At 41.2% G+C, this 288,358-nt stretch overlaps 1 protein-coding gene and 1 long non-coding RNA gene across 6 annotated transcripts; one reads left to right on the top strand and one right to left on the bottom strand.

The window, feature by feature from the left end:
- Positions 1–80,607: 80,607 nt before the first annotated feature.
- Positions 80,608–117,359, bottom strand: LOC142072580 (uncharacterized). Of its 5 annotated transcripts, none has more exons than XR_012669072.1 (5): positions 116,887–117,359; positions 104,559–109,009; positions 91,253–91,325; positions 87,009–87,101; positions 80,608–81,940 (listed from the first exon to the last, which is right to left on the bottom strand). XR_012669072.1 is itself a non-coding variant. In XM_075129860.1 (4 exons), exons 1-4 carry the CDS (start codon positions 116,946–116,948, stop codon positions 81,899–81,901), a joined length of 270 nt encoding a protein of 89 aa, XP_074985961.1. In that variant the 5' UTR covers positions 116,949–117,318; the 3' UTR covers positions 80,608–81,898. The 5 variants fall into 5 exon arrangements, 2 of the variants coding, with proteins under 2 accessions (XP_074985961.1, XP_074985962.1); XR_012669070.1 differs by having other exon boundaries at positions 108,316–109,009; positions 116,887–117,352; XR_012669071.1 differs by lacking the exon at positions 87,009–87,101 and having other exon boundaries at positions 108,316–109,009; positions 116,887–117,352.
- A 10,957-nt stretch (positions 117,360–128,316) lies between these two features.
- LOC142072364 (uncharacterized) lies at positions 128,317–269,963 on the top strand. Its single transcript, XR_012668763.1, has 3 exons — positions 128,317–128,396; positions 267,842–267,994; positions 269,264–269,963. It is a non-coding gene; the product is annotated as an uncharacterized LOC142072364 (long non-coding RNA).
- Positions 269,964–288,358: the final 18,395 nt, after the last annotated feature.

The following is a 288,358-nucleotide window of genomic DNA, read 5'->3' as shown; positions in this document are numbered from 1 at the left end:
TGATATTACAAGTTACCTGAGCCAAATGATAATATGACTAGAACAGCAGGATGAATTAAAGAGAAACTGATTTTTCCACTACCATGATGCTGTTTTGACATAAAGTCAACCCCTATTCCCTTTTGCATTTCAAGAGCTGAGCTGCAGTGGACAACTTAATTTACCTTGATCCTTATTTATATTTGAGAAGTTAAATAATGAAATACATCAGTGAGGGTATTCCTCATCAGCTCATAGCTAGACTATGTTAGAACACTATAGTCCCAATATGTCATTTCTTTCTGAGCTTTCCTGTGCCAGTTAAAATAATAATGTATTTCAATTTCATATTCCTTTTCATCTGAGGACCACAAAATATATTACCGACAATTTATCAAGCCCCCAAACAGTCTTAAATTATGGGGAAATATTAGGGTGCCAATTTTACAGAGGGGTTAAGTGGTTTGCCCAGTGAGTGGCAGAGCTTGGAATAGAACTCAAGAATCCTGAGCTGTCTCTCACTCTGGGCTTTGTTTATGCTGCCCTCTGCACTTGGAATGTTTCACGTGGCTTAGCCACCAGATGTTCCTTCTCCCTTTTGCAACTCTTGCTATACAACATATTTCTTCCTTGAACCCATCCAATGACAGGTTTCAGAGTAGCAGCCGTGTCAGTCTGTATCCGCAAAAAGAAGAGGAGGACTTGTGGCACTTTAGAGACTAACAGATTTATTGGAGCATAAGCTTTCGTGGGCTACAGTCCACTTCATCAATGAAGTGGGCTGTAGCCCACGAAAGCTTATGCTCCAATAAATTTGTTAGTCTATAAGGTGCCACAAGTACTCCCTTTCTTCAGCAATGGTCTCCCTAAGCCTTGGCCTACCCTATCTGTGTTAAACTGCAAGCAGTAGGGCCAACATTAAGCATTCAACAATCATCAATCAGGCCCAAGCCAAATAATAATAATAATAATCATGAGATTTTTAAAGAGTAATAACTTTGAGGATCCTTTTATTTGCCCTATAGCTTTTGAACCTTTAGAGGGTCACATTTTCTCCACCACTGTGAAGGCTAGAGACTTGCTTTTTAAAACATGTGACAGGTGAGAGTCTCAAGTAATCATATGACTCCAGTAGCTTGGGTTTTAAGAAAAAACAAGAAATATTGCAAGATTCATAATAAAATCTCAATGTAGAACTGTGTGAGCTCTTCAGCTGAGGGATTGACACTTAAGGCTGATTTCTCTGCTGGTGAAACTCTGTTGAAGTCAATAGATTTACTCCTGCAGAGAATCCTGTCCTCCATCTGTTTTGTGAAGTACCGTACTCTCTACAGTTACAGCCCAATAAAGAAACTTTATATAATGATGACTCTCAATTCCCAGTACAATATATTACAGCTCTGTCTCTGAATAACTAGACTGACCATTTATTATACAGACTTCAATTTCTCAACTAAATACACGACTGATGTATGGGAGTCTGAGGTAACGTGGGCAAAAACAAAACGAATGAACAACATGCTAGGAAGCAACAACCCATGTAAATTGTATGCATGTCTATCTAAGATTTTAATGAAAGGTCTAGCATGGTGGCAAGGTTAAGGTTCACAAACAAAACAGTGATAAAGGACTATCAACTGTCACAGCTATACAAAAAAAAGTTTTTGTTAATTAAAAGGATTTTGCCTTAGAATCAAAGAGGCTGTGGATGAAGAAATCTGCAGAAATTATCTAAGGCCGCCTCAACCTTAGCATTTATTATTCAACACCTCACTCATTGCCCTGATTATAAATATTTAATCACTCCAACAACTGTAAGTGCTTGTGTCTTCCTGGAGGACCTGCAAGCATTAGGAAATAAAGGGATGGGAAAGGAGGAGGGGGCTGGAAAGGCAGAGAGCCTAAAAGATGTGTCGAGATTATACAGGGACTAGTGAAAAGGTGTGAAGGATGCCACTGAATTGGGCCTTCGTAATCAGGTTGCACGAACACCTGAACGCTAATTCATTTTCTTTCTATTCACTGGACTTCAAAGCCATATTTTTTTTTATTGCCTGGCAGTCTCTGACAGAGGGTGCCCTTGGAGAACAGGCAGCAAATGTTCTTAATGAAAGCAGAGCCCCGAGCAGTGAGAGGTGCCATCCGTGTACCCTCCTTTGTCTGTCACAAAAAAAAGCAGGCTAGCTTGGCAGGCTTTGGGGCCTATCAATAATGCATGAGAAGAATTACATCCACCCTGATGCCAGGAGAAGGGAATAGCAGAGAAGAGGTTTGTGTTACAGTACCCTGAACACAAATTCTCTGCCTATACCACATTGTGTATAATGTAGAAAACACACACCTTTCCATGAGTGACTCGGAATCTAGCCACCAATTGTATGGCGTACACACTGTCTGAGAGGCATCTGTTTGAAAAGTGGCCATTTTTACTTTTTGTACTTGTAAAAGTATTATGGTTTTCAGACCAGTGCTGTGAGGTAGGCTCAGTATTTATTGCTTCTGCTTGAAATTCCATGGGTTTTGTTCTACAAATTTATTCTATATTTTTTTTAAAAAAAATCCAATAAACTTTTAAAAAATAACAACAATAGGAAAAAGTAAACTTTGCTTCTTAACACATAATAGCTTGGAGTGTCCCCAGTTTTCCTTAACAGTGTGGATTCCAGTTTGGACTTGAATGTATTTCATGTTCTTTCTCTTTGTGTAGATCTGGAAAGACAAATAAATATCTAAAGAAAAATATGTTTTGAATATACTTTCTAATAAGAAAAAGTTCTAAAACCTCATCTTATTCAAAGGTATGGCACAAAATTAAGGGCATTTACTAAACCAACCATTCTTTTTTAGCTTCTCTCAAGTAAGAAGAGTTACATCCTTGAGGGTTTATTTTTTCCCCATTAATTGTACAATGTGCTACTCTGCTCTGGAATGCAGACAGTATTGTGCACTTTTCATAATTTCTTGTATAAACATGTCCTACATAAGGAGAGCCACTAGTGATTTCTACAGTATTTTCTTCTCATGGTTTTTAGGATACAAGATGGGTCTTCTACACAGTGAAGCCCTGTTAATCCTGGTGCAGATTTTTTAAGGGTTTTCCTTAAGCACAGCTGAGAGTTAACTGACTCATTTTACCTTTCTTTTTGTTCAATTCAGACAAAATACTATGTTCTCCTGAAGCCAGCAGCAGGTTTTGGCTCTTCAGTGCTCATAATTAGCTGAAATGGTAAATAATGCTGAGATTTGTTCTAGAGGACTGTCATAACCATAAGGGTAGCCTAAAATTCCTCCTTACCTGTAAGGGGTTAAGAAGCTCAAATAACCTGGTTGGCACCTGACCAAAGGAGACAAAAGATACTTTCAAATCCGGGGGAGGCCTTTTTTTGGGTTCTTTGTTTCTGTGTTCGTTCGCTCTTGGGACTAAGAGGGACCGGACATCAGTCCATGTCCTCCAAACCATTCTGAACCAGTCTCTCGTATTACAGAAATTGTAAGTACAGCCAGGCAAGGCGTATTAGTTTATCTTTGTTTTCTCAGCTTGTGAATTTTTCCTTTGCTGGAGGGAGGTTTATCTCTGTTTTGTTGTAACTTTGAAACTAAGGCTAGACGGGGTTCCTCTGTGTTTTGTGCATCTTTTGTTACCCTGTAAAGTTATCTTCCAACCAGATTTTACAGAGGGGATTTTTACCTTTTCTCTTTTTTTTAATAAAATTCTTCTTTTAAGAACTGATTGATTTTTTTTCAGTGTCCAAAGATCCAGGGATTTGGGTCTGTGTCCACTTTGTAACCAATAGGTTAGGATATTATTCTCAAGCCTCCCAAGAAAGGGAGTATAAGGGCTTGGGGGGATATTTTGGGGCAACAGGAACTCCAAGTGGTCCTTTCCCTGATTCTTTGTCTAAATCACTTGGTGGTGGCAGCATACTGTTCAAGGACAAGGTGGAATTTGTGCCTTGGGAAAGTTTTTAACCTAAGTTGGTAAAAATAAGCTTAGGGGGTCTTGCATGCGGGTCCCCACATCTGTACCCCAGAGTTCAGAGTGGGGAAGGGACCCTGACAAGGATCTAAAGAGGGTTGAGCATACAGCAAGTTTCAGTGCACCTTTCCCACCACAGTAAGAGGATGGTTCCCCTGAGAAAGTCAACCGACCAGGCTATTTGGGACCAATGGATGGATTTGGGAACATAGTTCTATACGGCTTCTCTGTGCAGTGAGGGAGAGAGCACAGAGTGTATCACTCACAGTGTCATTGGCTAACTTCCAGGCACTGCCATTCCTATTGTACCAGCATCATTGCACAACAGGAGGCAATTGTGGTTGTGTTGGAGGCTGTAACATTTGTCATAATGACACCTAGTGACCAGGTGAAAGCCTCAGGGAAAGAAAATGTGTGTGAGGTGTCCACATGCAAATGTCCCACAATCCTCAACCTTGTGCAGCTGGATGCTGGCCAGGATTTACAGAAGCTGAGTAGTCTTACAATCACTAACAATGTCCTCAGGAAAAGGGAGAAGATGTCAGGGCAGTAAAAAGCCCACTATCTATTCGGAGGAGAAGTACATGGTCTGCCTCATTATAACTTCCTCTATGGGACCATGGGGATTTGGAGGAGGAGTCATGAGCTGAGGTGTTAATGGATTAGGACAGTCTTCTTAAACATAGAAAAATATTTCTGTTAGGGAAGAAGATTCCAATAATAATGCTATAAGAGCACCCCACAATTATCCAGTAGCCAGCCACCCTCTAGCTCCGTCCTTTGCACTGAAAAGCCAGATCACCTTATAATACAGGAATCAAAACATGCCCCTGCATTCTCTGCCACTGCCTCTGTGATGCAGAGTTTAAGATGAGACAACCTGTCCACTGATAGAATGGAACCTCTTCCTGTTCCCAGTAAGCTCCCTCATTCCCTCAGGAGGGCTCTCTAAGCAGAACATAAGTACAGTAAAAAATAATACTAACACCTAGCTCTTAAATAGCACTTTTCATCCTTAGGTTGCCCAGCACCTTACAGAGGTCAGTATCATTATCCCCATTTTAAAGGGGGTAAACTGAGGCACAGAGAGATGAAATGACTTGCCCATGGTCACCCAGCAGGCCAGTTGTCAGAGCTGGAAATAGAACTCATGTCCCCTGAGTCCTAATCCACTAGGCCACACTGCTTCCCAGACCCAGGACAGATGTGAAATGTGTAATTGTTATAAAACTTACTCCGGACTTGGTTCTGCCTGTGTTTGGGGATCTTGATTATAATGCCTTTGACAATGCCACTCAACATCCTAGAGCAGGGGCAGACTGGCTGGAATCCCTCTAGCATCCCTGGATGGTTCTGTGACAAGTGCTTGTTGCCAAACTGCCAAGCAGTGGTGACTTAAATCACCCACACTATTATGTAGTTCTCTTGCATGGAACTCTCCGGTTCCTCTTGTAACTCCTCACAGATTCAGGATAATTTGTGTGCCTCTCTTCTGTCTTTGCAGGGAGTTGTTCTTATGGCATACTGAGAAAGCTAACCTGCAACTTGTAAATCCTGTTGCAATGATATGGCTCTGCACTGCCTGGGAAACTTCTCCTCCTCCCTTTCTCCTTTTCTGTATGCCTCAGGTTGGCCACAGTTTGAGAGACGAGCATGCTTCTACGGCGGTGCCAAGCAGCCACAAGCTGCTGCCAAGCGACTGCCTATTTGTCTCTGGCTGCTGTGTGTAAAATGGCAGATTTAATGAGACAATGCAGAGCAGCTGGTTTTGGCTGTTCCTCTGGCACAAGCAGTTATGGACACAATTTTGGGCGCAAACTGCTTGCACTTCAAAAACCATTTGCACCCAGTTGAACTTCTTTGAAAATTCCATCGCAGAAACCTTGGCCATGGCCCTACCCCGTCTCTTCTGCCAAACTCATCTTACACTTGCATTCCGCTTCCACCCTTTGCACTTTCCTTCGTAAATGCACCGTGGGAGCAAACACCACAGGCACCTGTTGCTAATGAGGGAGCTGCCTCTTTTAGCTGTCTGAAAAGGCATACAGATACTACAGTGGTGGGGGTCTAGCGAGAGAGAGACCTAGACAGAACACGTTTCTTAAATATCCAATCAGGACTCAACCCTCATTTGCAATTTGTGCATTCCACTCTTTAGTAATGTCTGCTGCCCACAGCAAGACATAAGTCTGGTCATAAACATTCTAGTGGCATATAGTTCTTATGGCTTCAAACGTGAGGACACAATTAACTTTAGCAGGTTATTCTCTCCTGGATGAGCGGTGCTAATGGGACTTACACACATGTGAAAGTGAAAGTGTATTTTGCTTGAAATTAATACACATTGACCATTTTGGAGACACGAATATCTTTTGGCTGCACAAAAGTGCCCTGAACTGAACCACAAAGGTGTTGTCATTGGTAGTACTGCTATTGCGGCTTATACCTGCCTTTTTTCTTCATTGTGAAATGACTCTGCCCATGCAGTTTTGATAAAGATTAAATAAAACCCAAAAAAAGCCATCTCCTTTTCTTCGTAAGATCAGTAGAGTGTGTGTCATCTTCCTCTCTCCTCCTTGGAGAGATAAAAAGTGACTCATTACCTTGCTTCACTTTAATATTTTAGATATATGAAGAGACAGAGACAGTAACATGAGAGTCAGTGAACAGGAATATGAATGCTGAGGGCTGGGAGGGAAGGTTTGGTATGATGCATAAAAAAGAGAAGCTGAGGAGAAATACTGTTCTGGAGGATAAGTATATTCTTTTTTGATGGGGGAAGTAGGGACAAGTGCACTTCTGTTTATTTAATTAGCATGTGGAATACTTCGGAATAAGTTACATGTATTTTGATCCTGTATGAGTTATTATAATAGCCTGCCAACATAAAAAACATTTGGAAATGCCAAACAGCATAGTGAATCTTTAAAAGAGCCTGTTTGCAATCAATGGTTGTTTTATGTTTCTATTAGAGAATGGAATGATATACAGTGTTGCTGTATGATATACAGTACTCCAGTTTACAGAATTTATCAGACAACCAAACAAGGCCATAATGACTCACAAGCACTTGGGGTAGCAGAGAACTATGTAGGCTTCCCAGAAGGCTGGCTAATCCTTCACAGAATAGTGTATGCTGAAACACACTATCATCTTTTGACTCCATAGTTCTAAGTCATTACATAAGGACCCTTTTAATGTACATTATTGAAAAATCTCTGTTACAGTCTATCATTTTAGTGCATTTAATTAAATCTCCATGATGGAAAATAAGATATTATAACACGTACACTTGTACTGCAAAGGTCCTGTTATAGCAGGAGCTTGGTTGCCTTATTATGTTCAAATGAACTGTCCAGAGAAAATAATTAATGAGAAATGAACTTAGAAGCACTAAGGGCATTTAGATCTGGACAAATTACTGAGCAAAATTGCTTTGCTATGAAATCTTAGACTCATTGTCAAAGATGTTTAGTCTACTCCGAATGTTTGATCTATAGGGCTCTATTCAGAGCAAATTTCATTTTCCATGGTTTTGGCCACAGAGACTCCAGGAGGCTTCTACAATTTGGCTGTCATGGATCCTAATCTTTATTTTGGTGCCAAAAGTTTCTGGGCACTCCTCCTGTGAGGAGCTTCGGCTGAAGTCTTTGGCAAAAGCCACGGACTGGAGCTGAGCAAAAGGTTGTAGCACCTACCTGCGTGTCCTTATATAGATGGAGGCATATATTGATAACATCAGATCGACTCATTTGATCATACCCAGAGAGAATTCTGGTCTCTAGAAATGCAAAGAGATCTCAGAGGCAGGCTGACAACACAACTAATGCTGACACAAATGACTTCCTTATGCTTGCCTGTGCTCTGTTAGAAACATTGGAGAGGATCTGGCACACATGAGTATCATAACTTGCTGTTGATCTACTTGTATCTACAAATTGACTGGCAAACTAACAGATGGACTCTCTTGTCTGCATTTATCTTGTTTAAATTCTGTAGTATCACTGATGCCGAATGGCTGCTGGCTTCCACCCCAGAGGTGGCACCCCATTTCAGTGGCAGATGAGTGCATAAAGCGCTCAAGGACGCTTCAGGATGAAAGGAGAACTCTATAAATGCAATGTATTATTTCTAGGAATTATACTGACAGTGTTCTATACAGTTAAGGATGCTTTTGAAACTAAAGGCCTGACTGTGTTCGACCCCTTTAGGTGGCATGAGGAGCCCACCCAACTTGATGAATTTCCAAAGGTCAGAAACAATATACAAGTCTATGCCCCCTTAGAAATCTCAACCCAACATCAGTGCCCAGTTCCCAAAGAGGAACTTTGCCCCAGGAACTGACTCCAATCAGTGTCCAAAGTATAACACAAACTCTCCTGCTGCTCACATGGATCTTTCTACCGCGGAGCAGAGCCTTGCATAACAAAACTAGCGACATACGGTATGTCCTCACAAGAGTGAACATTTGCTCACATGCTAAGAAAAAGAACATAGAAGAGCACGTGTGGTGGTACCGCTCCATAACACCTGCTATAACAATAATCTTTGTTACTGAAATTTATCACTACCGTTGGCAAGCAAGTGGGATTGTGCACTGCACCCATTCACTGTGTGTGTTACAGTGGCTATACTCCTCTGTTCCAGGAGCCACGGTGGCTATCGATGCACCAGGCCTTTTGGACCTCCTGCAGAAGCTCTGTGGCTAAATTAGCTCTATTTTGCTGGTTCTGGCTTCATACCACAATTCACTCTAAAACAAATACTGGAAAAGTCTTCTTATTCATTTAAAAGGCCATCACATACTTAAAAAAATAATTTCCTCAGCATTTTACTCCACTGAGAGGTTATCTATGTCTTAGGACAGCCCCTCCCCCCCGCCACACACAACACACACACACACACCCCTCTTGTTGTGTATCTCTCTCATGTTCCAATACTTTCAGTAATTCGTTGCTTGATATACCTGATCGCCATAGTAATACTAGACTTTACAGAGCACCTATGGATAACAATTTTTCTAACATATCTGTTGACAGTCCAGATGGTATGGACACTTCCTGGACACCCCTTGCAATGTAATATTACACCAGATTCATGAAAGCTGGTACAAGGAGATGTAAATGGTACCTCCACAAAGCCTGGGCCCTTCTGCGGCAATAAAATGCCCCTAGTGGATGGCCATGCTTTGCAGCCGCTTCTGCCCTATCTCAGGTTTATCCTGCTGATATACAAGTTTGTCCACTGTATAAAAGATAATATATTTGTTCATGCAGGTCTTCTGTCTCCACAGATCCTAAATTGTCATAGTACCACTGTAGACACTGGAGCTATGCCAGTTTACACCAGCTCAGGGTCTGAGCCCTAGTTTCGGTTGAGTCCAGATTTAAATGTCCCTATATAGAGAGCTTCTACTGCTTTTTAAAGACAACTATTCCACAGCATTCTATTCCTCAATGCAAGGAATATTTTCCTACATATTCACCCTAAACTTCTCCTTATTCAGTTCCTGCCTGTTGCTTTCAGTTATATCCCCCTTTTCCCACCATAAATATTTTCTTTCTCGATTTTGTTTTCAGCTTTAAAATATTTGTGCAGTTATCGCATCCCTCCCCTTAGTTCTTAATTATCCAAATTTGTACTTACTTTGCTCTTTATGTTTCCCAATAACTATATTTAGCATAATCTTGCTCTATAGCCCCAGACCTTTATTGTTTGTGTGTTGTTCCAAACTCTCTCCATTGTTTCTGGAAATCATGTATCCTAAACTGAATACAATGTTCCACTTTGGTCAAGATTGCAGAGACATGGCATGATGCCCCTTCATATTGGCTGCTACCACTATATTAGATATAAAGCTCATGTCTATTTGTAATTGTCCACTGTTGCTCCAAGGTCTTCCTCAGGATTACTGCTGGTCCCGGTTTTCCAGTCCTATAAAATATCTGTGTATTGTAAAAATGCAAGTTACTATGGTTGAGCACAAGGAATGTGAGTGGAAATTTATTTTGTTACTTTCTTCTCATGCTTTATAATCTACTCATTGGATTCCTCTGTCCTGTCATTTGCATTGTCTCCCAATTTGGAATCAACTACTAATTTGGTCAATATGTTGTTTACTCCTTGTTCCAGATCACTAATGAAAATGTTGAATAAGACCCAACATGATTGCTCTGGGCCCCAATAGGCACCACCCCCAAATCAGTACATTTTGTGGTTTATCATTGCCCTTTGCTTGCAGTCTTGTTTACCCATTTACCCATTAATGTTTGTTTTCTATCCACATAACACTGTTCCTATCCAGGCCAGTTTCAATTAAGTTTTCAAGTAAGATTGTGTCAGACTCAGTATCAAATGCTTTACTAAAATGCAAGTATATTACATCTGCCACTTTCCCTTCATCCAGTAATTTTGCTACTTTGTCCAAATAAGCAATCAAGCTTGTCTAATAGAATTAAGGGGGAGTTTTTTTTCAAAGGGACTCGTGCCCTGCTTGAATGTGCAATTTGCAAGTATAAAATCTGAATCAATATTTTTGCACCCACAAAATGAATTGCAAGGGAAAATCTAATAGTTGCCTCTCTAGCCACCTGATCTGAACTAGCTTCATGTAGTTAAAGAGCAAATGCCCAGATTACTATCTGCAAGTCAATTCCATGTGCAAAAAAATTGCAGGCACACAGCCATAATGTATTGTGGGTCAAAATGCGTGTACTTATATTAGAGATGTGCAAATAACAGATTTTTACCTAGCCAGCCATTCCAAAAAATTGGGGGGGGGGGGAGGAGTTGTCAAAATAATAAAAAAAATTAAAGACATTATTTTTTTCCATATTTTTGGTTATCTATTGACTGAAACAATTCAGCAAAATCAACACGTATTTGAAAAATGTTTCAGTATCACTGAATCTGCATTTTTCTCTGCAAAAAGTTTAGCGAGAAAAATTTCATCTAGCTCCAATTTATACCTATAACTACTTGGTTTGGATTGTCAGTGAGATAACTAAAGTTGTGACTACTTGGTTTTGTGCTTACAGTTGAGCTGCAATGTAAAAATGTTGACATAAATTGAGTTTACAAAAGGGAAGCCACTGAAATTGTACCCATTATTCTTAGTATACCTGTGCTGCTTTATAATCATGGCTTTGTTATTGGCTACATGGTTAGATTTTTATTTATTTTAGTGCTTATACCATTATTTCACTGGAGAAAGGGATTAGATTTTTGGAACAATAATTGCCAGTTTTTCTATTTTTGAAAATATAAGAGCATAAGAACATAAGTACGGCCATACTGGGTCAGACCAATGGTCCATCTAGCCCAGAATCCTGTCTTCCAACAGTGGTCAATGCCAAGAGCTTCAGAGGGAATGAGCAGAACAGGTAATCATCAAATGATTCATCCCGCCTAGTTATTACTTTTCTCCATTCAGCTGTGACTTCCTTAGTCCTTCATGGTGTTGGAAAAAACCCGGCAATAACACAGTATGTTTGTTAGCTAACATGACCCATCGTTTTGCATTGTTCAGGGACCTTGACATCATGGAGATGAGAGAAGGAGCATTTCTGAAGACGTGGGGTTTTTTCTGTTCCCCTGCCCCGCCCCCGGTTGGATTTTGCTTATAGAAGTGCAAACAAGTTGCTGAATGTCCTGGGCCAAATAAGGGTAGTGGCTTGATGAACCATATCTTGAGGCTGAAAATATCGTACTATGGATGTAGACTTCTTCCTCGTGCTTCCTTTAGCTCATTGAAGAAACTCTCAAAAAGTTGGTAGCTGGGTCAGCCCAAATTTAGGAATTTATTTTCCAGGGTCTGTTTTTTCTCCATCCATCCATGTATAACTCTAGTACTTCTATCCATCTGAGTTTCATGCTTTGCCTTTCTTGCACTGCACTTGATTAGGTCTGAGAAAAACATGTAAGGCTAATCTTTCTCAAATAAGATGTCCCTTGCCATTTTGTCCAGGTTGCTTATTGAAATGTTGAACCAAATTGGCTTTGCTGCCATTTGGTCCATTAGTTTTACATCCAAACCAAAGAGGAACTTAGGAAAAGTCACAACACCACCCTAGTCTATTATATGTTTAAGTAAATCTGGGAACTTGCATCAGGTGTAGGAAGATTCTCTCAACCAGGGAGACCCAGCCAGACCTTGCTCACTTATAATGGTTAGAGAATTAGCATCTTCAAGAGATCATAATGTGCACTGGTGAGATAGAAGACTAAGCGTCAGATTGCAGTGGGAGAGGCTTAAATTTTTTTGAATTTTTTTTTTAAAATGTAAAACAGTCAATATTTGTTTGTTTTTGTAAAAAAGTCCATCCCTTATTTGACCAGCTCCAATTTAGAGGCTAATTTGGCAAAATGATTCTGATTATGGTAGTAGTACAGTAATACTGTAATACCAAAAAGCCCTAGTCATGGACCAGGCCTCCATTGTACTGGGCACTGTACAAACACAGAACAAAAGGACAGCTCAGGGCTGATGGGCTACCAGTCTGTTTTTGAAGGATGAGTTCTGTAGCCACTCGAAATATTTGCAAATTTTAATTACCTTGTAAATTCTACATGCTGACAAAAGAACAAAGTCTATTTCCAGGAAGCATCTTTTATTGTGATCAATGAAAAACCCTGTGTGGTATTTTGAAAAAGTGAAGATAGGAAATGATCAGCAGCCGTCATCTTTGAAAGAGTACTGGATCCTGGAAATAAAGTGCTGCATTTTTGCTATGGCCTTGCCCCATGACCTAGTCCAGGTCAAATGGGTGCCGGGGGAGGGAAAAAATGTTGAGGGGAGGCCCTGTGGTGATGAGGGCCATATAAGCACCTGGATTGATGGTTGAATGGGTAGAAGCTTCAGATTTTCAATTCTCTTCTATTTTAAATCCCTTGCCCAGCTTTGAAAAACTCAAAGCTAAGTACAATATCAGAAACATATTTGCAAATGTTGGCCTAATATGATTAACAATAAATGTAAAATTAAAAAATAATTACAAGGGAACGCATTTAGGGAACACTTTAGTTTCATAAAGGAAGACTTCAGGATTTCGAACAAGTCTGCTTCCCATACATTTTCATCAAACTGATATTGACTGTGTAATACAGGAGGTCAGGATAGATGATCATAGTGGTCCTTTTTGGCCTTAGAATCTATTAAACTAAACCATGGGGAGATTCTCAGCCTCTTCTGTTATTTATTAAGGGCCAGATTCTGCCACCATTACTCATACTGGACAGTACTTTACTCCAGAAGTCTTCTGATTGACTCAATGTAAAAAATTGCCCCTAATTAAGGTATGTTTGGAGCCTGAGGTGTAATTAATGATTGCAAATTATATTGACATCCTTGGATAGAAAATGCTGCATAACTAAAAGGATTATTATTATTATTTTTGTTACCTGCCAACACACTACAGGCCAACACAGTAACCCAGCACAGTTCTGCTATGACAACTCTTGCTAACAGTAACTTCCTATCCAATTGTTGATAACATATGGTTCCCTTGTACCGTAGAGATAGGGATTCCCTCCCCCCCCCCCCAATATATTAAAGCCTATAGTTGCAACACCACTGGCAACAATTTTTAGCATAGCTGCAAACCAGTATGTCTGAGCAAGTGTACGCTCACAGCTTCAAATGTATTTTCAAGCCACAGACCGGACTGGGCTTCCAAGATCCAGACAAATCTGCATGAGATATAAATTGAGAGATAACACACACGAACAAGAGACAACATGCTTTCCTTCCTGAGAGGATGTAGTTTGTCTTATGTAGATCATACTATAGGTTGATTAATGACTTTGACTTTTTAATTCGCAGGATCTGTTTTTAGAACCAGTTTAGGCATTAGGTGATCATTGATTCTCCCCCAAGCTGACGGTGGTAATTATCAACATTAGTACACCTGCCAGTCTTTATTTAAACCCTCTCAAAAATGAAGAAGCATGGAAACTAAACAACTTTGACCTCTTCTTCTTGTTCCCATTAAGATACAGTCACATACAAGCTATAGGTAAACCAACACTGCATGCCCTAAAATGAGGAGATTCAAAACTCCATGCCAAGTCGCATTCCAGAGGAATAAAATAATTATGGGAGATAAAAAGGGTCATAAACAATTTCAAACACATAATGTGCCAAATTTTCAAGAAATGCAATGTATGCCAAAGTGCATCTATGTCTGCATACATTAGGGTGAAAGCCAACCTTGTGAAAATGGCTTAAATGGGACTTAAGTGGTGCATAGGATTTGTGCTATGCCTCTGTACAGGGATGAATTTCATCCACCAGACAGCAGTTGCGCATTCAGTGGGTAGGTAGCTGCCTTACTGTTGATTTTACACATTCCATTAGCTGCTTATGTGCACTCTGAAGACGCATGTTTGGGAGCACAGTTTTGTATCAATGCCTCCACTTTCCATTTTTGAAAATTTGATCATCTGTGAAAGGGGAGATTTTCAAAGACACAAATGGGACTTAAGTGCCCAACTTCTACAGCCCTTCAGTAGTAATTGGGTGCCTCATTCTTCTTTGTGCCTTTGAAAAGCCCCCCCAGAAACTCTAAAAGCCGTTTTATGTGCAATTTAGTGGCCACTTACGTAAATTCCTGCTGGCTCAAGTCTGTTTATGAACCAACTTTATCAAAACTACGTTTATTAAAACCTGGTGGATGCACTAAACATTGACAAAAATGCAGAAGAAGCCAGACTGAGAATAGTATGTTAGTGTAGATCTAAAGAGCTCCATTTCTTTATTTCATATTTGCTTTCTTTCATCGGGGGTTTGCATGTATGCACTTGACTGGGGATAAATAGGATTGTTCAAATGAGCCAGGATGGAGAAGTGGAGAGGAAAAAAGAAAAAGAAAAAACAGCCTGCAGACAAGTTAAAGATGTGAATTTTCTTGGCTCAAGCTTTGAAGATAAAGCAGTGCCCTGGGGACTGTGGTAAAAAATAATCTCTCGATTAGGCATCAGGCACAAACTGACCAGCATCCAATCAGATTTGTTCTACTCTGTTTCATCGGAATTGCAATGTGTTAATGTCTTTCTCTTTTTAAAGTCACACTGCCTTATTTTGATATTTCAGTTCTGGAGAGTGAATACATGTGATCAGCTATTGTAGCTCAAATAATCGTTATTTGACATCTGACATTTGTGATTTATTTAACTATATTTTTAAGTGTGTATCTATATTAATGGCCTTTATCTTCCTAAAAGCTTCCTGTCATAAACTCTCTTTGAATTTCTTATGAATCTGGAGTCATATATTTCATTAAAAATCTGAATGCTGTAGTAGCAGAAATGTACCTTCTACAGCATCACCTTTCTCTTGGGAAAAAATTAGGAGTACTTGTGGCACCTTAGAGACTAACAAATTTATTTGAGCATCAGCTTTCATGGGCTAAAACCCACTTCATCAGATGCATGCAGTAGGAAGATAGATATACACAGAGAACATGAAAAAATGGGTATTGCCATACCAACTGTAACCAGACCAATTAATTAAGGTGGGCTATTATCAGCAGAAGAAAAAAAAACCTTTTATAGTGATAATCAGGATGGCCCATTTCAAACAGTTGACAAGAAGGTGTGAGTAACAGTAGGAGGAAAAAAATTAGCATGGGGAAATAGTTTTTACTTTGCGTAATGACCCATCTACTCCCAGTCTTTAGTCAAGCCTAATTTAACGGTGTCCAGTTTGCAAATTAATTTAAATTCTGCAGTTTCTCGCGGAGTCTGTTTTTGAAGTTTTTTTGTTGGAGAATTGCAACTTTTAGGTCTGAAATTGAGTGACCAGGGAGGTTGAAGTGAATCTCGGAATTTGTTAGTCTCTAAGGTATCACAAGTACTCCTCGTTTTTTTTTGTTGCTGATACAGATTAACACGGCAACCACTCTGAAACCTTTCTCTCGTGAGTTTTCTGTATCATCTTTCACTCAACAATCTAAGTGCTGTTTACAGTAGAAGAGTTTTATGTTGGGTCAGTGATGCGTAGCCTGTACATTAAGAACCAGAGGCAACTGCACTGGTCCGATATGAAGCTTTGAGGAGTTCATGGGTATGATTCTAGCATACACATAAGGGAGCAGCAACCCAGTGGAAAGAGATACTGTGATCCCTCCCCATCCTTCCAAGTTTTGGGTAAGGAGGGGACATACAGACCTCCCTTTAAGCAGCCAGGCGGGAAAGGCAGCAATCTTATACAGCTCCTTTCCTTCTGAGCAGCCATGGAGGGGTGAGATGATAAACCTCGTCTACAGACAAAACTGTACTGGCTTAACTGATGGTGTGATTTTATACCAATTTAGTTAAACTGGAGCAACTTCGTGTGAAAACACTCTTATACCAGTTTAAACCTGGTATATATCAGTCCAACTAGTGTTGGTAAATTTATAGGTACAAGCTAAACCAATATAGACAGTTTTATATCTATGCATAGTTTCACACAAAAGTTGCATTGGTTTAACTTAACCGATTTAAGTTAAAATAGTGCCAACTTGTGCATAGACAAGCCCTGAAAATTGTAAACGAAGAGCAGGAAATAGCACTGCACCATGACAGATATTTGTTTCATTGTATGGTATAAATAACTGCAATTTCATTTCACTGTGTAAATAATATACCAAAGCTGCTTTAATTTGTATCAGAGGCTGAACTCTCTTCCAGCTGGCCCCAGGATCAGAAGGACATGATGGTGGTGTAAAACTAACTTTGCCACAATCTCTTGGGTCCTGCATTGATCAGAGCTTGGGCAGGCCCTAGGCCTGAGGTCTCAGCTGTCAGCACCAAATTTTCACCATTAATTAATATCGGCTTTGGCAGTGACATAGCTGGTACTGTGTGCTTCAGGTAATTCCTGATGGAGTCTATATGGCCACTGAAATAAGGCTTTTTAGTATAATAATTAGCAGTCATATAAAAAAGTCTATGGGAACTCTGACAGGCCTTATTTAAATATAACAATAATAAAAGATTAAAGCCCATTTGTTTGGGTTTTTCCATCAAACAAAACAATGTTTTAAGACAGAGAATATTAGCTTGCTTCTGCGTTTCACTTTCTCCCTGTGTGTTACAATGGGCTACCCTCAGTTTCAGGGTGATATTTGTTCAAAATTCTGTTACAATATTTTCGAAGGAAGGGGGGAAAGGAATCTTTTCAAACAGCCTTACCATGGGAATTCATCAGACTGAAGCATCAAGGCATAATTGTTTTCTGACATAAAAAAAAAAACCACAGGCAAACTGCACTTTAAAAATTGTAATTGTTTCACAAAAGTAAGAGAGATAATATTCAGGGGGGAAAAGGCTTTTAAGATACATGAAAAGGACTTTCTTTTCTGTAGCAAATAGCATATGTTCAACCAAATAAAGATAAATTCAAACACTTTTAAAATTGCCTGTTTAAAGTGGTGATGAAAGTTTTGATGGTTCTCTTCTTCTTTTTTTTTTTTTAAAGGTTTCAATCTTTTTTCCATTTAAGCTTGTTCCAATAGCGGCTGCTAACATGACATACTTGTTTATCCCTTCACGATCCTTTCAGTTGCAAGGCACTGCAGTGTCAGAGAGTCAAGGGAAACAAAGATCTCTTTCTGCAAAGTGAAATAGCAAAAGCACAAGCAAATAAAACGAGGTTGGGTCTGAATGAAGATACCCACGCAAACCTGATCCCTAAGGTTATGTTCAAGAAGTGCTGCTCCCTCCCTGGTGAAAATTCTTCCTCCCACCCCATCTTTCCCCTAACCGCCTTCTTCACCAACTTTAATTCATTCCCATTATTATTTATTCCAGTAGCATCTAGAGGCCTTATCTAACATCAGGATCAAAACACTTAGTAAGAGACAGTCCTTGCCCTGAAGAGCTTACAGACTGCATAGACAAGTCAGACAAAGGGTAAGAGAACGCAGTTGAACATACAAACAAACCCTGAGTATAAGATACAAAGAGATTCAGTGACTGGAGGCAAAGTTGGGAACTGAACACAAAGCCATGGGCTAAGCTGCAAGATCATATTTCCTCCCTGAAATATAGCCTATCTACAAAATGAATATAATGGATCTGATTCTCCTTTCACTTATGCTAGTTTAATACTGGTGTGACTCTATAGACTTCATCTGATTTGTTCCAGTGTAAATTAGAGAAAAATCAGGTCTTATAATGGGCAATCCATATTGGTTTGAATCAAGTCCTTCCCTTAGTAAAGATTTCACTCGCTACTCATCCCCTGTCACTAATCTCCCAAAATGTCATTATGGAGAAATTCCTCGCAACATTTTCTCTGGGAAGCATGTGTGATTATAATAAGAATACTTCACAGTTTTATAACACTGTACATTGTCAAAGCACTGTACAAAACAAAACAGAGATAACCAGCTTCCAGCTGTAAATAAAAAGGTCCCGTAAGAGTGTCAGTTCTTTTATTCCAGGCTAATATGTTAATCTGCATGTTGCATTTCTGATTTTACCTTCTCTTCTCGAACTCTGACTTTGCCCATTAAAAATCAGTGAATCACTTTCACATTTAGTTCAGCTCCACTGAACCACATTAATTTTTTGCTACAGTAGATCCTGAGTATTGTGCAAATCCACATTAGTTAAAGGGTTAAACAAACACTGAAATGTCTCTTTCAGCTTACATTGTTTCTGTGACCTTTCTTTAGATGCCTCCTTGGTATCATGCCACTAAGGCTGTTGAGACCCCCTAGGTAGCCCATTTTGAATGGCTTTGGTCCATATTTCAGTTTTAAACCAAAACAACCTACATGGCAAGAGTTGGCATGAGGGGAAAGGTTATCGGAAGTGCTCAGCTCTTATAAAAGGGGTCATATGTTTAGAAGAGCTCAGATCCCATTTACTCACAAAAATAAGTGGCCAGATGTTCAGACTTGCTTTGCATTTTGAGCATTGTGCTCTTTTAAAGAGCTGGCCGCTGCTTTGAGTGCTGAGCACTTAACATTCTGGCCCAGAACTCTTCTGAAAATCAGGCCCAAAATGGAGATTGCTGCCTGAAACTGAAGGGGTTGCAACCAGCACAGCAACCATATCTACCAAGATTGCAAACCATGAGTCTAATTCTGCAGCTCCTCAAATGGGAAATTCTATTTTAAAAAGTACGCAAAAGAGCTCAGAAAAACATACTGTACACAGAATGATGAAAGATAAGCATTCAAGGAAGTTGTAGCCAGTGCTCCCGACACAAAGGGGTGTTGGTTGTGTGACTCAGAGTAACGTAACCGAACCACAAGAATGGCAAATGATCCAGAGATAAGTCAGCAGAGAAAGTGTCTCTATAGAAGAAAGAGGGTGAATGTGCCTGTACCAAAAGAGTCACAATGGGTATTTTTTTCTATATAAAAGCAGAAGACATATGTATAAAAGTATAAACATCAATTACACATTCGTGTACATGCAATGACTTAAGTGTAAGTGCATGCATGCTTCAAAGGCACTACTTCATTCCTAGTACCCGGTTAAACTCCAACTTTTCTTTCCCTTCCCTTGCCCAGGTGTTTCTGGAAAGGGCTATAAGAGAGAATGCTAGTGACAAAGGAAAGAGGTGAGGGAGAAGATAGGTAGGTAGGTGGGTGGGCAGGCCGGCTGGCTTCACACCAACCTAGCTCTTTGGGATGAGCTGGTCCCCAGGCTAGGGGAGTCTTTGCATATGTCCCCTTGTTTTGATTTGCATTGCTAAAGTTTGTCTCCTGCTGAGCAGGTCTTAGGGCCTGTTGCTGTGTTTTCTTTCCCTTTAGCCTACACTGCATGCGAGGGACTCCTTTAAAATAAAAAGGTCCATAATGCCCACTGCAGAGAGATGTCAACATTTCCCGGGGAGATGACAAAGACAACAAAACGAGAGTGAATAGCAACAAGTAGCTAACAACTGAGACAGCACTAATTATTTAACCACAATGTCCACAGTATACAGCCAGCAACATTAATTTAACATAAATACCCAAAGTAAGTATAATTCAAAAAGACACAAATGCGAGGAATGAAATAACTGTGTCTTTGCCCTTACTTTTCACTGTCCAGTATCTGAATGCTTGCTCTTTAGATGACTGGCAGGCAGACTGCTAACATTCCTGATAACTATGGCCCTGATCCAGCAAAGCACTTAAGCACACACATACCTTTAAGCATTTGAGGAGACCTACTGACTTTAATGGGATACCTCACATGCTCAATGATAGACACAAGCTTAAGTACTTTGCTGGTTCTGGACTTTTAGGAGCAGCAGACTGTAGAAAAAACTAGTATGAATTGATCCCAACTTTCCCTTACTCTCTTTGGTTCCCTTTTTTTTTCTTTTTAACTATTTCAAAATCTCTCCCAATCTCACATCAAAATTAGCAAATAGAGAGAGGGAAGGGAGAATTGTCTGCCACTATGTCATGCCAATTAAAAAAACCCTCTGAAAAGAAGTCAGCCCACAGCAAGATCCTTTATCTATCTATCACAGGGAGTTATATGGCTTCCCTCACCATAGGATCTGAGCACCTCACCGTCTGTAATGTATTTTGTCCTCACCACACCCCTGGCACATATGGAAGTGCTGTTTATCACCATTTTACAGATGTGGATATGAGGCACAGAGACAGTGAATGCTTTGCCCAAGGTCACACAAGAAATCCATGGAGGAGCAGGGAATTGAGCCAAATCCCAGGTGAGCACTGAGCCATCCTGCCATTAACATAAGGAGTTAGTAATGGGAGCGAGGTGGTACATCAAAGCGATGACTGAGCCATGGGATGGCTGAAGTCAGTTGACTGTAGTGTATGCAGAAGTTAATTCCATAACTGCATAGTCCAGACCAGGAATTAGGGACACCCTATATGGTGACACTTGGGAGCATTGGCTCTTCTAATCAGCCTGACAGCTAGAGAACCAGGAAGAACTGAAGGGTCTGTTTCAGAGGAACAGCCGTGTTAGTCTGTATTCGCAAAAAGAAAAGGAGTTCTTGTGGCACCTTAGAGACTAACCAATTTATTTGAGCATGAGCTTTCGTGAGCTACAGCTCACTTCATCAGATGTCTGTGTGAGTCCAGCAGCCAAAATAAAGAATCCCCTTTCTATTCATTGCAGCATAGTCCTGTCTCTTTTCTACAGTAAGAGGCACTACAGTGACAGTGTCAAACAGCCATCATACGTTGTACAGGCCTAATAGGGTTAGTTATGCTTCATGTAGATTAGTTCCATGGACACAGAAAATGTACTTTTAAAGTGGAAATGAAAAACAAACAAAAATATTTTCGAATGACCACAATGGATTGTACTAAGACAGCCCCCAGCAAAAAGAATGTACACAAAAGGATTCTGCAAACACTAACTATTTTACATCTGAAATCCAGGGAATTTTTCAAAACACAAACTGAGCTGAGAGCTAGTATGTGCAGTGGATAAGGAAGTCTTATACTTTGTATCGTACTGTATACAACATGTAATGCCATGGCTCCCTTATTTATGCCTATTTTGAAGAAAGCAGAAACTGTTCTTGCCATGCGTTACCCCTATTATGTTTCTTCTTGGGAACCTAAGACCTTTTGAATCTCTCTTCTGATCCATTTTAATATGCAGCAGAACAAAAGGATCTCAATGTCACTGATGAACACATTGTAAAGCCAAAGCCATAATTACAAATAGCAAATGGAAAATATATGTATGTAGCTGGAGAGCGAGAAATGTACCATATGTAAGCACTAAAATAATATTTTTCACCATATTTGTATTACTTATCTCCATGCCCCCAACTTAAAAAATCCTTCTCTGATTGTTCTCCCCAGGCATTGAAAGCAACACCATAAAGAGGAGGGAGGAATCAGCTTTCATTGATGCAGTGACTAAGGCCCATGCTCCCTGACCAGGACCCTTGACCCTCGTGTCTGTAGCATTATACACATTGTCTGGCACCACCTTGTTATTTGTACTATGCAGATTTAATTTCAAAACACATTCCAATGGTGTGGGGGGGGGGACCCACCTTCTTGTAAGCGTATGATTCACCAGCTCTTTAGATTCAGTTGGCAGCAGATGGGCAAGTGTGAAAACTGCTATTTGTGATCTCACACTATATAATGAGCACAAGGCACCACTGGAATCACAATTTTTACATGGAGAGCTTGTTCATCTAGGCTGAGCAGTTGCTTTCCTTCAGAAATTTATTTTCTTAACTTAGGGCTCAATCATGACTTTGCCATAAGCCTGGAGGAAGGGACACCTCATTTTTGTGCAGCCCCAAGACCAATAGAATCATAGAATCATAGAATATCAGGGTTGGAAGGGACCCCAGAAGGTCATCTAGTCCAACCCCCTGCTCGAAGCAGGACCAATTCCCAGTTAAATCATCCCAGCCAGGGCTTTGTCAAGCCTGACCTTAAAAACCTCTAAGGAAGGAGATTCTACCACCTCCCTAGGTAACGCATTCCAGTGTTTCACTACCCTCTTAGTGAAAAAGTTTTTCCTAATATCCAATCTAAACCTCCCCCACTGCAACTTGAGACCATTACTCCTCGTTCTGTCATCTGCTACCATTGAGAACAGCCTAGAGCCATCCTCTTTGGAACCCCCTTTCAGGTAGTTGAAAGCAGCTATCAAATCCCCCCTCATTCTTCTCTTCTGCAGGATAAACAATCCCAGCTCCCTCAGCCTCTCCTCATAAGTCATGTGTTCCAGACCCCTAATCATTTTTGTTGCCCTTCGCTGGACTCTCTCCAATTTATCCACATCCTTCTTGTAGTGTGGGGCCCAAAACTGGACACAGTACTCCAGATGAGGCCTCACCAATGTCGAATAGAGGGGAACGATCACATCCCTCGATCTGCTCGCTATGCCCCTACTTATACATCCCAAAATGCCATTGGCCTTCTTGGCAAGAAGGGCACACTGCTGACTCATATCCAGCTTCTCGTCCACTGTCACACCTAGGTCCTTTTCCGCAGAACTGCTGCCTAGCCATTCGGTCCCTAGTCTGTAGCTGTGCATTGGGTTCTTCCGTCCTAAGTGCAGGACCCTGCACTTATCCTTATTGAACCTCATCAGATTTCTTTTGGCCCAATCCTCCAATTTGTCTAGGTCCCTCTGTATCCTATCCCTCCCCACCAGCGTATCTACCACTCCTCCCAGTTTAGTATCATCCGCAAATTTGCTGAGAGTGCAATCCACACCATCCTCCAGATCATTTATGAAGATATTGAACAAAACCGGCCCCAGGACCGACCCTTGGGGCACTCCACTTGATACCGGCTGCCAACTAGACATGGAGCCATTGATCACTACCCGTTGAGCCCGACAATCTAGCCAGCTTTCTACCCACCTTATAGTGCATTCATCCAGCCCATACTTCCTTAACTTGCTGACAAGAATACTGTGGGAGACCGTGTCAAAAGCTTTGCTAAAGTCAAGAAACAATACATCCACTGCTTTCCCTTCATCCACAGAACCAGTAATCACATCATAAAAGGCGATTAGATTAGTCAGGCATGACCTTCCCTTGGTGAATCCATGCTGGCTGTTCCTGATCACTTTCCTCTCATGCAAGTGCTTCAGGATTGATTCTTTGAGGACCTGCTCCATGATTTTTCCAGGGACTGAGGTGAGGCTGACTGGCCTGTGTTAGGGGGCTTATTCCTTCACCCACTTACTTCCCTGGTCCTTCTCGCATGAACAGAGAGCAACAATACCCGAAGTCCAAAGGTGCAAACAATTCGATGTTTATTGGGGTGAACTTCCAGCAAGCATGATTCCAGTTTCCTTCCTTAGTATACTCCTTCCCAGCTCTGACACCTCAGAGCCTTACACGTGTGTCCCTGTTCCCATTCCTACCCTTAGCCAATCATGATTCCAACTTCCTTACTCCCATTCCCTGTTCCCATCTCCCCCTTTAGCAAAACATGATTCCAATTTTCTTACCCCCATTCCCTGTTCCCATCTCACACACCCACATGCCCACCCCCACCCACACCCAGTCACTTCCTCATTGACTACAGATTATATAGTAAAACTTGAGTTCTGCTTAGCTATACCTTAACCAATCATTTTCCTGAAATTTAACTAACCAATCCTAACATATTGTAACATGATTATGTAACCAATTATATCCCACCACCTCAATTAGTTTACACCCAGCAAAATTAATTATACAGCAGACAGGAACAATCACAGAACCAGACAGAGATTATACAGACAAACAACAGCAAAGTGGGAACTATAATGACAAAACAATACAGAAGTGAGGATTTCACATCCCAGCTATTGATAAGTGAGTTCTTGCCAGACAGGATGCTATCAAACTAAGTTTCCTTTTACATTTTCTAGGCACTTCCCTTCCTCTGGAGGTGATAGGAATACAATCCTGTCCTGATAGTGCCTAACAGCCCAATAGCACCTTATTTCAATGTGACTAGTTTGGAATGTGAGGATGTGACCGTTCGCTTCCCAGCTTATGGCTGCCTCTGCTGCTTAGCCAAAGGCCTGAGCCTAAGCACAGGGCCACAAACTGTCACAGTAAGAGAAGGCCCTTACACTGGCAGACAGTGGTTTTGATTCTTTCTTTTATACCTCTATCACTAGCCAAGTGATAAGAATACACCTAAATTCTTAGAGTATAGGCCTTTATAGACAGGCCTGAATATCTATATCCTAACAGCCTGTAGTTCCCAGGATCCTCCTTCTTCCCTTTTTAAAGATTGGCACTACATTAGCCTTTTTCCAGTCATCCGGGACTTCCCCGGTTCGCCACGAGTTTTCAAAGATAATGGCCAATGGCTCTGCAATCACAGCCGCCAATTCCTTCAGCACTCTCGGATGCAACTCGTCCGGCCCCATGGACTTGTGCACGTCCAGCTTTTCTAAATAGTCCCTAACCACCTCTATCTCCACAGAGGGCTGGCCATCTCTTCCCCATTTTGTAATGCCCAGCGCAGCAGTCTGGGAGCTGACCTTGTTAGTGAAAACAGAGGCAAAAAAAGCATTGAGTACATTAGCTTTTTCCACATCCTCTGTCACTAGGTTGCCTCCCTCATTCAGTAAGGGGCCCACACTTTCCTTGGCTTTCTTCTTGTTGCCAACATACCTGAAGAAACCCTTCTTGTTACTCTTAACATCTCTGGCTAGCTGCAGCTCCAGGTGCGATTTGGCCCTCCTGATATCATTCCTACATGCCCGAGCAATATTTTTATACTCTTCCCTGGTCATATGTCCAACCTTCCACTTCTTGTAAGCTTCTTTTTTATGTTTAAGATCCGCTAGGATTTCACCATTAAGCCAAGCTGGTCGCCTGCCATATTTACTATTCTTTCGACTCATTGGGCTGGTTTGTCCCTGTAACCTCAACAGGGATTCCTTGAAATACAGCCAGCTCTCCTGGACTCCTTTCCCCTTCAAGTTAGTCCCCCAGGGGATCCTGGCCATCCGTTCCCTGAGGGAGTCAAAGTCTGCTTTCCTGAAGTCCAGGGTCCGTTTACTGCTGCTTACCTTTCTTCCCTGCGTCAGGATCCTGAACTCAACTAAATCATGGTCACTGCCTCCCAGATTCCCATCCACTTTTGCTTCCCCCACTAATTCTACCCGGTTTGTGAGCAGCAGGTCAAGAAAAGCGCCCCCCCTAGTTGGCTCCTCTAGCAATACAGGAAGCATACTCTGACTCTGTCAGTCACAAAACACCCCGAGGTTTCCTCCTGCTCTGTGGAAGAAGCACACTGCATGAGGCCTATGTCAATGTACTTTGTCCAGTGCTCCAGAGAAGCTACGCTTGGTGATGCCTTGGAGGGGATGGAACCAAGGTACAATCCCATCCACTTTTGTTTGGGAGGAGAGATATCTGTCCTCCCTGAACTGCTACCCACAGTACAGATCCAGTAGCCAGCAGAAGTGAGTAAGGGGCAACTTATGTCTCCTACTCTCTTGTACTTCTCTGCAAACTGTGCCACAATCTAACCATTGGTCTACATAATGGGGAGGATTTTTGTAATGAACTTTCACCGGATCCATGCCCATATCTAATATTTAAATGAATATATTTGCATTTAACTTCAGATATTCCATATACAATACTAGTATTCTGTATGCTGCTGGAGTCCCACTTCATGATGAAAAATCTTTGTTACTCAAAAAGGAGACAAGCTATGACCAAGTCTACCACCTCTGAACTCCTCCAAATTTTGGAGAAGTTTGGATAACGATCCAAACTTTTCAGCTTGCTTTTATATTTATAATAGACCAAACTAAAGCCCTGATCCTGATCATTTTAAATAAATGACACAGCTACCATTAACTCCAATGTAGAACGGTCAAGTCCAGGAAATCCAGATCTGAACATCCCAAATTGCATGGAAATTCAGCTATCAATCCAAACTGTCTGGGTGGGCTCCACCAAAAAAACCCCAATATGTTAACTTCCTTTTACAGTTTTCACATAAAAGAAATTCTTCTCCAGAAATAATGAGATTTCAAGGGAACTTATTTCAGATTTTATCTGGCGTGAAACTTGCACTTGGTCACATTTTAAAGATCACCGTTTATCAGCTGATGGAGATACTGCATGGTTCTTTGTCTTTACGCCTGAGGAATACAAACTTTCTTTCTTTTATAGTAGAGATGGATGAACACAAAATTTGGCCAAAAATGGAACTAAATGTTTTTGGAAAGTGTGAAAAAATGTAGAGGATGATGATTAGGAACAGTGGCTTTATGAACCCAGTAAAGAATCAGGGCTCCATTGAACAAGGCACTGAACAAACAAAAAATAAAGAAGACAGTGTCTGCCTTAGTGAGCTTACAGGACACAAGAGGTGAAAGAAACAGACAAATGGGGAGAATGGGATTGGGTAAATGAAGTAACAATACGATAAGCAGAGTTTAGTATTAAAGCAGAAGTCTCAGGCCTGGTCTACACTACAAAGTTAGGTTAATGTAAGCGGCTTTGCATCAACCTAGTTGTGCAAGTGTCTACACTTAAATTTGTCTCCCACTTATGTCAACTTTCCATTATGCTGACACAGTAACACTACCTCCCTGAGCGATACTGAGCCATGGTCGATGAATTCAGGTTGATGCAGCCCAAATGTAGACACTACATTGCCTGTGTTGACTGTAACAGTCCTATAGCTGCTGTCCCACAATGCCCAACACTGATTGCTCTGATCACAGTTATGAACTCCACTGCCCAGGGGTCACAGAGACTGGAAGCCCCTTTCCCTGCTTAAAGCCCCATACATTTTTGAAATGCTTTTTCCTGATTGTCCAGTTTGGCAAGCACACCACACTTAGCAGCTTTCCACTGCCCTCTTCAACTGCCCAGGAGACCACGTTGGCTACCTGCTCCAGACACACTCTTGGACAGGAGATATTGGATCTCCTGGGCTTGTGGGGTGAAGAAGTTGTGCACAGCTACCGACCAGCCATAGAAACATGCATATATATGAGTAGATTGTATGGGGATGCAGGAGAAGGGGTATGACAGAGATCTACAGTAATGTCACATGAAAGCAAAGGAACTGCGGCAGGCATATCAGAAGGACAGGGAGGCAGCAGTAGATCCAAGCCAAGCCATAGACCTGCTCCTTTTACACAGATCTGCATGCTATACGTTGTGGCAACACCATCCCCACCCCGCACACCACTGTGGATACTGCCAAGGCGCTGAGTCACAGGCCCTGGCATGAAGAGCAAGCAAAAGAAGGAGAAGGAGGGACATGTGATTGGGGCGATCCAGCTATGCTGTGAACCAGGACCAGTTTGAGACACAATCCAGTCAGTCCCAGCAGTCAAGCATGGGTGAGCCTGATGCAGGGGAAGGAACCTCGGTAAGTGTGTACATTTATTTCTCATTACTGTGATGATGCCCACAACTTAGCAGGACACAGCTTTTGAATTTTCATTAATTTACTCATAGAATCATAGAATATCAGGGTTGGAAGGGACCTCAGGAGGTCATCTAGGCCAATCCCCTGCTCAAAGCAGGACCAATCCCCGACTAAATCATTCCTTAAAAACTTCAAAGGAAGAAGATTCCACCACCTCCCTAGGTATCGCATTCCAGTGCTTCACCACCCTCCTAGTGAAAAAGTTTTTCCTAATATCCAACCTAAACCTCCCCCACTGCAACTTGAGACCATGACTCCTTGTTCTGTCATCTGCTAACACTGAGAACAGTCTAGATCCATCCTCTTTGGAACCCCTTTCAGGTAGTTGAAAACAGCTATCAAATCCCCCCTCATTCTTCTCTTTCACAGACTAAACAATCCAAGTTCCCTCAGCCTCTCCTCGTAAGTCATGTGCTCCAGCCCCCTAATCATTTTCCTTGCCCTCCGCCGGACTCTTTCCAATTTTTCCACATCCTTCTTGTAGTGTGGGGCCCAAAACTGGACACAGTACTCCAGGTGAGGCCTCACCAATGTCAAATAGAGGGGAATGATCACGTCCCTTGATCTGCTGCCAATGCCCCTACTTATACAGCCCAAAATGCCGTTAGCCTTCTTGGCAACAAGGGCACACTGTTGACTCATATCAAGCTTCTTGTCCACTGTAGTCTCTAGGCTTTTCTGCAGAACTGCTGCCAGGCCATTCGGTCCCTAGTCTGTAGTGGTGCATGGGATTCTTCCGTCCTAAGTGCAGGACTCTGCACTTGTCCTTGTTGAACCTCATCAGATTTCTTTTGCCCCAATCCTCTAATATGTCTAGGTCCCTCTGTATCCTATCCCTACCCTCCAGCATATCTACCACTCCTCCCAGTTTAGTGTCATCTGCGTACTTGTTGAGGGTGCAGTCCACGCCATCCTCCAGATCATTAATGAAGATATTGAACAAAACCAGCCCCAGGACCAACCTCTTTGGCACTCCGCTTGATACCAGCTGCCAACTAGAGATGGAGCCATTGATGACTACCCATTGAGCCCGACGATCTAACCACCTTTCTATCCACCTTATAGTCCATTCATCCAGTCCATACTTCTTTAACTTGCTGGCAAGAATACTGTGGGAGACTTTCCTTGACTTTCCTCTTGTTGCTAACATACATGAAGAAACCCTTATTTTACTCTTAACATCTCTTGCTAGCTGCAACTCCAACTGTGATTTGGCCTTCCTGATTTCACTCCTGCATGCCTGAGCAATATTTTTATACTTCTCCCTGGCCATTTGTCCAATCTTCCACTTCTTGTGAGCTTCCTTTTTGTGTTTAAGATCAGCAAGGGTTTCACTGTTAAATGAAGCTGGTCGCCTGCCATATTCACTATTCTCTCTACAGATCTGGATAGTTTGTTGCTGTAACATCAATAAGGATTCTTTAAAATACAGCCAGCTCTCCTGGACTCCTTTCCCCCTCATGTTATTCTCCCAGGGGATCCTGCCCATCAGTTCCCTGAGGGAGTCAAAGTCTGCTTTTCTGAAGTCCAGGGTCCGTATTCTGCTGCTCTCCTTCCTTCCTTGTGTCAGGATCCTGAACTCAACCATCTCATGGTCACTGCCTCCCAGGTTCCCATCCGCTTTTGCTTACCCTACTAATTTTTCCTGGTTTGTGAGCAGCAGGTCAAGAAGAGCTCTGCCCCTAGTTGGTTCCTCCAGCACTTGCACCAGGAAATTGTCCCCTACACTTTCCAAAAACTTCTTGGATTGTCTGTGCACTGCTGTACTGCTCTCCCAGAAGGTATCAGGGTGATTAAAGTCTCCCATGAGAACCAGGGCCTGTGATCTAATAACTTCTGTTAGTTGCTGGAAGAAAGCCTCATCCACCTCATCCCCCTGGTCTGGTGGTCTATAGCAGAGTCATACTAAAAGAGGTAGCGGTACAACAAAGAGAGGTGGAATTGTTCTCTGCTTTTCATTCCCATGTGGAGTCAGGCAAGGGGGCCCATGCAGAGCCATTTGTTTATGTACACAGGGATGTTCCTTGAGTTCTTCTGTGAGAGCTTGATGAAATGTTCATGGAGGTACCCTGCAATTCTCTCCTGAAGGTTTCTAGGGATGGCAGCCTTATTTCTTCCACTGTGGTAGGTCACTTTCACACAAGTCAACAATAACTTTGGCAGGTACCATTGTAGTAAACAGACTAGCAGCATATGGGCCTGGGTAGTTTTGGGACGCCAGCCGCATCTGCACTTTCTGTGCCTTTGTTAATTTCAGGAGTGAGATATCAGCTAAAATCACCACCACCTGTGGAAAATGGTGCCAGTATTCAGTGCCATTGCCTTCTGCTTATAGTTTCATGCAACCTTCCTTCCCCATTTCCTTCCTCATTTCCTTCACCCCGGCGGGCCATACTCACCATGGCTGATGCTGTGAGTGTCACAATGCAGAAGCAATCCCAAGTAGAAGTGTCAATAACCAGATCTTGTTTAGAACTTTAGGGAAGCAAGGGAAGGGAGTTCTGAATCTTGACAGTCACTTTCCATTGTGATTATACTGACAATGGTATCTCTGTGTGTTGTTTCTGTTGCCACGGTAGGGTCTCCCCCTCTATCCCCACGGAATGCCTGAGCCAGATAAAGAGGAGAAAGTAGACGACTCAGGATGACATGTTCTGTGAAATACTTCAAGGCTTTGCTGCATCAGACTATGAACAGAGGGCCTGGAGGATGAATACTGCTTATAATATGGAGAAGGAAAAAGCAGACAAGAGAGAGGCCCAGGAGTCGGAGATGGAGATGCATTAGGACAGGGGTTCTCAAACTGGGGGTCAGAACCCCTCAGGGGTCACGAGGTTATTACATGGGAGGTCATGAGCTATCAGCCTCCACCTAAATCCCACATTGCCTCCAGCATTTATAATGGTGTTAAATATATAAAAAGTGTTTTTAATTTATAAGGGGGGTCACACTCAGAGGCTTGCTATGTGAAAGGGGTCACCAGTACAAAAGTTTGAGAACCACTGCATTAGGACATAATAGGGCTTCTCTGCAAGCAAATAGAGATGTTGCAAACTCTTGTGGACCTACAGGTTCCACAGTCCCAGGCTCACCTCCCTTTGCCATTCTCCAGTATAGCAACTCCAGTATAGCAACTCCCTCCACACCCCTCCTCCCCAACATTGCATGTGGCATCAGGGACTGCATTCCTTCACCTATGTCTCCATACCAGGAGACATCAAGGACAACAACAGTTTCACATACACTGACCTGTGAGAGCCGTGGTTGATGTATGTGTAGCTAAAATAGACATGAATGTTCCTTCCCTTTCTTTCAGCTTTGTTCCATAAATTTGTTAAGGGTTAATGTGTTTGCTTTTAACTTGCATAGAATTTTTAAGTGTTTTTGTTACTCAGTAAAACTCTATTGTTTGGAAAATAATTTGTCTCTATTAATTCCCAGCATATCATGCAGTGTGCCTGGCAGTACTGAAATCACCCACTTACTTGTTACTGTACACTTTGACACAGCTCATATGACCATTGACAAACGTTGTAATAATCATAAATGTACAGCAAGTTCCAATGCTGCAAATCTATCCATCGTGTCCTGCACATTGCTGAGAGTCCCAGTTCCAGTAGCAGGAGGTGACTAATCGTCACTTGCATGACAATAGCCTCCACAGTGGATTTTCCAACTTCAAAATGGTTTCCCACTGGCTGGTAGCAATCCAGCATTGCAAGTTTCCACAGTGCAATTGCCATTTGCTTTTCCGCTGTCAGTGCAGCTCTCGTTCTGGTGTCCCTACGCTGGAGGGCTGGGGTGAGTTCAGCACGCAGATCCAGGGATGTGGCCTTGAGCATCTGAAAATTCTGCAGCCACTGTTCATCATCCCAAACCTGCACTACAATAGGATTCCATCAGTCAATGCTCATTGCTTGGGCCCGGAGAGGTGCTCCACCATTTACAGCTGTTCTGTGAATGCCACCAATCTTGAATTGGCTCTCTCTATGTCCCTCAGCAATCTGTCCTCCAGGAAATCAATAGGCTCTTCTTGCAGCTCTTCAAATACTGTGCTTGCAACTCTCATGACAATAGTGAAGAGCTGTGCAGGCTCCATGCTTCTGAGAGTGAAAACTCTTGTGCGGGTTTGTGGGATTTTTCAAAATAGGGGTGAAAAATATGGGATAAGGATGGCATTATAGGGTGGAGAAAATTGCATGCTGGGAACTTGACCCCTTGCTCCCATTCACCCCTGCGTGACTCATTTTTTCCCCACAATGCTTTACCAAAACATCCCAAAAGACAATGCACTGGGTAGTGGCGAGTTGCACAGTGGGATACCTTCCCCTGGTGCACCGCACGGTGCATCAACCCAAGCACTCCTGGTGAGTACATCCTGCGCTGACACAAGAGGCCAAGTATGCACACGCAAAGAGATATACTAACTGCAACGGCTTTACGCTGACGTAACTTGCATCGTCAGAAGTTTGTACTGTACACACGCCCGCAGCTGACTACATACCGGCCTAATTTCAGAAAAGGAATTGTTCTTTTCATTTTCCTTTTCTTACCTGTCTGCACTTTCTGATCTTTGGCCAGGACCAGAGGCCTAAACCTGTGAAATGCTGAGTGCTTTCTGTGAGATCATTCTCAGCTTAGGACTTCACAGACCAAGGCCTCAAAAGCAGAATTGCCAAAAATACTGTGAGAGAGGCTATTACTGAAAGCAAGAGGTGCCAGAAATTTCAAAAGAAAGCCTGTTCTTCAGAGATTTTCATCCCAGCTTTGCAGGCCAAAGAAGTTCAGGTACATTGCATATAGTTTTGGAATAAGAATAAGAATAAGGAAGGTAGAAGTTGATTAGGCACAAGTACATAAACATCCAAACCATTGGACACTTGTTCAGACTGAACTGAACCTCTCTAGGGGTTATTCTCTGGGGTGAATAAAGTCTCCACAATATGTCCCTTAAGTCACAATTAGCTACCTAGCAATCATAATGGGACAAAATCATCCCCTGATTAAACTGACCCTCGGGTCTGATTCATGGTTTCTGGCTCTGGCATCTGGCCGCTAACTCAGGTTCTGTCACTAGGCTCCTATTCCTGGCTACTGACTCCAGATCCAACCACGAGGCACAACTGCTCACATCCCATTCCTAACAATTATTATCCATCATGCTATGAGAAAGATGAAGAATTGGCATTTCCCCACAACATGATGGTAGCCCATTCAATAAATCTTCTTTTTAATTTATGCTCCATCTAATATTCAAAGGTATGGAATATGAATGCCACTTCAGTTAACGTTGTTATCATTTATGGTAGTGCCCACTATGGGCTTTCCAAAAAATCAAGAAAGATGCACCTTGCTGCAAAGATCTTACTCTAGAAAAAGACAGACAAATAGGAAGAGGTTAGGGGAAGTGAAACAAAAGTGGAGACTTATTATATGCCTATTATGTTTACTGGAATTTACTTCTCTTTCAACCTTTGACATGAAGAATCTAGTTTGGCTACATCCATAATAAAATTAGCAAGATGAACTATAACCAAGCTTCATATTAGTTGTTCCTGTTTTATAATATTCCAGTCCTCTAAAAGTTTAGAATATTGGGTCTACAGAACAGGTGGTGTATTTTTCTGTGCTAAACAATTTCAGTGGTATTAGGTCACAACTCTGTCTGAGTTTGAGAAATTCCACCTTTCAGCACAGCAGCAGGTTATGAGCCCAACACACACTGTTTTATTTTCATGCCATCCACCATCAAACTTTCTTTGTTCAGTTTTCAGTAGGGTTGGGTCCTAACCAAAAGTCTACATCTAAACACCTCCTAGGATTCAGGATGTTTGAAATCCAGTTTCTGAATCCACACGCTGCCATGTAGTCCCATCTCTAGTTTTCAGTAAAGAGGAAAGTTATAATAGTCACTTTTATGTAATTAGGCTCTATAGATTATGATTAATATCAAAATGATTAACAAATATTTTTGGAGAAAGAAAAAGCAACTCTCTCTCTTTCCCTCTCACCCCCATTTTAGAAAGCTTTGGCCCAAAGCCAGTTATTATTATAAGCTGGCTGCACTGGCACGAAGCCAAGAAACTGATAATTTATCATGATGCCAAAATGGATATTTTTTTCTCCATTTCACCCCTTTCAGTTATAGCTTGTGGGTGTGACAAACATTTATACCGGCCAAATTTTCAAAAATGCTCTCAGATCGTGTGTGTGTGTGTGTGTGTGTGCGCCCATGTGCTGGGGGGGTGGGAGAGGGAACTCTGCCGTGTATTTAGGAAAGGATATGGTGCCCTGTTTATAATCTGACAAGAGTTCATCTGCTGCCTTTTTTTATTTAGTGAGACAGATCACAAACTCAGAGGTCCACTGCGCCTCCTGTGTTGTTTTTCTTCTTCAGTGCCTAAATATACACAGGTGGAAGAGCACTTGTTTGGCTCTAGGGATGCACAGTATGTATGTCCTGTAGGCACACTGAAGTTAATGAGAATGCTTTTGTGAACTCCGGGTCTCGAGCATTCACAGGAAAATGGGACAGAGAGTTCCTCCTCAGCTCACTTTAACAGACTTTGATCTTTTGTTCTCTGATGCCAGTTGTCCCAGACAAATATTGATAAATACAAAATAGCATTGAGATTGTAAGCTTTTCGGAAGAGGGCTCTCTGTTATTAACATTATTGTTTAATAACATAAAGAGGGATTTAAAAATAATAAACAGTCATTCAGCCTGGTACTTTAAACTGGACATTATTTGCCTGGGGCTAGAGGGAGGCTGATGGAAAGATGGAATTCCCTGCCTCCCACCAATTTTGATGTGGGGAGCAAAATCTTCCCAAGGAAAGGGCAGGCTTATGGCTGCTGTCATGTGACTGGAGGACTGCCATGGTGATGAGTATCACCCCTGGTTGCCATGGTAGTCATAAAAGCATGCTTGGGGAAGAGGTCCTGCCTCTGTGAGGTGAACTTGATGGATTTTGCTGGGCCTTCTGTCCCTCCTGCAATGGATTTTGCTGCAATTGGATATGATGAGACCCGTAGGTGTTAAGTCAGAAAAAATAAATGAGTATTAAGAGAGGGAACAGATTTAGGGCCATATCGTACATGCAGAAGTGGTTTACCTGATGGAATTTCTGGTGTGGAATAGGCAGAGGGCCTAGGTTCCACACACTAGAGAACCATGGCATCTGTGATCAGCCTGAGAAGAGATTACATGCTCTTCTCAGGCTGATCACAGATGCCATGGTTCTCTAGTGTGTGGAACCTAGGCCCTCTGCCTATTCCACACCAGAAATTCCATCAGGTAAACCACTTCTGCATGTACGATATGGCCCTAAATCTGTTCCCTCTCTTAATACTCATTTATTTTTTCTGACTTAACACCTACGGGTCTCATCATATCCAATTGCAGCAAGATCTACCTACCTCTTGTCCCTGACGCACACCCTCCCCTCATTCCATATAGAATGGAGTTAACCCGGAAGGGGCTTCTCTAGGCTTGAAGGATACTGAGGAAACGTGCTCCATTTACTCCTTTCCCCATCTACTTCAGCTATATGTAGGGCTTTTCCATCCCTTTTCATTGGACCCTGCAGCAGAGAGGAGCATAGTCCTCTTAGCAAGCACTTGGAGGCATAAAGTTCCAGATGATCAGTGAACTGCAACGGAACACACAATTTCCAAATGCTTTCAAATCAAAATGGGTTAACAGAGATCAGGCTGAACAGGACCTCAGGGTGCAACTAGCAAGGTAATTAACTGGAAGATCTTTAATATAGACAGGTCTTATATGACGCATTGCCTTATAGGTCAACACTGCAATTTTATATGTGATGTGAGGTTTAATTGGCAACCACTGTAGGGCCCTGAGTGACAGAATAATATGCTAAACAAATTTAGTGCTAGTATGGCAAAGTCCCTGTCTTTGAAACCTTCTGTATTAGCTCAAATTTGTCTCAGGTCCATTCTAAGAGGCCACAAAATAACACAGAGTTTATATACTTTTGTCATCACACTTCCACCCAGATGGAAGATGTCAAAATTGTCTTTTTGACAACTCTGGCCTCCTCAAAGTGTTATGTATTGTGGGAAATACCCAGGAGGCAACTGAGATACAGAGGGATCACAAACTAATGTAGCATGAACATGCAGGAGACCTGATCACAGACAAGTCATCACACATGTGCTTACCAAATACCCCTGATCCTGCCGCAATGCATACATTATGCATAAGAGCCAGCTGGCCAGTTGTCTGTGCAGAGACAAAGAAAACTTCAGATGGCTGTTGAGTAAAAACGGAGATGTGGGAAGACAGAGGCTACACTGTTTTGTTCTGGGTTTTTCCCCCCATTACATGTTTTCTTCAAAGCCTGTGCTTGATAGTCACAGGAGACCTAACTAATAATAACCCTGTTCATTTAGCATGCTATCATGTCTAGCGGAGGTACTCTCTAGATGAAAAATTATGGGCAACTACGCATACACCAGAAATTCTTATATATCAGAGTCTCAGGACCAGATTTCAGCTTGTGGATAATGATTTAACACAGGTTAATATATTATTTCTTACAAATCAAATAGGATCAAATGGAAAAGAAGTGATGGAAAGCCAACAAGGAGTTCTGAAGACATCAAGATTTCCTCTGATGTTTCTCAACCAGGCTCTCTCCGATTCTTAAACTTATCAGTGTATAGTTTGCTTAGCAAAAGGAGATCAGCATCATTTTCAGGACTGTGGAAGAGTTGATCAGAACATGAGAGGGCATATTTTCAAAGGCAAGAGTGCCTGGAGGTTTGATTGGGAAACAACAGGTCTGATTCACTGCAACATTACTTCCCTTTTAAGCAAGTATATTTCATCTGACTTCAGGGGAGTTACTCTAGCATAAGGTTGGAATAATATGCTAGCCCATCAGACTCATAAACTGTAAAGGGCTCTTTGACTCAATATTTTCCAGGAGCAGAAAAAAGACATATTTTATTAAGGACAAATCCAGCAGTCTTACTATTTGATTACAAATGATATGAAGCCTGAGTAAAGACTGTGGGATTTAGCCTACAGTAGCTAGGCCCTTATTCAGTAAAAGTACTCAAACAGACACTTAAAGTGAAGCAATGAGTAGTTCCAATGACTTCAAGCAGGGCCTAAACAAGAAAGATGTGGTTTAGAGGTTAGAGAATGGATCTGGGAATCAGGATCTTCTGAGATCTAATCACAGCTTTCATAGTCTCTGTGGTCTTCTCCATTTGTAAAATGGAAATAAAAATCCCACATTCACAAGGCATATGTGAGAAGTAATTAGTTAATATTCATGGTGTTCTGAACATGAGAAGTGCTATTTACATGCTAAGTTTTATGGTTCACTTTTACTTTATTGCTTTCCAGTCTTTCCAAGTGCCATTCTAACTCCAGAATATTCTAGAGGCCTTTGTCACTTGCAGTGTTTCCAGATTCAGTAGGTGTGTTCGATCCTGATCCAAAACAATCCTTCAGCAGTGCTTTCAGCAGCTGGCAAAGCGGACAGTTGCTGAATGATACCCCCCTGTGGATCATAGCAGATGGTAGGTGCCCTTGTATCCCAAATAAAAATTGACTTGAGGAGACAGAATGTGAGAGGAGAAAAAAAGACACCTTTTTCATGACACTGTCTTCAGTATCATACGTTACAGGTCTCCATTAACTTGTTTGGGGTATGCATTAAGGAAGCCAAATGAGACATGTGTTAATTCTACCTGAAAGGCTCTAGCAGACCAGATATGACTTCCTCACTCCACAAACACTGCTGCATGAAGATATGTAACCCCAACAAAAGAGAAGATAATTTTCAGACTAGAACATATAGTAATTTGAGTGCAATATAATACATCAGATTTTGAACTAAGGCAAATTATCCTTGATGCCATTCTAGTCGCTGAGAGTAATTACAGCATATGTTATTATTTCATCCAGAGTGCACAGAAGAGGGTCATTGGTGATCTTCTACTTGAATAACATGCTGATATAGAATATCCTAATTTTGAATTCTGCACAAGATCTTCGGTACATTTCAGGTCTTTGGTGTACCAGTAAGTACAGCCAAGATAATAGCAGGTATGTGACTATATCTGTACTTAAAGTTTTGGCTTTACATTGTTGCCTTTTCTTCTGACAATAGTTTTGCCCCTCTTCTGAGTGGTAGCAAAATTCTAGGGCCTTGGAGGTCAGCTGCCCAGAGGAGGAGAAATCTCTGACATAGAGTCTGGGTATATTTTAAATGTAACTTGCTTTCTTTACACACACACACACACACACACACGAGCACCCAGGCAATCCCGTCTTTGAAAAATAGCAGCTTGCACACCAATGTTAATCTGTCTCAACAATTGCCTCCAAATATAGAGAATAAGGCACAGAGCAAACTCTGCAATCTGCAGCGGGTTCTCTCAAAGGACCACAGCACAGAAAGACTAAGAACAGTGCATTTCTTCAAAGACTAAAAGTTTGATTGCACACCTGAAAAAACAAGTACTGATAAGCTTACGTGTATCAGCACCATCCGGTGACTCCTGCAATAATAATGTAAACCTACATCGACAAAAAATAGGGAAAGTGTATAATATTACCATGGGCCATTCCAGAATCTGTTGTACGTTTCTTAAGAGAAACTAGCTGTTCTCTATTCATAGGCTACTGCTGTAGATTTTTCATGTCTCTTGGCAGCCCCAAAAGGATGACAGAATTTGGTATGACAAGGTAAAGAGATGTTGGTGGAGTATTATGCTAGTTATTTGCTGAATTGACTGCCAGAATAGGCATCTTGTTTCTGGATCAAGAGAGAAGTTTATTAGCAAGCCACTGAGCCTGAAGAAGAAGAGGGGGGTAAGGAATATAACCGCATGTGAAACCAGATATGTTCCTTCTGTCTGTGTTAACATGCTCACCTGATCTGTCTGGCTATTGGATTCTGGAAGGAAACCTTGCACTAAGCAGAATCAGTGCCATGGGGGTGAGTGGACATGAATCCACAAAATGTGCCCGTGTTATTATATTGTAACCAGGAGAAAACATTTTTTTTCACTCACTCCAGCCCACTCTTGTTTTTTGAATTTTGCCAAAATCTAACATGTCAGTGGGGGTCTTATCTAACTTCATCCTGCTCCAAATAAAACACATTTTGTATCTCGAACAATACAAATCCTTGAATGAAATCCTGGCCCCACTGAAGTCAATAGCAAAACTACCATTGCCGAGCCAAGATTTTACCCCTTGTTCATTAACCTTACTGTGGACCCAAGTTTAAACTTCAGCTTCCTTTGTTTAAGTTAATAGTGCTCAGTCCTTCCTTTCCATCCTCATTTGTCTCTATTCCAGTGCCTGCATGCAGACAAATGATTCAGTGGTTGGGTCAGTAGCTGCAGTCTTTGGACACTAATGTTCAATTCCCTGCTTTGTCATGGACTTGCTGTGTGACCTTGGGCAAGTCACGTAGTCTCTCTGTGCTTCGATTCCCCATCTTGAAAATGGGGATAATATCACCTCCCTACTTCACAGGGCTGATGTGAACATAAATACATGAAAGATTGTAAGGTGCTCAGATACTATGGTAATAGGACCCATATAAATGCTTAAGATAGAGGTTCAAAAGGAAGAGCTGGGTCCTAGCTTCCTAGGATAATGTGGGTCCATATAGTTGCCTCACACATATTTTATTGAGGACATCACAATGAATTGTAAGTAACATTTCACTGTGGCATCTTTACAGCCCCATTTATTGCATGTGTACTTACAATTTTAGGCCCCAGTTCTTCAGTGAACTCCATGCAAGCAGAATCCTGTACCAGAGTAGAACTCATCGCATTGCAGGATTAAAGCCTTTGATTTCTATTACCACCAAACTATTCATGTCCTAATGGGAATGAACTACTGCTCCCCCAAAATGCAGTACAAAATTTTGCATGCTATAAGATGACATGATCACATCTTCTCAAATAAAACACATACTTATTAGAGACTGAAACCTGAAATCTTAATGATACTGATAATAAGGGGGCCAAAATGCTGGCAATCCCTCATACCCACACTGAGGCACTGATGATGAGCTATTACAAAGAAATTATTCTGATGAATTTGCTTGATCCTAGCTCACGTTCATTAATAGTCTTGGCTTTTGTGGTGTTCGCCCTCTTCCATATCATTTAAATTCTTTTCCCTGTTATATTATATGCAGTAGCAAATGACGAATATGCACAGATTCCCTATTTTCAACCCACCTTTTCTTTCAATGGCATCGGTATTTAAGTTTACTGAATTCAATTGATTTGCTCTTTGGGATCACAATAATACAATTGAGAAATGTTCCAGTTTGCTGTGAAATAACTATTTATTTTTTGTTTGAGAGTTTCCTCTCCCTTTTCCAGTGGGAGAGACATTTGACTTTGGAGAACAAAGGCCAGGCTTTGGATATCATTAAGAGCAGCTCCTACACATATTTTGTACTGCAATAGTTGAGTATGTATCCCATAAAGAGCAGTTCTGTTCTGTTTGCTTTTGAAACATGAGTATAGATCCCCCAGGCATTCTTTGTGCAGGCAATCCCGTGTGAGACAGAAGCAGCAGGGGACAGAGTGAAGCAAAGAGGATTGTATCTGACAGAGCCCTTCAAACAAGTTGTTCAATTGACCAGAGTAGTGGGCAACCTGCCTATGGCTCCTAATCCAGAACAACCCAAATCAGTTTGCTGGATGGTCTTATATGTTAATTTCTCCATAGCATCCTCCTGCAAAGCAACTTTGATTGTATGAAAGAGAGTGGAAGATAAATGCACAAAACACAGAACATCTGTCTCATATCTAGTGAAAGCTTTGGAAACATATGTGTTTGTACAAAGAGGATTGCAATACTCTCATGATGCTGAGCCTGTGCAAGGCACTGATTTTTGTGTGGGCAAGCATAAAACTGGAACTTGAGCATTTTCTTCTAAGTCAGATCAGCTGAAGTGACATCATCAGATGGTCGTTGAAAAATTTCCCTGGAGATTTAGATATAATTTTTTCCCTCTGACCAGGAGTCACTGAAAGCTTCTAAAGGTTTAAATGCATGAGATCTGGGGAAGCTGAGCAGAGATTTCTCAATCAAAACTGCGGAGCTACTTGTTCTGGAGTGCATAATGACTTGAAAGAGAGGAAAGACAGGTTGATTAATGTGGAGATATGTGCAGTTGTGAAAACTACAGCCAAAATATCATGCATATTTATGAATGTCCTGTCACAGAATATTTGTCATCACTTATGTGTTATCTTTAAATATAACTATTTTTTCACTATTTCTGTTCCCCGAAGTGTTAGGAATTTTAGTATTTTTGAAATTAAAAGTCGATAGGTTGAGTCCACCATAGTTCTTTCAGTGTACATTCTGTATTTACCAGTCCGTACTGATTTGTAACTCAACACTGCTACCGCTAAGGCTGCTTAAATGAATTACCTGTATTGCAATATAGTACCATATTTAACCAGTCTTAGCTGTATTTCAGCCTATTTGTTCATGTAGCTTCCACTACACTAATACCTCCGTGCCTCACAATCCCCCTATGAGGCAGGGAAGGATTATTCTCTCCTTTAACAGATGGGAAGCTGAGGCATAGGGTAGGTGCATTGACTTGCCCAGAGTCTCCCAGAGCGTGGGTGAGTTGAGTACTGAAGCCAGGGCCTCTGGATCTTACTGCAGTGCCCTATCCATCAGGTGATCTTTCGTAGTCAGGTCTTCTATGACTGGCAAATATTGACATCCTTAGCTGTTGTAAATCAGTGTAGCTCCACTGATTTCAATGATTAGTACTGCATGTGCCTCACTCTCTGTACTTTACCATGTCTAATTCTAAGGGAGTATTTGAGCATTACATGGAAACCTGATTTCTTGACATGGGAAGAATAATATCCCTAATAAATTGATTTGCATTTCCATGGCATTGGACTCTCACATTCATGTATGCGTTTTCAGGGAATAAAACAAAACTACCCTGCGTTTACTTTCCCCATAAAATGGAACAGATTAAGTAATGAATCTGTAAGGCATCCCAGATCGACGTAATAGTGAGAGAGAGAAATTGACATTTCAATGATATCACACAAAATGATGAAAACCATGTTTTGTATTTAAGATTGGAGTGGTGTTTAAGAATTCAAATGGCTGGTTTTTGGCAGACATCTAATTGTAATACTGTAGCATTGCTGCAGGCAATTTTCTTTGATTTAATTAGATGAACTGTGTTATTTTTTTTCTTTTTGCAAAAAGGCTTTATTATGTAGAAATGAAATATGTATAAATTTAATTTTTAATCTTGTCACTACAGAGTAGGAACGAATAAGTTGATTCTTTTAATTTACCCTCTTTGTTTAAGGAAAAAAATTAAATTAATCTTATCACAAGTGTTTATGAGTAATTGATTTTATTCTTACACTCTAGTCAGAAGTGATAGAGTTAAGATTACTCTGCTTTTTCTCCTCAGTAGAATCAACTGCGTCCATCTTAAAAAATGTAAACACACTTAGAGACCTCAATTATGTTATTTTGTCCTAGACTATGTTAATATTAACATTTAAATCAGAGTGTGGATTAGGAAACAGAATAATCCAAAAGAATTAATCCAAAAGATTTTTTTGAACATAGCTAGTTAATCATTGGCAAAGAGTCCTGTGGCACCTTATAGACTAACAGACATATTGGAGCATAAACTTACGTGGGTGAATACCCACTTCATCGGATGCATGTAGTGGAAATTTCTAGAGTCAGGTATAAATATGCAAGCAAGAATCAGGCTAGGGGTAACGAGGTTAGTTCAATCAGGGAGGATGAGGCCCTCTTCTAGCAGTTGAGGTGTGAACACCAAGGGAGGAGAAACTGCTTTTGTAATTGGCGTGTACCCAGAAGCCTCCTCCTGCAAGACAAGCCCAAGAAAGAAACCAACAGAACTCCACTGGCCATCACATACAGTCCTCAGCTAAAACCTCTCCAACGCATCATCAGTGATCTACAACCCATCCTGGACAATGATCCCTCACTTTCACAGGCGTTGAGAGTCAGGCCAGTCCTCGCCCACAGACAACCCGCCAACCTGAAGCATATTCTCACCAGCAACTACACACCGGACCATAGTAACTCTAACTCAGGAACCAATCCATGCAACAAACCTCGATGCCAACTCTGCCCACATATCTACACCAGCGACACCATCACAGGACCTAACCAGATCAGCCACACCACGACCGGTTCATTCACCTGCACATCCACCAATGTAATATACGCCATCATGTGCCAGCAATGCCCCTCTGCTATATACATCGGCCAAACTGGACAGTCCCTACGTAAAAGGATAAATGGACACAAATCAGATATTAGGAATGGCAATATACAAAAACCTGTAGGAGAACACTTCAACCTCCCTGGACACACAATAGCAGATTTAAAGGTAGCCATCCTGCAGCAAAATACCTGCAGGACCAAACTTCAAAAAGAAACTACTGAGCTTCAGTTCATTTGCAAATTTGACACCATCTGCTCAGGATTAAACAAAGACTGTGACTGGCTAGCCAACTACAAAAGCAGTTTCTCCTCCCTTGGTGTTCACACCTCAACTGCTAGAAGAGGGCCTCATCCTCCCTGATTGAACTAACCTCGTTATCCCTAGCCTGATTCTTGCTTACCTATTTATACCTGCCTCTGGGAATTTCCACAACATGCATCCGACAAAGTGGGTATTCACCCATGAAAGCTTTTTATGCTCCAATACGTCTGTTAGTCTATAAGGTGCCACAGGACCCTTTGCCACTTTTACAGATCCAGACTAACATGGCTACCCCTCTGATAGTCAATCATTGTGTTTAACTCTGAAAACAATTGACCACCAATGCCTTGGTTACAGAACAGTTAAATTTTTATTTCAGATTTTCTTGGGGCCAAATCCTGAGTGGTTTAGTTTGGCCAAACTGAAAGCAATTAGGATTTCAGGTAGGCAACAGCATTTAGGTCACTTCATGCCATCAATTGTTAAGCAACCCCCCCCTCCCTTAGTCGATTTAAATCTTTCAGTATGGCCCAATACTACCCAGGATTTGGTACACAGTGTTTACTAATTGTGCAAACATTTTATTTTGAATAACTTTATTCAGATAAGTAGTCTTACTGAATTTAGTAGAATTATTTGCATGGTTATCTGTTTCCAGGATCTGGCCCTGAAATTCTGGCCCCATGGAAGTCAACGGGGGTTTTGCCATAGACTTGTATAGTGATAGGATTTCACCCTGATCCTGAATCTCTTGAGATCAATGGCAAAGCTCCCACTGACTTCAGTGGGTTGGATTGAAGCTTTATCTTGTGCCTGAAATGAGACTGTCATAACTGAGCTATTTTACCAAGCCTACAAAGACTTGCCCCCAAAAAAAAAAAAAAAGGAGTTAATTGAATTATCACCTGCTATCAACTTGCCACAAAAGAAAATGAGATTATTTGCATCTTTTTCTTTCTTGTCATTGTAAAGCAATGATGCACTTGAAGTTCAGTTCTGCTCTGATTTCAATTTTAATAGCAGAAGAGCTCACGGTGAATAATGCGACACAGCCAATGTGTAGTAGGTCAGACCTGCACTCAGAGGCCAGTTATCAAATGCATCACCTCTTTCTTTTCTGTAAATCCTTTCATTACAAGGAAATGAAAAAAATGTGGCATTCATCTTGGCTTCTGTATGTATTTTTAATATAACAATTAAAGGGATGAGCCCATATCATAGATGCTTACATATACTTTCACAATTTTATTTTCTAATTTGTTTTTACATAGATAAGTACTAAAAAATGGATTGCTGGTAAGCTTCTTTTGCACTCAGACAACTTTACATGCAGGGTTCTTTTCTTTTTTCGTATTAGTTTGGTGAAATAATATATTCCCAGATTAACTATTAGAATACCCAAGATTTAATTCAAATCAGAGCTTTTGCCAAATTATAAAGTAGAAGCAATGGGCCAGATTCTTACAGATCCTGGAATTTTCAGCATGCCTGAGTAGAAGAACTTGCTTGGCCATCTGCCACCTGTTCATCTCCCAATCCTGTGTGCAGTTAAGGGCCAACTCAGCCCCTTGTGTAAGACAGAGTGACCTCAGGGCTTCTCTAATTGGTCCTGACAATAAGAGCCCCCTATAAGCTATACTGCTAACCTACAATTGCTAGAAACAGTGCCTCTGGCCATACTATTTTCTTCCCCTGACACACAGACCACGACAGAAAGATAGGAACTACAATGAAGATACACCCTGAGATTCCCTTGTGGAAGGGAACCCTCAGCTGGCTGTTTAAGCCACCTGTAATTGAGCTGGGCAGCTTGGCAGTGCCTCTGCACTGCCTACCCACTCATCGAATGTCCTCCATCATGTCCTGCAAAGGGAGGGAGAGGCTGGAGCTCTTCATTTGCTTCACCTGGATCAACCTATTCTAGGCCCAACTTATTCCAGGCATCAACCTATTCCAGGCAAGGCCTGTGGGTATAATAAGGGAGCTAGCTAGGATGAGGTTATTCCACCCAGGCAACAGAGTCCTCCTATCACTCCCTAATTCAGAGAGCAAACTCCTAGTCAAATGTCAGGGACCGTCTGAGGTCCTTCAGAGGGGAGGGCAGATCGATTACAAGGTTTACTGCCCAGACCGGCGATGACCAAAACACATCTACCAGATAAATCTGCTAAAGCCCTGGAAGATTTCTTCATCCATCTAGAAGGAGACAAAGATTTAGGATCCCAGCTCCCAGACCTAGTTGAGGTAAGAGTTAAAGGGGTCCCACTTGGGAATGAATTGTCCATTGGCCAAAGAGGGAAGTTAGAGACCCTAGTGTGGGTGTACCAGGATGTATTTTTCTCATTTCTAGGACAAACCTCCCTAGTGATCCACCGTATTGATATAAAACCTGTGATCCAACCAAGTCAAAAGTCCAATCTCATCCTGGCCGCTTGAAGTCCCAGTAATGAGATCAAAGGTATCATTTAGAGGATGGAAGTCCAGGGCGGGTAAAGTCTCTGTCTCACTCATGGGAGGAGGTTGATAGGGACCCTTCCAGGATGTCCCTTCCAGGGGGTCCTCTCTTTGGACAGACTCTTTCCAGGCCCTGTTGGTGCACCCATAGCAGAGGCCCAGGACTGACTTGGCCCTTGAGAATCAGGAGCATGGGGCACAGAGTTTCTATTCAAGAGCATGGGGAGGTACTCCAGTCATGTCCCAGGATTTCAGAGCAGGGAAGGGGCTCCACTAATCCCACCCTGAGATTCCCCACCTGGTCAGCTACTTGGAAAATAATAGATGCAGTCAGGTAAGTACATCTTTCCCCACATATGCAGGAGATTTGGACCATCCGTTTGGGATTGAGGGCTTTTGATGGGAGCAAGTCTTGGCATAGGATCATTTGGCCACAGCCAAAGTCCATTAACCTTCCTACCTGGTGTGGTCCTATTCTGGTGGGAACCAGGAAGGTTTCTTTGTCCTCCCTCTTTAGCAGGTTTGAAGTCTTACCTTGTTGGCCAAAGTGACACTCCATCATAGGGCACTCTTGCGGCATATGTGCTGACTGCCTACAGTGATAACTGATAATCAAGTCCTCTTTAATGGGTGACGAAGGCCCCTTTGGGACCTGGAGTCTTGGTGGGGCAGCCATTCAAGATGCTCAGGGAGGCAGAGGTTCTGTCCCTTGACGGGGTCCAGGGTCTGTCCCTCGAGGGGGCCTCCTTGTTCCAGGGACACCGAAACATGGCACAGCCCCAATGACCTTTGTGCTACTATGGGTCCATTAGCCAGATTTGGGTTTTGGTTTACATCAGTTTAAATCTGGAGTAAATTTGTAGTCAGTGGAGTTGCTCTGCATGTGCCCTGGTGTTAAACTGAGATCAGAATCTGACCATTGGTAAAACGTTTTCAGTATAATATTGTCTTCTATTCTGAGGTGAGCAAAATAATTGAGTTCCTCAGAAAAAAAAAGATGCTTTAAAAGTACAAAACAATATTATTATTATAAACTACTAAACACCAGAACTAGAAGGTAATAATAGAAGTGCTGAAACAACTTTAACAATAGTGATGTGAACACATTAAGTTGTGATAAAGCTGGAGTTACCTAGATCAATCAAGTGGGCCTCACAAACTGCTTGTTAGAATAAAATTGCATCTTTTCTAAACTAAAAACAAGTGCAAATCCTCAGCTGGTGTAAATCAGACACACTCCATTGAAATCAAAGAGAGGTGTATTTAAAATGCTGTTCATAGTGTCCTTTCTTTTCCTTTTACCAGTGCATGCACAGTTGTGTTTTATAGAACTGTCTGTGCTCTGGAAAACTTCTATCAACTTCATTTGGGAGAAAGGCCAACACCACAGTAATTAGGATTTATTTAGGGCAGGATTCTATCAGTGCAAAGCAATTCTGCTATCAGAGCAAAAGTGAGGCTTTGGAATTGTTTCCATCAGGCTTTGTGGGTGCTTTGTGAGAGGAGGGAAGGCTTTCATAAAGTTGGGGAAGAGAACCTGTAGAAAAAGTTGTATGTGAAAATGTGACAGTCATACAGGTACTACAATGCTGTCCGCTTTCACTGACTCTTGCCTGGTGAGGTTAACACAGCCATCTAACCATCAAATGCACATGATAAACATGGAAATTGGTTTCATATCAGAGCTGGTTGAAATATTTTGAATTTATTTGACATTTGTGTAATGAAAATTTTTGAAAATTTCTCAGAAAGAATGTTTGCTGCCTTTAGATAATTTCTAACTCACATTTTTAAAAGAAATATATTGTACAATAATATGATGCATTAGTATAATACACTCACCTACTAAACTTGTATATCTCTTTGGGATCCTTATGAATGAAAATAAATAATTAAGTATGAGTGATAAAATAAATCTGAATTTGTTATTCCATTGACATGGGGAGTGACTTGTGCATTTTAACCCAAACCCATTCATTTTAATGCATGTAATGTGAGAAACACTATTATATATTGGCCTACCTTTTCAACATCTGTAAAATGGGAATCATAACACCTGCATCACAGGGGATACTTTAGTTAATGTATGTGTGACGCTCTGTACCTGGGGGGAACACCCAGCATACCCCCATGTTCATCCTTGTATTATGATTGTGTGGTATCCAATGCAAAGTTTGTCATGTTGAGTGTCTTTGAAAGGCTCATGATGCACTGAGCATTGTTGTTATAGTGATGTTATAGTAATGTTATGGGTTATAATTTCATGTATATAGTTATGAGGCTGAAAATGTATCCTCATGGCTTAAAATAAGCCCAGGCAAAAACTCTCCAAGAGCAGAGGGGCAGTTCACAGCTCATGAGAGCAAGTATGGGACAAACCCAGCCCAGCCTCACAGGAACAAAGCAACAAAAGGATCTGTTGGACTCTCGAGTGAGTCACCCCCTTCCTTTGGTCAGTTTGGGACTGTGAAGAGGTAATGCTCACCTGACTCTGAAGGTGGGGGGGAACGAAGCCAAGAGGGAAGAAAGAACATGATAAAAGGTAGAGACATTTGCCATGCTCTTCCTCTCTCTTCCACCTACATCTACAGACACCACAGCAAGTGACTGAAGCACTGCTCAAAGGGGAAAGCCTGGCTGAAGAGCAACCAGCCAGCCTGTGGTGAGAAGCATCTAAGTTCATAAGGGCATTGAAAGTGTTAAGATCAGCTTAAAATGTGTTTTGCTTTTATTTCATTTGACCAAATCTGACTTGTTGTGCTTTAACTTATAATCACTTAAAATCTATCTTTGTAGTTAATAAATCTGTTTGTTTATTCTACCTGAAGCAGTGTGTTTGGTTTGAAGCATGTCAGAGACTCCCGTTGGGATAATAAGCCTGGTAGATATCAATTTCTTTGTTAAATTGACCAACTCATATAAGCTTGCAGAGGCCAGTGGGCATAACTAGGCACTGCAAGATGGAGGTTCCCAGGGTTGTGTCTGGGACTGGAGATATTGGCTAGTGTCATTTGGTTGCACAATCCAAGGAGCAGCTTACATGCTAGAGGCTGTGCATGAACAGCCCAGGAGTGGGGGTTCTCATGGCAGAGCAGAGTAAGGCTGGCTCCCAGAGTCAAGGATTTGAGTGACCTAGCAGATCACCAGTCCAGATAACATCAGAGGGGAATGTCACCGTATCTATGATTTTTTTTAATCTATATAACTTTAAAGCACCATGGAGCCTCATCCATGCATCCCTGAACTGTATGTGTGGTGGGGATCACAGGGAGGTTTGGAATCCCTATGGCTACAATGGCCAAAACCAAAATCTTGACTCCAAATAGATGTTTCTGATCTGTATTTGAATGTTGCCATTCGAGACCAGGTCTAGTTCTAAGAGTCTTCTTATAATGTATTCTCAATAGGGGTAATGATTAATATTGGTGAATTATTTAATAATTACACTGCTTGCATTATTTAATAATGATTATTATTTGCACATGGAGATCAGGTAGTTAAGAGTCTTTGCCATAAGAAATGCAAAGAGAAATGAATGGACAATTTATAACAAGCAACTTAATTTGACAAATTTTACTTTGTTTCCTGCATCTGAGTATCATTTACTGTAGCTGACACTCAATAGTCCAATTTTGGCTGAACTGCTCTATAGTGTTTGATCTCTTAAATTAGATTAATTGTTTCTTTTCCCTGATTATCTGAGCATAATTTACACTTTGCCTATTAGTTCTTTGTCTATCTTTGTAATCTGTATTGTAATCTCTTTGTATCAGGGACTGCCCTCTATTCTCTAGTTTCTTCTATTCAATGTTTGTACAGTGCCTAACACACTGGTGCCCTCATCCTTACTGGGCATGTCAAGGTGCTATTATTAATAAATAATAATCATTGGGTTGACAGTGCAAATATTCCAAAGAAAACAGCTTTAAAAATCCATTGCCAACAGTCTTTGAGCATGCCTCTTGAAAATCAGAACATGTATATGAGCAATCTTTCTGGTTAATCTAATAGATGTTCCCAGAAGGCAAAAAGGGCACAAATGTGGCCACATATACATATATATAGTGTCTGTGTCACCAGTGCAACCATCAGGATTCTTCTTTCAATAAGATGTTGACTGGTTGAATATGGCTTCCAGTAACTCAGCCTTTGTTTTGTAAAAACATTATTACAACATTGTATAACACTTTAGAAATGTTTCAAATTTAGGCTGGCGTGGTGACTTAGCAGACTAGGGGGCTAACATATGGAGTCTGCTACACACAAGAGACTGTGGTTTTATTGCTGGCACCACCAGTCAAGTCAGGATTAGCAACTGTGGTATTCACAGCAAGATCTGAACTCACAAGGCACCAGGTGTGGTTACCTAACCCTTGCCAGCAGTAGAAGAAACACTGAAGAGTGAAAATATAGCCTGATCTGGTACTAATATGAGGGATACTTTCATTATAAGGCTCTTGATTATGGTGCACCCTATATCTCTGTATTAAATTCCCTCTTTTATTTTCCTCTTAATATAATAAAACTGCTCTATATTCAAAATGTATGCCAAATGCCCTTTGCTAGAAGCACAGTGGTCAGGTAGGACAGTGATCTGTGACGAGGATTGCATTCCAACTCTTCAGAATTGCAGCTGTTAATGGCCAGAGCTTGAAAAAATGAAGAAGCAAAACTCTCTCTCTCTGTCTCTCTCTCACACACAGATTCCTTTTATGGTGAACTCACTCTGCGGGCAGGATCCCAAACAAGATATCTCACATCTCAGCCCTGTCTGTGCCATCCAAGTGGTAAAGGAATTGGGAAGAAGTTTCTAGGGAAAGACAATCTGGCTGCAGTAGAAATTATACATTTTAGGTGTTGATTACAGTGTATTATCTAAAGGAGATCTTTTTGGAGAAAGTAAAATAGTGGATCTTAAGGAGAACCTGTTCACATTAGAAAGCTGCACTGTGGATTCCTTTTGTTTACTGGCAGAAATACAAACTAACAATAGCAGAACAAAAAATAAAAGGTGACATATTCTAAATTTAAAAAAAAAAAAGAAAAAGTGGCAGTTAAAGCCAATAAAGTCCTTTATTTGAATGCCATTAGTGGGTTTGGCAGCGATCCGTGCCATCTACTTCAGAGGAGCACTGCACAGATTAAGAGAGGCTGGATGCTAATTTGCACATATGGAAATGCTTTTTCTCGCCGTTCCGATGGCTCTGTTGTGGACAGATGGAATTAGTGAGCACTCCAAAGCCGTGAAGGCAAACACATAAAAAGCCCCCCCCCCTTTTCTCTCTCTCTCTCCCTCTCTCTCTCTCTTTTTTTCCGTGAGAAACTTCAGACTTGAAATAAAATAACTAACTAACATTAGCAGACCGCTCCGCCTGGCATTAACAAGCCATTTTATCATATTTCAATAGCAAATCATTTTTAACAGTGAGTTATGGTCTTCTTAACTAGAACCAAGTGCTCCAGAAAGGGTTGGCAAATTAAGGACAACCTTCAGACAAATTTGGCCTTATTTGTTGTATATAGATCCCGCTGCGCTTCAGACTGTGAGCCTTGCAATGCTCCCTTTCCTGACAGTGTTCAGTAACTATGAATCACATTTTCTCTTTCTTGTCCTCACATGTGTTGTACTAGTGGCACTTTCCCTTAATTTAGGGCCATATTGTGTCCAGCTGCCTTGCTGGGATGTGGAGGGGAGAGGATATCATAAGAAGCAACCTGAGTAATAGGGCACAGCTGAAGTCCCAGCACTCCCTGCAGCACAGGAACTACTGCATCTATGTGCCCCTGGAATACAGGCCACTCCCAAGGGGGCAAGAAGGAGGACGTGGGACCAGGGCTCCCAAACCAGCCGTCAGAACTGGCCAGACCTGCAGAGGCAGAAATAACGGCAGCCCATGGAGGGAATAGCAGTGTGCCCATTCTCCCTGCATTCTAGGAAACCTAGGGGGGAATTCCTACTGAAGCTTCTCCTGTGACTGGGCAGTTCCCCATTCTCTGGACCTTAAAGGCACAACTGGACCATTAGAAAGTGTTTTCCCTTCTCTCTTGGTGTCTTGCAGGGATGACGGTGATAAATCCAGTGAGACTATTTTGACTCGTATTCAGTTAATTCATAAGGAGGGTTCCTGGTGCACTTTATTTTTGGCAGGCAAACAAACCAGAGGTAGCACTCTAAGGGATTATAATGTTAACTGTTACTGCAAATTGTGTGTCCAACCATTTTGAGTATTTCTTTGAAATCAGACTTAGGCCTGAACCAAAACTCAGGATCCAAGTTTTGGATGGGATGAGTGTTGGAATCCCAACCTGGATCCAAATTTTGTAGTTGGTCCCCCTCTCTACAGCCAGTCACTGACATAACTAGACAGGTCGGTCCACAGTTCAGACCTGTCTGGCCCAAATTCCCATCTTTTTTACACTTGCATAACTCCACTGAGCAGCATTTTTACTATAACCAAGAGCAGAACCAAGCCTTTTGTATCTTTTTTTTTTCTTTTTCTTTTTCTTCACCCAACTTCTAAAAGTGCCTCACTAGTTGTAAAAGAATTGTGGCAGAGACAGACACCCATTTACCTGATCCTCACTGAAGAATCAATTATGAAACTACATTTTGCTGCCAAATTATTTTTGGGGTAGTGTTCTGAACATGTATCTTTGGTTAGCATCAGGGCTACCAAATGAAGTGAAAACATGGGCATTTCAGGCAGATGAACAAATTTGATGAGTCAATTCCTATCAAAAATGATGGTGGTTGGGTTACCTTTTCCCCTGCTCGTTTCTCCCAAGTGGTCTGAAGCCAGAGCCTGGAAGAATTTTTTTTTCCCAAAGAGCAGCATGTGGCCGTGGAGTGACAGATTCCTGACTGCTGCTCCAAGGCATTGTTCATAGTGAAGGGGAAGCTCTGACCTCTCCGATTAGACAGCTGAGAGAGGAGGCGAGCATGCTGCTAAGTGTTATATAACTCTAACTCCTCTCTATAGTGGGTTCATAAAATATGCTGCATCCCTATTTTAAATGACAAAGGCCCCATTTTTAGCTCCCATTTCAGGCTAAACTCTTGCTGAAGACTGGGGAGACTGATTCACCCTGAGCTTCCCAATGTGCAGAGGGAGTGCATCCACTTTACTCCTTCAGGGGTGCAGCCTACTTCCCCCTCACCTCCCTTGCAGCTCAGCTGGCCAGTGAGGGTGGGTAACAGGGCCATGGTACTACCCTTTCCCCATCCCTCCCAATCCTCTTTGGGGCTTCTTGTGGGCAGTGAAATTGTTCCCCTCTGCTGTGCAAAGGGAGGGGAGGACAACTTGGACACACCCTTTTCATTTGCATGTGCAAATAATCGGGGTATACATTAGGCCTTAAATACACGCTTATGTATCAATTAGTGAGCTAACCATAGAATTAAACTGGGTTCTTATCTAGCACTTGATGAGGCATCCAGATACTGTAGTAAAAATTGGGGATAAGATCCTGGTTCCAAGGAAGTCAATCACATTGAGTTCAGTGGGGCCAGAATTTCTGTCTCGATCTTTCATCATAGATCCTTAGCAACTTGACAGTGAGGAGATCACATTTATTAACATCTCTTCCTGTCTTCAATGGACTTGAAAGCTAGACCCTCTAAAACTGTGTTTAAATTGTTGTTGTTACCCCTTTAAAAAAACCTTCTGAGCAGTAAGAAACCCATACTATTTAAAAATAGGAAAGGCACTCTGATCAAGTTTTACGGGCCTCAAAAATGACTACAAGATCCTATAAAAGTACCTATAGAAATGCAAGGTTTTGAACATGTAATTGGAGATTATTAAAAGAAACAAAAGGTTTTATTTTCTACAGAGATTTTACAGCAAATTTAAATAGAAGTATTTACTTTATAAGAAAAGTGTATGTGTTCTGAAAGGATTTCACGTAAAAATGGATGACTGTAATGAGGGGGAGGGAGGAGGAACTTTTGCCTTTTTTCCACATGTATGACCAAGACCTGAAAGGTTTATTTTCTATTTGCTTCTTATACTAAAAACTTTGGTGACTGAAGAATTGTTGAAATGATGGCATCACAATTCCCTAGAAAGTGAAACTTGAGAAATTGAGGTTAGGAGGGATTCTAAATCAGATTGTTTAAAATGCTTTGTATTTTGTTTCTCATTTTTAAGAATAATTTAACTTCAATGACTAATTAACATTTTGGATAAAGGATTTCTTTGCTAAAGATCCAGCAGTATCGTTCCATAACGGCATAACAATAAACATGCTCTCAGACCATCAGGTGGTCTTCAGCAAACCTGGTGTGTCCAAAAAGGGGAAGCTGAAGAAAGTAGTTCACCGAAGACCAGAAAAACCAGCCAATAATTCTAAATTCCCATTGAACTACCTCATGAATCTATCATTTTAGCCCAATGAAATCTTACCAGTGTTAGGAGTGGGAGGTAATTCAGAGCTACATTGAACCACTCTTCCTTTCTGGAGCAATCTCTCCCAAAGCTCTGGTCAGTACAGGCTGAAGGTCTATGCTGTGGCATGCTTCCCTTCCTCCTGCCTGTTCATTTCTGATGACCAATGTAGAGACGAGCCAGAGACATGGCTACTTCCACTTTTGTCCTCTTTCAGGTGGTTCCTAGATGCTAGGAGACAGCTGTTTCTGCACTCAGAAGAGTCCAAGAAGTTAAATTATAACTTGGTCCTTGCCTGGTTAGGAGTTGTCAGGGGTGGGGGTAGGGTGTGGGTGAGGGGGGGAATAAGCTTCTTGTGACCTCTTTTCTTGTCCACCCACACAAGGTCTAGGCACAGTCTAGCCCTATTCACAGATAAGTTTATAATATCTTCTGTTAATAATCTAAACCCAGTCCCCATAAAGAAGACGCATCTCATTCAACGATGAGATATTGTGAGCATTTGCTAAACTCTGCATCCACAGAAAGCAAATGCCTTTTCATAGTTCAAAAAGAGAGCTAATTAGAAGGCTACATAAAAGTGAGAAAGGAAGCACAAGTTAAGGGACCAATTATCATAGAGAGCATGAAGGATTCTGGGAACTATACTGAATCTAAGCTCATGTTAGCTGCAGTTTCAATACACAGTGTTAAGTAAAGTCTCTTTTCAACTTCACTTGTCCCACATGAAAGAAAGGGTGACTTTAACTCAACAGACTGGAGTCCTTAAAAAGAAACAAGAGCAATGTTTACTTTAAGTGAAACATCATGGAGCTTGTCACAATGTTTAAAGATATTTTCCTTCCAGCTGTTTTTATTTATTCTTAAACTCCCAATAAAAGTAATATTTTCTTTCACAAAGTAATTTTTCAGCTGACTGCAGGGGTTAGTGCCTCTGCCACCAACAGTGTTAATTAGTTCTTTTAAGAACTGTATAACTTGCATCACCTAGAACCATGGCTCCCCTGATCCTGATGGAGGCTTTTAGGCACTACCAAAAAAGCATGAATAAGGTAGAAGAAATACTGAAGTCACTTCATTGCTGAATGATAGTGTTGGGTACTTTAAATTAAGTCAGCTACTGGAAGAGAAGTTAGTGATACAAACTCAGACTATTTCCTTGTCTAATTGCTTAATAATAATAATAATAATAATAATTATTATTATTATTATTATTATTATTATTATTATTTTATTAACTATCTTGGACTCGGAATCTTTATTATTACTTATTATTATAAAGTTTATTATAATAGTAATGCAAGGGTCACTGGTTCAAATCCCATGTGTGCTGGGATAGCCATCTTGGATTCAGAATCCTTTTTACTATTATAAAGTTTATTATAATAGTAACTAAAAACCCCACTTAAGAGAGGGACCCCACTGTGCTAGGCACTGTACAAATATATAGTAAGAAGAGACAGTCCCTGCTTGAAGAGCTTATAGTCTAAGGCAGTGGTTCTTAATCTGGGGTGCACACACCCCCTGAGCATCCGAGATGCCCTTTCTGGGGGTGTGAGACATGCCAGATTTTTTTAGAAGGTAAATCATTGAAAACACAAATTAAGCACAGGCATGTAAGTACAACTACTTTGTTTCATCATACCTATGTATTTATTAACATTATACATTTTTTTAACGATTACTGTAATATACAAACAAAAATATATCTAGGTTTAAAGAACTGACCTACTTCAACGATTTTTGATAAGGAGTGTGAAAACATATTTTGAGAACCAAAGCGGGGATGCAGGCTGCAGTAAAAATTAAGAACCACTGGTCTAAGGCCACAATCCTGCAAAGACACACGTACCTGGTTAACTACAGACATTGTAAGTCAGTCATCCCATTGAATTCAATGGGGTGATTTACAGTATGCCAGGTTAAGCACCTGCACAATCCTGCAGAGTTGCGATCTATCTAGGCAAAGCAGACAAAGTGTGGGAGAAAGGAAGTAGTGTTATATACACAGTATCTACACAAATCCTTTCTATCTTGAACATTTATGGCAAAACCAGCAAGGCTACACACAGAATCTTCAGCTAAGAGATTTCAGTCCTGTAGCCATAAAAACAGCTCCCTTTCTGACTCTTGGTCTTTGTCTCTTGCTTTCAGCACACACTTTGATCCTGTGTCCTCCCTACCCCCAAAGTCATACAGCACAATGGCATGGAAATCATTGTTCTCAACACTGAGCATGGGTTAGTTCAAAAGGGCCTTGAGTATTAAACCCTTCATTTGTCAAGTTGTTCTGCAACAAAAAGGAAACTACCGAGACAAATTCAACTATAACTGATGTTCAATAGAGTTGGCTTCCTGGCAATTCTCCATCAAGACAAAGGAGAATGCTTACTCTATTCAATACCTGGATAATCATCTGGGTGTGACTGCTGTATCCAGCTCTTGCAGATTCTTTTGGGCAAGACTCTGTAGAGGGGAATTTTCCCTGAAAAAATTTATTTGGTAAGGGACAAATTGTGATGCCAGTTTAATCAAATTTCAAAATTTAATTGACCTCACTGGGATCAAGATTGGGCCCTAACTCCACAAATATACATGGATCCACATTTGGATATTCTCCTCTGGTCTAATCTATGGCAGGTTCTTATACCACTCTCATCACTATCACCATAGTATCCGAGTACCTTCCAGGAGTGCATTAAGCTATCTAACTAACACCTGTCACATGTTTCTACTCTCATCCTCTCCCCATTGAGAAGTGTGTGCATTGGAGAGTTTTGTTTTGAATTAACTTTTCATATATACTATACACACGTTGTTGTATGTTTATAATTGGAAAAGACAAGGCTAAATGCCCTTTGCACTCAAAGTGGAAGGTGATGAGGTTTGTGATGGTCCTTAGCTCTTGTGGGAGTTCATTCCAGAGTCTCAGACCAGCCCCCAAGAAAACTCTGTCTCCTGCACAAACAAGCTTTACTCGGATTATAGAATGTTCCATTGTGCCAGAGGAGAAAAGCTGTCACCCACAGTCTTCATCTCGGTGCTTTAGTCAATCTTTCAGCTACCCTGTGCCCAGACCATGGAGCATCTTGAATTTGACTTGATATTCTATGGGAAGTCATTGTAGGGAGTGGAGGACAGGTCTGATGTGCTTGCATTAGCCTGTGTTGCTGAGGATATATGCTGCAGCATTCTCTACGAGTTGGAGTTTCTTAATCACTGAAGGTTCCATGCCCAGGGTTTTGTCAGTGACTCTAGTAATAAAGTTATACTGTTAATACAGGCGTAAGGTGTAAATTCAATTTCAACAAGCCACCAAAGAATCTGTCTTACAGATATGGGGTGAAATCTTGTTTCCTTTGCCATCAATGGGAATGATGTCATTGACTTAGGTCTAAAATTTTCCAAAATGGCTTCTCATTTTGGGTGCCTGTGTTGGTGTCTGAAATTTGGCACCCAAAATGAAAGACCACTTTGGAAAATATGGAACTTAACTTCTCTGGAACCCAAGGGACAGTTTAGCAGAAAGAACTCATACAAGATGGTGAAAGCATGTTGGCTACGGATTGGCTTTAGTTCAATGATTCAATCATATTCTCACACACAGATCAATATCCATAACCATGTATACTGTGTTCAACTCCTATGCTTGTGACATCATTTAAAGTAACATAGCATGAAAAAAAGGCACATTTTTATGGCTGCTGGAAATACTTTTTAGATTCACTGCCAAATCCTTTGCTGCTTCCCTGCCCCCCACTTCCCTGTCAATTGTTACTCTCTAAAAAAGTTTGTTTCAATATTTAAAAATGCTTGAAGATTTTCCTTTTATTTGCATTGTTCCTTGTTATATGTACTGTGAGCAGGTGCCTTCTCAACCTGTTTAAAACAAAGCCTACACATTGTGTAAGTCAACACTTACTTCTTTCCTGAGGATTGACTTTAATAACAAAGGCATTAACAATAAGATGGCATAGGGTATGTCTACACTGCAATTAAAAACTGCAGCTGACTTGGGCTCCCGGGCCTCGGGCTAAGGTCTCGAGCACCCCGGCCAGTATAGACATTTGGGCTTGGGCTGCAGCCCAGGCTCTGGGACTGTGTCCTGTGGGAGGTGGGAGGGTCTCAGAGCTCGGGCTCCAGCCTGAGCCCACACATCTACACTGCAATTAAACAGCCCCTCAGCCTAAGCCCCACAAGCCCAAGTCAGCTGACACAGGCCAGCTGCCGGTGTCTAACTGCAGTGTATATATACCCACAGAGCTCAAGTCTTCTCCCTAGGCTTGGCTGCTCCTAGGTTTCCTACCTCAAGACTGTTCATCTCACACTTTGGATCCTGTCTCTGTAGAGAGCCATGTCCATCCTCCTTATAACTTGATAGGGAAACAAAATTCCGAGCAGAGTGAGTTAGCAAAACCCATTTAACCCTTTCCCAACAGGATTAATACCTGCTAATAGAATGAGGTGTTCTAGGCAAACATTGCCAGTCTGTTACACGTTTCAATTTACATGTTAACTAGCAACCTTAATTTAAGCGTAACAAAGATTTCAATTTTTTATAATTGGCACTTATGTAGGGGCTTTGAGATCCCTGACACACCCACTGCTTATCTCTCCCTAACCTGCAATTTTAGATCAGTTTAGGAATTCTGTAGTTTCCCTGACTCTTCCTTGCCTGTTTCTTCAATGTAGAGCTTATGAGTTTCATGGTGTCACCAGCAGACCTTGCACTGAGGCATTCTGCAGTTCCACTGGGTAATAAAGTGTCTTCACAGGTCCCATGTCTTTTTCTACCCTGTGCAGTTTTGGGGAAAGTTTGAAGTTGCTATAAGAAGCCAGTTTGAGTGACGGGAATGCAACTGTGTTTTGTTTTCCACATTGGGTATTTTGTTTATGTATTTGTTTGTTTGTTTAGGGGGTTTCGATCTGTAACTCAAAAACAGTATGAAGTAATGATCAATTTTCTTCAAAATTTGCTGAAAAATTCTCCAATGCTTTCTGAGTGAACCCGGAAATTTTTAGGCCAAAATAATAATCTGGTCAAAGTTACAAGGTGTGTATGGAATGAACATGGGGGGCTAAATAAGGTCTTATAATGGAACCTAGTTGCAACTTTAACCATGGAGTTGCAATTGTCATTCCATGTTCATAATATTGCATCAGTCCATGAAGTGGCCATTGTCTCCATAGAATGCCCTGATGCTACAAAGTAATCATCAGTAATCACTTCAGAACATAAAAAATAGTGCTTATTGCCACTAGAGTGCAACAGTTCTGAATGATAGATTGTGCAAAACTTTTCATCTCCCCACTCATGTGCATACACTAGCATGCATATATGTAGATAGGGGAATTGTCAGTGTTTAATTAAACCCCCCTTATGTACTCCAATTTCCATGTAAAAGTTCTATAACCAAAACACCATTTACTTGCATAACTCGTTTTTCCAAAGGAATGAGTCTCTAGGAGTACATTTTCCTCTGTTAACGCCTGGGTTTAGTATTAGCCTGAGTGCTTAAATGAATTTGCTGATCGCAGCTCAGGCTCACATAGACTTTATTCAGCATCAGTTACACACACAGTTTGGCACATGAAGTGGTGCTTGCTTAAAGGAAGCCTAATGTTAATGGAGTTCACAGAGAGATTTTCTTTACTTTTTCCAAGAAAATTTTGTTTCTACCTTGGGGTTAGGTTTAAGGTAAATATACACTAAGAAAAAACAAGTCGTGCCTTTCCTCTCTGTGTTTGGTTCATGAACCGAGAATTTTAGTCTCCAAACTTCTATCTTTATGAATTCTTTATGAAAACACTTTTATAAAAAAAATGTTATTTTTGTGCCACTTGACTCAAACGGTACTCAGTAAACAGCGCAGTGATTTTAAAAAATAACACCTTGTCTAAATGGGACACTTAAGCTCAATAGATTATTCTCTAATTGGTCAGAGACCAATGCCACTCTTACTTGCTCTGATAGCAAGCTACTACTCATTGTGAGTAAGGGGTCTCATGTTCTCAATGAGTAATTAAGAGTCTAGATTATTTTTTTTAAAATGCAGGTACCATTTTGAAATATAACTGGAAATGAGCTGAAGCTGCAAAGCTTCTATTCAGAATCCAGGTTCGGGGATCAAGTGTCTCAGTACAGGCGAAACTGTATTAATAACTGCTGTTATAAAGTAAAAAAAGAGAAGCCTATCTTTCACTGACAGAAAGAAATGTGTTCTTGGTAAGAGCACAATTCTGTATATCAGTGTACAAATAATCAGCCAATCACAGTCCTGTAGATTACAGCCACAATTTTTAAACCTGGCTGCCTAAAGTTAGGCTCCGAAATAAGAATGGCCTGACTTTCAAAGATGCTGGAGCTACTGTTGACTGCAATGGGTTTTGTGACTACTTGACACTCACGAGAACGCAGGCTACTTTTATTTAGAAGCCTAAATATGAATTTAGGAGCCAAACTGTAGGCACCTAAGCTCCAACATTTTGACCTAAACAAAGACTCCTATAGATCCTATGGGTCCAATCCTGGCCCCACTGAAGTCAATGGGAGTTTTGCCCTTGACTTCATGGAGCCAGGATTTCACTTTCTATGTCCTGTCCCATCGCTCTATTCCCATATAGGCCAGTCTCTCGAATAACTATTCATATGAAAAAAGCTGCCCCCATTCAAAGTATTCTGCACTATACCTTTGCAAAACCCAATAAGTTCCCTCATGAAGGAGGAAAATTTACTGCGATAAATTATCTGCTGGAGTCAGTGGATATAATTGCAATGATCTCGATGGAGTTTTGTTAATTTATACCATCAGCGAATTTGGCCCATTAACTGTTTAATATTATATTTTTTATATATAACTGTAGTCATCTCCATTGCTTTGTCACATAATAAACCAGTTTGGAGATTGCCTAAAGACCCCATTTTAGCTTAGTTGATTACTCAACCTCAGCAATCATTTATTCCACCAATACTACAAAGTAAGAGAGATTATCCCTTAATTAGGTGATTTTTATGCTTATAACATCTTCTTCTAGCCTAGATCTTCATTACGTTATTTTTTCTGTAACCTTCTTGACTCGGCTTTCATGTTTTTTTACTAAATCTAACCCTTTTCCCTGCTGAATTGTTGATCCATCTAGTTATGGCCTAATCATTCTGAATATTTTTAAATGTTCTTCAGAAAATCATTTGGAACCTATGCATTCAAAAATGTTGAAACTCAAAAAATGCTAAAAAATTAATGAATATTTGGGCAGTTCTTCTAGGGCCTGATGATCCAGTGCCCATTGAAATTAACATTATTTTATGTGCATAATTTACACACATACATACATATGCTCAGTGTTATTGCATGTAATGGTGGAAATTTCAGAAATGACCCCAGTTAGACATCCAACCAGCTATCCATGCATGCAGTGTGTGCATAAAATTTGGAAAATCTGGGTATCAGATTTCAGAAGAAAAAAAGAAAGTTAACATTTCTCTCTTTATTATCTAAAAATACCCAAAGTCTTTGCAACTATAAAGGGAATAAATTGCTCAAACACATTTTTATTGAGTAAAAGAATAATTTGCATGTGATCTCTCTATTTAGAGCAAAGGATGTACATTCTTACTGCAATATAAACATCCCCCAAAGTATATAATAATGATTCTTAATCCCCTATTAGTGGCTAGAAAATAATACCATGTGAGTAGGCTGACAGTTTAATACAACATGCTAAACATCTTTCCTCCTGTGTCAAGTACTCAAAGATCAGTCTTATCTATTAATTACATATCATCTTGTAGGTAGGAAACAGTACCAACCATAGACTCCACTGAAACCAAAAGGGTGTCAAAGTTCCTAAAGTAAAAATCACAAATTGCTTCCCTTCTTGACACATGATTTAATGTATTCTCATTGTTAATATGGCAAGGGTAGTTGAGGAAATTCTTTGCCTGGGCTGCCAAATTTGCGAGACATCAGCTGCAGTCTTGATCAAGATAATTGGATGGTTTCTATCATGAAAAGTCCCATCTTTGATGAAGATACTTCAGTCTTTCTGGTGGAGCTGTTAAGGTCTAAGGGCCAAATTCTTATCTCCTGCATAAAGTCTGAGTAAATGGAGTTCTGAGGGATAGAATCTTACCAAGATTCTACTCCAAATCCAGGGTGAAGCATAGTTGCACAGCACCTTCATAGCCAGTACCACAACCTCTGGTAACTGGGATGGAGTAGCTGCTGTGGTTTGCTACACCCCGGTATAACAAGGTTTTTGCCAGTGGACACAACCACTGTATATACCCACTAGTCCTTTCCCCTCCCCTCCATGGATTATCCTCAGACACTTTCTTTATCTGAAGAGGGTTTCCATGAAGCACAGCTCTGTGCTGTACAGTGTGCAGAACTCTCCTGCTTGCCCTCTTTATGGCTTGTTCCCTCTCTATACATCCAAGCCACAAGAGGTTGCTGCTTTTAGGGTCTTGCCTTCCCATGCAAGTAGTAAGGGGTGGGGCAGCAAGTGCCACAGAAATCATATTCTGAAAGACCCATTTTCGTCCACTTATAACTTAAGCAATAGCACCAGGGCATATCCATGACAAAAAAGAGCAAAAAGGAGCAAAACAAATATGCTCCTTAATTGCACTGTGGACGTTTTCTACAGTGAGACTTCTCTCCAACCCACTGCAGTAAAGGAATTGACAGGTATAGGGCAGTTAGAACAGGCAGTCACAAAGGGGTAGCAGTATTTTAGGGACAGAACAATGTTTAGTCACTGAGTAACCATGGGCTTGGAGGGATAGAAATTTCCCAGATGTTTCCCAGGCATCAAAACCTCTAGAGCCAGCCCTGGACATGTAACAAACACAGCAGATGTCTCAGCAATAGGAATATCTACAGCTGTATACAGTGGACTTATAGCTGCTTGATTTTGTATTTGCCAGTTTGTTAACCAAATTGTTGTTGAGAGAGAGACAAAGGAAATATCTCACACACACTAATATCCTCCTCCTCAGCAGGTTTAATGCTTGGGCTACTGACAGTGCCCTTGTGGCCCTACACACCTTAATAAATAGTTATCGTTAGTTTATTCTTCTCCTCAAGGGGGAGAAGAGGTTGCTTTGACAAAAGTGTTGATTAGTTATTTTTTGTTCTGCAGCAGCTTTTGGGTTAAATCTTTCACTTCTTTTGAGAGGGTAGGAGAAAGAGCCAGACTCTGACTGCGATGGGTTTATTCAGTGCTGTCACTGCTGATTCACTCAGGCCAGTTGTTTTCAACCTTTTCTCGTTTGTGGAACCCTCAACATTTTGAATGGAGGTGCGGAGCCTTTGGAAATCTTAGACATAGTCTGTGGACTCCCAGGGGTCCATGGACCACAGGTTGAAAACCACTGTTCCATGGTAACAACAACCTTTTGCGGATCCCTTAGACATACTCAGCGGCCCCACAAGGATTCGCAGACCACAGGTTGAAAACCACCAGCTTAGGCTATCAACAGCTAGAACACTGGTGGACAAGACTTGTAGTTGATGTCTGGGTGAATATGTATCAACATGGCTTCATGATTCACAGAGAAAAGATTGGTTTCAGAGTAACAGCCGTGTTAGTCTGTATTCGCAAAAAGAAAAGAAGTACTTGTGGCACCTTAGAGACTAACCAATTTATTTGAGCATGAGCTTTCGTGAGCTACAGCTCACTTCATCGGATGCATACCGTGGAAACTGCAGCAGACTTTATTTCCACAGTATGCATCCGATGAAGTGAGCTGTAGCTCACGAAAGCTCATGCTCAAATAAATTGGTTAGTCTCTAAGGTGCCACAAGTACTCCTTTTCTTTTTAGAGAAAAGATTGTAAATAAACCTTAACATCTCTACTGAGGAATTACAATCAAGCCGTGCTTCAGGCTGCATATATAGCAATACATTATTCATGAAGGGCTAAATCTAGTCCCCTCTTCTGCGGCTGATCCTTGATTCAGAGATTCCAGTGCACTGCCCAACTACTTAGCATTGTAATGTCTGTGAATTCAGTAACTGATCCAAAGCCCATTGAAATCCATTGAGTTCAGTAGAGTTTGGATCAGGCCCTTACTGAACAATAAGAAAAACAGCACTTGCTTAACCAAGTCATTTGATTTAATTGAAGGTGCATGATGGCTCACTGTGTCTCTGAAGATATAGAAGACATATAGGTCATTATCACATACTAGAGAACAAAGTGGCTGCTGGGATTGCTGCAGACATCTTCTGCAAGTCATGGCCCTGATCCAAAGCCCATTGAAGTCTATAGGAATTTTGCTATTGACTTCAATAGGAGCAGGATTGGTCCCCTTTTGATTAAGTTCCCTTGCAATGTGCCATAACTAATCACAGTTCTTCAGCACTCCTTTCCTAAAGGTATTCCTAAGGAACAGCAGGAAGACAGTAATTTATCACTTCCTCTTGGTCCACCTTGTTCTGACTCACCTAGGTAGAGGCTTGAGAAATGACACTTGACAATGTGTATGTATATATGTGTGTGTATAAAACAGGTCTGTAGTAATAGAAATGTGACCAATAAAGCAGTATTGATATAGTGTTGGAACATGTATGTATTGCTTGATAATACTTTGCATACAATTTATTAAACAAAATAAAAACAGACTAAAATAATTTCTCAGGAATATAACATAAATTTAACAATTTGTCTCTGAATAATTTAATTTGCCATTTTAAACCTTTAGAGTTATAGTCTATTTATAATTGGAGCCACAGTCTGCATGTATTTTAAATGCAAAGAGATGTTCCAACAGTCAAGTTATTATATTACTCGAGAGTTTAATTAATAACACACTAATTGTAGAAGCTAACATCAAGAGTCACACCATATTGTTTCCATTACATTTTGAAACTGTTTGAAGTGATTTGGTAATTAAAAAAAAACTTCTGAGTAGAGTGTTATCATCTCATGAAGACGTTACTCATTCTCTTACTTTTCAAGCTGTAGGATTCCTATCCAGATTCTGTACTGAAACACACTCTCAGATCTTTATTGTATTGTATATTCATATCTATAGCTATATATAGATATATAACAAATATATATATAACAAATATATATATTTGTTAAGCTTCAATTGTTACATTAAAGCTTCACTATCACTTTATAAAATAAAAATAAATGAATAAAATATAATTAAAAATATTTACTAGGACATTGTAGTTAAAAATGTAAATGTGTAAATGTTACAAAATTGTTACAAAATGCTCATTGAAGGTTGATTATAAATATTATTCCTATTTAATTTACAGATAGTTTCTAAACTTCTCTCTAAAACCTTCATTCAGGATGATCTGCTGAAACCACACATTGAATTAGAATGAAACAAATATAAAATACAGAAACTATCAAAGATCATGTGAAATCAACAGAGCACTAGGAAGAAGGTCTGAGACACCATGCCCACAAGAGCACTGCAAACACAAGGTAGCATGGTATATGGTTAAGGATATGGGCCAGACTCAGCCCCTCTGCTACCTACACACACACAAATGTGAAGCATGTGATACATATGAGGGTGCATGCATTTAGGTGCATCCCAACATCTTCCCTCATTGGCTGTCTGGAACCATCATGCTATGCACTAGAAGGCTAGTTCTAGTGTCATAGAATGTCCAGCTGCCCTCTATTCTCCACCTCCTATGTGACCATATTGCATAACAGAAGGATTTTGACCTGAGATGCTGTGCTGACTCCAGAATTTCCACACTTGTAAATTCCCTGTAAACTGATAAAAAGATTTTTTCCCTTCTGTGTTTCGGAATAAACACCATGATAACTGAGTGAGATATTAGTGACAATGAAAATTAATAAATACAATGGAAATCTGATGGCACTGTAAAATCAACAATAAAATATTATGCTTGTATCTTATTACTGACTCTAGTGAAATGGCAACAAGGATTAAGTTTTTAAAATTGCAAATTTCATTAAAAATTTGATACCATAATAAGTTCTTACATTATATTAGCAAACATCAAATTCAATAAAACTACACATGCAAGCCCACTAATAAGGTTCAGAATCTATAAATAAATATTTTGGAAAGCTGCAAATCTGATCGGATGTGGCTGTAATATATAAGAAAATTAGCTATAAGTCTAGTATAGTAGATTGTAATATTTCATGGTACCCTTTAATAATGCTCTAATGCTGTAATTTTCCAAACTTTCAAGTGAAGTACCATTTAACAATTACAGAGTGCTTCACATGTACAAAATTCTTTCAGAAACGTTGTCTCAGAAACTAAGTAACACCACTATAAGTACAGAGAAACTGAGAGTCAGAGATATTGATGCTTCTCTTTTCCTGCTGCTCACAAACAGGGAAGAATTGGTAGGGGAAGTAGAAGTGGGTGGCAACCTGGGCAGCAATGACCATGAGATGGTCCAGTTCAGGATCCTGACAAAAGGAAGAAAGGAGAGCAGCAGAATATGGACCCTGAAATTCAGAAAAGCAGACTTTGACTCCTTCAGAGAACTGATGGGCAGGATCCCCTAGGAGGGTAACATGAGTACGAAAGGAGTCCAGGAGAGCTGGCTGTATTTGAAAGAAGCCTTATTGAGGGCACAGGAACAAACCATCCCGATGTGCAGAAAGAATAATAAATATGGCAGGCGAACAGCTTGGCTTAACAGGGAAATCTTTGGTGAGCTTAAACACAAAAAGAAGCTTACAAGAAGTGGAAACTTGGACAGATGACTAAGGAGGAGTATAAAAATATTTCTTGAGCATGCAGGGATGTAACCAGGAAGGCCAAAGTACAATTGGAGTTGCAGCTAGCAGGGGATGTTAAGGGCTACAAGAAGGGTTTCTACAGGTATGTTAGCAACAAGAAGAAGGTCAGTGAAAGTGTGTGAGCCTTACTGTATGGTGGAGGCAACCTAGTGACAGATGATGTGGAAAAAGCTGAAGTACTCAATGCTTTTTTTCCCTTGGGTTCACAGACAAGGTCAGTTCCCAGACTGCTGCACTGGGCAGCAGCACAGTATGGGGAGGAGGTGAGAAGCCCTTAGTGGTGAAAGAACAGGTTAAGGACTATTTAGAAAAGCTGGACGAGCACAAGTCCATGGGTCTGGATCTAATGCATCCAAGGGTGTTGGGAGAGTTGGCTGATGTGATTGCAGAGACATTAGCCATTATCTCTGAAAATTCGTGTCACTTGCGGGAGAGAAAAACACAAATATAGTGCCCATCTTTAAAAAAGGGAAGAAGGAGAATCCAGGGAAATACAGTCAGCCTCACCTTAGTCCCTGGAAAAATCTTGGAGCAGGTCCTCAAGGAATCCATTTTGGAGGAGCACTTGGAAGAGAGGAAGGTGATCAGGAACAGTTAACATGGATTCACCAAGGACAAGTCATGCCTGACCAACCTGATTACCTTCTGTGATGAGATAACTGGCTCTGTGGATATGGGGAAAGTGGTGGATGTGATAAACCTTGAATTTAGCAAAGATTTTGTTATGGTCTCCCACAGTATTCTTGCCATCAAGTTAAAAAAGTATGGATTGGATGAATGGACTATAAGGTGGATAGAAAACTGGCTAGATAGTCTGGTTCAATGGGTAGTGATGAACGGCTCCATATCTAGTTGGCAGTCAGTATCAAGCAGAGTTCCCCAGAGGTCGGTCCTCGGGCTGGTTTTGTTCAACATCTTCATTAATGATCTGGATGATGAGATGGATTGCATCCTCAGCAACTTCACAGATGACACCAGAATAGGGGAAGAGGTAGATATGCCGGAGGGTAGGGAGAGGGTCCCGAGTGACCTAGACAAATTGGAGAATTGGGCCAAAAGAAATCTGATGAGTTCAACAAGGACAAGCGCAGAGTCCTGTACTTAGGACAGAAGAATCCCATTCACTGCTACAGGCTGGGGACCGATTGGCTAAGCAGCAGTTTTTCAGAAAAGGACCTGGGGATTACAGTGGACAAGAAGCTGGACTACATTAGTAGGAGCATTGCCAGCAGATTGAGGTAAGTGATTATTCCCCTCTATTCGGCACTGGTGAGGCCACATCTGGAGTATTGCATCCAGTTTTGGGCCCCCCACTACAGAAAGGATGTGGACAAATTGGAGATTGCAACGGAGGGCAACGAAAATGATTAGGGGGCTGGGGCACATGACTTATGAAGAGAGGCTGAGGGAACTGGGTTTATTTAGTCTGCAGAAGAGAAGAGTGAGCGGGGACTTTGATAGCAGCCTTCAACTACCTGAAGGTGGGTTCCAAAGAGGATGGAGCTAGGCTGTTCTCAGTGGTGGCAGATGACAGAACAAGGAGCAATGGTCTCAAGTTGCAGTGGGGGAGGTCAATGTTGGATATTAGGTAAAAGTATTTTACTAGGAGGGTGGTGAAGCACTGGAATGGGTTACCTAGAGAGGTGATGGAATCTCCATCCTTAGAGGTTTTTAAGGCCCGGCTTGACAAAGCCTTGGCTGGGATGATTTAGTTGGGGTGGGTCCTGCTTTGAGCAGGGGGTTGGACTAGATGACCTCCTGAGGTCTCTTCCAACTCTAGTCTTCTATGATTCTTCTATGTTTCTATGCCCTCAATTAGAAAAGGATTCTGGGATGTTAGCCTTCTTCTTAACAAGGAGTCTAGTGGACCTGATTTGCAGAGGTTTTGAGCCAATATGGTTCCCATTAACAGCAAGTAAAATTGAGGGTGTTCAGCACATCTGAAAATCACGCCCAGTTTGTATCAAGTCTCAAGTTGGTCACTCAAAAGTGGAGGCACCCAAACTTAGTGGCTGAATTTTAAATGATTTGGCTCAAGCATTTATGACATTCTCATAAGCAAACTAGGGAAATGTGATCTTGGTGAAATTACTATAAGGTGGGTGCACAGCTGTTTGACAGAACATACTCAAAAGTAGTTATCAATGGTTTGCTGTCAAAATGGGAAGATGTATCTAGTGGGGTCCTACAGGGGTCAGTCCTAGGTCTGCTATCATTCAATACTTTCATTTAATGATTTGGCTAATGGAGTGGAGTGGAGAATGTGTTTACAAAAAAATTGCGGATGTGCAATTGCAAATTGCAGATTGCAGATGACACCAAGCTAGGAGGGGTTGCTAGCACTTTGGCTAACAGGGTTAGATTTCAAAATGACCTTGGCAAATTGGAAAATTGGTCTGAAAGCAACAAGATGAAATTCAAAACAAGTGCAAAGTACTTCACTTTGGAAGGGAAAAATCAAATGTACAACTACAAAATGGGAAAAAACTGGCTGCATGTTAGTACTCCTGAAAGCGATCTGATTGTTATGGTGGATCACATATTGAATATGTGTCAATAATGTGATGCAGTTGCAAAAAAAGGCTAATTCTGTGGTGTATTAATATGAGTGTCATATTTAAGACATGGGAGATAATTGTGCCGGTCTACTCAGCACTGGTGAGGCCTCAGCTGACTATTGTGTCCAATTCTGAGCACCACACTTTAGGAAAGATGTGGACAAGATGTGGAAAGAGTCCACAGGAGAGCAACAAAAATGACAAAAGATTTAGAAAAAGCTGGACATCTTTAGTCTTGAGAAAAGAAGACTGAGGGGGGACCTGATAACAGTTAAGGGTTGTTATACAGAGGACTGTGATCAATTGTTCTCAATGTCCACTGAAGGTAAGATAAAAAGTAATGGGCTTAATCTTCAACAAGGGAGATTTAGGTTAGATATTGGGAAAACCTTTCTACAGATTAGGGTAGATAAACTCTGGAATAGGCTTCCAAGGAATGTTGTGGAATCCCCATCTGTGGAGGTTTTTATGAGCAGGTTAGACAGACACCTGTCAGGGATGGTCTAGGTTTAATTGGTTTTGTTTCATAGAATCATAGAATAGAATATCAGGATTGGAAGGGACCTCAGGAGGTCATCTAGTCCAACCCCCTTCAAAGCAGGACCAATCCCCAACTAAATCATTCCATCCAGGGCTTTGTCAAGCCTGACCTTAAAAACTTCAAAGGAAGGCGATTCCACTGCCTCCCTAGGTAACGCATTCCAGTGCTTCACCACCCTCCTAGTGAAAAAGTTTTTCCTAATATCCAATTGTTTCAGTGCAGGGGGCTGGACTTGATGGCTTCTTGAAGTCCCTTGCAACCTTATATTTCTATAATTCTCAGATTGACCTATTTGAGTTAGGCAGCTGATGGGCTGAGGCCACTGCTTGTAATGTTGACTAGTATCTCATTGTTTCCTTGTGCTCCACTCACTGTCTGTTTGTATCCACTTGTTATCTCTTCTTTTAAAGTTAGATTGTAAGCTCTTTGGAGCAGAGACCACTGTTCCCTCTAAACTGTGTGCATGTGATCCTAAACCCTGCGCACATGGCGAAACACCGTGTGCACAAAAATTTGCACAGAAGCACAACAATTTGCACAGAAAATTTTTTTTGCGCACATGGCCTGTCAAAAATTAGACAGAACATTGGCAGAGACCATCTTTTTGTTCTGTTTTTGTACAGCGCCTAGCACAATGGGATCCTGGTCCATGTCCATGGTCCTGGTGCCAAGGCACTACTGCAATACAAATAAATAACAGTTATAATAAATATGTATTTATTTTCCATGTATAAACAATACAAATTTCCCATTTAGAGGCTCTGATTACCTTGCCAATTGTTTAAAATTACAAACCAAATACAGTTTAATCAGCTCACCTATCAAATGGCTGCTCATTATTAAATACTAATATATCTGTAAATCCTTTTATTGTTCTTCAAAGGCCAGGTGAAACAAAGAACCCTGAAGCTTGTCCTCAGAGTCAATAAATCCAAGCTATTTTGGATTGAGAAGGAAGTAATTCCAGAGCACTAAGGCCCTTATGGAGAATGCCCTGACAGCCACTCCCTCTTTGTTATATGGTGCTCTAGCATCAGCATCTCTATTCCTTGTAGCTGTGGCAGTGTACCATGAAAACAGCGATAGTTTCTCAGGTAGGCTGGTTCTACGCTACATAGATCTAACTTAGCCTTAGATGTTTAATTCAATGAACAAGCCCTGGGTTACAGTGCAGGTCTTCCTCAATTTTAGTCCCATACTCAAGCTGCTCAACTAAGGGCATACATACACTAGAGAGATTACAATGGCAGCCGCACCACTGTAAACTCTCTAGTGTAGCTCCTCTAAGCTCCTCTAAGCAGCTTAACTACTCCAGCCCCAATGAGAGGCAGTAGCTATGTCAGTGGGAGAAGCTCTCCCGCCAACATAGCTCTGTCCATATTGGCACTTATGTTGCTCGGGGGTGGTGGGTTTATTCTCCTTCCTGAGTGACATAAATTTGCTATAGTGTATACATAGTCTAAGAAAGCCTTCAGCCTTCTGCAAGCTGGCTCAGTTGGAATGGCAGGGTGTAGCATAAAGTAGAATCAGTCCAAGGGACCAGTTCAGCCGCCAGTGAAATGGAGGCATATTTAAACAGTGAACAGCAATATTGCACCACAGTTCCACACACAATAATAAAGAGTATTTTGTGCAGCACTACAGGCTTGGAGGGGTTGCTTTTGTTTGTTTTGACCTATGTTTAGTTGAACTCATAATTTAGCCAGGACACTGAGTCTACCACTTCTACTCTTCCAATAAGTGCATAAGACCTCAATTTTACATCCGACTCAAAAGAAAGCATCTGCAGCTGTGCATGGCTTTCTAGCACCACGCTGGTACAAAACGGATTCAGGTAGTAGAGTGGCATCTATTCCACAATATCACTTCCTGCAGCATCGTTTTGTTATTGTTGTTGTTGTTGCCTTGAGGTCTCCCATCCCAGTAATGAGCAGGCCTAACAATGGACTGGTTAGCTCTTGAGAATGATTACGCTTATAGGTCAAGATTAATTTAATCAATTTGTCCTGTGTCAGCACCTACAGTTTGCTAGCTACTGTCCCGAAGAGGTTATGGTTGACCTTAAGAATCACATATTAAAGTTGCAAACACGTAGAAGTTTTTCTAAATATAGGCAGAGTTTAATTCATGCTAATATCTTGAGAGAAGTTTAAGTCCAAACTTAAAACTAAATCATTTCAAAATTGACTTGCCAAGGGCACTATTGTTTCAGGTCACTACTATAATCTTGCTATGGACATTCATGTTTGACTTGAGTTGTAACATAGTTGTCCTTTCCCAAGGGCCTCTCCTACAGGTGCAAGAGGGAGCACACTTTGCATAAGTGAAGACGCTTGGACCTACAAATCAGTATTTTTTTTCCATCTTCCTTTCAGCTGAAAATATATTATAAAGAGTAGGATACATCAAGCAGTCAAAACCCTCTGTAGGAGATGTCTGGTTTTAAATATAGATAGTTTAAAAACTTAGTATGTTTCATTTATTTTTTTCCAGACACATTTCAGCGTTGTTTCCTTTTTGAGACAGTGTTATAAAGTACAGTAGATCTCACTGAATGCTGGTTGCACTGGGAAGACCGGCACACCTTAAAGCATCTTGAACCTCTCACAAAATGTGAAAGTAAAATATGGCTATTGACTTTAGGGGAGCAAGTCTGAGCTTCAGCAATGATGGGTTCAAGCTAAATAGTTCAGATCCAGATTTGGAATTCAAACACTCGGAGTTTGAGATGGTTTGGCTGTCTGGTCTTGATTTAATAACTATAAAGAAGGGAGATTTTGCAACCTTTGAATCCAGATCTGAGTTTGGATTCTATCTGTCTTATATTTCTTATCTATATGGCTCCCATCACTGTCATATCTGAGAGGCTAATGTTGGCAGTGTTTAGGTCTAGACTCTAGAGCTTTAGTTTGAAATCATTTACACATTAACAAATCAGTTAATTTTTTTCAGCCCCTGGTAATTTAAATGCTAAATCCTGCTTACTTTGATTTTTCTCATACCATCAGTTGTGTTAAAAAATGTTTTACTATATTAGTCAATATTTTCTTAAATTGTAATTCACCTGCTTTTTGCTTTTTTGCTTTCTTGTTTTTAAGGAGTAATAATAAAAGTAGATTTTAGCTCACCTGCATGGCCTGGATTCCTGAGTCCTCTATCTTGGATTACACAGAATAATAGCTAATCTGAGCTCTTTATTAAAAAATCAGTCTTCTGATAAAACTGCTCAGAGTTATTGGAACTTTGTTTAACTTGTCTTCCAGGTATCCAATAGTCTCTGTAGTCTCTCATTTTCACCCCATAAATAAAGCAAATTCATGAAATAAGACGAATCCATACCTTATAACCCATATGTACATTTTAAAAGCTAGCAGAAAATAAAACTATAGCAAATTATATTGTGCACCCAACAGTGCAGTAGTTAGTTGACCACAGATAAGAGAAAACCATGAAAACTGGAGGAATGATGAGATGAGACCATCAGCTTCCAGACCAAGTTTATTTCTTAATCCCAACTGGAATACATTCGAAGTGCTCTCTGCTCTCAGTTACTTGCTGGCACAACCTTGGCCCACACATTAGTTGGAATAATTTTACGTATTCATTTAAAAGAATCAATGGGCAAAAGCAAGCTCTTGTCACACAGTCAGATGTCAAAGTCCTGTGGTGAAACTTTCCCACTGCATGTTAGTGCAGAGCAGAGCACAGCGATGTACTCACGCCAGCAGTAGCCTATCTGTAACTGAAACAAATGTGAGTCTTGCCAGAGTCAACTTAGGTATGCTAATAAAAGGCATTTCATTGTTTATTTAAGTTACGGAGAATTATGGAGAATTACCCTTTAAGGCAGCAAGCTCTTTGGGTCTGTGTCTGTGTCTTCCCCTGTATAAGTCTATGCAGCGCTAAGCATATCTTGCGTGCTATTGTAATGCAAATAACAAATGAAGAAAAATAAGGGAGACGGGTATATAATACACTGACTAAAGGTGTCAGTATTTCCTCTGCAAACTGTGGGATCGGGGCATCAGACCAGTGGAAAGCAAAGCTTCCGTATTGCAGCTCAGCTATATTAGTAGTTTGTCTTCCATGGAGAGAGTCTGTTTCTTTTACCACTCATTCGCTTCTACTGCCTCTTGTGGAAAAATCCAACAGCACTGGACAGAGACTGATAACTTTTCTACAGGATTTTTAAACCAACCCATAGCAATCTATAACAAAGATAAAATGCTCTATTAAAAATTCAGTAAATTGGTTTAGAAATGTTATGGGAGGCTGATCATACTCTATCACTATCTGTGATTTCTTCTGAGTACTATCTACGAAATTAAATTTTATTAAATTTCAATAGAATCCTATTGGTTTCACCCGTGTTAAATTCTATAGGACCTTGCCAAAAGGGGAATAGCCTCACTTCCAGATTATTGCTAAATGCCTGCCTCCTAAACTCGATTTAACGCTCCTGCTTAGCAGGCCACTAAAAGGCAGACACACACAGGGGAATAGCCAGCTCCCATCCCCCCGCTTTCCATTTCTAAGGCAGAATGTGTGACCTCTGTGATGCACCCTGCTTCTCTAGCTCAGGGCTAGGAACCTGAGTCCACTGCCAACCCAGTCTCTTAGCTCATAGCACAATGTGTTCTGGCTGCTGACTGCTGCTCCACTGGGCAGCAGTCTACCAAGGTCCCTGAGTGGGAGCAGCAAAGTCTCCTTCTATCTGGGTTTTTCTTAAAGTGATTTTATTTCCTCTACATCTGATCACTCTCTAAGAGAAACACTGGAAATATTTAACTTACCCCTCTAGAATCGAAAGACAGTCAAGCTATATATGGTACATGTCTGCAGAGGGCCTACGCACATTTATTTTGTTTTGGCTAGGTGGTCCTAAAGCACAGTCATGCAACATACCTTTCTGCAGTGCTTTAAAACAAACTATACAAATCTCTTAAAGCAGATTAGTTCAATTCTCTCTCTATATATATATCTTTAATTGCTTACAAATTTCTTATTCAAGAGCACTGTGGATATATTCCGTGTGATAAGTTCTGATCTTCTATGTGTTAACATTGATATGGTGCTATCCACATAAAGAACTTGTCAAATCAGCACTTTCCAAATCAGCAGTGTAGTTCGGTCTAAACCTTCAAAAGCTCTTGATTCTTCTCCAAGTTCCCCGTAGCACCAACATTTGGATTTATTTTATTTTCGATGGGATGGGGGCGAGGGGGGAGAAATCTTCTTTTTTCACTTCTAAACACTTCACTGCTATATAATGCAGTGATTGGCAGTCTCTATCCAAAAATTGTAAGGATGCTGCAGGTCAGAATTTAAGTGCTTTGGCAGAATTGTGGGAAGCCTGCACAGATTCTGCCCTTTATGGGATTGAGCCAAATCCCACTGAAGTGAATGAAACACTCTTATTAGTGGGCTTTGGATCACATTGATTATGCTTAAATCTAGATGGCACAACTGATCCTTAGCACTCAATACACCAGATTTTTTAAAAGGTCTTAACAACTCTGCTTCTAAAATGTCTGTAAAGATATTAAAAAGTGACTAGGGATTTTGGGTGCCTCAACTGGAGACTGATAGACTTTAAAGTCAGAAGGGACAATCGTGATTATCTAGTTGACCTCCTGCAGATCTCAGGCCATGAAACCTTACCCACCCACTCCAGTAAAGACACAGTAAAAGAAGCTCAATTTCAGAAAGTGTTGATCACCCCTTTGTGGAAATCAGGCCCCTGGAAGATGCCTCAGCTTGGGTGTTCAAAATCACTAGACATTTTTAGTATCTCGACCTCGGTTCTCCGTATGTGTACCTCTTCCCCTGCTATCAGCACTTCCTTGTTGGAAGGTTGTGTTGTAGCAAAACAGATATTCTTTTCACTATCTCTGTCTCTCCTTCACCAGCTGGCAGAATCCCTGGGGCCATGATGGAGACTTGTGTTGTCTTAAAAATATATTTCTATCAATACGCATTAAAACTAAAACTGATGTTGCATAAACGGAGCATACAATGGGCTATCTCTGAACACGTCATTTGTTTCCACTCATTATAGATGACCTTTCATAACTCACTTGTGGCTTGGCTTTGCTCTACCACTTATGAGGGCATCAATAATGTGCAGAAGTAAATGATGTGTGGCATCCAACATCATCTGCTGGATTTATGATCTCTGTTTATATTTCTTCCTTGCTGTATTCATGTTTTCTATTGTACTTAAGCAAACAAGTATTCTCATCTACTCTGCAAAAATTAAAAAAGCTCCCAAAACATCAACATGATTTTGGAAGCTTGGGATAAAAGCTGCAGATGCAACTTTTAGAAAGGAAAGCATTAGAGACCGTGCACTTAATACTGTTCACTTTGGACTAGATTGTAGAGTTACTACAAGCATTGAATAAAGAATAGAGTGTATTTAGGCTGCCCCAGAAGTGGACCAGGGGCAAAAATGTGACTCACTCGCTCACTGCTCCCGCACTCACTCACTGCTCCCGCACTGCTCCAAGAGGGGAGTAAACTGTGCTAGCGTTATACCTGGTACATCTTATGTTCCTACTCCACACCAGCTCCGCTGTGTTGGCCAATGCCTTGGCTCCGCCTACTCCTCTCACCATTCCATTCCCCACCCCACCTGTTCTCCCCACCACACATCTCTCAGCAACGTGGGAAGCCTGCACAGGGGGGAAAGGGGTTATTTATAGGTGTGTAAAGTGGATCACAATTGCACCCCTATCTAGCAGAGAGAAAACATTCCCACTATTAAAGGAATTACTGAGTGAAGTTTAATGGCCTGTGTTTATAGAAAGAAAAGGAGTACTTGTGGCACCTTAGAGACTAACCAATTTATTTGAGCATGAGCTTTCGTGAGCTACAGCTCACTTCATCGGATGCATACCGTGGAAAATGCAGCAGACTTTATATACACACAGAGAATATGAAACAATACCTCCTCCCACCCCACTGCCCTGCTGGTAATAGCTTATCTAAAGTGATCATCAGGTTGGGCCATTTCCAGCACAAATCCAGGTTTTCTCACCCTCCACCCCCCCACACAAATTCACTCTCCTGCTGGTGATAGCCCATCCAAAGTGACAACTCTTTACACAATGTGCATGATAATCAAGTTGGGCCATTTCCTGCACAAATCCAGGTTCAAGTCAGATTGGAGCATCACAGACTTAAAATCTTCTGGCATTAAAATTTATGAACTTTCCAAATATGTGAAGACTGGAAATAATTTACCATGCTCAAATTAAAATCGTAATCACAATTTCTTTCTTCTCATTGTGAAGTTTTGGACACAGTGTACACTTTTCTTTTAGTGTTGCTGCATGAACAAAACTCATAGCTATGTCTGCCAATTATGCTTAGTTTCAGCAAGTCAGTTTGAAATCCATTGTTTTTCTGTATTTCTCAGGAAAAGAGAAAATGCACACACATACACATGGGTGTGTGCGCGCACACACAGCCCTTATATTGGATCTGTGTTTGCACCGTTGAGTTCTCTGTCCCAATTACTACTGTCTGAATTGGCCACAAGCCATTTCTGCTCCATTGCAACAGAAGTGAGATTTTTTAATACTTACACTGGCAACAAATATTTATTCCACTTTGAACTGTGACATTTCAACTCAAAGCAGAAATATTTGGGTGTCAAACTGAACCTGAACTATTTAGTCAAGTAACCTTTACTCTCTCATAACTTTTAAATGCAATGTTTATTTCAGAAAGTCCAGAGTTTCCCTTTTATGCAGTTTTTCATAAAGCCAAGTTTCCCACTGGATGCGTTAATCATGTGCTTTACATCTTGTCATATCACATAACATTTTGAGTTTGACTTAACCTGGTCTGATATGTCACAATCCTGCAGTGCGCCCCAGGGAACTTTAAATCAGTTTGCTGAAAAACACAATTAAAGAATCTGCAGTGGCTTGGGTTTTCATTGAGTGAGTGTGTATATATATATGTATATATAAACATACACCACTTTACCTGTAATAAGATTTAGATCACACACGGTACTTCGGAATTTGGAAGTTGTTAGCAAGAAAAATTAGTAACTTTCAATGTGTATTTTCTAACTGCTGTACCTGCTAATTCAGTATTTGGGATTCTTTACAAGTCAGTACATCTGTATTATATTTGTAATGCTGTTACTAAATATAGAAATTGAACTGATTTTTATATGCAGCTGAAAAACTTCATTGTCACTAGCATTAGGGACCTTACTTAGACTGCTATACTGTACAGTGACTAGTTCCACTTGATTTAGAAGTGAGAGAGAACTGTGGACCGTGGCTAAAGCACAGAACTGCGAGTCAGGAAGGTCCCGCGTAGAGCTAGATTGCATATCCCTTCATTCTGTTCACAAATTGCCCAAGGAACGGTGCCTTTTTCATCCATTTGTTAGTTTATTTGAAACTGTTCTGCAGTAGTTTTGTGCAACCAAATTTTAGCCCATGAAATTGTGAGTACTGCATAGTTGCACTATGAAATTGGTCATCTCTGTCGAAGATATAGGTTCTGTTTTTTAATTTGATGAACTACACTTTGAGTTACTTCTGACTCTGTCCAGAATGAATGTTGTTTCAGAATTCAGTGAATCTCGGCTACAGGCCCAAATTCTTTCTGTGAACAAAACTGGCAAAACTGGATTTGCATCATCATTATCATCATGGCAAATCCCAAAGGCATGGCCTCCTTGCAGATTGAGCACCATCTGGATCGAGCTCTGGCTAGGTGCTTCAGGTGGTCTGGCAACTGGGTTTGCATGAATGTGTACAAAAAATGGTGAGACCATGGTAAAAATTAAACTATATTTAAAGAAGCCAATATATTCAAAAAATTTCACCCTCCTCTCTCAGGTGCAGTCTTGAGTTCTAATGCTGGCTCTCACTTCTTTGGCAGCCTCATGAAACTCATTTAACTAATAGTCTGTTTCCCCATCTGTAAAATGGGGATAATAATATTTACCTTCTTCACAGGGATATTGTGAAAATGAATTAATTGGAACATGTTTGAGGACTCCATTGACCATGGAAAGCTCTAAGTGCTAAATATTATTGTTCTTAATGAAAAACATACCTACATGGGCTATATTATTTTTCTATGGATCTTATTTTTTCTTTATAAGGCTAGATGTATGATCATGTGCAATAACAATTAAAAAAGACTAATCAGACAACATACTGTATAAGCATGTGGCCAGGTTTAACAGTACACATTTTGACACACATGTAAATATGGGCAAAGAAAAACAAACCTGTCTTTTTCACTGTATATGATAGATAGACAAATTCTAAAGGGAAATGACACATTTTGTTATTCATTAACATCCAATGATCCTTTCACGCAACACCCTGGAGGCTGAATGCAGTGACAGCACAAAAAGGTATACACCCACCAGTACTTGGCATCAAGCACAGAAGCAGTTTGCCGGAAACAGAGTTGGCATATATTCCACAATAGTATGTCTCATAGGTTTGTTGGATGGCAATTCATAGACGTGTCTGACCATTCAACAACATACCAAAATGTTGACATTTAACCATGTGTGCCTGCTGCCAATCATTCAAGTTTCCCCCACTTCCAATTCTTATCCTGCTTTTCAAGGCTTTAGTCCACACTGGCACTTGGCATGTAGTGAACAGTGTATAAATACAGAATGTGTGTGAAGTACAAGATAGAAATGCTGATTAGCAATGCAACCACAGGTCAGAGTAGCATTTTATCTTGTACATTGGTGTGAGATGTTAGCTGCTATTAAGAAGATATTAAGGAATAATGCAGAAAATAGAATGGCATACATAAAGTAATGTTACGCTCTCCCCTTGAATACTGAGTGGGTTCATTCTGATCTCAAAATAGTGTAAATCAGGAATAACTACACTGGAATTAATGAAGTTACTCTTGTGTAAGTGAGATTAGAAACAAGTCTTCTATTTTATTTCAATCTCCTCAAGATCAAACCCCCGTTGACTTTAATGGAAGTTAGATCAGGCCTAGTATCTTCCAGAAGAGAAAGATCTAGAGGGGCCAATAAAAATTGTTAGAACTCCAGTGAGAGTTGAGGGAAAGATCTTCCATAAAAATAATTGGGGAATGTAGAGTGGAAAGATGAATGATGAAGAACAGAGCTAAGGTGTGTTCTGTGATCCTATTTATCCTTTTCCCCAAATGTAAAAACACCAGGGCCATAAATAATGGAAATGACTACATATTCAAAACTGATTAAAGAAAATTAATCAATGGGGATAAGTGCTGCAGAATGTTATTAATTCAAACAACTTAGTAAAGTGGAGGCAGAACTGGAAGAGCGCAGTGTCTGAACAAGATAGTAGTGGTCATGCCAGTGCTGTGATGTAGGGAGGGACGGAGCTGTGAAGAGCCTTGAAAGTCAAGATAAGGAGTTTAAAGCTGATGTGGAAGGAACTTGTAAAGGGACAGGGTGAAGGACACAATATGGCTGAGGTGGCAGGAAAGGAAGATGAGTTAACTTGAGACTTAATATAATAAAGGAAGTGTCATTGGCATACATCACCCATACTTCACACAGTTTCTTCTGTATATTTTATTGATCTCCAGCAAGGAAACCCAGTACATACACACCAGAGAACTATAGCTGATGCATACACTCTGTAAGGACAATGAAAAAATCTTACTAATGTGCAATTGCTGTAAACATAAAACCAAGCCAGTACATTGTTGTCAAACGAATCTGTTAAAGACAGATAATTCACTGTGTGTCATATGTAGCTCACTTAGGGCCAAATTTTCAGCCCCGGGATACTTTATTTGCTTACTTTTGCAAGCATAATCGGTTGTAAGCTTATGATTGGGTGCACATCAGTTTTGTGTACATAAAAATCAATTTCCATATACAAATCAGGCAGTTTGGTGTCACAATATCCTGAATGCACATGCAAAGAAAATAGGTGTGAGGTTGCAGTATTGTTGGGGAAGTAATCAATTTTGGGCACAAAATTCAGCTTGCCAGATTGAAAACTGGCTCTCAGAATGTATCCTGAAAAGTCTCTCTGACTGTACTATTCATAGACAAGCTTCGCTAGTTTCTCACATATAACATATGTATGTGTCCCCCTGCAGGGACTGACTTTCGGCTAAACAATTCAATGCTAACACAAACTGGTCTGCTCTTAGAGGCAAGCTCTCTTTAAAAGAAATTTGCTTCGACATTTGTGTTGCATTGTCTTTTGTGAGAAAAAAATATTGAAAGGGATTGATGAGCCACAACTGTTGTCAATCATAAATGACATCATTTTTGTGTAATATTTAGAAGATTAGTAACATCTGCTTTTTTAAATATGGTTAGTAGCAACCCCTCTAGCCTACTTCAACCATATGGGATGCCTTGTATGCACAGCTAGGCACTGTATATAGCAAAATCTATGGTTAGAGAAGAAACATCCCTTTCAAATAATGGATTTTAAAAATAGGAATAACAAACTTTGCCCTCTTCCTAATTTGGTCAAAAAGAGCAAACTTAAAACCACACAGCTGAATGAAGATTGCTGTTAAAAGACAGCATTACATTATTATTATTTATTGATGCATCTTTGTTCTGCAGAAAAATCCGTGTTGGGTGACGAGGGCAGCCAGGCGAAGTTAGTACAAAGAAAGCATTTTGATTTTAAATGCAGCCTCCTCGTGTTTGTTTCTTGGTGATGGGCAAACTGATTCTCAAACCATGAATAAAAAGCTTGAGTAGATGCTTCAGAAATACAGATTGCCCGGCCTATACAAATCCCAATCACCAGTTTCTGCTCTCAGTTCCAGGGGTGTGAATCCACAGGCACACTGTTAATCTCAGTAGACGTCCTCTGGGTTTACAGTGTTGGGGAGTTAAGCAGCAGAATCCGGTCCCAATGCTTTAAAAGAATAATGAAAATGAGCACTTGCAGAATGAACACATCTCAGGTGTATATGTGTATATATGAAAGATTAGCAGCCTTCCCCCATCACTTTAAGTGAGTTATGGGACAGGGAAGGCTGTTGTACTCCCAAAACCCACCCCAGACTTTTAATAGCTCCTCGCCAGCCAGTGCTGTGGGTGTCTTCCCTGGGCCTCTGGGGTCCGCTGTGGGGTGGGCTGGGCCAGGAGTCCAAATTCCACATCCCCTTTCCTCTCTGACAGGACTGGAAGCAGTACCAGCAGTCTGTGCCAGAGCTGAGCTCAGAACAAGCCAGGTCCTGATCCCTGCCCCGAGATAGCCTTTAGTGAGAGACAAACACCCGGCCTGCCGCCACACCCTACTTCTCAGGAGAGGATTGGCCCATTACCTCCCTGCTCCCCTTCAGTATGAAACTGGTCAGCTCACCCCCCATGAGCAGCTGTGGCCTCACCAGAGAGGAAGAAGTGGGGATCCTGATACAATTTTGCCCTGAAAATGACACCCCTGACTACTGGTTCAGGCAATTTGAACAGAAAATAATAGAAGGATATGAATGCAGCTTCCTCTGGCTTTCTGAACATGGAGTCACTCCTTGTAGGTTATGTCTGCACTGTGAGCCAGGGGTTTGATTCCCTTGTTCCTGTGCCCATACATTGAGCTAACACCAGTATAAACAGCAGTACAGATGCAGGAGCATAAGTAGCAGCTGTGGAGGCATGGGTGAGTCGTGCCGAGTACACACTGACTGATTTCACGCAGGTTTGTACTTGGCATGACTCAGTCTCTGCTGCTGTTACTGGTGCTACTGTGGCTACACTGCTATTTATACTCACGCCAGCGTGATGTATATATGTAATGTATGATGTATATATGTAATGATGATTTAACTGGGAATTGGTCCTGCTTCGAGCAGGGGGTTGGACTAGATGACCTTCTGGGGTCCCTTCCAACCCTTATATTCTATGATTCTATGATTCTATGAGAGATAGCACAAGTATTTGTACACAGACTGGGGAATCGAACCCCTCTCTCATAGTGTAGATGTAGCCTTAGACTTTAATGCTAAACTACAGAGTTTTTAAATAAGACCCAGAAGTTGTGACTTGGAGTTGTTTTCACTGGAGCTTCAGCTTTCACCTTGGGTATCGCTCCCCTTTACTTTAGTCTTGTCTCTAAAGACATTACTGAACATTGTTAGCATAGGGTACATGAAATATGATTTTTTTCCCAAGCTCATGTCTAAATCAGTCAGATCATATCACTCACATGGAGCAAGGTATCCTGGAAATAGTCTTAAACTAGTATTAAACATACAGTTAAATGCATCTAAATACAGTCTACACAGTATATCCCTAATTTCCTTTCTTATATTTTGTTGCTAGGTTGTGACCGAAGAGTCCGCTTCATTAGTACCTATTACAGTTTTGATAAATTAACAGCAATTATATCTGCTAAAAATGGGCACGTTTCCAAAACATCTGGTCAGAGTGGGTCATGACTGGCCCCTTCCTCTTCTCTGAGGAACAGTTGGGACTGATGCAGTTCCAAACATTACAGTCCCCAAGGGAACGTTACTTTACCTAATGTACTGGCTGAATGGCACGCTTCACTTCCACAACACCTGCTTACAGACTTCTAGCTGCCACTCAAACCCAAGCCAGCAGAGCATGGGAAATTGGGAACAGTGGGAAAAACAAACACAAAATAACTTGGGAGAAGATGACATGGTGAATGGGAATATGAGACACTAAAAAACATACACTCATAATGATGGAGGAAAGAAGGAAGTGACCAGCATTTAAAGAGACAAATGTTTGAGTAATAACGATTGATAATTGCCCTCTTTTCTACAAAGGCCAGGTGTCCAATGGGTTTCTTTCATGCCTGTGATTACCAGTATACTATAGCCCTGACACAGCACGAACCATTTCCCTCTCCTAAAGAAATTAATTGTACACTACTTATAGTTGTTTTGCTAAAAATGCATCACATTGTACTCAGTGAGCATTAGCTAGAGTGCAGATGTCTGGGATGGACAGGGTATGGGTTTGGATCCAGGATTTCAGTATGAAGAGCTTATAATAATACAGTGATCACTTACTAGTTTTGCCTTAGATCAATAGATGGGGTCACAATGTTGCCTGCAGTGTTCCCTACACTAGCTATAGGGCAGCCGTTCTCAGATTATCATTGGCACTACGGATGGTGGTTTGTGCAGAGCTAGTTGATCACATAGTGCTACCTCTCCTTGTTTCCAGCTATGAAACTGCACAAAATGCACAGATGGAAATACATTGAGGATGGGATTCTCAACAGTGTTCAGACTAACTCAGCTCCTAGCTGCGTCAATGTGAGGTTTACCATTGACTTCAGAGGAAGCAGAATTAGGCTAAGTCTGAGCACTTTAAAAAAAACCACCTAAGTACTTTCCTAATGCTACTGTTCCACTTGAGTAATTGCTCACCTCAGTAGCCAAGTGGGACTTTCATGGACCCGGGTCAGAGACACCCTCAGGTAGAGGGCAGGCAGGGATAATTCTTGGCTGAGAGCAGCAGTGTTCTATGTGCCCTTTCTTTTCCCCACCCCTTTTACATCTGGTTGGTGGTTTCACTCTTCTCCTCCACTACCCCTTTCCCATGCTTCATGGCATGGAGAGGAAGGGGTGTTGAGGGGATCACATGCTGCATCTAGGTATGGACTCTGGGGCTTGTCCTGCCAACTGGTCTGCCATTGAGTGGTGTAGGTGATGCAGGATCAGATCATTGGTTCCCATCTGGGGTGGAGGTGATACAGTTAGCTTCCCAGTCAGGATGACCATTATAAGCTCCCTGTTTCAGAACCTCCCTTAAACTAGAATGGTATATCTCCTATGATAATGATTTTGGAGTCTGGAAAGGATTTTTCCCATGTTGGTGTATGTTAAATTGTAATAGTTGAAACTTTGGCAGGTTCCAGTATGGCTAGTGGGCTTAGACTGATCCAGTTGAGGCTGCCTGGACATTTGTCTGGTGTATTCCCAGTGGCATGGAGAGGGGCTAAACCTATACATCTGCCACAGCTTGTGGCTTCTATCAACTAATTTCTTCTTCCTCCTGCATGGAGGAGGGCTGAGGGATTGGGACTCTGGCTTCTAGGTAAGGTCCCTTGTAAGTCCTGAGAATGCAGAAGGGTCATGGCCTTCACATTCACCCTCAGGTTTACAATACAGTTATTACTTCCCCCAAACTGTCTCTCCAATGACAGACTTTGACAGACATTCAGCAACAGCAGCAGATCAATATAAAACCATTTCTGTGCCACTGAAAGAACAGAACATATGACAGGGTGGGAAGATTGAAATAAGAGAGCCAATGTAAGGAGATCTATTGTAAGTAGCCTATTAAAAATTTAACAGTTTTTGTATCTATTTGGTTCTTTCCCTTTTAAGTGGATTTCCAATCTAACATCAATCTTCCAGATTGTTCCCCTTTTTGTCTTCTTTCCCTAATCCACCTTTTCTCATTGGCGTCTTCTGTAAAATAGGCCAAACCCAAAGAATTGCTAGATGAGTATGGGGAGTTAGTTTCAAGTTCCGAAAGTTTTTTCCTTTTCAGTTTTGTTTCCAAGGCAGATCTAAAAGCTGAAAAAAAAAATTTTCTGTTGCACAGGAGGATTAAATCCCATGAGAACATTCCTTGTTTATACAAATGTAGCCCACAATGGAGGAAATACCATAAGAACACTGAAGTTTTAAGACACTTTCAGTAATGGTCGAAATCCCTCACTTCTTGTGACATTTCCTCAATTTTGGGCCGAAATCACACAAAAAAAGATTGTAAGGCTTTGGCACCATTGATTCCAAACCTGAAACCTAGCCTCAAATCCCTGTTCATAAACCTTGGTTTAAATTAATGCAAATCCTGAATCCATACACTACTTCCTTGCCCCATCTCTAACTGTCACATGCTATTGTATTGTAGCATCTAAGTAATATACTTTGTGAATTAATGGGCAGGGATTTTCTGAAGAGCAGTGCAACTTAGAACTTCTCCCTCAAGTTTGAAAATCCCACAATATACACCTCCTTTGTCCCTCTCAAGTCAGACTGAAGTCTACTTGCAATTTCCTAAATCCAGGTCTTCTACCCAGTCAGCAAAATATTTTTTGGCCATGTTACTGAACAAACTCTTCATATATTTTGGATTTTTTTAAATTTAATTTTAAATGTTTTAGACACTAATTTCACAGTAATAGCAGTCACTGCTTAGCTAGACTGGCTTAAGAACTTCAAACAAAATGCTGATTTGCAAATTAACATGCCTGGACAACCAATAGAGATGTCAATTGAAAAACAAATGACAGAGTATCATGCCTCCAAAGCAGGCATTGTTGTGGAAATGTAATCAAGTATACTCACTCTGAAGGATTTGATAACTGGATTAATGTTTGATACATTACTGACCACACACTCACATACACACACACAGTCACCCTCATAGTTAACTTTTCAGTCATGCACTAGAAGATAAACCTGATATCAGTGTAATTCCTGGCTAAAAATGCCTTGACGTGTCAACTGCTTTGCCAGAAATATGGTTCTACTTACAGAAGGTGCTGTTACTCCTTATTTGCCAACTCAACAATAAAATCCAACAGGAGAATACATAGCTCAAACCTTTTTTATACACATAGTGAGACCATAACAAATTACACACACAATAGCCCACAATAGCTTTTTATAAAAAGCCTGGCATAACACAACCAACTTACTATACAGAATGTGATCTTGTATGAATTAGTGATGTGTACATTGTTCTGCAAAAGACACAAACCCCTCCAAACTGAGCAAGTTCATATCAACTGGATTAAACCTGAACTTCATGGGTTTGATCTGCACTGAGCTGAATATGCAATGTCATCAGGTTGTGGCAGAAGGTGATATTATTTGCATTGTGTTGTTATCTCATTGCAACATGACACATTGCATGACACATCAGGGGCTTTATGCTCCAGGAGTCCAACCCAAAGATGGAAAAGGTAAGGGGGGAAGGAAAAGTCCACCTACTTCCTCTCTCCAGACAGCCTGTCCTCTTCTACCCACAACAACTTCATCCTGAGACTCTAATGTGAAACCACTGGGCTCTCCTAGGACAGGTGGCTGCAGAACAGAAATTAAATTCTGAGCAAGGGAGTGTTCCCTGTAATGTTAGCCATGTAGTTCCTACATAGCTTCCCAGCCTTCTTTCGTTATGGTGAGATCCATGTCTCCAGCCATATCTGCCATGTATTCACAATTCTTTTTAATATAATTTCTTTTAGTTCTTCTTGGCCTGTGCGTGAGCAGTTCATTGCAATTATTTCAACATTTGAAATACCTACCATTTAGATCAGACACATAGGTCACAGGGTGTGTTTCTGTGTCCTAATAGGATGTATATAATTCTCGGAATCAGGTTTCCAGTAGAGCTGGGCAGAACATTTTGGGTGAAATGAAAGGGAGAGAGAGAGAGAGACTGGCACCCTTATGATCTAGAGCCTGGTGGCTGGGGCACCAGCCTGGAATGTGGGAGAATTAGAGTACGTCTACACTGAAATAAAAAAAACGTGGCACCAAGTCTCAGCACCCAGGTCAATTGACTTGTGGGGCTAAAAATTGCTGTGTAGATATTTGGGCTTGGGCTGGAGCCCAGGCACTGAGACCCACCCCCTTTCATGGGGTTTCAGAGCCCAAGCCCGAATGTCTATACTGCAATTTTTAACCTGTGGGCCTGAGTCCGCTGACTCTGGCCAGCTACTACCATGCCATGGTCTTTTACTGCAGTGTAGACATACCCTAGGTTCATGTCCTTATTCTGGCTGATTCAGAGTGATCTAGCTTGAAGAGCTCTTCTCTGAATCAGGCAGAGCAGGGACTGGTTCTCCCATATCCCAGGCCCATGCCCTACCCATCAGGACAGACACAGACCTTCCTGAATCAAAAACCTCAGGTTTTGGTCCAAAAATGGACTTTATGACACAATAGCATGTTTTTTTGTTAAAATGTTTGAAATAGAACAAAATCATTTTGTTCCAATCTGGAACAAAAACAGATTTTGAAACCTGAAGTTGCTGTATAATGGAATTGTTGTCCTCTGGTCAGGTATAGTTTCCAGGGCAACAAATGGCAATTAGGAATTCAAAATTCATATCCCACATGTATTCATCAGTATTGTTTCATAATTTGTCCTTTCTGCAGGCACGCCTGCCAGCAAACTGATTTACCATAGTATTCATGGAAAGTAGGCAACAAACGGGGTGCAAACCAAAACTAAGCAAATTTGTTTAATTATTTAAATCAACATTTGGTAGGAAAGATTTTGCCCTTTCATCCCAGCTTCATTCCATCTGTCCTCTGAGTTAGAGTGGAATGAAAAATAAATGTTGTGAAAAAATTTGAAATACTGAAGTTGTTTTCATATCAGAAGATTCAAAATTGAGCCGTATTTTATTTTTTTTTAAATGTTCAGGACATTTCTTAATCATCATCAATGCCATTACCAAAACCCAGTGTCCAGCACACAAACGAAAAAGTAATAAACTGATAAAATGTTGATAACATTGATTCAAAAGTCACAAATAAGTGCTCAAAATGAAAAAAAATGAAAATGTTTTCACTTAAAAAAGGCCATTTTTAACCAAAAAACCCCAAACTTTTTATTTGAAAACTTTCAGCCAGTTCAACTCTTTCTTTTTTTTTTGGAAACATGTTAATAAAACATGGAAATTTCTCAGTGTTAATGATCTTGCATAGTAGAAACCTAACTCTTTAAACTACCTGCAGTATATTAAGACCAGATCACACAGTAATTAAAATGCAGCTACTTCTGGGGTGGAATGGGATCTTGTTTAATATGCAAGAGAACCATTACACATGATTTTATGACAGGAAGTGAAAACACACTGTATTGTATTGAAAGGACTCTTTGATGGGTGGGTAATTTCAGAAGGCTGATGACACTATTACAGTTGTTTGCACACCACCAAGATATTTCCATGATTAGTTGCGTGAATCTCAGTATGAATTCACTACAGCCATGCTCATAACTGTTACTTGCCACGAGCATTTGCACATTTCTACTGTATTATATCCTATTCTTGCTTTTCTTGTTAAGTGAATACCTTAATATACGGTTATTACTGATTATGGCCCCAATGCTGCAAATGATTATGCTCATGTTATGTGTGCGAATAATCATGCTGAAGTCAAGGGAAGTACAGAGTATGTAAAACTAAGCATACGTATAAGTGTTTAAAAGATCGGGGAGCATAATATGAAGCATAGTAAAATATACAAGAGATCCAACAAGGCCAAGATGATAGGGCTATAAGAACCTACATATATATATAAGTACTGAATACTACTTAGAGTTTTAAATTGGCTTCATAGCTATTCCATACATGGCAGGTTTAATTATATGACATTCCTTTTTCCTTGTCTTCCAACTAGCATGTTACAGTAATACCTGTTGCAGGGAGATGTGGTTAACATTGCGTGGGCCCCATGGCATTTTTTTTTTTAAAGAGAATCCCTAATCCCTGTTTAATTTTATGAACTGTCAAAATGATTCTAAACATCTCTCCGGTTTGCATTTTCACCTCAGGACAGGAGTCCAGAGGTACAGATTTGTTGTACAACAGTGGACTTTAGGCAATTTTCATCTTTTAATGCCTGCAGCGTCTGAGGTTGAATTTGTAATAATCACCAGATTATCTCTAAAGGATCTTTCTGTTGTACTTGCAAATGGTTCTGCAGGAAAATGCAAAAGATATAGTAGGAAAATAATTGATTAGAGGCAGGAGATCATTTTGTCACATAATCCCAGATGGAAAAGAAAACAAATGCTGATTTTTTTTTTTGCTGATAGTGTAGAAAAGACCAATTCTTGAGATAGTTGCTATTCCAGCTAAATCAGATGCTGATCTCAAGCCCCTGGTTAGATATTAGGGTGTATTCGAAAAAAGTCCAAAAAAAGTGAAGCTGTGATTCAAATCTTACTTAGCACTCAGGGCCAGATGCTCATCTGGTGTAAATCAGTATAGTGGCAAAGAAGTCAATAGAGCTACATTGATTTATACTATGGATCTGGCTTTGAAAAAGGGATATGTGTTGCAATTATGGGCCAGATTCTGATCCTCTTACTCACCCTAAGTAGCAATTTATTTCATTATTGGTCCTACTTTCTTCATTGGGACCACAAATGGAATAAAGTGCTACTCATGGTGAGTAAGGGGAACAGAATCTGGCCATGTGTCTGTGAATTTCATATAACATTTGTATGAAGGAAAGGCATACAGTGGGACTGATCTGAATTTGTGTACACCTGTTTTACACCAGTGTAAGTGAAGTGACTTACACTGGTACTAATGAAACTGGCATCAGGCTTGGTGTGTGTGTTCATTATTACAGTTCACTGAATATTTTATTTTTGCAAATAAATGAACCCACTTTCATTTGCACAGCCAGGACTTGATCCTCATCCCGGTCACCAGTAAATCCAGAGGAGTTCCAGCAAAGTCAGTGGAGTTACTCGGGATCTACACCAATATGACTGACCACAATCAGGTAGCTGGAGTGCAGCAGAACATTATTTAATAATGAGGCATTGATTCAGATGTTCACTCTATCCTTATGCTAAGAAAATCCATGCCTATCCTGGTCTTGAAAAATGCTCAGAAGGGGGGGAGGTATTTTTCGGTCTGATGGTTAAATCAGACAAGTGGTGGAAGGATGAAGCACTATATCTTTTTAAATCTCCACAAATAGCCACTCCTGTCCAGCTAAAAAGTACAAATGTTATAAAGTGGGGAAGTTCTAACCCTTTGTACGTTGTTGCTGAAGTCTGAAATATCACTTTCACTTCTAAACAGTTAGTGAAATTAAAATGAAAGTCAAAAAGCAAAACAGGATATTGAATTTATGTTCCCATTGTTTTTTGAGGAAGGGGTAGAAAATGGGGAATATTGGGAAGACATATGAGCAAAATATATATCTGTATCTAGATATATAGAGACATTAGGTAGTCATCAATTATTGATGGTGCATTGAAAGTATAAGACTGAGGTAGAGTGTTCCATTTGTTTGTTTTCTTTGGCCAATGCCTTAAGTAGAATAACTTATGAGAAGTGTTAGCATTCATCCCTTATACTTTTTTTGTTAACAGGTTAGCACTCGACCAATTCACATATCCAAGGCTCTATCCATTATTAATCAAAAGAGTTAAAAAGTCAATCCAATCTAGTTATATACAGTAGTTCGTGTGGTTTTCAAACCTTTAAATAATTAATGGTGTCATCACTTTCCCAGTGGATGTCAGGCTGTAGAATGTCTGGAATCAGAATCCCACTGGGAAAAAAAAGCAACATAGTCAAAAAAGTAGTAATTTCTTTTTAATAACAGCAACTCCAGCCTATTGTATCACCACTACCAGTCTCTAGAGAGATCATTTCAGAATATAAAAGAGAAGTTTCTTGTATAAAAGTCCTTATCGGATCAAACAACCCTGGCAAATCTATATCTATAAGTATATCTAGCTAGCTAGGTGTGCATGCTAGTGAGCATCTATATTTAATACATTTATCTCTAGATCTCTATCCATTTATCTGTGTACAACTCTCTATAATGTATCATATTCAAATTTTTCATAATCTTCAAAGATCCCTTTAGCAAATTATAAATAATTATAGTTTCTTCCTCCAGAATTAGTTACCAGCATGGCTGAGATGGGCATTCGATACAACTCCCCATTTTTCAGTAATTATTTGCTTTCTTTTCGTTGAGGCTATAATTTCCCATGACTGATCATCTCAACCTTAGACTGATTTTTTTTTAAATGTTTGAACAAAATCCAACAAGACATTTTGATTGGAGAATATTTTGGAAGGTGCAGGTGTAGTGAGAGGGGCAAAATCCTTCTTATGAGCTTTCTGAAAATATGTGTTTGTTTTTAAACGATTTAAAATGTTTTGTTTATTTTTTTCAAAGTTATCCATGAAGAGAAGTCACTTTAAATTTAAAAGTATGTTAAGATATAATGACATGATTTTAAGTGACAGAACATCATATTAATATACCAGCTCTGCAAGTGAAGGACATGATTTTCCATATTGAGTAAGGTATTCTGATATCATTAATTTAACATGTAAGACGTTTGGGATTTTATCTCAATCTAGATAAGCACTACTTCTTTCCCATTTATCACAAAAATTGAAGGAGCCCATTATATCTGACCAGCCTCTGTAGTGGTCCCCAATGTCTACATATTCAAGTTTTTTGTCAACTCTGTGCATAAACCCCTTCCTATCAGCTAAACTTGCCCATCCCACTGCAGCCCCAAATCCCCAAGCATTTCACTTACGACAAGCCCAACTTTAGAATCATAGAATCATAGAATCATAGAATATCAGGGTTGGAAGGGACCCCTGAAGGTCATCTAGTCCAACCCCCTGCTTGAAGCAGGACCAATTCCCAGTTAAATCATCCCAGCCAGAGCTTTGTCAAGCCTGACCTTAAAAACCTCTAAGGAAGGAGATTCTACCACCTCCCTAGGTAACGCATTACAGTGTTTCACCACCCTCTTAGTGAAAAAGTTTTTCCTAATATCCAAGCTAAACCTCCCCCACTGCAACTTGAGACCATTACTCCTCGTTCTGTCATCTGCTACCATTGAGAACAGTCTAGAGCCATCCTCTTTGGAACCCCCTTTCAGGTAGTTGAAAGCAGCTATCAAATCCCCCCTCATTCTTCTCTTCTGCAGGCTAAACAATCCCAGCTCCCTCAGCCTCTCCTCATAAGTCATGTGTTCTAGACCCCTAATCATTTTTGTTGCCCTTCGCTGGACTCTCTCCAATTTATCCACATCCTTCTTGTAGTGTGAGGCCCAAAACTGGACACAGTACTCCAGATGAGGCCTCACCAATGTTGAATAGAGGGGAACGATCACGTCCCTCGATCTGCTCGCTATGCCCCTACTTATACATCCCAAAATGCCATTGGCCTTCTTGGCAACAAGGGCACACTGCTGACTCATATCCAGCTTCTCGTCCACTGTCACCCCTAGGTCCTTTTCTGCAGAACTGCTGCCTAGCCATTCGGTCCCTAGTCTGTAGCTGTGCATTGGGTTCTTCCGTCCTAAGTGCAGGACCCTGCACTTATCCTTATTGAACCTCATCAGATTTCTTTTGGCCCAATCCTCCAATTTGTCTAGGTCCTTCTGTATCCTATCCCTCCCCTCCAGCGTATCTACCACTCCTCCCAGTTTAGTATCATCCGCAAATTTGCTGAGAGTGCAATCCACACCATCCTCCAGATCATTTATGAAGATATTGAACAAAACCGGCCCCAGGACCGACCCTTGGGGCACTCCACTTGATACCGGCTGCCAACTAGACATGGAGCCATTGATCACTACCCGTTGAGCCCGACAATCTAGCCAGCTTTCTACCCACCTTATAGTGCATTCATCCAGCCCATACTTCCTTAACTTGCTGACAAGAATACTGTGGGAGACCGTGTCAAAAGCTTTGCTAAAGTCAAGAAACAATATATCCATTGCTTTCCCTTCATCCACAGAACCAGTAATCTCATCATAAAAGGCAATTAGATTAGTCAGGCATGACCTTCCCTTGGTGAATCCATGCTGGCTGTTCCTGATCACTTTCCTCTCATGCAAGTGCTTCAGGATTGATTCTTTGAGGACCTGCTCCATGATTTTTCCAGAGACTGAGGTGAGGCTGACTGGCCCGTAGTTCCCTGGATCCTCCTTCTTCCCTTTTTTAAAGATTGGCACTACATTAGCCTTTTTCCAGTCATCCGGGACTTCCCCCGTTCGCCACGAGTTTTCAAAGATAATGGCCAATGGCTCTGCAATCACAGCCGCCAATTCCTTCAGCACTCTCGGATGCAACTCGTCCGGCCCCATGGACTTGTGCACGTCCAGCTTTTCTAAATAGTCCCTAACCACCTCTATCTCCACAGAGGGCTGGCCATCTCTTCCCCATTTTGTGATGCCCAGCGCAGCAGTCTGGGAGCTGACCTTGTTTGTGAAAACAGAGGCAAAAAAAGCATTGAGTACATTAGCTTTTTCCACATCCTCTGTCACTAGGTTGCCTCCCTCATTCAGTAAGGGGCCCACACTTTCCTTGGCTTTCTTCTTGTTGCCAACATACCTGAAGAAACCCTTCTTGTTACTCTTGACATCTCTTGCTAGCTGCAGCTCCAGGTGCGATTTGGCCCTCCTGATATCATTCCTACATGCCCGAGCAATATTTTTATACTCTTCCCTGGTCATATGTCCAACCTTCCACTTCTTGTAAGCTTCTTTTTTATGTTTAAGATCCGCTAGGATTTCACCATTAAGCCAAGCTGGTCGCCTGCCATATTTACTATTCTTTCGACTCATTGGGATGGTTTGTCCTTGTAACCTCAACAGGGATTCCTTGAAATACAGCCAGCTCTCCTGGACTCCTTTCCCCTTCAAGTTAGTCCCCCAGGGGATCCTGGCCATCTGTTCCCTGAGGGAGTCAAAGTCTGCTTTCCTGAAGTCCAGGGTCCGTATCCTGCTGCTTACCTTTCTTCCCTGCGTCAGGATCCTGAACTCAACCAACTCATGGTCACTGCCTCCCAGATTCCCGTCCACTTTTGCTTCCCCCACTAATTCTACCCGGTTTGTGAGCAGCAGGTCAAGAAAAGAGCCCCCCCTAGTTGGCTCCTCTAGCACTTGCGCCAGGAAATTGTCCCCTACGCTTTCCAAAAACTTCCTGGATTGTCTATGCACCACTGTATTGATCTCCCAGCAGATATCAGGAAAATTAAAGTCACCCATGAGAATCAGGGCATGCGATCTAGTAGCTTCCGTGAGCTGCCAGAAGAAAGCCTCATCTACCTCATCCCCCTGGTCCGGTGGTCTATAGCAGACTCCCACCACTACATCACTCTTGTTGCACACACTTCTAAACTTAATCCAGAGACACTCAGGTTTTTCTACAGTTTCGTACCAGAGCTCTGAGCAGTCATACTGCTCCCTTACATACAGTGCTACTCCCCCACCTTTTCTGCCCTGCCTGTCCTTCCTGAACAGTTTATAACCATCCATGACAGTACTCCAGTCATGTGAGTTATCCCACCAAGTCTCTGTTATTCCAATCACGTCATAGTTCTTTGACATCACCAGGACCTCCAGTTCTCCCTGCTTGTTACCAAGGCTTTGTGCATTTGTATATAAGCACTTATATATAAAGTAGTATAAGAAACCCACACGCTCATTGTGAAAGCCATAGATGCCCTTTCAACTACTAATCTACCCAACCTTTGTGCACTTCAACATGTAGTTGGAGTGCCAACTTGCCAACATGCAGCTGGAGTTTCAGTATTACACATTGTTGTATCTCAGAACACTCAGCCTTAAATGTAGTTGAGGGAAAGAGGTTTTCTGTACCTATAAGGAAATGCTGTTTATGTCATTGGGACTGAGGGCTGGAAGGTTTGGTATCTGAGTGGCGATGGCCTTTCACTTGAGTGTTAGTGTGGGCACTTTTTTCCTTTGAAAACAACAACAAAGAAACTAAATGAAAGATACGATAGTATTTCAAGAAAAAATGTGAAGAATTTAAGCACACAAATGTCAGGAAATTCCCTCAGTGGCATTGCACATGTTGAATTAAATTCTGCTGTGAGCTACACTGGTGTAAATCCACAGTACTATCACTTCACCCACTTTGATGCAGTCACTCTTGATTTACACTAGTGTAACTGACAGCATTTGACCCATGGACTACACATATATATTAAATCATGCATGTAGCAGCCTAAATAATAACTGAAAAATAATGCAATACATATATCATGCTGTATGTGCAATGTGTCAAGTTAATGTGGAAACTTGAGCTTTTGAAAGCCTTGACTCTTGTGCTTGCATTCTCAAACTTAATAGTGTGTTAACAAAGATTTTGGTGTTTAACAGGTTTGTGTGCTTCTTAGATGACACGTTCCTCCAGAAACCATGATACTTTTTTTCTTAGATCATAATGAAAGTGTGTAAAAAGTAAGATCAGTTGTAGAAATACACAAGCCATTAAAGTGACCCATTAGCACTGCTGAGCTGACACAAAGCCCCCACCTTTCATGAGTATTTCCATCAAGCTTCTGTGCCCTTTCACAAAGATAGGAAACAATTCTGCTCACTCTGCTCCCTAACTGGTAGGTTCCACCAGAAGCACTAGAAACTTCCACAGCAACCGGCAGAGCTGGCTCAGGGTGGAGGTGCCTATGACAAACCTGTTTGAAGAATGTACAAGTGGCTGTACTCCATTGGTGCTCCCACTCCTATTGTGTCTGTTCTAGGAACAATGCCTCAGAAGCTCCTGCTAAAGACACACGGTCAGATTCTGACATTGTGGGTTCTGGCTATTGGCTGCTACCAGAAATTCTGCTGGTGGTTGTGGGCAATGAAGCTAGAGCAGCCTGTTTTAATTTACTCCAGGGACAGCCTCAGAGTGCAGAATCTCACTCCCAAAGTGAGAAGGTGTAAAACCACCTTTGCTTTACTCTCTCTGTTTCTATGCCACGAACAGCCCAGCCATATCAGATATGGCACAAAATTGATGGAAAGCAAGTACATGTGTTTTTTGTTGCTCTGGAATAGCAACAAAACCATTCATCCAATCAGAACCATTCATCCTGATTTTTCTTAACCAGAGTAATTTAACCAACGCAGTGTTCTGCACTGTATTAGAATAATACGTTGCATTTCTATAGCACCTTCACTCTGAAGAATTCAAACATGCATGACATGTATATATCCACCAATTGCTATTGGCTTCTGGTAGACAGACATATTGCAAAAGAACAGCAAAAGAGACGGTTACCCTTTAAAATTTATTATTTATAAATAACCCAAATACAGCTTATTTATAAACAAAATCAAGGGAGAAAAAGGAAGTTAGCAGCAAAGCAAAATTTTGGACAGTTCACAAGGTCTAGCAGCCTGCGGGCCGAACAATAAGCAATTTGTTGAGGAAGAGACAATAAAGACATTCTTTGTAGCTAGCCGGCTGGCATGGAGAGCTACCCATTGTGTTGCTGACTGGGAGACCTGGGATTAGGGAGTAACTCAGGTTCCCAGGCTTGGCACCAGTGGAAATGCGAGTTTATATATTTAGTCTTTGAACAGAAGAAGAGGTCACAGTTCAGTACCATTTGAGAGCTGATCTACTGAACAGCGCTAGTACTGGCTCCAGAGGATAGATGTTTGTCTGCCCATCTGGTCAAAGGTGAACTGCCCTAATAATGCCTCCAGCAAGGTAGAAAAGATAAAAAGCTTGCAAAGCAAAGCAGAATTGGGGGGAAGTGCACTCTTTCAAGTGATAGCATAGACTGTAGTGAAAAAGACAAAGAACAATCATAATAAAATGGTACTTCCTGAAAGCAGCACAGTGGACTAGAATCAAGCAATGAAAAGTGCTCCCAATATACAAACCACTCCCATTTTTAAAATGTATTTGTTCCTATAAAGCTATAGAATCATATCAAATCTACTGCATTCACTTCAATCAGAAACACAAAAGGAGAGAGAGAAAGAGAAATGCTTTTTACTGCAATTTCCAAACCTTTCAGAAAACTCAGAAACTTTAGACTACTCCATTAGAAGAAGAGTAGGATAAAAGTCAATGTATTACACAGTTATCAATCAAAAGCTCAGGACTGCTGGTTCAGGGAAATAACAGAGTCTTTGAATTAATGTTACACTAGAAATCTGGTGGAATGACCAGAAGTTGTTATAGTCTGATAACCATTTTGTATCTTATCTGAAATGAATTGGTGGTCTTTTTGGAGAAGCGATCTCTGTGAACACATCCCCCCCGGAGATCACAAAAGACATCATAATAATCGTGACAAAAGCTCATCAAAATATTTTCACAAAAATATTCAACAACATTTTTGTGAACATTTTTCTTTGCTTTCCAACCAACTTTAATGGTGACACCTTTTCTGGCATTCTCAGAAGAAAGGTTAATGATTTCCTGGGTGTGATGGCCTGCTCTCTCCAGTGAACAGCTGACATATATACACATACATATTTGGTGACTCTTATCTGGTACCTTTGTGGCCACCATCCAACATGCACTCCTTGTCTCTCTGAGATATAGAGTTAAAAGCTTTTAGTCTTTTGTCCCCAGGAACTGGAAGCCTGGAGCTACAATCTAGGATGTGGTAATATTATGTAGCATCACTTCAGGAAGCAGCAATCAAATGTCTAAATAACTTAGTAGCACATATCAGGCTCAGTCTTAGAGGCAGTGCAAATAAAGTATCTTATTTATGATGCAAAGAACATATAGTATATGATCTAACGTGAAACTGGAAGCATTAAAGAAATCATGAGAGTGATGACATCACCAGCTGTGGTACCACCAGAGGGGATGGAGCCTCTGGGAGGGGTTGGAGAATGGATCTTGAGAGAGGAAGATCTGGGAATTGTGATGGAACCAGAAATCAGATGGTCAGACTAGACTTGCCTGCAGAAGAGGGCTAACTTAGGCAGAGTTAGTAGAACTATGAGGAGAAAACATGAACAGGCTGAAGAGATCTCAGCTTGGTGTTCCGAGCCCTGGATCTTCCCCCTAAGTAAGTTTTATACACACACAAACAGTTCCTCTTACCCTATATAAGTCAGCCTTGAGCTTCTGAATTATTTATGAAAACATACTTTACAGACACATATATTACATATACATACTGATCACCTGCCAGGGATGGTCCAGATAATACTTAGTCCTGCCACGAGTGCAGGGGACTGGACTAGACGACCTCATGAGGTCCCTTCCAGTACTACGATGTTATTATCGTGTCATGACCTGCGTCTGATGTCACAAACCCTTGATGCTGATTTACCAGGATGGCTGTGGGAGTCCTTCATTTTTTCTGAGGAATCTCTCCCCTCCAAAGCCTGGATTTGTTATTTAAATAACAAATTTATTTCTGTGTGAAGCTTCCAGGGTGTGGAACACCAAGCTGAGCTCTCTTCAGCCTCTTCAAGTTTCCTCCTCAGAGCTCTACTAACCCTGCCTCAGTTAGCCTTCTTCTCTAGGCAAGTCTAGTTAGACCTTCTGCCTGACCCTCTGACTTCCAATTCCCCATCACTGCCCTGTCACAATTCCCAGATCATTTTCTCTCAAGATCCAATCTCCAACCATCTCCTTAATCCTCCCCCTACCCCTCGGCTCTGTCCCCTCTGGTGATATCACAGCTGGTGATGTCACCAGCCTCAGCCATTCCTTCACCCTGGGCATGGAGAATGAATTATGCTGGTAGGACTCTCCATGTTAGGACTGGTTTCAGAGTAACAGCCATGTTAGTCTGTATTCGCAAAAAGAAAAGGAGTACTTGTGGCACCTTAGAGACTGACCAATTTATTTGAGCATAAGCTTTTGTGAGCTACAGCTCACTTCATCGGATGCATACTGTGGAAACTGCAGAAGACAAGAAGGACTGAGTTGCATTAATGGGACACTGTATTAGTAGCAGGTATCTCTTCTCTTTGCTCCATTGCAGCGTCAATACTTTAAGTCAGTGCTAGATAAACGGTACTAAAATTGTGTTATGAATATTCACACATATTTAAAAATTAAATTCCTGTGGTTCTGTTTCCACAAGAACTCTAGATCCCTTTTTGTTCACTTATTGCAAATATTCATGTGATTGAGTTTTACCAGCGTTAATACTCTTTGGAAAGGAATTTTTAAGCTACCATGTGTGATTGTAGATTTTAAAGGAAGAAGCATGAAAGGTAAACACCAGAAATCATTATACCATGTGACCAACCACTACACAGCTCGAGTAGAACAGTGAACAGTCTGTGATCTATCTTTAGAGTAAAACAAACAAAAACAAAAATTTGCAACCCCTCCTTTGCATAATTACATAATGGAACAACAAATATGTCTAAGATGTCTGCAATCTGCTTGTGAAGTTCAATGAGGAGAAAAAGAGTCTAAATTCATCTACCTCTGTGATATGTAAGGTGGGTCAGGTTAGCAGAATTGGTGAATTGTTTGCTGAAAACATTCAGCCCCACTCTACCTGTTCTGTGTATAAACAGAGAATCTCAGAGCTGTTGGTTAAGCACTTTTCACAAGCAATAGATATATTTAAAGTTAAAAAAGCCAACATCACAAAATTGTATGAGGACTTTATATCCACTCAGGCCTTTAATTTTACATTAATCTCTGGGGTTTGTGTGTGTGCGAGGGCATATTTTTTCCAGTGAGACAAAAGTAATATTTATTTCTAAAGTGTGAAAACAGTTTAGTTGGGCTGGAAGGTTATAACTTATGTTATGAAACTTCAAACTCATTGTTCTGTGATTCCAGTTCAAGATGGGCTGATACAGCATTACTTGTGGCTCCTTAGATACTAACAACTATATTAGAGCATAAGCGTTCATGGGCTACAGCCCACTTCACCGGATGTGTAGAATGGAACATATAGTAAGAAGATATATGTATACATACAGAGAATATGGAAGTTGCCATACAAACTGTAAGAGGCTAATTAATTAAGATGAGCTATTATCAGCAGGAGAAAAAAAACTTTTGTAGTGATAATCAAGATGACCCATTTAGACAGTTGACAAGAAGGTGTGAGATACTTAACATGGAGAAATAGATTCAATATGTGTAATGACCCAGCCACTCCCAGTCTCTATTCAAACCCAAGTTAATGGTATCTAGTTTGCATATTAATTCAAGCTCAGCAGTTTCTCATTGGAGTCTGTTTCTGAAGCTTTTCTGTTGCACAATTGCCACCCTTAAGTCTTTTACTGAGTGGCCAGAGAGGTTGAAGTGTTCTCCTACCGGTTGTTGAATGTTATGATTTGATTATCCTGACATCAGGAATCATAACATTCAAAAACCGGTAGGAGAACACTTCAACCTCTCTGGCCACTCAGTAAAAGACTTAAGGGTGGCAATTGTGCAACAGAAAAGCTTCAGAAACAGACTCCAATGAGAAACTGCTGAGCTTGAATTAATATGCAAACTAGATACCATTAACTTGGGTTTGAATAGAGACTGGGAGTGGCTGGGTCATTACCCATATTGAATCTATTTCCCCATGTTAAGTATCCTCACACCGTCTTGTCAACTGTCTAAATGGGCCATCTTGATTATCACTACAAAAGTCCTTTTCTCCTGCTGATAATAGCTCATCTTAATTAATTAGCCTCTTACAGTTTGTATGGCTACTTCCACCTTCTCTGCATGTATCTATATATACATCTTCTCACTATATGTTCCGTTCTATGCATCCGATGAAGTGGGCTGTAGCCCACGAAAGCTTATGCTCTAATAAATTTGTTAGTCTCTAAGGTGCCACAAGTACTCCTGTTCTTTTTGCGGATACAGACAAACACAGCTGTTACTCTGAAACCTGACACAGCATTGTTTTTTTTCGGTTCTCTTGCTTTTGTTGGTTGATCAGGTCCCATGGCCTCTGCTGAAGATGAAGGAAACACATCAGAAGGGGGCCACCAGGCCTTCCCTGAGCAGTCAAAACTGGTAGTGTGAGGTAGGCACATGTTAGCAGCAAAAGTGCTGTGTAAGAAAGTGTAGGAAGGTATGAAAATATGGTTGTGATGAGATGAGCCCTCACATTCTGAGATAATCCAGATAATGTCTTAGAGCTGTATCGTTCCCTTGCTAGCCCTTTATGGCCATGCAGGGAAGTAGGAGGAAGTAAGGACTCTTACCCACCTTGTGTGAGACCTAAACATTCCCTGTGCTTGGAGGAGTGCCAGGTTTGCCACCCATATGCATCTCACAGAAGCAACTGGACAAGTTGCTTGCAGAGCCTTGCATGGCAAGCCACACAGGGAGGGAGCATTCCTCAACCCCCAGTAGCTTCTAGCAAATTACTTTTGCACCCCAGCACAACTGGGGAGCCCAGGGAGGCATTTTGCCTTTCTATATCAGAATGCTTCTTTTATCCCCTATTTCAAACCTAAATAGCACAATTTACCCCTTAGGGTTGTAAGCTCTTTAGGACAGGTACCATGTCCTCTTCTGTGTTTGTACAGCACCTGGCACAATGTGGGGACAGATTTCAACTGGGACCTCTAAGCATTACTGTAACAGAAGTCCTAAATAGTAACAATAAGGTCTGATTTCAGAGTAGCAGCCGTATTAGTCTGTATCTGCAAAAAGAAAAGGAGTACTTGTGGCACCTTAGAGACTAACAAATTTGTTAGTCTCTAAGGTGCCACAAGTACTCCTTTTCTTTTTAATAAGGTCTGAGTAAGCATCCATCTGAACTGTGGAGTATTAATCTAGACCACACCCCAGGTCCCAAGCAATAGGTGCATTGGCAAGGAGTCTGAAAATGGCTTTGAAATTCCCAAAGGCCATTCAAACCTCTGAGTTTAGCACATAAATAAATCATCTGCATATGAAGTTCTTAATTTCAAACTGATTTAACTGTAACTATCTGCAAACAGTTCAGAGAGGGTCCCCCTCCCCTTTCTTTTTGGTCGTCTTGTGCCTTTCATCTTCACTGTAATTCTGCCTCCCTCAAGTGTCAGCTCTCACACATCTCTTCCAATTTACATCTAGTTGTGTCTGTCCTATGACTTCTGTCACCTGTGTGTGCCTGGTACATGCCCTGTTCTCGTTCCCTCCCTCTTTCTCTTTCTCTCTCTCTCTCAGACCACAGGGGCCGCAAGCCTGGTCTCCGATCACCACTTTCTCAGTGTGGCACTTCCTCCTGCACATTGCTCTCGCATGTTGTTTATCTCTCGGAAGGATTGTAACTATAGATAGCATCAGTGGAACTGTATCTGTCTAGGAGCAGATGTCTACCTCTGCCGCATCATCTTAATTGCCCTGCTGTGGCTCACCTACCAGAAGTCTTTTTTTCTTCCAATTTTGTAGATGATTAGTTGAAAAACAGCAGGACTGAGCTTGTAGGCATAGGCTCATCTGGGAGCATTTAAATTTGCAAGGAAAGAGATTCCTTTCAGTCCCTAACCAACTGGACAGTATTGTCTAAGGTCTTTGTGATTTGGTCTCAGATCTCCATTTTGTAATGAATTAGGAAAACACTGTGGGAAGAGAAAACTAGAGAGGTAAAAAATGATCATCAAAATACTGGCCGCAAAGTGAGTACTGGGATTTGTGGGGGGAAGCAAACCTAGTGAATGGTTTCAGAGGAACAGCCGTGTTAGTCTGTATTCGCAAAAAGAAAAGGAGTACTTGTGGCACCTTAGAGACTAACCAATTTATTTGAGCATGACGAAAGCTCATGCTCAAATAAATTGGTTAGTCTCTAAGGTGCCACAAGTACTCCTTTTCTTTTCTAGTGAATGGTGTTATTCATGACAGTGGCACATTTACCCCCACTGTACACCATTCACTGGGTTTGCTTCCCCCACAAATACAGTTTGTAGTACCTTCTTTGGGGCTAGTATTTTGATGGTGTTATTCATGATAGTGGCACATTCACCCACACTATACAGTTTTTAGGCAGTAGGAACTTTGTTACCAGACAAAATTGAGATATACAGTTCTTCCAGCAGAAGAAATATTTTTATATACATATAAAATTTGAAAGAACTCAGTTTGGCTATTGTAAAAATAAAGGGGCCAGATTCTCCCCCTATGTCACTTTGGATTTACACCCATTGAGACCTGGTCTACACTAGGAGTTGAGGTTGAATTTAGCAGCGTTAAATCGATTTAACCCTGCACCCGTCCACATGACGAAGCCCTTTTTTTCAACTTAAAGGGCTCTTAAAATCGATTTCCTTACTCCATCCCCGACAAGGGGATTAGCGCTGAAATCGGCCTTGCCAGGTCGAATTTGGGGTACTGTGGATGCAATTAGACGGTGTCAAGGTTCCTCCCCCACTCTGAACTCTAGGGTACAGATGTGGGGACCTGCATGAAAAACCTCCTAAGCTTATCTTTACCAGCTTAGGTCAAAACATTAGGTCAAAACATTCCCCAAGGTACAAAATATTACACCCGTTATCCTTGGAATGGCCGCTACCACCACCAAACTAATACTGGTTACTGGGGAAGAGCTGTTTGGACGCGTCTTTCCCCCCAAAATACTTCCCCAAAACCTTGCACCCCACTTCCTGGACAAGGTTTGGTAAAAAGCCTCACCAATTTGCCTAGGTGACTACAGACCCAGACCCTTGGATCTTAAGAACAATGAACAATCCTCCCAACACTTGCACCCCCCCTTTCCTGGGAAATGTTGGATAAAAAGCCTCACCAATTTGCATAGGTGACCACAGACCCAAACCCTTGGATCTGAGAACAATGAAAAAGCATTCAGTTTTTTACAAGAAGACTTTTAATAAAAAATAGAAGTAAATAGAAATAAAGAAATCCCCCCTGTAAAATCAGGATGGTAGATATCTTACAGGGTAATTAGATTCAAAAACAAAGAGAACCCCTCTAGGCAAAACCTTAAGTTACAAAAAAGATACACAGACAGAAATAGTTATTCTATTCAGCACAATGCTTTTCTCAGCCATTTAAAGAAATCATAATCTAACACATACCTAGCTAGATTACTTACTAAAAGTTCTAAGACTCCATTCCTGGTCTATCCCCGGCCAAGACCCAGCAACAGACAGACACAGACCCTTTGTTTCTCTCCCTCCTCCCAGCTTTTGAAAGTATCTTGTCTCCTCATTGGTCATTTTGGTCAGGTGCCAGCGAGGTTACCTTTAGCTTCTTAACCCTTTACAGGTGAGAGGAGCTTTCCCCTGGCCAGGAGGGATTTCAAAGGGGCCTACCCTTCCCTTTACATTTATGACAGACGGTATTGGCCTCTGGGAGCTATTCCAGAGTGCTCCATTGTGACTGCTCTGGACAGCACTCTCAACTCAGATGCACTGGCTAGGTAGACAGGAAAAGGCCCGCTAACTTTTGAATTTCAATTTCCTTTTCATCCAGCGTGGCAAGCTGCAGGTAAGTGCAGAGCTCATTAGCAGAGGTGACCATGATGGAGTCCCAGAATGGCAAAAGAGCTCCAGCATGGACCAAACGGGAGGTATGGGATCTGATCGCTGTATGGGGAGAGGAATCCGTGCTATCAGAACTCCGTTCCAGTTTTCGAAATGCCAAAACATTTGTCAAAATCTCCCAGGGCATGAAGGACAGAGGCCATAACAGGGACCCGAACCAGTGCCGCGTGAAACTTAAGGAGCTGAGGCAAGCCTACCAGAAAACCAGAGAGGCAAACGGCCGCTCTGGGGCAGAGCCCCAAACATGCCGCTTCTATGATGAGCCGCATGCCATTTTATGGGGTTCAGCCACCACTACCCCAGCTGTGTTGTTTGACTCCTTCAATGGAGATGGAGGCAACACGGAAGCAGGTTTTGGGGATGAGAAAGATGATGATGATGAAGTTGTAGATAGCTCACAGCAAGCAAGCAGAGAAACCGGTTTTCCTGACAGCCAGGAACAGTTTCTCACCCTGGACCTGGAGCCAGTACCCCCTGAACCCACCCAAGGCTGCCTCCTGGACCTGCCAGGTGGAGAAGGGACCTCTGGTGAGTGTACCTTTTAAAATAGTATACATGGTTTAAAGGCAAGCATGTTTAATGATAAATTTGCCCTGGCATTTGTGGCTCTCCTGGATATACTCCCAAAGCCTTTGCAAAAGGTTTCTGGGGAGGGCAGCCTTATTCTGTCCACCATGGTAGGACACTTTACCACTCCAAGCCAGTAGCATGTACTCGGGAATCATTGTAGAACAAAGCATTGCAGTGTATGTTTGCTGGTCTTCAAACAACATCCGTTCTTTATCTTTCTGAGTTATCCTCAGAAAGTGATATCATTCATGGTCACCTGGTTGAAATAGGGTGCTTTTCTTCAGGGGACATTCATAGAATCATAGAATATCAGGGTTGGAAGGGACCCCAGAAGGTCATCTAGTCCAACCCCCTGCTCGAAGCAGGACCAATTCCCAGTTAAATCATCCCAGCCAGGGCTTTGACAAGCCTGACCTTAAAAACCTCTAAGGAAGGAGATTCTACCACCTCCCTAGGTAACGCATTACAGTGTTTCACCATCCTCTTAGTGAAAAAGTTTTTCCTAATATCCAAGCTAAACCTCCCCCACTGCAACTTGAGACCATTACTCCTCGTTCTGTCATCTGCTACCATTGAGAACAGTCTGGAGCCATCCTCTTTGGAACCCCCTTTCAGGTAGTTGAAAGCAGCTATCAAATCCCCCCTCATTCTTCTCTTCTGCAGGCTAAACAATCCCAGCTCCCCCTGCCTCTCCTCATAAGTCATGTGTTCCAGACCCCTAATCATTTTTGTTGCCCTTCGCTGGACTCTCTCCAATTTATCCACATCCTTCTTGTAGTGTGGGGCCCAAAACTAGACACAGTACTCCAGATGAGGCCTCACCAATGTCGAATAGAGGGGAACGATCACGTCCCTCGATCTGCTCGCTATGCCCCTACTTATACATCCCAAAATGCCATTGGCCTTCTTGGCAACAAGGGCACACTGCTGACTCATATCCAGCTTCTCGTCCACTGTCACCCCTAGGTCCTTTTCCGCAGAACTGCTGCCTAGCCATTCGGTCCCTAGTCTGTAGCGGTGCATTGGATTCTTCCATCCTAAGTGCAGGACCCTGCACTTATCCTTATTGAACCTCATCAGATTTCTTTTGGTCCAATCCTCCAATTTGTCATTCAGAGGTGCCTGTTCCTGCTGGGCTGTTTGCCTGTGGCTGAACAGAAATGTTCCCCACTGTTAGCCATGGGGAGGGGTGAGGGGCTAGCCCCTCGGTGTGGGGAGGCAAAATGCAACCTTGGAACGAAAGCACATGTGCTATGTATGTAATGTTAACAGCAAGGTTTACTGTGAAAGAGTGTACCCATTGTTCTATAAAATGTGTCTTTTTAAATACCACTGTCCCTTTTTTTTTCTCCACCAGCTGCATGTGTTTCAAGGATCACAGGATCTTCTCCTTCCCAGAGGCTAGTGAAGATTAGAAGGTGAAAAAAATGCACTAGCGATGAAATGTTCTCTGAGCTCATGCTGTCCTCCCACACTGACAGAGCACAGACAAATGCATGAAGGCAGACAATGTCAGAGTACAGGAAAGCACAAAATGACCGGGAGGAGAGGTGGTGGGCTGAGGAGAGTAAGTGGTGGGCTGAAGAGAGGGCTGAAGCTGAAAGGTGGCGGCAGCATGATGAGAGGAGGCAAGATTCAATGCTGAGGCTGCTGGAGGATCAAACTAATATGCTCCAGCATATGGTTGAGCTGCAGGAAAGGCAGCTGGAGCACAGACCGCCGCTACAGCCCCTGTGTAACCAACCGCCCTCCTCTCCAAGTTCCATAGCCTCCTCACCCAGACGCCCAAGAACTCCACTCCAGAGGATTGCCCAAGCAAGAGAAGGCTGGCATTCAATACGTTATAAAGTTTTAAACTTTTAAAGTGCTGTGTGGCCTTGTCCTTCCCTCCTCCACCACCCCTCCCGGTGCTTCTCTCCTCCACCACCCCTCCCAGTCTACCTTGGCAGTTATCCCCCTATTTGTGTGATGAATGAATAAAGAATGCATGAATGTGAAGCAACAATGACTTTATTGCCTCTGCAAGTGGTGATAGAAGGGAGGAGGGGAGAGTGGTTAGCTTCCAGGAAAATAGAGTGAACCAAGGGGCGGGTGCTTTCATCAAGGAGAAACAAATAGAACTTTTACACCGTAGCCCGGCCAGTCATGAAACTGGTTTTCGAAGCTTCACTGATGCGCACCGTGCCCTCTTGTGCTCTTCTAACCGCCCTGGTGTCTGGCTGCTCGTAACCAGCAGCTGGGCGATTTGCCTCAACCTCCCACCCTGCCATAAACGTCTCCCCCTTACTCTCACAGATATTGTGGAGTGCACAGCAAGCAGTAATAACAGTGGGAATACTGGTTTTGCTGAGGTCTAACCAAGTCAGTAAACTGCACCAGCACACTTTTAAACATCCAAATGCACATTCTACCACCATTCTGCACTTGCTCAGCCTGTAGTTGAACAGCTCCTGACTACTGTCCAGGCTGCCTGTGTACAGCTTCATGAGCCATGGCATTAAGGGGTAGGCTGGGTCCCCAAGGATACATATAGGCATTTCAACATCCCCAACGGTTATTTTCTGGTCTCGGAATAAAGTCCCTCCTGCAGCTTTTGAAACAGACCAGTGTTTCTGACTATGCGAGCGTCATGTACCTTTCCCTGCCATCCCACGTTGATGTTGGTGAAACGTCCCTTGTGATCCACCAGTGCTTGCAGGACTATTGAAAAGTACCCCTTGTGGTTTATGTACTCACCAGCTTGGTGCTCTGGTGCCAAGATAGGGATATGTGTTCCCTCTATGGCAGCACCACAGTTAAGGAATCCCATTGCAGCAAAGCCATCCACTATGACCTGCACATTTCCCAGGGTCACTACCCTTGATATCAGCAGATCTTTGATTGCATTGGCTACTTGCATCACAGCAGCCCCCACAGTAGATTTGTCCACTCCAAATTGATTCCCGACTGACTGGTAGCTGTCTGGCATTGCAAGCTTCCACAAGGCTATTGCCACTTGCTTCTCAACGGTGAGGGCTGCTCTCATCTTGGTATTCATGCACTTCAGGGCAGGGGAAAGCAAGTCACAAAGTTCCATGAAAGTGCCCTTACGCATGCGAAAGTTTCGCAACCACTGGGAATCGTCCCAGACCGGCAACACTATGAGGTCCCACCAGTCTGTGTTTGTTTCCCGAGCCCAGAATCGGTGTTCCACTGCATGCACCTGCCCCAGTAGCATCATGATGCCCACATTGCCGGGGCCCATGCTTTGAGAGAAGTCTGTGTCCATGTTCTCATCACTCTTGTCACTGCATTAACATCGCCTCCTCGCCCGGTTTCGCTTTGCCAGGTTCTGGTGCTGCATATACTGCCGGATAATGCGTGTGGTGTTAATGTGCCCCTAATTGCCAAAGTGATCTGAGCGGGCTCCATGCTTGCTGTGGTATGGCGTCTGCATAGAAAAAAGGCACAGAACGATTATCTGCCGTTGCCCTGACGGAGGGAGGGGTGACTGATGACATGGCTTAGAGGGTTGGCTTACAGGGAATTAAAATCAACAAAGGGAGTGGCTTTACATCAAGGAGAAACAAAAACAACTGTCATACAGAATGGCCCCCTCAAGGATTGAACTCAAAACCCTGGGTTTAGCAGGCCAATGCACAATCCACTAAGCCATCCCTCCCTCTGGTATTTCAGGTAGGACTTAATCTCCATTAAAGTTTTCAAGGTGCCCCTGACAGACCTCACCAAAACAATTGTCTGCCGTTGATTTCACGGAGGGAGGGAGGGGGGAGCAAATGAATACAAAACAAATCTGGTCTATTTCTTGTTTTGATCCACTCCATCTATCTTTTACATCTTTGGCTTGCAGCAGACGGTGCAGTAGGACTGCAAGCCATCCACATCTCCTGGCTGCTTGGCAGAAGTTGGTGCAATAGGACTGCTAGCCATCCTCATCTCCTGCCTGTTCACCATAAGATGGTACAATAGGACTGCCTGCAGGACTAAAGAGAATGACCTGGTCGAGTCACTCCTAATTTAGTCCCTGTGCCCATGTCTGCCCAGGCTCTCCTGACCAACCTTACCGAGGCGGCCAGGAGCACCTCAGACATGATGAGGATTGTTTTCAGGCCTATTGCACCGTCTGCTACCACAAGGCAATGGGTTGCTGCTGCTGTGTAGCAATGCAGTACCGCGTCTGCCAGCACCCAGGAGACATACGGTGACAGTGAGCTGAGTAGGCTCCATGCTTGCCATGGTATGGCATCTGCACAGGTAACTCAGGAAAAAAGGCACGAAACGATTGTCTGCTGTTCCTTTCACAGAGGAAGAGAGGGAGGGCCTGACAATGTGTATCCAGAACCACCCGTGACAATGTTTTTTGCCCCATCAGGCATTGGGATCTCAACCCAGAATTCCAATGGGCGGTGGAGACTGCGGGAACTGTGGGATAGCTACCCATAGTGCAACACTCCGGAAGTGGATGCTAGCCTCGGTACTGTGGAAGCACTCCGCCGAGTTAATGCACTTAATGCACTTAGAGCATTTTGTGTGGGGACACACACAATCGACTACATAAAACGATTTCTAAAAAAATGACTTCTATAAACTCCACCTAATTTCATAGTGTAGACATACGACACAATGGTGCTATTATGGATTTGCACCAGTGTGAGAGTAGAATTTAGCCTGTAAATAAAAAATAAAATCTGGCAAATGATTTACTTTATTTTGTTATAATTACTTTGTGTATTTTGCAGGAGGGCTAAAGAATATATTTTTGACAAGAAGTAATGCTTTATGTACCTCACTCTTACCCCGTGGAGGAGGTTTTCTTGACAAGTATCCAGACTTCAGTAAACCTGGACAGAGTTTACATTTGTAACAAAACATGAAATGAGTTTCACCTGGTTCTTCAAGTTCTATTATGAAAACTGCACAAAGATGTACTCTTAAGCTATTTAAATATATATTTATCTGAGATACATTTTTGGCCTTCTGGTTAATTAATGCAAGTTTCACATTTTAACAGGTCCACTGGTGCCCCCCCCCCACATGCAGAGGTCAACCTTAATAAGTCAACATTAACCAAGAAGTACCATATGGTGGTACATGAGATAATGAACTTATTTCTGATCAATAATAGGATATACCAGTCACCAAAGGACGTTCTGGTAGCTTGAGTAAGAAACACATTATTTTCAAACCTTAGTTTTTAATTTAAAAAAAAAAGAGTTTACTCCCCATGCTGTATCAATTCTGTAGAATAATGGAGAGATTTAGTCTGAAGAGTCTCTCTATGAAAGATAGAAGTAATTACTATTGACTTCAATAGGAATGTCTCATATCCTGCAATGGGGAAAGAATCAGGCCAGATGGTTGCTGACCCGGAAAATTCCACCAGCATTAAATTCGGCTTGATTGTAAATGAGAGTGGTCGGCTACTGAAAGTTTGTCAGCATTCCATTTAGTCTTTGGGCTCCCCCAATGGTCAACATGTTACCTTTTGCAATTAAGGGTTCCTTGCAATTAAGGGTTCCTTAAGTCATCCTAGCGTGCCTATTGCAGTGCCTATTGCAGTGGTCTGAGAACAGAGGAAGATCTTTATGCTGTGCTCCATGCACTGCAATGCCAGAAGCTTCAAAATGGACTGAATGAAGAACAAAGAGCCTCCGTTTTTGAATTTTCTTCTCTTTCCTGGATTTGGTTGAACCCTTAAAGTACAAGTTAAATATCGTCAGGAAAGCGACTTTTTAAAAATGGTATCATAACTCAACTGGCTTGCTCCCGGTGTGTCATCGCTGCCTAATTTCATGACAAAATACATGTAGATTCAAAACAGCTATGGAAGAGTGAGCTGCATTCTTTTTGGGTGCATTATAAGAGGTTCTTGGAATAGACACAAATATTGGCCATTGATGGTTTCAGTATCAATGGGGAAATTTACCAGAAAATAGCAGGTTTCTAAAAACTGGTTTCCTTTATAATTAATTCTATTTCTCTTAGGTAAGAGTATTCAAAAGAGTTTGGAACCTTCTGAAAAGAATTATCTTTGAACACAGAGCACCATAATAAATAATGATTTGGAACAAACTGTTCAGGGTGGTGAGGTCCAGTTAACAGGCCTCCCAGTGGACTGGGAGTCAAAAGACATAGGCTCTAGTCCCTGATCTGCTGTCTGTCACTGGGCAAGTTTCTTTACTTCCCTGTGCATCTCTTCCTTCTCTGAAATATGGAGATGATAAGAATACTGCCTTTCTCCTATCCTTGGATTGTTTTGTCCATTAACAACATACGTTTTTGGGGACAGGTATCTTTTGCTATATGTATTTATAGTGCCTAGCACAACAGGGTCCTGATCTTGGTTTGGTCCCCAGTAATACAAATAGTAATGGGGAGAGGGGGTAAATTTGGGTTGTCACAGGGTGGCTGACCCTTGTAAATGAAATATGTCCAGCTCCCCAGTGCTCCCAATTTGGCCAATTAAGAGGGCATAGCAGCAGCTGGGCTATTAATGGTCAGGGAGAATCTGAGGGGAGAGGCAAAGAAGAAACTCCATAAAAGAACGATCCAGTGAATCTGGGCTGCCAGAATCAGTCAGGAAAAAGACATTTGACTCCTGCCTGCTCAGTCAGGAAGGCAGGTGAGAGCTGCCAAAGGCCTCGGGACTAGAGGAGATCCCTAAAAGAGCCAGAAAGTGTTTCCTGGGGGAAAACTGAAGTCAAGAGAAAAGCAAGAGGGTTTGCCAGGTGACCTCTCTAAGCCAGAGAGTCAGGGGTGGCAGGTGTTGAAGGCAGGAGGACCAGCAACAAAGGAACTTTTTTGCTGACTTTAAGCCTGAGAGCTGGAGCTGAGGGTCAAAGAGGACTGAAGGCAGGGGATCACTGGAGGGGCTTACCTGCTGACATCTCCATGCTGGAGAACTGGGCCAGGGGAACTGTGAGAGGGTCAGGGAGAGTGAGAGGTGCTCACCCGGTAAAGATGATCTCCCAGGAGAGACTCTGTGGAGGTTCCTGCAGGGAAGAGTGGGGTTGCACTCCAGCTGGAAGGGGTGGGGTGGCTGTCCTGGCACAGGGATAGACGAAGACTGACAGAGTTCAGATGTGGTGCGAGGCACATATTATGTGCAGAATGCGGGGCATCGAGGGATGAGAAGTTTGGCATTTTAATGACTACTGGCACTGGGGTGATAAATGGACTGTGTGTCGGGACTTATGTTTTGGGTTATTTGTGCAATTCTTTGTAATAAATCAGCCCCAAGGAGGGCTACTATTGAGGCAAGAGGGTCTGCAGTGGACTCCTTGGGTTATCTGACAGGGGAAATTGAAGCAGGTCACCAGTTGTGCTGTAGCCTGCCACAAGAGGGAGCTCAAGTTGGGGCCACCTTATGTTGGGGTGGGGGAGGAGGAAGAAATCTCAGGCCACTTTAAGTCAATTAAACCTCAGGAACTCCATAAACTTGAATGGAAAATTCTGCTCTCATTCTCAATAACTCCAATAAGTTCATTGGAGTTGTGCCAAATTTCCATTTTTAAAAATCGGTTTAGAATTTGTCCATAGGGACTGTTTTTGTCACACTTTTACTTGTATTGTCTTATACTGTTTGCGGTCTGACAGATTTACAGCAATGAATGATATCAACTGAGCCATCAGCATCCAGCACTATTGCATTAGATCAAACATTTGGGAGCATCATCAGTATGTTACATTACCAGCTGCTCATTGAGCTTAATACTATAGTACTTCCAACGTTCACAATTCATTGTGTAAAGAAAGGAGCCTTTCAAAAGGTTCTATCTGTGTGTTTAGAGGAAGACATAAAAGGCTTAATGTCTCAGGAAACTTGTAATGGAATACAGAGCTGTTCCCTTGTTTGTGACTCATTCAGTAATGTCTGAAAATCATTACCATCTGATAGCTGCTTAGTGAAATGAGGTGCTGGTCTCAGGTCCAGTTCTCAAGTGTTCCCCCATTGCAGCTGGGAATGGTTGGTCATCTCAGCAACCTGAATAGAAAATCAGTGGGCCTAAAAATGAACCTACTTTCTCACGCCTCGCGGTTGCCCTTTCTGTTTGCAGTTGAATCAATGTTACGCCTGTGCCGGTGGCATGTCACCCCTGAACTGTAGATGAAAAATGGACTTCAGTCTTTAGGATTGTCCTTTTGACACTTCTTAGCAGTAGAAAAAGAATAGTTTTATTTTTGTTTTTAACATCTGTTTGTTTGTTTTTTAACGTCTGTGAAGAATCCGGGGATACCAAAGTAGCAACATAACCACAGTTTGTAATGGATGCCCTCTATTATTATAGTCACTATGGAAGCACATTTATAGCAGGAGTTTGAACTAACAGTGTGGCCGCACATCTACTGGAGTTGCAGATTAAACTACTTGCTCATAAAGCTTTGAACCTGTCACCAGTGCAATGGGGAGGAGAGGGACAGCATTCAAAGACTGCACCACGGCTACCTATGGTTTAGTTGTTTTGTGGAGAGGGGATGTTGGACTCCAGGGCAGCCAGTCTGGCTCCTTTCATTTGCAATAAATCTATCTTAAATAAGATGGATGTGCTTATGGTTGTGTTAATGGTGATAAAAAGATGCTACCATGAGTGGTATTGCTCAAAAGATTTTCAGTAGAACAGGTTTCAGAGTAGCAGCCGTGTTAGTCTGTATTCGCAAAAAGAAAAGGAGTACTTGTGGGACCTTAGAGACGAACAAATTTATTTGAGCATAAGCCTTCATAAGCTACAGCTTATGCTCAGATAAATTTGTTCGTCTCTAAGGTGCCACAAGTCCTCCTTTTCTTTTTTCAGTAGAACAGTGTTCTCTCAGAATCATAGAATCATAGAATATCAGGGTTGGAAGGGACCTCAGGAGGTCATCTAGTCCAGCCCCCGGCTCAAAGCAGGACCAATCCCCAACTAAATCATCCCAGCCAGGGCTTTGTCAAGCCTGACCTTAAAAACCTCAAAGGAAGGAGATTCCACCACCTCCCTAGGTAACGCATTCCAGTGCTTCACCACCCTTCTAGTGAAAAAAAAACATCTTCATCAAAACTGAAATGTTTGCAGGAGCATGTCAATTTTGATGAAATTGTCAATGGAAAATTTTCAAAATAATTAAAAAACAAAATGGAGTATTTCATTTTGGCTTTCCCATTTTGATATATTATATTATATTTATTATCAAAACGATATGTAAGAACAGTAGGACAATGAAACAGACTGCCTTGGGAGGTCATGGAAACTTCTTCACTGGAGATTTCCAGAAGGAAGCTGGATAGCCCTCTGTCTTGGATGGTTTAGCCCAACAAATCCTGTATCTTGGCAGGGGGTTAGACTAGATGACCCTTGTGGTCCCTTCTCATCCTATGATTCTTTGATTTTAAGATGTTTTGGCAATATTAAAACAAACCCTTTCAATAAGGCCATTTCCATATTTCTGAATTCATAGTGTTTTGAATCTCTGTTCTGTGAAAATTTTGACTTTTTATCCTAATTCAGGACAAAAACAATTTTCAGAGTGCCAGAATTTCAAGCAGGATGGAAATTCCATTTTCTAACTTGTTCTAATTATAAGGTGTGGCTACACCTACATTTTCTAATGCGAACATATAATAAACATATAAGAGCCCAGCTCTGCTATCTCTGTGCTGTGAATTCCTCAGCCTCTAGACCCCCTATTCATTTGGAGACTCATTGCAACATCCAGCTATATCTTTTGATGGACCATGTATGGGTGCCGATGCTGCTGTGCAGTGTGACATGCTATGTATCCCAAGCATGTCAGAGCTCTAGTGATTAAAAGCTCCTCAGAGAAGTAGCCAGTCCTCATAAAGGATTTTCACAGAATAAGGATAGAAGCTTTTAGAGCAGTGCCCCACATGGTAGCAGTGGTAACATCAAGGACGCAGATTGGGGTTCTGAAGCAGAGCTGCAAAGGCCCTGCACAACAGCAGAGGTACTGGCCATCAATGTTATACAGAAGTATTTGCTGATGGACCCATTGGGAGTATCTCAACTTTAGGAAGTCATTTGCTTGGCCTGCCATTAGCGAAGATACAGCAATGACAGCAAGCAGGGAGGGGGAAGGAGGCTAAGATAAAATAATGGCAAAAATCTAATTAACATACTTTTCAGTTAGGAGAACCTAACTGGTGGTTCATTTAAACCTGAATATGTTATGCAAGCCTCAGCAATCCCTCATAACACTGCCTTCTAAAAACTGTAAAAAAAAAAAAAAATCATGCTTTAGCCCAGCTATTACTTTACATTGATGATAGGCGGTTAGAATATGAATACAGTTTGAAAGATAGTACCATTTCTTTGATACATCAAAAAGCACTCTGCAGTAGACTACTACTTTAGTAGGACACTTATAGTCAAAGCTAGTGTTTGAGTATCCTCCTAATGTCAAATTACAATGACAGAAGCTCTAGATATATCAATTTAATCTTAGTTCAGAAAATCTTATAGTTCTGCTTTAGCGAAGTCAAATGGACTTTTATACTTTTTCAGCTTGAAATTGGACAACGAATAACTTTTATAGTAAAAATGAAATGCAGAATATGGTTGAAAGGGTAATCGTATTCAGTGTGAAAAAATAAAGCACTTACTAGTTATTTAGCACCAAAGTTGCCTGATAGGAAACTATGCTAACAAGAATGAGATTACAAAATTAAAAAAAAACAACGTCTTTTACTAGTAAAAGATACTGGGTCTGCATCTCCTCTTACACTGGTCTAAGAGCACTGACTTCAGTGGAGTTAACTCCCATTTACAAGATGAAAGTGAGAATTGGGCCTGCTCTGTGGATACTAAACTGGTTGGTTTGGTACCCTATAATAACGTAAATGCATTTTGAGTGATCTTTTGGATTTTTAAAATAAATCTGTTTAATCATTTGTATTTTTTTTTTAAAAATACATATGTGTTCATCTGTAGAATTAAAACATGTAACAAAATATAGTTGTCACCGGCTACTGCTTTTGCCAAAACATAAAACTAATCCATAGAGTGAGTTGCACTCTGAATCTTAAAATTTGGCAATCCAAGACTATGAACTCAAAGGGTTAAGAAAATGATGTATCACAAATCTCATCATGAGTAAAATGTCTAACAGGCTTGCCTGAGTTGTAAAAACTCCCAAGCCTAGATATAATCTAATTCAAGGATTAAATAATGTAATTTAAATTACCTGCCCTAAATATAAAAAATTATCTGCCCTAGATATCAGATGTTAGGTGGTTAGCATTATCTGCATATATGTAACTTTTTTTCTAGGTAGTATATTAAGAACATAAAAAGAAGCAAGGTTTAAACTGCCTACCTGCAGAGAACAGCATGTTCTCTTACATCCAATGTCGCACTTTCAGACCTGCATTGCTCCATTTTTGTTGTGTTTGTTATGATTGGCTGGGAAGTTAACAAACTGCCTTTCCAGTTTCCTCTATTTTGAATCTTTTGGGATCACATAACAGTGGCAGTAATGACCAAAAAAAAAAAAAAAAAATAGCAATTCAAGAACCTGAATAACCTCTCAGTTTTCCTTTCTTGTCATGACTGCAGTAATGAAACTCTAGAGAGTACTGTGGAAGTAAACTATCCAACTCTTTGGTTTGCTTAAGAGGTAGTTTGTGGTCAGGTACCAAACAGATGTGTCAAATTACTTGACTTTAATTTCAAGTAATTGGTGAACAGGATTACTCTTGGGCTCAAGGGAATAAAAAACAATGCAATTCATGGTTCTGTCCCCATCTGTATAAAACCAACTGGAACTTGTTGCTAGTGGGTATGTTATAGCTGCCCATGACAGGTTTGGATGGCACATACTTATGTATGGTATAGTCCATCTGACCCTAGATCTTTAGTAACCATAACCAAAGCATCTGAAGTGCTCTCTAGAGGTTTTTGTGTGCATTATCCTACTCTTCTATTTCTCTGACAATATTATCAGGATTAAAATAATGATTCACTATTCATAAACAAACTAGGGAAATGCAATGTAGATGGAGCTACTATAAGGTGGGTGCATAACTGGTTGGAAAACCATTCCCAGAGAGTAATCATCAGTGGTCCACAGTCATGCTGGAAGGGCATAACGACTGGGGTCCTGCAGGGATCAGTTCTGGGTCCAGTTCTGTTCAATATTTTTATCAATGATTTAGATAATGGCATAGAGAGTACACTTATAAAGTTTGCGGATGATATTAAGCTGGGAGGGGTTGCAAATGCATTGGAGGATAGGATTATAATTCAAAATAAACTGGAGAAATGGTCTGAAGTAAATAGGATGAAATTCCATAAGGAAAAATGCAAAGCACTCCATTTAGGAAGGAACGATCAGTTGCACACATACAAAATGGGAAATGACTGCCTAGGAAGGAGTACTGCGGAAAGGGATCTGGGGGTCATAGTGGACCACAAGCTAAATATGAGTCAACAGTGTAACAGTGTTGCAAAAAAAGTGAACATCATTCTGGGATGTATTAGCAGAAGTGTTGTAAGCAAGACACGAGAAGTAATTCTTCCGCTCTACTCCATGCTGATTAGGCCTCAACTGGAGTATTGTGCCCAGTTCTGGGTGCCATGTTTCAGGAAAGATGTGGACAAATTGGAGAAAGTTCAGAGAGGAACAACAAAAAAATATTAAAGGTCTAGAAAACATGACGTATGAGGAAAGATTGAAAAAATTGGGATTGTTTAGTCTGGAAAAGAGAAGACCGAGAGGGGACATGATAAGAGTTTTCAAATACATAAAAGGTTGTTACTAGGAGGAGAGAGAGAAATTGTTCTTCTTAATTGCTGAGGATAGGACAAGAAGCAATGGGCTTAAATTGCAGCAAGGGAGGTTTAGGTTGGACATCGGGAAAAACTTCCAACTGTCAGGGTGATTAAGCACTGGAATAAATTGCCTAGAGAGGTTGTGGAATCTCCATCACTGGAGATTTTTAAGAGCAGGTTAGACAATCATCTGTCAGAGATGGTCTAGATAATACTTAGTCTTGCCATGAGTGCAGGGACTCGACTAGATGACCTCTCGAGATCCCTTCCAGTCCCACGATTCTATGATTTGACCTCAGATTGTTGTCCTTTGTCCTGCATGATTATCTACAACGCAAACAAAAATGCACATTGTTTATTAATTGTATTGATACACGAGGCTTGGATTCCGTATTCCTTATTCAGTTTTCCTTAGTAGTCATTGTATAATTATGTCAGGGTGAAGGGTAGTATAATAAGGAGTACATAGGTGTGTATTTTTTCCAGAAGACTGAGAATTTCTTTCTTTCATGGACAGCCTAGCAGGACTTTTGTTTTTACTGCGTGAATTTCCTCTGACTTACCCAGTTTATTGCCTTTGATTTCAGTAGAGTTACTCCTGATTTACCCAGCAAGTACAGAAAACCTCATGTGGAAAGCCACTTCTAATGAGATTTCCAGTCCAGTTTCTCAGAGTCAAGACATCTTGCTAGTTCAAATAAAATTGGGATACATTTGTCTGAGCTAAAACGGCCTGCTGCAGCCTTGGATATCACGGGTTAGAAATCCAGTGTATTTCTTTAAACTCTTGTTAAACTCTAATTGCTAATACAGTTGCTTCTGAAGAGGGTTTCATCGCTCTACTTTATTTAGTGGCATTGCTCTATTTCCCCTGTTTCTGTGACCACCACTGAAGCAGACTGGGTTCTGCTGCACTTAAACCAAACTGAACATCCGCTAGGCCACCTGGTGTGTGAAACACCTTAAGGGACTTGTGAAACAGTTTGGTGACCACATAACAAACCACCGGTTACACAGAGTCTCAGTCAGACACACACGTGCAGAAGCAGCAAAAGGGAGGGAGGGAGGGAAGGAAATGATGACCGTGCACTTTTAAAAGTCACCCATGTAGACAGGTGAGTTATCTCTATGAGTTCAGTTTTTCAAATTAACCACTAAGCAGACTAGCTCTAAACCCTCAAACTGAAAAGCTTGAAAAACATGATACAGACATCAAGGCCAAAATGAATTCCCAGGGGCCAGATGGAGACTGGGGCCACTCAGAGCAAGATAAAGCACTCCATGGGCTGAACTACTGTACAAAAGAAGAGAGCAGCTGTAGCAACATGCTCCACTGTATATACATTAAGACTAGCTCTCAAGGTCCTAGTGTGTTATTGGTGAAGGCCACCAGCTGGCCACAAATTGGATACCTTGATTTTAGATAATCATGACCTACCAACTTGCTCAAAAGGAAAAAATCCTGAGAAAAGAGCCTAATGTTAAATATGCAGCTCATTACTATTACTGTATATTTTAGGAAGTGAATTGCTATGGTTGTAAAATGAAATAAGTAGTACTAGGGTGGAAAAAAGATGAGGATTTTTCCCCCCTGTTCTCTGATCTCCTTTTAAAGCTACTCTTAATCTATGGAGGCAACCAAGAATCATACTTTGAACTAGTGTGTGGTTGTGCGGTAAAATAAAAATTGAATCTGAATTCTTATAATACAAGAGATGAAATATATTATTCTGTTGATTTCTACATCATCTCCAGACGTAATGAACTAGTAGGCAGTCTAGGCCCACTTGCCAAACAAAGAAGATGGTTTGTATGATGAAGTGAGTCTTTTAAGAGAAAGGAAAATCAGATATGAGATTTCTGACTCTCCAGCACCATAGGACACTGTTGCTTTGCTAGTTTGCCAAATTTTGTTTACAACTTTGCTGCATGGGCTGCCTGTACGTCCTGTGCTGTAAGAGCCTATACTCTGCCTTCATTTGGTTTGATAATTGATCGATTATTTAATTCGCCTGCTGATTTTCCTACCTAGTTTACAAACGTTCTCGCTCTTATTAAGTTTTGAGCTCCATTCAAAATAATAATAAAAATATTTAGGGATGGTGAAATACCCAGAATGTCAGAATGAAAATTGGGGGAGGAGGGTATTTTCTTTAAAAAATCAACATTTGGGAAATTTGGACCAGCTCTAATAACAGCAGTGGAAAACTTGGCTCAGTAGCAGAAGTTCTCCATGCCACCTAATTTCTGCAGCCGTGGAACTCAAGAGCATTTCAATAGCCTCATTGAAAAGTTCAGAATGGAAGTTAAGCAAAGTGTACTACCCTCTTAATACACCACTCTAGGTTGAAAGCAGCTAGCTGTTCTTAGAGCTAAATATTGCAAACATAGATGACGGTAGGATGTCTTCTCTTAAGGATGGTAATAGACATGCTGCCGTATGGGAGTGTTCTCCTAGGGAGGCCAAAAATGTCCTAAGATCTATTTTTATGTTTGTGAGAACAAACCTTAAGGTCCAACACGTAAATCATCAGAGCTCAGTTGAAGTCAATGGAGTAATGACATTTTACACCAGCTGAGGATTTGGCCCAGGTTTTAAAAGTCCATTCTTTTTCATGCCTACAGTTTGCCTTATCTGGCCCCACATGTATTAAGCTTGCCAGCTCCAACTGTTGGAAACTGAGTGTCTGCCTTCTCTTGACAAGCTGTTCCTTTCTTTAATGTCTCTTCTCGCCATTTCCTCTCCCTCGCTTCCTGCCTTCGGCACACGTCAGCAGCATACGTCCACCACCGAAGGAACTGTTTCTTTACTGTAAAGAAAGCACTCGTTAGAAGTTTTATGGAAGCGTTTGAGACAGACCATCTGCACTGCAGCAAAGTTGATTTCTGAGCTGCTAAAATGCATCTTCTGAAACTTTATGCTTTATTTATTTTGCCTTCTCTCTTTGTGCGACTGGAGAAGATGAATCTCATTCTGAGGTTTTCAAGCTAAATGGCATAGAGAGAAAGGCTGGGGTTTCTTCTGGTCCAAAGTCTTTCCTTTGTACTCTATTTTTTTATTTTACTTTATTTCTAATATTTAAGTCAAGACTCTGCTGTACTGAGAACAAAAACCAGACAAAACAACAACAAAAACAACAGCCTGACTTCTTGGTTTGTTTTAAATTCTGATTTGTATTTTCAGAACAGCTCCAACCTGAGTGGAAGATTTTAATTTTCGCTGATAATTTCTACCCTGTTTCTTGGATGTACTGAGTCAATATAGGAGAAGCTATTGCAGCTAACAAGTTTTGGTCCTTGATGTCATTTCCCCACTATTGAAAACACCATGCATTGAAAAATCATGAGTCCAGGACCCTCAAAATTATGAGATTTTATATATATATATTTCATTCAAATATATTTCATTCAAAATATTTCATTATTTTGTTTTCCTCTGGTTTCTTCGCCTGTAGAGCACAATCAGATCATGTTTACAAGCTTTTATTCTCAACAATGGGGTCTAGAAACTTTTTATTTCAAAATGAAAGCTGAGATTCTCAAGTAAACCACTTGACTCCAGGAGCTGGGACTTTAGGACAGACAGCAAACAACTCATGATAAAATCACAGATGTTGTCACTAATGACACTACACCAGGATAAACCTTTCATTATGCTCTCAAGACTCAGTAATAAATTAAAAGGAAGCAAGTTAAGCACTGGAATAAATTGCCTAGGGAAGTTGTGGAATCTCCATCATTGGAGATTTTTAAGAGCAGGTTAGACAAACACCTGTCGGGAATGGCCTAGATAATACGTAGTCTTGCCATGAGTGCAGAGGACTGGACTAGATGACCTCTTGAGGTCCTTTCCAGTCCTATGATTCTATGATTCTAAGTTTATAGGATACATTCAGCATGGCTACTTGTCCTTTAGAAACCAAACATTCTTTCTTTGCAGCCCAGCTCCTGCAACTCCCATGTACATAGAGAAAGTGTTGGAATTACTCTAGGACCCACTGCAGCTCAGCTCCATAGTTTATGTGGAAGCCTGTGCCCCAGCTGGCTCTTCTGATGTCATCACACCTGGCCAGTCTGACTTGATGTGCCATCTCTTCTCTTTTCTTTGCTTCAGTCCTGGAGAGGATTGTGATGCTAGTTTATCTTGTGGAAACTACAGAGGAGGACATAAAAGGAATTTAAAGAGGAGTGGCCAGTTTGCAACTAAGCAAAGACTTTACTAGAAATTTTTCTTGGCTCCCTGTTAAATACTTGTCAGAGTCCTGGTTTTGGTCCTTTACATTTGCCTGCCTTCCGTCTCCAGCCCTCTACACTGCTCACAACTCATCACATCTACTGGTGATAACAGTGGAGAGAGCACTAATGTAAACAGGGTGTGGTGACTGCCAGCATTTTAATCACTGTGTCATCTTAAGCTGCTCTGAACAGGGTTAGATGAGATGTGGTTAGAGCCCACAAACACCGGGGTGGGCAAACCTTTTGGCCTAAGGGCCACATCTGGGTATGGAAATTGTATGGTGGGCCATGAATGCTAATAAAATTGGGGGTTGAGGTGTGGGAGGGGGTGAGGGCTCCGGCTGAGGGTGCGGGCTCTGGGGTGGGGCCAGAAATGAGGAGTTCAGGGTGCAGGAGGGGGCTCCGGGCTGGGGTGTGGGTGGGGGATGAGGGCTCTGCTGAGGGTGCAGGCTCTGGGGTTCAGGAGGGTGGAACCGAGGGATTCAGAGGGCGGGAGGGGGATCAGGGCTGGGACAAAGGGTTGGGGTGCAGGAGGGGGTCAGAGATGCAGGCTCCGGGTGGCATTCACCTCAAGCAGTTCCTGGAAGCAGCGGCATCCTCCCCCTCTGGCTCCTACATGGAGGCACAGCCAGGCAGATCTGCGTGCTGCCCTGTCCGCAGGTGCCGCCCCTGAAGCTCCTATTGGCCCCATTTACTGGCCAATGGGAGCTGCGGGGGCAGCACTTGCGGATTCCCCTGGCTGCCCCTACACATAGGTGCCAGAGCAGGGACGTGCTGTTGCTTCCGGGAACCACACGGAGCAAGCTCCCGACCCCACTTCCCAGCGGGAGCTCGAAGGCAGGATTAAAATGTCTGAAGGGCTGGATGTGGCCCCCGGGCCGTAGTTAGCCAACCCCTACACTAACATGTATACATTAGTGTTACCATGCTGTTAGCACTGGAGGAGCTACATTATTAGTAGTATAACCATAGAAATGTGCCCTGCCCCACTCCAAGTTAGTGTAAATGCTGTCTTTGTGGACAGAAAATAAATTATTATAACCTCACGAAGTAACCATGTGTCAACTCTGGTAGATACCAAGACTATATCGTTATTTCTTAACACATTGCTTTTTTCCCATCCATTCAGGCAAGAAGAAACCATTTTATAACACATTTGGGCCATAACCATGTTTACACATGGGCAATTTTTTTTTATAATGGCCTTCCCTAATTATCGGAAAAGTCAATGAGCAACACAAACGACATTCCTCCCCAAAATGCTCATGTCTCAGTACCAAAAGGGAATTCAAGCACATCAGTGGTGGAAAAATCACATGGGGCCAATGACAGAGGGTAATGACTCTTCAGATTATGCTGCATAGGCAGGGCATGAAGAAAAATGACATGCAGAAATATTGAGACTCACTTAAAGCCAAATTATCCGCCATTCTCTTCTCCCAGCTCAACCAAGGACCCAAGATCAACATTTTGAATCCCTGTGGAAGAAACCAGGATACCTTAGCCCCCCTGAAATACACAGTGGTGGGGAAAAAATCTGAATAGGCAGGTAGAGAGTTCTGTAAACATGCTGGGATTAGAGTGAAAAAAATAGTCAAGAAAAAAATGTGGCAATTTTTCACTGCACAAGGCACCTCACCTGCAACGGATCTGTATAGTACCTATAATGTATATTATTCACCTCTGATCATGTAGTTTAGTAAAACAAAAAAGCACCATCTGCCCAACCGCACTTTTCTTCCAGGAAATTGAAATGAGAACGGATGTTGTCTCTCACTGCTTATTTTTCTTCTTTTTCATGTTTAACTCTTAGTACAGTAAAGGTCTGTACAGAAAGAAAAGTGAGACATATATTTGTTAGCAACTATTTCTCAATGTATTCATCAAAAACCTATACCTGAAAAAGACATCCACGCACTGCTATCTAAGTAGGCTTAGAGAGAAACTGATGGTCTATGTTCCTCAACTGCTATTTTAGACATATGAAATAAAACCCATAGCTAAATGCAGAGTACTGTGGTCACTTCTACCAAGGACATCTCACACCCAAGAAGGAGATTCCTGCCCCACCTTCAGTATATTTGGAGTGAGAGAGATACAGTACAAAACCCAATCTTTCCCTGTGTCTTCAAGTAAGCTAGACCCCATCCTTATGTACTCAAGTACAAATTCCAAACATGGAAAATGAAAAGGTTCCATTTATATTTTGACCATATAAGCACAACCAGGTCTTTGGAACATGGAGTGAACTGCTGAGGTGAGTGGAATCTTTATTCTAGACCCTCTGAAAATTTTGCAATATAAGTCTGTCCATTTTTAAATAATTTTATATGCCTTGTGTAGCTAAAATAAAAGAGCAATATGCCTAAAGAGGACAACTAGTATTGCTGCAATCATGATCCTTGCAGAATATTCTTATTCCCAAACTCAGTTCAAATAATGTATCCATATAAATGGGGTTCAATCCTCAGGTGCATCTAAGGTGAGGTCAGAGAACGTATTCAGGGATGAGAAGGCAAAGGCAATACCATGACTTCTTTTTGCCTCCCTGTCCTGGAGGTAGCTGGTTGCTGCTGTGACCCCCAACATAAATTAGGGTAGATTCATGGATGTTAAGGTCAGAAGGGACCATTATGATCACCTAGTCTGACCTCCTGCACAACGCAGGCCACAGAATCTCACCCACCCACTCCTGTGATAAACCTCTCACCTATGTCTGAGCTATTGAAGTCCCCAAACCATGGTTTAAAGACTTCAAGGAGAGGAGAATCCTCCAGCAAGTGACCCGTGCCCCATGCTACAGAAGAAGGTGAAAAACCTTCAGGGCCTCTTCCAATCTGCCCTGGAGGAAAATTCCTTCCCTACCCCAAATATGGCGATCAGATGAACCCTGAGCATATGGGCAAGATTCACCAGCCAGATACCCAGGAAAGAATTCTCTGTAGTAACTCAGATCCCACCCCATCTAACAGAGTAGCTTGAGGACTGCTCTAATTTGTGCTGGCTAGACCAGCTGACTCCCAGTGAGCTTTCTACTGGCTGAGAATTGGCCTGAGGACTGTACACTTGGACACACCCCTCCCATGTGTGGCATAGCCCCTTTGCTCGTGCATTCATGTGGTGATGCCTCCACCCCCAAAATGCATCTATATTAAGCACACCTCCTAATGGCCGTTGGACTGCAATGTTAATGATGTCTGGAAAAAAGTGTGTCAGGGAAAGTTAGGTTAGAAATGGAGTGAAATAAAATGATGAGCTGGATAAAATCTCTTTCCCCTTCTAGAACATCCACTTTTTCTGATTGCCATTCTTAATGTTGTAGCCCGTGTAATGTGTTAATGCTTGGATTGGGGACTAAGTTATAGTTACAGTATTTGCAAGGGGTGTTTTCTACCCTTAAGAATTCCAGCATTCTAGTATATTAATTAGAATTTTAGTCAGAATCCAAAATTATCCTTGGGCTGGAGCCAAAGATGTTTCTAGTGCATGGGAGTAGAGGAGAACAGCTTTAAAGAGAGGAAGGATGGTTCAATGGTTAGAGCTCCAGCCTGGGCTGAGGGTTCAATTTCTGCCCCACCACACACATCCTGTGTGACCCTGAGCAAATTACTTTGTCACTCTGTACCTCAGTTCCTTGCCTATAAAATGATGATAATAGTACTTCCCTGCCTCACATGGTTTTGTGAGGATAAATACATTAAAGATTGTGAGGTGCTCAGAAACTACAGTGATAGGGCCTTATAAGTACAACTGATAGATTCATTGTATTTCCCTCACATCTCTTGGTGATGCTCTGGTCACTCCCATTCCCTGACCAGCACCTTCAACTTGCTAGCTGGCTCCAAAACCACAAGCAACATGTGGTTGTAGGAGCTGTACATGGCTGCATCTCTTGCCATTCTGACTTTCTATCATCATAGGACTCCAGTGAATTAAGTCCCTTTTCTCTCACTATCAATTAATAGGCTTTAAAATGCCCTTTTAGAAAGTTTAGCATTTTTTTATTTTTAATTAGAAGAGTGCAAAACAAAAAGCCTCCAAAGCTACCTATTTCTCAGCTGCTCTTTAGCTTCAGTAATAAACAACTCTAGCTCAGTTTTGTATGCAGTGTTTCTTCCTGATGAGAAATGAGTGCACTAGAAAAGGGCAAATAACATGATTGTCTGGCCGACGGGCCTTCACCACTGCCCCCAGAATTGCTCAGCTGCATGATACAGACCCTGCACTGCTAATAGAAATTCTTCTAGCTACAGGTCTTTGCTTTTGGAGCAGGATGATCACAGTTCCGTCTGCACTGTTGCCATGAAGTACTGAGTGGGAGTTGTGTACAGGGCAGTGACAACTGTGAAGCTCCTAAGTGGCCATGGATTTTTTTTAGAAGAAGAAATTGCTGAGTGTTCACCCATTTTTAAAGCTAGTTTTGAACAGAGCCTTTTTAAAGTTTTTGAAGTGTTTAGTTAACTGTTTTATAAGCATTATTTTCCATTTTCACCTTCCTTTTCACTTCTAGCTGCCAACCACAACCAGAAGAGCCAAAATACCAGGAAGAAAGGTCTTCTATGGTATTTCTGGCTTGGACAGGGAGGAAAAAACTCATGAGGCAGACGAATCTTATGAGATTGCTATCCCAATCTTTCAGGTTCAAGTGGTTCATCTAGGTGCCCCAAGTAACCCCAACCGCTTACCCTTTTGAAGTTCAACAAGCACTGATCCCAGTACAAATATTTAAAACAGGGATGGATCCAAAACTAACCTCACAATCCAAACACCCTCAATCACACAGGAAATCTTCAAACCTTTCTCTGAACTTCCAGGATCTCACTAATGGGTCAAACCAAATACCCAGATCCAAACACTCTAAACTCTGGGGAAGTTCAGCTATAGATCCAGGTCCTGATCCAAACTGCAATACAGCTCCATCTAAATGGTCAATTTAAAAAAGTCCCTTAAAAATGAAGTTTTCAACAGGAAACACTGACCAGCTCTTTTACTCTGCAAGCACAGTTGGGTGCTGCTTTAATAAAAGAACTCCAGTAGCACTGCAAAGCAGAAGCAATGCAGGGTGACTGTGATATCACTGTCATGTGAATGAGCTGTCCCAGTACTGCAGAGTCTGCTCTTTACTGTAAACAGAGACACATCAATGTTGAATATAGCGTGTTAGCAAAACAGAATGGAAATCTTTTAGGTGAAGAATGGCTTCATTGATTGCTTTGCTCTACCAGAATGGGGTGTGTTTTCAGGCATTCTGATAAATGTGTGCTATTTTTCAGCCATTCGGCGTGAAGTGCTGTAGATTTCTTATAAACTTTTATTGCTCACCACAGGCATCGAAGGATTGATTACACTGTTTCAGGGTTTCCTAACTTCTGCTGAGGCTCAGACATTTTAGCCAGTCTTACTACAGCATGTTGGGGCGGGGGGGGGGGGCGAAGGGGAGGGAGAATATTGCGTTGCTAGTGACAATATATTATCGAAGTGCCCGTAGCCAATTTCTTACTTTTATATTTTAAAGATCAACCCATCTGGTGTATAATATTGTAGCCGGTAGCCTGCCTCTCCTACTTAACTTCTTTACATTGTACAATGCTTTTGAAAAGATTCCAGCAGGCAATCTCACTGGATATGACAAGTATTATGGTCCTGTTATAGCCACTGGGGAAAAGGTCCTACAGCCACAGGCAGAGTTTAAGAGACATTTTATATTTTGCTTTTGCTTTTGTCTAGCTCTCATTGCCCAGGAAGAGTAAGTGGAAGCTTCAGCTGGTACAAAATGCAGCCTCGGCATTGGAGTGCAGGGGAGGCTGTTCATTTCTGAAAGTGAGTAGGCAAACTTGGTATGTGAATGTGCACTCAGTCAGAGCTCATTTACGGCAATGGGTCAAGAGTACACAGTATCTGACTGAAAGGCGGCAGGCTATGTGTGTCTTGAGGGACTGGTGGGACAGCTTCACTTTGAGCCCTGCACTGCTGGATTATTCATTTCCAGGTGTGATTCAAGTTATAACCTTTAAAAGACCTAACGTTTCTGGATCCAGGTATCAAACAGCCGACTGCACCCTTGTGCTCTAGTTTAGATTCACCAAGTCATTTTTGCGGTTTCACACCTAGACTTTCCTCCTTGCACGTGGAGCTCAGTCCCTTTGCTGGTTCAGCACAGCTCACTTTTGGCAATTTTCAGGAGATAGGTCAGTCAGGGCATTTTGTTGTTTGTGTTTTATAAATTTTGGGTTAAGATTAGACTGGAACTTCCTACCCTAAAAAAAAAAGACAACATTTTGATTTGGTTGATGGGTGAACCCAAGCTTGTATCCTGATCCAAATTCTGGGATACTGGTTCAACCCATCAAAGACCTCAAAGCCAGCTGCAAAGTTAGTACATGGATCTGAATTATCTCAAAGCCTGGGGATGTTTAGATCTAGAGGTTTGTTCCAAGTAATCTCCAGTCTGGTAATCTATATGATTATTGCTTGTCATTAATATTTATTAGACATGTAGGGCCTGGCACAACTCTTGGTTACAGAGTTGAAAATCAAGAATAGCTCAGTTGAAATCAATGGTGAGTGAATGTTCACAGTGTCTACTGAAACTATCTTAGGGAAGAATTGGGCCCTTAAATATTGTCAGCTCGGTAAATATAAATGGTTCAGCTCACTTAAGTCTCAGTTTTTGCTACAAACCAAGTACTCAGCCTAGGTACTCACATATTTAACATAAACCTGGGCTGACTGATCAGAATCTCTCCCTCCTTTCCACGGATTCTGGGGAGGGATTTATGGTCTCATTCGAAACAGTAATCCACTCAAAATGAAATTCACATGATGCAAACTAGACACAGGCTGAAGCCTCAAAACTGAGATCCAGAACCAGATTTCAAACATTGGGGTTGCTGAAAGTGAGGTTTGAGAACAGGGCCATCTGTTATTCAAAGTCTTCCTCCTATTTGTATGAATCCCATACAAATGCTACGCTGTTCTCAGCCAGCGTAAATGACCTTTAAGTGTTTTGTATTTTTCATGATAGACAAGTTTAACCTGTTCTAAATAAATAACCTTTAATCAGTGCTCTTTCTATCAGTTGGGTGTATGATCCTCACTCAAAAGTAAGCCTGTATAAGAATCGTAAAGGAAACAGAGTCTAGTATAACAATGTGTAACATATAGCATCAAGCAAAAGGGGAGCCAAAATACAGGGAAGTCAATGAAATTTCTTGCCATTTAAAGTGTTGCCAAAGTACTTTGCATTTACATATATGGTTTAATGATGATTATATTATATTTAAAGTTACTTCAGCATACTGAAGATGCATTAAAACATTTATCAGTACATGTCTCTTTTACTATCTGAGTCTAAAAAATGCAAAGATCATTAAAAAAAAAGAAGAAAGAAAAAAAGATCTTTATGCCAGCCACCAAAAAATAATACTGTGACCTCTGTAGATTTAAAATAAAAATAATCTTTCTAGTACCAACATGATTTAAATTTTCCATGAACAAATAAGCTGTTTCACACAATGGAAATGAGTAATAAACTAGGACGAGAACTGTGACCAGCCTGGGACCTCTAAAAGACCCCTCTGGACCTGGCAGGAGCCTGCTCTTTCCATCTCAGGGAGAAACCCCTGCGCTGGTCTAATTACCTTTTTAAATTCATATCTAGAACCACAGGCTGCCTCATGGGATTAAGCACAGTATGCTTTGCAAATTGAAAATAAGATAGCTGTTAGGAACATATACTTGCCTCTGTGATTACAGCAACAAACAAAGGCAAAACATTAATTTACATCTATTATAATAGAGAAACAAAGCCTGGGCTTTTCTTCATATTATAAGCAAGAGATGAATTTGCGAAAGGTGATGTTCTAAAATCTGAATGAGGGAGAGACTCTGCAGGGTAGATAACTGGCAAGTATAACATCTGCCAAAAGTTATCAGGATTCAGTAAATCATTACATTTATTTAGCCTAAGATGGATGGGGTTTTTTTTAAGTAAAACGATTCAATAGGGAGTCCAAAGTTGATGTGTATGTGGGAGGGAAGAAGGGGGCTGAGAGCAAGGCAGAGTGGTTATAACAGCAATCCCACCATGCCCAAGTCTAGGCTTTTTAAAGGTATTTTATCTGGTAGAAATGAATACAGCATTTACAAATTGGAAATAACTCTGTAAACTCAGATAAGATTGTCTTGGTAATATTTTACCAAGAAAGCAGCTCACCACCGCTTACTTTCAATTAGCCATCTAAATCATAGCCTATACAAAAAGCAATCCCTGCTGCCTTGTAATAAAAAAAAAAGAAAGTTAGACTAGTTCCTAAGAGTTTTGATTCATGTTGCTGAATATGGAAGATCTGTAATCTTCTCCTTGGAGTCTATAGTCTATGTAACTGCTTGAAAGTACTTTCTTTCTGCTGCTGGCAAAGATATTTTTTTCTGAAATGAATGGTGATTCATTATAGATAACCCTTCCTGATTAATTTTGTTTTGACTTTAACTCTGGAATAAGAATGTAAGCAGTAAAGCACCTTCCCCCAGATAGTAACTATGCAGCTATTTTTAGACTGCCTTTGTACTTTGAGTAGAGAGAAGCCTAAATTTAGAGAGAAAAAAAATAAATAGTTGATTGTCATCAAAAGTCTCAGCTGTCAGATAATAAGTGGCATTTTTATTATTTTATTTATTTGTGTGTGATGAATAATAAATAAGAGACTTCCTCAGAATTTATATTCAACTTCTGTCTTCTGTCAACATGATCCATCAGATGAAGGACTGGTTAATCAAAATCGAACTCATTAATTTGCACGGGGTCACTCGCAACTCATAACTTAACAGTGATCTATAGACCGGCCTTTCCTGCGTGCAAATAGTACCATGTTGGTAAATTTCAGCAACTCAAATACTAAGACACATACTGCCTTCCTTGCCCACATTGATTTCAGTGCAACAGGCTTTAAAAATCGGGATAGATAGATAGATAGATAGATAGATAGATAGATAGATAATATTTGTATTTTAAGAAAGTACTTAATATCTGAAAATTAGGCCAGATCCTCAGCTGCTGTAAACCAACATATGGAGCTATGTTGGTTTACACCAGCTAAGAATCTAGCCCATGAGTTTGCTTTCTTCCTCCCCAGTTTCTCATATTCAAGGTATGTTTTATTTAATTTATATTACAAAGAATTCAACTAACTCCATTTTCTGAATACATTGATGCTTGTGTTCCAATTTTGTTTTTGAAATTAGGGAAACCTTCACCATCTTGTGTAATGAAACAATCAACAAACTGTTCCAGTGTCACTGTTGGGGAGAATTTTTTAACATTCAAATGCAAAAAAAATAAACAAAAATTATTCACTGAATCTTTATACTATATACAGAGCCATTAAAAAAAGAAAAAAAGAAAAGGAGGCTGAAATCTAGGTAGAAAAATTGTATGAATGGCCTTATTTGCATTTGCACATGGGTTAGTTGTGGGCAAACTGTGGGCAAACAGTTATCTGTGTGTATGAGGATTTTTGTAAAGTGGATCATCCTCTTCTGTTTAAAGTTCTGATTCAGCAAGGTACGTATGTACATGCCTAATTTTTAAGGTGGTGAAGAGTCCCACTCAGGTCAGTAGGATTGCTTCGGTGTTAAAAAGTTAGGCTTATGCTTAAGTATCCTGCAGCCTAAGGATCTAAAAAATACCCAGATATGTGTTAGAATTTAACTAGTTAATCTGAACAGAGTTGTACATAGCTTCATCTTCCAGGTTTAAGAGTAAACATTTTTATCTTAAAGCCACATATCTTACAGGAATGAATAGGATAATTTTAGCATTAGCCAAATGGCTTGTATTTAAATCTCAGTAATAGGAAGAAAAAACTTTTTTTTTCTTGGAAGCACCAGCTTCCTGTTTTAGAACTGCAGTGCTTGAGATTTAGGGTTCATTAAGATTCTGACCAACCTGCATCTTTCTGGTACATACTTCATTAAAGTTTCATTAAAGCTGGTACACTAGCAAATAGATCCATTGCTCAGAACATGTGTCAGCAGCTTCTCCTGCTGACCTGGAGTTGCAAAAAGTTTAAATATTTGGGTGAATGCTACAAGTGCAGAATGCAGTAGTGGCAAAAAAGGCCTGTTTGGCCCATGCTAACATTTAAACCATTTTCAGTACCTTTCAGCAGCACCTGTTCATAACAACCCTTGTCAGCAATGAGTGAAATTACTACTGCAAATGGGACTTCAGTGCTCTGATATTAAAATATGGTACTAAGAACCGCTTGTTTGTACGGGGTTTGGCATTTAGTATTGCTCATACAGCTCTTGCAAGCACATTCGAAAACCAGAAAGAGACAGAGGGAGGACCTATAATGGGAGGGAGGACCTATATATAATAAAAATGTGTACATATATATTATTGTAACTATAATGAAAACCTAGCAGCCACACAGCTGTAGTAAATGTGACACAAAAGCTCTTTGCAGATATGGTATCCACAGCCTTCCAGACCTGATTTCCAAACAGAGTCTATTTTAAAAAGAAGGTATTAAGTTTATTGATCTGACCCTGACTATTGCATAGGTGGTGATTTCATTACTGTAAGTGCTAATTTCTGTTGTATTTTTGGCCAAACATTTGCCAAATAACAGTTACTCACTCTCTACCACAAGTTGGTCTGTTACGATAAAGAAGTAGGATATTCTTTACTCTATGCAATATACTGCTGACCTTTCTATATCCACCCTGCTGCAATCCTTTCTCTACCTGAGTAATGTCCTCAGCAATAATCCCATATATATATATATATATATATATATATATATATTGACAGATTTATACCAATACTGCATTGTTACACTTGACTTACTCTTTTTTTTAATTATGTAAAAAAAATCACATTAAGCCGAATCTAATTACTGCAATGTATATTAGAAGCAGGGCACCATCAAAATTTTATTTAAATTAATCAGGTTTTGATTTAAGATATTAAATTCAAATTAATCATGTAAAAATGGAAATGATCCTTGACGTGCTTCCAGCTGTGACTTCAGTCTGTTTTCTCGTGTGAGTCACTTTCGGGATGTCTTGGGGGGAACATTACAAAAATTCACGCCGGTGCTATTTCAATTAGAGTTATTTAGCAGGACAGATGTAAAGAATATGGTATAATTAAGAAGGCACTGATGACACGGCTACAGATTTCCAGGATTAAAAAAAAAAAAAAAAAAAAGAACTGCTAGTGAAAACTGACTATTGGTCATGTTGCCCAAGTTCAAATATGCTGAGGTTAAGTACTCATTAAGGAAGAAGCGAGGTCTTTTGATAGACCATTGGACTCTTTCTCTGGAGCAATCTGCAGAATTCTACCCTGGAAATAACTCTGAAGTTTCATTAACATGCAGATGATACCTGATAATATAATTTTAACATCCCTAAAATAATTTTCCTGCCCACCGTGTCTCATCTTTTCGGACTGCTTTGTTGGAAAGGTCTCAGAAAGTATATAAACTCCATTTTGAATACAATTAATCAAGAGTGTTGTAACTTGTTCTATCACTGCTTCAACAGGATTGGATCCAGGACTAGCCCCATGCTGCCTGGTTAACCCAAGAGAAAGGGCATGGGGTTTTCCCACGTGGAGGTGTGACTTAATATATATGTATAACTCTTTATACAGTCAGTATTTCCACTTAAAATGTGCCTCACATATTTTTCTCCACCAAAACATTACAGACACACAAACACACACTTTTTTTATAGAACATATTCTAGTACTATTGGAAGTAAAGTCTGGAAATTCTTTTTCTAGCAAACAAAATTCTAAATAGGAGATTGGATATCTCAGGGCGCTGATAATGGACTTATAGAGTCTTTCACATTCTCATTACTAGTCTCTAGTGCTGTGCCTTGTCTACGCCTTCTCTGCCTATTCACATTGAAAATAAAAGTAATTAAAAAAACCTCAAAACATACACTGGAAAAATCATACCAAATTAATTATATGTAAGTAATACTTTCCATGAGCTCTTTTCCCATTCCTCTTGTAATCTTTGTCTGCCCTCCATTGTGGCCTATTATCACTTCTTCTTATGTTGGCCTGATCTTGCAAACCATGCCCTGACCGTCACCCTGCAAACACTTAGTGCTGTCAGATATAGTGTTTGCTACTGAGAGTGCTCCCACTGTAGTGAGTAGCTAGCTGTGGACTTGACAGCATTTTCAGGATATGGCCCTAACATTGTGAGTTCTTTGACCTAGAGACCTTTTCTTCTTATTTGTCTGTGATGTCATACAAGTAAATGGATAGTAATTAACAATCAGACGTCTGCTTGGTCACCTATGTGACTAGAAATTGTGTTCTCAGTCCAGTTCTAATATGCATGTTCACCGGTAGGAGTTTCAAAAGCACGTAAGTCACTTAGGGCCAGAAATGGAAGTTAGGTGAGTAGGCACTTTTCAAAATCCCATTAGGCCCCTATCTGCACCTAAATATTTTTAATATTATGGCCTTTAGGCTCTTAAGTGATTTAGGCATGTGACAGCTATTGCAACAACATGCAATGTCTTTGGGGACCATACTGTATTAAGTCTATGAATACTTTATGTATCACTGTGGGACAGGGGTTGTACTCAGCAGCTTGTGGGGAGGGATGTTTCCTCAGATCCTCCAGGAATTAAAAACAGGAGGGGAGTGGTGGTTAAGGTGAATCATTCATAAGAACATAAGAACAGCCTTACTGGGTCAGACCAATGGTCCATCTTGACCAGTATCCTGTCTTCCAACAGTGGACAATACCAGGTGCTTCAGAGGGAATGAACAAATTGTAAATACCTCCACGAAGGGGTGGCTTGCATATACTGATTCAAACTGGGTTTTCCAGAGACCAACAGCCAAAGAAAGGGCTTTTGGTACAAAAAAAAAAAGCTCAGTTTAAACTAAAACAGGACCTTCTTTCAATTCAGCAAATGGACAGGACCCTCTGTCCAGGGAAGCGGGGAGAAGGAAGGTAACCCTTGCAGAAGGATTGGAAAGACTTTGGCTAAATAAGATGGCTGGGTGACCTCTAGTAAGCTTTTAGTAAGTGTGTAGGAACTTTTATTGTTTTTATATGTTTTCTCTCTAACGCCGTTATCCTAAGAATAAAAACTTTTTCCCTTGTGAAGGCTGGTTCGTAACCGGTATACACTGTTGTGAAGAAAGTTTAATCACAGGTACTAGGCCCCTATCAGACTTGCTTGGGAAATCATAGTGAAGTGCAGGGTGACTGCAAGCCTAAACCCCAGGTCTGGAGGGAGAGAGACATGAGTCTCCATCCAAAAGAGGTGACGCCTGAGAGCCTGAAACCTTAAGTGGGAGATCTTGAAGAAGACAGAGGTGGTGGGGATGACAAGTTTGCAGCTAATCCTGAAGCTGTTACACAGGGTTGTAGCCATATTGGTCCAAGGATATTAGAGAGACAAGCTGAGTGAAGTAATATTTTTATTGGACCAACTTCTGTTGGTGAGAGAGACAAGCTTTCAAGCTCCACTGAGCTTTTCTTCAGGTCTGGGAAAGATTCTAAGTGTGACAGCTACATACAAGATCAAACAGATATGTTAGCATAATTAGTTAGAGCATATTCTAAGAGACAATTCAAGGAGAAGTGGCCCATTAACACCCCTGTAGTCATAGGGCAAAAAGTGGGTTTAGTGGGTTACAGATTGTTGTAATAAGCCATAAATCCAGTATCTTTATGAAGACCATGATTTTTAGTGTCTCATAAAGTTATGAATTTAAGCTCCCCAGGTGGTTTTGAAAGTTTTACCCCATATGACAGAAGCAACCACAGCAATTACCAATAGTAACTGACAAACTTGTTGTTATACCTGAATGGCACGTAGAATTAATTAACTCTTGTCTAGAAGATGTTCTTTCACAGTAGAGAGCTGGTGTCAGAGAGCTTGAACTGCCAATATCCTTATCTGTAATCTATCTAGTTTTTTTTATAAGATTGCCCAACATAGTGGTATCCCTGTGCCTTCTTGTGGTATGTGAGGGCCTTCAGAGAAAAAGACAAGCCTATGGAGATACAATATGTGATGGTGGCAAATGTAATGCACTTTTTTCTTTTCATGAGCTATAGATGACCACATAGCTGATGAGTGGCAGAGAAATTAACCAAATGAAAGGTTTACTTTGCAGGCTATCCATAATGGATGAAAATTAAAAGCATATTACACTTGCCACCACGACATATTATGTAGATTTCATGGCAGGAGAATGTCTGCAGAGCAGATATACAGTAGGCATAAACTTTTTGTTATTAGCATAGTTGCTCATATTGTTGTTACAGTTGTAGGAATTATATGATTCATTGATGGTTTCTACTTCCCACTCATATGATATAAACCTACAGAATGATTGTTCTTTAATAGTATTTAAAGATATTTTTAAAACAAACCATGTAGGAGTTTAACATAATAATGGTTTCATTTTTACAGGAAACACTTTTTTTTGTATGACTGTTTAAGTAATAAAACTGACTCCATATAAATAAAATGAATGTAATAAACCTAATTTGTTTAAAAAGATGTGATAAAATGTTTTCCATATATATATTTGTCCATTATTTGAATTTCTTGCTAAAGAGCTGGAAAGTACCATTTCTTTCCCTGGGCTCGGCTGTTGGCTGAGTGATGGAACTAAATACTCCCATGTGAATTACCAGGTTCAATTCCCATCTGTCTCTCTCTATTTCCCCCACCCCCTAGAAGCTGGGAGTATTAAAAAGAATAGTGACCTTGATTCTTATATTGTTTACATTGAAGTAACTCCAAATGCACTTCAGTGATGTTACTCATCACTAGGCTGCTGTGACGTGCAGATCGGACCCTATGTGTTTGACCGCCTCTACCCTAATACTGCAATGGCATCTACATAGATGGATTTCTGTGTCCACAAGGAGTCATTTGCATGGTCAGGGCACAAGTGTCTCAGCAGCTCACAAATGTCCCCTCTGGCTACTTAGGAAGTGGGGTTGATAGCCCCAGAAAAGATTCCTCTCCAGTTCTTGACCCAGGGTGATGGTTGGGATGGAGAGTGCAAAATTGAAGTGGGATAACTATTGGAGAAATCCTTAGGGCTCGGGTCTGTAGTAGGGAAAGATAATAAAAATATTTCCCTACCAATCTTATCCTTTTCCCTCTGGGAAATACTACTTGTCTGTGGCTCTGCATTAGCAAAGGTGTCAAGCACTGGAGATTTTGTCAGTGAAATGATGGTGCAGTGCCAGTAGAGGGAGTCAAGAGCCCAAATCAGTGAAACGATAATAATAACTAATTTTAATAATAACAATTAAAAGGGGAAGGAGGTCTTGTGGTTAAAACATGGGGGTTGCCAAATGTATGCATTCAATTCCTGGCTCTCCCATAAGACTTATTGTGTGCTCTCAGGCAATTCAATACTTCCGGTCACCTTTTGTCTCTCCGGTCTATTTTGACTACAAGCTCTTTGGGCCAGAGATTGTCTCTTACTCTGAAATTTCCAGTGCCTACCACAATGGAGCTCTGATCTCAGCTGTGACATCTAGGAATTGACATCATACAAATAAATAATATCAATGAGAAGACTTTCTATTTCTGTAACACCCAAGCATCCCAAAAGACTTTAAAGACATTAGTGAACTTTATCCTCAGAGAACCTTGACAACATTTTACAGAGGAATAAATTGAGGCGCAGAGAGGTTTAGTGACTTACCCAAGGCCACACAGGAAGTCTTAGGAAGAGCTGGTAGCAAAACCCTGGTCTTTTGACGCCCAGTGCTTCCTCTCTTAATCCGGGTCCTATACTGAAACAATCATCATTTTTCTGACTGCAACTCAGTGGTGCATTTGTTTCTTTATAGCCAACATTTTAAGTTTGAGGATATTCCTTACTAATGATAACAGCAGTATGGCAAGTGAAATATAAGGCTTAATGTACTGTGTGCCTCTAGTGATATGAATTCTGCTTGGATTACTGGTCACTACATCAGAAAATCATTTTATGAAAGTATCAGAGGTCTGTTCTGGTTTTTATAGCTAGAGTCTGTGTTGCAGGGGATGTGTTAAGGCACTTCTCCCCAGAGCTCATCAAAAAGAGCTATTATGTTAGTTTGGCCGGATCAGTTTTCCATAAACCAATGTTGATTTGCCTTAAATACAGTATCCTGCTTTAATTCTTTATTAATCGAATCCTGTATCAACAGCTCCATTATCTTGTCCATGATTGATGTCAGGCTGATAGGCCTGTAGTTATCCCAACCATCCCATTTACCCTTTTTAAAAAACTGGCACAACATTAGCTTTCCGCCCACCCCCAGGCTTCTGTAACTTCCCCTGTGCTTATTGAAAATCAATTAATGGTCCAGTGAGCTCTCCAGCCAGCTCTTTTAAAACTCTTGGATGCAAGTTAACTGGACCTGCTGATTTAAAAATGTCTAACTTTGGTAGCTGATGTTTAACATTCTCAAGCTATATTAGTGAAATGGAAAGAATGGTGATACTATATCATCTGTTTTTTCCAAAATACAGAGAAGAAATATATTGAATACTTCTGCCTTTTCTACATTATTGACAATTCTTCCACTTCCATCTAGTAATTGACCAATGTCATTGTCAGGATTCTGTTTATTCCTTATATATATATATATATATATATAAACTGCTCATTGTCCTTAACTTTGCTGGCCATAGAGTTATCCTTGTGTTCCTTTGCTTCCCTTATTAATTTTCTACAGTTCCTAACTTCTGACTTATATTCATTACTATCAACTTCCCTTCTCGTCCATATATATAAACAGCTGCCTTCACTTACTCTCTAAATAAGGGGTGGTTTTTTAATGAATATGACCTTCTATTGGAGAGTGGTCCTGCTTTTGAGCAGCGGGTTGGACTAGATGACCTCCTGAGGTCCCTTCCAACCCTGATATTCTATGATTCTATGATTCTATGATTCTTCCTTGATCATGGGATTGCAGCTTTTTGGGCATCTAATAAGGTATTTTAAAATGATTCCTAATTATCATTCACATTTTTGATTAAATTCGTCCTCCCAGCTGATTTTGCTCATAATTGTTTCAGCTTTTTTAAATTGGCCCTATTAAAGCATCTAATGCATATATTACTTCTGTGGACTCTATTTGCACATTTTAAATGTGATCAAATCATGATCATGTGTACCTAAGCTACCATTAACTTTTAGTTCTGTGATCAGTTTCTCTTCATCTGTTAAGACCAGGTCTAATATAGCATTTCCCCATGTTGGCTGTAACAGAGTTATGAAATTGTTATCCATAATGTTTAGAAATTCCAGGGGTGTTTTAGTACTGTCAGCATGAGACCTCTACCATATCACTCAAAGTTGAGGGCCTTCCACTAAGAACATCGTCCTTCAGCTTCCAGATATGCAGGATTGTCAAAGCTCGCAGTTTTATCATGAGTCTTGCTGTATTTGGTTTTATTCTTAATACTTCAGCTCTTGGAGTCATGGGATCACATGAAAATCTCAGCTTCCATTTACTTTTTAAGTATAAGTTTGTAGCATGGTTACCAAGAAAAACTTGAAAATGTGAACCCTAAATACTCAAAGCAAGAAAGCAAATAAAGACAAGACAACATATATGATATTTTTAAAATCGCATGATTTTAAGCCAATCACACATGTTTTGAGGGGGCTGATTCATGATTTTTTTGAACATTTGGGGTTGGCAATACTGGACATGGCATCCAAATGTGGTCCACATCATTAGCTGAATGGTTAGTAGGAAAAGTGGAAGCTATACTTAGGTGCCTGAGATCTGCATGTGATTCCCACAACTTAATGTAAATAAATAAATTAAAACACTGTACAATGAGCGAAAATGGATTTTAGTTTGAGGGTACATTTATCTGCACATGCAAAGTAGAAACCTTCAATCTGTAGACTATCAGTGATTTTTTATTTCAAACCAGGGATCTTGCAGAACTCATGCACTCTTGAAAGAAAAAAAATTCTCTTTCCAGAAGTCACATCTGTATATCCTCTTTATAAACATACTCAGAGTGTGATAGAATGGCATAGAATTTGGTTTTGATATGGAGCTTTTCATACTCATGCTTTATGCGAGTTGAGCATTAATAATAATTCAGAATACTTTTAACAAGTGCTTTCTTCAGTTTTGACATCATTTCAGCTGCTTGCCTCTGCTACAGGGAGTTTGGAAATTCTCCTGCATTCCTCCTGCAGAATCGGGCTATTTACCCTTATGAGCCCATAGAATCATAAAAGATTAGGGTTGGAAGAGACCTCAGGAGGTCATCTAGCCCAATTCCCTGCTCAAAGCAGGACCAACCCCAACTAAATCATCCCAGCCAGGGCTTAGTCAAGCTGGGCCTTAAAAACCTCTAAAGATGGAGATTATACCATCTCCCTAGGTAACGCATTCCAGTGCTTCACCACCCTCCTAGTGAAATAGTCTTTCCTAATATCCAACCTAGACCTCCCCCACTGCAATTGAGACCATTGCTCCTTGTTCTGTCATCTGCCACCACTGAGAACAGCCTAGCTCCACCATACCCAGGTGCAGCAGCGATTTCAGGTGAAATGTTAATTGTTAGTTGTAAAGTATGTGCAGGCCCGGAGAAAACTGGTGGAGAAAGTCATCTAAATTAGAAAAGACTGACATGAAGAAATGCAGTGTGGCACACTCTAATGCAGACACATACGTCCCAATCCTGCAATCAGAGCCACACAGACAGATCCTTGTGCTCCTTGACAGCCCCATCTAAATCAAGTTGTAGAACTTGGGCTTTAGTCCACATGTGGTTATATATATGTCTTAATTGAATTTGGTTAATAGTCTATATAAAGAGAGAGAGACTATTAACCAAATCCAATATATATATTTCACCTTCCAAATTAGAAATCCAATGAAATATAGGTTTTTGATAAATCCACTAGATAACTTAGAAAAGTTTCAGAGCATTGTGGGAATTGTTGCATCTACTTGGATACATGGAGCCATATCCTCAACTTGTATGAATCTTCATAGCTCAGTAGAAGCCAATGGAACTAGAGCATTCAACACTGGCTTCTTTTTCAAAGCTAGTAATTCTGTCACTAGCACGAACCCAAAAGGAACAAAGCCTTACAATTTTCCAGTCTCTGTGATATAACCTCGAAGGTTTTCTGGATTCTCCCATCCATCTACTTCTGAAACATTTATATGGAGATCTTTTGAGCCCACTATATTTTTTCCTACTTTGTAATATTCCAGAATTGTGCATTGTTTAGCAAGTCACTGGAACTTTACAGTAGCTTAGCCTTAGACACCAAACTCATTTTAATTATAAACTAAGTATAAACTGCAGCTTAGTCAGAGTGATTTTATTGCCCCATTTGCATCAATGTTGGTCCTTCATTAGATTTCTCATTATTTGGGGCATCAGGAATTTAACAACTCACAACAAGCAGAAGACAGCTGCTTTCTACTTTCAGATGTCTCTGGGTATATTTAGAAACTTAGCCTTCAAAGTGAGCTGTTTTGCTTGTTCTATTGTACAATGCATCATTTCTCAGTAGGACCCACATGTTTGCTTTAATCTGATAGGGTTTCTCTTGTTGTTTTTAACCTACTTCCTCTCTAAGAGAGGTAAGGGAGCTGTAGCAGCAGCCGTCAGCAGCAAATGAAGTGGGAGGAAGCAAAGAACAAAAAAAAAAATAGTCAGGGATTTATAAAAAGAATGTAAAAATCTGTGATTATGTAATGATGTACAGTACATGCCAGTGAACAGAACAGGCTATGGCAGCACAGTTAGTTGAGCACACTCAATACTTTTCACTTTTCTGATCTGAAGGCAGTTTTGAAGCAGTTGATGCATAATCAGTGGGTTACAGGTTGCATAAAAGCCCCCAGATATCCAGAGCCAAAGTTGGGGAGAGAAAGAGAGGATGTGGTGGGGAATGACATTTGAAACAATAACTGCCAGCACTGCATTGATTTTTTGTTTAACTGCGGTGAAGTTCAAATAATGCATCTAAAGAGGGTGTAAAAATAGTCCTGGCACGTGCACTGGAATATTTTAATGGAGGAAAAAAATAAACCAATGAAAATGAATTTTACCAAAGTCAATTAATCATTAATTAATGTCAAACCATTGCGAAGTTCAGAAAGCAGGTAACTCCAATGGAAAGCCTAATAGCTCTTAGTAGGATGAATTGTACCTTTTAAAATAGGTATATATTTTTACCAGGGACAGATTAAAAGACCCAGGAAGGAGATCTGTATTGTAAATGATTTTTCCTGCTCAATAAGGGCAGAATGCAACAGCTGTGACCACCCTCACCCCAAGCCTCCTGTTTTGCAAAGATCTTAAGCCAGTAGGGCTGCTGCACTGGGAACCCTCTTGGCCACAGGTGAGGAATCTTTCCATCTTCAATACTCAGTAGGCCAATCAAGCTGGCCCTGCGTGAGGTAAGATGGATAGTCTCCCTGTGTGCCTTGAGCTCCCTCTGAAATTTCAACAGATCAATGTCACTGTGGTTTTTAATTACCCCTCTGCTTCATCATTATTTCATGGGCTTTAATATGCCTGGCAGGACACAGCATCAGAGAATACAGATAAACAACCACCAAGCACCATTCTCTCTTGAGGTGCTACAAACACTATCTGAAGGGAACCATAACAATATAGGGCTTATTTCCCTTTGCAAACTGACCTCAGCATTTCCATGTTAACTTCAAGTACACAGTCTTAATTTATCTGCAGGTGTATTTGCTTTGCCATTTCATTCTGGCCTGAGCACTTTTCTGCTTCAGAGTGAAACTTGTTGCTAACATTGTAGGCTGGTTAGAGTGGCCAGCAGTGCTCTTCCCTTCACTGAACATTTGTTTACAGAAAAGGAACCCACCCTACCTTTTCAAACTGTGTACGATAATCCTTAATAATTTAACCTAAGTGTGATATAAGGGTTATCGGTAGATGATGCAGAGAACCTCCTGTGAGGCACTGAATAATTTTACACTCCAGGGGCTTCAGCAGAGGTGCTCAACACCTTGCAGAAAGGGATGTGCATTGAAGACTCCATACACTGAATTCTGATAGTAGAACTGAGAACGTATTGAGATGATTTATTGGGCCAGACTCTCAAGGAGGGCTGGAGGCAGTTAAAGATATGGGCATAAAGGAGCTACTTACACAGCCCTCACCCACTCGTCCTTGGGCATGTTCTGTGCCAGGCCAGTTTGCAACATACATTAGAGCAGCTTAAGGGCTACTCTAAATTACACCAGCTACCAGCGGCCCCAAGAGGCTGTTCCGGGGGGAGGAGGGGGAAGAGAGCATTGGGGCACAGTGATTCTCTCATGTGCCCCTTTTTTCCAGAAAAAATGTCAACATTATCAAAATCTTTCATTTTTTGCTATATTTTCCACAACATTTTAACTGAAATTATAATCCACATTTTAGGTTTTAATACAAGAACAATTTTTATAGCAATTTAGGAGAAAATGTAGATAGCAGACATGCCAACTCTCACAAATTTATCACTAGAGAAGAGATTTCTAAGTAAAATTAAGCCTCACTCATGATCTCACAATAGAACTCTGAAATTTCAGTTATAGCTGAAAACAAATTCCTGGCATTTGTGAGTTCTATGCCAAGATCACAAGTGAGACTTAATTTTACTTAGAAATCACTGTCAGTCCTGGGCAGCTGGGGTCCTGCTGTCAGCCTCCTCTGTCCCTCCTCCCAGGGCTGACAGCAGGAGCCCTTCCTCGTGGTGAGTTGGGGCTCTGGCTGACAGCCCTGGTGGCTGCTCCCCTGCCAGCCTGGGAAGCAGGAGAGGGGACTCCACTGCAGACCCCCAGCCTAGGGAGGGTGAAGAACCCTAAGAGGAGCAAAGATGAGGCTGGTAGGACTGAATTATGGCCTGGAGTGGGGGGGGGCTGAAAGTGAGGAGGGGAGGACTTATGGAGTGGGAGGGCTGTATTAATTGTGGGTTCTGAGCAGGTGAGTACTAGGAGGGTGAACTGAGGGTGGTGGGGATCAATGGGGTTGGGGGGTTGAACTGATGGGGTGATGATGTGGGCTGGGGGACTGAATTGAGAGGGGGGCTAAATTGAGGGTGGTTAAGTGGGGAGAGAACTGATGGGGGACAGGATTAATTTCCGGGCAGGAGATGGGCAGATGTGGGGGTGAGAGCTCCTGCAGCATGGGCCAAAAATATCACCTTATCCAGTACATGTGGGAGAGTGGGCAAAACAAATTGTCACATGCACACACCCTGGGACAGGGAGGGGAAGTTCAAAAGTCAAGAGGCTGACCTAAAAACACAATATAATCTTTAAACAAATCTCATGATTTTGGGGGCAAATCTCATGATTTTGGGGGTTCCAACTCATGATTTTTGATCTCTTGTAGTTGGCAATAGTGAGATAGAAGTTTTGGTGAACACTTTTACCAAAAAACTCCTAGAAACTGGCTCCATTTTGAACTCTGCAAAATGGAAGCAATTTTGAAATGTTTTCGTGGAACGGATTTCCCATTTTTTCAACCAGCTCTGTTATCTCTGGAGCAAAGCTCTCTGCACCAGTGCAACACATTTATGGAGAAGATTTGCTCCTGCAGCCTGTTGCCCTGATCCTGTAAGCAATGGTGAGAGAGAGAGAGAAGGGCTGGGGTGAGTTAGTAAAAGCAAACACAGCAGAAACATTTTTTTTTTTTTGAGGGAAACAGATGCATTTCTTTGCTCATATCCTGGTGGCCCTCTCTTCCTTGGCAGGGGAGGGGTAGGGGAGAGAAACCATACTCTGTGGGTGAGATGAGGTACTTAAGTAATATCCTTAAGCATGCGAGTAATACTCTTGACTTAAATGGGAAACAGCCACATGCAGATTTCTGAAGTGTATTGCATTGTGCTGATGCTACACAGCTATCTATCTTAGGTACTGATATAGCCCCCATTACCACAGTATTCGAGCACCTCACATTCTTTAATGTTTTTGACTTTATAACACCGCTTTGAGGTAGGGAAGGGTTATTGCCTCAATTTTGACAGATGCAGAACTAAGGCATAGAGAGGCCAATTGATTTACCCTAAGTCAGACACAGGAAGGCTGCAGCAGTGCAGGGACTCCTAAGTCCTAGGTTAGCGCCCTAACTACTGGACCATAATTCCTCTCTGTTGATTCTGCCTGCCTGTCCTGTGGCACTACAAACTAAGGTGGGACTCCACTGGAAAAGAAGCAGCAGCTAATGGGAATGAAGGAGACATGCCTAGCGCAGTTGTGATCTCTGCTTCTCTCTCTCCCCACAAGGAGCAGAGAGAGGGTCTCAGGCACGGAGTGCAGGAGCTGACAGGTGAGGGGGGGAGCTGTGAGCAGGTTGAGCTGCCATATTTTTCAGGCAGGGTTAGAAGGAGAAGGAAGTGGAGCAGGGCTTGCATTGCTGGGCTCCTTCCTGAGAGGCTCCACACCCTCTTCCCATGGAAAGTGTCCTGGGCCAGCCGGCTCCCTCTGGGCTCCCTCACGGAAAACAATGCCTGCTTCTGAGCAGCTGGAACTTCATGTGGAGCTCCGCAGAAAGGCGGGGTCCAGTGTAAATTCCCTGGAGAAGGGTGGGCTAAATGACTTGTGTATTGATACTGGTATAGGGAGAATGTGGTTTTGTTGTGTTGGGAGGGAGGGCTTTAATTTATTGTGTAAGGTTGGAGGGCTGGGAGAGGGGTGGCTATATTAATTATATTGCCACCAGAAGAATAAAAATGGTCAGGGAGGCGTGACTTAAGTGTTTGGGAGGGGAGGAGGGGAAGAGAAAGCTCTAGAGATGAGAGGCTAAAATTTTATTGTATGGGGGCAGCTTGAACTAATTATATGGGAGTTTGGGGGAGTTAATAGCATTGGGTGGCAGTCAGGACTAATACTGGTTCCTTGGCTTCTTAGAGCTCTGTGTTCAGAGTATACTGTGTACTGAACTGGTTCTTGGAGTCATGGTGACACCCAATATGTATACATCCTCCCAAGACTTGAGGAACTGCTTTGACACCACAAATTGATTGCATGAGATCCACTGGCAGTTAACCAGAAAACACCAAAAACCAGGTAAACAAACTGAGCCATCCCCCTTATACACATTGGATATCACTCCATTGTGGATAAGAGGTGATGCATATTTGATATTCAAAATTCAAACTGGATGTTTTGATTGGACGTGAAGGCCATAAGAAATGTTCTTGTTTCCTGGGAAAAAAGTCACTATTTTTTTCAGCCAGCTAAATAAAATCAGTGACTGCTCCACGGATGGGGGCAGATACGGATTTTGAATCTCTTATCCTTTGGGTGTTTAGATCTGGGATTCTTGTTTCTTTGAGAACAGTGGCCCAGATTTTTTAAATGACTGAGTTTTTGGGTCTCTGGTTTGAAGGCGTGTGCTCAGCATTTTCTGAAAATCAGGGCCCCTCCTAGGTGTCTCCAGCTGGGCACCCAAAATCATTAGTCACTTTTGAAAACCTTGGCTAGAGGCCATTTGCAAACTTTGATCCAGACCCTGGTATGCGTTTTGAACACACCCAAAGTTATAAATCAGACATACACGTGAGTACAATAATTGTAGACCAAGCAGCAGCAGTTGACAGCATTTTGTAACTATGCATTATAAAAGCTGGGTGCTAAGGGTGGGTAATTGGGCAATTGGAACCACCCCCATTTCCAGAGGAAAAGTTTGAAACTTGGACTTGGAAAGAAGAGCTGCTCAGATCATTTGAATGTTTAGATAGTAATACAGGTTTCAAGCTCACTGACGCTTACATGCAGACAAGGTCATTGCCACTGTGTTTATATTCTGCCAAGAATAGGTACCAGAAAGGCACAAGAGCAGATGTTTCTTTTTTGACATCAGCAGATGAACTGGGTTCAGCGAGGTATTCAAATCTTGCAAAATTCACCTGGTGTACAGTGTGAGTGAAAGATTTCTCTGTAGCTCTTCTGACCTCCCTGTGTCTTGGGTATATGAAGGCTCTGCAGGCACAAGTATCACCCCTCAGAAGGGCTGGCATGAAACACAGAGCTAACGGCAAGTTTGGAGTGGGCTGTGGAAGAGGCAACAGGATCTACATTTACACAGATTGATTGATTTATATTGCGGTAGCACCAGGAGCCCAGTCATGGACCAAGAGCCCCCATATGCTAGGAGTTGTACAAACACAGAACAAAAAGACAACCCCTCCCCAGAGAGCTTACATTCTGGCCCCAACACTCTGTAAACATGGCATGAAGGTGCTTATCCCAGTGCCAAGTTTACAATGGCTCCAGTGGCTCCATGAGGGCCCATGCTCAGAAGGGCCCCCAGCCTGCTCCCCTTGCACTGTGTCTCGAGACGCCACTGGCTCCCCCCGCCTATCACTTGCTCTTCTCGGCCTGCCCACCAGCTGGCCGAGGGCTCCTCTCCGCTCCATGGCCCCAACCCTTGCTCCTCTCAGCCCCCTGGCTGGACCCCAGTGCACCTCTGGCTGTGGGCAATCTCTGTTTCCCACCACCTGCGGGGCCCCACCTGTCTCCCTGGAGCTGAGCCGCTTGGGACTGGTGCAGAAGCCTGGCCAGTCTTGGCTAGGTGTGGGGGGAGAAACAGTGTGGAGGGCTTGGCTGGGCCCCTCCAGGCAAGTGCATCTTGAGGAAACCCAGCCGGGCAGGCCCTGGCCTGGCTGATCGTGCCACTCCTGAGGGACCGGAGCGATTCCCGGCCCTGGGACCAGCCCTGGCTGCGCTGCTGGCTCAGCCCGGCAGACACAGTTGCCTCCCAGCAGGGCTGGTGAGTGTGGCCGGGAGGCAGGGGGTAGGGGAGTGGGTCTGTGAGGAGTATGGGGAGGTGCTGGGCTGTGAAGGGGTGGGGAGGATCTGTGTGTGTTGGGGTACTAGGTTTTGTGCGGGGTGCTGGGCAGTTGTGGTGAGGCTGTGGGCAGGGATGGTGTTGTGCAGGGTACTGTGCATTTGTGGGTGGGCCTGGAGGGGCGCTGGGCATAGTGGGTCCTGCAGGGCTCTGGCCAGAGGGAGTCAGGGGGTGTTGGGCGGGGGGCGCTGTGTGGCTTGGCGTGGACCTGCCCCCAAGGGGAAGGGGCATGCTGGCAGCACAGGGCCAGGCAAGCCACTGTGTGTCTGTCAACTGCTGCTTTGTAAATTGCGCCCTCGCATTGGGTGGAGTGGGGCTTCCCCTGCCATGTCATGCCCCATTGCCTCTGGCTGGCCCCTCACTCTGGGGACTGACTTCCCCGCGCCATGCTCCACTGCCGCCATGGGGGCCCACAAATATGTTTGGCGCCGGGCCCACAAAAGGTTAATCCGGCCCATAGGCTGCAATAGTGCTCACATGTGTGGGCGAAGCAGCAGTCCAATGGTGCAAACTGGCCTCAGGTTGGCAGCTAGATTTCACTATGTTCACTTTTCTCCTTGTGCTTTGTGTGGGAAGAAATGATTGAAGAATATTGACATCCATGTAGAACGGCATGGATGGGGAAACAGAATCTAATTTACATGTGTGGTTCACAGATCTACTTGGGACATTGATAAAAATAAGTGAGTGATTGTGGCCTTCTGGCCAGCTTGTTTGCTTTTGTTCAAACTGTGAGTTTAGGAGTTCACTAGAAAGTAAGTTCCCTGTTACTTCTTAATTGGACTGGGATGTCTTGCTCGTAGCTATAGAGGTCACCACTTCCACCTCCTGTGGGTTGCACCCTTCAGCTAAACAGGGAGAGATTTGCCTCTCAGTCAATGCAGGCATGATGGATTGGGTAACTAGTGCTTCTAGTCAGAACGGGATGCTGGTTTCTGGATGAATAGGCCAGTGGCCATAATACTTTACATATACATGCTAGCTAAAGCATTTGTAGTCAACAATGGAAAAAAAGGCAGGATTCCCAGAGTGAGTTTAGACCTCTGGGTACTCCCAGTTAGATTAACATGTTGGGTTTTTTTTCTGGATTCAAATTATGGAGCATTTGTTTAGCTTGACAGATATATTGGGCCTGATTCTCCATTCACTTACATAAAGTTTAGTCCTCAAGTTATCCCTTCTACTTTATGTGAGCTAGCTTATCAAGTGAACTGAAACGATGATTCCAGAGATTTCTGGTGGCTGTAGGTCTGAAGTATTATTTTGCACATATTGATCCAGTGTAACAGCCACCTTTATACATAGGCTTTTTTCATTTATACCAAGCGACGGTCCTTTACGTTCCACCAGCAGGAAGGGGCAAGGTACATGGCAGTTAATGTTACTGTCAGTGTCTTTAGGGTTGCCAGACTGACAGTGTGTCAAAAATCAAAATTTGGTCCAGCTTACTTCCATGAGAGTTAGCAGTAAATATTCACAGCAAGGCATGTTTTGAGAGCATATAGACAAACCAAAAGGAGTAAAGTCCTGTATCCTACCTGACTTTGCAATGGGCTCTGGTAAAGGAAAAAGATGAGTGAAAACATTTTCCTCCCCAATACTGAGGTGCCTCAGTCTTGTCTTCCTGATAAGCATTTAAATAATGCAAATTTCAAGGGGAAAAAAATCCTTCCTGACTTTCCTTTTTCCCCATGAACACTGATGCCATTGCATAATTATCTGGGTTGGCTTGAAAGAATGAAACCCAGTTCAAAATGTATGAGTTCATTTTTATGTTCCACTGAGAAAATTTATTCAGTGTGACTGCTCAGTAGCGAGAGCAGTAAAACACCTTAATCCCTGGTTGAAGAAAGGTAATACCTTGACAGATGTGTGCCTCCTACTTTCCTTGCGGCCATGTTTCAACAACAAACCTTTATTTCTGCTTCTCGGCTGTAGCAGGGAAAAAAAAATGAGAGGAGCAATAAAGCAGTCAGACAAATCTCAGGAGCCAGGCGGCAATGCAATAGTAATGACAGATTTTTAATGTGGCGGGAGAGATTGACAGGAAAATGTCTTCAGAGCAAACGCACACCAGATGGAATGAAAACGGTTTATTGGAGTATGGAGGTGCTGCTGAACCGAATAGAGGGTGGGTTTAAGGTGGGTGTTTTATCTGCTTCAAGTAAACAACAACCAAAAAAATTCCCCTCACAGGCCATTGTCTTAGACCAGTGTTTGCACTAAGGAGCTCATTTTATTTTCACAGAGCTGCACCACTGAAAAATGTTAGGGTCAAAAGGTCAGACTTTACCTGTGCAGGGCAAAGGGACAATGAAAACTGATTTAGTTTGAGTTTTTTGTTGTCTGGATTTTTTTTCTCTAATCAGAATGAATTCAACACTTAGTAAAAACAAGTATAGAAGTTTTATATTCTTTTCAATAAATAAGTATGAAATTTTAGAAAAAAAAGAGAGGGTTAAGCCCCCTTAACTCTACGGAATAGCTATCAGATATAGGAGAGATGAGTAAGTGTGCACTAAAAATCTAATAAATGCCAAAATAACTGTTTCCATATCAGGAAGAGCTACATCACTGCATTTCCTTCTAACCAAATTAACTTAAACTTGGATGTTCTAAGAACAGGCAAAGTCAAATCTCATCCTAACATCTCAGGAAAACGGAGCTCTGTAAGATTTCATACCTATCATACACAACACAGACAAGGAAATAGTCTTAAATGAGAGAAAACAGCACAAAGGAAAGAAAATAAAAATCAAAACCATTTAGATTGCATACTTCTCTGACCCCTTTTTGATATCCATCTAACCACTGGAGAATCCCAAGGAGGAGAGAACAGGAGTCACACTATTGAAACATGCCATTATTTGTTTTTTGAAGGATGCATTTGTATAGTATCAGTGGGTATTCTTTATCACGCTGTATTTTACTTTATTAACTCTCTGTATTTAGATTGCATAGAACCAGAAGTAACCAAATCAGGCTTTGGATGAAGTTCTCTGTATGTATTTTATGAATGCTTATTCCCTTTTTTAAGTTTATCAAGGCATTTGTGCCTGTAAAGGTATCAGAAGGGAATGACTGACTTATCTCTTTTATTTCTACATAATTTAAAAAACAAACAAACAAACCAAACAAAAAACCTTTCTCCTTTGTTTTTTAACAAGCTGCTTCTCTTTTTCTGAAGAACATTATCTACTTGCAGAGTAAAAAGGTTATATACTTTGTGGTTACTTCCATCACCGCTTCTAAATGTGCTGTATCGGCTCTGATGCAATTTGCAGAAAGGGAAAAAATGCCCTGGAAAAGTAGGCAGAGAGTTTTGCCATGTCATTTCATCTGATAACTACAGTACAATGATAACAAAGCTTTAGGCAAAATGGTTACTACTGACAGGAAAAGTAATTGGCAAAGCTTTGTAACAATCAGTTTATAGTTTCTATTTTGTAGATTTACTGATTGTTTTAAAAACATAAGTTTCACAATTTTTATCAAGTTTGTCCTATACAGAACCCTGGCTCTAACATGTCATTCAACTCTCCGATTGTATTAGTCCTGGCACTACTCTAAAGAAAAGTCACTTGTACAATACTAATAGAAAGCCCCATAATCTTTGGGGTTATGCTTCCATTATTTTACTTAGTATTATTTGGCTAATTTTTGGCACACAAGCTGTTCATCCAGATGCAAGATTTTTATTTTTTAATTAAAAAAAATACCTTACAACTGACTGAGCCATTTTTTTCAATACAAGGACAGTAAACAAATAAAAACAAATGAATATCAATAAAAAGGTTGGTGATATCAATTATTCTTTTCTTGCCCAGTGGAATTGTCTCATTTTCTGTCACTCAGAGAGCCAAATTCAATTCTAGCATAGGTAATCTCAACTTCTTCAGCGTACTGATGAAGAGTAGAAAGTGTTGAGGATATCAGGACAGTTTAGCATTTTGGTGGGAGGTCGTTTATTAAAAAACATATTTTAGTTTATTTAAAGATTTCTTTTACTACTATTAAAATACCTATGAAAATTAAATACAAAAAATACATTAAGGTAATGTTAAAGATCTAACTTAAGGCAACAGATTCGGAGTGATGATTGCCCCTCTGTCTTTAAATCACCTTATTGCAGCACACATGATCTGGAATATTAATCAACAGTCTGAGACCTTTGCAATATCCTGGAATACATTGGCAAGTTAAGGACAGAACAGCAGCCTTAACTGCGAGTGTCCTTTCTTTATTCTGTGTCAGAATCCTACCATTGTTTTAACACAGATTTGACTCTGTTGTATATTCCATGCTGTGTCACTAGTATGCTGCTCTGTGTATAAAAAAACCCAACCTGTAATGCATGTTATACACCCACAGAAACCAAACTTAGTATCAATAGTATAATAGCCTCAGTTTTCTAATTCAGAAGACAGTAACTACTGACTTTCAACCTCAAATTGTATTCATTAGTAGCTTGCAATTTTTTTAATTCCTAAATTCATACCAAGTATATCAGCATGCACTCATGCACCCCCGCACTGTGGAATTTTGATAATGTATGTCCTAACCGCTTAATTGATTGATTAGCTTACTGCAGCTTTCTGAGGCACCAAATTTATCTTTAATAGCCGGAGTCAGGCACGGCAGGCAATCGGGGGGGGGTCCCTTGGCGTCGATTTGCTCTTAACTGGAAAGTCATTACCACTTAATACATGTAGATTGTGTTGAAAGAAAATTATGTGTAATGAAATGAGGGAAAAATTAGTGGAGTGTTATGGGCGAAAGCAGATGTTACAGAGGAATTATGCTAGCAGAGATAATCACCTTCGCTAGCATTCTGTGTGCTGGGGTGTTAACTCAGGGAAAGAGTTGGTGAGAGAGCTAAATAAATGCATTGATTTACACAGATTTACTTTTTCAAACTATAGTACATGAATGGCAGACACACACACACACACAACTTTTGAATTTCTCATGCTCTGCACCCCTTGTTTAGTTATTTTTCCAGTTTCTCGCATTACATTCAGACGTCCTAGTTGAAAACACAGAGAAAGGAGCTGTCAGTTTGTATAGTACCATGAAGTTAAGAAGTAATATTCAAAGGAAGAAGTCCTGGTATCACACTAAGACTAGACTTTGTGTAGTTTGAAGCTCTGGACATCATCAGTCAGCTACTGAGAGAAAGCTGATGAACATAGACGCAGGCAGTGGGAGAAACACCTAGCACACTTTGGGGAACTGTAAACATAAAATAAATAATGGGGTGGTGGCCAAAAATGTAGTTTAGTTTTTAGTCTAAATAGCTTGTGAATAAATGGATAAGAAGAAAAATAAGAAGAAATAGCTGTGATTTAATGACTTAAGGAAGTATTGTAAAGTTTTCATAGCCTTCTTTGTAGGCAAGCTATGGTAATAACATTCACAGTCATGCCAAAAGAAGAAAGACCATAGAATTTATTTTAAATGCATTTTTGGAACTCTTTAAATTAATCTTTTCACTTCTGGGTATTCCCTCTGTTCTTTCCCAGTCCTGACTGATATGTGTGACTTACACTATTTCTCATTTCCAGGCATGTATGGTCACTGTTATTTTTTAGTCTTGAGTTTATGTATTTCATATAACTTGTCTGTATTTAGAATTATCGCTGCTTTATCACCCATTTCATAACAGTATAATATGTAGCCTGAGGAAGATATTATTTGGAAGATTTTACTATCAAAGCTCTTGATAATTAGGATTTCCTAATATACTGTTGTGTACCTTTACCATTAAATGAGACAATTTACTATTAGATATTGTTCGTAATAATAATGATAATTATGATAATAATACTATAACATAAAACAATTTAAAATAAAAACAATTCAGTCTTCTATCCCAGTATTACTGTTCAGATATAGGAGGTTAGCAAGAGTATTGTCAATTTACTTGTCACTATATTAATGAGTCAAAGAAATGCAGCCAGCCACTCATGAATCAGTTGGAAAACTATGATGAATGTTTCAATAATTAAGAGAATAATTACACTGCTGAATGGGGATGGTACTAAATGAAATAGCTTTTGTAGCAGCAGCATATTGTTGTCTATAAATATAAAGAGCTAGATTTAAATAATGCTGTGGGTCTGGTTTAACTTCATCTATCTGTTTTATCTCTCTGCTGATTATGGGCCGAATCCTGCAAAGGCCTGTCCATATGTTTAACATTACACATGGTGGAGCTATGCACTTCATAATTTTTTTGCTAGATCAGGGTGTATCTGTCTACCCACCTATCTACCAGTGTATTATTACATGGCCACCATTGTGGCTTCTGAGTTATAAAGAGCTAAACTTAAATAGAGTTAAATGGACATGCTCTGATGGTAACACACTTATAAACTTATAAAAAATGGTATGAGATAAAAGTGAACTGTAAAGGTGAGTTCAGAAATATGTGCTGAATGTCCCCACTAACCAAGTAGGTTTTGTTGTACCTTTTCAAAATTGTTTTTCCTCCCTCTGTGAAATCTTCTGCTTTCCTATTTTGATAGACATCCCCAAGCACATCATTGTGTGACATCACAAAAACAAGAATCTACAAAGTTAGAAATGAGGCATTCTGGGATGTTTTGCTTCAGACCAGGATGTGTCAGATGATTTCACAGAGCCTAGAAAGAAGGCATTTTTAGGAGGGTACAATGTGCACTACTGAAAAACCCAAAGGTCAAAACAACAAGAAGGTTGGCTACTTTTAAAAATAAATCATACTTTTTCACCTGCACTCTGATTTTTGAGGGTCTTGAAAGAAGCCCCCTTCATTCTTGACCCCCTCCTCATTACCTCATCCCTATCCCTTTCATCTCTTTCCCAGTCCCCTGTCCCACTCCAGTTTTCCCTCCAAGCCCTCACACCAGGTCCTCACAATCACCTGGCCTCCATACAGTCCCCCACTTTCACATGCTTCGTTTCTCCTCCTTATTCCTAAAGTGGGGCAAAATTTTTCAGATAACAATTTTTGCTGAAAAATGAAGATTTGGATCAAGCAAAACACTTGGTGAATCTGTGTCAAATTTGCTTAGTTGTTTCACTTGGCAAAAAAAAAGAGAACAAAAACATTCCAAAAATGTTGATGTTTTTGAAATGAACATTTTGACTTTTTGATTCAAAGTGATTTTCCTTTTAAGTTTTACTTCAATTTTATGAATGTTTTTTAAGGTAAAAAAAAAAACCCTTGAAAATGAAACAAAAGTTTTGTTGGACCCTAATTGAATTTGTTTTACTCTTTTTTTGGTTTGCTGAAATCAATGAAAATATTTTGTTTTGGGTCAACCCAAAAGGGTTTCCCCCCCTGATTTTATGGTTTAGCCGCTGAACTGAAAAATAGTATTATTTGCACAGCTCTATCCTGTCTCTCTCAGTCTCATGTCTATGCCCCACCTTTCTCTTCATCCTCTACCCTGCTGCATCCCTGTGTGTTAAATTGGGATAATAATATTACCTCACCCTACAGGAGTGTTGTGAGGATCAATTCATTCATCTTTGTAAAGCAATAAGATTCTACAATGAGAACACCATGGAAAAGCCCATGAGGAAATGTATAATTCTGTATTCAGTGCAGAGTTTGGATAATAAGCAGGAAATAATACCACTCCAACCAACTGCCAGCTTATGTTCCATGGCACTTCCTTCGTACAGAAAAATTTGAAAATGGCCTTCTAGAAGGGCACAGCCATTCTGGAGGTCGCAAATCATGGCTTCTAAGCGCTTGTTTCTTCAATTCTAACTCTGATGTAAGGGCAACAATATGAAATGCAAGAGATGGCAGCATTGGACACATTACCTGTTCTCCTTAGAGATGGGTGAAGGGGGCAGGCAAGGCATTGTGGCTCTCTGCAATAGTAGGAATGAATCTGGCCATTGATTATACCCTGGTAGGTACACTGAGTTTCTTGGGGGTGCAAAATTATAACTGAGAGGAGAATTTAGTCCAGAGATTCTATTATTCTTAGTTGTTATGCATTGTGTGTATGTACCTCGGTAATTTGGAGCTGAGGGTCACAGCCCAGAAAACCACTAATGCTTAAAATGCCTTTTAACAGTGAATGTTTGCCTCTGAAGAAATGCACCTTTATTAGCAGGCAGCATGGGTAGAGTTTTGAAACTATTCTTGCCTCCCAATTATCCTTTCTATTTCATGATTGAATACCAATACTAGAGATAGGCAGGCACTGAACTACCTAGACCTCCTGGGTGCGACTCCAATATACTTGCCTGATATTGAAAATTGAAGTACCTAAAGAAATTTATTTTAAATTTGTTTTCTTGAGGAAAATTTAGGTATTGTTTTATCCCCACTGCTACATCACAAGGAGGAAAAAAACTCAGGACAGGATGAAAGCAGGAAGGTGAGAAATCAACATTATTTCTGTAATCTACAGATATCTGCTAGAACTTCATAAACATCTACAAAAAAAACTTTTTTTGTATATTCACTAGAATTTTGAAATGAATGCATGTTGGCCATACTGCTTGCCATATGTGTTCACTTTCTATAGACATTTGAGTTAGTGTCATGACTGTTCATAGAAAGAGAATGTTAAATCCGCATGTATATGTATTTGTGGTAACCAGATTTTAGATTCACACATGCGAGTATTCGCCCCAGTAGTTGTTGCACACTCAGCCAGTTGGAACATTGTGACTCATCTAATCAGTCACAACTAACAAACAAAGCTCAAGTAGCGATTGGGGAATATTTACAGAGAACGGTTCCTCATCAATCCGTACAAAACTATTTGCAAAAAAAAAAAAAACTAGTTGAATTCTTTTGTATAACAAATAAACTCAAGGAAATCTCAAGCTGCTCCTGGATCCCATGAGCAAAAAAAAAAGGGGGGGGGCTAAACTCAGTGACTAAACTATTCATTGTGAATTATTCCCTCCGCTCTAATGTCTGCATTGCATGGAAGTATGGTGCCAGCTCTGCTATACACTGTCATTTCACTCTTCTAGGAATAATGTGGGAAGATACTGCCGAGCATGTTTAAACGGTGTGCAAAGGACATTATACATATTTAACATGTCACCTGCCTTTTTTGTTTGCGTTGACAATCTAGGGCTACCACCTTTCAAAGATAAAATATCAGCCACAAACAGTGAAATAATGCAATGCTGTTTATTTCCTTCTTTTCAATCAATATTTAGCACAACAAATATACTCGGCTAAATAAAGCCCTTGCATGCATACTCATTGCTCCCACTGAAGTCAGCAGGAGCCCTGTGCAACATCAATAGTCGGTGTTTGACCAGTTTGCTTTTGTCCTACAAAGGAATTATTGTACCAGCCATTAGTTACAACTGCTGATTCTGCTGGCAATGCACTGGCTAGTTGTCACTGTTACCTAATAAAAATGTCCTATAAGGTCATTTTGTCTTGTCCCCACCAAATGCAGGATTCTTCCTTAAAAATTTTAAGTGGATTGGACTAAACACTAATAAATGTATTTGAAGAAAGGATCCTGCAAGAGGGCTGTCTCATCACCTCTCATCACCTAATAGATTTCACTGTCATGAAGATTTTCCTGCTATCCCATATAGATTTTTTCCTTTTCCTGATGAAATATGGTGTCTCCTCTCCCATGTGTTCTCTCCTCTAAACTGTTGATGGACCAGATTACATTACTAGCTATACCACAACCGAGGAACCACTAAGAGAGATTATACCTCCTGAGGAATAAGCCCTCTCTCTTACCTTGTTAGCATCCATAGGGAGCATGCAAGCTTGCCCTCTCCAGCAACCTGGCCAATTTAGTGGGTAAGTGTGGAATGAGGTGCAATTTGAATGGAGACGAAATAGTCCAGAGAGGAAAGAGGTTACAATAGTCTAGGAGGCAGAATACAAATGCACAGATAAGGGGTTTGAGGGGTAAGACAGAAAGGAAGGACAGGTTTTATAAATGTGTAGTAGTGACATGATTTGTAAAGACTTGGATGTGAGAAGTAAAGGAGAAAGGAAAAGGAGCTGGGAATAGTACTGAAATCCCCCAGCACTATAATAGAGAGAGAATTTCCTACCAGGATAGAGAAGTGAGGAATCAGGAGGGAAGATGTGAAGATTCAATTTTTGCTATGTAAAGTTTGTGGGTAGATATCCAGGAAGAGACATGAGGCAGGCAGTTGGAGGTGTGAGACTGGACAAAAGGGACTTGCCATGGATAAAGAGGTTAATTTGGGAGCGATTAGCTTCGCGATGGTCATTGAACTCATGAGAGTGGATTATGGATAAGGCTCAGTTGGAGACAACAAGGGGCCAACCCTAGAACTTGTGGAAAGCTGAGTGAAAGTGGGAAAGGAGGTTGACATATTGAAGAAAGGGTTGCAAAGCCAATTGGAGAAACCAGTTGAGCACATAGTTATGAAAAATCAGGGTGGAGAAAAAGAGAGTTAAGGAAGCTAGAGTGACTGATGATGATGATCACTTACCTGCTCACACCCCTTAATAAAAAGGTAGCATGCTGTACTTTCCTTTAAATGTTGATAGCTTAAGCGCAAAGCATTAGGAACATGTTAAATTTAACTGAAACAGGACCACGATGTGGGGAAATAACTAAATGCATTCATTGGGCTGCTAGATATCCGTGTTGGATATCTGCTACAAATAGATAGGGAAAGGTCTGTTAATAACAAATAATTAGTACATTTCCATGCCATCTCTCAATTTTTTTAAATGATGGCAAGTCCTAAGAAGATATGGTGCCAAGCACTTTTTGGTTTTGCCAATTATTTAAATAGCACTTAACCCCAAAGAAATGTCAGAACATAGAGCAGAAATGCTTATTTTTACTAGTTGCTTCAATTAACTGGTAAAGAAAAATATAAAGTGCCAGTTATATTTGACAGTTAATCTTCACAACTGCCTTCCCTATAGGTATTAGTATCTCCAATTTACATATAGGAAAACTGAGGCACAGTGAGGGGTTTTTTTTTGTTTGTTTGTTTGTTTTTGTTTTCTTTTGTATGTGGTTTTCCCAAGGCTTTAGATGGAGACACTGCCAGGGCAGAGATCAGAAAATAAGGATACATGGCTCTCAGTCCTTTGATCAGAGCACTAGGCCATACGTCCCTCCATCTCTCCCTCCTCCAACAGCTCTCTCTCCATAGTCATTAGGTTTCCTTTATTCTTGTTTTCATGAAATTTGCTTGATTTGCCCTTTTAAATATTTTATTTTTTGTTTCTTCACCTTCTTTTTCATTCCTTTCTTTATTGTCTTTCCTTGCTGTCTCTTTTTGCTTCATTTTCTCTGTTCACTTATTTCTTAAACTCTTTGTTTTTACTTCTGATTTTCCAGGTTTGTTCTGTCTGTCCATTTTGCTCAGCAAGTAAAATCACTGCTCTCCCTCTCCTTGCTTACCCACTATCTGCCCAGCTGATATGACAAAGTGTAATGAATGCACTTTTTGTATAATTTACTAATGTCCATGTTATTGCAACAGTATCATAGCAATTCATTGGGGGAAATAATAACACCTCAGCTCCTCTTGTCTTTCAGCAAATTTGAGATTTATAAGCAGGGATAGAATAAAGGGCCTGATCTAAAGCCCATTGAGTTCAATGAGACTCTTTCCATCGATTGCAATGGGCTTTGGATCAAGTCCAGATAGCTGAAGCTTGATGCTCTTCTGTTTAATATTCTCTTATCTTTGCTCTTCAGGTGTCCATCACCATGGTATCTGAGCACCTTCTTGGAATGTATTAAGCAACTGTAACTAGCATATGTCAGGTGTGAGTCATTCTCTCTCACTTCCTCTCCTTTTCATAGCTTAGCATAAATACTAGAATCATGTTCCTTAATAAGGGCTCAATGGTGCCTTTACAGCACTGGCCCATATTGGGGATAGTGTAGAGCATCATGATTCCCAGCTGGAACTCTGGGAGGCAGTGCACTGCAAAGAAGCACAATGCCTCCTAAAAGCTCATAGGAAGGAAAAGGGAGCACATTTGCTGCTACACATCCCTTAAGTGTGAGCTCCACTTCATGCATGTGCAGCTGCTGTTCACTGGGGCGGGGGCTAAGACAGCTAACTCGAAGCAATCCTGAGAGCAAGGTCTGTGGCTGTGGGCAACCTGTGCCTAGAGTGTGCAAAGCAGGAGTGATTTCTTGCTGCCTTCCACCCCTAAATTCTTGGGAAAGGGGGCAGACTGGAACATGGCTCTTCCCCTGGCAGTATAAGCAATGGCTGTATATGACAGTTATAATATTGAGAATGACATCCTTGCCCACGCTTCTTAACAGCCTCACCAGTATAACCATCAGGGCTTTAGAAGTTACAGGGTAGAACTAACATCATCCTGGGTAGCATCACAAGAGACTGCTGTCAGGAGGACCACCAATATTATTACTAGCAGCAATAAAAAAGCACTTCTTAAAATGTTTTTTTCCACCTAATTGTCAAAACTGAATAATATTATCAGCTTTTTTATCCTTTGAGTATTTTTCTAATAAGAAAGCACAGAGATGCACTGCAAATAAAAACGGAAGATTTGAGGATGCAAAGCAATCATGCAAAATGACTTTCATATCAGTTTGATAAGCAGCTGAGATTTAATAACTACATCTCTCCTATGGTGCTGGATGAAAGTTTAATACTTTATGCTTTTGCTTCTTTCTTCTGCACGATGCTTATTCAGAATCATAACTTTTGCTTTTATAGTCACAGAAATGTGAGGTGCAGTGGATTAATCAAAGCCTTAGGAGGCTCCAGCCTAGTCCAGACTAAAGTGACTTATACTCAAAACCTAGGAGAAGACTATCAGTGGTCATAAGGGAAATGAGTGGAGATTCAAAAGTGCAAGTAGTATTTATTGTAGACAATGCACATATCTTGCTGGAGCCAAGAGGAATGACGGAAGAAGGCCAGTCTCTTAACGTCACATTCTAAGAGATGCTAGGTAGCATATGCTCAGCACCTCTCAGGATTTGGCCCACTGATTTTAGCTAGGGTTAGAACCAAAGCTATGAGAAAGAAGCCTCCAGAAGATGTCACCATGTTCATGTAAAAATCAGTTGTGGGCAGATTATTATAATACTGACAAAGAACCCAGTACTCATTCTCTTTTTAATTTGCAAATGAGCTTTTGGAAGGTCTTTTGAGCACAATAGTTTGGCCACACTGTGACAAAACCGACAGCTGCATGGTAACCATAGTGACTTTGAGACCAGATGATGGCCAAGAAGACTGTATCGTGCACCACTAAGCAGTGCCTGGTAAGTATTTTCAGTTTGAGCCTGGTCATGAGGTCAACACACCTGCCCAGGCTTGGTAGCAACCTGGAGACCGAGGGGACATCTGCATTTTGGAGGTGATTGGTTTAGGGGGAAGCCTTGGTTGAGAGTGTGCTGGCTGTCCTGCTCTTACAGTGCCCCCTACTGCCGGTTCACAAAGAAGCAGTTGTAAATATTATTGGAGTCAGCTATGTGTTTCTATCTCATCCCCCTGGATAGCAATGTGGCTATTGAAACGGAAGGAAAACATTGAGAATGAATGGGGGTTAAAAATGGATTTAAAATCAAGAAGCAGACAATAGTATACATGCAGATGCTAGAAAAGCTATGTATTCGTGGGTGGATGGATAGATCCGATTTTCAATGTATGTACTACAAAAACAGATAATAAAAAGAATACAAATGAAAGAACATCTGATCAGTCATCAGATCTAACTATAGTACTTTAATAGGAATTGCAACTCCAGATGTTGTCTTAAGAAAATGAATCAATTAGGCAAATGAGGAATCCCTTCATAAATCATAGCATGAGAAGGTAAAGTCCAGTAGCTCCAGCTTGGTGTTTAAATATTTTGCGGACACTCCTTATTGTTGTGTACCTGTACACTTTACTAGATGGCTCCTGATCATTTAAGTTGTTGTTTACCTTTGTGGTTGCTGGTTGGATTTGAAAAAGTGTTCTAAATGTTCAAAACCTTTTACTCTGAAAATAATAATACATCAGCGTTTAGGCGTTGAACCCAGCAGAAACTGGTGTCACTATTCATAAAATAATTGAGTTTACACAAAAAGTGATTTCTGTAATAGCCCCCTTTTTACAAGTATGTACATTTTATTTAAAATTACTGACTCAAAAGGCAAGGTAGAAAAAAAATCACCTCCAACAACTTCCTGTAATTGCGAATTATTGTGAGGGAAACAGAAGGAAAAGATTTGGAAATTATGAGCCATTATGCTCGAGAGAGAGAGAGTGAGAGAGAGAGGCAGTGGGGAAAAAAAAAGACATCTCGGCTTCATGAAACACAGCTGACAAGCTCGACTAAATTACCCCCGGACCATTACAAAAATCACTTAATTGCCAACCATTTTGTTAGGTCAATTGACTCTAATTGAAAAAATAACAAAAAGCTTATTATGCTGCAAATGCGGCCGTGGAAAATGAGTCTTCTGTTAGGAGGAAACAATAATTCTAAATTTCAGCTGCTGCTAACACTACAAAGTTCAGTGTTTTCTTCTGATAGAATCTACTGTGCAGGAGAAAGTGAATATGTTTCAATTGATTGATATTTCCTTTAATCCTGCATATCCTCACACACACACACCCCACTTTGAATTTCCCCTTTGTCACACACACACACACACACGCACACAACCACTCCTTTTAATGTCGCCTTTGTAGTGCATTGCAGCTCCTTCACTTTCTGTGGCAGGGCTGATGCCAAGCCAGTTCCTAGGGGGTTGTGGTTTGGTGTGTGAGGAGGGTGCTGTTACTACCGTTTTCTGTTCCTCCACTACTCAGTCTTCAGCAACCCAGATTTTTTGAACCAAGCCCAGGTTCTACCATTGCAACAAACAGTGCAGGAGTTAAGGAGGGAGATCTTGCTAAAAAGCTCCCAGACCATTTTATTTCTCCTACACCCAATAATTTCCCTTTTTAATGCAGCTAAAGCAACAATGCTTGCACATTTTCACGCACTCAATATCTCAGAAACTGTCATTCCCCCCGCCCCAAGTGTGCATAGAAAAGAACCCTCTCCGATTGGTACTTAATACTGTAATTTTAAAGTCCTTCTGTTTGTGTAGGTGAAGGTTTATTTATAATGATACAGTTTTTAGGATGGGTTTGCATGAGTTTGTACATTTTGAAATAGATAAACCGGCTGGAGCCCTGTTATTGTCCCAATTACTGATATGAATAGTGGAGGTTTATAATGGGATTGATTCTGCTCTGTGAAAAGTAATTATTTGTCCATAAAACCAGGAGGCTGCAGAAATGAACTCGGATGGCAACAGCCTTTTGTTCAGCTCCCTCACGATGGAGAGGCAGGGAAATTGAAGAAAGTTCTCAGTTGCCACAGTGCATGATTAAATAGTTCTACATAACCATAGCTATACATTTACCTCTTGCATTGTGCTCTGAAAATTACCTTTGCTGGTTTTATTCTTTCAAGAAACACTGTCTGACTGGGCCACACTTTATAAGGCCCAACACAGAGACTCATGAGCCGACTAAGTTCAAATCGTGAACCAAAAACAATATTTACAATAGGATGCTGCACTACGGTATTTTAGAGAAAATACAATAGAATTTGGGGGAGGGAAGGGTTGGTTGTGGGGTTGTTTTTTTTTTGTGCCATGCCTTTCATACCTGAAGCATTTTATAGTACTTTATAAAGCAAATGAGTTAAATACTGGTGGTGTGATGCTTATATAGGCAAACAGTGCAGCTATTACGTTCTCAGCATACATTTCTTATTGTCTCTTTATATAGACCCCAATATCACTTACACACAGGGACTTATAGCAAATATATCAGACTGTGAAGCACACACATGTGTTGTTTCTTTGGGGGCATCCACAGCTGTATACAATCAATAGAACATTCTTTTGGAGTGCACTGTAGGTCAACAAGAACCTTGACACACAGCTGAATTTATGAGCACTCACATTGTAGTAAATATGCATCATTTAAATTTCTACAGGTGTTTAAAGATTTGCCCCACAATTATTTTTAAAAAGAATATATGTATGAAGAACAGAGATTGTGTGTAATCAGGATTTCCAGTTGGATGTTAAAACAGAGACAACTCACCATAGCACATATCTGAAAATAGTATAAAATCTGTAACAAAAGCACTTGATATTTAAACAGTTTTTAACCATATGATATTTTTATGGATGGGAGCCAGAGGTCCCTAAAATATCCCAAGTTTTGTTGGCTGTATGGGGCTTTCTAGAGTATTTTTAAACACCATTAAGAATCTATTTTTACCCTAAAAGGTATAAGGCTATATTTTTTTAAATGACAAAATCAGGAAAACACAAACACGACAATTCAGAAACACTGTTTGTCACAGGGAGAAGTGACTTTAAAAAACACAATTGTTTTCCCTCCCTTATAGTCTGAAAGAGACAAAATTAAATAGATAAAATCTGAAGAAAAACCAATGTAAGTGTATTCAGGAAAGAAAATGAGGCCTCACATACCGGATAGAACTGATTCCTTTCAATAAGTGGGAAAGCCCTACAGAGAGAAATAAAAGTGAGGAATGGTGAATTCTGTAACACTTGCCAGACCAATGAGCTTCATCAATTAATCACAGCAAAATAATCACCACCTACATTAAAGAATAATACATGAAAAGGACAGGGCATAGCTTTAACTTATTCAGAAAGGGCTGACTCCCTAATCCCTCTGAGTCTTGACATGTTAACTGGGTAGCGACTAATTAGATGTCAAAAATTCATAAGCACTCTTTAATATTGCATATATCTGCAGCAGACATTTCAATATGAGAGTTGTATACACAGAAGTCACTATAGCATTAAAACACAGCAGGGTGGGAGAAATAAAAGGAAAACAATAAAAACAATGGCCCTTAAAAACCCAAGAGAATGCCTCCTTTGGAAGTGTGTACTTTCTTATTCAAAAAAGGTATCACCTTAATAAGAATTATAGGCAAAGGGGTTTCACTGATCCATGCTGTGTGGACGAAAAGAGGGAGAAAAGACTGACTTATCAAAGGCACTGGCAGGTAAATAGTAATTTACTATGCATGCACAATGAACATTACACAGTGACTTGACACAGGGCGATAATGAAAGACATGCTATTGTGGCATCCATCGAGGGAATTTTTTCTTCATTCTTCCTTCCCCTGTCTCTCTTGAGCAAAGAAGCAGTGATGTCTCCTGGCAGCTGCCTCCTGTTTCAAGCCATTTCACATAATATAGGAAGAACCTGAAGTTTAGTGTATTAAGTAAGTGAGTTAGTTTGCTGGTTTGATGATATATACACTGTTTGTATGTGAACTTATATTTCATATGCAGGGGACAGTATTTTTATGAAACAAGCCTTTTCCTGTCTGAAAAATTATATGTATCTGATATATAACACAAGGCAGTGAGATTAAAAACAATGCATCACATAATACACTATTTTATGACTTGCATCCTTTAATTGTAGCTCTCCGGAATAAAAAGAGAGAAGTATGCTCTAGTTTATAATACAAAATTACCATTTTCTCTTTTGACTAACAATGTTTACTATATGGGGCTAGTACTCTGTAGAGACTCCTCTATTTTCCCCTTTATGAAGCTGCAAAGTTAAATCTTGTTTTTTGGAATTCTTCTAACAAGTTTCCCTTCAGCCAATTCTAGATTTTAACCCACAACATGGGAGGCTGGTACTTTCATTCTTGTACTGCTAGTGATGTTTAAATGTGACACTATTGCAATGTGGAAGTGTTTTAATTATTTTAAACGCATTAAGTCCCGGAATATGATGATATCTTGTAGGCAACCTCCTGTGGAGAAAAAATATTAGATTTACACTTCTCAGTAAAATAGCACCTACAAAGACGATGTGGCTGTCATTGTGCAGTTGCAGTGTATGTAATAATGATGTTTGCATGTATCTGCTGATTAATAACTTCATATGCAGACATCCCTCACTGTGATGTCAACTCATGGTCTGATGTATCACAAGAATAAGAATGAGAGGTGATTTAATGATCCCAGACCATATTAGACCCCATGGTCAATCTTTATCTGGTTATACAGGGCCATTGATTTGAAATTCACTACATTAATTCTGCTCCAGAAAAGCCTTTTATGATCAATATTGAAAATGTAATTAACGGCAATCATTTACCACTATTGCACATTGTACACTTCTTTTATCCACTTCTATATGTTTTATCACTTTTATGTTTTTCCCTCATTTTCCTCCATCCTGGGTGTCCAATAAGAATTTTGAGGGGCAAGCTTTATAGCTTTACAAAAGGCTCACTATCAAAATATTAAATTGTAACAATCTGTTAGTGATTCCAATCAGATCCTGTTTTGTTTTGTTTTTCCATTTTTAAAAGTTTTACCTTGTCTTTTTCTCCCTCCTGGTGTGTTTATGACTGCTTTACAGTAATGCCAATGTTACTGTGATATTACTGCAGTCTACTTCACAATGGGATTTACTTTGCCAGCTAGATAGAGAGAGCACAAACTCATTAGAAATTGTCTGCCTTTACTAGGATGCAAAAGTGGAATCTGAAAATTTGACATGATCAACTAGCCCTTATAAAAATTATTCTAAGGGCCTCAAAAATGTACCCCTAATGTACAGGATTTTTTGTTCACACGGACCCTTTTTTGCACATTTAGTACTAGAATGTGTGTACACATTTAGGTGTTTTTCACATGCAAAATAACCAGTTTGTATACAAATACCACTGCAACTGTTAGTACTCCAGGTTTTACAGGCTCTTTACAAATTTGGCCTTACTGAGTTTGTAACTTTGATCACAACTAGCACCATTCCCACATCACAGAACACTTCATAGATTATGCTTAATAGCCAGCTGTGCTTTAACAAAAAAGCCCCATTGAAAGACCCGTATACTCGGAAGACTAGGTGTGAAATACTGGCTACATTGATGTCAATGGGAAAACTTCCATGGACTTCAATAGAGGCAGGATTTCAGCTGAGGTTGTATAACCTTTGTTCATGTTGATGAGCACATACTCACAAAAGTAGTCCTATTGACCTCAACAAGGACCATGTGTACAAGCATGATCAACTCCAAGTGGGCATTTATATAATCTGAAATACTTATGAATACTTCCATTGTCTTAACAAATAAATTTTCAAATAACTCTACAGGATGGCACTGAATCCAGAACAAATTTGCATAACCGTCATGGATATAAATACGGGGTCTGACAAAGGTTTTGGCCACCAAATAGTGCACTGCAGATCTAATGTAATCGCTAAGACCTGTGCTCAGTGCCCTTTGTATAGGGTGACCAATCAGCAAGTGTGAAAAATCAGGACAAGGGGTGGGGGGGGCGGTAATAGGAACCTATACAAGAAAAAGACCCCAAAACAGGACTGTCCCTATAAAATCGGGACATCTGGTCATCCTACCTTTGTACAGATGCCCCCCTGACTTACGAAATCGTTCCATTCCAGAAAGCCTTGCGTAACTCGAATTTTGCTTAAGTTGGGAATGTATACCCATATATTATGCAAAAATTTCCGCAACTCAAAAATCCTATTTCTGGCTTATGGAACTTTTTTCATAAGTGTGAATTTGTGTAAGTTGGGTCTTGCATAACCCAGGGAGCATCTGTATATCTGCTCACCTAGAAGGGGCGCACTGGGGACGAATTATGATGCAGAATGGGCAGAAAGTAATTAACTGAAACCCTAAGCAGGGGCAGCTTAATTTTCCCTTTACACATTGGCTGGGCATCACCTCTTCTGGACAGTGCAGTGAGCCAAAGCTTTGATACCTCTTTGCCCCCCTGTTCACATGGGAGAATATCAGGCGCACAGATCTTTTCTCCCCTACATGGCTGGACCTGTGATATCAGAACCCCTACTGCAGCTGGGCGGGGAGTCAGAGATGTAGGTGGTGTTGATGCTTGCTTCCCAACATAGCTATGTCAGGGTCTGTCAGAATCTGACTCTAAATTCCGCAATATCAGTTGACTTGCCATGAAAATAGTTTTCAGAGATTTGATTGAGAAGAAAACAGATTCTGTGTGAACAAAGTCTGAGCCTTGCTACAGCCACACTATTATGCTACACAGAGGTAACGTGTGATGAGCAACTTTAGAAGGGGAGTTTGACTATGAAATCCAAAATGTCCTGAGCCTGCAAAATGAGTCTGGGTGAAGTGAAAGTCAGGTTTAGCCAGGCATGGGGGAAAAACAGATCATTGGGAAGAATGAATAATGGCCACAGCTTGATCAGGCAGTCACACTAGGCAAAGGAAGTCCAAGGAGAGTCCATTGGGAATGGAAGCATGCACTGAAGAAAAAAAATGTATTTGTAATGATCAAACTCAACCAAAGCCAGAAGAAGAGTATCTCCTGGCATTGTGTTCTTTTCTTGATCAGATATGACTTCTTAGTACCTATGAAAATGCCTCCTCCTTGCTCATACGGATGGAGCTTCCAAAGATGGGAGAAAGTCTCTCACATAACACATTTCATGAACATACGGAGTAAGTTATCAGAAATGAACACTGGAACAAGAAAGAACCAGCCAGTTCCTAAAGAATAGCAAGGTAGCAGGTGGAATACAGATGCAAGAGATTCAGGGCCATTTTCCTGCCTCTCGAATTTTTAACAGAATGTCCTCCGAAGCTGAGAGACAGAATCAACCGTGCAACAAAAAGTTTTGTACCTAAAGTTATAGAGAAAATCCAGAGGAACAAATGGAAATGGACAGAACACAGTACGAAAAGGACAAATAACAGATGGACAAACATAATGGAAAAGCAAATGCCAAATACTAGAAGGAACAACAGAGTTTGGTAACATACTGGCAGAGAGGCAAAATAGTCGGATTCAGAGGACCAGCTCAAATGTAGAAAGGCCCTAAGCAAAGGCAAGTCGCTAAAATTGCAATGAGGAATGATAGAAACTGCTGCTTATTTTAAGAAAGTATATAGAAGGAAATATTTTTATTGACTATAGTGATTTTTTTAAAATAATAAATGTTTCCCTAACATGGACTGTCTTTCAAGGCAGTTTAAACAGCTGTGATCTGTGTAATAAAGCTGTGTGAGGACATTCTGACTGTAAACCAAGGATTAAATTAAGATGGCCAGGTTGAATTTTAATCACGTAGCTCATCTAAATGCCAATAATGACCACAGCAACAATGTGTTAATCAACTATGGTCCACTGGACCTTACCCCAGGAATAGCTCATAGGCTAAGTAGGCAGTTATTTATATGAGCCAATATTCTGCTAAACATCCACCTCTGAGGCTCATCCTGAAATTAAAATGCTGTTCATATGCATTTACAAGAGATGTTAACTGTAAGTTGCTCTCACTCAAAAACGAATTCAGTGCTCTGATTAGCTGTGCTCCAAATGGCCAATACAGTCATAAGAGTTAAACACAGTGTTCTGTGTAATAAATTATTGGTCAACCTCATTGCAGCAAGACGAAGAATTAGCAGTGCAGAAGTGTTATAAAAGTCTGGTTTTATGGCAACAACACTGACCAAGATAGAGACTGTGTTAATGGATTTCATTCCTTTTGCACTCAGCATTGAGGTCCAATATGTTTCTGATGTGGTCAGAAGCAAAAGAAATAGCCACTGCTATGTTTATTTAACCAAAGCTCTTCAGCTCTCCTGGTGTTTACATTTTTAACACGTTCTGTCATAGGGCTCTCAGTTAAACAAACAGCAACATGAAAAACAGGACCTCATTTTTTTCCCTTCTTGTTTTCAAAGATTTCTGAATGTCGTCAAGGATGGGAACTACACACACCAAGCAAGTAATATACAGTACCTAGGAGATCATTTTATATTTGTTTAAAAATGTGGTAGATTTCTTGCTGTCCCTGTCAACAACTGTGAGAAGGTAATTTGCTAGCTCAGTGACTCATCATTCGTTCAGTTCACATGGAGCTGACAAAGGTCAACTGTGTAAAAAAATATTTGGTTTCAATACTTAATTCAAGAAGGTGCAATATTTCTATGTTTCTTTGATTGATTTAATGTAAATTCACCTAATTGCAGAACTATAAACTGAATAGTTATAGATGCTCCTGTCAGTCACTTTAAATTAAGCTGGGAAATCACTAAATTGGTTTCATGAATGAGTCTGACCCATGTTGTCTATATACAGTATAAACACAACTTTGGACGAGTGATTCTGCAGTTACAGGTCTCATGTTTCCATTCGGATTCTGCTGGTAGGGGTCAGAAGATGCTCTTTCTGACTAATTCAGCACAGTTTCAGGCCTCAGCTGTGCTGACAGGGGTCACTGGTTTTGGTCAGGTTGCCATGGGGAAGGGATAAGGGAAAACTGGACTTTATGCGTCCTTCCATTTCACTACACAGCTTGCTGCTTAACACAGGGCAGTTTGACAGGAAGTGGCTGTGAGGAAGCCCACACTTGTTCCAGTTCATCTATCACAAGAAGAGTTATTCTGGAGTGAATGAATGCAACCTAAGGGATGCAGAAATTTTAAAAGATCAAAATCTGAGCACGCATGTGCTCACAGATGGTAAGCTTCCATGTAAAACACACAGCAGAGCAAGAGGAACATTGCATTTGGCTGGTTTTTTGTTGTGGTTTATTTTCCCCATTCTCTTTGCCAGCTTTCACTATTCCTTCAGATAGCCAAACATGCAGAGGCAAATGTTTCACCATGCAAACAATTATGCATGCAAATGTCAGGACTAGCAGTGATTATTTTGTTCCTGATTTTCCAGTACCTTGCATCTTGTGCAATCAATTACACCTGTGCAAAGTGAGTGTAAAATGCTACCAGCTCAGAGTGCTAGCACTTTACACCCGCTTTGCACTCCTTTTGCGTAGGTGTAAGTGGCCACACCAGGTGCAGAACAGCAAAGATTACCCACATTCTGTAATGAAAATGAGGTATAGATCATATATGTAAGCGGGGGAATGGTTCCAATATTGTGGGGAACTTTCCTGTCTTCTGCACTACCCCAGTGAAATGGGCTAGTGGAAGGATCTGAGTCCACAATCCCACTTCCTTTACCCAGAGGCCTCCCTGCCCTCGAGGACTCCCCTTCCACTCTCCTGTCTGGCAGAGTCCTTGTAACCGCAACAAGGCTGGGCCCAGGATTCCAGGAGGGGCTCGACCCCCAGCCTTGCTGTGGTCACCTAGGACAGGGGCTAGGGTGTCCCCACTCCGGGATACTCTCTCTGCACTGGACACTTCGCTGACCCACTGATCATTACATACAATTTAAAGCAAATGCAATTTATTTAATCAGCAATTAATTTAAAAAAGAATAAGGAAAAATGGGAAAGGTTAAAGGAAAACACATCACCCCGCTCTGTGGCAGGGAGCATCACAAAGGGTGTCTCTGGAATGTCAGGGCAGTTCACAGTCTGTCCCTTGTAGGTCCCAGGCCTTCTTCTCAGGCCCTGGCTGCGCTGCAGGGATGCTGTGGGTTGGACACTTGCTCTGGTGGTGGCCACACCCCTCTGGGCTTTGGGTAGTGGGACCTTTCTGCCCAGTGTCAGCTCCCCGTCAGGTTGAGATCCCCCTCCCAGTCTGGCCTGCAAGGACCCTTGGCAGGGGGTGTCTTTCTGCACTGTGCCCTTTGCCCAGGATCTTGGCTGGCCCCAGTTGCTCACCGCACCCAGCTCCAGACGGCTCCAGCTCCAGCCCCAGCTCCACTGTTGTAGCTCTGGCTCCACTCTGCCTCAGCACTGATGCTGCTGCTCTGCCTCCAGCCCCCTGGGCTGCTTCTCTGGCCCCTCTGGCTCTGTGGCTGCAGCCCTGCTCCCAGCACAGGATCTGTTCTCTCCTTAGCTCAGCCCCACTCTGTCTGTCTGACCCAGGGCGATTCCAGCTCACACAGAGGATGAGACATTTCTGACACCCTCACTCCATCATTAGCCTGCCCGCCCTTTCAATCAGGCTGACCTGGAGCACTGGCCTCTCCCCATTGCCCCTGGGGACTGTCACTCTCAGGGTCCTGGGTTCCCATCGACCCTTCCCCTTCCTTTTCGTACTGGGACCTAGCCAACCTAAAACTCACTGAGTTTTAGTAAGGGGCCAACAGTCCCCTTACATATAGGTGTATGCATGCTAGTGCATAGATAAAGGACTAGATTCTCCTGTAGTATAAATTTCTATTCACACCAGCGTTTCCACACTTTTGAAAGGAGAGTCCTCTGCTCATAAAAATGAAAGCAGTTGTACTTCTTACAGCCCTGCCATGTGTTGTGAAAGGCATGCCTGTCTTAATGGATACATCTTCTGCACTGTTCTCCCCACCTGCACTAGTTCTTTGCACTGTGCTCCACACTTTGGGAAAAGCTTCTAGGATCTAGCTTCAAGTATTTTCTCTCTCCTTGGATCTGTCAGAGGACTATGTTCCCAGTTGTGTCTAAAAACGCCTGGATGCTATGGAGATGACAGCTTTATAAATGCAGAATAAATAAATAAATAAATACCACAAGAACAAATCACCACCACTTTAGCTAGATTAGGCTTGAATTTGTGCTTCTTGTGGAATTATAGTGCTAAAGTGCTATGCTGGGCAGGGAGCCACATTTGCTGAAACTAGTCTGCCTTGACTTATGTTCCTTCATGGTCAGGAATCCCCCTTAGGTCAGGTGATTAGTTTCAACATGATTTGGGCAAACACAGCAGACAGGCCAAACCACATTTAAAATGAATTTGGAAACCATGTTGTAGTTTAGGTGTAGGGGTATGTCTACACTACGGAATAAGGTCGAATTTATAGAAGTCGGTTTTTTAGAAATCGGTTTTATATATTCGAGTGTGTGTGTCCCCACAGAAAATGCTCTAAGTGCATTAAGTGCATTAACTCGGCGGAGCGCTTCCACAGTACCGAGGCTAGAGTCGACTTCCGGAGCGTTGCACTCTGGATAGCTATCCCACAGTTCCCGCAGTCTCCGCTGCCCATTGGAATTCTGGGTTGAGATCCCAATGCCTGATGGGGCTAAAACATTGTCGCAGGTGGTTCTGGGTACATATCGTCAGGCCCCCGTTCCCTCCCTCCCTCCGTGAAAGCAAGGGCAGACAATCGTTTCGCGCCTTTTTTCCTGAGTTACCTGTGCAGACGCCATACCACGGCAAGCACGGAGCCCGCTCAGGTAACCGTCACCCTATGTCTCCTGGGTGCTGGCAGACGCGGTACGGCATTGCTACACAGTAGCAGCAACCCCTTGCCTTGTGGTAGCAGACGGTACAGTACGACTGGTAGCCGTGATCGTCATGTCCGAGGTGCTCCTGGCCACGTCGGCTGGGAGCGCCTGGGCAGACATGGGCGCAGGGACTAAATTTGGAGTGACTTGACCAGGTCATTCTCTTTAGTCCTGCAGTCAGTCCTATTGAACCGTCTTATGGTGAGCGGGCAGGCGATACGGACTGCTAGCAGTCGTACTGTACCATCTTCTGCCGAGCAGCCATGAGATGTGGATGGCATGCAGTCCTTCTGCACCGTCTGCTGCCAGACAAAGATGTAAAAGATAGATGGAGTGGGTCAAAACAAGAAATAGACCAGATTTGTTTTGTACTCATTTGCTTCCCCCCCTCCCCTGTCTAGGGGACTCATTCTTCTAGGTCACACTGCAGTCATTCACAGAGAAGGTGCAGCGAGGTAAATCTAGCCATGTATCAATCAGAGGCCAGGCTAACCTTCTTGTTCCAATAAGAACGATAACTTAGGTGCACCATTTCTTATTGGAACCCTCCGTGAAGTCCTGCCTGAAATACTCCTTGATGTAAAGACACCCCCTTTGTTGATTTTAGCTCCCTGAAGCCAACCCTGTAAGCCGTGTCCTCAGTCGCCCCTCCCAGCGTCAGAGCAACGGCAAACAATCGGGCATCTGAGAGTGCTGTCCAGAGCAGTCACAATGGAGCACTCTGATGGGGTTAAAACATTGTCGCGGGTGGTTCTGGGTACGTATCGTCAGGCCCCCGTTCCCTCCCTCCCTCAGTGAAAGCAAGTGCAGACAATCATTTCACGCCTTTTTTCCTGAGTAACCTGTGCAGACGCCATACCACGGCAAGCATGGAGCCCGCTCAGGTAACCATCACCCTATGTCTCCTGGGTGCTGGCAGACGCGGTACGGCTTTGCTACACAGAAGCAGCAACCCATTGCCTTCTGGCAGCAGACGGTGCAATACGACTGGTAGTCATCCTCGTCGTGTCCGAGGTGCTTCTGGCCACGTTGGCTGGGAGCGCCTGGGCAGACATGGGCGCAGGGACTAAATTTGGAGTGACTTGACCAGGTCATTCTCTTTAGTCCTGCAGTCAGTCCTATTGAACCATCTTATGGTGAGCGGACAGGCAATACGGACTGCTAGCAGTCGTACTGTACCATCTTCTGCCAGGCAGGCAAGAGATGAGGATTGCTAGTAGTCGTATTGTACCATCTTCTGCCAGGCAGGCAAGAGATGAGGATGGCTAGCAGTCGTACTGTACCATCTTCTGCCGAGCAGCCATGAGATGTGGATGGCATGCAGTCCTTCTGCACCGTCTGCTGCCAGCCAAAGATGTAAAAGATAGATGGAGTGGGTCAAAACAAGAAATAGACCAGATTTGTTTTGTACTCATTTGCTTCCCCCCCTCCCCTGTCTAGGGGACTCATTCCTCTAGGTCACACTGCAGTCACTCACAGAGAAGGTGCAGCGAGGTAAATCTAGCCATGTATCAATCAGAGGCCAGGCTAACCTCCTTGTTCCAATAAGAACAATAACTTAGGTGCACCATTTCTTATTGGAACCCTCCGTGAAGTCCTGCCTGAAATACTCCTTGATGTAAAGACACCCCCTTTGTTGATTTTAGCTCCCTGAAGCCAACCCTGTAAGCCGTGTCGTCAGTCGCCCCTCCCTCCGTCAGAGCAACGGCAGACAATCGTTCCGCGCCTTTTTTCTGTGCGGACGCCATACCAAGGCAAGCATGGAGGCCGCTCAGCTCACTTTGGCAATTAGGAGCACATTAAACACCACACGCATTATCCAGCAGTATATGCAGCACCAGAACCTGGCAAAGCGATACCGGGCGAGGAGGCGACGTCAGCACGGTCACGTGACTGATCAGGACATGGACACAGATTTCTCTGAAAGCATGGGCCCTGCCAATGCATGCATCATGGTGCTAATGGGGCAGGTTCATGCTGTGGAACGCCGATTCTGGGCTCGGGAAACAAGCACAGACTGGTGGGACCGCATAGTGTTGCAGGTCTGGGACGATTCCCAGTGGCTGCGAAACTTTCGCATGCGTAAGGGCACTTTCATGGAACTTTGTGACTTGCTTTCCCCTGCCCAGAGGCGCATGAATACCAAGATGAGAGCAGCCCTCACAGTTGAGAAGCGAGTGGTGATAGCCCCGTGGAAGCTTCCAACGCCAGACAGCTACCGGTCAGTTGGGAATCAATTTGGAGTGGGCAAATCTACTGTGGGGGCTGCTGTGATGCAAGTAGCTCACACAATCAAAGATCTGCTGATATCAAGGGTAGTGACCCTGGGAAATGTGCAGGTCATAGTGGATGGCTTTGCTGCAATGGGATTCCCTAACTGTGGTGGGGCTATAGACGGAACCCATATCCCTATCTTGGCACCGGAGCACCAAGCCGCCGAGTACATAAACCGCAAGGGGTACTTTTCGATAGTGCTGCAAGCTCTGGTGGATCACAAGGGACGTTTCACCAACATCAACGTGGGATGGCCGGGAAAGGTGCATGATGCTCGCATCTTCAGGAACTCTGGTCTGTTTCAAAAGCTGCAGGAAGGGACTTTATTCCCAGACCAGAAAATAACTGTTGGGGACGTTGAAATGCCTATATGTATCCTTGGGGACCCAGCCTACCCCTTAATGCCATGGCTCATGAAGCCGTACACAGGCAACCTGGACAGTAGTCAGGAGCTGTTCAACTACAGGCTGAGCAAGTGCAGAATGGTGGTAGAATGTGCATTTGGACGTTTAAAGGCGCGCTGGCGCAGTTTACTGACTCGCTTAGACCTCAGCGAAACCAATATTCCCACTGTTATTACTGCTTGCTGTGTGCTCCACAATATCTGTGAGAGTAAGGGGGAGACGTTTATGGCAGGGTGGGAGGTTGAGGCAAATCGCCTGGCTGCTGGTTACGCGCAGCCAGACACCAGGGCGGTTAGAAGAGCACAGGAGGGCGCGGTACGCATCAGAGAAGCTTTGAAAACCAGTTTCATGACTGGCCAGGCTACGGTGTGAAAGTTCTGTTTGTTTCTCCTTGATGAAACCCCCGCTCTTGGTTCACTCTACTTCCCTGTAAGCTAACCACCCGCCCCTCCTCCCTTCAATCACCGCTTGCAGAGGCAATAAAGTCATTGTTGCTTCACATTCATGCATTCTTTATTCATTCATCACACAAATAGGGGGATGACTACCAAGGTAGCCCAGGAGGGGTGGTGGAGGAGGGAAGGAAAATGCCACACAGCACTTTAAGCACAGCACTTTAAAAGTTTACAACTTTAAAATTTATTGAATGACAGCCTTCTTTTTTTGGGGAAATCCTCTGTGGTGGAGTGGCTGGTTGGCCGGAGGCCCCCCCACCGCGTTCTTCGGCGTCTGGGTGTGGAGGCTATGGAACTTGGGGAGGAGGGCGGTTGGTTACAGAGGGGCTGCAGTGGCAGTCTGTGCTCCAGCTGCCTTTGCTGCAGCTCAGCCATACACTGGAGCCCTGGTTTGGTTTGCTGGTTTGGTCCTGCAGCAGCCTCAGCATTGAATCCTGCCTCCTCTCATCACGCTGCCGCCACATTTGAGCTTCAGCCCTGTCTTCAGCCCGCCACTTACTCTCTTCAGCCCGCCACTTACTCTCTTCAGCCCGCCACCTCTCCTCCCGGTAATTTTGTGCTTTCCTGCACTCTGACATTATTTGCCTCCACGCATTCGTCTGTGCTCTGTCAGTGTGGGAGGACAGCATGAGCTCGGAGAACATTTCATCGCAAGTGCGTTTTTTTTTCTTTCTAAGCTTCACTAGCCTCTGGGAAGGAGAAGATCCTGTGATCATTGAAACACATGCAGCTGGTGGAGAAAAAAAAAGGGACAGCGGTATTTAAAAAGACACATTTTATAAAACAGTGGCTACACTCTTTCAGGGTAAACCTTGGTGTTAACATTACATACATAGCACATGTGCTTTCGTTACAAGGTCGCATTTTGCCTCCTCCCACCGCGTGACTACCCCCTCAACCTTCCCCCCTCCCTGTGGCTAACAGTGGGAAACATTTCTGTTTAGCCACAGGCAAACAGCCCAGCAGGAATGGGCTCCTCTGAGTGTCCCCTGAAGAAAAGCACTCTATTTCAACCAGGTGACCATGAATTATATCTCACTCTCCTGAGGATAACACAGAGAGATAAAGAACGGATGTTGTTTGAATGCCAGCAAACATACACTGCAATGCTTTGTTCTACAATGATTCCCGAGTACGTGTTACTGGCCTGGAGTGGTAAAGTGTCCTACCATGAAGGACGCAATAAGGCTGCCCTCCCCAGAAACCTTTTGCAAAGGCTTTAGGACTACATCTAGGAGAACCGCAAATGCCAGGGCAAAGTAATCCTTTCACATGCTTGCTTTTAAACCATGTATAGTATTTTAAAAGGTACACTCACCAGAGGTCCCTTCTCCGCCTGCTGGGTCCAGGAGGCAGCCTTGGGTGGGTTCGGGGGGTACTGGCTCCAGGTCTAGGGTGAGAAACAGTTCCTGGCTGTCGGGAAAACCGGTTTCTCCGCTTGTTTGCTGTGAGCTATCTACAACCTCCTCCTCATCATCATCTTCTTCGTCCCCAAAACCTGCTTCCGTATTGCCTCCATCTCCATTGAAGGAGTCAAACAACACGGCTGGGGTAGTGGTGGCTGAACCCCCTAAAATGGCATGCAGCTCATCATAGAAGCGGCATGTTTGGGGCTCTGACCCAGAGCGGCTGTTCGCCTCTCTGGTTTTCTGGTAGGCTTGCCTCAGCTCCTTCAGTTTCACGCGGCACTGCTTTGGGTCCCTGTTATGGCCTCTGTCCTTCATGCCCTGGGAGATTTTGACAAAGGTTTTGGCATTTCGAAAACTGGAATGGAGTTCTGATAGCACGGATTCCTCTCCCCAAACAGCGATCAGATCCCGTACCTCCCGTTCGGTCCATGCTGGAGCTCTTTTGCGATTCTGGGACTCCATCATGGTCACCTGTGCTGATGAGCTCTGCATGGTCACCTGCAGCTTGCCACGCTGGCCAAACAGGAAATGAGATTCAAAAGTTCGTGGTTCTTTTCCTGTCTACCTGGCCAGTGCATCTGAGTTGAGAGTGCTGTCCAGAGCGGTCATAATGGAGCACTCTGGGATAGCTCCCAGAGGCCAATACCATCGAATTGTGTCCACAGTACCCCAAATTCGAGCCGGCAACGTCGATTTAAGCGCTAATCCACTTGTCAGGGGTGGAGTAAGGAAATCGATTTTAAGAGCCCTTTAAGTCGAAATAAAGGGCTTCATTGTGTGGACGGGTGCAGGTTTACATCGATTTAACGCTGCTAAATTCGACCTAAAGTCCTAGTGTAGACCAGGGCTAGGACTGAGTTTTCTGAGTAGGGGCTCTCAACTGACTGAATGGCAAAGGTATTATTACATTATGCCTCTCTAGAATACTGGAGTGATGTCAGTATGACATCGAAAGCAGTTGCCATTCCAGTTATCACACTGTATCGCTCTCCCCTGTATTTTCTTATTAGGAAACAAACTGCAGTATCTCAGAAGCTTTGAATTGCAAACCAGTGGGACTAGAACAAACCGACTCTTGTCATCATTCCTACATTTTACCTACAGCCCCCTGTGAATATCCCCAACTGGCAGACTCAACACTGAGCAGCTGATAGCATTCCTTGCACGTGTACCTTGTTCTTGAGTCTTACAGTGCTACAGCGAAGCTCTATGATACAACCGCATTTGCTCCAACCCCTCAGACAGAGACAAACACCTACAAGATCTCTATCAAGCATTCTTACAATTACAATACCCACCTGCTGAAGTGAAGAAACAGATTGACAGAGCCAGAAGAGTACCCAGAAGTCACCTACTATAGGACAGGCCCAACAAAGAAAATAACAGAATGCAACTAGCCATCACCTTCAGCCCCCAACTAAAACCTCTCCAACGCACCATCAAGGATCTACAACCTATCCTGAAGGACGACCCATTACTCTCACAGATCTTGGGAGACAGGCCAGTCCTTTCTTGCAGACAGCCCCCCAACCTGAAGCAAATACTCACTAGCAACCACACACCACACAACAGAACCACTAACCCAGGAACCTATCCTTGCAACAAAGCCTGTTGCCAACTCTGTCCACATATCTATTCAGGGGACACCATCATAGGGCCAATCACATCAGCCACACTATCAGAGGCTCGTTCACCTGCACATCTACCAATATGATATATGCCATCATGTGCCAGCAATGCCCCTCTGCCATGTACATTGGCCAAACTGGACAGTCTCTACGTAAAAGAATAAATGGACACAAATCAGACGTCAAGAATTATAACATTCAAAAACCAGTCAGAGAACATTTCAATCTCTTTGGTCACTCGATTGCAGACCTAAAAGTGGCATTTCTTCAACAAAAAGACTTCAAAAACAGACTCCAACGAGAGACTGCGGAATTGGAATTTAATTTGCAAACTGGATACAATTAACTTAGGCTTGAAAAAAGACTGGGAATGGATGGGTCATTACACAAAGTAAAACTATTCCCCCACACACACTGTTCCTCAGACGTTCTTGTCAACTGCTGAAAATGGCCCACCTTGATTATCACTAGAAAAGGTAAAAACTGTCTTGAATTACATTGAAACCTCTGTGCCTATCTGAAAAGTGTATGTTCCCAAGGATGAACTCCCAGAGAGTTTGGAAGACTGTATGGTTCATTGCCCTCCCTTGCAAACAGTTTCAGCACGGGGGGCGGGGGGGGGGGGAAAGCAGGGAAGAACTCTCTTTTCAACTTTTAGTTTTAGATTGATAGGGTTCTAGCGATTTAAACCCAAAGCTGGAAACTCATAAAACCTGAGTAATTGGGTTGTATGGAGTTGAGGGTTTGAAAAGTGAAATCTAGCCCCAACTCTGGGCCAAGGTACACTTGCAGCCCCTCTAGGCTGATGTAGTGGCAAAAGCCTCCCTGTGCTACTTTTTCATGTTGGTAAGTAACCATAGAAACTTCAACCCATCCCCTGCCACCCACTCCTGTCCTAAATGGTCTTCCATTCATTCTCTGATGGTATCCTGATCTATTGGTGTGTCCCAACATGGGGCTTACGTATTGCATAGAACCCTGCATAGGCCTGCCTGCATCATAAGTTTCACTTGCAGCATTTTCCCTTACAAAGCATGAAATTTATAAAATGAACCTTCCCACACAGATTTGAATGCATAGACAGGTATCAGGGAGAGTAAATGCATAGAGCAAAGAATTATATTTTTAACTCAACATGAGAAGCATAGCTTGCTCTGCACATATTTATTATGATTATTCTGTAAGAATTCATTACTACCATCTTATTGATTAAATTAGCTTTTTTTCTCCCAGTCCAAGATAGCATGTAAATCTTTGTTTGTAAAGCAGACAATTAAGGTGGAGTTTATTTCCTAGCACTAATGTATGTTCTCCCTTAGAACCGCTGCAAATTGTATGGACCTCTAGCCTGTCATTTTCTTCTTTTTGGTTCATTGTATTTTGCAACAAAGAAAACTGTACCCAACTGTGCACAGAAAAAGAAAAATCCTTTTCCAGACAAAAGAAGCAAGGTTCTTTTGTTATAAAAAATAGCACAACTTCAGAAAAGATGTTTCCTAATAAAGATCACTCAGGTATTTGACTGTTTTAGCATGGAAAGTGTTAAGCCCAGCTGAGAATGCCAGACATACCTGTATTCATTCCTTGTTGAATAAAGTGACAAATTCCCATTCTTGGTCACTGGAGCACAAAATTAGCCTTGTGCTTCAGTGAAAGGTCAACATGGGAAGAAATAAACAAGAGGTTAGAGGTTGTGACCTGTGTATGGAACAGTAGAAATGGCTGAATAAAAAAGTTAATTCTACTGTATAATTGTACTTTTCATACAGTCAAGTCCCACTTGGGAATGTAGGTTTCAGAGGAACAGCCGTGTTAGTCTGTATTCGCAAAAAGAAAAGGAGTACTTGTGGCACCTTAGAGACTAACCAATTTATTTGAGCATGAGCTTTCGTGAGCTACAGCTCACTTCATCAGATGTATACCGTGGAAACTGCAGCAGACTTTATATACACACAGAGAATATGAAACAATACCTCCTCCCACCCCACTGTCCTGCTGGTAATAGCTTATCTAAAGTGATCAACAGGTGGGCCATTTCCAGCACAAATCCTCTTAGAATAGAATGTAGAGCACTGGAAAACACAAGAATGAAATGCGCTTGTATTTATTTATACAGATTTTTTTTTCATAAAGGCCTAACCAGTTTTGCTTATTTTGAATACACCACAATATAAATATTTGCTTATGTGATCTAAGGTCTGGTGATTCGAGGGGGATGTAATCGCTTTAACTCTGAAGCTCTTTTCCCTTCCTTCTCTTCCTTCATTTAGTTTGTTCAAAAGCTGGTAAAGACCAAGTGGTCACTAACAGGAGCCAGTTGCCTGGAAGAACAGTGGTCTGAGATTGTTAAAAAGTATCTCAAAAGTGATTATAAAGAGTATGTTTGTTGTTTTGTTTTACTCATTTTCACCCCAATGTGCTAGGAGCTGTCCACACAAACAGGAAGGCACAGGCTTTGCCCCAAAGAGTTTGTACAGAGAGAAGCACAAGGAGTTATCTCTGTTCCTGCACTCAAATCAGATCAAGCCACAGCTGCAGGGCTAGGAATAGTGGCAGTGTCCACTTGCTTCTTCAGGCTTCAAAGGTGATTCTGTTGTGTTTGGAGGAGTCAGGTGGAGTCTTTATAATATGGTAGGGTTTTCAGAAGTGGTTTTGGTTATGATAGTTGGAGAAGGAATGGAGACCAGATAACGTGAAATAACTGAGTCTACTTAAGATGAATCCGCCATCACATTCTGGAAAGGGAGTTCAAGATGATTCAAAATGTGTTACAGAAAACAGCTTACTTCCATATATGTATGTGGTTGACAGAAGGAGCAGCTTGGAAGAACAGCTTTGCCAGTAGTAGTTGTCTTTTGAAAGAAGCAATATGAGCATCTAGGTGTTGAATTGAAGAACATATCCCTGGACAATACAGTACTGATTTGTACAGTACATGGCTTTATGAAAAGAAAACAGTTGAGAAGATAGGGGAGTTGTTGTTCAGTCTGCAGAGATGGGCAAGTGGTTTTCTGTCTGTGTAGTAACTAAACTGGTCAGGAATGTTTCAATTAAATATTTTTTTCATCAGAAAATGCTGGAAATTTTTGTCGGAAAGGGTCAGTTTCAATTAATTTCCTGTTTTGAAAAAAGTTTGAAATAAAAGATGTTGAAAATAGTTGAAATGGGACATTTCGACATTTTTTAAACAAAAATTCTGTTGTTTTTTTCAGTTTGAAAACAACTTTTCATTTTGAAATTTAAATTATATATAGTAAAAATAGTAAAAAAAAAGTTGAAATTGAAATGAAACATTTGGAAATTAGCAATGAAACATTTCGATTGACCTCAACAAGGAATTTTTATTTAATTTAATTTATTTATTTATTTATTTATTTATTTTTCACTTTATGAAAGCTTTGGTGATTTCAACCTTTTTGTCCTGGATAGGAAAAAAATTCAAAATATTGAAATTTTTTGTTGAACAGGAAAACTGTTTCCTGCCCATCTCTAGTGTTAATCATTTTATTTCCAAATGCATCTAATTAAAGGTAAATGCATCTTAAACTATAAACAGCAGTGCACATCTTTATTGAGCTGTGTGTATCTTTATAAAGCATCAGATCCATGTAGGTGGGCCTTAACCCAGCAAAACTGCAACTAAGTTTACTAAAACTGTGCAAACAGGCAACCTGCAAGTACTCTGTGTCTGTTGTTGCTTTAGTTTTAATTTTCATGTCTTTCCTCCTGGAAAGAGCTTCACTGATTTAGTCATGTTCTTTTATTCTGAAAGGGAAGTTTGCCTTCTGCTTGCTTTATTTTCTCTCCTAGGATTTGCTTGTGCTTTTGGCTTCATATGTTTCATATTAGTAGCAGAGTTGTATGTTATTTTGCCAATTGGCACTTCGCATTTCAGCACATTGAGGAGCTGTGAGGCCTCACCTGGAGAATACCCACCTGGATGAGTGAGTTATAGCCCATTAACAGCTATTTTTGCCCCTTCACTAGCATACCTGAAGGGAACAGAACCTGAGAACTTCTGGTTATTCAAACAATATGAGTCAAATTCATCTCTGCTTTAACTCTACTGACAGCCGTCAAGTTACACCACTAATGAGTTTGGCTCTCAGTATTCTGGATGGAAAGCTGGGTACCCTTCAAAACCTACTGAACACAGATGGTAGTATCATTAGGAAAAAGGCATCCTGCATTGGTATGGCAATAGGGGTATTAGTACCAGTGCTGTTACATGCAGATCATGACAGCATATGTTGGTCTATTAATATAAATACAAAATATTGATTCTGAAGCCATTAGAAACCAAAGTAACCCTGGTCTGATCCCAGTATCACAACATGAAAAGTATAGAGAAATACCAGTATAGAGAAAAACCACATGTGTGCCAAGAACAGGTTACAGAAGTTGAGATGATTCTTTGATGAAATTTAGGGTCAGGGTGCCCCTTTCCTTTTGGGGTGGAGGGCGTGTTTGATGAGTGCCCTGAGAGATGCATGGAATTAGTGTGGCACTAGAGAGGCTCGATGAAGGACATTGTTCAGGTGACTGACCACATTGTTGATGTCTTGATGTGGCTTTAGAATGATCTCATCTCCAGTAGCAGCAACATCTTTACAGGTGTCCTGCAACAGATAAAGCAAGAGGAGATACTGCTATAGTGCTGGTGGAGGATACTTCACATTGAATCTGACTATTAGTGACACATGGAGTTTATGAGACTGTATGATTGTTGCTGTGGAGGAGGTGAAGAAATTGCCCTTTGTCTCCATTTCCAGCCCTGTTCCTTGGTAGTGCATAACTTGGTTAATACAGGCCACCTTCAGTTGATTACAGAGTCAAGTTCTTCTCATGAACTTTTCCTGTTCATGATCTGTCAGCAGCTCCTGTTATAACTGACAATGCAGTATTCTTGATCTGCTTGTGATCTTTAACAGGAATAGAAGAACTCACTTGTGATTGACTCTGATGTTTCGTACTGGGAGAGATCCCAGAGGGTAGTTTTATTTTAACAACTTTTGAGGGGTATCACAGGGCTCCATCTCATCATCTCTTCTGTCCTATATGGATGAGAGTCTGCTAGGTGGTTAATAAAGAGACATAGGCCGTGATGACCTCTGTGTGCTGAGGATACCCACTTATATGTCTCCATCCAATCAGCCCTACCAGTGCAGTGGAATAGGTGACACCAAGTCTGCATGAATCTGGTTGACAGTGACTGGGTTGAGGGTAAATCCATTCATGGCTAAGGTATACAGATAGATTGGGGGAAGCAACGAGAAGAATTGGTGAGGTTTACATTGATGCTGCTGATTTAGGGAGTACAGTCTCCATTTGTAACTTGGGGATTTAGTTTACTGGTGATTACAACCTAGGATGATTCAGGATTCAAAATCTGATCAAGAGAGATTTCTTTTGTCTGAACTTAGTGAGATGAGACTGACTTGCCTTGTTCACCTTGAGACTAAACTACTGTAATGTTCTGTACGTCAGTTTCACCTTGAGATTATATGGAAACTGAAGCTAGTGCAGGGTGCAGCTGCTTCCTCATTCAGTGACATTTCTTGCCAAGAGCATATAATGCTAGCTGGGACCTTTCCAGGTGCAGCAAAGGTATTACAGCCTCAGTTCCGGGCACCTCCATGTCATTCTCATTACGTGTTAGCCTTGATCTAGAGAGAGGTTGATATTCAATGTCTTGACATTCAAAAGTGGAGGTGGGTGTCTTCCAATAGAATATGTGCATATGGGATTATGGTGATGATTCTGTTACATAAAAAGTTGTTACGAATGCATTAGTCATCAAGGGACCATGCAATAGCATAATCTGAGTTACTGTTCAGTTACCATCATGCCAAATCCTAAAGTCTTTTCTCAGGGAAGTATTCCTTTTGATTCTGTATTTGCCCGAATAAAGACTGAGTAAGGATTTGAATATTTTATCTCCCTATTTCTGTTGGTGTTACAATGGCATTAGCACACAATAAAGTATTCATATTGTAGAAGTTATGAGCCTTGCTCGGTGAGCTTCAGCACATCCTTTAGCCTACAGACTCCAAAGGGCGTTGTGGGTACTTAGCATCTCATAGATTAGAGTCCCAAGTAATTAACCTGGGTCTCTGTGGCAGACTTGAGAGAAATAGGAACTCCACCTATTGGGGACATAATTGCATCCAAAATCATCCCATTGTAAACCTTCAGTCTTATTTGTTGGAATGAGATGTTATTCCCACCAATTGGGTTTTCCCTCTGGAAGGCTCAAAATAGGATATTGTTAATGGTCAGATTCTGAAGTCCTTAGTCAGTTGTTACTCTGTCTTTAGTCTAATAGAACTGTGTCCTATTGTACAAAAACTGCAATCATCAAGTCGAATACTGATATATTGGAATAAGGTTGTGTTGCAAAAATAAAACCCCCTCTTTTGTCTTTCCATATTGAAGTGTTACTGAATTAATTAAGCATGGAAAGGAGTTGGGTGGGGGAGAATGCCTAAGTAATCTGATTACTGTGTTATATTTCATACAGTAGTTCCAGGGCAATTTGCCAATATGTTCTATTAGGTAGTCACACTGGGCTAACACTCTCAGGCCCCTTGTCTGTATGCTCATATGCTTCTTATTGCCTTAAAGACATCATCAATTTAATTTAAATTAACCCACAAACATAAATGAGTTAACTCAATTTTTTTAGTAAAGATAAAGAAAGAGAATTTAGTTTTACTGATCAATTAAAGATTTATTAAAGTTAATTTGAAAAAAAAGAGATGATATTTATTGCACAGCTGTGAACTGGTTGCTATTTTGTGTTATCTTGGTATAATCATGTTCCATGCTGAATTATGTTTAAATACTAAGAATGTTATTATATAGTTTTAATAGTTATTTACTGCAAATCTGGCTGGTTATAGTGAGGGGCAGAGGGCAAAATTGTAAAGCACCATAAAATAGATGCAAAAATAAATGAAATGTAAATTTCATTTTACCCATGTATTTTTAAATTAATTGTATGCTTTATTTACACGAACAAGTAAAACATATTAATTGTAGAAAACTGGAAGTGTTGATACACCAGTAACGACATTTAACAAAAATAAAGGTATTAATTATCAATTAGGAGAAATTGCAGCTAATAAGGCTGGGGGTGGGGCAGCAACTTACTGATCAGGACTAGCTGACACTTTTATAGTGTTGAGTAAATTACCAGTAATTTTTTTATATGTCTGCCTTGTATGAAATGAAAATAGGTGTCAGGAACATAATTACTAAATACATCTAAGATACAAACCCTTTTTGTTGTTCTTTTAATCATTTGAGGGAAGAATATTGATCCCTTGGAAGATTTTTGCCCTTTTCTACAGATAACAAGTAAAATTAACTAACAGCTCAATTATTCTGTTAATGAGGGAGCTTCCCTCCCCACCGGCATGAATTCAATTTAAATGTTGTTTTGTTTCCCCATCAAATGTCTTGTATACTACTATCAACCAAATATCTTTTCACTGCATAATCAGGAAATCCTGGTAGAAGGAAAAACAGATTGGCGCCGATGTCAAATATGGTGGCTTTCTGATAACCACTGCCTGTCATGCATAGAGCCATACGAATGACTAAGGAAATGGGGTAGGTATGTACTTTTTCTAGGAAAGACAACAATACATTAGCCAAGTTGAGGACCTTTAAGGATAACTTAATCATATATCATATGCAGTTAGCTATATGTCATTCTAAATGCAAGACAGATATGTAGCTATGTTGCTTTAGCCCAGGTGTGTGTCTTTAATTATTACTACTTTGTAATTTTAAAAACCAGGGATAAGATTTTCAAAAATAGGTGCCTAAAATTAGGCTTCTCGGTCCCCATTTAAGAGGCCTCAATGACCTTCCCATTTATTTCAGGGAAAAGAAGCAATGCCATGTAACTTAAGTCACCAATCATACTACCAACAGTTAGCAAATAGGGGTGTGAAGAGTGCAGAAGCAACTGATAGTCTGAAATTTGTTTTTGTGAACTATTCCATGAATACTTACAAATAATGAATGCATTTTTAGAAATAGTGATCAGTTCACAAATGATTCATGCATAGTCTGCTGAACTAAATTTGATTAAATATTTAATGTGATTAAAATGTTGACTGTCCAGGCCTAATCTCAACACCTTGAACAGCATTTGAGAATGAAGTCTGTTGTACATAGAGATCCATATTGGATTCAAAACTAAGTAAGCTGGCAACTGCATTCTGCACTAGCTGTAGGTTCTGAGAATGTGCAAATGTAGTTCTGTGAAGAGTGGATTGGAATAATCCAGTCTGGAGGCATATGCATGGATGATGTTAGCATGGTCAACATCCAAGAGGAGTGGTTGCAGCTTCCTGGACAGAAACAGAAGGAAAAACGTTTGCCACTTCTGCTGTTTGGACATCAAGAAACAGCTGAAGATTTAAAAGGACCCCTGAAACCCATGTACAGCAGGCAAATCTCCACAGTTAAATGTTCAGATATTTTCTGTTTCTTTTGGTTGCTTCCCCAACTAGCCTGCATCATATCTGTTTTACCAAGTTTGAGCTTGAGTAAAATAATTCTAATCCAAGCCTCTCTTTCAGACAGACTTTGGGAAAGCAGAGTAACCAACTGACTACGACCAATGAAACAGAAATTTTGAGTTTAAAGCTAGCTGCATATTTATGCCACTGCAATGTAGCGACCAGATATAAACCCTGAAAACTAGGGGTAACAGAACAGAATCTGTCTACACCCCACACAAGAGGGTTTGAGGTGCAGATGAGCTATGAACCTATATTACCCTGTAAATCTTCTCAAATGGAACTTTTTGAGCCATTCAAGCATGGCTCCTATCCATCGCTTCTAGCAACTATAGTCACATTAGCAACACTTCATGGTCCAACATTTCAGAGGATGCTGCTAATTGGAGCCTTTGAAATTGTTTACAAAAATAAAACTGGATTTTAAGACCAGCTGTAATGCTGATACTTTGCAGATAAACTAATCAGCATGGACAGTTGATCTTTCTTCATCACTTAGCGGAGATCATCATCCCTGGTAGCCTGAGACCAATGCAATGTTTATAACATACCCAGGCCTAAAACCACAGTTCAAGGGGTCTGTTAAATCTGAGGGTTCCTGATGTTGCCATGCTTTCTCCTCTACAAACATATCAATAATTTTCCCCCAAAAAGAGATTCACAACTGGGAGTGTCTCAGTCACAACAGACCGTTTCTTGAGGGAGAGTCCAATTATCAATCACTTGAGAGATTCTGAAAACATTCCCTTCAACAGGGAGGAAAACATTTGGAAAAAACCCATCTCCAACTCTATAGTGACCTAGAATCAAGCTCTTCCCACAACATTTTGCCAGTCAAAGAGGATACTGGTTTGTATCCTCAGGTTTTAGCCTGAAGTTCTCCAAGCATCTCCAGAAACTTAGGGACCAAAACACGCTGAACCCTAGGAGAGGCAACCTCAAACCTGGCTATTATGGATCTGCCTCTACACTGCACTTTAGTGCCAAAAAAATGTGCCAAATTGACAGCCCCAGGAAAATAATTTTTTTCCCCAGTAAAATAGGTACAGCATGAGAAGCAGTGGGGAACCATAGTTAGCCACATTACCTTACCAGAGTATCTTAATCCTGACCTGGAAGGAAAACTTCTAGATGTAAAAGAGTAATTCACTCTTCATAGTCCATTCATATTTTTATTGAGAGTAGCACCAAGTGGACCAAGTGTAGTGTGTGTGTGTGTGTGTGTGTGCATGTGTCTATCTGTTGGGAGCTGGACCAAACACATTTAATCTAGGCCTCAAAATAAGAAATTGCCCCCTTGTGAGAGGGTCCACAGGAAGGAAAGTTATCTTTTATGGTGGAAAACTGGGAAGGTGAAATTCACAGGAAGAGTAATGTCCCTGGAGACTTGAATCATATTTGGTAGTTCCCTTGACATCTGACTGAGTCAATACAAAACTGAATTAATATAATAAAAATAGTATTGATTTATTTTTGGAATACACACTGACCCAGTTCTCATTGGTAGAAGATCTGCAAACAAGTGTAACACTAGTTACTGCATAACAATATCCCTTATTATAGTAGGAACAAGGCAGGCTTCCTGGATATGTAGATTTGCTAACATGGTTTATGCAATTCAGTGGTAATGCCAGGAAAGCAAAACAATATGTTAAAATAGCTAGAATTACATTTTTTTCCACGATTCAGTAACCATAAATAAGCCATTATTACTAAAGAAATGAATCAGCCAGCCTCTGGCCACAGACTTCAAGAGATATATCAGCAGGTAAAATTCACCCTAGCTACCATGAAGGTTCCTATCTTTCACCCATAATGAAAACATATACAATATGAAAAGGATGTTTCTGGACCTCTTACTGTGGGACTTGTCTTCTGATGATCCTATAACTTAAATTTTAAAACCTTGAGAAGAAATCATAACTTGTTTCTGAGAATGTGAGCAAGGTTATTCAAAACACTTATGCACATTTTTATTATACATTGATTGTGAAAAAATATATGTGGAAAAAACTTGCAGCTGAACTCTATACTTTGTTTTAATAGGGTTTTTCCCTGTAGTGAATGATTTTTTAAGTGAAAGGGCTTAAGAAAATTCATGACCCAACACTGGGCAAAGGTGTGGGTATCCTGGTAGGGAGGTTACGATAACTAAGGGTAAGGAAACTTGTTTTGCCTAACTTGGAAACCATTTGAACATAGTTGCTCAGATTGAAAGCCATGTTCATTTGTCATTGATTTAAACATAATGCACAGGAGTCTAATTCTTAGGACAGCTCTAAGCAGGCGTAGGTTTGAGGAGTTTGGAGGAAACTTGCAAACTTTTTAATGAACCCACCCTGAGTTTCAGGTTTGTGATGAAAAGACTAAACCAGACACATTTTGTTTGGCTTGGGGTTTTGCTGGTTAGTTTTAGGTTTTCTTGCTAAAGTTTCACACGGCCTGTTTCACCAATGACCTGTGAATAGCATTTTGATTAAAGTGTAACTGCCATTTAACAACAGGTGGGCATTTTACTTCGGTTTTCACTCATGTTAGTTCTGTAGCTGGCTGATAGATAGATAGATAGATATCCAATGATTCACAGTAGCTATTTATTGTTCTTCTTTGTGCCCCCAACTCTGTAGAGTATTGGGACGTAGCAGCAAAAATAGGGCAAGGAAGAAATACTTTTAGGTAAATAGTACAACTGCGAAATGTAGAGGTCCAAATTCTTTCCAGGTGTAAACTGACGTAGCTCTGTTGATTTACACCAGAAGGGAATTTGGTCCAACTCCTACAAAGTATTCTAATGACCTTGTTTGGTGCACCTAAACAAAGAAAAAACTATTCTACATATGAAAAAAAATCAGCCGTGTGGTTTTATCTTTTTTTCCCTTTGCTTTATAAAAAATAGTGGAAAGAGGAAAGACTCCTTCACATAAACAAGAAATAACGTAAGGTTAGGTGCAGATAGGCAGGGATAGAATGTTAATAATGTGGAGCTATGGACTCTGGAGAATAGTCATTCCTCTCTTGATTGAAGATGAGGTGCCAGAGGTGGTTTGTTATGGTGCTCTCTCATAGCTGTAATGAAAGAGAGAGATAAAAAATATATATACATTAGTAGGAGCAATGACCGGAATACATTAATGAAGAAGAGGTGATTGACCTTAGAGGTGTAATAGATAGTCTCTGTTTTCGCTAAAAGAGGCTGGATTTTGATAGCTTAGTAAAATGTTGTCTAGGTAAAATTATATGCAAAACCTGTTTGCCCTTAAGTGCTTGATTAATGTATTCATAGGGCTTGTGAAAACTTATGGGGCTAGAGAGAAGCCAGAAATCAGGCATCCCTGACCCTACAGTGTGTATCATTCCAGAATGGCTTCAAAACTACAAGATTGCACGAGTGTATAATGTAAAGCCTCACCTTTTTTGAGCAATAGAGGAAATATACTATTAAATAACAAGTAATGTCAAACATTTCTGATGGGCCACACAGTGTATGGTCAAACCCAGAAACTTTGACCTAGTTCTAAAAGGGGTGACAGCCACTTTGTTTCACTACCTCACTGAAATAGGATTTTCTTTTTATCTGACTTTGATATGGTGGTAAGTGAAAAGAATTTCTAGATTTTAGTTTAAGTGAACTGGGATATCAGTGACTTAGGGCACATTTTATACAGGCCAGCAGGATTGAGGATTTTTGAGAGCCATGAGTTCATTAGATAAAAGCTTGGCCCACAAAATAGTGGCCTGTAAATGCATACCGATAATGGGTGGGAGAGGAAGGCACCAGACTGGAACTCAGAAGACTGGGCATGGAACAGCATCCTCATAGGATTTGTGGGAGCAAACAACTTAGTTCATCTTATGACAGAGTGGGGCAATTGTACAAGTGCAATTGTATTACTGGGTGGCTTAGGAAGGTGGGGAGCAGGGTTCATTTCTGGTTTATGTCTTATTTTCCTAAATCTCATGCTTCAGGGTTTCCTCCTGCCATCGGTGGGGGTCAGGAAGGGAATTTCCCCCCAGTGTATTCTGGGAATTTTTTTACATCTCCTTCCCCTGGGATGGCCATGGATGGAGATGGCACACTGGGCAGGGTGGGCCACAGCTCTGAGGTGGCACTGAGCAGTCTCTCTCTGAGGTATTAGCTGGTTGTTTCTTGCTCACATGCTCAGAATCTAACTGGTAACCATAGGTTGGGTCGGGAAAGAATCCCTCCCCCGCCCCCCCCCCCCCAACGTCAGATAGGCAGAGACCTTATGGGGGTTTCACCTTTCTCTGCAGCATGCGGGTATGGATCACTTGCCAGGATTATCTGGGAATCTCATGTAAGCATTCTAGGGGTCACAACCACTGGTGCACCTTGGTCCCTCCTATTCTCTACATGTGGCACATAATAGTCTAGTCTTCTTCTTCTTCTTCTTCTTCTTCTTCTGTGGGTCTCATTTACTCTGGTCTCATTTCCATGTTGGGGTAAGTATGAAGTGCTGGGTGGTGTTGGTGGCCAGTGGTAGAAAGATTCAGAATGAATGATCTGGTGCTTCCTTTTGGCCTTAAACTCTATGACTATGAATCCTTAATTCTGTTAAATACTTACTGTGTAATCTTGGGCAAGAAACATAATCCCTCAGTGCCTCAGTTCCTCATCTGTAAAATAAATGGGGATGATAATATTTCCATTATCCCACCTTTTGTCTGTAGTGGTTGACGCAGGCAGAACCCCAGCTAGAGTTGGGTCCTCTTTAGAGCCTCTAGGAAAGACAGAGTTGTCATTTCTTCAGTTAACCACGAACAAGGCTTTTCTGAAATTCATCTAAAAACTAGTGATAAAAATTCTGAAGGCCCTGTACTTCATGTGGGACTCAGCAGGCAGTGAATGCTGCTGAGTTATTCAGGATTAGACAAAGCACAATGAAAACAATGAGGAAATTGTTCATTTTGACTTGGACTTCTGTTGCCAGATCTGGATGCCTTTCAATCTAATCCATAATAGATGACAATAGAAGAGGAGATCTGAATCACAATCTTCTGATGAAAAGATATTTTGAATGATTCCTTCCTTTGTTCCTTCCTTCCTTCCAGTGCAGAGCTGCATGAGAAGAGCCAAGGGAAACTTAGAAACATGACATTGCACTCCTCTTGAAGGGTCATAGACCGGGATGCTATGGTATAGGCATAGGCAACAGAGGATATCCGTTCTCAATCCCAATTCACTGACCTCAGGCATTTTCCTCTCCTCCTATAGATCTTCACCTAAATCACTGCATGTGCTCTCCTCCCTAGTACAAATCACTTTTCTTCAGGCTACCAAATACCTTCTTACCTAGTACATATTCTCCACCTACCCGACTCCAACAACCTTCTCTGAAGTAGTGATGTTCTCAGTCAAAATATCCCTTCCTCCCCAAATCGTCCCAGTTTCAGGGTCTTATCCATCTCAGTGGATGTAGGAACCGACCCTCCTCCAGCTCAGATCTGTGCAGGTAGATACATACTGTCATTGTCCCTTACTGCAAGTGATGGTCCCTGGTGGTCAGGGTGGGAGAACAGGGAGATGGTACTGGGGTCAGGCACATTCCCTTCCGTGGATCTCAATGCTGAACTTCCAGGTTCACCCCTCACCCTACAAAGCTAGTGTGTGCTTCTGCTTACTTTTTCAGAAAGCAGACAACACCTGTCTGATAAATGGCCTTTCTTTTTGCCAGCTTAGGCATGATTATTTTACCTAGCCACACAGAACTAAAGCCCAGTTTATCAGATAGGTCAAAATGTTTTCAGGATCTAAAGCATCTTGAACCAATCTGCTCCTAGTTGCAATGCAAAGGACTACAGTTCCAGGCTCCCCCAGATCACAGAGAGAATGGGGACAGTTATTGTGGGAGGCCCTTGTGAAACCATGCAAGGGAGAGAGGCAGGTTCTTCTTCTCCATCCATGCACACCTCCTTCAGGGCCTTTCACAATCTGACTGTTAGAAAGACAAAGTGGGCAAGGTAATATCTTTTATTGGACCAAATTCTTCTTTCTATTTCACCAACAGAAGTTGGTCCAATAAAAGATATTACCTCACCCATCTTTTGTCTCTAACATTCTGGGACTGATACAGCTACAACACGCTGCATACAATCTGTCTGTTGAAATCATAACTCCCACTATCCATCACAAGCACTGATTACTGAATACAAAGTGACCAGATTTGATTTGACTTTTCTGTTAGGGCCTGATTCGCCTCATATCTGTCCTTGTTTTACATTCATGGAACACTATTCACTTAAGTGGAGTTACTCCAGATGTATACCTGCATAGACCAGAGCAGAATCAAGTCCCCAGATATTGGACTTCTTTTCATCAATCCCCCCTGGACCAGGCAATCTTACAATACTGGTGATGGGGAAAAATCTTTATTTTACTATTACAGGCTATGTATGTAAAATAAGTATAACTACTGGATCCACAACATGAAGTGCAGTATTATTGTTCATTTGTGCCATTATGCAGCAGTTACTACTCTCGTAGAACTGTTTAAGAAAGGGCCACACGTTTCATATGATAACTGCAATTCCCTAGGTACAAAAATGGCAGAATGAAAGGTGCTTTGACGCTTCCTTAACATTATTTTAGCTCATTGAGACCCAAGCATTATTTTATAATCAAATGCAACATTGCAGCGCACTAGAGGGGTTGTGCTTTTACTGTTATCATACAGCACATAAGCTGAGAAAATTCAAGTCCTGTTTTCAAACCATGGTGGGAAAGGGAGCCTGGCTGTCCTGTTTTTCTGTGGCTCTGTCGAAAGCTGATGAAGTATTTTACGGTCATCCACAGAGCCGACATGCTCTGGATCCCAGTGCATTAAATAAATCTAATTATGACATGTTAATAAACTATGTTAAAGGCACTTATTTGAGGCCAAAGTCTGAAAGGAATACAGAACGTGTTCCAACAGTACAACTCGTACACCTGGATAGTAACTTCTTCAATGCCCTATGGACATATGGCACCAGTCCAGAATAACAGCACCTGTAATTCTCCGTGGATGTCTGTCATACATACATCCTCACTTTGCAGAGAAGTTTAATATGACACACTAAGCATAGTTGGAAGCACTGTGACTCCAAGCATGCAGTTTACTGGTGCTCCTGGAGTTAGTGGGCCAATAGAGTGCAAAAAATCCCGTTCATTCACAGTTGGCCTGATTAACAAATTGGGTTTCAATTTAGCCTGTTCATATCCATTATTATTCACTGCTCCCGAATACTCGTATATTCCTTCAAACATTCACAAACAGCAGATCTGGGTCATAGCCAAGATGAATGTAATCAGAAAACAAAGTCTGTTTCCTGACAAAACAAAATTCATTTAGGGAGAAAGCAGTAGTTTACAAAGAATAGATCATATAATCGGGGAACAGAAATAACACAATGTGACCAATCACAAAGCTCAGATAGCAAATCCAAACTATCAAATAGTCAGCTGAATACTCACAAGAACTACCCAGGGCTGGCCAAGGTGAAAATTAGCTATTTGGAAATTGAGACCAGGAGCAAAATTCTGGTGCTGTGTGTAAAAAAAGATTAAATCCACTAAAGTGAGAGGAATTTCACACCCAAACATCACAAAGTAATTACAGAAATTATTAGTAAATTTCATTGCCTTGCTTTTTCTTCAGAGGAAGTCTTACAACTTACCAAAAGCAATCTAATTTGTTTCTCTCCCTTTTTTTCTATCTACGTGTGAGTAAAAACAACATCTCTGGGGTTATTTTTTTTCAGTCTTTTATGGTTCAATGTTTTCTTTTGCTTCTACTTCAGATGGACATTGCTGTCCCTTTAAGTAATACACATATATATTCTCCAAAAAATGTGAAGCCTTGTTTGCAATCAATGCATATTCCCCTTTTGTGTAACAATAACAGATGTTGATAGAAATAGCCATTGGGTTTGTAAAGAACCCATTTCATGTGTCAGAATAGTTGTGCCTCTTCTAGATGAAATGTCAAAAGCAGGCAGATATCTCAATGTGAAATGACCTTAAGAAAAACCCGACCTCGCCAAAGATGACCTTTTTCCAGCAAGAAACATTAAAATTACAACCATATTCATGCTTCAGCTTCAAAAACAATATGTATATCTTTTTTTGTACTTTTCTGTCTTGGCATCCTACGTATTTTAAATAAAGATGTGCAGTAGCCCTCTATATACTGTGTTCTATTGAGATGATTTATTTCTCTGGGTGTGTGTGTGTCCACATGAGTGTGTATGAATATATTTCTGTAAATATATGTTCTTCACATACACACATGTGTATATAACTATACACACTCAGAGAGAATCAAACACAATTGTCCTAATTCCTCAAGAGGCCTAATTTTTGTTGTTGTTGTCCTTGTTATATTAACAGAATGCATTAGTTACTGTAACTGAATATAATCTTTTCTCAGTGTCTTCCTTTTCTGAATTCTTAACAAATCCGTGTGGCCTGGCTTTCTTCAGGTAAAATGTACGTCTTTTCAATGTGTTAATCAAACTGAAGTGTCCAAGGTTCTTATAAAGTCACAGTAGAGGAGTATTCATGTATATGTGTATGTGTGTGCATGTGCCATGGCTCATTAGTGCCATGCAGTGTCTCCTTTTTTACCAGGAAAAAACCCCATCAATGTTATACACTGAAAATGTAGAATTTCTCTTTTTGGTGGTGATGCTGAACCTCCATTGCCACTTTTCTCCTAAGTAAAGTTCACAACTAAAGCTCCTATACCCTGGAGACTTTAAGGAAGTCATCAGAGGTTCTGAAAGTTTTCTTCTGTGGATATGATGTTTAATAAAGTACACAAGAGTACTAGCGATCAGGAATGTCTGGTGTTTCGCCAAAGCATGTCCATATTAGCAGAAACTTTTTGAGTCCCCGTTTTGCATCCTCAGCAGATTGTAGCTCCCTCTTTTCCTACGCAATCCCTCCCCTTCCTATCCCTCAGTAAACCTGCTTCCGTTTATCTTTGAAGTTGGGTCACTGCGTCTGCTCCACCCCCACGTCCCCTCAGTAGTTGTTCTGTGAATGGGCACACCAGCAATCTCATTCTCAGCAGGTCTCCTTTGAGGAGAATGTTACAAGGTGCTTTACTCCCCATCACCTCCTGGCAGCGATTCCTGTATAGAAGTCAGGCTGCTTCCATTTTTGAAAATCTTTGGGTGACATTAATTAAGCTTACTTTTCACTTTCAAACACCTCTCTGACTTCTTGGTTCCAGCCAGGACCATAAACAAAACAAAGTGCTGAAAAACAATGAGACAGGCTCTCTTTTGATATCACCAGCTCCGTCCACAGTGCCAATTACCAAGTATCTCATACCTGTGAGATTTCCATCCCAACCTTGCAGAACCAACAGGTTGAGGTGGTTTGAATAAACTTCTGAATTTGGGGGTGATCATCCGAACTATCACTACGCCTCCTTCACTGTAGTCTCCATGTCAAGCCTTTGGCTCTGCAGTAGGCTCTGCAGCACAGACAATTTTATTTAACTAGCACTTCAAATCTCCAGACTTTTGTCACCAGTCAGTATCTCTGTTACAGCACATGCTGTTTCCCCAAGAAGATTTAAATGAATATCAACAGTCCTGAGTTACTACATTTGAGTTTCTCAGGTTAATTTGTAACATCTTCGTTAAATTCTGTCTTTGTCGATACCATATTCTGATCTCCCACAAAAAGTAACTCTCCCCCCATTGTGGAAAACAGTCTTTGAACAGAAACTCACATACTAAAGTCATGTTTGTTCCTGACTGGAACCATTCCTAGCAAGTAATGTATTAGATTTATTTAGCAGACCTGACTGTATTTTTTTTAACCAGGGAAAATGTTGACTTCTTGGTGAAAAAGCAAAAACTGAAAATTTTCAGACAAAAAAATTGTGTGAAAACTAAAGCTCCTGCCCATTATGATGCATCCTGGGAATCCCTGGCCATGGTGCACCATGGGAGATGTAGTTCAGCTAGGGAAGCTGGTTGATAGAGAAGGATGGGGTAGCCAATATACAACTCCCATGAAACACAGTGGCAGCATTTCTGATTGAAAATATTTCAATTTTCAGCCAAAACTGCACTTTTTGATTTTCAGGTGTTCAGCTTTTCCACAAAAAGTTGAAATTTTCTGCAGAAAAAAGGCACTATTTACCAAAGTTGTGTCAGAAACTCAATATTTTCTGTCATAAAACAGCTTGGATTAATTTTTTTTCCACCAGCACTATTAATTAGTCCTTTTTATTCTTCACAAATTACCCACAAACAAATTTTGATTTTTTTCATATTTGTGCATTATTGGAAATTGTCCACAAACTTTAGTGGACATATTTCAACCTATGGGGCTGCTCATGAGCTATTTGTTTCATTTATGGGCCCAATTCTTCACCAGATTTAATCATTTATACCTGTGTAAACGACTACCATTCTTATCTGGTAGCCTGTTTACACCCACTTTGCACAGGTATAAATGACTACACAAGCTGCAAGGAGAAAAAAAACAAGTGAGCTGGAGCAGACGTGAGGGTGGTTCCTCCCACAGTGTTGAGGCTGGCTGGAAGTCCGTTCATGCCTGGCACAAGATAGAGGAGACTAAGGGCTCCTTTAAATCTCACCAGGTTGTAATGGCTCCTTAGGGGGCATTATGCCAGGGAATAATGTCAGAGTGTAGGGCACAAACTTCTGCTCTTATACTACCATTCTATGCAGCAGAGGTGGGTGGGAGGGGCAGTGTAGGCTAGTTAGCCATGCCAGAGTAATCCTCAGCCACCCCTTTGGGGCAGCTTTAAGGACAGTTTGGTAGCACAAAATTACCTCAACATCTGTCCCTGTGTCTTCAACTATTTACTATTATGTCATTATGGTATGCGAGTGGGCACCTAAGTCACATGGTATTGTTTCTTCACCCTGATTGGATAAGAGATTTTTTTATAAAACAGGAGGAGTGGGAAATCAGCAATTTCAAGGTGGCCACTCCATTTCTGGTGCAAACTTTTGGGTGACATACCACTTAAAATAGATACTTACAGACCTTCATTACCTTAGTATCTGACCACCTCTTTCCTAACTTTTTGCACGACCAACTTGAGCTTTACCTGGCATAGGTTATAATTTGATCTGTGGTGTTCAGACTGTATTTCTGTCTTTAAAGGATGCCTATTTAGCCTTAATGAAGCCTGCTTCACCATAGTTTTGTTCTCACCATTTTACTTTGGTTTTGTGCTTGTTGATACACAAACCATCTGTGCCTCTAACACAATGTTCTTGAATAGCCTCCAGCCTGAGTCTGTGGTTTTAAAGTTTTTTACTTTGCCTTCAGCCTGCTGTTAACCATTTTCAACATAATTTTAAAATCTATCCTTTTAACGTTTGTCACTTTGTCACCCCAGGTTGCCGTCTATTGTGACATAAAATCTAATTGTGCGGTGAATGCTGTTACCCAATGGAGCTCAGGTTTGTAGAGCTGGGGAGCTCTTGAGCTTGGGGTACCTAAATAAATTAAAGCCGTACTTAGGCCTCAATTAGGGCCTGATCCTGTAAGATGCAGAGCACCCCTCATTTTCCACTGGCTGTGGCAGCACTTGAGGAGATGCTCAGGGCTAGCTCCGCAAAAGGGGCTGACTTTCAGTGCTGCGACGCCTAACATTTAGGCACCCTGCCATCTAGTGGAATCCACACCTTGAGTTAGGTCACCTGTCTCCCTCTACAGGGCATGGGGAGAGTTAGACAAAACCCAGCATGCTGAGCAGGGAGCCATCTAAACTAGCCAATAGGAGATGCAGAGGCCAAAGTCTTGCCCCTCAAAGGGAGCTGGTCACCTAACTCCAGATTAGAGGGAAGTGCCTCCCTCTGCTTCAGAATCCCAGCCATGAACCTTCTCCTAGAGTTAGGTGCCTAACACTTTTCTCACAAAAAAAGAGGAGGAGGAAGTGGCTGCTGGTGCCCCTTTATAAACTTTTCTCCAGTGCTTAGCACAGTCAGCCAGGATGTGGGAGACCAGGTTTGAATCCCCACTCTGCCGGATATGGATCAGGGATTTAAACCTACTGCCTAGGAGAGTACCCTAATGACTGGGGTCTAGATGAAGGGAGAGGGCTTCACTCAATCTCTCCTGTTGAATCTGTTCTACTTTGTAAAATAAGTCATTGGAACAGTGGCTTGAACTACAGTCTCCCACATCCTACTGAGGGCCTGAACCACTGGTCTATACAGTTAGTCCTAACCTTTCTTTTTTTTTTTTATCCCAATGACTACATTGGAGTTAGGTGCCTAAATACCTTTGCGGCTCTAGCCTTCACAGTATCAGGTGTGAGAGGGGGTATGGGCTCTGGGCTGGGGGTGCGGGCTCTGGTGTGGGGCTGGGAATGAGGTATTTGGGGTGCAGGAAGGGGCTCCGGGCAGGGGCTGAGGGGTTCGGATGGTGGGAGAGGGATCAGAGCTGGTGAATGGGGTTGGGGCACTGGGGGGAGGGCTCCAGCTGGGGGTGTGGGCTCTGCAGTGGGGCTCGGGATGAGGGTTTCAGAGGGCAGGAAGGGGATCAGGGCTGGGGCAGGCTGTTGGGGCCCCAGGGGAAGGGCTCAGGGGTGCAGGCTCCAGGAGGCACTTCTCTCAGGCGGCTCCTGGAAGCAGCAGCGTGTCCCCCCTCAGCCTCCTACAAGGAGGCATAGCCAGGCAGCTCTGCAGGCTGCCCCGTCCACTGGTGCAGCCCCCGCAGCTCCCATTGGCTGTGGTCCCACAGCCCTGCTGCGCCGCAGATCGGAATTTTAATGGCCCAGTTGGCGGTTCTGACTGGAGATACCAGGGTCCCTTTTTGAACAGGAGTTCTGGTCAAAAACCAGATACCTGGCAACCCTATTTAGGAACCTAAATACCTTTGAGGATATGGGGCTTAGTCTCTTTATGCCTCGGATCCACATCACAAAAATGGGGATAATAGCACTTCTATACCTTACAGGGTGTTGTGAAGATAAATACATTAAAGATTGTGAGATGCAGTGTGCTTCAATGGCAGCTCTGGGAACTACAAGTTGTAGGCTACAAACTGCGGCATCTTGGGAGAACTTCTTGGTTCCTGCCAGGATGTATCCTCTCTACCCCCCAGCAGGAGGTCTCAGCACTGACTGAGCTGGGAGCACATAGCAGGCAAGCTGAGAGGAGGATGCTGGACTGTAATCCTGTTCTATGTTCTTTACAGAATAAAGCCTTGCTCCTGGTAGTTTGTCTGAGTGGGTCTGGTCTGAGGTGAATACACACTGACATACAACACAAAGCACACAAAGGAGCCTCAGGCCCAGTTTCCCAAAGTTGTGTAAAAAGTCGCAAGGCAGGATTCCCCTATCTTGAACAACCTCATGCTGGGCAAGTGAACAGGAGAGGGTGCTACACTCGGATACTGTGGTTATGGGAGCCATATAAGTACCTGCACATGATAAAGAGTTTCCTTCTCACTTGTAGGTATCAGTACAAACTGCCCCAAAATACAGGCTTTTATGGTATAAGTAAATTGCTTCTGTAAATTATGCTCTGATGTGCCATGAGCTAGTTAATAATGGAGTAATTAAAATCACCCATTCTTATTGTCTGAACCAGCACACATTTTATAACTTCTTCCTAATTTTTGTTAGAGTGCTACAGTCCCACCCCCAGTGTGGGAAGAGGTGGTTTGATACCTGCTGATGCTTTTAATTACCACACTGCTTTGCTCCAGGACTGAACTGAGTAGCAAAGTAAACTTAACCAGGAGGTCTGTCTTGCAACTCTGACTCACACAGGGTGCCCCATAAAAGTGGTTGGGAATTTGTGTGTGCGTGTATGTGTATGTATGCGTAATAACCACCCCTATAAGTAATGGTTTCAGGATCAGACTCAGGATTAACAGAACACATCATGTAAATTCTGCTTTGCTGTTCATCTGCTACCTATAATTAGCAATGGGAGGTGGGGAGTGAGGAGAAGGTGGGGCAATCTGGAAAGTTGCCTGACAGATAAGGATCAAGCTCAATAGCAGACTCTGGCGATCTGAGGCAAGAGTAGGAGATCAAGCCAAGCAGATTTTAGCAGGAATAAGTGGATAATTGACAGTGTCATGTGATGGGGTTTAACCTCTTGTACCCTTAGCTCATGTCACATGACTGGGTCAGACAATAAAGACCTTCTCAACACTTTTTCATTGCATAGAGGACTGAGCTGAGCTGCAGATTGATGGGGAAAGTGACGTAAGGGAGCATAGCTTAAGTCTTTAGAAATATTGACAGGATCAGTCTTCCTGTGCTTTAGCCTCCCTGGAGAAAAGGCTTGTGGAAGTGCTTGGCCAGATCTTCAGCTGGTGTAAACCGGTGTGAATTAATTGAAGTCAATGACACTTGTCATCCCTTTGTAGCTATCACAAGAGTTATAGAGGGGAAATTGGTTAATCCTGCTTCAGTCCCTTCAGAAAGTTCTTCACATGAATTGGTTGGGGAGGGGGAACAGAAAACAGAGGAAACCGGCACAAAAGAGAGATAAGGAAAATATGGGAAAATTTAAAAAAAGGAGAGAAAGAGAGAGAGAAAGCAAGAGAGACCAAGGAAAGAACGATAGGAGAAAGCCAAAAGGAAAGATGTGTGGAGAATGTATGAGGCAGGGGAAAGCAGATGGTATGCATAGGAGGGTCAGATCCTCCACCCCAAGAGGCTAGCTGGGGATTCTCCTGCCACTGGGGAATCAGTACGACCAAATCCAAACACGCCAAAAGCATGAGTTAGGGCCTTCAAAATCCTGAAATTGATTTTAAAAATGAAATATATTTTGGGTTCTTTTTATTTGCTTTCTGGTTTATGAGGCTTAAGCATGCACTCGGGTCACACTTTCAAGTTTGTCTCTGCAACCACAAGGGCTAGAGACATACTTTTTTAGAAAAGATAAGAAAAGAAAGATCAGATTGTAATGTAATCATTTGAATCCAGTTGCTGGAGCTTTAAGTAAAACATTGTATATTGTGAGATTCGGCAACACTGGGGCAGCCATTGGTAGCATACAGCTGTCCTTGTCAGTTCAATACCATCTCCCCCCACATACACAGATCCCCCAGCACATGTCATGGCATGTGCTGTGGATTTTTTGGAGAGGGGAGAGGTGTGTCTAGAGAAAACTGTGGTCCAGTGATGCCCAGCTGCTACCACAGCCCCTTTGTCCCCATTAAGTTCTATGCCAAGCACTTCCTGGCTCAATCCAAGGTTAAGGGCCAGAGAGTGGAAGGAAAATGATAGTGTGTTTGAGAGGTGGCAACAGCAGGAAGACAGATGTATATGAGTCTGTGGGAGCAGTTTATGTGTAGAAAGGAGCAGATGGGGTAGGGAACAGTGGGCAGGGCATAGCATAGGGGGGCACAAGCTGCAGGATTATTTTTTGTAGGAGACAAACTTGAATATAAACACTTTTAAAGTTGCACATTTACAACTAATCAGATAGTGGGTAAATGAAATACCTAGTATTTAAATGGTTCATGCATATGTCAAATGGTATAAAATCTTATCTATGAGTAACTTTTCCCATGGAATACTTTAGATGGAAATACTTCTGATCTACATAAATATTGTTATGGTAGGTATTGCCTGGTGGAACGCTTACCCATAAACTTCCAAGTTATTTTCTTAGCATGTGAGCAAATGTTGAGACTTGGGGAAGACATGCTGTGCGTGTTATTGTTAGCTTTGTTATGCATGTAGAGGAAACTGTCTGAGCAGTGGGGGAGTTTGCCCTCTGCCTTTGTCCCTGATTAGAGTCAGGCATTGGTGTTGGACTGGCATTCCTGAAAGACGGCATTGCCCTCTGTTCTGTTTGTGACCACCTCTGTTCCAGGACTGGTGTATATGTGTAAATAAAACAAATTATACTTAGAATATTCTTGGTCTCCCCGTCACCAATTTCTCCTCACCAAGAAGCCAACCTGCAAGCCCTACACATCTGGACTGCTTGACAGTGAGATGCTGGTGTCAGAATGAAACATTCATGTTGGAAGAAGGGGCTACACTATCATAACATTCCATATATATGAAATTTGAAAGGAACAGAGAAGGTAAAAGGGGAATGTCGGGATTATAAATGTGGCTAATATGACTTAACCTAGAGTACTACCACATTACTTTTACCACTTCTAGTCTTTCTCTGTCTCCTACAGTAATATTAATATTTCCATTACCAGGGGATTTTAATCAGATATACTGCACTGCACATTTTCATTTTAGTGGCAATAGTACAGACATTATTATTAACTCTATTTAGTGAAACCCCTGTGAGCCTCTGTTCCCCACTCTGCCACTTACTCTTTTGTGACCTTGAGCAAGTTACGTAACTTCTCTGAATTAGAAATCTGATCTCACTTACACCAGGGTAAATCAGGAGAAATTCTATAGGAATCACTGGAGTTGAATCAGAGTAAAACTAGTTAAGATCAGATTGAAGCCCTCTGTGCTTCTGTTTATTCACCATATCATCACCTCTGAGACTTTGTTCAATGATATCTGTAAAATGCTGACATTCTCATATAGGAGATGCTATAATAATACAAATTGTTTAATGTACTATTATTGTTTGTAGAGTGTCTCCTCGGTAATATTACACAATTCATTCAGATATATTAATACCTTCCTGCTGTCTGTTCCATAGAATTGCCCTTAAAGAGAATGTGGAGTTACTGTAAGGAGAAAGGATAACAACAGTGCATGAAACAGAAATTCTTTTGCGTTGCACTGAATTCTTCAGCACTGTATGTTTGCATATTATTGTTGATGGTTTAGGACTACAGGAGTTGCCATGCCTAGATGAACTAGATTCATCTTGTTACACATGCTATCTCCAATAGTGGCCAATACCTAATTTTTACAACAAGATAAAAAACAATAATACACATTGGACCTGACTAATTGAACAATATGATGTAATGAGAGGAAGATATCTTTGTGTCTTTATCAAGGGTTTAGATTACACCCTAAAACCAGAGCATTAAGAGGCTATACTGGCTGGTTTTGGGTCGTAAGAGGTAGGAAGAAATCATTATATATGGGTTCATTTGCCCATTTCCAAGCACATTTTTATTCTTTATTAGATCCAAATGACCATATGATAATTACATGCATAGAATGGGGATGGTGTAAATGACTATAGGACTCAGGGGAGGATAGACCAAATTTTCAGTGGCCGTTAAGCAGCAAGGTGGTGTGTTGGACATAGCCAGCCAGAAAGATTATTGAGGTTGGGTTTATTGAAGCCTGAACTTCCATTTGCTTTTCAAGAGTGGTTGCCGGTCTTTTAATTATTCCAAACTAAAAAAATGATAAACAGAGATATGAGGATGGAGAAGACTTTGGAGGATTTTGAGGTTGTTTTTTGTTTTGTTTTTGTATTTGTGTGTGTGCTGTTGTTGGTTTTTTTAATAGCTCAAATAAAGCCACAAAAAGACACTTTGGCTCTAAAATCACAAAGTGATACTTGGGAAACAGATTTTAATTTATTTTTCTAAAGATGCCTAAATTATATCCAAGGAAAGCCAGGCTACATTTTTAAAAACCCGAACAGCAGCTTTCAAATTTATTCACACTAATGAGCTAGTCTAAATTTTGAAAATGCTAATTCACAGAAGTCAGTTCTGTGGTGGGAGAAACACAACAAGGTTGTCACTACCTGTGAACAAAGTGAATTGGTTATGTGACTGACAGTAAAGATTTCTTTTAACATGAGCAAAAGGAGGCTGAAGTGACAGGTAAGAGGACAGATGCAGAATTCTGCAGCTCTCTAAGAGTTTGTGTACTATCACTAAGGGACAAGTTGACTTGATACCAACTTAATAGGCTCAGCAGGGGCTAACCACAAGGGGATGGAGAATGTACATGGATGTAATAGGGAACCCATACAGTATCAGCATAAGCATGAAAACCATCTAACTGCTTTTGGTTGAGGAAATTAATCACATTACTTTTAAAGTCAAGCTTGTCTTTTAATCTAGGATCTGCTCAGTATACAATATTTCACAGGAAACAGGCACATAATTTTAGTCACTTTTACTCATCTCAGAAATGAATTTAGCATCATCACAAGGCAGCTTAAATTCAACATCATCTCTGAGGAAATGAAATACTGGAGTAAAACTAAAAATGGAAAACTTGAAACCATAGAGATATAAGTGAGTGTACACCATTTAACATTCTGTGTAATCTGCATGCAAAGATGTTTGCATAAGAAAAGGTAAAGCTTCCACACTTTCCTTGTGTATGCTAGGTCCAATTTGTAACAAGTTGGCTAAGACTGTGTTGGCTACTGCATTCGGCATCAGATGAATTAAGATGTGGGATGTCTTGCTATCAGAAATAATTCTACTATGGGAAAAAAATCCCACTGTTTGACCTCTTGGACAAACATGCTATAATAAAAAGTGCTATTTGCTATGAATGTATTGGGAGTTTTAAATCATCAAACTAAAGTACCCCAGGCTCTGACAGTAAAATTTTCATTCAAAAGAGGGCTCAGCTTCACAACATAATAAATTATATATGACTAGGACATATAAAACATTTAAAGATATACAGAAATTCACTGTATTTGTGTTCAGTAGGAGAGTTCAGCTCTTGAAGTACTCTCTTATGACAATCTTGCCTATTTGGATGAAGAGCAAGGGGGGGGAAAGTCTTTTCACATAACAAGAAGAAGCAAAACAAAGTGGCCATTTCTACCCTCATGTCTTATGTAGGTGCTAGATTTTGGTTTTACTGGTGTGTATCTATATGGAAATTTCTAAGGGCGAATCACAAAATGGGCCTTCAGTTGAGGAGTCCAGAATAACTAACAGTTTAAATAAAGAAATCTTTACCATTAAAAATAAAAGAAATTGCAATAAAATCTGGAGGTGGCATTTCTGCTGTATATGATATACAGCATGGAACAATCCTCCACTGGCTGCCTGATGAACTAGGTGACCTGATTGTGCTCTTCTCTCTCAAATTTCTCTAGTTCCTTGATTAGTGGAAGATGGGAAACATAAGAACATAAGAACGGCCATACTGGGTCAGACCAAAGGTCCATCTAGCCCAGTATCCTGTCTTCCGACAGTGGCCAATGCCAGGTGCCCCAGAGGGAATGAACAGACAGGTAATCATCAAGTGATCCATCCCCTGTTGCCCATTCCCAGCTTCTGGCAAACAGAGGCTAGGGACACCATCCCTTGCCCATCCAGGCTAATAGCCATTGATGGATTTATCCTCCATGAACTTATCTAGTTCTTTTTTGAATTCTGTTATAGTCTTGGCCTTCACAACATCCCCTGGCAAGGAATTCCACAGTTTGACCATGCGTTGTGTGAAAAAATACTTCCTTGTGTTTGTTTTAAACCTACCGCCTATTAATTTCATTTGGTGATCCCTAGTTCTTGTGTTATGAGAAGGAGTAAATAACACTTCCTTATTTACTTTCTCCACACCAGTCATGATTTTATAGACCTCTATCATATCCCGCCTTGCTCATCTCTTTTCCAAGCTGAAAAGTCCCAGTCTTATTAATCTCTCCTCATATGGAAGCCTATACAATAGCCCTAGTCATTTTTGTTGCCCTTTTCTGAACTTTTTCCAATTCCAAAATATTGCTTTTTGAGATGGGGTGGCCACATGTGCACACAGAAGGAGGAAGAAAAGAAAGGTTTCAGGGCAGTGAAGGATCAGAAAAAGAAGAATCAATAAAGAGGGGAGAGAACAGTTTGTCATTTGCCGCTGAATCCTGCATTGATCTCAGTAGGAGTTTGCTTGCTGAAACCAACAAGATTTGGCCCATAAACCCTTCAAAAGAGTAGATGAGCTCACAGTTTGGTTCACATTAAGGACTCTATCCCTCACTGCTACAAGTTTATGCACAGCACAACTGAGTTGAGGAGGAGGCAAAAGTGTCTCTAAGCCATCCTTATATCTTCCCTGATCCTGGACTGGCCAGGGCCTAATCAAACTGTTCTCATGTTTACTCTCCCATGTGGAGGGGCCTACAAAGAGTAACATACAAACATAGTAAAGTTATATTCAACAATAGCATACATCATCATGAGAAATAAGTGTAACTGCAGCGTGTAAGTATGCAGACAGATTCATTCATGTGCATTTAACCTCTTGCCAAACCAACATTCCAGAGCAGGTATTCGGATAATCACAGTTTGCACAGGAAATTCAGCCAAACCCTTAGGTAGCTTCATCATGATTTATTCTTTTATTTGCTATAATTTAGAATCCTCCACCTGTGGTGTCCTGAAACGAACATAATCAAACTGGGAGGCATTATAAGCTGGCCAAATATCTATCCTTTGATTTTTCCTCACACACGAAGTTTTAAAATCATGCCTACTCAACATAAACATAAGACATCAGAAATGTAAGGGAAGGTGTAAAAACTGCCAAAAGACAGTATGTGAAAAGAGGAGGTTTTTTTCATTCCATCAATGATTTCTTCAGCTTACACTTTTTATTCAAATATGGGGGTTTCCAGCTGGTTTTCTGTACCTCAAATGTTAAATCTACAATAAAATGGATTTTTTAAAAAAATCATTGACAGTTATTAATATTTTAAGCAAGTCCTTGATCTATATTTTCTGGATAAACACAATTAATAGTCTATTTTGAAGGCAAAGCAGAAAAATGAAAGGATACAGTGATCTATACTAAGCATGCAGCTCATACAGTAATAAGTCCTAGGGATGCAAAATTAATGACTGATTTAGGAAAGGACTACAGGATTTTGGAGAGATTAGAAATGAATTAAGGTTGAAATCTATTCATTTGCATTAAACCCGGGTGTCTGGACACATTGCAAATGTAGTGTGGAGAAGCTGGACAAAGGAAATTCAGACAGAACCCTGGGCCAGAGTATGGGGCAGTTTGCATAGCTCCCGTGCAACTCCTGTTACCGTGGGGCAAAACAGTAGCCACAGCCCCTGATTGTCAGTTGTGTGGGGTACTGGGACCAGTGAAGCTATATAAGACGGATCAGCAGGCCCATCCTTGGTCCACCCCACTTCCATGGTAGAATACCTTAAACCAGTGCAGAGACCCTTTCCACAGAGGTTCCTGACAGCCCTGCAGGGCTGATTCCCCCGCCACACACACACAGAGTTCTTACATAGGGCTTAAGTGAGGCAGATGATCTTGGACTGGCCCTGCACAGCACAGATGACGTTCACCCTAAACATAGTATGATTAAAGAAAATCAAAGCAAATTAAAATGATACTCCATACTAATTAGTTGGGGACTTACCTAGTTGAAAGGAAATTGTCTAAAAAATGTCATGAGGTATTTATCCATTTTTGGATAATGGATTGAATTCTGGAATGACATTAAAAACATGTTGAGTCTCTTTTGAGAGATTCACTGTCTCTAGTATAACACATTCCAGACTGACAGACAAGGATACGTGTATTTGTATACATAGATATAGACGATCTATATGGCCCCCCCTCACCATTGTTTACATAATTTCTTTCTCAACTGATTCTGGTAAGGGTCCTGATACAACACAATAATTCATTGTATTCATAATTTTAAACACAGTTTCCATCGACTACTTAAACATACCTTCATTTTATTCCTGGAAGTCTTAAAAGCATTTAGAAAGCTGTTACTCTCTTTTAGGAAAAGAGACCACAATATGAATATGAATACTCAATTAACTATTAAGGCTAATGTATCATGTTAATAATATAGCAGGTTCACACTGCTGGTTGCTTTTAATAACACAGCCATACACTGAAATTCATGCTACCTGGCAGAAGTTGAATCAGTAGTCTCATATAATCACATTTAGGAGCCGCTTTCAGACTTCATTGACTTAACTGAAATTTTACAAAATAATAATAATAATAATTAATAATGCTTTGCACTTATGTAGTACTTTGCATCTGAGAATCTTGAATTACTTTACTTTCATATAATATGACAATTTTCTATTCATATTCTCTTTTCTTCCCAATATTTTACTTCTTCCTCTTTTATGTCTTTTGTCTTCTAGCTTTCTTATACATAACTTATATAAAATTATTCTTGCCTCTAATATCTATACCTGTATAGATTAATTCCTTTTGATATGTCTATATAGTGATCCTGTGTGTGTACAAAGTATTTTTGCCCTTTTCATAGAATCATAGAATATCAGGGTTGGAAGGGACCTCAGGAGGTCATCTAGTCCAACCCCCTGCTCAAAGCAGGACTGATCCCCAATTAAATCATCCCAGCCAGGGCTTTGTCAAGCCTGACCTTAAAAACTTCTAAGGAAGGAGATTCCACCACCTCCCTAGGTAACGCATTCCAGTGTTTCACCACCCTCCTAGTGAAAAAGTTTTTCCTAATATCCAACCTAAATCTCCCCCACTGCAACTTGAGACCATTACTCCTTGTTCTGTCATCTGCCAACACTGAGAACAGTCTAGAGCCATCTTCTTTGGAACCCCCTTTCAGGTAGTTGAAAGCAGCTATCAAATCCCCCCTCATTCTTCTCTTCCATAGACTAAACATCCCCAGTTCCCTCAGCCTCTCCTCATAACTCATGTGTTCCAGTCCCCTAATCATTTTTGTTGCCCTCCGCTGGACTCTTTCCAATTTTTCCACATCCTTCTTGTAGTGTGGGGCCCAAAACTGGACACAGTACTCCAGATGAGGCCTCACCAATGTCGAATAGAGGGGAACGATCACGTCCCTCGATCTGCTGGCAATGCCCCTACTTATACATCCCAAAATGCCATTGGCCTTCTTGGCAACAAGGGCACACTGTTGACTCATATCCAGCTCCTCGTCCACTGTAACCCCTAGGTCCTTTTCTGCAGAACTGCTGCCGAGCCGTTCGGTCCCTATTCTGTAGCAGTGCATGGGATTCTTCCGTCCTAAGTGCAGGACTCTGCACTTGTCCTTGTTGAACCTCAGCAGATTTCTTTTGGCTCAATCCTCTAATTTGTCTAGGTCCCTCTGTATCCTATTCCTACCCTCCAGCATATCTACCTCTCCTCCCAGTTTAGCATCATCTGCAAACGTGCTGAGGGTGCAATCCACACCATGCTCCAGATCATTTATGAAGATATTGAACAAAATCGGCCCCAGGTCCGACCCGTGGGGCACTCCACTTGATACTGGCTGCCAACTAGACATGGAGCCATTGATCACTACCCGTTGAGCCCGACAATCTAGCCATCTTTCTATCCACCTTATAGTCCATTCATCCAGCCCATACTTCCTTAACTTGTTGGCAAGAATACTGTGGGAGACAGTGTCAAAAGCTTTGCTAAAGTCAAGGAACAACACGTCCACTGCTTTCCCTTCATCCACAGAACCAGTTATCCCATCATAGAAGGCAATTAGATTTGTCAGGCATGACCTTCCCTCGGTGAATCCATACTGACTGTTCCTGATCACTTTCCTCTCCTCTAAGTGCTTCAGAATTGATTCCTTGAGGACCTGCTCCATGATTTTTCCAGGGACTGAGGTGAGGCTGACTGGCCTGTAGTTCCCAGGATCCTCCTTCTTCCCTTTTTTAAAGATGGGCACTGCATTAGCCTTTTTCCAGTCATCTGGGACTTCCCTCGATCGCCATGAGTTTTCAAATATAATGGCCAATGGCTCTGCAATCACATCCGCCAACTCCTTTAGCACTCTCAGATGCAACGCATCTGGCCCCATGGACTTGTGCACGTCCAGCTTTTCTAAATAGTCCCAAACCACTTCTTTCTCCACAGAGGGCTGGTCACCTCCTCCCCATGCTGTGCTGCCCAGTGCAGTAGTCTGGGAGCTGACCTTGTTAGTGAAGACAGAGGCAAAAAAGCATTTTGTTTTATCATACCAAAAATATAAATTCTGGAATGAAAAACATATTCTGCCCAATATTATAAATATGTGTTAATAGCTTAAAATGTTAAACCTCATCATAAATCAATGACTAAGATAGTCTGTAACTATGATATGGAAGCTTTGTGGTCATCTATGCCTGCCAATTAGGTAAGAAGAAGAACTGTTATCTTTAGACTGTAAGCTTTCTGGGGCTGTCTTTTACTATACAGGAACGTAGGAAATAGCATACTGGATCAGACCAGTGGTCTATCTAGTCTCCAACAGCTGATTCAAAGAAACAAACTGTGCAGTAAGTAGTTAGCAGTTATGGGATAACCTGCCTCGTGGAAAAGTTTCCTCCTGACTGCGCCCCAAATATTTAGAGAATGGCTTATTCCCCAAAGCTTGATGATTTATATCCCTTCGAAAGCTCTTATTTAGGGTAATAGTAACTCTGGATATGAATATATAATCCTTTTTAAAATCCAGCTATGCACTTGGCCAATGATATCTTGTGGCAACGAGTTCCCTTGTCTAATTATGATTTGTGTGAAAAACTATTTCCTTTTATGAATTTTGAATTTGTTACCTTTCATTTCCTTGAATGTCTCCTTCTTGTGAGGTAATGTCTTTTATTGGACCAGTTTCTGTTGGTGAGAGAGGCAAGCTTCTGAGCCACACAGAGACGTGAAGAAGAGCTCTGTTGGCTTGAAAGCTTGTCTCTCTCACCTCAGAAGTTGGTCCAATAATAAAAGAGATTACCTCACCCACCTGGTCTCTCTAATATCCTGGACCTGACAGGGCTACAACTACACTTCTTGTTCTGGTGTTATGAGACCGGGAGAACAGAAGTTACTGAGCTCTATCTTCCCTATACCATTCTTTTAAATATATATATATATATATATTATTATGCTCCCTCTTATTCTTCTCCTTTCTAACATATGTTTTTACAGTGTCTAGCACAATGGGGTCTCAACCTGGCTGGAGCTTCTAGACACTACCACATAAGAACAAATAATAGCTAATAATAAATACATTTCATTTGCTTTTACCTAGTGTGCAGTGTTAAGCACTATACAATTCTACTACAAATCATATCAGTCAAAAGGAATAACTTGTGCCAGCCAAGTACCAATTACAAGAACAAAATATTATTGAATATCTGTAGGAAAAAGAGCCTCTAATCTTAACTTCTAATCAACTCCCCCTTCGAATTTCAAGGGCTGGGGGAACTTCAGATCTGAATATCTGAATTTAAATAATTCCCTAGTGGTCTAGATCCAAACTCAAAAGGGGCCTATTTTTCTGGCTCTGATTTTGATATTATACAGATGAGATCTCACAAGAACAGCTGTTGTTGTGAGGTTTTGGCCCAAGACGGCAGAATTCTTAGAAAAAACAGCAGTCTAGCAAGCCTTCTGACATTCAATATGGCGGAAATCTTACAAATCAATTTGTCTCACATTCTGCCATTTGGGGTCAAAATCTCAGGAGACCAGCCTGCAAATGTTGATGCTATGCAACTGAACCAATATCCTAGCGATGCTTTCATCTCAGACTTAAACTTTAAATCCCAGCCTAAACTGAATCTGGATGAGATCATCCTTCGCTCAGACCAAGTCTAGGATCTATCCATAATAATACAATAAAATGACTGACAAACATTCAGAGAAAGAATATGACAAAAGAACAGTCTGGTTGCAAATCTGCTAATATATTTTTCTCTCTCCACCATAATTGCCATCAGATTACAGGTGTTTGAGTAGGGTCCCAGTCACTGCATTGTGGTGAGAAACCTGGAAATGTCAGGGCTTATATAGAAGAAGATGATTTTGCATTGTACAGCTACCGCAAGTTGAGTGCCTGATATTGAGTTGGGTCTTGGCCCAACCTCCATTTACCTACCTTCAGTTTTGAGTGCACCAAAGACCATTTTAATTAATGGATTATATGGGTTTCAATGGACTTTGGATCAGGCTTCATGGTATGCCTGCAATCATGTAATGACACATTTTATGTAATCTGTCCCTTTAAATATCTAATTGCACCACAAATAAGGCAAGTGGCATTAGTTATACCTGCGATTATGAGTCCCTGAAAGTTACAGGTGCAAGAAGTACGGCTGCCTAGCCAGGCTTTCAAACCATGTTCTGTGGCAGAATTACAGTGGGTGTAAGTCGGCATAGCTCCATTGTCTTCAATGCTGATTTACACCAGCTCTGGATCTGGCCCTTATGTTTCTATTGTACACAAGCACATTCTCAAATTATCTGAAAACAACACATTGTGATTGAGAAATGTCAGTTCTGGAACAGACTTTTTGGTAACATTTTGAAATTTTGCTAAAGTGAGAAAATACCGCATGGAATACTTTTTGCCAGATCTTTAAGTTATGAGCAAAAAGAGGATCTTAGAAGAAAATAGTATATCAAGCTCATGAGTGCAAGACAGATATTTATGACATGATTCGCTTCAGCCTTGTAGAATGAAAGTGGGAGTAATAAAACGAGCGCAGAAGAGTGTGCAAACTGTTGCATCCCCTGAATTCATTGAAGATGACGTGAAAAAGTTGTTTGGATGCTTTATTATATGAGGCTATCCTATAAAAAATGCTAGAGTGCAGCTTGGAAGTAAAAGCGGTCAAAGATAAAGATGAGCATGATGGGGTTGACACTGCAATTAAACTTGAAAACCTTTTTTTATGTACACATTAAAAATCATGTTCAAACCAATAAACAGAATGAATAAACATAGTATCATTGTATGTGTGTTATGTAGCTATAAAAATAGAACACAAGACTCTCCTCGTTCTGTACTATTTCATCTGGGTTTAGTTTATTATGAGAGAGATATGACTTCATTCCAGGAAAGCTCTGGGATAAGATAAACTTTAGGTTAACACATGCCCTTAAAGTCACTTAAGTCTCTAAAGTTGTCAATCCAGCTCCTTGTAGGAGCACTTCATTCACTTACACATATTTTTAAAGGAAAAAAAAAGAAATTGGGACCCGGAAGGGTCAATAAAGAACAAACAAATCTCTCCAGTATCAGAGGAGAAAAGGCATTTAAGACTCTGGGCTACATTGTGGCTAGTCCTGCATGGGCCAGGCTCTTGTACTCCTTGTGCCCCAGTGCAAGTCCCAGCTGTACTGTGGCTGGAGAGCTCCAGCCGTGTTCCTTCATAGTGCTGTTGAGGGCGCTAGCATATGTTCATGAGAAGAGGCAAAGAGGGCAGGGTGCTGAGGGGCCATGGCTTATGTCCCCGCATGCTCAGCTAGCTCGAAGTGGGTGGCTCACTGAACCTATATTCAAGAATGATATAATTGCCACAGTGTTTTACACCAACAGCTCCCTCTATTAATTCTAGCTCAACCGGGTGAGTTGGGGGAAGACCAGGGCTGAGGGGAAGAATTCTGGGAGTGGGACTGCCTGCAAAGCATCTCCCTCCACCTCCCTGAACAAACAGGTTCTTTGTTTCCTTCTCCCCTGTGTTCACACTGTGTGCCTTCGTTCCCTACAGTCTTCCACTTTTTTCTTGCTCCAGTGACATAAAGAGGTATAGACTACTCCCTGCAGAATATCCACGTCATAGGACAGTTCTCCAGCCAGCGCAGTCAAACTCATGGGCTGTGGCAAGCAGGTGCAACTGAGAGTTATGCCAGCTGGGTTTGCAACAGCACTCCAGACATACTACCTCCTTTTGTCCCCAGCCACTGCCCTGATGTGCCCCAGATACTAGGGGACTGTAAAGGGGAGTGTTATAGGGCTAGCTAAGATGGCTTTGAGCCACCTGAGGATTCCACCATGACCTCTTTGACCCACCAGAGTAAGGGTATATAAGGATACATATGCTTCCTTGGAGAGGAAGGAAATTTATCAAGTTAGTGATATGAAAGCAACTATGTAAATAAGATGCTTTACACATGAAGGATTCATACATGCAATTTTTGCGCACAGATCTCACCATGGATAATTGGGAAATATTTCCCCCCCCTATAAAAATGTTGGCAAAAATACTTTGTTTCATTTTTGGTTATTTTTTTTCTTTGAAATTCCTCATCAAATAAACCCCCTAAACCAAAAATGTTTTGGTCTTTCAACAGAAACCCAAACACTTCAAAAATGGACATTTCATCATTACAATTTCCATTCTGTTCAAAAGCTATTGTGTGTCAGAAAACTGTTTCAGTGGAAAATTTTTACCTAGCTCTAGTCCTCATCCATTATGTGTTAAGTAATAATTAATAATCAGCCCTGATAGTTTTAAACAAATCAACATGGCCTAAAATGGTAAGAGAGAGGAAAACAATAAAAATTACCCCTGTGAAAATCCATGCAAGACAATAGCTTGGTATGGTAAAGAGAGGGAAGGAAGACGTAATGCTGGGAACTTACACATTGAATTTTATAGCCAAACTGACTGTTGTGTGACATGTAACTGCATTGTGTTGCATGCAGCATTTTAAAATATATATTCATATATAATATATACACACAATGGTTTAAAAATACTGTTTTAGCTTTTCTTCCCATTAAAAATTCCATAAGTCAGGCATGTTAATTGAAGCGGATGCAAGTGAAATGCAACCCTTGGATTTTATTATGTGAATTTAATACAGAAAGCAGGGTGGGGGAGAGACAGCTCAACAAATTGTTGTGGATTTATTTTCTTCATTTATATTAGGTTACATAGAATGAAAAGCTGCCCAATGGATGTTAGATATAATAGCTAGAGAGTTTAATATGGTTTCTGCTGCAAGAAAAACTGGACCAGATAAAAAATCCATATCTTAATGATAGGTAAATAATCCTTTAGTATCTCAGATGTACATGCTACAGGCAGGAACTCTCTATTCATGAAAACTCTTTTATTCTTGTATGCTATTACTGCTGAGATATTGCTATATTGGTAGATATATTCCTACACTGATAAATAGACTGCATAAACAATATGCCCCCCTGTAAGCAAGATAATACTAGTACATTCTAACAATAATAGCTCCCCTGCAGGAAGCTAGATTTTCCCCTTTTTTCTAAATGCTAACAAGAAATTCTCTAAGGTTATCCACGTAATGAAAAATGGGTAAAATAAGAGTAGTGCATAGAATTCTCTTTTCCTCGCCTCTTCCCTCTCAGGTGAAAATGTTGCAGATTTCTTTATCCCCATGTACTCTGATGTCACGTGTGTGTGTGTGTGTGTATACACATATAAAGCATTTTTATTTTAAAAATAAATAAACAAATGGGAAATTTTCAGAGATCAAAAAGTTTTAGCTGCCTGTGAGATCCCTGCATATATGAGATCCCTGCATATATTGGATAGCTACTTCATTTGAAAGGCTCTGATGAAGTCCATAATCCAAGAGAATGTAGCACAAGTCCCTGCATGATGTACTGCAGGGTAAGCTGCTAAGAATCACTTGCAGCTCTGCGTGGAGCCATATAGTTCTCTTTGATAAGTTGCCCGACCTGAGGAAGCTGAAAATATGTCCATTATTGTGAAGGCTGTCGAAAGGATACTGGATTATTAGTCTAGATAGTGACAAGATCTGGAGACTGATTTAGTTAATACACATCAGTGACCATATTTTTTAAAGGAAGAAGCTTCATTTCTTTTTTTTTAAAACTTATTGAAAGAATCTCTCAAATAAGATTTTTTTCTCTTCTTCTTCTTTTGTTATGTGGCACATTTGTGAATTAGAATTTGTCTTTGTTGCCTGAAACATAGCCTGATCCTGAGAGGTGCTGAGCATAGAGACGGCATGCTGACACACAGGGCGGGGCCCTAGGTACAGTAGCTGTGTCTCTGTATACACCTATGATGGTCCATATTGTGGGCCCTTGTTCTGTGAGGCTTATCCTCATTTGGAGGTCCTGTGCAAGGACAGTCACAGTGGCAACCACTGTGTCGCTCCTTCCTAACTTTCCTTGGGCACTAGTCAACACAAAGGGGTTGTCAAGGTTCCTCCCCCACTCTGAACTCTAGGGTACAGATGTGGGGACCTGCATGAAAAACCTCCTAAGCTTATCTTTACAAGCTTAGGTCAAAACTTCCCCAAGGTACAAAATATTACACCCGTTATCCTTGGAATGGCCGCTACCACCACCAAACTAATACTGGTTACTGGGGAAGAGCTGTTTGGACGCGTCTTTCCCCCCAAAATACTTCCCAAAACCTTGAACCCCACTTCCTGGACAAGGTTTGGTAAAAAGCCTCACCAATTTGCCTAGGTGACTACAGACCCAGACCCTTGGATCTTAAGAACAATGAACAATCCTCCCAACACTTGCACCCCCCCTCTCCTGGGAAATGTTGGATAAAAAGCCTCACCAATTTGCATAGGTGACCACAGACCCAAACCCTTGGATCTGAGAACAATGAAAAAGCATTCAGTTTTTTACAAGAAGACTTTTAATAAAAAATAGAAGTAAATAGAAATAAAGAAATCCCCCCTGTAAAATCAGGATGGTAGATATCTTACAGGGTAATTAGATTCAAAAACATAGAGAACCCCTCTAGGCAAAACCTTAAGTTACAAAAAAGATACACAGACAGAAATAGTTATTCTATTCAGCACAATTCTTTTCTCAGCCATTTAAAGAAATCATAATCTAACACATACCTAGCTAGATTACTTACTAAAAGTTCTAAGACTCCATTCCTGGTCTATCCCTGGCAGAAACCAGCATACCAACAGCCACAGACCCTTTGTTTCTCTCCCTCCTCCCAGCTTTTGAAAGTATCTTGTCTCCTCATTGGTCATTTTGGTCAGGTGCCAGTGAGGTTACCTTTAGCTTCTTAACCCTTTACAGGTGAGAGGAGCTTTCCCCTGGCCAGGAGGGATTTCAAAGGGGTTTACCCTTCCCTTTATATTTATGACAGGGGTCATGGAGGAGTGTGACCTGAGCTGGATCGTCATGCAGAGTAAAGCATGTCACACTCTTCTAGGGGATGGTCCACCACGTGCATTCCCTCTGAGCCCGTGTGGAGCTCCACCACATACTGCGCTTCTGGGCCAAGGACTTTGCCTTTTTATTGTTCTGAAGTGTCTAGCGTGCTTTGGGGGAGGAGGGATGCAAATAATAATAATAGGAATAGCAGGTGCTGGGCACTTCCCATGATGTGGCCTTTAATTTCTTTGTGGAAATGTTTTGCTTTAGGACATCTGGCATTATTATCAGCTGCCCTTCCCTATCATGGAAACAACAGGGTCAAGCATCACTATTTATTGATTCATGGGTCTTTTAGGAGCTGAATTTTGTTTTCTTTAAGCATGTTCCATAGTCTATGGTCAGGGAGCAGATGATGAGATGAAGAATGTAGACAAATGAGTTTTTGTCCAGTATCATCATTCACAATAATAGGTAACTTGTTTTTTATAATACCTTTCATAAGACAGGTATCCCAAAATGCTTCACTGCATTACAATTACATCACTAAATAATAAATAATGGCAGAGGGAGAGGAGAGTTAAGAGTTATAGGACAGAGAAGGGCAAATATTCATTCTTAGATGAATTTTGGAAAGAGATGGCAAGTCAGGTAGGGAAAGAGAAGGCAGTTGTTCCAGATGGCAGGGACTGCAGAGGAGAAGGCTCTTTCCCCCCACCAGTAATGGTGAGATCGCCTGAAAGATCCAAGAGAAAGCCAGTGCTAGATGACCGGAGAGGGGGTATGTACAGAGACATGGGCAAATTCATTCCTGAGACAACGCTTCTGTATGGAACAGAGATGATGAGGTTGGCTCATGATCCATGACTTCAACAACAGGGTTATGCAACTAGGACATTGGGTATGATATGGAGTGCCGTGCAACGCTTTCATAATAAATCCCAAAACAGCTTTCATCAGGAACCCAAAACATAAAATTTGTTTCAAATTCATATGTTTTTCAATGAAGCAAGCCAGCTCATTACCCCCAACAGGCACCTGGGCTACTTCTTCATTAATACAGTCTTCTTGTGGTGGAGGGCGGGCAGCGATCTGCACACTCAGTCTGACCCTGAAGGCTGACTGGCCTTCTCCACCATCTTGCACATTTAGTGGTTGAAAACTAGCAGGTAGCCTCACTGAAGTTTGGACCATGCAGTACATTCTCTAGCAGTGAGGTCCCAGAGCACCAGCTGCAAGGGCTGTTGGAGCTTTTGGGATTCTGCTGCTGTTGAATGGGAAGCAGGGCAGGATGCCTCACTCACAAGAAACTCCTGAATTGTAGAAACAACCATGTACTTGCACCTATCTCCTCCCAAATTAGACAATAATAAACATGGTTGTCAGATGGAAGCCTTAGCTATAAGTCACGAATAGAGGACTCCTCCAGGCTGCGCTGTGACAAGGGGGATGTCCTAGATAAGGTATATACAAGGCATGTATTTATCTTTATATTAGTATTTCTTTCTCACTCGTCTCCTATTTTTACTGTCTCCCTGTATTTGTTTTTTGCTCTATCCCAATCTCTGCTCTACTTTTCACCACACGTTTTCACTGTATTTTTTCCTCTGTGCTCCATTTCTCACAGCCTCCCCACTAACAGGAGCATAAACCTAGAGCTAACACCTAGATACTCTGGCAATGGGCACAGTAGAAATGCCTACGTGGAGAAAGGTAAGCCATGCTTAGACACCTCTCTCACTAGTTCTGCTGACAGCACTAGCTACTCTTCTCTTTTGGTGTATGCACTTTCACACACATACAGGAGAAACACAGCTTGACCCTAAATGTCCCCAGAACTATAGGAATAACTGGAATAAATTACTTCAGATGTTGAAAGTTTCACCATACAATCTATCTCAAAAGTCAGAGCTACTTTGTGCTTCTATTTTTTAAAACAATATTTTACCCATGTGTAATAAAATGAAGAGATGTGTGGAGCCCAGGACTTTGGTTTCATGAAGGATTTCAAGATTTGGAGATCTGGCTTCGTTCTGACTTGGAATGAAAACCGAAAAATTTGGAGTTCTCTGCAAAGGAAAACTCCAACAAAATGTTCCGTTCAGATTATGTTTCCTTTCAATTTTGACTTTTTACATTGTGCATTATATTGCAGTATATAGCATGATAAAAAATTCAAAATGAAAAGTCATTTTTGAAACATTTTATTCTGAAAATGACAAAATGGGACATCTTGACATCATTGGACCCTTCCCCCCCACACACAGTTTTTCCCAAAACAGAATTCCAGTGAAACTGTCATGATTTTGCGAAGTGTTTCAGTTTCAACAGAGCCACATATTCTGACTGAATATAGTTCAGTCAAAAGTTTTCTGACCAACTCTAAATAAGAAGGTTTCAGAGTAGCAGCCGTGTTAGTCTGTATTCGCAAAAAGAAAAGGAGTACTTGTGGCACCTTAGAGACTAACCAATTTATTTGAGCATAAGCTTTCGTGAGCTACAGCTCACTTCATTGGATGCATCCGATGAAGTGAGCTGTAGCTCATGAAAGCTTATGCTCAAATAAATTGGTTAGTCTCTAAGATGCCACAAGTCCTCCTTTTCTTTTTTCTAAATAAAAAGTGCTCTTCAAAACATTAATATTGCCTGGGTGTCTTAGTAAAGCAAATAGAATAGAATTGGCTGTTAATGTTGTTTCCTCCTGTGATTTTCATCTCTTTACTAGTCAGTATCTCCTGGCAGCAGGAACTGTGCAAGACACCTCTTGTCATAGGGGGTGTTCAGGCAGCAATTGAAGCTGCTGGCTGCTGCTTGCTCTTTAAGGCTGGTTCGCAAATGCATTGGTGTTATGGTGATGGGAAAGCAGACAGGAACGCAGTTTGATCAAGATACTTAGAGGATGAGGTTTTCTCAACTTCCATTATGGTGAATGGCTAATAGTCCACATCCTGAAATCCTTCCTTGGTGTCTTCAGTGGGAGCCTTGCCTGAGCAGGGTCTGAATAAGAGGAGCTAGGGAAGGATATGACCCTATAATGCTAAAAGTGATCTTATCTTTTTAAGTATGCTGCTGTCTGCTGCCTCATCAGCATAGTGCCTGTCCATTGGCCAACAACAGCTAATGGATCGGGTTACACTTGGTAAATGTGTGAGCTAAATTATTATGTCTCTGCCTAGTGATTAAATGCAGTTAGCAGGGAAGCCGAGAGAAGATGTGCCTCCCTTTGAAGATGTGAGATTGTAATAAGAAGGAACAGTACAGAGACTGACACAGAGAAACTGAGATTGCTGTCCTTGATGCACATTCAGAGTGGTTGTTCTTGCAAAATTCAGCCATTCATTTTTCTTTCTCTTGTTGCCCAAAATATTTCACATTAGCAGTTTGAGTTGTTTCGGTCTGTAATGGCAGCACTTGGGATTCCACTTTAGTATCTATAAAGCAACATAAACAGGGAGAAGGTAACAAGGCAGCGTGAAGTAGTAATGACAAGGACAGCGAGATGTGTGCGAAGCTTTGGAAGAGATAGGGAAAAGGTTAGGAACTTGCTCAGTCTGCTATGATAAAAGCCTGGTTCAGGGATGCCATAGTAATAATAATAAGCATTTGCATGGCAAATTTCACCGAGGACTTCAAAGAGATTGATAAACAGTAATTAATTTTAGTGCACAAACACCCCTCTGCGGTAGGTAAATGTGACAGAATGTACCCCTGTATTCACACCCACACACTATTGTAATAATCCTTGTACAAAGTACACCTAGTAAGGTAGCATTTGAAAACTCATAATTTGCTGGTCAGTATTGTCCTGGTGAAATATGTGTGGCAACGTTGTATGTGAAATTATAAAATTTCCCCTGTATGGTGTTACTAACACATGTTCCAAACCTCATAGCCCTGCCCAAACAGAAGTCGGCAAACAGGTCTGTCCCAAACAAAGGAAAGTGTGCTCTGCCTAATTTGCATTTAAGCAGTAAACAGAGTCATCAAGCAGGAAGGAAAACAAAGGAAGCTCAAATAGGAGAGAAAAAGCCAGAAGGAAATATCCTTCCACAGAGACCCTTTGTCTCCTAGTGCCCAGCTGCACACGTTTTTCAAGAGAGAACCCTGAAACTATAAAAAAGGGGACAAACACCCCAAGCCCCCTCCCCCCAACCCAGGCCCATCACATTCACCACACCTAAAAGGACATTAGGAAGCAGTCACTGGACTCTGGGGGGTAGGAGGTCCTGACCTACAGAATTTGGTCAGTAAGACTGCTGAAAGCAGGTGGTGAGAAACGTTGCTTGAATCTGATGTTGTTTGTTAAATTAGGCATTAGTAAACATTTTATCTTTATTTTTTGTGTAACCGTTTCTGATTTGTATGCCTCATTACTAGCACTCACTTAAAATCTATCTCCTTGTAGTTAATAAACTTTTACAGTTTCATCTAATCCAGTGTATTTAAACTGAAGTGTCTGAATAACTATTTGAGATAATAAACTTGCATATTATTTCCTTTAAGGAATAACTGACTTAAAATGTTTCGTACTGTCCAAGAGAGGGCTAGGCAGTATATGCATTGCTGGGGGGAATCTAGGACTGGGAGTGTGTTGGGGTCACCCTGCAGTATAACCAAAGCTAGTGAGAGCCAGCATGTAACCGAAGTGTGGCTGCAGTTACACACAGATACTCACGGTGTAGCTTGCATGCTGGAAGACTGTTTGTGAGCAACCCTGGTAGAAGCAACTTCAGCAAGGCATTGTAAGGCATCCAAGGGTGCAGGACAGGGGTGACACAGAAGCTCATTAGTTTGGATTGTACCCTGTAGGTCACCGTAAGTCATAATATTTCCATTTTACAGGAGGGAAAACTGAGGCACAGCGAGGTAAAGCAACTTGCCTAAGGCTACACAGAAAGCCACTAGTAGGATTATGAACAGAATCCAGCAATCCTGTTTTTCAGTCCTGTGCTGCAACCATAAGAAAACATTTATGAGTAGATACCCTGTACCAGATCCATAAACATATATAAGCGGGTATAGTTCCTGCCCCTAACTGTCAGCCAGGATCAAATTTTCACTTGTGGCCAGAATCTCATGAAACCAAGATGCTTTTGTGAGATTTTGTCCCAAGATGGATGAAATTTCAAGATAACAACTGCTGTTGGGAGATTTCTGCCGTTCCAAGTGGCAGAAATCTTGCAAGAACAAATGATCTCATTAGATTGCCACAACTGTGGCCCAAAATCACACATGAAAAGCTTGTGAGATTTTGGCACCATTGACTCTGACCCAGTTTCTAGGCCTGATTTGGCCTTGAACCTGTCCCAGGAACTAAACTTCCTGCCCTGGATCTGAGTCCTATCATCTCGTGGGCCCAGCACTACTGAAAGGAAAGAGATAGGAACTGAACTCTGGTCACCTACTGCTCACAGCAGAATTATAGTGTGCATCACCTATGCTATGAATCTCTATTGCAAACCAATATTGTCTTGGAACTTGGAAAAGGATGATTCATCACAGCTAATAAATGCAGAGAAAGAAATGTTTAATTTAGGTCATGATGTCACCCATAATGTTTCGATACTCACAGGAAGTACTCACCACCCTTGCAGTTCTGTGAATTGCTGTGTATTCTGTGTATTCCTAATACATTCTTGTTAGCATTTGAACACTCTTGGGCTCTTGTACCTGCTGCCCTCAATTACTTCAACAAGGAACAGTTTTTTCTTGGCTCTGTTGCTATTTCTACCTGTTGGGATAGAGGGAAAAAAATGTCATTGTACAGGTAAATGGGAGCCCTGAGATGTTTTCACTTATTGAGGGCTGGAATACATCAGAAATCTCTACCTCTAGAAAACACTAGAGAATACAGCCCTTGAAATTCCTCTCCCAAAAGCAGCAATTGTATCAGACTTGGAGAGACTGCGACTTCCGAACTAAAAAGCCTGCTCAACCTGAGGCAGCAGAGTCTAGTTCAGTTAGTCACGACCACAGGGCTAGGGGTTAGTCGCTCCTAGGCTCTATCTTCATCTCTGTCACTGACTCACTGTTTGGGCTCAGACAAATCGCTGGGTGAGTCTATGTCTCAGTATCCCCATGGTAGAATGGCTTAGTGCTTTGTAAATTTAAATTTCTTGGGTAAGTGTTAAATATTATAATAGTATTTGCAGTTTGAGAATGTCACCATGGATCCCAGGACAGAAGCTGTGCCGGGGATGAAAAGGGAGAAGGGTGGAATTGGAGCACACTAGCTGTGCAACTGGTGTGGTGAGGGCGGGGGAAAGGGAGATCCCATTTAGGGTAGTGCAGGCAGCAGCCATTCCATGATAGGATTTAGAAAGGCTGGAGTATTGCCTGCCCCAAACATTCAAACATTATTAGTCAGGAGTAATCTCCTGGAATCACATGACTCCAGGAGCCAAGGCTTTAATAAAAATATAAAATATCTTGAGACATGATAAAATCAGGATGGGAAAGCTAGCCATGCCAGTTACTCTGTGTGGAGAAAACATTAGACACTACAGGCTCATGTCAGGATAATCTGAGAGAACTAAAAGTCTTTTTTGTGAGGCTTCCATGAAAAATCCCCGTTACACAGTATTTAGTATAAATGAGTCATGCATCTTCTTTATCGTGAGAGAGATTACACTTGTGTTGGCATTATATAAACCTATACAAGAGATGTAGCTTAAAATGCCCTCAGCTCTTCCTTTTGGTACTAGCTTTTACACAGAGGTGGATGGGTCTATGGCCACACACCCCAACACTTCCCAAATACACTCCCCTTGGGGTATTCGGCCCCGCTCTTTCCCTTATGCACTCTAGGAGCAAAAGCAAACAAACTGTAGCTACCCTGCTCATGCACTCTACTGCATGAAGGGATTCTCCACATCCTCTTCCCCCTCTAATGTGCCTATGCTGGGCAGCCAGAAACATTCCCCCTAAAAAGATGCTTAAGGTAAAGGCTTGCCCTGCCTATGAGGACTGGCAGTGAAATGAGTTGATTAGCTAGTGGGCCTTTTCCAGCTCTAACTTTGTGATTCTATGAATTCTCCCTGCTGATGTTGTTTCCAGTGTGAAGAATAGCCCGTAGGACCAGCTCCTTCAGCTAGGTCTGGTATTGTCATTCTCCTCTGTTGCTCCTGCTGCTGCTAGCTCATTTGCAGACCTGCTCCCACTGATATCTTTTGTGCAGGAGGGAAAGTGAAGTTCCTAAGGCAGGAGATAACCCCTTTACTTAAGGCAGGTGAGGAATTCAGGAGCTTGTGCCAGTCTCAACATTATTTTGTTAGTGGAGCTCTGCTGCTTAATTTTTACTAACACTTTTATTAAAAGCTATGTTATAAATGGTGTCCTTTCGAGGAAGTGCTTTGCCTTTTAAAAAACAACAGCTAGGTATATGGTGGTGAAATTTGTGATGATTTCAATGGGAGATGAGCATATCTCAGGATTTGATCCATAGAACTACAACCAAGTAAGAAAACATAGGAAATTTTCCTTCACACATTACCTGAGGAAAGGATTAATCTTACAACCGCTCATTTGTAACCAGGAGGATAATATTTAATCTCTTAGGAGGAATTGAAAATCTTACCATTTTAAATAAAGAATTAGGAAATGTTATAACAAATATCTACTTGTGTTCACAAAAAAGAAAATGTGGTTCTTATTTAAAGATAGTCTCAAATTCTTACTTCTGATCTAGTTTTCATTTGCTTCTGAGGAAAGAGTAGAGAATACTGATATTGTGGTGGAAGGCGAGAGTTCATAGAATATCAGGGTTGGAAGGGACCTCAGGAGGTCATCTAGTCCAATACCCTGCTCAAAGCAGGACCAATCCCCAATTTTTGCCCCAGATCCCTAAATGGCCCCCTCAAGGATTGAACTCACAATCCTGAGTTTAGCAGGCCAATGCTCAAACCACTGAGCTATCCCTCTCCCCGAAATAAGAGTTGCTTGTTCTCTTATTATCCTACAAGTATCTAGTTTCAAGAAGTATAGTTAAGGTTACCTCATGCTTTCCTTTGTTATCTCCCATTTTCCACTGATTGCAACTCTCTGAATCTTTCACTTTTCAGACTAAAATTTTCCAGATTGGTCTCTTTCACTAAACATACTTTTTTTTTTCTAAGTAAAGTATTTTTTCTCGCTTAAGTTTGAGTTTGTTCCAAGATCCTAAAGATTTCTGCAAGAATGTATAGGACCCGAGTACCATTTTAAACTTTAAACATGTAAAGCACATCAAATTTCCTTTGTCAGTAGGTTTAGACGATATGGTTCCCAGCAGTCTACCAGCTAGCCTGGAAAGCAAGCCTGTCCAACCAGCCTCCCTGCATCTTTCTTGCCATTCTGGCCAGTTCCAAAAGACCTCCTTAAATGTTTCCGCTCCAGGGTGTACTTTAGGATACTTGCCATTCAGGAAGTCATCTGGCTGGATCAAGTAGCAGGTTTTATTTCCCTTGGTAATTTTAGATGGGATCAAGTGTCTTTACTTTTATATATGATTCTACTAGAAAATTATAGGATACTAGGCAGATTTCTATATAAAACCTAGAAGAGGAGCTTGATGCTCCTTGACAGATGATCCTATTAGGATTCTGATTTTGCAGATTTTGTATAATTCAAGAGGCAGGGTGAAGATATTATCAGGTTTTGATACTTACTCCGTTTCAATGTGATTTTTATCTTTTGATAGCCTATGTTGTTTACTGTATATTGACTTTAGTCCTAAGGCTCATTGGATTTGTGATAATTGTTTCCAGGATTTATGTGTCATTTTGAGGACAATGCTGTGTTGTTTTCCTTTTTGGAGGAGTTAATTTTACTTTCTGTTTTTTTTAAACCTCTATAGACAGAATAAGTACAGCACCTTAGTGTTTTCTCTCTTTACTTTCTCTCTTATTTATTTGGTATGATATTTTGTTTTGTGTATTATACTCTGTTTTGTACATTGGATGTGATATCTGGCGCTATACCAGCCTGCATATGTCCAGTCTCATCTAACTTCAGAGATGAAGCAGGGCCAGGCCTTCTTGGTGCATGGATAGGAGATCTCCCCGGTGTTATCTTTCTGTTGTAGGTATTTCTTATGTACCTGTCACTGGGGTATCTAAGCACTGTGGTATTCAGGGTACTTTCAGCATTAGGAGGAGGACTTGGGAAACTTAAGTTCTATTCTTGTCTCTGCCACAGGAAGCATGAGCAAGTTGCTTAAATGTGTGTGTATTTCAATTCCTTTGTATGTAAAATGTAGATGATGATATTTCTGTGCCATACAGCACTGTGTATAAATTCTTGAATGTTTCCAAAGTGCTTTGAGATCCTTGGAAATAAGTGGGAGGTTTTATAGGTCGATAAATATGTAGGTATATATTATTCTTGTTAGCGCCTATGACAGGGATTGCCCATTACCATATGTATGTAAAGCACCTGGCAAAATAAGGTCGTGATCCTCATCAAGGCTTCTGATCACTAGGGGAATACAAAGAATACACAATAAAGTATGCTTATATAATGGGAGTTGTATAACTAAATCTCCTAGTCCACTTTAAAAATCTTAGTCATATATCTACTCTATATTGGGTGTTCTTAAACCTTTTTATAGCACAGAGCACAACTTAATAGAGGCTTTCTCGCGGACACCTGTCCTGCCATTCCTTAGCACGTGGATCACCTCATGCCCTCCCATCTGCGATCATATAACTGCCCTGTGGCAACCGCAGTAATTGCTTACATGTAAAAATACCATTAGGGAAGTATTTAATGTATTTTAGCTGCCTTTTAATGCTGCTCCATAATTAAAGTAATTTGTAGAATTTATTAAATTAGTTTTGTGTTCTGGGGTTTTTATGACTTTTTAAAGTAAACATGAACCAGAAAAAACATCACTAAATTAATTAACCACATCAATTCAAATTGAAGTTAATTGGGCTATTTACCTTGCTATGGCAAGTAGCATTTGGCCCTGAAAATGTCCATTCCACGTGTCAGGGAACATGTTTGCCTGAAAAGCACCAAGTGAGCCATTGGCACTCATAACAAACATGTCAATAAGATAATAATACTTATGATGTCCCAAAGATAGAGGTTTAGGAATGTTCCACTAATCACTCTTTGATTGGCTGTGGTTTCCTTGTTATTAATGAATTAATACCATTCATTATTGTTTGTATTGTTGTAATGCATTGGAGCCCCAATCCTGGGACCGGACACACTGTGCTATGTACAGCACAAACGGAACAAAACCATGATCCCTGCCTCAAAGAGCTTACAACCTATTGCTTTACAATGGCAACATTCCTTTAACCTTGTTCAGATCTGACATCCTTAGCCTTTCAATATAGAAAAATATCCTAGGTATCTCAGAGAAACCCAGGTAATTTCCATCATGCACAACAGGCAGTCACTCAAAGGCAGCAAAAATCTAAAGAGCTGCATGATATCAAGTAATGGTCTATACGGATGGCAGCGTGTCTGTCAAGGGGGAGAGAACCAGCCTAACTAGCATGCATGGAACATACCTCTCCCTGCTAGGCACATCTTTGTAACATCCTGGGTTTTCATGGTAATGGATGTTTGTTAGAAATATGCCTCCAAGAAACATAAACATCCCAGCAACTGCGATGGGGATAAATCAATGCGTTCTCAACTAACTCCCACCCAAATGCAGTGATGAAATCTGCAGGGAAAGCTCTGGTGAATTAATATGATAAGATTTGGTTTGTGTGGACTACTTACACCAGACCCTAATAGGCTGGTCCTTTATGTTCCTGTCGCTAAGGAGCTACCCAAGGTGCATCCTCCTTGATCAAGTTCCCGAGGATCCCTCATCTCATGAGGTAACCTGCCCTCTCCTCAATATCTCTAGCATCAGATTTCAAGGGCACTGGGTGTCTGGGAGGAGGGGGCAGGGGCAACAGGTGAAGGATATATCCCACCTAATCCAAAGGCTATTGAAAGAAACAAAAAACAGCCCACCAAGGGGGCAGGAGGAGAGTTAAACATCTCTCTGCACCCTTCTGGTTTCACATTACAGCCATTGGTTCTACTGAGTACCACAGCAAAGCAGCTAGAGAAACCTCAGGAACATCCAAGCAACTACACACTAAGGTTTATGGGGTTTCCATTGATTCCATGCTATGAGTTATGTTATCTGCAGCGAGCACAAGAAACTGTCCATACATTATGTAATGCACTAGGGGGTGGGTGGCTCCTTATGTTTGTGTATTTGATTCAGTGTTACAAAGTGTTACAAGTGGGGTGGGTGCATCTTGAAAATGTGTTATGTAATATATGGACAACCGCTAACAGATAGTGAGTTGTAGCTGGAGAGTGTTTCACATCTTCTGATGCCTTATGTGGGCAGTGACAGGGCGATGGAAGGGTAGTAGTTCCCTAAAGACCTTTTTGATTGGAGGGACAGTGAGCATTGAAAATTGACAGCCACAGAATGCCCTTTGAAGACTAGGAATGGGAGCACAAGGTCCCAGGAAACTGTAGAAACAGATGGGGAAGGAATGTAGTGGGGGTGAAGGAGTCATGCCAACAGGCCCAACTTCTTGCAGACAAGGGTTAATATACAAAGTCAGAGTAGAACTCTAAACCCAGCCTAGTCAAACCTGTTGTATATCCCTGATCTTGGCTTTTTCTTCCTGAGACTTATTCAAAACCAAAGATCCAGTTTGGAATAACTGATGGACACATACAAAATAAAGTTGATTTTCCTAAGTGATTCTTTCTCTTAAGTTATAAGACCTCCTGCCCTGCATTTCAGCAGGTTCATGAGCTTTCATCTGTATCCTCAGTTCAATGTAAATCATTTTGCCATTGTTCTTGTGTGAGCAATGCTTCAAAACGGAGCTATGCCACAAGGGCACTCATCATCTCAATGTTGCCCTTTGTCATTAGAAATATCAACCCTTTTCATTCATTAGTCAACCTGACACAAATGTAATTGTGACAGAGAGCAAAGGAGGAGACAGAAAGAGGATTTGTTTATACTAGAAATATTTTTAAAACACAGTCTCCAATGCATAGTAAGAATTAATATTATTTTCACCATTTATATGTAATTATAGATACAGTATGTCTGCCTGCCTCTCTTAAGAATTAGATTTAAGATTTTAATTTTTTTTAAAAAAGATCTCAAAGTTCTTTAAACAAGTCTCCTGATTACCCTCCCCCCCTCCCAAAGGAGGTAGCATTATTATTCTCACCTTACTGATAAGTAGACTGAGGCTCACCAGTCCAAGCTCAAACCACAGGTCAGTAAGCGTGGCAGAACTAAGAACCCACCTCTCTTAATTCCTAACCCCTAAACACTAAAACTTGCTCACTCCCCAGGCCTCTGCAAAACGAATAGTTCTAGCTTCAGAATGTCTATTATAATTATTCATGTAGAGGTGAAATGTTTACACCGTGAAAATATTGCCATCTGCTATGCTTTACTTGATCGGTTTTCACAATGGAAATCTTGTTTACTAACTGCATGACACAACTAAAGAATGAGGTCAAGAATTCCACAGGAGCAAGTCAAGGAGACCCTATTTCCCTCTTTCCTGTTAGATCTTTGGAAAGAGGGGATGGCAGTTTTCTTTTTTTGATCTGGTATGTATAGTCATATGGGTTCACTTTCTACTTTGGGGAATGCATGTGAATTTCAGATGCCAACTGAAAGTGTCCAGCATAGAAATGTTTGATATGAAGGTGCCAACTGAAATCTGAATGCAAAAAGTTTCTGAGCAGTGTCTAGCTTAGATATGCACCCCAAGGTTTGGTTGCTTGTCCAGATTCGATGGGACTTTTTAGGTTGTCCCCAAGCTGTTCAGCTAACATCCCTCCCAACTGCTGTACAACCCCATTATCCAAAAGAGCCTGTGACCCGTCTAACCCAGACCCCACACAATCCATGTGCTTTGAAATCTCTTTTCACTCCTCCACCCACCCACCACAAATTTTTCTTGAAGGTCAGGCTCTCTGGTCTCACAGCTCTCTCAAGGATCTGGTCGTGTCTTCAGGGTGGCTCCCTCATCCAGCACCTGTATGGGCAAGCTGATAGATATGTTTACCCCCAGCTCACCTTCTAAGGCCTTTCCCAAGCCATCTTTTATACTTAATGATTCTGTCCCTACCAGAAAAGTATTTATCCAAATGTTTCAGAATCACAAAAGGGTCTTGATTCAAGTCAAAGGTTTAAGTATAGGTGAGGGAGTTTTATATCCATTCTAACAAGAATTCTTGTATATTCCTCAATAGTGATGGTCCTGAACTGGGACATTATATCTAACCCTCCCAAAACTTGAAGGAGATACATGTGCTGCAGACCCATTATAGACACCCAAGTAAAAAGACCAGCCTGGAGCTCTGTCTCTCTGTTTCTTCCCAGCTTTGCCATTTTAGATTTTACTTCCAGATGGTGTCTTGGGAATAAGATTTGTTAGGAGGGTATGTAAAGATACCATTCTACTGCCTTTCTACAAAAGGATGGAGAATAAGGATGTGCCACCAGCTTAGCGAAGACTGTGTGGGAGAGAGTTAAATTGGTTCACTCTTAGCCCCTACAGCTTGCAAAGAAAGAGAGAGAGAGGGAGAGAGTCACTGTTAAATTTTCCCACTAATCTGATGAGAAGAGAGAGACAGACAGAGAGAGTTCACTTGGCTAATTTTCTAGCCAGCAGCTACAGCAATGCTTCTATTAGGAGATATGAAAAGAGACAAAGAGATATAATAACTATAGATTGGCTTTGTTGGCCAGAAGTTCTAACTATGCTGGGGGGGTGGGGGGGAGAATATGGAGGCATACTCCCAAGGGACATTTTTGTTTTAATATCATCATTTTTGTGCATCTCTATCTGCACATTCAATTAACACTGAATGAAAATAAAGGTTTTTAACATGTCACACTGTCTATCCAGCTAAACTCGAATAAAAGCTAGAAAAATTCCTTGACCTTGTATTATTCTCCTTTGTGAGCACTTGCAAGAACAAATTTTGCTGGCCCAATATTTCAGGGAAAATAATCCCTAGAAAAAAATACATTTATTTCTTCTATTTCTGTCCCTCTGTTTTCATTCTTTTTTATACAGAAAAGTTGAACACATGCCATATTTGCTTATATGTTGCCCAGTCCACCAGTGTTAGGATTACTATCAAACTTTTTGTCAAATCCCTTATACCATCCTTCCTTCTTACACTAATTCACTCTAAACAGAAACTACCCATGACTTGTCTCTTTCTTTTTCTTTCTTACAATAAATCAGTAATGCTTCCCAAAGCACAAGCTGTTGAGAGTTATGCATTTTCACATTTCTCATCTACAGTAATTCCTTTTTGTTCCTCCCCCTCTCCCGCAACCTCCCTCTCCTGAGCTTGGTAGCTTGGATAAAAACAACAATGCCTGAAGCAAATACTTTCATAACCTTGTATACTGGGATGATTACACTGGAGCGCCTAACATGAGGGAACACATTTCTAGGAATGGGTGTGTGCCTGAAAGAAACCAGGGAGTACAGGGAATCTTGCAAGAAAGCCTGTTTTCATGACATTGCCGAGCTTGATTTCAAGAACCAAGCAGTTTGACTTTATTTTGATGAGCACCTGACCTTTAGAGGGATGAGCTGCACGTAACTTTTTCTGATTCACCCATAACCAATCTAAACATTTAACTTTTTCTTGTCATTTGTGATTCTTACATGGCAAATAGAGTGACTGTTGTGCAGTGGTTAGAGCAAGGAGCTACCAGTCAGAGGATTTGGGGTGATATTCCTGGCTTTGTTATAGGCTTCATGTGTGATCTTGGGCAAATCCATACTTTTCTGTGCCTCGGTTTCCTCAATTATGCCATTTAGATAATGATACCGCCTACCTTACAGGAGGTTTGATTAATTAATATTTGTGACACATCTTAAGCACATCAGATAAACACCCTGTAGAAAGGAAAGTACTTCAGTAAGTTAGTGACCATCTCAGAGTTCACCATTGGGCTGAAACACCTCTCAGAACTTCATTATAACGATGAGGCATAGAACTTAGATTTATCTAGCTATGACCTCCAGTGCTGTAGTCTATAAGTACTAGGCCCTTACCATTCGATCTATAGGGAAATCACCTTTAATGATTAGTAAGATTGAACCTATATTGATTCACTCAGTAAAGTTGTACATATGCAAAGTAGCCAGTTCATTACATGCTCCCATAGTAAGACTAAGCTCATCCTCACATATCTGGGATTTACTGCTAACAATCTATGACATACAGTTGAAGTCAGTCTAATTCCAGCCAGTATAAGATAGGGGGAATACACGTACATGAGCTAGTTCATTACAGTAGTATATTCATGCCCTCTTTATATGCCAAAGTCACTTGCTTCCATGAAAGGCCAGGAGAGCAATTGTGAACGGGATTCTGAAATGAATAGGTAGCATTGTCTGGACAGAGGACTAATGCGTTTACAATAGTATTCATTGCTATAGAAGCGTTCATGAATTTGACAACTATATTTTTAAATGAATTCCCCTCTCAGAAATCACTCTGAGCTACTAAATAATTATAGCCAATGGTATTATTTGTTTTGTCAATAGAACTTTCAGCTCTCTCTTTATGACTGTCTCTGTTCTATATAATCAGATACCAACTGGTCTCTGTATTGAATGTTAGCAAAGCAGCAAGGCTCTGAAGTGTAATTAGAAAGGCAAAGGGATCTATATGGGTATCAAGGTTGGCACAGATTTCCTTTGTAGCATCAGGGCATTAATGACGACAGGGACTATCCAGTGTAATCATTAATATTTCTTTTTTTAAGCTCAGGGATGGTCCTACATTTTTAAAGAATTCTGAAGGATATTGGCTAGAGGCTATCAAAGCAGACCAGGCAGCCACATAGACCAGAAAAATATTAGAAGCAATGATATCTTCAGTGCCTGTGTCATGTGTGAGTGATTGTGGCCTCTGTGGTGTGGAAATTTTGTCAGCTGCTGTTGACAGCTCCCCATTGCTTCCAAAGTGATGACTTTTCAATCATGCTTCTGGTTCTCCCATGGAGGGAGCTGCAGAAGAAACAGTGCTTAGGTTCAGCTCAGGCTGCATGAACTGGGTTTGAATTTGGCTTGATTTGCATTTTTCCTGAACTATTCACCAAGACCAAAGGAAAAAAGTAAATCAAAATATTATCCCCATCTTCTGTCATGATGTCCAAGACTGTTGAACCAAAAGGTGGATCTCCTGAGAGAAGGAAAGAAGTTCTGCAAGACAATCCTCCCTGTTACACTAGCTCAACTTCTCTTCATCCATTACTTGGTACAACTGAAGAGGAACAGAGCAGATAAAGGGCTCTTGCATTATGCTGGGCTTCACTACTAGTCAACTGTGCTACATAGCCTCTGAGAGGAATTAAAATTAAAAAAAAAAGAAAAAGAAAAACAAGCCAGCCACCTTTTCCATGTTAGGATAAACTTTTTAGAAATACAAATCCTATAAAAACAATTACATTTCTTTTATTAAATTTTCCTCTGAAGAAAGCAAAGACACAAACTCTACATTTTAAAGGCCAGCCCAGCAACGATTGTTACACTGTCTAGTCTGCTGTCAAAACTCTAGATGAGTACCATGCTCTCTTCTACTGAAACACCGCCACTTCTAGGGTGAATTGCAGGAACTGTTTAATGATGGACAGCAGCCACTACATGATGGTTTATTGCAGAAAAATGAAGAAAAAAACCCCAAAAACCTTTAACCTGGTGAAGCTATTTGGGAATCCATGCAGGCAGAATGTAATTACTCAAGATGAAATTTGGTCTGTACACCATTGCTCTGATCCAACTCCAATTGAAACAGATAGCACTCCTTCTATTGGCTTCAGTGGATGACAGATCAGGCCCCATCATTAAAACCCCCACTTTTATGAAAAGTGCCAAGTTAGTTTTTTATTGCGTTAAGTGGGAAAGACCTCAATTTTATATCTAGCTGCACCTTGTACAACACAGTAGCCAACCCCATGTTTGAGCATTGATTCAGTGTCATCTGTTATACAGGAGTTTTTCCTGAAAGCTTTCCACTTAAGTACTGATGTAGTCCAACATTGCTTAGCTTGTGAGAACAGACAAGATCATAATACAAAGTGATATTACTAATTATTATTATTATTTATTACACTAGCATCAATTAAGATTAAAACCCCATTGGGCTGGGCACTGTACAAATATAGCATAAATACAGTCCTGGTCCTTAAGAGTTTACAGTCAAAATAATTAAACATAAGTAAGATGGGTGTTGAAAATACTCAAGTTGAGGTCAACAAAAAGAACTTCATACAGTAATTGTTATCTGCAGCAATATTTGCCATTAAAAAGCCAAAATTTACCGACAATAACACATTGTATTATCCAACAGAGTATTACCCTGTACTTAGAATAAGAATTCATAAACATCAAAAGATGTTGCATTGACACCACACACTGGGAGACAGCAGCCCAGGACAGGGATAACTGGTGAAGACTTGTTAGAGAGGGAACGTCCACTTTTGAGGAAAATCTCCTTGCCTTGGTCACAGAAAAATGCCAGAAAAGAAAGGAAAGACAATAGTCATGCAGCAATTGTGGCCCAACCCTGTCTTCCAACACCACCTGCAATGTCTGCCAGCAATCCCATGGCTCAAGGATTGGACTCCTCCGACAGCAAAGGACCCATGAAAAACAAAACCTGTAAAAGAGATCATCCTCGACGTTGAGGGATTGCCAATGATGACGACTCTGTACTTAGAATAAGAATTAACTGGGGTTGCTGTGATCCTATGTGGTGAAAACAACTTTGCCGCATCTGTATGTAGATTTTGCAGTGAGAGCAAGGATCCAGTGCTGTGCAATGGGCCAGGTGATGGAAATGATATGGGCAGATCCTCAACTGGGGTAAATTGGCATAGCCACATTAACTTAAATGGAACTTTGCCAGTTTACCCCAGTTGAGGATCTGCCCCAGGATGTTAACCCTCACTTTTAAATTAGAAAGAGTTGTAAACTGGTTCTGCAAGAAGGTAATTCAGGGTCATGTGTGGATGCATGTCAGGGAGTCCAGCCAGCCATCGGCCCATTAAAATACAAAGAACAAGAACTACAAGTCACAACAGAAGCAAAAATGATGCCCTTTTCCCGTCCAAGGTACAATTCCTTGTTTTTTTTAAAAAAACAAATCCTTGCTCTGAGAGACACACACATGCACACATTTGAGCATTCTGAAATCTGTTTTGCTGAAAACAGGGACAGCAAAAAGGAAACGTACATCTTTAATTACTATCCTATTGTTGGTAGAATTTATAAATTATGATATTGTTACCTGAGGGCTTGCTGACAGACTGCTTCAGTTCTCCTGAGTCTGGCTCTAATCCCAGTCTCTCTTTTCTCTTTTGAATCCTGGAATGCAGACAAAAAAGGGTTTTCCTTCCATAAAACCAACTTGTCTGAACCCAGATTATTGTGCTGTGTCACTGCAAAAGGGTGCACCACTAATGTCACTCAGCTTTTAACCAACAATAAAAAATATCTGCTGTACTTACTACTCTTCTCCCAAAATAATGGAGGCCATTTCACATCCTGACTCTTATGAAAATGCAGCAGAGCTCAGCCTGGGTCTGAAAGAATTGACTTGCTTGGGTACTGTACCCACCCACAGATATCTCTCAAGGTATGTCTTCCCTGCACAGTTAAACTACGTGATTGGCACTGGAGTCTGAGTCAGGTTAGCCTAGCCTGGGTGTGAGCATCCCCACTGCAAAGCCCTATCCTCGTTACTGTGTCCTCACTTGCCCGTGTGTATCCGCGGTTCATTGTGATGAGATGTGCTAGGATTCTCTCCTAGTCAACTGTGGGAGACCTCATTTGTCATTCAGGGGAAGGGCACTGGAGGACTATCAGCACTCCAGTGATTTTGCCTGTGGTCCTAACTGCAAAGTGGGTGAGTTCCAGCTCTGAAACCAGACCTGGGCTCTAATCTATATCCCTATCAGATAAGCTAGCCTGAGTTTAAAGCACGTTCCAAGTAAACCTAGGTCAGAGGTTTTTTTCTGTGTGGATGGCAGGACAGTTTGGGCTAAAGCCCAAATAAGAGCACAGGTTAACTGTGCAGTGGAAACATACCCTTAACCACCAGTCAGTAAGTAGTCAAGGTTTGACTACCCAGCATCCTGTTGCATGAGTAATTTATTATAAAAACTACCAATTATTATTCTGTACCAATATCCAGTGCATGAAGGAGAAAACACTAACATCTCAGGAAGGCTAAAGGGGAGTACTAAGAAGAAAAACATGTTTTGTTTTGTTTTGTTTTGTTTTGTTTTTTATAACGGCAGCTGAAGAAAAAGTAAACAACAACAAAAAAGAGGGCATAACTGATGAGGACATCAACTCCTTGATTCTGGGGCGTCCTGTGCAGTCATCTCTTTGCATCTACCAGGACGACCCTGCCTCCTATAATACACTTATGGTGTTACAGATATCCTGCAGGAATTTATCAGCTGGGAAGATGAAGTAGTATGTGAAGTGTGTTAGAGTAATCTCAGTTCATGAGAAAGTTTTCAATGTCAAATCCTCATCTACTTGGGTTAAGATGTTCTCAAAGTATATAGAATAAGTAGGGCTGGGCTTGGTCACTCCTTGAAGGAGGGACCACCAGAAAAACCAGAGTTCTGCAGGATGGGGTGCTGACTCAGTAAATGGAGTCACTCCATTTTTCACTCTAAGTCAATACCAAACCAGCCTGAAGTTGGAGCCACAATACTGTTGAAGGTGTCATCCCAGTTGATTCATTACATTCTGGCTTGTGTACATTTTTTCCTTTAGTTTCAACCAGAGAATGTACTATTCAATGCATAAAACTCACCATTCACATTCCAGATACCAGCAGTAACCCTAGTATATTCTTAAATTTAGAATAGAAGATGCTATGGTACCACACTCAATTGGGTTTCAATTGAACCTAATGTACATTACAGTATTAGCACTGCTAGTGTTGCCCAAATTATTCTTTTATTTGTTGTGCTACGGTAGGAATCTTTTCTACTACGAATTTTTTAACCCAGAAAAATTAAAGCTTTTCCCAAGCAACTGAAAAACAAAATAGCGTGAGCTGAAACAAAATTCAAACACTGCACTCTAGGAAGATAATATGGGGAAACGGTGGTGAGCTAATAGGCAACTGCTCCTCCCCAGCAGCCTTTCAGTGTATGTGTCATGACTTTTCAGACCGGGCTGGAGAAAAAGCCTGCCCCACACTCACCCAGCAGTGGCAGCTCCTGTCCTGCATGGTTGGGCCCAGCTCCCCACTAAAGGTGTTGCAACATGGCGCACAGGGTCACAGGGCAGTGCAAGCCCATGTACCATGTCACTACACCACTTGTTCAAATTTGGATTAAGATTGTGGTGCCAGGGTGTAGGATGCTGCTGAGTGGTCAGTGCTGGCTCAACCATGTCTCCCTCTCCTTGTAAAACTTGGATCCATCACTGCAGCTGAAAATAATAAGGTGAAAATGGTCCAAATAGGCAAGTTTATAAAAACTGAGGACAACTGTCCTCAACTACACTGCAGTCACTTAGAATCAGTAGATACAAATGGGTGGGTTGCTGTCTTTGTAGTTCAAAGTCTTGGCAGCTACATGCATAGAGTTTGGGTAACTTGGAATTCCCTGGGCTCCCATGGAACTGAAATGTGTCCATATCCTTGTAATGCAGTTTCTCTGTATAAATGCACCAACCTCCCACTAAGAAAATTAGCTCTTTAATCACTTGAATCCAAATAAGGCATTGTTATATCCTAAAGGCACTGAAGTTCTGTGCTTCTGAAAGAGTGCCTGAATATTTCCCAAGTACAGTTTGAGTGTGGGGGAAAGCACTTTTATTTAATTTTCTATAATTAAAGAACAATCCCTACAGAAACCGAAGTTGCATTTGTGGTGTTGCTCACAAAAAGCATAGGAACCTGTCTTCAGCCAATCTTATATTAAGGTAAATTGGGGTAGGGGGTGATGATGGTGGGGAGGAAGGTGTAACTGCCCAACATCAAACAAGAAAAGAGAGAACAAAAGCCTGAAAACTCTCCATTGTTACCCACGAAGGAAGCTCTGTGTTGAGACAGCTAAGGACACCTCATGTTCTCCGCCCACAGTGATTTGTGGGACTTCAGACAACAAGTTTAACTTTTCAGGTTTGCAGTGAATGTTCAGATTTTCCATCAAGAACCTGAATCAAATGGCTCCCTCATTCGTACTTAGAATTTGCTGAGCCAGGCGATAAATTAGATATGCAAAGGCGAGTTGTAAAGGGAATATCTTTGCAAGTCCTTAAGTGACCTCTTCCAACATCCTACAAGCCTCAGAAGATTCTACAAGCAAGTCATCTTCATAACATGCCTCTTAAATAAGCACCCAAGAACCATTCCAAAAGGAATCCCTATTGTCCTGATATATTGATATGAAACTAATAATATAGGAGCTGTCTTTTTTGATGGGTCCTTCACAAGTTTGGCTGGTGATGGATTTCATCACAGGCTACTACTTTCAGCAGTTTCTCCCATCCCAACCTTGATGGGACTACCTTGGAGTTTTGATCAAGGACTTTCTTTCCTCATTCCTTTTTGTGTTTTTTTTATTAATTTTCATGAAGACACAATAAAAATACAAAAAAAAATGACCTACAGCTTGTATATGTTACCAAATATTGCACATTTCACAGGATATCCAATAACATTATGCAATCATGCAACTTTACAACTTGTCAAATCTGCAAGACCCACACAACACAAGATCAGACAATATTACACAAACATAAAATGTTACTGTTGGAGTAATAGTAATAATAAAAAAGAACACCAAACACAAATAGGCAAAAACGGGAAGGAGGGAACCATGGAGAGGGCGGGGGGAAGCAGAGCAGTCAAAGGGAATGGAAGTCTCATTGTTTGAGCTATCTCAGCATTCTTTATCCAAACGTATCAAGAAACGGGGTGCAAATTTCTTTGAAATCAAATAATTACTCTCTACATCAATAAGCTATTATTTCTTTTGCTGCTAACTCAGACACGTCTGAATACCACTGCTCTATTCTGGGCATAAACCTATTCCTCCATTTTTATCAAACCATGCTCTTGGTAATCATCGCAGCCCTCAAGAACCAAAGTCTTTGTGGTGGCGTCAAACACAGCATAGTAGGCACATAACCTAGGATAACATTTTCAGCTGAGGTTTGGTTACTGAAGCCAAGCACTTTTCACTCTTCTGTCTACTTCCTTCCGCAGTTTCCTGACTGTTGTACAGTCCCACAGCATATGTGTCAGTTAGCAGCAGCAGTGGCAACTCCAGCTCCCAGGTCTGCCTGCTGCTGCTTCAGTATCAATCAGGTAAACTTTTAATAGCTATTAAATTATACATTGGGTGGGGTGTGGAAATAACTATTTTGTGATTTGTGCCTCACTTGTCAAAAAAGTCATCAGCTGCCACTGTGGATAGGACCTTGGCAGGGGACTAGGAGACTTAGGTTTAATTCCTGTCTGTGTCACTGACCTAATGTATGACCTTAGGAAAGTCATTTCACCTCTGTGTACTTCTGTTTTCCCTCCACTCCATTGATTAGAATGTAAGCAGTCTAGAAGAAGAACTGGCTCTTGCTTTTGTACAGTGCTGGAACAATGAGGGCCCTGAGCTTGGTTGGGGCTTCTGATGCAATTATAATATAAATAATGAATAGTAGTAGTAATATAAAAATAGATCTTGTATTCATAATTCCTATAGGAAATCTCCTGGATCCCCATGGCTGTATGCTGTGTAGAAGAGCTGCATCTAGCGTCACCACCTCCCATAACACGCGTGGATCCCCGCTCTGCCGAATGCTTTCAGAGAGGTGTCTATAGAGTGGAGGAAAGAATGGTCGAGGAGGTGCCATGTTCCACATCTATGGCTTCTGATCCAGTTCTAGTTTGGAACCCCTCCTCCAAATCTGTTGGCTTATGCTCCCCTTTGCTAGGAAATTAAGTGAAGCATATGGCTCAATGTCATGAATTTTTCCTGGTACTAAGGGCTTGTGTGTCCTCACTGCAGCTCTGTTTACAGTAAAAAATGACACGAACATTTATATATATATATATATATAGAGAGAGAGAGAGAGAGAGAGACATAAATATATTATTCCTCCCCTTCTTCATTCGTGGAAATACCTTCTGGGATTGTTGATCTTTTTTCTTCTTTTTTTTAACTTCCAAAATCAGAGCCTGATTTTTTAATCCGGGTTTAGTTAAACTTCCTCTACTGCTTCTGGCACTTGTCGTCAAAAATAAAAGAGTCAAATAGAGGGGGAGGAAATGCTAATTAGCCCCTGTCACAATTCATGCTCCTGTTGTAAGAATTCACAGTATGCAAATCAGGTTAAAGCTACCCTAAGAGTGTCAGACCCTGCTACCGCTGATAGAAATTGACAATCCCAGGGTTAAAAGGTAAAGGAGGCTCTCCCCTTTCTTCTCTACAGTACTGTGTCTTTTTGCTCAGTCCAGCCTAAGGTGCACACATTAATAAAAAAGACAGTAGAAAGGTGAGTAGCTGCAGTGTTTTTTTTTTATTAATAATACACACTCTGCTCTACGACATTGCTGCTATATTCACAGTAAAAAAGAGATTAGTAGGTTTAAAAAAAAAAACCTGAACCTGCCCTGCAATTGTGTGTAAATGTCACAGCAGCAAATATAAAACATGGTTAATTTCTAAAATAAATAGGGTGCTTTCTAACTTGTATAATCATTGGATCTGATAGGCTACCATTCATTTGAATCAAGAGTAATTTAGATAATCCAAAGTAATCATTTGACTTGATGGCCCAAAATTATACCCAGAGGTCAAAGAGCAATAAGTACAGTCAGGAATTTTGTTCTTCCCTTTTAGCCTTTGTTGTACCCTACTAAATACAGATACATTCCCAAAAGAAACAGGCTGGCACACATGTTTTGAAGAGAGCAGCTTTTACTCTGATCACTCCTGCATTTTCCTACAAGAAATTTCAACTAAGGAAATGGAACCTAAGTTCCTGTAACCACTCAACCTGCAGCATTTACAATAGTAATTCAAACACATCAATGGTGGCCTCAATTTTGGTTCCATTTGTGCACATCACAAATGGCAGCGTGTCCTCAGACAAACCTCGTGAATGAAGCTGCTGGATTGTAGAGAAATCTTGCTACATTAGCAAGATTTATCCACAGAAAAATTACATTTGCCTGACTGTGATAGAGCCATTCAGGTTTTAGAGAACTTCAAAGTGAAAACAAAAAATCCTTTGGGGATATTTTTGTTGAACTCACACAAACATAAAAGAAGAATAATCATAGAACATTAGGGTTGGAAGAGACCTCAGGAGGTAATCTAGTCCAATTCCCTGCTCAAAGCAGGACCAACCCCAACTAAATCATCCCAGCCAGGGCTTTGTCAAGCCTGGCCTGAAAAACCTCTAAGGATGGAGATTCCACCATCTCCCTAAGTAACCTATTCCAGTGCTTCTCCACCCTCCTAGTGAAATATTTTTTTCCTAACATCCTACCTAGACCTCTCCCACTGCAACTTGAGACCATTGTTCCTCGTTCTGTCATCTGCCACCATTGAGAACAGCCTAGTTCCATCCACTTTGGAACCCCCCTTCAGGTAGTTGAAGGCTGCTATCAAATCCCCCTCACTCTTCTCTTCTGCAGCCAGTTCCCTCAGCCTATCCTCATAAATTATGTGCCTCAGCCCCCTAGTCATTTTTGTTGCCCTCCGCTGGACTCTCCCCAATTTGTCCACATCCTTTCTATAATGGGGAGCCCAAAACTGGACTCAATGCTCCAGATGTGGCCTCACCACTGCCGAACAGAGGGGAATAATCACTTCCCTCGATCTGCTGGCAGTGCTCCTACTAATGCAGCCCAATATGCCGTTAGCCTTTCTGGCAACAAGAGTACACTGTTGACTCATATCCAGATTGTTGTCCACTGTAATCCTCAGGTCTTTTTCTGCAGAACTGTCACTTAGCCAGTTGGTGCTCAGCCTCTGCACTTGTCCTTGTTGAACCTTGTCAGATTTCTTTTGGCCCAATCCTCCAATTTGTCTAGGTCACTCTGGACTCTATCCCTACCCTTCAGTATATCTACCACTCTCCTCAGCTTAGTGTCATCTGCAAACTTGCTGAGGGTGCAATCCATCCCATCATCCAGATCATTAATGAAGATGTTGAACAAAACCGGCCCAAAGACTGACCCCGGGGCACTCTGCTTGATATCAATTGCCAAATAGACATTGAGCCCTTGATCACTACCCGACAATCTAGCCAGCTTTCTATCCACTTTATAGTCCATTCATCCAATCCATACTTTTTTAACTAGCTGGCAAGAATTCTGTAGGAGACTGTATCAAAAGCTTTGCTAAAGTCAAGGTATATCACATCCACTGCTTTCCCCATATCCACAGAGGCAGTTATCTCATCATAGAAGGCAATCAGGTTGGTCAGGCATGACTTGCCCTTGGTGAATCCATGTTGACTGTTCCTGATTACCTTCCTCTCCTCCAAGTGCTTCAAAATGGATTCCTTGAGGACCTGCGCCATGATTTTTCCAGGGACTGAGGTGAGGCTGACTGGTCTGTAGTTCTCTGGATTCTTCTTCTTCTCTTTTCAAAATATGGTCACTATATTTGCCTTTTCCCAACCATTTGGGACCTCCCCCAATAGCCACGAGTTTTCAAAGACAATGACCAATGGCTCTGCAATCACATCAGCCAACTCCCTCAGCACCCTTGGATGCATGGCATCCGGCCCCATGGACTTGTGCATGTCCAGCTTTTCTAAATAGTCCTTAACCTGTTCTTTCACTACTGAGGGCTGCTCGACTCTTCCCCAGGATAGCAGTCTGGGAGCTGACCTTGTCTGTGAAAGCCAAGGCAAAAAAAAACATTAAGTACTTCAGCTTTTCCCACATCATCTGTCACTAGGTTGCCTTCCCCATTCAGTAAGGGTCCCACACTTTCACTGACCTTCTTCTTGTTGCTAACTTGTAGAAACCCTTCTTGTAGCCCTTAACATCCCCTGCTAGCTGCAACTCCAATTGTACTTTGGCCTTCCTGGTTACACCCGTGCACGCTCGAGAAATATTTTTATACTCCTCCTTAGTCATTTGTCCAAGTTTCCACCTCCTGTAAGTTTCCTTTTTTGTGTTTAAGCTCACTGAAGATTTATCTGTTAAGCCAAGCTGGTTGCCTGCCATATTTACTATTCTTTCTGCACTTCAGGACTCCTGGGCTCCTTTCCCCCTCATATTAGACTCCTAGGGGATCTTGTCCATCACTTCCCTAAGGGAGTCAAAGTCTGCTTTTCTGACATCCAAGATCTGTATTCCTGCTGCTCTCCTTTCTTCCTTTTGTCAGGATCCTGAACTAGACCATCTCATGGTCATGGCTGCCCAGGTTGCCATTCACTTCTACTTCCCCTACCACTGTTTGTGAGCAGCAGGTCAAGAGGAGCACGGCCCCTAGCTGGTTCCTCCAGCACTTGCACCAGGAAGTTGTCCCCAACACTCTCCAAAAACTTCCTGGATTGTCTGTGCACTGCTGTATTGCTCTCCCAGCAGATGTCAGGATCATTGAAGACCCCCATGAGAACCAGGGTCTGCGATCTGGAAACTTCTGTTATTTGTCCCAGGAAAGCCTCATCAACCTCATCCTCCTGGTCTGGTGGTCTATAGCAGATGCCCACCACGACATCATCCCTGTTGCTCTCTCCTCTAAACTTAACCCACAGACTCTCAACAGGCTTTTCTCCAGTTTCATACCGGAGCTCAGAGCAATCATACTGCTCTCTTACATACAGTGCAACTCCTCCACCTTTTCTCCCACACCTGTCCTTCCTGAACAGTTTATAGCCATCCACGACAGTGCTCCAGTCATGTGAGTTACCCGACCAAGTCTCTGTTATTCCAATCAGATCGTAGCTCCTTGACTGTGCCAATTCTTCCTGCGAATTTCCCAGGCTTCTTGCGTTTGTGTACAGGCACCTAAGATAACTAGACGACTGTGCTACTTTCTCAGTATGAATCAGGAGGCCTCCCCTGTGGCACCCTCTTCCTTGTGTTTCCTCCCAGTATCCCACTCCATTTACCTCAGGGCTTAGGTCTCCATCCCCCGGTGAACCTAGTTTAAAGCCTTCAATAGGGCTAAAGCAGGAGTGGGGCTGAAGCCTGCCTGCAAAGATGCTCTTCCCTCTCTTCTTATGACTCCTTCTTCCTGGAACAACATCCCATGCTCAAAGACTCCAAAGCCCTCTCTCCGACACCGCCTGAATAACCACACATTTACTTCCACAATTTGATGGTCCCTACCTCGTCCTTTTCTTTCAACAGGGAGGATGGATGAGAACACTACTTGCACCTCAAACTCCTTTATCCTTCTTCCCAGAGCCACATAGTCTGCAGTAACCCACTCAAGGTCATTCTTGGCAGTATCATTGGTGCCCACATGGAGAAGAAGGAAGGGGTAGCAGTCCAAGGGCTTGATCGGTCTCAGCAGACACTCTGTCACACCCTGAATTCTAGCTCCAGGCAAGCAGCACGCTTCTCGAGTTTCCTGGTCTGGATGGCAGAGGGATAACTCTATCCCCCTTAGGAGGGAGTCCCCGACCACCCATCGTCTCCTCCTCTTGGGAGTGGAAGTAGTGGAACCCCCATCCTTAGGACAATGCATCCCATGCCTTCCAGTAGATGGGATCTCCTTCTAATCCCTTCCCTCAGATGACTCTTCCAAACCATTCTCCATTGTTTTTAGGCTCTCTGCACAGGTACTACAGTTTCTTACCTCTTTCTGCATTGGGGGTACATGAGTTCTCCTCTTACTTCTTGTGGAGGTCACATGCTGCCAATTTTCTTCCCCATTCTGCACTGCCCTCTCTGATTTTTCAGCATGCTGTGCCCAAACAGTACCAAATGCTTACTTCCATCCAGAAAGTCTTCATTGTCTTGGATGCAACCCCGGGTTTGATATTTGCGTCTCTAGTTTTTTAAACTTTAAAGTAAGCACACTGATACCTGCTGGAGAGAAAGGTGTGAAAAGAAATCCCCATCTGACAACATATTATAGTGATAGTGAGCAATCAGCTGTTGTGACCTGCCCAGGATGTGCCATGTTTGTCTTTCTCCCAGAGGACAGAAGCGACTTTGTCTGTATGAAGTGCAAGCTGGTCTCCATATTAGAAGAGAAGGTTAATGTTCCAGATTGACATCAGGTGCAAGTGTAAATTACAGTTCAAACATGTGCTATTGGTGGTGTGTATCATTGCCATGTTATGGAAAGATGTGGGATGTGACTGCAGAGATCAAGTTATCCTCCATTTTGAAAGGTGAAGTTCTGGATTGCTAGGCTCAGAACAGAATGTGGCAGATTGATATTCACTTCAGGCTCTTATCGCTGTGTTTTGTAATGATTAAATAAATATAATGCAGTTGTTAGACAAGCTTTCCATGCTTTAATAAGAACAACCCTGTGCAGTGAGACTGAGTCTGAGACCATTAATGGCCCAATCCACTGGTCTTTGACGTCTTTGATATAATGAACTCTGGATCAGGTCTTCAAAGTATGGGTCTTTACCACTTGAACTAAAGGAATAATTCCATTTGTTGATAGCAGTAGCAGGGCCATATCTCCTCATATGGACCATACATGAGAGGGAGACGTAACACACACTGAACTGATTACAAAGACTTGAGGTACAGTCTCATGGGGTCCCTGTATTAGACAGTTCTTCAGGCCAGCCAAACCTATTTAACTTAAATAGGTTACACTATGTCACACTATTTAACTTAAAACAGGTTTATATGCCTTTGAAACTTACAGTATACAGAGAAAGTTCAAGGGGAGTGCTGAATTTGCAGCCTCACAGATATTATCCACTGTTATTTCTCTTTAATTAATTATGCGGCTTGAACCCATGCCACTATCTGGCAAAATGTTGTCCTCTCGCTCCCTCTGGTGGATCACTATACAAGCTACTTTAGAAAGTCAACGCACACGCAAAATATGTCACAATCATTATAGTACAAGGTATAAGAGCCCAAGTGTTCATAAAAGATCAAGATAGATGAATTTTCTTAATAAGTAGCTGAAACATCCTCTGAGTTTCCGGGGCTATGTTGCTGCTCAAGGGTTTTGAATATGATGCTCTGATGATGGAAGAACCACTTCTATCAAATATTAAGCTACTGTAAATTTACTATAATTGAATAATTTGCCTCTTAGCTTTGGTTCACTAAAACTGTAACAAGGTTCTCATCTCTAAGTGATCGTTCCACAGTCTGTTTCAATATATGTCATGTCAGACAAGGCTCATATATAGTACCATTTGAGATTTAGTAATTCCAAAGCCAAGGGACCTTGTAAAAGATCTGGATGATTGACCATAAAGTATGTACGTATTTAGTCATATTAAATTGTGATTAGAGTTTCAAGCTCCATATTTAAACACAAAATAGTTGGATAAATCTTTGCTACTTTAGAGAAGTACCATCTCATGAATTCAGATAAATAAAGGAAATTCTACAGAAATTCAAATCAAGAGGAAAGGGGGAACCATTCAATATTCATAGATATTTATATACAATATATTCAGTTGGCTAGATTTCCACCTTCTGTGGGAGAATTCTGGAGGACATGATTATAAGGAGAGGCTAACTCTCTGCAGGGACACTGCAGGGGTAACTCTCATGGTGCCAAGTGTCCTCAGCTCTCAGTGAAATTAAGGGCTCTTTCTGGAGGTACTCAGCACAACATGGCATCAAGACCCTAGTTTTCCCCAGATAGTTCTGTAGTATGACGGGTTTGCCCTCACTTTTTGTGGAACAAAAAGAGGGTTCAGACCCCAGAAGATGCAGATCTCTGAAGAGTTACCAGAAGCAAGGGCCTATCTGTGGATGTCCTGCACTCTGAAATAGCCTCAGGTTTCTCTGCTCCTTCTCATTGGCTTTTAATGGGATGACTCCACCCACTGTTGTCCATAGAGGGATTAGATCTTATTATTCATTTCAGTAAATTCACCCCCTGCTTCCTGTGGGTAAGGGGGTGGTGCATCTGTCTCACCACCCCTCTGTCTAACTTGCTTCTCCCCAGGGGAAGCCACTTGAAGCCAGAGTGGGCCATTCCTAGATGCTGGGGTGAGATACTGTGCTGTGCTGTTAAGGCAGTTATCTACCCGTACATTCTGCTTGTAAGCACTGGGGAAACTCTGTGTTTTGGATTCTAGTGGATCAGTCCTCCACTTGGAATAAACAGACCAGCTAGCAACTACGAATGGAAGAATCTGATAAATTCAAGTCTAACAGGAAGTGTTGTTGAAGTTTAAAAAATATGACTACAATTACCTTTCCACAGCCAGGATCTGGTTGGGACCAGATGTGGAGGTGATCAAATACTCTACTCGGATCATTTCCAACCCAAATGAGAAGTCCTGGAAATATCCTGAAAAAGCTTAGTACCATGAGATTTCCAGTTCATTTTTGCAAAACTAAGATGTTTGGATAATTACAGGAGATACTGACACCTATTCTCCTACTTTGGAGAGCTTATCAAAGCAAATCCTGCCACCGCAAAAAAAGAAGAAGAACAAACAAAAACAAAAACATGCCACAATTTTCAGGTTTCATCATTCAACATTAAAAGCAATAATGCCATCGGTGTTCCCTTGATTCAAGGATGATCTCTACCACAGATTACATATGGGTCCTGAGATGACTCAGGAGTCCGATCCTGGAACCACAAATTCACCCGCAGGAGGTACAGACATTTCCTGGGGGTCAGCTGCCTGCTGGGAGAAAATTCTTTCTTTTTTCTTCCTTCTCTCTCTCTCTCTTTTCAGCTTTGCGGGCAAGGCGCTTCTCCAAAAGCAATAATGTATATTGTATCTAATTGATCTTTAGGGTTCCTCATAGCACTAGTAATAAATAAATAATAATAATATGGAAGCAGGTTTGTGGCCTACTATCATTAATTGTTTTCCATTGTTAAGGGTGAAATTAAACAGAGATGATGTCAGGCAACATTTATTTAACAGGCAACAAATTCAACATAAATGATAACAGGTACCATTAATAATTAGAGGCATTTTATCAGACTTAATTTCATGATCAGTTCATTAGGCCTTGTTCTCTGGTCTGGCCAAACTCTACTTGACATTGGACTGGAAAAGAGGAGTCAAAGGTGGCATAAAGCACAACTTAGAGCAGTCTTGAGGCTTCAAGAGGTCATTCCAGAAGATGAGATTTATCAGGTCTAGAGATCCCCGAGCCATTCCTCCTTTCTTCCAAGAACATCCTATATCAAGGGACAGGAGGGATCCCTAGGTAACTGACTAACCTGGAAATACATCTTAAATCGTGAGTTGCTCTGGGAGATTATTGCAAAAGTATTTATGAAAATATTCACTGGGAACTTTAAATGGATTCATTCTTATGGTGTGCTTGTTCCATTTTTGTGTTGTCTGAGAATACTTCACGAACACATACAGGCAGAGATGTTTACAAAAACAGTGAATAGCAAACATGGGAGAATATTTGGAAAAATATTGTCTGAATTTGTTAACATAAGGATTTGCACCAGAAACTTGGTTGTATGTATTCTGCTCTTCCAATCAGGGAACTGGAAACATATCATGTGACCTGTATGTCCAATCAAAACAGATTACATTTTGAATATCACATGCAATCCACCTGTAATCAAGATCATTCTCTCACATGCCAAATCTTTAAAACTCTAATTATGCCATATTACTAGTTTGATAATATTATCCTCTTTTTATTTATCATAATCATAGTTACTATACACAACTCCTTATGCTTCCATTTTGAGTGAGTAGCCCTAAGTGGTTAAATGGAGCTCCTTTCCAAAGGCAGTGTGTAAAGATGCATAGAAGATCAATGAATAGCTCTGTGAGGAAAGTTCATTGGCATGTTTGTGTTTAATCAGGGATGTCAACTTCGTTTTCTTGAGATAGTTGTTATTTTCTGACTGCTGTGTAGTGGTGTTAAACAATTACCAAGTTATTTGTTTTGCTTTAGAAAAAAAAATCTTTTGATGCTTATCCATTAAAATCTTGCTTGTCATTTATTGCAATTTCTCACTCTGCATAAACATCTTTTTTTCATTTTTAAACACAGACGGCTGCTTTTGCTTTAGTTTTAAAATACATTGTTGAAAGTACCAGCATTGTTTCCATCAGTGTCTTTCAGATCCCACAGCTGCATTAAGTCAATGAAGCAGTCCATCTTGTCTTAAGCAATTTGGATGTAATCAAGAACTACGTTGTAACACCCTTGGCTGCACTTGTGTTTCTATCATAGTAGCATTCTGCTTTTTCACTTTTGAAATAATATACACACTACTGTTTCTACAGTATTACAGGTGCTGAAAATCCTGAAAAAAGCAGCCAGGAGCAAAAATCTGCCAATGATGTGGCTGTAAATCTGGAGTTAACTCTATTAACTTCAACCTAGTTACTCCAAATTCATGCTGATGTAACTCAGAGCAGAATGTGGGGTTATAACGCTGTGCGACAGGACATCATAATGTCTTCCTGACAGGTCCTCTTGTCATAATTTTTACTGTAGAAAGACAGGAATATCTCATTGTGTTACCAAAGAAAGATAAACCCATCTGGCTTACTTACTCACAGGGAGCAACTCTCAGTTATACTAGTGTAAATCTGGAGTAATTTTACTGATTTCACTGGATTTTCATCTTTGTAACTGAGGGCAGAATTTGGCCCAAAAGGCAAGAGATGTATTATCAAGTCTTGTTTCAAACATCATAGGAAAAATATCATTCTCAGCTTGGTAAAGGTCCAGAATGAGTCAAAATAGCATCCTGCCCTGGCCTCTTTCACTGCATTTTTCCTCATTCTGGAACAAATCTGGCTGAAGCATTATAGTATTAAACCCAGTGGTACAGCTGCTTCACATGCAGAGCCCCTATTTAGTTCCATGGCAGATCTCTGAGTATGGCAGCTACAACCCAAAGCCTTAGGGCCCTGATTCAGCGCTCCCTCCCTGTTTAGAAAGGCACTTGAGGCTTAACTTGACTTCAATGAGCCTTAAGCACATGCTTTGCTTAATAAGGATATATTTAAATGCTTTGATGAACTGGGGCCTATATAAATGAGTAATTTGTAACAGAGCAAAATTCTCCGCCACTCAATGGCTCTCAGATGTATTCTATTCTCACTAGCTGTTTGAAACTTACATTCTTCCATTCATGTGGGAGTGACCAGACTATCAAAATCTGAATTCCTCATGCATGCCTTAGAAGAGAATACTGTCTGTACATCAGTGTGATGGCAACATTGCTGTTTGGCTTGCTAGACTATTTTAATACATTTACACATGGGCACAGCTATCTCAGGAGCCCTCATATAAAAATAATATTTGTATTCAGAATGTACATTTTAAAGCATTTAAGGATTTTTTAAAAAATATCTTGTTTTAGCTATGCAGGAAAAAGTGGCTTCCAATTAACCTAGGGTCAGTGGGAAGTGTTATGCAAAATAACATGCCAGGCCATAGTGTCATTCTCAGTTTACACCAATGTATATCCAGCATAACTCTATTTAAATCTATGGAGTTACTTTTGGTATTTACACTGATGTAACTGAAAACAGAATCTTGACCAGTATTTCCTCTGGCAGAAATCTCCCTCATTTGCTCCTATAGCACTTTACATTATCATTGCCTCGGATATTGGATTGCCTTATTTTCCAACCTTAGCTTCTCAAAAGTGATATAGTTTGGGTGGGTTTTTTTTGTTTTTACTTTCCCTCATAATCTAAGGATTATTAAAAAGTTCACCAGATACAATGGTATTATTAAGGAGAATGATGTCTAAAACACAGGACTGGGAATTGGAAAGTCTGGGGTAAGTTCCTCTCCCCTTCTCCAGACCCTTTACACCAAGTAAAAGGCTGGATTGGTGAACATGAGCAATCAAAGTCACATATTTGGCTGAGGGAAGATTCTTCCATTTCAGGCATAGCGGAAGACAGCCGTAAAGTTGTCCTCCAAGCACCTCCTTGCATGATCTGCATAGGGGGCAGACCAGGGGCAGGGTTGGGGAGAGGAGAGGTGTATCAGAGGTGGGTCTGCTGTATGCAGCTCTGTGAAGAGTCCAAGCAGTCCTGTGACCCACAGTGCAGCCCACTGCCATAACTTAAGGATATGTCAATACTGCGATTGCAATGTCTACAATGAAGCTTTGTAGGCATACCCAAGCTAGCTTTGGTCAAGCTAGTCCACTAAAAATAATGTAGCCATGCACTACTATTTTTAGTGAGCTAGCTCGAGGATGTTTACATGTGCTGCAAGTGTGCTCACGAAAGCTTATGCTCAAATAAATTTGTTAGTCTCTAAGGTGCCACAAGTACTCCTTTTCTTTTTGCGAATACAGACTAACACGGCTGTTACTCTGAAACCTGATTGCTGTGTAGACATACCCTTAGACAGGCGCCTAAGGCTATCTAAATTATGCCAGCTGCCAATCTAGCTCCCCAAGCACCACAGAATCGGGAGGGTGCAAAGGCAATTTAAAGCCACTGTAACCCCTGCTAATTGTGGACTGCAGGTTTTATTGTGTGCCTTTTAGAGTTACAGCACAGAATATCACTCCGAGGTTTTACTCTTAAGTTTTTCACAGACTAATAACCTTGGTCAAATTCCTTCATCTCTTTGTACTTCAGTTTCCCCATCTGTGAATTAGGGACAGTGGTACTTTATTATGAGAGCGTTATAAAGCTTCATTCATTAATGTTTGTAAAGCACTTTGAAATAGAGTTGCCAACTTGGTAATATCTAAAAACCGGACACTCCAGCAGGAGTGCCAGGACCTCCCCTGCTCCACCTCTTTCCCCCAAGAACCCATCCCTGCCCTGCCATTTCCCCCAAGGCTCCACCCCATACACTCTTCTTCCCTCTTCCCCCCCTCACTCACTGCTTTTCCCCTCTCACTCTCTCCTCCTCGGTCAGGAGGGACTCACCCGCTTTGCCGGGGCTGGGAGCTGCATGTAGGAGGCTGGGGTGGGTGATGACCCAGCGCCCCCTTCTCCCCCCCGTGCACGGTAACTGGACTTTAGGTGTCCGGTCAGTAGATCTGACTGGACGCTGTCAGGTTCCCTTTTCAACCAGACTTTCCAGTTGAAAACCAGGCACCTGGCCATGCTACTTTCAGATCCTTGGAGGGAAGTTTTCAAAAAATTACTAAGTATAATTGTTACTATTTTACTCTTTCCCAGAAAATAGAATCCTGCAAGGAAAACTCCATTAGTCATTTGGATTTACATGTATGTAAACACTACTTGATTAGGCCTAAAATTAGTCCTCTAAATATATTGGATGAAATCCTGACCCCAAAACTTCCATTGACTTCAATAAGATCAGGATTTCACCTGCTACGATGCAAAACTGATTTGAAGTAGAGATTTACTATTCCCCCCACCTCCCCCCTGCAAAGAAATACTGTTCCCTCTGTTGCAAATTGGGTATCTAGGTATATTATTATGATGGTATAACACAAAAACACAGATTAAATTTTATTTTTCTGTGGTTCTGTTTGATTCAATCTTATTGTAATCTCCTGAGATTTTAAAAAGCTTCAGTATTTACTTCTAGGCCAAACTCCAAACCATAAATTTCATTTGAATCATCTAAACCATCATCGGAACATTATATCTTCTCTATTTAAAAAACCACACACACTTGGGGTGTACATGATGAAATTCTAAAGACTCCATTTTCTGGTCTCTGATGCCCCTCACCTTTAGGTAAAGATCAATTAGTCTCTTCTTTTTAAACCCATCAAAATGGATATTTGAGTCCCCCACAAAGTGGAGTTATAATACTAAAATCCATTTTTGAAGTGATGTAGAAGGGATATGACCATTGACAAAGGGCTACTATTCAACAGTCTTCAGTATTGAAATTCTTGCACTGAAAAGGGTTAATTGCCTATTACATAAAGTTTTGAAAGAATGCCAGTCTTCTGTGTCAAATCCTATTTTCATCCCACTCAACCTTATTTTAATGACATAGAACTGGACAAATGGGGAAAAACACCCATGGCACGATTTCTGACAATGAATATTTCAGCAGGTGCCTCTTGGCTAAAAGTCTAGATAAAAGCCTTGCTCCAGGCAAATTAAGAATGGAAGAAAAGACTTCTAAGTACTGAGAGTTTATGAGAAAAGAACTAGCATAGAACCCTAGACATGATCCTTTCAATTGAAAACCTAGAGATCAGAGCAAAAGGCAATTACAGTGGCTCCTCCCTTGTGTTAGTAGCCTGTATTTTGCTGTCGTGTACATCTAAAGTTTCCAGCTAAGAGAAATGCTTAGCCTCATATGTCTCATTTTAGTTGCTAAGTTATGTTTGTTACAAACATTATTTCCTCTTTTTCAGAGTGTAGGCAACTAAAAGCATACTGTGCAAATAAATACAGTACAAAGGCTTGTGTTTTTAAAAGTAGCCACAGTCCGCTTTATGCAGGAGACACAAAACAGGTCTGTGTTGTAACAGGCTGATAGTGAAATCAATACTGGCCAGGACCTGATCCTGCAAACTCTTACTACTGGATGAATGCCTTTCTTCCAGGAGTAGTCCCAATTCTGGACAGCATTCCAACCCTGTTACATTGCTTCCTTCAGCTCAGAGGGGCTCTCCAAGTGGTAGAGGGCCAGCAGAATGGATAAGGTAGAGCTGAGAGCGCACAGGGGAGTTGTGGGGCGGTGCCGGAGTGACAGAGCTGGGAGAGTACCAGGAAGCAGATAGGGGTGCCATCTACGGGGGACAGGGGAGGGTTCTACCCTGCCCCCCCCCCGAGTTTCGTAGTGGAGATCTACTCATCCTAGACGGAGCTCTTAGCTGCAACAGCTTGACAAGAGGTGGGCAAACTACAGAGGCAGACCACATCCAGCCCACCAGCTGATTTAATCTGTCCCTCAAGCTCCCACTGAGGAGCGGGGTCTGCGGCTTGCCCTGCTCCCGCACTCCAGCTGGGGAGCGGGGTCTGGTGCAGCTCTGTGCACGTGTGCCACTGCTCTGCGTGGCTCCCGGAAGCAGCAGCATGTACTCCCTCTGGCTCCTACATGTAGGGGCAACCAGGGGGCTCTGAACGCTGCCCCCCACCCCAAGAGTCACACCCATAGCTCCCATTGGCCAGGAACTGTGGCCAATGGGAGCTGCAGGGGCAGCGCCTGCAGACATGGCAGTGCCTGCAGACACGCCAGGCCACGGCTCTGCATAGGAGCCGGAGGGGGGTTAGGCTGTTGCTTCCAGTAGCTGCTTGAGGTAAGTGCCAACCAGAGCCTGCACCCCTGAGCAGCTCCTGTACCCCAACCCCCTGCCCCATCTGAACCCCTCAATCCCAGCCCGGAGCACCCTCCTGCACCCCCAACCCCTCATCCCCAGCCCCACACCAGAGCTCGCACCTCCATCTGGAGCCCTCACCCACCCACATCCCACCCCCCGCACCCTAACCCCCTACCCCATCCCGGAGCCCCCTCCTGCACCCCAACCCCAATTTCATGAACATTCATGGCCCGCCATATAGTTTGCATACTCAGATGTGTCCCTCTGGCCAAAAAGTTTGCCCACCCCTGAGCTTGAGGGTGATGTGTGGTGGGTTCCTAAGCTGGGAGAAGCACAGCCTTTGTGGCAGGGAGTTTGTTTGTAAACAGAGGCAGGGTGATTAAGATAACAAAAGGCTTGTCATTAAAGTAAATTAAGTATCATTAGATGATCCTGAAAGCACTGACAGGAACTTCAGTTAAAAGATAGGAAACAAAGGGTAGGAAAAAAAGGTGAGAATGGAGAGAGGTAAATAGTGGTGTCCCAGCCTCAGGGGCCTGTACTGGGCCCAGTCCTGTTCACCATATTCATAAATGATCTGGAGAAAGGGGTACATAGCGAGGTGGTAAAATTTGCAGATGATACAAAATTACTCAAGGTAGTTAAGTCCAAAGCAGACTGTGAAGAGTTACAAAGGGATCTCAAAAAGAAAAGGAGTACTTGTGGCACCTTAGAGACTAACCAATTTATTTGAGCATGAGCTTTCGTGAGCTACAGTGAGCTGTAGCTCACGAAAGCTCATGCTCAAATAAATTGGTTAGTCTCTAAGGTGCCACAAGTACTCCTTTTCTTTTTGCGAATACAGACTAACACGGCTGTTACTCTGAAAAGGGATCTCACAGAACCAGGTGATAGCAGAAGAAATTCAATGTTGATAAATGCAAAATAATGCACTTGGCAAAATATAATCCCAACAATACATACAAAATGATGGAGTCAAAATTAGCTGAAACCATCCAATGAAGTGAGTTGTAGCTCACGAAAGCTTATGCTCACATGAATTGGTTAGTCTCTAAGGTGCCACAAGTCTCTAAGGTGCCTCCTCCTTTTTTTGCGACTACAGACTAACAGGGCTGCTACTCTGAAACCATCCATAAAGAGATCTTGGAGTCATTGTGGATAGTTCTCCGAAAATATCTGCTCAATGTGCAATGGCAATTACAAAGCTAACAGAATATTGGAAATCATTAGGAAAGGGATAATAATAAGAGAAAAATATCGTATTTCCTCAATATAAATCCATGGTACGCCAACATATTGAATAGTGATGTAGATTTGGTCACCCCATCTCTAAAAGATACATTGGATTTGGAAAAGGTACAGAGAAGGGCAACAGAAATGATTAGGGGTATGGAACAGCTTCTGTATGAGGAGAGATTAAAAAGACTGGCACTTTTCAGCTTGGCAAAGAGATGACTAAGGGGGGATATGATAGAGATCTATAAAATCATGAATGGTGCGGAAATATTGAATCAGGAAGTGTTTATTTACTCCTTCACATAACACAAGAACTAGGGGTCACCAAATGAAATTAATAGGCACCAGATTTAAAACAAACCAAAAAAAAGTATTTCTTCACAGTCAATATGTGAAACTCTTTGCCAGGGTGAAGCTCAAAACTATAACAGGGTTCCAATAAGAACTAGATAAGTTCATGTAGGATAGGTCCAGCAATAGCTATTAGCCAAGGTGGGTAGGGATCCAACACAATGTCCTGCATGTCCCTCGCCTCTGTTTGCCAGAAGCTGGGAGTGGGAAACAGGACAACTTGATGATTAGCTGTTCTGTTCATTTCCCCTGGGGCACCTGGCATTGGCCACTGTTGGAAGACAGGATACAGGACTAAATGGACCATTGGTCTGACCCAGTAGGGCCATTCTGATGTTCTTATATAGAACCCAGCTTTATCTGCTCCCCGCTGTAACCCACTAGACCCCGCTCTCCTCCCAGAGCTGGGATAGAACCCAGGAGTCCTAACGGGGTCTCTCTCGCCACAGAGTTAGTAATAAGGTAAGAATATACAGTAAAATTTTAAACCTAGACAGTGTCCCTTAAGTGACTTGCCAAATGATGTCAAAACATGTTATTAGAGCTGAGTGGGTCTAATATTTATTTAATTTTCTTTCATTTATAAAAGAATTAGATACAGGGCTCCTGTCAGCTAATTGCTAAGTTCTCTGCCAAAAAACTAGAGTTTTCAAGTGCCTAATAGCCCCAGGAGTCATGGTTAAAGTTGCCCCCACCCCAATCAAAATCTGAAATGGCACCCCTGGGAGCAGGAGAAGCCAAAGCTGGGAGCACATGGGGGGCGGGGGGGCGGAAGAGTTGGGTGTGCACAGAGAAGCTGTGGGAAGGCTGGAACTGGGAGAGCCCTTGGTAGTGGTGGGGAAAGCCCTGGGAGAGCACAGGGGAGCAGAAGTGGGGGCAGAGCTGAGAGAGCACAAGGGAGCTGGGGGGAAGAGGATAGAGGATAGCACAGGGAGGACAGAGCTGGGGGAACACAGGGGAGCTTTGCTGGGGATGGGGCAGAGCAGAGGAGCTGTGGGGACGCAAGCACAAGGGGCTGAGGGGACAGAAAGCAGCTCATAGCTGGAGCCTCCTCTTTGTTGTCCATTACTTTGGAGTCAAAATAAAAGACCCCTCTTGCATCTCCCCTCTCCTCACCATTCTGTGAGGGTGGGGAGGCATGATGAATTTCTGACTTGAACTCCCAGGGCAACTGGTGCAGCAAGCTGAAGGGGCACAATGGCATTCTTTTCCCTCTTCCCACTTTACATATCATTGTTAATGCTTTTTATTGGCTCCAAAGAAAGCCCCAAAGCTATGCAATTACACCACCAGGAGCATGAGCATAACTCAAGTGAATTGATTCCCAAAGCCAGAGGAGCAAAGGATCTAAAATTTCTTGACGAGCCAACAAACATGGAAATTCCTGTGACTTTTGCCATTAGGCCAGGCCAAAGAAGCCTTCTTTTCCCCTAAAATGTTTCTTTGTCCCATCCTCTCCCTTCTTCCATTTTCTATTTTTGCTTCCGCATATTGTTTATTCATCCTGTTTCTTCTCTCAGTCCTTTACTTCTTATCCCTTGCTTTCTTCTCTTTCACAGTTCTCTTGTATCCCTTCCTTTTAGCTTCTTTTTCTCTCCTTCCTTTTGTGCCCCAGTTCTTTTTTCTCTCCTTCCCTCCCTCATCACCCTTCCCCTTTCTTCTCACATCTCAATACTAGAGATGGTCAGGAAATTGTTTTATATTTCCATGCATGAAAAATTTTGACAAATTATTTATTTTTTCAAAAAAAAAAATTTGAACATCCTGCAACTGCAAAATTTTCTTTTTCAAGTTTTCAGCACCAGAGAGTTTTGTTTTTTCTTTTTGTCAGTGAAAAGCCTCAAATGTTCAAAAAATAGGAATTTTGTCACAAAAATTGCTGTTCTATCAAAAGCCATTTTACATTCAAAAAAAGGTTTCATCAACACATTTCTGATCTGCTGTCCTAGAAAACCCTTTCCGCTTTTTCCCACCTTAGGACATTTCTTAACTCTAAACCTCCTCAACACCATCATTCTCTGCTTCTCGGCATATCCTCCTCCTTCCACATCTCAACTCTCCCACGCGCATCATTTTTCTATCTTCTGCACTCTGCACTGATCTGCCAATCTGCAGTGGAGTCGGGGTAGGGATGGGGACAAGGGGAAAGGAAGGGTCATCTATTCTTGCCTGATGCTAGGTGATTGTTTATTTTTCTCTCTTCTGTATTAACCGTGCAGAATCAACCTCAAGTCTTCCATCAATAATGTCAACTGACACCTGGCAGTGGTGTTGTAGTTCCTAAAGATAAAGCTAGACTACAGAATTGTGTTATGCTAGTTGGAGTAAATTTAATTTTTATAGGAGCTAATCAAACTGATTGCATTTAGATGGACTTTTAATGTAGCATAGCTTTAAGAGCCAAAACAGTACTCAATATTTTATTTTTAACAAGAGTCAAGATTAAAACATAGTTTCGATGAAACATTATTAGGAGATAACCCTCTGGGAAGATGTAGTAGAATAGCTGTCCTTACATTTTAATTCGTTCAAGGCAGTATTGTAACTATTGCTACTACTCCACAAAGGACAGAGAATTGCTGAGGTTCAAGTTAGTCAAACAAAGCTAAAGAGTGTCTACTTTGGCTTCGTTATGAACACTCTTCCAATGCCTTTCTGTGAAAGTGACACACAATCAGTCTCAGACAGCATGGAAGATAATTGATGTCCTTATGTTTGTGTATAATTCAATAATCAATCATTTCTGTGAACAGATCCCTGATAAATTACACCAGTTTATCTGCATATGTCTACACTGCAGTCAGAGGTGGGATTTCAGTATATGTAGACATACCCAAGCTAGCTTTAATCTAGTTGGTGCGAGTACCAACATCAATGAAGATACCACAGCATGGATTTCATCATGGGCTAGCCACCTGAGGGAATACCAGCTTCCCTGCTATTAGTACTCATGCTAGCTAGATCAAGCCTAATTCAGGTACATCTACACATGCTGCATCACACTTCCAATTGCAGTGTAGACATACCCTTAATGTGTGAAGAACATTATATAATAGACATGCTTAGATATTTTCAGTAGTTCACAGAAATAAACATATACACCTACGTTAGTTATATTCTCTTTGAATTTTAAGGAGGGTATTTATGGTCATTTTCTTATTAAAATACAGAATATGATCAAACTGGATGCAAGCAGACAATATAAGAAATGTAGATGTATACGTCTAGGAACAAAGAACAGCGGTCAGACATACACAATGGGGAACTATCTTGGAAACAGTGACTCTGAAAAAGATTTGGGCGATCATAGTGGATAATCAGCTGAACATGAGCTCCCAGTATGTCGCTCTGGCCAAAAGTGCTAGTGTGAACCTTGGATGCATAAACAATCAAATCTCATGTACGAGTGGAGAGGCTATTTTACCTCTCTATTTGGCACTGGTGTGACTGCTGCTGCAATACTGTGTCCAGTTCTGGTATCCACAGTCCAAGAAGGATGTTAATAAATTGGAGAGGGTTCAGAGAAGAACTACAAGAATGACTAAAGGATTCGAAAACATGCCTGATAGTGATAGATTGAAGGAGCTCAGTCTATTTAGCTTAACAAAGAGAAGGTTAAGGGGTGACTTGGTTACAGTCTATAAGTATCTAAATGGGGAACAAATATTTAATAATGGGCTCTTTAATCTATTGGAGAAAGGTATAACACGATCCAATGGCTGGAAGTTGAAGGTAGGCAAATTCAGAAAATAAGGCATACATTTTTAACTGTGAAAGTAATTAACCATTAGAACAATTTACCTGGGGTCGTGGTGGATTCTCCATCACTGACCATTTTTAAATCAAGCCTGAGTGTTTTTTCTAAAAGATCTGCTCTAGGAATTATTTTGGGGAAGTTCTATGGCCTGTGTCATACAGGAGGTCAGACTATATGATCACATGGTTCCTTTTGGCCTTGGAATCGATGACTCCATAACAATTTATTATGTTTTTAATAAGATCCCAATCCTGCAAAGACTTAGGCACGTGTTTAACTTTAAGCAGAAGAGTGCCATTGGCTTTAATGTGAGAGTAAAGTTAAGCATGTATGTAAATGTTTACAGGATTGGGACCTATTGTTGTGCTGTGCTAATCACAATGAGAATAGGTGATGGTTTATGTTTTAAATTGTTAAGCACTGACAGTGTGCTTGGTACTGTACAAATCCAGACGGAGACATTCTCCATGCCCCATTTAATCTAAGCATTTGATCTTATGCCACGGAAGTAAATGGGAATTTTGGCACTGACTTCTCTGAGAGCAGGCTCAGGCCCTAAATCACAATTAATAATGCATAAAATTAATAAATACCCCAAATACTCTCTGAAAATCAATGTGAATTCTTTTCAGTAATATCTGGCAGAACCTGCTTTGTGTCACTGATGACAGATGGTAATATTGAGCATCAGTTCAGTACTTTTCAACTGTACTGCTCACAACACTGTACTCAGATGAGTAAGAATCACTATAACAAGAGCTAGTTGAAAGTATTTGATTTTTTTTATTTGCAACATTTTTTAATCAGCTCAATATTTAAAACTATGTTACAGATGGGGAAACTGAGGCACAGAGCAGACAAGTTTTTGCCTCTAGTAACACATCCTAATACATTTCCCATGCATTGGTGTCTATTTTATTCCTAAACTAATTATGGGACACTCACATAGTGAGACAAACCAGCCCAGGCCGCCTTCCTTCTCCATGGTTTATTCAACCATGACTTTTTCCTCTAGATTCAGGTCTGTGCTGTTAAGAAATGAAATACCATCCATACTACCATATAGAATTCCATAAGCAGATCACCCAGTTTAGCAGTATTGAAAATAATAACAATTAGTGACCCAAATATAAGTAGAGTCTCAGACAAGGGGAATGAAGTGAAACGGACACAGAGAAATGAATTGACGTATGCAGGCTCACCCAGTGGATGGTTGGATGCAGCAATTGGCTTTGACATGGTTGCTGCTGGAATTAAGACCTTGGGTATATAACTCTGCTATAGCTGAGGCAATTAGATGAGCTGAATTGGGATTAGGGCAGGTGATGTATGTAGCTTCAGTATGTAACTATTACCTTATGTTTGTAATGGACCTTTAAACGTCCAGAGATCTGCAGAATACAGAGGGAAGCTACCATTTTATGATGCAAAGTGGATGCAGCATGTTATAGAGACAAACTGTGCTGTTTTATGGAGGCTTTATTTTTGCTCTTTCTTACCTTGTTGCTTCCCTAAATCTAAAATATAACTCATTTTAAAACAATATAAAGGGTTAACCATTGGGCACCATTCTTTGGAGGTGTGAGGTAAACAGAGAAACAAAACCCCTCTGCATTTTGGTGCATTAGAAACTTTTGAGGTTCACCCATAATTAATATAGTACTTTGTACGGCATTGCACATCTAATCTCTTAACAATTAAATGCAGTTTGTCTTACAAATGCCGGAGCTACATTTATTTCTGAGACATTATTGCAGCTTTTACTTACCATTGGGCAGTGTTCCTGGTAAATTAAGTACCTAGCTATATTGCCTGTCATTTGTTCCAACTGGGTGCCTATGGCTTCCACACCCATGCTAAATACTGCTCACATGAGCAACAGAGACTTAACATGGCTCACTGTCACACAAAGTAGTTAGGGCCAGATTTTCAAAGGTATTTGGGCACCTAAAGTTATAGATAGGTTCCTGCTGGGATTTTCAAGAGTCCCTTAACTGATTAGAAGCCTAGGCCTAGATTCTCAAAGGTATTTAGACTCCTAACTTCCAGTAATTTCAATGGAATTTCGGAGCCTAAATACTTTTGAGGAGCTGGGCCCTAACTCCTGATTGGGCTGATCTATGGTTTTATGACAGGGTGCATGACACACACACCACCTCTGGCAGCCTCTTCTTCTTCTTCCTGTGACATCTCTGATGTGGAGGTTGTTGGTCACCACCTTCCAACTTTCACAGTAGCAACAGAGTTGTAAAATTTCCACTCTCCTCTGGATACCAGTCTATCTGGCCAGATAAGTGACTCTCTTTCTTCCTCTTCCTGGTTGGCCTGCAATCTTGCCTGACAGTATGAGTGTTGGAAGTGATTTGTTCTGTAATCCCTAGCAGCCGAGGAGTTAAAAACCCTAAACCCTTTACTACTAGGCATCCCTGTAGAGGTTGTTGAGACTGAAGAGGGGAACAGCCACTTTATCTTCTGGCTGTTTGTAATGGGACAACCAGTCTAATTGGACAGCAGGCCTTCTATGAGGAGAATATTAACAAGCTTAATTGTCAGCACAGGTCTAATTAAGTAGAGGGTGAAGTGATATAAACCAGAAGCAGGGAAGGAGCAAGGAGAAAAAGACTTGCCGAGTGTAGGCTTCCTCCCTAAGTGTCTGAGGGAAAGACTAGCATTTCTTTTTAAGAACTTTGTCTTAGACAAACCTCACATTCCTGTTGGGAAGCATTGGCTGGGAATTAAGCTTTTGCTTTGAGAAATTCGGTGGGCTGAGGAAAGTCTGAGCTTTACCTTGCTAGATACTTGAGGGAACACATTTACTTAAGTGCATTACCTGAAACCCTATTATCCCAATTTTGTGCCTAGCAAGAGGCAGCAAGAGACTGGCCTGTAACTTGAAACCAATAACTATGATTCAAGGAAAACCTACTGAGAAGCATTGCCATTGATCTGTCAATATCCCTTTTCCCTTAGGCTCTCTGATTGCCCCAAAGAATACTGTACTCAGTCTTTCCATGAAGGGGAAAATGCATTATACTACTTCTTCCCTGTTTTCTTTACTACATACAGCCTCATCCATAAAAATTGGGTGCTCCAGGCTAGCTGTGATAAACACAAACTGCCTCTCATTAGATAGTCAAACAGGAACTTGTTTAGTTTTATCTACCCAGACTGCTTCCTGCGTTACAAGATGGGGTTGAGCCCACAATCCATTTAACCACACATACGCTTGATTGAATGCCTAAACAGCTGGGCAGCTGTGTCACATTAGGAGGATATAATAGCACTTTTGAAATACGTATTACTCTTTCTAGCAGTGGTCTGTTAGCATCAGACCACTCCTTCTGCTCCAAACTCGAGATGCTAGAGAAGTCTACTGAGGTCAGAAGTCCATTCCACTACGGTTTGGTCCAAGCTACGACTTAAATGGAGACACTGGGCAAGAGATGAGACAACACAGTTTCATTTGGGCCCCCTTGTGGTGACAATAGGTATCACAGGTTATGCCAAGTTAGTCTGCGAGCTATGTCAGGGAGAGCTATATCCAGCAATCTCAATAAAGTATCACCTTTTTACCCATGCAATAGAGCTGTGTGCCCTGTGTACCATGAGAGCCAGAACTGCCCATCTTGCATAGGTGACCTGCTGAGAGGACGGCAGGACGGCATGGATCTGCTTACAAAGATGGAGATGGGTATAACAAGGAGAGCTTTCCTTTTCAGGGAAGAGACAGCCATTTCTGACTCGAGATATGGTACCACGAGAGTAGAGTGACTGACACCTGCAGAGTCTGAACTTCTAGTGAATTAGAGTCCTCAGAGAAGAAAGAAATTAGCAAAATCATTGCGAACCGTTAGTTATTAGAGCCGGACAAATTTCTGCTATTAGATAATGTAATTATTCCCCAAACTACATTTAATTATCAGGTACACAGATAAATTGACATTTTTATTCCTTTTTTAAATATTGAAAATTAATTGAAAAAAGCTTTTTAAGAATGATAATTAAATAAATATGCTATGAAACAAGGCCATGTGCAATTTCATTTTATGTGTAAATTATATGTAGGCCCAGAGGGGATGCAGTCTTATTATACAGTTTACTCCTCCATTAGCATTTCAATAGAAGACTTTTCCTCCTGGTTCTGAGGAAAATAGGGAAAGTATGCAGCACATGCCAGAGACTCATTCATAAAAGGGGCTGAAAAAGTTCATTTATTTCCCAGAAAAACTTTGGTTGGTTGTTTTGGTGGGTTTTGGTGTTGTTGTTGTTGATCTGCAACTGGAAGTGTGGAGCAGATCTTACTTCACTGTGAAGTAAGCTATAGTCTAAGTTGCAGGAGGTCTTAACTTATGCCCCAATACTATAATGACGGATCCCTGATGAAAGTTCATTTGTGTGCATGCAGTGGCAGAAATGGGGCCCTAGTTTGGAGCAGGCAATCCTTAGTGATCTAGTAGAAGCTCTTATCTTTGGCCTTTCTACTTTCCCAACAGGTGCAGATAAATAAATTTATACATCAGATAGAGGCCTATAGCAACCCATCTGACATGTTTGTACAAAGTAAAGAACACTCATATTTTTTTGAAGAAGCGAAAATATTACCCAGTGCTGGGGGCATTAGTTTCTTCTTTCATCAGGTGGTTCCTGGAATTTCTCCATCCAGCTGTGGTGTATGTAACAGTGTAACCAATATCCCTTTGTTTTCTGGGTATTGCACCTTTAAACATGTAAGGGCTGTGCTGTCCGCAAGACAGGTTGCCATTTTGTGTTCACTTTAATTCAGGTTGTCAGAGGAGACACACACTGGGAACAGTCATGGATATCTTACTTCTGTTCTTTTTTTGTTTTGATGTTTTCTTAATCTTCATTGAATCACGTTGAGTGAAAGTAGCCATGGTTAGTGTCAAACAAACCTGATTTTATATTTTGATGAGATTGCACGTTTGGTTGATAAAGGTACCTTCATATATGTAATATACTTAAGATTTTGTAAGTTGTTTGACTTAGTACCACACAACACTCTGATTAAAAAATTAGCACTAGGCAGTGCTATTATTTATTATGATAGATTATATTATTAGCACTGTACAATGCTATTTATTTTATACTATAAAATAAAGAACATGTTAAATGGATTAAGAATGTGCAATTCAACATTTTTATCAATGATCTTGAAGTAAATATAAAATCACTGGTGATAAAACTTGCTGATGATCAGAAGATTGCTCGAGGGATTAATAATGATGAGGATAGGGCAGTCATACAGAGCGATCTGGATTGCTTGGTAAACTAGGCCCATTCAAACGATGCTTTTTAATACCTCCAATTGCAATATACACCTAGGAAATGCAGGCCATATCTGTGTAATGGGGGATAGTATCCTGGAAAGCAGTGAGTCTGAAAGGGATTTTGGGGAATATAGTGAACATGAGCTGCCAGTGTGATGCTGCGGCAGAAAAGGGCTAGTGTGATCCTTGGATGTATAAACAGGGGAGTAGTGAGTAGGAGCAGGGACATGATTTTGCCTCTGTATGCAGAACTGGTGAGACTGATACTAGAATATTGTATACAGTTCTGGTGTCAACATTTTTAAAAGGATGTTGAAAAATTGTGGTCCAGAAAAGAGCCACAAAAATGATTCAAGAGCTGACGGAAATGCCTCACAGTGAGAGACTGAAAGAGCTCAATCTGTTTAGTTTATCAAAAAGGAGATTGAGAGGTGACTTGATTACAGTGTGTAAGTATCTTCACTGGAAGAAAATACCAGGTACGAAAGGGCTTTTGCTAATGGAGAAGGGAATAACAAGAACCGATGGTCAGAAGCAGAAACCAGACAAATTAAAATTAGAAATAAGACACAGACTTTTAACAGTGAAAGTGAGGAACCATCTAAACAAACTACAATGGGGAGTGGTGGATTCTCCATCTCTTCATGTCTTCAGGTCAAGACTATATACCTTTCTTGAAGACATGCTTTAGTGAAAAACGAGGTATGGTCTCAATACACGGGTAACTAAGTGAAATTTAATGGCCTGTGATATGAAGGAGGTTGGACTAGATGACCTGTTGGTCCCTTCTGGCCATAAAAATCTATAAATTTATTAATGTGAGTTTTTTGTTTTCCTGCAGAAAAAAACAAACCAACAAAAACCAACCAGTTCTAGAGAAGATTGTTGTTTCTGGATACCCCACAAGTTTGTAACGGCTGAAGATATAGATGGCTATTTCCAGAAAGGCCATCAAAAGTACTGTATTCTAAAAAGAAGGGTGGCTAATGGCAAGGTAATTGATGTGCTCTGGGTGCTTACATAATCATCTAATTGATACCTTATATCAGAGATCAGCAACCGTTGGCCTGTGGCCCGCCAGAGTAAGCCCAGGTTTGGCCAATCGCAGCTCCCACTGGCTGTGGTTCGCCGCTCCAGGTCAATGGGGGCTGCGGGAAGCGGCATGGGCTGAGGGATGTGCTGGCCGCCTCTTCCCACAGCCCCCATTAGCCTGGAGCGGTGAACCATGGCCAGTGGGAGCTACGATCTGCAAAATTGCAGATGTGGCAGGTAAACAAACCAGCCCTGGCGGGCCGCATGCCAAAGGTTGCCGATCCCTGCTTTATACCCTCCTCCTGATTAAGGTGACCACACAGCAAGTGTGAAAAATCGGGACAGGGGTGAGGGGTAATAGGAGTCTACATAAGACAAAGCCCCAAATATTGGAATTGTCCTTATAACATGGGGACATCTGGTCACCCTACTCCTGATTCCCACTTTGTAACTACCAGTTGTGTCTCAATCTATGGGGCAGAGGCCATTTTTAGCCAAGTGGGGACTTGATCCCTTATTGGGACCTCTAGGCATTAGTGCAAAATACACAAATAATAAGAGTGAAGAGAAAATAGAGAAAATGAGAGGAGAGGGTGTTCACTTTTATCTGCTCCCCTTCACTTTGTTTCCTTCCCAGCACCGCTGAATCATTAAGATTGGAGTCAGCACGTGAATATTCTGAAAGTACCATTATATTTGTGAACCACTCAAAGCCTTTGATTCTTTACAAGTCTCCAAATTATCCTAATATTATTCACAGTTTGCATGGCACTTTACAGGGATATCTCTGTTCTCCAACTTTGCCATTTATAGCAAATACGTAATAATATACACTGTGATACAGTGGGGTAATATATCAATCCCCTCCCCCTCACGCTTATTAGAGAGAGCTGCATGGGAAAGCAAAACTCACAGAAAAGCTTCCAGCTTCACCAGTGCAGTCACACTGAATCTCTTCTAAATAAAAATGCAGCATATTTTCCCAGTAACAAGGGATCTCAGTTCTGTTCCTCTAGAGTCAGTGCCTGTGTGTATGCAAACTTTAGTCTGATGCATATGACCCTGACTACCTTCAACCATCTCTCTTACCCTTAAGCCCTAAAAGATTAAATGTAACCCTTTCATTGCAGATGTTTTGATAGTTCTAAACTGTGAAATGAAGTTGCAGTTTTGTTTACAAACGGGTGATCAATATACTGTTATAAAACATTAATCCTTTTCATCCCATCAGCTTAGCGGAGCTAATTTTTGGCAACCAAAAGAAGTCATAGACCCCTCGAAATAGGGCATATCTTCCCTTCTTCACTGGCTTTCACAAGAATCCTACCTTGAGACTGGCCTGATAGAGAAGCAGCCTGCAGCTCCACATACTTTGTGGATTTTCTCTGCATAGGACATATCACTTTGTATTTGACTTTCCCATCTAGCTACCTCTTCAGGAAAAGGGCCAGTTATAAAAGACCTCAATGAGGCTGAGACCTCCTGTACTTCTGCAGACTTCTTTCCTGGCAGCCCGCTCCATTTGCTTCTGACACAGGACAATAGCAGTAAAATTCTTCTCGTTTGCCCAAAGTTATGTTTTCTTCATCTTCCCTTTTAAAGAAAGTCTCATTCAGAAAACCTGGGTTTTGAGTCAGAACCTAAAGTAAGATACAGGTCTCCTCTTACTAATTCTGCTGAGGTATCTGCTTTTAGGATATTCTACTGGAAAATCTAAAGGAGCTTTCCTTTCTGACCATTGCTGGCGGCGATACTCCAGTTTTGGAAATAATTTACTGGATTTTGTCTGGCTCCAAGATACACAGGAGCTGCATTTTGCAAAATGCATTTGGCTCAATAATTGAATATACACAGACATAAGGTCTCTTCTGATTATAGCACATGATATGTTAATATGCATCTAACATACTGTATTTAGCTATTCCCTGTTGAGAACATTAAAACAATTTGCTATATTCCAAGTGTCCTTGTCTTTCTTAGTATCTGTCTAAATATCAAATAGGAGGGGAAGGTAAGGTCTATTTATAAGGGTCAGTGACTGCACCACTTTCTTTTAGGTGTGAAACTTAGTTCTGCCCACTTGCTGCCATTTAAAGGGCAAGTTGCAAGCCGATATGTGAAAATTATTGTACTGTCATTCCTTTAAAATGAACAGAATTATCTATTCTTTAAATCAAAGGTAATCTCTTTTGATCTAAATTTAATAGGGCATCTATTTTCACTGCTACAGATGTTTGTGATAACGTATAACTAAATCAAGATCCAGACACTGTGGAATTGAATCTTGGTGTTTTCATGAGCATACTACAAGAGAATGCGAATGTGACTTCGAAATCAATTGTTACCAACAAGAAAAAACAGTTTTTTATTATAAAAGTTCAAAATAAAGTGAAATCCAGTTTCAAAAATCTGAGTTTTATTAGTAAAATAGAGAAGAGGAATGGAACATCCTTTGGCTTTTAAAAAAGTAAAAATATCAGGTGTCCACAGTATTTTCTATGAACAATACACCAATCTGTGCCAAATTATTAATTAAAAATAGGCCTTAACCAAAGGATGCATGTTGTGTCTACTTATAAAAGTGTGTGATGCACAAGTTTCCACAAGCTGAATTAGCAGGTGAGAGCACGGTCAACCTGCAACTTGACACTTGCCATACACTTGTGTCTCAGTTGCACAGTAGCCAGTTTCACAGAGGGGTTACACGTGCCAAGAAAGAATTTTTATAAGTTGGTACCAGTAAACTTCAAAACTAGTCCCAATGACAGAAGGGAAAACAGTTAATAAAGTACAATAAGCAAGAGCTACCTTTTAAAGCCTAGTAAACCAGAGCCAATATGTGCTAGAAGTTGTAATTCAGAACTAGAGGCTGGTGCAGTGGAGATAGTACAAGAGGGATGTACTGTCTATGTGTGCTGCCAAGGTGTCTGAACAAAGTGAAGTTTGAAGATCTTGATTCTAGGAGATCTGAACAAAGATAGATCAGCAAGTAAAGATATGTATCAAGATCCTACATGAGATCAACCTGCCAAATGTGAATGGGAACTTGAGGTCCATTTTAATTTGAACTCATTCTATGTAAGACTTTAAAGTAATGCCGTTTTGATTCTTCCTGTAGAAAATTAACAAATGAAAATATCTATTTGGCTCCCTTTGAAGAAAACATGAATTGTGGAAGGTTAGCTGTTTGAGCCCTAGTGAGGACAGGCTAAAGACTGAGTCAAAGAAATGTAATTAGGGAGAATGAAGGCTTAAAAGGAAAGATAGTAATATGCAATATGAGGAGAGCAGTATGTAGAATATTGGGTGACACTCTCAATAGCTAGAGGTCAGCAATGGGCAAAGTTTTAATAAAGTTAGAAGTACCTGCCTAGGATTTCACCCGTAGATTTTAAAGGAAGGAACTATGAAAACTGATAGACAGTTTTAGAGTATAACCACCACAACCCATAAGATACTTTGTATCAGGCATACACAGCAAATGGTAGAATAAAATCATTCTCCATATATGGAGATTTTAAGCTATTTTGCCACTGACTGGCTTCTTTTCAAGTGAGCATTGCTGCTACACAGTACTAGGTACTCCACCCATCAAAACCATATAGGGTCTTTGTTACAGATATAGTAATTTCCTGCCATTTGCTTGGAAATCCTTATTGAATTGAGTGTTAGTATCTTTGGGGTTTATTGTAGTAAATGCAAATTTTATGTATTATTGTGGACCAGGACTGTATGCAACCGCACTAGGGAGAGATGTGGTGTAAAGCCTGGATGATCAAAGCACTATATTGAACAACAATGTGCTACACAAGAATGGACTTTTGGGACAATGCGTATGAGGAGGATTTCCTTGGATATATCTAGAGGGAAGTGAATGCAAATTCCCCACCTCCAGTTATGCAAAAACCCCGCCTTTAGTAGCTACCCCCTGAGGACTGAGCCATTGTCTGCTGATTACCTATTACATGAGGCCAAGATCATAGGCCCAAGCTGTATAAAGGAAAGACTGAACTATTCATGATTGTTCTGGTTCTGAATCTGAGATAGTTATGAACTTGTAACCATGGGGAAAAACAGTTGTGGGTTTAGATCAGAGCCTGAGAGTGACCTTTGATAAGCTTTTCAGCATGCGTGTAGGTTCTTTTATTGTTTTTAATATGTGTTCTCTGTAATGCGTTCAACTTAAGTATAAATGTGCTTGCTTATTTGGCTGTGAGGGTAAATTATAATTGTGGGCCATTATATTACTCATAACCTCTGGAGAGAAAGCAATGCACAGATGCTGGCCTGTTAAGGCAGTCTGGCTTTCTGGGTATATCACAGTGTAGGAAGGGAACTATGCAGCCTGGAAAAACCCTGGTCAAGATGGAGAGAGACATGTGTCTCTTTCCAAGAGAGGTGGTGGCTGAGGGGCTAGGAGCCTAGAGTGGGTGCCCTGAAGGACCACAAAGGGGGGATACAGGCACAGTTGTACCTGAATTGTGACACTCATATCTTTAATAAGGACACCCACATACAGTAGGTCTAGCAAGGTATATACCAGGAATGCCATGCTATGCCATGCAGTTTTTAATTAATAGGTAAAACAATTGTTATGACATTACTGTTTGTTTTTCTTTATTCTTCATCCACCGTCTTCTGACTGTAATATACCCAGTGAATATCTGTTATCATACTTACCACTTATGTTTGTTATTTGATCATGCGTAAGAGTATGTCTATCCTATTAAATGATGGATATACTGCATGTGGTTAGTTACTTATCAGCCAGTGTGTGTATAAATGTCATACTGCTAGCTATGCTTATGAGTAGTACCACTCAAAAAGTCCACCTTTTAATTAAGTAGATTCATACATAATGCTTGCAATGAAATAGAATCACTTGGCATCCAGCAGAGGACATGTTTTTAGTGTCAGTGATTCATTGCACAGAAATACAGGTCACTAAAACTGCGAGACCAAGAATTTTTTTCAGCAAAAAGCCAATATTTGGTCCCAACCTCTCTCATGTTTCTTTGATCTACTTTGCAAAATGATGTTGTAAACTGCACCCGTCAGTCACTCTTCCATGTAGCACGGTGATTTGTTATAGGAAAATACCATGCCTGCTTTACAGTTTTGAAAAAAGAAAATTGCCATATTTTGCAACTGAGCTGAGAAAAACATACATCTCTATCGGGGCAAGGTAGCATGTTCCTTTCTACTGTATGTATTCAAGCAACAACTTTAAAAGTGCCATATTCTCTGGGCATTCTGAGGTGTGATATTATCTGCAATTGGGTGTTAATAAATAACGCACACTGAAAACAGACTGAAGTTGCTAATAGATCCAATTGGAAGGAAGCATTAGGCTTGTTGAGACCCAACAGGATTCCATACAATCCATAACAGACAATGCTATAAACTGCACACAGGCAATCGCCGCTCCAAAATCTCCATTTGTTTATTTTACTGAGGGCAAATGAAATACACACGTGCTTAAGAACCCAAGAAGACATTCATTTTTCTTATAATCCAATTTATTCTATTACTAAATAGTGCCAAAGGTAATGTTGAAGTGATCAGGTTAAAATTTATGTAAGCTGAAGCAAAGAGGTGGCTTAATTGAATAAGTGCACTTAACTCATTAACCTTGTGCTGCTAGGACTAATCAGTATGAACCCCATGTTGCTAATAATGACAAAGGCAGCAAAGTTCTGCTTCTTACTTATGCCCAGAAAAGGAGAAGGGAAAAAAGAGGGAAAACGGAGGAGAGAGAGAAAGAGAGTATTCTCGGTTTAGGAGTGAAGGAATGGGCTAAACATGAAGTAAGCACTTCTAACAGAAAATCTTGCACTAATACAAAGCTACTTTTTCCACCCACTCTGAACAGAAGTTATTAGTTAAGAAGCAGAGTGGACAGCTGCTGCTTTTGTTGTCATGAGTTATGGGAATGTGGGAAAGATTTGGCAGTTTCAAACAAGAAGGAAGCAATACTGTAGATCAAAGACCCATGACCCTGTTTGAATTGCCTTGATATAATGAGGCATGGCTAAAGAGTGGTGTCACAACTATCTTGGTTCCCAACATTGTTCAGGATGATGGGACAAGAAGAACAGACCATCCTTAAATGTCTGGGCCTCCCTAGAGTGGGATTAGTGATCTACATAACAGGTTTGAAGCACCCAGGATTCCTGGATCCACTAATTCAAATTCCAGTGGAGTCAATTCACTTGAATTCTTAATCCTCGTGGAGTAGAGAAACTGAGTTCTGTGAATGCCTGAAAAATGATGTCATCTCTATTTGGCCTGGACAGGACATTAAAGATTCTGTGGCACATTTCATAAGAGGAGAAATTTGCTCTGGTGTCCAAAGTCAAAATAAGTGGCTGCATTTCAGTGGTGCTATATGTATAAACTTTATAAAGCATGATGGGATCCTTAGAGATGAAAGGCACTATTAAAATGATACATTTTAAAATATATTACAGCAGGAACAGGAGCATCTGTTGGAGCTGAGGTTGCATAATGCTTGCCATTCTAGTCTTCAGCTACTCATATAAAATAATAACAGTATTACCTCCCAGCTGTCCTAAGGCCTAAATGACATCAGTGTCTGTAGGAAGAACGCAAGCTGAAGCTAAACCTAGGCAAGATGGACAGGATGTTAGTGTGAAGACTCATTTGCCAAATCCCATCACTGCTGTCACTCTAGGGGTTCTACCCTCAGAACCTTAAATCTGTAGTGATCCTGGCATTTGCGACCTCCAGCCTTGCACTGTACCTGGCAGTTGCAACAACAGCACCTAAAAATCTTGATTCATCATGATGCACTCAAATGCTAAGCAATACAGAACAATCTGCAAACATCATGCCACTGTTCTGGATAATGTAAATGTTCCCTATAGAGTGCCTTATTAAATTCAAAATTCTGGTCCGAACCTTCAGTACCCGGCCTACACCGGGGAAGCAAATGATCCAACCAGTGGACCAAATTCGATGATGAACCCTGGTCATGTGCCACCTGAGGCATGTTGCGCATACGCTATGAAGAAATGGGTTGAACCTAGACAACTTTACACACATGCTGTCTCTCCGTGACCATGACCTTTTATGACTTTGAACCCTAGGTAAAATGGAGTGAACAATTGCAACGGTGAGACTAATGAGATCAGGCTATCAGAGCTTTCTTGGTGGCTTGCCTTTTGCATCCCATGACCCAGGATCTCCCTTCCATGAGAGATTAAATTGGTCACCATCCTCACTGCCTTCATGGTGAAATGGAAAATTTATCTGTTCATCATAGCTTATAAATAGTAACAGTAGGAGTAAAAATGATACTATATTAAAAATAAACCTAACTTCACATCTAGGCAAGGAGGAGTGAGACTACAAGATGGCCCCATTTGAATTTTGGAAGGTGTTCATACAGTAACATTTTAAAAGCCATATAAATGCATATTTGCACATAGAGATACAATACGTATACAAAAGTCAGTATATCAGACAATGCAGTACAGCATATTTCTAGTCAATGGCTTTCAAACAACATTTATTATAAACCCAAACGGGGGAGGGGAATAGCATATACTTCTTTTTTTTAAACCGTTTATACTTAATACGTACTGTAGCTTTAATGCACATTAGCAATTGAAAACATGGAATGTGATCATTCCCTGTTCATTAGGAGATGCACATTACTGGCAAGTGCTGAGCCAGATTTCCAATTGTGGCATCTAAATAGATGAATGCATGTCTCCAAACTGAGTCCAGATAGATATAGTTGCATTTTAATATTTTAAAGTGAAACATGACATTATTTATTTAGTATTTTAATATTGAAGTATGCCCAGTAAATCCTTCAATAAAACCATTTTTTACTTTAAGACTGGTGTGTCTAAAGACAGTCAGCTGTGGCCAATGTCAGTAAATGTGTTAATAGGGTGGTTGACAGCTCCTGTGGAACAGTTTGGGACAGCTGCATTATTGGTTCATGAAGCATTTCTTCAAATATTATGAGTGACAACAAACCTGGAAATGGTGCAAGAAAGGCGCTTCTAATCCATGAAGATAGCTCTCGTTTGAATTCTCCAACACCCAGACTGTTATGCAATTAACCAGCACTCCTTCTGTACTGGAACTGCATGTTACATTATTGAACTCTCTTGCTGGGAAGTTAGCTACACTGCTTCTTATTACCAAAACAATCTGACTTGAAATTGTTAGATGTTTCCTTTGCACAGTGTCAGGTTTTAGGCCCAGTGGTGGGAGGACGGGGCGGCAAAAGAGATAGATTGGAAGGGGGTTGAGAGATTGGGGCATGGAGAAAAGAGTCATAGAGGGATAATTACTGTTTTCTCCGACCCTATTCTTTACTCTAAAGTAACCTAATTTTTCCTAAGATTCTTAGTCACTTTTGCCAGAATGATAGGCACTTACACAGCCTGTTCATTAGGATGGGGATGTTAAAATCAGTAGCCTGTAAGGTCCATGTGTATAGGAGGAGTGTGATTTACCGCCAAGTTAGGATCACGTCTCCTGAGGGTACTGCTATACTCAGAGGGCAAGTAAGATCGTTTAAAGATTGCCTGGCCCTTTATTTTTCCTGCAAAGTACCAGAAGGTTCATTTAAGGTTGGAGATGGTTGAACAGAAATTTTCAGCTTTCCAGTTTGCTCTTTTCTTTTGGGGCAGGGGAGGGTGGCAATGCCTGGAAGAGGAAGATTGCCAGGGCCCCAAAATAAAGTGACAAAAGAAAAAGAGAAAAGGTGAATAAATACCATCCAGGGCTGTAGATTATATCAGTTTAAATAAAACAGATAATGTGTGCCCTGAGAGTTGACCTTTATCTAATAAAGGAAGGTTATATTTCAGACCTGATTGCTTCATATTGTTTCCCTGTGTTTATTTGTATTGAAAGTAATATGGTTAATGCTCTACAACAAACACCCAGCATTTATTCCATTTCTCTGTATGCAACTGCTCTCAAATACCATTGTGATACTTAAAGCAGTTTAACTTACCATTCCCCTTTAAAGTTGCAGAGCTTAAAAGAAGCAGGCACTCACGTCTTGCATTTTGCACTCTCCTTTTACCACCCAAACAGGGCATTTGTGGGGGAAGGGGGCAGAGCATTGTGAAAAAAGCTGCTTTGCCATTGTATCTGACCCATGCCTTGGCTGAACTGAGCTCCAAGTCAGGTTTTCCATTTTGTGGATCAGAAATTATGAGGGTTTGGAGTTTTAAATGGCTTATTCCTTCAGTTTCAAACTAATGTTTACCATAAGCTTTATATATACTTTCTTCAATTATTACAACAGTCCCCCTTCGTGGGGCTTGGTATGGTCCTGTGCCTCTGTGGTGTATTGTTCAAAACTGGATCCAGACAAAGAATTAGATGTTCAGGCCCATTCGGTATGCAGTGCATCTAGCAGCTTGGAACAGACATAGCTGTGAATTCACCTTGTGTCTCTGAATCCTCCATCAGTGCAGAGCCAACAGTCACCTCTGTGCTACCATCCCTTCCCTCTGCAGCTTCTAATAAGGGAGCATGGCTAGGGACAGGTGAGTGAGTGTCTGGAGTAGAGCTGGGGTAGCAATGTTTTTTCCATCCCATGCGAATTTTCAAGATTTTGTAATTTTTTCTTGAATCAGGATGAAAAGTAGAAATCTTGAAAATGCTGCAGACTAATAATCTGAAAAATTGTTCAGATCAGGTGAATCAAAATATTCATTTAGATCATTTCTAAGCATTTTTCTTTTATTACAATCTTTAAAAAAAAAAAAACCTTTTTAATATAAATTATCTAAAATTTCAAAATGAAAGGTCATTTAAAACCACAAAACAAAACTGATTGTTTTGAAAATGTTAAAACTGGATATTTTAAACAATTTCAAAACTTCAAAAAAGTTTGGGAATTGGGAGATTTGTCAAAATCATTTCAATGTCAATGAATCAGCATTTTCTGACATATAAAAATCAAAAATGTTTCATTGGAAAATTCCCAAGAAGCCCTAGCCTGGAGTATCCCTACACTCCAGTGACCTCTGCCTGCCAGCATGCTGTCTTTCCCACTGTTGTAGTTGATGTAACTTAGAGCAGATGTAGAAGTGCTCTAAGTTGCTCTTCCAACCGCCTGGCAGATAAGTATCATGTATTGCAAAGTTGGCTCATAACATTTCTGGGTGTCAGTTGGACAATCCCGAAGATCTGGCCCATATACTTCAAGTTTTCACCTGTTCCATCACTTGTCTTTTCTGGTCTATGTAGGTTCTTAATCTGCCCACATCACTGTAGAATCTGAGCACCTTGCAGTAGCATAACTAATATCTGTCTCATGTGGTTTGTTCCCTTTTTCATCCTCTCCCCAGAGGGAAAATTGTGTTTGCAATGTAGTGTTTTGGTTTGGGATGTCATTTTTACACATCCATCATCATGTATCACTTTGCCTTTTTACTAGCCAATGCAGCAATAGCTTTTATCCTGGAAGATGCCAGCTTCCCCAAAATTGCTGTGAACACCCTTGGTTTCCAAGCACACCCCTCTCAGCACCATTCCTGTCCCAATAGGTCCTGAGCCCTGGTTATCCACCGGCATGTTGCTGCAGGCCAGCAGAACAATCTAACATAAGCTTATAAGAATTCTCTGTGGAGATGACAATGTGCAAGACATTCACTAAGTGACTGGGCACCTCTGTTGCCAATTAATTGGCTAAACCATGAAAAGAGCAGAGCTTTTACCACTGAGGCTACTGTTGTGCCCTGTAGACATAGCCCTGTCTCATCGGATGCTTTCAATATTGCATCTGATTTGAGGGAGGCTAATCCCACTGCTGTTCATCTAGGTCACAGGTACACACACCTCTTCCAACATAAACAGCCGCTGAAATGGCCTGTGAAGTAATTACTGACCCTCAAGGGGGGACAGAGGCCCTGCTGGGTTGTTCATGTTTCTTCATAACATATTATATGTGCCCCACTAACTTTCTTTCTGTGGACAGCAACATAATGAACCTCCTGGATGAATTTTCAACTCTGCAATAACAATGGGTTTAGTGATTCCCCCCCCCCTCCTTTAAATCTCTCACACACAAAAACGAGAGGCTAGACTGATGAAAAGAGTTGTTCTTCATTAGGGGCCTCACTCAGAGTAAATAGTACCTGACGTGAGTATTCCCATTAAAGTTAATGGCATTACTCGTGGATTAGGGGGCATTATCATTATTTATTATTTCTATTACAGTAGAGCCTAAAGGCTTCAGCCAAGACAGGCAAAGGGTGAAACAGGGGCATAGAGAGGTGATGAGACTGGCCCAAAGTCGCAGAGCAGGTCAGTGGCAGAGGCAAGTCTCCTGACTGACACCAACGCTAGTGCCCTATATATACTGGCTATGCTGCTATTACACCAGAATAAGGGTATCAGACTCTGGCCCTAGATGAATGCAGGAGCTCAGTATGGAAGTATGAGAGAACAGAGCAGAATTCATTGTGTTTTCAAATACATTTCTAAAGCCTTTGTGTCAGGATCAACTGAAAGTCTTTAAGACGTTTGGAGATTTTTAATATAGAATATATTACTATATCTGTGACAGATCTGCATTAGTAGATGTAGGGATCAGAGCTAGGCAAAATGTCCACATTGAAAACCCAAATCATATGAAACACATCTAATTTCATGTTTTGTTCAAAACTTACAGCTCAGATCCATTGGAAAGCTTCTTTAAGGTTCCTGATTTTGACAAAGCCTGGGCCCCAGTTTCTAATGAATCACTGACAAGTTCTGTTTTTTCAAAGAAATCATGTGACATTTGTACCATGAAAATATTTGTAAATAGCCTGTTTTCTTTGTTTGAAGTGACCAATGGTTAGAAAAGGTGAAGCCAAAGAGAGAGGTAGTTAGTCCAGTAAATGGCTGGAGCAGAGTATAAACCAGTAAAATTGGTACCATGGAGATCAAGCATAATCTCTAAAAATCTGCTACTTAAGGGACTGCAGCAGCATCATAGATGTTTTGACCATATATCTGACCTGTCCCATGATGAGAGAAGAATGTTGGAATTAGGTTTGGTAGATTGCGTATCAACCTTTATATGCCTGTTGCTACTTGTGGCTGGGGCTTTGTCAGGGAAAGAAGGAATGAAAATATCATCCCTTGTTCTGGGCACTTCATAGATGAGGGAACCTACCTCTGTGGGTGGTTAGAAGCTGACTTATTATTAGTTGGACTTGCTGAAGACAGGGTAGGGGGCAAGAAAGAGTTCCACTGGATTCAATAAGCTTTGGATCAGGGCCAGAGAGAGAGATCTGAGAAAGTACAGCTGGGAAGGTTAGGTACCTTCTGAATGGGATGGGAGTGGGATGTGATTTTTGCTTGCTGCTAAGCACCAGGCTAAAATTCTGCCCATTCAGTCTACTGTCATTGCAATCATTAATGTTTGTGTGGTGTAAATAAAGCTGCTGCCTTGACTTTCTGGTAATAAGTTGCACACCTGACCCACTGAGGCCTATACAGAAACATCAGTGTGTGCTCCACAGCTATGCAATCCTACAGTCAGAGCTGTCCCTTGGGTAGGATGAATTGGGGCGACTGCTCCGGGCCCCGCGCTTTGGGGGCCCCCCGCGGGCTGGTGTGATTGGCCGAAGTGACCAGAAGAGACAAATCCGTCACTTCTGCCAGAGGCCCCGCACTTACAGTACACCGTGGAGATTGACAACTTCTGACAATTGCAAAAAACTCTTCTAACGGGGAAAAGTCCAAGCCTTCCAGCTCGACTTTCTTTTGAACTCAGCTGTATTTCATCAGTGGATAGATTTGTAGTAAAGGTCAGTGCTCTGACCTCTGAACAAACTAATCCCTCTCCCTAGTGATGGACTCCTCCCTCCTTCACTCTTCTAAACTTAGTTTAAAAAGATGATAAAATGGGGGAGGGGTGGAAAAGCTTATACATGAGCTCCCAGTGTGATTCTGTAGCCATAAGGGCTAATGCAATCCTTGGATGTATAAAAAGGGTGCAATTCTGGCCCCATTGAAGTCAGTGGTATAACTCCAATTGACTTCAGTGAAGACAGGTTTTGACACACACACAATGTAGTTTCACCTTGCGGGTAGAATGTTGTGGGGTTACTAGTTTAAAAATAGATGGATTCCCAATTAGACCTGGCCTCCTGAATAAATCCATTGCAGCTCTAATTTATAAAGAAAAAAATCCAGGATGTATTTTCAAAATGAAAACCCTAAAATAAGGGTCTTTCTGGAACGTATGTGCAAGTCATGCTGCACTCAGCCACTTTTGCACAAATTGATTTTAAGTATTTTTTTTCTGAGCACAGGAGGAAAAAAATGCTAATACAATATTTGACCCTGTGCTTTAAAGGGCTTATCACCAAAGGCTCTTAAGCAAAGAAACCAGTCATGAAGTAAGAGGGAAGGTTCTCTAATGCATCAGCAGCTGATTAAAAGATAGGAAACAAAGGGTAGGAATAAATGGTCAGTTTTCACAATGGAAAGAGGTAAATAGCAGGGCCTCCCAAAGGATCTGTACTGTGACAAGTGCTGTTCAATATATTCATAAATTATCTGGTAAAAGGGGTAAACGGTGAGGTGGCAAAGTTTGCAGATGATACAAAATTACTCAAGGTAGTTAAATCCAAAACTGACTGTGAAGAGTTACAAATGAATCTCACAAAACTGGGTCACTGGACAACAAAATGGCAGATGAAATTCAGTGTTGATAAATGCAAAGTAATGTGCATTGGAAAACATAATCCCAGCTATCCATACAAAATGATGGGGGTCTATATTAGCTGTTACCACTCAAGAAAGAGATCTTGGACTCATCATGGATAGTTCTCAAAAAACATCTGCTCAATGTGCAGTAGCAGTCAAAAAAGCTAACAGAATGTTAAAGGAACCATTCAGAAAGGGACAAATAATAAAACAGAAAAATGTCATCATGCCACTATATAAATCCATGGTATGGTCACACCTTGAATACTGCATGCAGTTATGGTCACCCAATCTCAGAAAAAGATACATTAGAATTAGAAAAGGTACAGAGAAATGCAAAAAAAAAAAAATGATGAGGGGTATGGAACAACTTCCATATGAGGAGAGATTAAAAAGACTGGGACTTTTCAGCTTGGAAAAGAGATGACTAGGAGGGGATTTGATAGAGGTCTATAAAATCATGAATGGTGGGGAGTACTTCAATAAGAAAGTGTTATTTGCCCCTTCACATAACCCAAGAACCAGGGATCACCCAATGAAATTAATAGGCAGCAGGTTTAAAACAAACATAAGAAGTACCTTATCAGACAATACAGAGTCAACCAGTGGAACTTGTTGTCAGGGGATGTTGTGAAGTCCAAAAGTATAACTTGGTTCAAAAAAGAACTGGAGAAGTTCATGGAGGATAGGTCCATCAGTGGCTAGTAGCCAAGATGGTCTGGGAGACAACACCATGCTCTGGATGTCCCTAAACCTCTGACTGCTAAAAGCTGAAACTGAATGACAGGGGATGGATCACTCAATAATTGCCCTGTTCTGTTCATTGCCTCTGAAGCATCTGGCACTGGCCACTGTTGGAAGACAGGATACTGAGCTAGGTGGACCATTGGTCTTACCCAGTATGGCCGTTCTTATATTCTTATAAGTTAGTAATTAAAAAGAAAGAATTTTTATAAGAAAATGAACAAACGTTAATATTTAAATTATTTTATGTTGCTAGGCAAATGCATTCAGATTTTTTTTGTCTGTAAGACACCAGGCATCTGTAAAGTCTGACAGTAAAGCAGATATAATTTCTAATGTATTTTAATTAGATTCAATGCTGTATATATAAAATAGTGTATTTTTGTGTCTCATTAAAAGATGAGAGAGACTATGAAAGCTGCTTCTTTACTTATTTTACAATTAATATTTGCTGCATATGACTTTTTTAGGTGGAGCAGCTCAGGAAAACAAAAACAAAATGTAGCTCAAATTTTCAAAGCTGAAGACTGTTCCCTGGAACCTAGTGTTGTGAGGCAATGGATAGTAACACCCCAGGGACTCTTAGGGTCGAATTTGGGTTATTCTTCTAATTGCATAGTTCACCAAACTTGTAGAACACAAATGTAACTTTCTCCACACTTGATGGACCAAACTGCATGGTGAAATATGATGAAATAGGTTCTGTATTCCACTCCAGTAGCATAAAGGGAGGGTGAAGGGGACTCAGTGTCCCCTGCAGAATGCCTCCATTGCAATAGCTTGTGTAGTGGTTGTATACTATCTCCCCTCCCAGCCCTGGTGTAGCAGGGTGTATCAAAGTTGGGCCAGGTTAGAGAGGGAATGAGATGCAGGGCAATAGGGCTCACTGGACTTCAGCTATTTAACATTAGTGTAAAGGCCCACAGAGAGGGCTGTTACAAGCCAGAGCAATTTGGGGCATCGTTGGCCCAAATTTCAGTACATGTAAAGGAGGCTTAAGCTCCCTTTTGTCTGCTTTCCCTCCACCCCTGACCTCCAGACTTTGGCCTTGGGAATGCATCTGGTCATTTTCTCAGAATGATGCAAAGATTTTGTCACAGACAGCAAACACGGTAACTATGGGCTAGATAATCCCTGGCCGTTGCATGGATGTGATGATGTGAGGATTCAGAGGAACAGCCGTGTTAGTCTGTATTCGCAAAAAGAAAAGGAGTACTTGTGGCACCTTAGAGACTAACCAATTTATTTGAGCATGAGCTTTCGTGAGCTACAGCTCATGCTCAAATAAATTGGTTAGTCTCTAAGGTGCCACAAGTACTCCTTTTCTTGATGTGAGGATTGTGCAGGGGAGGCACAAGAGCCAGAGACCAACACAGCCCTTGCACTTGAGGGAGCAAAGAGACAACTCCCTTTAGAACTGACCCAACGTTCATTGAAGTAAATGGAAAGATTCTCATTGACTTCAATGAACTTTGGATCAGGCCTTTTGTACACTCAAGAGGGGCACAGCACTGCAAAGGGGAGGAGACAGGGACGAATCTGTCCATCCCACCTTCCACAGAAGGGATTCAGATGCACTGAGGATTCAGATGCTCCTTGTGGGTCCACAGTCCCCTCCCAAACAGCACAGTTGAGCCCCATATGTATATAATACTTGAAGGAAGAGAACTGCACTGGTATAGGAATGGACTAGCTCACCTAATAGTCATTTTCCATCTCTGATTTCAACGGTTCCATTTTACTATTTGAGTCTATGAATCAAACTTGCAATGGGCCTGGGCCTGGTATGGCAAAGACAATCTATATAGAGCTAGAGGTCCAGATTCTGTCCTAAAGCTCTGTGGAGGCCTGATTCAATTCCAAATGACGTCAGTAATGGAAGGACTCCCATTGAATCATGTCCCATATGTTCAGGGAGAGGAAGGCACTATGAACTCCCTTTGCTATCGCTCCCCCTATCCTGCACAGGGCACAGTTGCAATCTCTGCATTTCCTGGAGTGCAGACATTGCACCCACCTTCCCCTCCACCCCAGGGCATAAGATGACACAAAGAGCACAGAAGGCAAGGCCAAGAAGCACTTCCCCTACACTTCAAGTAGATAAGGGAGGAATTCTGCCTGGGGTAGTGTGGCTCTGCACAGCCGGAATGCCAGGCTGCACCTAAAAGGCACTTCCCAATTTCCATTTCATGGGAGCCTTTCACACTGTATTAGCCCCTAAAGGCACAACTGAGTCCAGAGTGAGGAAGACATAAGGCTGCTAAGGAATGACCATACAGCAGGTTGCTGATGATATTCATGATTTTTGTGTCTGTTGAAATGCATACTCATCCCCTGTGTAACTGAAATGAGTCATTTCAGGTTTGTCCATGTTCTCAGCTTATGGCAAAGTACAGACAAGAATGTAGAGAAGTAAGATAGGATCATATTTAATGGGCACTGAAAAAAATTGTGAGGAAAGAGGAAACAAATAATTTTCCAGAGATCCAAAATGGACAGCATTTGGCTTGTACATTCAGAGTTAACCAGCAATGTGCGGCTAACAGTTCAGAATAGGTGGGCAATGTAAAATATACATGACCTGTTGATTTCTCTGTGCAGCGATTTCTTTGATGTTTGTGTTAGTATCTATTTATAACATTTGAGCTCACAGGACACCCAATTCCTTTTCTTTCTCTCTGCAGCATTAAAAGCATTTAATTTCCCTGTTAGATTTTGTTTAAAATTAAGAGAAATACAAGAAGAAGTCACTAGCCCTTGGGGTCAGTTACGAACATTCTTTGGACGTGTTTTCATGCTGCAGGTTGATAATACAGCCAGTTTATATTCTGAGTAAAATATTAAGAGTACAAAATAATGGAGATGTGAACTATTGCTCCATATGTCAATTGCCTTGGACACTACAAGTGGGACTGTCCCTTTAGGATGACATCAGTTACTGATACATTGTATTTGAAGTGAGCTTTTACTGTTGTAAACTCACACCAATGTCAAATCAGAAAATCAAGGTGTAAACCAATCTATTAAAGTACCAAGCTATGGGCGAGAGTGTTCTGTTAAAATAGTCTTTAAAAAGGATTAAACAAACCAACCAACTGTGGTAATTATTTTGAGAACAGGAGCAGAAGAAAGTCAGAAGGTAAAGAAGAATTGAATGAGAAAAGCCTCTTTATGGAGTTAAGAGGGGAGGAGGGGCTTTGAATGTACCAAGGTATTTGGAAAATAGTAAGCACAGCACAAGGGAAAGAAAACAAATAGTTTTAACAACAAACATCATAGCAAGATATACACATAAGAATACTTATGGCTTCAATGTATAGCTCGGCTGGGAAATTACATGTTGCAGTAGTTGCCGATAATGCCCTCTCCTGGTGATGCTATTGCAAATAAGTCTGCATGTCAAGTCATCCCTGGGACCTGAGTTTACAGTGTGTGGCGTGAATTTACTGTAGTTAAAGAGAGACTTTTATCTGAGCTAAATGTCACTATTCCCTTTTCTTTTTCCCCCTCTGCTCCAAAGACTAGCTGTAGGTAAATTATTTTAATAAGGTAAGCTATACCACAGTAGAGTTTTCTTTTTCTTTTTTACCCCAAATAATACTCTCTATGTCATCTGTATATTTATGATAGCTCAAAGACATGGGTGTGTGGATCTAATTAAAAATGTGAAAGGGTTTAGCAGCCTGCTGCTTCCCTGAGTCTCTTGTTGCCAACTCTTGGCAGCTCTGCTGTCACTGAGCCAAATTTTTAGTCTTCAGCTGAACTGCTGCCAGTGTGCTGCACTGCATGCTGGGACTGTACAGCCAGGAGGTACTGTGTTAAACTCTCTCACATTGGGATGTGCAGTGAGCAGGACTCCATCTTCAATCAACCAAAAGAAAAGTGAAGGAGAAAGCCCACTTTTGCCTGGTGAGCCTCAAAGTCTTAGAGAACACAGTGACCAATTCCATCAGGATTTTGTTTAAGGAAGAACAACAAAAAAAAAAAAAAATGAGGTGGGTTAACCCAGATATTTGTTTAATGTTGCTGTATAGTAGCAGGAATGTACATTCAGCAATGTAGGTGAAATCAGTTTATCTAGGGGACAAATTAAAAATGGAGTTTGACTTCTAGGCCACAATTTCTTGCCAAATGAATGCCTTACCATTCAGCTCCACATATTCCTAGCAAGTTTGGGCACTTTGGTCCAATAAGTGTTACAGCCAACAGTGGTAGAGGTAGGTTGATGGAAGTATGTTTAACGCTATCCTGTCACCTAACAAATTCAGGTATATTGTGGAATAGAGAGGGTTAGGCGCTAAGCTGGCTTGCAGACTTTGATCAATGCACAGACTCACTTGGGACTTAAAGTGAAAGAAGCACTGGGTCTCACAAATCAGTGACAGGTTTTCAGCTGATCAGAATTAAATGATCCTTTTAGCCATTCTGTGCTGCATTCGTTTCTGCAGGGGAAATAAAATTTGCTTACTGATTTTTTTTCTTTCTATTTTTCCACGTCTCCATTCCTTTTTCTCCTTGCATCTCCCATTTTCATTCTCTTTTTTATCTTCACACTGTTTTATTTTCTTTCCTTTGTGTCCATTGTTTTCTCTCTCCTTCTGCATCTTAACCCATCCTCTCTCAGGGTTCCACATTTCCCTCTTCTTTCCTCCTTATCTTTTGCCCTTTCCCCCCACAGCCTCTCTGCACTGGCTAGGTCACTCCACCTGGGAGAATGAGCCACCTCAGAGGTTGGGCCTGAGGTCTATTACAACCCAGACCCCTTTAAACCTTTCATGTGCTTGCATTGTATTTTTGGAGATATTCATTTTGCACATCATTGAAATCAGCTATGATCAGTATGCCAATGAAACAATAATTTTATGCTCTTGAAAACAACATTTACTCCAGATTTTAATGCTGGATTTTTAAGAATAAAACAACAACAAAAAGTTGGCACAATATCAAATACTTGTCCACATTCATTCATAACACTGACTTTAAATGAGACACACAACACTAAAAGGACAGAGATGGGGGAAATAAACATTTACACTGATGATCACACATTGTTTATAGAAAAGCATTTAAAGGAGTAGAATCATGGCACAAGTGTGCAACACACCTGAACTCCACCTCTTTGATCTTTCCTCTGGGGTCGGGGGTTTTTTTGTGTGTGGTTTTTTTGTTTTGTTTTTTCCAGTGGGCCTGCTCTGGTAAAGAGGTAGGCCTCAGAAGCCTTTTGGCACACAGCCCAGGCTTTGTGGGCCACTGGAGAGATGGATAGCTAGGTGGAGAAGTGCCCTGAGGCAGGTGTTAAAATGTTGTTCCTGGTTCCTTGGTGGTAATCATTGCAAAACAATCCTGTCTGCTCTATTCCTATCAACAAGCTGCTTTCCCTGGCTCGTTGCTAAGAGACAGGACTGTTGCTTACAAGTTGTTTGGTTCTTTAGATTTTCATAATTTATAATTTATTATCTTGGCGTCAAAATTTATGTTAGTTTTTTTTATTTTATTTTGCCACAGACACAATAATTGTTACATAAAACAAAGGTCACATATCTACCCGTGTATTGGTTGCTCTTATAATACACTTTGCCTGTGTAGAGTTTAAGTTCTGTGAAATAAAATGCTGTTATAAACTGAAGATGAATATCATTTTTGTCCATTAACTTCTTGCATTATATGACTGGTTAGGTCAATGGATTCCCTCAAGATTTCTTCACTATTGAAAACATGTTTCTGTCCAACCAAGAAGGAAATGAATTGAAATGATTTCAATTATCACAAGAAAGACGCCATCTCTTCTTGCTCTACACTTCAGCACCTAATAGTTCAACTCATCAATCCTACTTTCCTGAAGTTCAGTGCTAGAGATGTTTAACCAGTGCCAGAAATT

The sequence above is a fragment of the Caretta caretta genome, chromosome 6 (genome assembly GCF_965140235.1).
Source record: "Caretta caretta isolate rCarCar2 chromosome 6, rCarCar1.hap1, whole genome shotgun sequence".
Taxonomy (NCBI): Eukaryota; Metazoa; Chordata; order Testudines; family Cheloniidae; genus Caretta; species Caretta caretta.
This window is presented reverse-complemented; position numbering and strand designations above follow the sequence as displayed.

What these genes read in the sequence shown, in the direction of transcription:
- LOC142072580 (XM_075129860.1), bottom strand. Translation starts at nt 116,948, where the DNA reads ATGGAGCAATGCAGGTCTGAAAGTGCGACATTGGATGTAAGAGAACAT. An exon ending in GAACATGCTGTTCTCTGCAG is followed by an intron (nt 91,326 to 116,886) that starts GTAGGCAGTTTA and finishes TTTTTTTCCCAG; the next exon opens with TGGGATTCTGATTCCAGACA. An exon ending in ACACCATTAATTATTTAAAG is followed by an intron (nt 87,102 to 91,252) that starts GTTTGAAAACCA and finishes TCTGTTCTGCAG; the next exon opens with CCACCTGTCCTAGGAGAGCC.